This window comes from Astatotilapia calliptera, chromosome 6 (genome assembly GCF_964374335.1).
Source record: "Astatotilapia calliptera chromosome 6, fAstCal68.1, whole genome shotgun sequence".
Taxonomy (NCBI): domain Eukaryota; kingdom Metazoa; phylum Chordata; class Actinopteri; order Cichliformes; family Cichlidae; genus Astatotilapia; species Astatotilapia calliptera.
In genome coordinates, this window is record NC_137427.1 from 20,069,141 (window position 1) to 20,357,498 (window position 288,358).

The following is a 288,358-nucleotide window of genomic DNA, read 5'->3' on the forward strand; positions in this document are numbered from 1 at the left end:
TTTTCAGGGCTTCACAAGACTCAGACATCTAGTGTCACCTTGCACATGAATGCTCGTGAGGTAGGTTGACAAAAATAAATAATGCTATAAAGAAATATATAGTGTGTGTATTTAACGCCCACCTTTTGTATCTTTTAGGCAGTATCGATGAGTGAGGCAGCAGTATCTCTCCTCTTATCGCCTCTGTCTCTGTACTCCTGGATGACCTCCACGTTGCTCAGGTTCCTTCTGTCCGTCCCAGCTCTCGTCTTCAGCTCCTGGTATCACTCCTTGCTGCTGATCCTGGCTGGGCCTTGGTGTGTTGCCACTGTCTGCTTCTCTCTGCTGGTGACCGGTCTCCATGTTTCTCTCTACCTACTTCACCTCGGGCTGGTGGCTGGGGCGGTAGCCATTTTGGCTGTCAGGCAACACAAGATGGCTGACGGTGACACCCCCAGGGAGAAAGTATTAAGCCTACAGAAGAGCGTAGAAGGGCAGCAAACCAAAAGCAGGCTAATAATTGGTAAAAGAGCTGCCCAGCAAGGCTGAGTTGTGTAAAATGATGATGTGTGAATAAAAATCCACCTTAGTTAATTGCTTTTACCTTTGTTTATTTAATGAAAGTAAACTTTTAGTTGATTTTTACATAGATTCTGTGTTTCTGTCTTTTACTGGGTTTGGGACAACCTTACAAGGAAGCAAAAAGAAAAGGGGAGGGAGGAGGGCACTAGTGAGTCCTCGTGCCCTAAATGAGGGTGAAAATATATCTGCTCGTTGCTACTTTAACAAAGAGCCTGCAGTTGTCCACTTATCGGTCTCTCTCATTTTCTCTCGTCGTCTTTAAACACGGCCCCCAATTATCTGCGGATTGTTGTGCTGTTTGCTTCCCATCTGCAGATGTTATCATTAGACGTGTCTGTCAAATGGAGATGAGAAGATAAGAAGATAAGAGAAGAACCGAAAATGTTCTGCATTCGTAACGTTTATGCAGCGGAGTCCAGCGGTGCAGGACATGCAAACCACATTCCTGAAAAACACTAATAAAGCGAGTTAACAGGGAGAGAAACTGCATGTGGTGGAGGCGTTGAGCCAAGGCGGCAAATGCTTGCCCAACCAAGTAAACAGCGTATGCAGACAAACTGTGGCTCCCTGATCACAGTGAAGCATTAAAACTGCACAGAAATAACAATCTTATCAAAATGATCAACACTGCAGCCGAAGGGTTTAGCCGTTTAAAAAGTAACCGGTGAACTTTCTGTGCTGTTGTCTGTACAAGCGTGCGAGAAAGAGACAGAGAGAGACAGAAGGGAAATGAGGCTGGATCATAGAGATTTATTACATGGCCGTGGCATCCTAATTAGCATAAAGACTGGACTGGCCCACTCAAGCAGAGAATTAAAAACCTTAATTGTGCTGTCAGCCTTCCTCTCTCTTTCTCACTGTTGACTCTACTTCATTCCGCTCGCATTCGTCTCCTCCTGCTTTCCTTGCCCTCTCTTCTCTGCTTATGAAGTAGCGAGCGTCCGTGCCGTTTAATTGTTGGTGATAAATGGGAAGCAGGATGTTTGTAATTGTCTCAGAGATTCGTGTGTGTGCGTGTGTGTGCGTGTGTGTAGGGGGAAGGACGACAGAGATCGTCGAGAGGAAGAGGACGAGGAGAGTTATCCTGTTTTGTAAGAAGAGAGTGGGGAAGCCATTTATCAAATGTTTGTTTGAAGGAGGAAAATTAGCTTGGCAGACGCAGGCGAGGAAGTGCTAGTTGGATTTGATCCCAGGCCAAGCTGATGCTTTTTCCTAGTTGTTTAAATCTCCAACATAATTCAGTGCTCACATTATAGAAAGTAGAAATGTTTCATGTTTAAGACTTACAAATGTTTCAGATTCATATGGGGATTACATGATTGAGCAAATGGGGGTCAGAAATGATATACTAGACAATATAGTTCATATCCAAATGATTAAATCTGATTGTATTGCAAAATAGACTTAAGATAGTGTCCGAAATACTTTTGTTTGACAGACACTTCTGTATGTTAAGGGCTAACATACAGAAGTGTAAGTCAGGTAAGTCCAACAGTCTAAATTAAAACTGTTTGTCTAAAACTGATGTTCTAAATTGACCATAGATGTTTATTTTTTAGCCCTTCGATAGATTGGCGTCCAGGTTGTACCCGGTGTCTCACCCAATGAAAGGCCATGAATTTGATAAGCATAAGAAAATGGATGAATGACAGGAACATGGCAAAGAAACTACAAAAGCCAAAAAGCTGCTGAGGCGGAGGATGGGAAAAGACGTTATGAAGGTGGGACTGAAAAAACAAACAGTCTCTCGAGCTTTCAGTGAGTAATCTTTGCTTATTTCACAGGTGAAAAAAAACCCCCTATGACCAAATTCTGATTAGCAAATTGGAGCACCTTGAACTCATAATTTTTTTCCCTGCAAATGACCAAAATCAGTTAATAATTTATACGTCCATTACTAAACTATCTTATCTTGGATTTATTCTTCAACCTGCAGTTACTGTCGCCTGTATTTTGTCCCTGTCATATTACTGTTGAATAATGAGATGCACACTATGTCATTTTTATTCCTCAGACTACTGAAATAAATTGGAGGCTCTGCTCTTTTCTTGCCCTTTTCTATGGTAAATTATGGTATTATAGCTTGATTGAAGAGAAAATTATGATCTAGAAACTCAGAGTTAATCAAGTCAGATTTTACTGAACCTGCTTTCCACAACAGGGTCAGCGCGTTTGGGATTAGGACCCACTGAAATAGGTTCTTCATTTGGATTCTTTAGTTTTTAGCACTTGTAGCTTTGTTATAGCTTTTTCTGTTCTTGTACGTGGACTACACCTCTGACCATCACAGTGTGAATATTTGCCAGTTTCCTGAGATAAAATCCAGTGAAAACCCAATTAAAAAAAATAAAATAATGGCATTTATTCACATAAAAGATGTCAACATAATCTGAATAAACGTAATATGCTTGCTCGACTGGAGAAAAATTAGTTGGATGAAGGAGGGAGGAGGAACACAGAGGAAGTAGGATAGCACTGAAAGGCTTTTCTAAAGGAGGAGGAGGAAATGTTTTTGCGAGGGTCAGTCCTGTTTGTGCGTCTCTGCTGTCAAAGCCTCTCCTGCAGTAGCAGACGAGGTTAAGACTTAGGAGGCCGGGCCCTCTCATACGGCGTCTCCCTCAGCACTGACAGCTCACTGAGGCACACACACGCTCACAGACAACACGCACTGCCTTAAACTTTCCACTTTACCCCAGTCCTCCTACCTCCTTTTAATGCATCTGCCCTTCTCTTCCCTCTCTGTCTCCCGCTCTCCCTTTGCTTCCATTTCTCTCATTGTTTTTCTGTTTCTATCGTTCTTCTTTTTCTTCTCACTCTCTCTAATTGGTCTCTGCTAGGTTTGCTTAGACAGGCCTATTCATCATAGCACTATCCTCAGAGACAAACCCTCAGGGAGCAACGGGGAGATAGACAGAGTCAGACGGGAGGGCGATAGGGTCTGCCGCTTGTCAACCCACTTCTCTCCTCTTTTCCCCCTCCCTCTTTACTTCCCCCTCTCCCTCGTCTCTCTGCTCGGTACGTAGATGTCAGTTTTGCAAAGGGAAGTGGGGGTGAGGGAGGTAAAGAGGGAGGGAATGTAGACACATTAGTTAGGCTATTAGTTCAACAAGCTGCTTCCATGCCTGTCAGTGGTCCAACATCCAGCCACACGCACACACTATTCTCACGTCTGACATTTGTTACATGTAGTATCTGTGAGAGAGTGATTGTGAGTGACGGGTTGAGTGTGGGGGGTGGAAAAAAAAAACTTTACATGGAGCTGAGTGTCTGTCATTTCTGGTGTCCGGAGAGCCTTAATGAGCAAAACACAGCATATAAAGACTTTCTACAACCCTGCTCATTTTTACCAGTGTCACTGTGTATTGCATTTCTGAGACTTCAGTGTGTGAGCGGACGCGTGCGTATGTGTGTTAACATGATCGCTGTTGTAAAGGGCAAAGAGAAACATGTAGAGCTTCATTGTGAGAGGTCCAAATGTCTGCTTTGATAAGGTCAAACGAGATTTTTTCCACTGTAAGTGTGTCAGAGAGTTTCTCTTCTCTCCTGATTTGATGGGCCAGCAGTCAGAGCAGCTTTCTTCTTCTTCTTGAGATTTGCTTGACTTAGGCGGTAATAAAACCGAGCGATAAAAGGTACACATAGAAAGTGCTTGTATGACATTTGTAACACAGGTTCAAGTAAGACAAACACTTTAAGGATCCCTGGACTCGACTGCTCCCAACCTTTTTAGCTTGTGACCTTTAATAATGAAGGTGTGTCTGGTGACATGATAAAAATGTTTCCAGGATTCATTCAGGATTATTTAGGGCTTAAGCATGTCCGGTTAAGTCAGAAGTCATTATATATAATCTTGCTGGGACTGAATTATTTTCTCAAAAATAGAAAAAAAAAACCGAAATTAGAAGGTATGACGGGCACTAGTAGTCCATCATATTAGAATACAATCACGTGAAAAACAAAGTACACCCTTATGCTTCCATAGGAATTAAGAGGCCAAGTAGCAGCCAGGTGTTGTTGCACCATTCAGATGTGTGATAACACAACATCAGAGTCATCCCAGGAGTGGACTTCCATGCAAATTCACCCTAGGGTCAGACCATCCAATATTCAGAGAAACACATTTCAGTCTCTACAGGCCTCAGTTGAGATGTTAAATACAAAGCTTAATATCTCGTAAAAAAACATGGGTGCACAGCTCAGATTTGCAAAGTTTCATTTGATCAAATTAAAAGACTTCTGGAACAATGTTCTTTGTAGATTAAGTAAATTTGTTTAGTCGTAATGCATAGCACCATGTTTGCAAAACTCAGCATGAACACCTGATGCCAACTGCCAAGCACGGCAGTGGAGGGGTGATGATTTAAACTTCTTTATTTCCTTCATTTGTTGCAACTAAGTCATATTTATATATTCATGCTATGGTCTCCCTAACTCTTCACTGAGCTATCTTGAACCTCAACAATTCTCTTACTTGAATTAATTGTCATCTGCAGCTACTGAGGAGGGGACAATTTAAAAGCAATCCAGTGTTTAACAGACTTTTCCATCACCAGTGTTCTTGCCTGCTGATAGACCACAACCACAGCTGGAAAAGACGGTCAAATCAATGGAAATAAGATGCAATTGAAACAAACCAGGAGATAGCATAGCATTAACTATTCCCCATCCTCAAAGATGTCTCAAGATGTAAACTCATAGCAGAAAAATCAAGGAGAATGCGCCTGGACATGAATGGAAAGAAAGCAAATAGAGATGGGAATGCAAACACAGCAGAAGTCATGAATATGCAGCACACAGCTCACCCCCTGCTCCATCCTTTTCCTCTGTATGTTTTGTCAGATTCTTGCTGCCTTCTCCTCCTGTTTGATTCAAATCCCCTGCTCTCTCACTCCTAATACCTCTTCAGCATCTCTTCTCCTAACCCCCCTCTCTCGTGCATGAGCCCCTCTTCACTAATCATCTGAGGCCCAATTATACTCAGTTGGCCCCGCACCACCTCACTACAGGGGCTCTGGAGGGCCAAAATATACCGATGCTGACTGACGTTAATTTGCATGACTTCTTGGCCTCCATAAGTACCACTGTTGTCTGTCTTCTGCCGTTGCATAGGAAGCCAGAGGAGGAGAAGAAGAGGTAGAACATGTCATGTTATGTAATCCGAAGCACTAGTAGGAGAGTAAAGAAGGCAGGGAGTGTCGCACTGCTTTCTAACTAAGTACTGTCAAACCCTTATTTTGCAGGCAGACATGGATCTGACAGGTCACACATCGGCTCTCTATCTGCCAGGCTAACGTTTCTGGCAGTTTGGCAGTGTTTGCCCAGATATCTGTAGTCTACTGGCGGATGCTGTCCAAGATAAAGACAATGTTGGATAACACCTCCCACCCACTCCATGACATGTTGGTCAGTCACAGGAGCACGTTCAGTGAGAGACTGAGATTACCGAAAAGCACCACTGAACGACACAGGAAATCATTCCTGCCTGTGGCCATCTCCCTGTACAACGCATCCACTTAACACACTGTTTGCTGCTACAGCTACACATGTTTCTTTTCCAACTATTTATTTATGAGTGACTTATGTATGTATGTATGTATATATATGTATATATTGTACTATTCTTAGTTAGTGTATTGTCTGTCTTGTCTTAATGTTGGTTTAAAATGGAGCACTGTAACAAAAAATAATTTCCCCCAGGGATCAATAAAGTATTCTGATTCTGATTCTGATTTCAGACTACGCAAACATAAATCTCCCATTTATTTATTTATTTTTCCTAGTGTTTGTTCTTTAGCTCATTTGCAAATAAAATTTTGGGCTTAAGAGGTTATCAGATCTTTCAGGATGCCACTTCACTAAAGAAAAACAGATACAGTAGAATTATATGTGGCTAGTTTTTGCTAATACAAGTTTTTAGATCCAGAAACTGCACATTTTTTAGACATGCACAGACAAACAGCAGCACCAATATCTGTGTCTCCTGATTTTAAATTCCTAATGTGAAATTGCTCATTGGCAATGTGATTTTACTGTCTTTCTGTTACTCACAATCACCAATTAATAAACTGTAGTACGTAGTGGAGTATGTACAATTTAAATTGTGTAGTTTTAGCAAGCTAAGCTTTGGTTATTTTCTCTGCTCCACACCGTGCGTAGTTGTGTCACAGCTGATTGAGACAGGCTGGGATGGCTGCTGTAGCCATGGCTTTGCATTCATTGTTGGAATTGTGTCTGTGACACATTAGCTTAAAACCTGCGAAACACTTAACTGCACACAGAAACTGTGAGAGCACTAAAGTCCTGGCTGAATATTACATTGAACTTACTGAGCTGCTTTAGTAACACACAGTGCTGTTGATCACGTAGACCTTAAAACAAATGGACTGCCATGGCTTCTGGGCGAGTTCGACATTTACCATCTTGGCTTCATAAGGCCTGATCCTGGATAAATAGGGAGGTTGCATCAGGAACGGCATTCACTGTGGCAATTCCTCAGGGAATAAGGGAGGGGCTTGAAAGTATCTTTAAGGTAGCCATGACCTAGGACATCTAACATCTTTAACATCTTTACTGCCTGTTTCTAACTAGGACAATATCGAGAGAGAGAGAGAGAGAGAGAGAGAGAGAGAGAGAGAGAGAGAGAGAGAGAGAGAGAGAGAGCGCATCACGGTGTATTAATAAAGAGACTTAGAGAATCTCGAGTGAGGGCAGAGTGAATATTTTCTTGTAGACTTCTGTAGAGTCTGCTTTTTCTCCCAACCACAGCACTGCTCATTAGAAACATTAAGTTTTATTGAATAAATGGCTTTATTTTTCAGCCCTAGATGCCATGTCCATCTTTAAGATACAGTCTATAATTTAACAGAGCTCTTTTGACTAATTTCAGTGGGAGCAGTATTGTAGCGTACAGTTTTGAGCCATATCCATACCATCACAGATTCAACCACAAATGCATTTTTAAGTCTGAGCAATAACCCCCAAATATCTGCAGAGAATATCTGGTTATCTGCTACTATACACCAGGAAAAATGCCAACGGTTGTATATGAATACCACAAAAACAACTGCAAAGAAACCCAAAAGAAGGTGAGAAAAGCCCTCAGTGGTCTTTTAGGATTCAGATGAATAGAAGAGAAAAATGAAGGCTGGAGAAATGTACATGGAAGCACCAGATTTAATCTTGCCTAGGAATTCGTCCAACTTCGATAGCGGCAATAAAACAGCGCTTGTTAACTTTCACTCCAGTGTTAATCCTTTACCGTATGATGCATTTTTACACAACATTAAAGGGTTGCCTTTGGTTGGCATGGAACTAGAATAAACACACACACACACACACACACACACACACACGCACACACTTCTTGCAGTTCTGGTGTCCTGGGCAGACACCCAAACTGTGGACAGCCTGGCCTGTGTCTCAAGCTGGGTATGTGCTGTTTTCTGTGTGTGTGGCGTGTTGTCGCCATGTCGTGGCTTGTGTCCTATTATCACCCCTCTCCCCCTTTCTCCTCCTCTCTCTCTCACACACACACACACACGCACACACACACACACCTCTGCCCCCTTCTGGACTCGGCCAGCAGCCAAGACTGCAGCACTGGGACACTCCATTCACTAAGATTGGTGAGGTGAGAAGAGGGAGGGGGTGAGATGAGATGTGTGTCCCCCAGGATGAAAGCAGCTCTGTGGGGTCACAATGAGACACAAACAGCCACCAGCTCTGTCAGCAGCGTCTACTGTCCATGACTGAGGCTGAATGTACAGGAATGTGGTATTTATGCCAGAAACAACTGTTTAGTTTGTGTGAGTTTGTGTATCAAAAATCAAGTAAACGAGCAGCTAAACACTCACTCAGAAGCTTTAAATTCCAAAAAATTATTTTTATTCTGAATGACCAATAAAATTATGGCAAATATTTACAAATAATTACTTCTTAGTTTCACATTACAGGTACATAAATGGAATAATTCACCAACAACAGTCACTCAGGTGGACGGATGGACAGGTACACAGACTGAGTATGAAGAAATGCATCAAGTAAACTGCAATTTAATATTTCACAGTAAACTCAAAGCCATGAAATAAAATAACAATAATATTAACAATAAAAATATAAAAAATAAGCATAATATCAAATTCACCATTTACTTTCAGTTTTCTGAACAAAACTGATCGCAGTTCAGGAACAAAATAAACTAACAAACAAAAAGTGAAGAAAAGATAAAAAGAAGAAAAATCAAGTGATATGATATCTTTGGCAAATTCGCACTGCAGTAAAATACATTCAAATATTAAGACAACACACAACACACAAAGAGAAAAAACACCAAGTTTTGTTTGCAACTACTAGAAAATTGAATAAAAAACATACAGGTTTTCTTAAAGAAGCATTTCTTTTTACTTTTTTTTTTTTTAATCCTCCCCTCTAGAATATTTGAAGGCATTTCTCGTCTTCGTTTTTGTGTTTGTAACTCTTTTTCTTCTATTTCATATGGTTTTTGTACAAGAGTTTGTCCTTTAAAACAGGCATCACAGGCTTTGGTGAATGTTACAGATATGTTATCTTTTTTGTCCCATTTTAATGTTGAAGAATAGAACACACTGAATTGTTGGACCCGAATTAAATTTTTGCCTTTTTGTCTTTTGTTTGTTCATTTTATTTAAATTCATATTTTATTTTATTTTATTTGGACCAAAATGTCACAGATATAAATATCTCTTCAAAACCCCAGATAGGAAGTCATGGACACAAAAAAAACTCCAGATTGTTACACGAAAGGCCACAGTAAGGTGAAAAATTATGTATCTATTCTTTTTTTCTTTTTTTCTTTTTTTTTGATTGAAACATCTGCTTAAAAAGCACAGTTGATTTTTGTAGGCTGAGTCGTGTGTATTACTCCTCTTCCACAGTTGAATAATATTAAGATGTACAGAACATTGTAACACTTCAGTATGAGATCTGTCCAGAGCCTAGTTATATCAGCAAGCATGAAACAGATTGTGCCACTAATTGCTGTCAAGATGTGATGCTGAATTCCCCTCAGGTTTTGGGAAGGCAGTAGCCTTCTTCATGGATTCATATTGAGATACAGTCAGGCAGTGCGCACTCGGCAAGAAATCATAATAAAGGAGAAAAAAACTCATTTGCATTTATTTCAGGTTCTTATTTGACTTGGAGCTGGGATCAAAATTCAGGATGCAATTTATTTTCATGGACAGTAAACTGTGGAAGTGCTGCAAATGAAATGTATTTGTTTGATCTGAAACTGGTGTTTCTTTGTGTTTCAAAATGCTCTACAGCCACACGGAGAGGAAATAGGAAACAGGAGATGCGAGATCTCACAGAGTGTTCTTGTCCAAATAAAGACGCCGGCAGCAATATTGCCATTGAAATGACCTCGCTTTGGCACGAAAAACACCCAGCTTGATTCCTATGCAGAATATCTGACAGGACAGCGAGCATCACGTCTGAGGAGTCAGTGGGAAAAAGTGAGAGAAGTAAGAAGGAAAAAGGATTAATAGGGCTGTCTGAAGAAAAAGGGAGGACTTCTGAGGAAGGTCACAGCCCTGAAATCAAGAGAATACCTTTAATATTCCTAATCCTGGTGGTGTGGCAGTGGGGAGGAGAGGCGAGATGGGGAGACAAGTGCATGAGATATGATGAGATTAGGGCTGAGGAGGGATGGGGGGGGTGAAAAGGGATGGGATGAGCTTCTGATGGCACAGCAGGTTTGGCCTCCCCTGGGGAACATGGGGGCATAAGAGGAGGGGCTACCACCACTTTGCAAAGGACAAAAGGAGGGAGCAAGAGTATGTCTGTACTTATATTTATGTGTGTGTGTGTGTAGCCTCTGCCTGCCACGCTTTCTATAGTACCACCCACGGTGACTAGTCCCCCCCCCTTCATCACTGCAGTCAATGTCATAGCTGCCAATCCAAACAGCTGCCGGCCAGTGAGAATCCAGTCTCTCCCAATGTGAACCAGTCAGGTCAAAGCAATGGCAAAGCAAGCTGTGTCCCTATGAGATGCATAGTTAACCAACAGTCCTGTTAATATGTCACTGGACTCTGGTCTACACCGAATGACAACCACTGAGTTTGACTTGTTTGATTTAGCAAGTTGATGCAAGCGGACAACTGGATTTACCTCCTGAAGGAGAATGACTTCAATCAATTATTTCTTATTGTATGCGTGTGTGTGAACATGTTTAGACATCTTTGTGAGGACAGAAAATTGGCATGCTACTATACTTGTGGGGACCAGCAGTGCACTTATGGTGACAAAATGCCTGTCCCTAGGAGTTTTTGAGGCTCAAAATATGGTTTTAGTGTCAGGGTTACAATTAGGTTATGGTTAGGCTTAGGCTGAGGGTTAGGCATTCATTTTTGATGGTTAGGGTAAGCAGCTAGATTATGTCAATGAGATGTCCTCACTAAGATATGAAATTGTGTGTTTCTTTTAAATACTGGGGTTGGAAAAAAGAAATTCATTTTATTAATGAATAAACTTGATATATTTCTGTCATGTTCTTGGCTTTTACTTCTATATATATATATATATATATATATATATATAAACATAGTTTAACCGTGATCTATGTTGTGGATATCTCCCAGAAATTGAACTTTTCAGTCACCCATTTCAGAAATATGCAAATATTATGCACTTGGTTGATGTTCGGATATCTTTTAATGACCCTAAAGTTGGAAAAAATATCTCACTGTCCCGCTGCAACCAAAAAAACCTCCTTGAGATTGGTTTGGTTGATGGCAGTTTAACGGTTGCCGTTGTTTTGATGGAAGATGCTGTCTTACTGCAAACACTCATCAAGCAGTAGTGAAACTTGTAAAAGTGTGATCCAAAACGAAATGGAGACCATTTGCCTTCACCTTTTGATAGCAAGCATCCTCCTGCAACCACTTGCAAACTGGTCAGGGAACACAATTTTTTCGTAGTTACCAGTGGTTACCAGTGTCACCAGTCTCCAGACCTATGTGACTGAGGCTTCAGCAGCTGATTTCTCAGCAACCTTTTGCAACCACTCACAACTCATTGGGGTGATACTCATTTTCCCCTAACGATGGGTGGTTGCCAGGATGTCACTAACTTGTCTAGGCCTGGGTGACTGGCTCTGTAAGCAGGTTTTTAGCCCATTAGCAGGTTCTGCATATACTTGTAGAACTGGAGTTGTGTCCTGTGACTTTGCTGACCCATTTCTTTATGGTCAATGTTCCCACACAGACACTACCACCCACTAACAACGTGATCATCTTAGGAGCTTTATCAAAAATGAAAAATGTTGTGCTATGTCAAAATTTGGGATTATTATCTAAAGATAACTAAGAATTTTGAAATAATATCATAGAATTTAGAGCTACAGATGGGGGAAAATATAAATAAAATAAATTCAGTGGTGGAAACAATCTTCCATGACATGACCTACTGTACTGCCACACAAAAGACAACTCAACAAAAAAAGACATCTGTCTTGGTGTCACCAGAAGTTTAGTCTCAGCTGAGTCGCTTGGATAGGAATCGTATGGCTCTGGCACTGTCACTACAGCTGATGAGTGAGGAATCAATCACTGACTTTAATACAACCAGGACTATTTTCTGCTTTTCGTTGCTGTAGCTGCTTAACAACATCTTTTTTTCCTCCGGGTTTTATGACTGAAAAATCCACATTCGGGGAGATTTATTGACTAATGTGGGTGCTGTTAGATCAGCTGTCAGAGCCGCGATGACACTGTTGTTGCATTGTAAGAATCACTGTGAGTTATTGGTACTTTAATCACCTTTATTTATTTGTAAAAGGCTTTGTAAAATCTTCAAACCCTGTGTTTGCCCGGGTAAATAATAAGACTTCTGTTAAATGCGTTGCAGGGAGGAAACTGAATCTAGTTTTAGTGACTCATAGTAGGTCAGGGGGATGTTGACATATAAAACTAAAGGCACTGTCCTTGTTTTCAGCTGGTGTGGTTCAGGTTCAATAATGCCTCAGAAGGATCAAGAGAAAAAGACAGAAATAAGGAAAGGCTCCCGCTGAGGCGCACGCTGGCAACACAGCAGGTGAGCCGTCATAAGAATCTTTCTTTAGAGTTGTGTATTCACAACTTTTAAGGTCTACAAACGTGAAAGGATCCACTCTATTACTATTTCAAAAAATCCCAGAAACAACAAATATTGAGAAACTAACAGCTTTGTTCAGGGTTTATAGTTATTGTATGTTTATAGAGCTATATATTATGCCTCACACTGCAGATTTGGTGCCTTCAATCTGTTTGCTAGTAGACACTACACAGTAGCAATGAAGCGCTACACTCAGCCACATATACCCAAAACAAAAAAGGAATCCAAACACTCGCAGATGATGGCCAAAAACAACACCGCACACCTTAAGTCTTTTTATAATAGAAGAAAGCTTCGACACTAAAATCTTCAGTGTGAATAACTGAAATCGCTATTGACATTGTGACTTCTCTTTCGCTGATTACTGTACAAGTCTGGTGAGGACAGAATTGAAACTGAAAAAGGTACAGGCTAAGGAAGATATTGCCCTCTCACAAGACCAATATATCGGCCCCTCAGACATTTGGGAAGGGAAAACACACTGATTTCAGATCTGTGCTGAGGGGCAAATCTGTCCTTGTCTGTCTGTCTGTACGAGATGGGTAAGGCCTCAACCCTGGTGTCATGCATTGTCACAGCGCAGAACTGATGTGGCAGACAAACAAATGAAAAAAAATAATAATCAGGTTTACTTTTTTTCACGAAAGCAGTACTTTTATAGAAACAATTTCAGGATTTTAAACAAGCACATGTTTTGACACATACTCAAAACGGGGAAAAGCAGAAGAAGTACTTAATGGTTCTGAAAGGAAGCTGAAAAAGTAGAATGTCACCTTAAGAAGATGATTGAGTCTCTTTGTGCTTTTGTAAGAAGTCAGCCGATCCACTAGGGGGGCCCATCTTTGGGGAGTTTAAAGACAGAGATAGAAAGAGAGGGTGCCACTGCTTCCTGTTGGTCTTTGGCTGATGCTCGACTGGATCAGCAACAGGAGGGATACTCCTCACATTGGGTCTGATCCAGTCTAGCACCAGCCTTCGTTTGGACACTTAGGAAGCAAAATAAAAACACAAAAAACTTATTAAGTGGCACCTTTGTCAACTGATACCAGGCAACAAACTATAAACAGGAAAATCGCAATCTGATCACACTTATAAACAAAGACTTCTTATATTGAAAGTTTTTTCAGAATTCATATTTCACTGCGTCATCGCCGTCGTCATCGTCACTATTCTAGCACAACAGCGTGACACTATTATAAATCATTACAGGCATTCACTCTCATCACGGAGTGCAGCACAGAAAAGCTTCTTAATATATTACTCTGTGTCTCCTCCATTATAAATAGCTCTTGATCAGGACTAAATCTTGTCTGGGGAGGTAGGATACCACCGTCCTGTACTGTAACACAACCTGATGGAACCGATTTTGGTCCGATGTGAAGATGAGTACTGTTTGTTTTACAGTAGTGGGCTCAGATTTTAGGCTGTGCTTTCCTGAAAAGTCTCTCTATGTCTTGGTCAGTGGCTTTCAAACCAACTCAAATGCAAGTGTGAATGTAAGGCATGGATGTATTAAAAGAGCTGGGGCCTCATTTATACATTTTTATTATGTTCAAAGATTGGTTAATTACTTGTGTTTAATTATGTGACGACCATTGTTTATAGATCTGAAACCAACCTAAATTGACGGCACCTGTAATTTCAGCAGAATTGTGGGTTTAAACAGAAATAACCGAGGACCAAAACAGAAAAGAAAACTTTTTTGAGGACAAGCTCTCTTAAGTAGATTAAGAGAAAATAAAAGAGAATCCAAATTTGCCAGTGAATCTGATTCTGATTAGCAGGAAAATCATGGACAGTTCAGACTTACAAATTAAGATTTTACGAATGTAACTTCATGTTATAAATGAGGCTTTTGGATGCAGCGATGACATTCAGCACGTCCTTCCAATTTTTCTAGTGGTCAAATTCAGTATTGCAGGCAAAAATACCCACACCTCAAAAAACGTTTTTCCCCCCCATTTCTTGAAAAATACAAAAGAGTCATCTGTAGAACTACTAATGTTTCTACCTCTGATAGGTTGGCCTGTAATCGTTCTGTTATGAATTTATCTGTAGGCGTTGACATCCAGTATCCAGCTCCTCTTAATACATCCACTATGTGAGGACACAGTTTTCTTACCAGAAAATTGGATCACGCTTGACTTCAACTACTAAAACCCCACCCCTGAACAGCAAACATCCAGTCATGGTTTATTAACTATCTTTAGGCGTGCCAAGTTTTGGATTTTTCTACACGCTGAACCCGTGTGCATGGTGCAGCAGTAGAAATCACACACAGCATTTAAGGAGTCTTATCTTCTAAACTTTTTCCAATCCTAAAAGTAAAGAATGAAGAAATGAGGTGAGATGCAAAAATGCTCACTAGCTTACATACTGCATAGTGCACTGGTAACACAAAAGGATTGGATAGTTGACAGTTGTGTGATAGTTGTGTTTGTCGTAAGCAATCCGCCGCTTTAAAAATGACTAGAAATTCAGAGCATGTATACTCTGCAGAACTGGAAAGCTTGACCACTATAACAGTAACAAACGGGACAGGGCGAACATGCGTGACCCTGAACGCTCCCTTTGAAATAATGTTATCTCATTTGATGAACATTTCTGAGGGTTCCAGAGGAAAATGTGTTGAATCTGTGGCAGAACGAATAGAATGGTAACGATATGGGTGATTTTGGTCAGTCAAAGTTAGGATGATTGGATTGTCTTTACTTCACTGTAGCATGGCATAGAAAATTGATTGATTAATGTGCGGTCATAAAAATAGCCTACTGTTTGAAAAAGTTGATTTTTCTCTGATCAGCTTAAATAATTTCATCAAAAATATTCCCAACTGGAAAACCCAGAAGGTCACAATACAGATAGTTTTAATGCTACACACAGTCCGCTGACTTTTGGTTTATGACTGGTTAAAAACTAGATAGGAATACGAAGGCTTGATAGTGTGGGAGGGTCCAAATTTCCAAAATCTACTTGTTTACATAATCGGTTATTGACCTTGACATACCTGTGTCCTCACAGTATTGTATACCCAAACAGTATTGTGCTGCAGCTCAGGAGTGTATTCGTTGGTTTAAGTGTCACTCAAAGAAAATGCAAACTTCACCGATGTCAAAGATTTGAATTCTTCTCCTCTTTGAAGTCCAAGCGTAGGCGAGTTTGTACTGAGCGGTTCCGATGCTATCCATCCCTCCCTCATCTCCTTCTCCTCCTCACCCTGCGACTTCCTGTGTCTACACGAGGGTGTCAGTGGCGGTCGTAGGTGGAGGCTGTAGCGGTGGCAGCAGGGCCTGCCCCTCGTGATGTTGCACTGTAATAATATGGCGATCCTGGAGGGGGAAAAAAGCAAACACACAACTTTTTTAAGTCACTTAACTGAAAAAAATATGAAAACGTGATGTGAATCCAGGTTCTTTAACCTTGGGCTTTTTTCTTGTCTACATAATTAGATTATTAAAACCTGTAATTTCTGCCATGTAAGAGCTGAAAGCAGAGAAAATACATTATTTTAAAATGGTGTGTGCTGAGCAATTTACAGGCAGAAACAGAACAGCGATGGGATTTATCTAAGAGCTGTGTTTGATGGAGTCCAATAAAAGGTTTTTTTTTATCTCTACTATTAAGGCCTAACTAACCATCAAGCATGATCGCTTCATGGTTAGTTATCAAGTGTTTGTATTTCCCATTCAAGCTACAGTTGACCACAGTAATCTGCTAGTGACCTGCTAGTGGTGCCACGCCCTCTTTGCAACCGATTTATCCTAGCAACTGTCAGAAATTACTCGCTAACTGCTTAGAGGTTACCAGGCGGTCACTTATTCCACTGTGATAACAGGCTAAATGTATAATAAAAGAAGTTTATTAAATGTGTAATGAAAGACGTTTTGTGATATTTAAGGATTTTTAGTATTTAAAGCTTTTGAATCATTTCACACAAAAAACGAATATTGAAGAAACTGCTTTCATTTGATCCCTTCAGTATATCTGACAAATCCTGATTAGCAGCTGTAAACCAGGTAAAACTGAAAGTGAACTAAGCAAGAACGTAGGCAATTATTCCTCTGTGGGCAGGAAAAGTACTTTCTCTTTCAAATAAGTTTGACTAATCTGGAGATTTGTTAATACGATTGTCTTGTTCTTTTGCTCATTTCGCTTCCCCGTGGACTTCTGTCGCAATGTCATCACACTGACAGATCGCAGCAATTAACTTGGTCAGAATAATTTTTTTTTATTACAGCTAGAACTGATGTTTAAAATGACAAAAAACAGCAAGACGGCTGTAATAAATCTGAATTCTCCCTGAACAATTTACAGCCTACTTAAATATGGTGTAAATGTGAAACGAGCAGCTTCAATTTTCTGTTCAGATTATATTTTACTTTGAATGTGAGCAGTGAAAGGCAGGGATGAGATGACATGAGCTGATGGAGCTAATGACAGAAAAAATAGTCTCTCTTTCATGTACAACCAATAAAATTAACTCCCTGACTCTTTCAGTCTTTCTCTCTCTCTCTCTCTCTCTCTCTCTCTCTCTCTCACACACACATACACACACACACACACACACACACACACGCACACGCATACGCACACACACACACACACACACACACACACACGCACACGCACACACAATCGTAGTGACAGTCTAAGCTGACACACTGAGTACAGCTCTACTACTGCTGATCCCCTGAGTCTATTCTCTCCCCAAGGGAGAGGTCAATTCAATACTGTAACCCCAAAGACACGCAGAAACCCACACTTACACACCTCAATACACACAGAAAAAAGCAGTCACCTGCACACACACATCCACACCTGTCTCCGTTCCTTCCATCAATCAGCCTAGCTGTGTGTTGACAGGTTATGTCTGTCCACAGTCCAGGTAATCTCAGGAGCCTCTTTGGGGAAGTGAGGCATTAAGCCGACCTGACAAACTATTTAGTCTCACTCAAGGTTTCAGACGCCCTCTTCTCCCCTTTTGCCTCTTCTTGAAAAACTCCCCTTTCTTTCATGTCTCACCATTTTCCTCATCCGTTCCTTATCCTTTCTTTTGTATCCAAGGCTCTCCCTTCCCCTGCCTTCAATCTTAAGCCTTTCAGTGTCTCCTAATGTGCATCTTGTCCTCATATTATGTGTCCACTCATCCGTTATCATAAACTTCCGTTACAGTCTCTCTGCATTTTTTCCCTTTTTGCATGCTCTACTGTCAGCTTTCCTCATCGTGGCATCCCCCCGTGCATATACAGCACCTGCGTGCTCACAAACACAATGCACTTATTTCTGTTGTACTCTCTTCATCTGCTTCTTTTGTCTTTCTCCACCTACCTTGCATCTGTCCTGCCTGGCTGGTGAAGAGACTGGAGGAGCAGCCGATTTCCGTCCCCAGGAGAGACCCATAATCCTGCTGAAACACTGGGGACAGAGGGATGGAGGGAAGGAGGCAAAAGGAGAGGTGAGGAGAGGAAAGGGTGGGGGTATGCTAAAGGTCATCACAGCGTGACCTCTCTCACCTATTGACCTTTTAAACCATCACCTTCTGACCGTTTCACCTTTAATCATGACCCTGAAATGGCTGCTTAGACAATGACTTTGACACCGACTGTTTTAGCTCAGGGTTAATGCCTCCTCTTAAACACTAATGCGGAGATGTAAAGACAGCGTTGGGATGTCTTTCAGAAACACACATCAATGGTTTTGGAAGTTAAAGGAAATGGATGCTGCCAAGATATCTAAAAACATTTGGGGGGGGGGGGGGGGGGTAGGTAATGCTTGCTGCTTATTAGAGTCCCTCAGATCAACACTGGTGACTCTTTGGGACTAAATAAGCTGTAACTGTTTGTTGCTTGGGCAAGCAAACAGCTAAGATTCTAATATATTATATTACTAACATCATTTCTTTAGATTAATTTTTAATCTAAAGGTGACTGAAACTTAAAACAATAGGTGGTCAGAGTCACTTTCCTCCATGACACCTATATATATTTAAAAAAAAACAAACAGTTAATTCAGTTCATTCCTCTCTTGCTATATCTGTTCTTCAGATCCATTCACGCCAAAATTGCCTGTCATTAAAAACAAAAAACCCTCTGCAGACTGTCTGCTACATTACTACAAAGAATGAAATGTAATGCCATGAAAAAGATAAATAGAACAGTATTAGAGAGGGTGGAAGTGGGATGTAAGGTGGAATGTGATGAAACTCCACAGAATACGCTACAATAAACAATATGGGATACACCAACCTAATAGGCTGGGGTTAGGAAATCTCCATGATTCATTGTACGTTGAATACTGCGGATGGGAATATGGACTTCCGGAAAAATCTCCCCCTGTAGGAGAACAGAAAACAGAGACACAAGACATGGTTAAAAACATTAAAGGACAGGGAGGACAATCCCATCTTGGTTTGGTTTAGGTGAGGACTAGCACAGTTTTAGATAATATTCAGGATATTATTCTTATCTCGTTTGGCAGGAACACATGCTTGTGGAAATACTTTGCTCTCTGAAGCTTTAACCGGCTTCTTGTGTTCAACAGAATATTTTACAGACTAGGTGACAGGGACAGAACAGGAGAGCTCGGTGCGAATGTAGTGGTCCTGCCATACAGTGGATGATAGTGTAGCTTTTCTCCCTCATTTAATACTTACTGTCTGGGGTCTACTCTTCCTTTTGCCTTCCCCTCCTGCTTTTCCCATCACCCCTTCCTCTTTATTTTTCTCTCTCGTCCTCTGGCCCGCCTGACTGCAGCCCGCCCGTCACCCTTCACATCAAAACAACATTCTCCTCCATTTCTTCTCCTCTTTTTTTCCTCCACATATCTCTGTTGACTTGCTCTCTTTTTTCACTCTTTTGCTCTTTCTTTTCTCCTGAACCTTCACTCCTCCCAGGGGATCCCTCTCCCATAGCTGACAGTCACAGACCCTGATGCCCCCTCCCTCCAACCACCACCCGTTCCTCCTCTCTCCTTCTCGTTCTGTCGGTTCTGCCTCACTGCTCTCCAACACCCCCTCTGAGTGTCAGCCCCCCTGCTGCAGAGAGAAAGACAGAGAGACAGAGAGGGAGAAGGCGAACAGCAGAAGAGAGTTGCTTGCTTAATGAAGGTATGATATTAGACAGAGCGAACAAAAAGGAGGATAATTTGCCTGAGAAGTGCTGAGATAAAACGTGCCGGAGCTGGAGAAGCAAAGTTTGTAGATTATCTCCTCGACTCATTCCAGTCAGCTCATGGATTCGTGCAGCTTTAAAAATGCACTGAGAAAAATTCAAATGCCTGCACTGTTTGTGTGTGTGTGTGTGTGTATATATATATATACACAAAACAAGTTTTCTTTGTGCTAGTGTGTGCATTTATGTGTGCGTTTAGCTGCGTCTGTCAGGTGGGGTCGGGATGTTGTCTCCATGGCATCCGTGGGTGCGAACATCCTCTCCCTTGTCATCACCGTAGTGACGGCAATGTGTCAGGTTGTTTAGGAGACGAGGAGCGGAGGGGAGAGAGGAGGGGAAAGAAGGCTCAGGGGTCTCCCTGGTGTAGCTCAGTGTCAAGGTCGCGCGCACACACAAACACACATACACACAAACAAACACAGCACACGCATAAACATCCAGCAAACCAAAAACACGCACACACACAAATATGCTGTCAAACCTGAGGACAGGACGGGGTGAGCGCAGGGGGACAGGGTGACAGGGTTACCCATCTTTAGACGTGTTGTTCCTACATGTCCACTGAGAGTGTGTGTTTCTGCGTGTCAGCCTATATGTGTGTGTGTTTGTCACAGACTGAATGATTGGGAATACAACTTGTAAACAGCATTGTTTTTTGACTTTGCTTCCCTCCCGTTTGTGTCTCTCCCTTTATTTTTCTGCAGTGTATTTCACACTGACCACGACCACCACTGCAAGTCTGAGAGAGAGCGAGCGAGAGAACAAGAATAGCGGCTTAGGATTGAAACACAAAAGCATCGTAGAAGGCGGAGTGGAAGGGAATGAATGAATTAGTCGTGGGTCACTGGTGATTCTCATTAAAAACAAATTACTAATGTTGAGGAGGGACAGCTGTGCTACTGTGGCTGGTTTCTAATGATACACACACACGCACAGACACACACGCTAAAGAGAAGCGCAAACACACAAATATATGCACACAAACAGACACACGCACCACCCCCTGGGAGCACTGTCACCCACAGTGTAGACAGACAAGAAAGAGGAAGTGGTGAAGCTAAGTACAGCCTCTGAAAACACACACGCTCTGACAAACATCCAGCAGGAACTTAGAGGATATGTACGTAGAGATGGGTTGACATCATGTGTGGCGAGAGATGACACAGCTATGTACATTAAAAGTAAAACAGCTTTAGCAAGTGTGCATTTGCCATTACTCATTTTGTGGTGACAAGTCTCCACTGTGGGAAGAAAAAGTAAGTAAGTTGTAAATATATTCATTTCAGTATGACCTGCTTTTAGGGTTAGGTTTGAGGCAGTGTTGCATACTTGCATGCTTAGAGAAGGTAAGTCTCCACACATCAGTGTAAGGTGATGGAAACATGACTGTGTGTGTGTGTGTGTGTGTGTGTGTGTGTGTGTGTGTGTGTGTGTGTGTGTGTGTGTGTGTGTGTGTGTGTGTGTACTCACCAGGTACCATTCCAGTGAGGGAGGGGGTGGAGTAGCTGCCCTGTCCAGTAGGAGGGACATGAGGAGGGTAGCCTGGCAGAGTGGTGCTGGCTAGATCTCGACCTGTAATCAAACACACACACACATTTGTTGTCATCAGTGTCTTCCTACTATAAGTGCTATTACACTGCCCTGTGTCAAAAAATAACCTTTCTACTGTTTTCCAGAAAATAATTAATATTACATAATTCACTGATGCTGAGTTGAAAATGGCAATAAAATTATCATCACATTTAATTTTCTCACAAAATGTGAATCCATTTTTCGCATAGGGCCCTTTTTTACTCATTAAAATTCAGCTTCTTTAACACAATTCACATATTTTTATAGGTTTCTTTTAACTGGACAGAATAAACAATTGACATGGATGCAAAGTTACTGCTTTTGTGCAGTAGGACAAAAGGCTGGCTCTGGAGCAACCTGGATCGTGCTCACAACCCACTGCACCCAAAAGATCTTCAGCATCACCAGAATAAACGAAGTCATCATCCATTAGAAAGAATGGAATAAGAGCCTTCTCACAATGCCTATAAGAGGAAAGTCCGGTTCCTGGAGCCAGGAAGCTTTTCTCACTGAGTCTAGACTCAAGCATCTCATCTGCTTCCTTTGTCAGATCCGAATCTGGTACTAAGTCATTTAACTCTGACTAAGTGAATAACCGGGGGACAACTGAGACACTATAAGAGATCTTCAAAGTCTTCATCACTACATTGTTGCAGGCAAAACATCATCAGACTCCTTTCTCTCATCAACTAAGCCAGTGCTGATACCAAAGTAAGCAAAACATACCCTTTTCTTTCCTTCTTTCTTTCTTTCTTTCTTTCTTTCTTTCTTTCTTTCTTTCTTTCTTTCTTTCTTTCTTTCTTTCTTTTTTACAAAAAACTGTTATTTTTTTGCTGCAGTTTGGATGTAGTGAAGCTTCCACGGATGCAGCAAAAAACATCTGGATCATGATTGGCACTTATATATATATATATATATATATTAGGGGTGCAACGATATTCGTATCGATATTGAACCGTTCGATACAGTGCTTTCGGTTCGGTACGCATATGTATCGAACAATACAACACAACAATACAATACAACATTTGTAATTTATTTTATCAACTTTCCTTCTGACGATGCTGTCTGTGTTGAGCGCTCAGTGAATCTGCGTTCGACTACTCCGCCTAGGGTCAACAGTGCAGCCTAGGCGGAGTAGTCGAACGCAGATTCACTGAGTGCTCAACACAGACAGCATCGTCAGAAGGAAGAGTGCAGGGCAAGCTAGCGAGACAGAAGTTAAGCTCTCCTTACAACATGGACCTCCCCCACCCTCATTCAGATCTGGCGTTTGGAATTATTTTGGTTTTCATGTGACGTATGACCCTGAAGGTAAGCGAGTCATGGACTAAAGTAAAACAGTATGTTGGATGTGCCATGCAATGCTCAATTACATGGGTGGGAGCTAGTGTGTTAGCGCAGTTAGCTCGTTAACGTGTTGGCCGTCTAGCCCCATGCACGGGCGATCGGGGGTAGCTAGTTAACGGAGATTTGCCGTGTTGTGGCGTTAAGGTCATTTCAACGAGATTAACCTGAAAGCACTAGTGGGAACACAACGAATATGACTGCACATTTACACCGACATCATCCTAGTGCAAAGACAAGTGGAAGCAGAAAAAAAACAAGCAAGCATGCTACTAACTTTAGCCGAGTCATTTAGACAGCTGTTTAATATGCTGCTGAGAATATAGCCCAGAAGAAGCGGATAGTATAGCTTTTATTTTGGAAAGAGACATTTCTCTGTAATAAACTCTCTTTTCCAAAGATGAGTGATTCCTCAATCAGATACAGGGCTTGCAATATCGCTAGCCCGACGTCCCGGGGCTAGCGATTTTTTCAGTCAGGGTACCAAAATCTATCTCTGCCCTGCCCGTCGGCCTATCGTAGGAAGAAAAAATATATGTCAATGCTTTTGCATTCTTTCGGAAATGTAGCTGGGTAATTATGTCATTGGCATCGGTGAGCCACTGTCAATATGTGACATATTGAAATCGCGTTTGAATTTGCGCTTGTTTTTTTGCTTTCACTTTGCAATCGCGCGAACTGTGTATAGAGAGCGACAGCACTGATCTGTGAGTGATGATAATTTGCGCACCAATTCCTCTGACATCGTCTTATTAATTGTTAGCTTACTATGCAAACATGACAAGTGAAATCTCCCGCAGCTTAAACATGTGAGAGGTTGATCGCGCAGAGAATCGCTGAGCTTATGTGAGTACGTGTGTAAAAGCAGCAGGATTTATATTTGACTACGATGACCTGGATGACTGAGAACCTTCACAGACAGATATATATTTCAGTTCTGCTGAGCCAAATAAGACAGGTCAGGGTGAAGAAGTGACAGCCAAAGAAAAGCTTACCACAAAACGGAGAAGTTATGACAAATCAGAGTATAAGGCAAAAAGAAAGTGCAGCTTTATGGTTTCATGGACAAAAGAATTTCTGTGGCTGCAATATGACGAGCTAAATAACCAGGGCTGCACATAAGTGGTCCGCAGGTGCGCATTCGCTGTCAAAATAAAAAACACGCACAAGGGTTAGGGTTAAATTCAAAAACTGTACTTTTGAGTTAAAATATATATTTATAATTTTAATAAATGACAAATTAAAAAGGCATGAACATTTTTTTTGTATCGAAAAAATATCGAACCGTGACACCAAAGTATCGAACCGAACCGAACCGAACCGTGAATTTTGTGTATCGTTGCACCCCTAATATATAACACCCAGCACGCCCCTGCGGGCGGTTTATCCTTCAAGCTCGGGTCCTCTACCAGAGGCCTGGGAGCTTGAGGGTCCTGCGCAGTATCTTAGCTGTTCCCAGGACTGCGCTCTTCTGGACAGAGATCTCCGATGTTATTCCCGGGATCTGCTGGAGCCACTCGCCTAGCTTGGGAGTCACCGCACCTAGTGCTCCGATTACCACGGGGACCACCCGTGGTAATCGGACCACTCATCACACACACATATACATATATATATATATATATATATATATATATATATATATATATATATATATATATATATATATAGGACAGTTACAAGTACTTGGGGATCCCGCAGGCGAATGGGAACCATGAAGAGGCCGCTAGAAAAGCTGCAACCACCAAGTACCTGCAGAGGGTCAGGCAAGTCCTGAGGAGTCAGCTGAATGGTAAGAACAAGATCCGGGCCATCAACACGTACGCCCTGCCCGTGATCAGGTACCCTGCTGGGGTAATAGGCTGGCCAAAGGAGGAGATAGAAGCCACTGACATAAAGACAAGAAAGCTCCTTACCATGCATGGAGGGTTTCACCCCAAGTCCAGCACCCTGAGGCTGTACGCTAAGCGGAAGGAAGGAGGCCGGGGACTGGTGAGTGTCAGCACCACAGTCCAGGATGAGACAAGGAACATCCAAGAATACATTGGGAAGATGGCCCCAACTGACCGAGTGCTCAGTGAATACCTCAGGCAGCAGAAACCCAAGAAAGAGGAGGGAGACGAGGAACCATCATGGAAGGACAGGCCCCTGCACGGTATGTACCACCGGCAGATAGAGGAGGTGGCTGATATCCAGAAATCCTACCAGAGGCTGGACAAAGCTGGACTGAAAGACAGCACAGAGGCACTAATCATGGCAGCACAAGAACAAGCTCTGAGTACAAGATCCATAGAGGCTGGGGTCTATCACACCAGGCAAGACCCCAGGTGCAGGCTGTGTAAAGATGCCCCAGAGACAATCCAGCACATAACAGCAGGGTGCAAGATGCTAGCAGGCAAGGCATACATGGAACGCCATAACCAAGTGGCCGGCATAGTGTACAGGAACATCTGTGCCGAGTATAACCTGGAAGTCCTGAGGTCAAAATGGGAGATGCCCCCAAGGGTGGTGGAGAATGACCGAGCTAAGATCCTGTGGGACTTCCAGATACAGACGGACAAAATGGTGGTGGCTAACCAACCGGACATAGTGGTGGTAGACAAACAGAAGAAGAGGGCCGTAGTGATCGATGTAGCGGTTCTGAATGACAGCAATATCAGGAAGAAGGAACACGAGAAGCTGGAGAAATACCAAGGGCTCAGAGAAGAGCTCGAGAGGATGTGGAGGGTGAAGGTAACGGTGGTCCCCGTGGTAATCGGAGCACTAGGTGCGGTGACTCCCAAGCTAGGCGAGTGGCTCCAGCAGATCCCGGGAAAAACATCGGAGATCTCTGTCCAGAAGAGCGCAGTCCTGGGAACAGCTAAGATACTGCGCAGGACCCTCAAGCTCCCAGGCCTCTGGTAGAGGACCCGAGCTTGAAGGATAAACCGCCCGCAGGGGCGTGCTGGGTGTTTGGTTTATATATATATATATATATATATATATATATATATATATATATATATATATATATATATATATATATATATATATATATATATATATATATATATATAAATTGAGATTTAAAGGAAAATTGATTAAAACCAAACTGCAAAATCTTTCTCACAGTGATGAGTGATTTCAATTAATATCACTTAATGAAAAGGGTAAGCAGTGTTTTTATTTTACTAAATCCTGCAGGAGCAGGGCATCCTTTTTTCCTTTTGTTTCCTCCAGTCTTGTTTTCCATCTCCTGGCATCTATTAATTTATCAACTTCCCCTGTCTCTCGTTACCTGAATCTCCCCTTCCTTGCTTTGTCTGTCACTTGGTGGATAGGATATATAACTGCATTAGACTACATGACAGTGTGTCGACCCAAATCATTTCTCTATGTTTGCGCGCAGTAGACACTGGAAGTGCGTGGAGAGGGTGCCCTCCATTCATCATCATCATATACACACACTCAACCACACACACATGCATCAACACCCTCCTCCTGCCCCCTGCACACACATATTTATCATCATCATAAACAGCTCGGATGCTAACACCATCAATCCCATTCACTTCCCTTCCACTTAACCACCACTAACTAAGTGAGAAGGAGGAGGAGGAGGAGGAAAGGGGAACAAGGTGGGAGAGGAAAATACAGAATATAAAAAACAAGAAGAACAGAAATAGCAAAAAGCAAAAAAGAGCAAACAGGTACGAGAATAAGAGAGGAGGGATATGTGCTAGAAGGTCAACAGCTGTAGTAGATAAATATTTGTTTTCATGAGACAGTGAGTGAAATGGTTTGGACATATGACCGGGAGGGTTAGTTGATATATTAGAAAAAGGATGTTGAAAAAGGAGCTGCCAGGCAGAAGGAAAAGAGGAAGATGAGGCAAGGTGGTTGACATGCAGAGGGTTGGTGTGGCACAGGTGGAAGCTAGGGACAGGGTGAGATGGGGACAGATGAATGGCTGTGGTGACACCTAAAGAAGAAATTGTTGAGTAAAAACAATATCACAGTATTAGTTTTCTCCATCTCCCGTATAAGTAACCATCCTGCACTCAAAAGTATTTTAAAGAAAGTATTAAAAGCTTAATTCAGTCATCCGGTATGGCAACCTGGATTTATAATGTCACAATCTACTATTTTATTTATATTTTATTTAGTATTTTATAAACTGCCTGTACATTATATTTGTTTGAAATTTATGGTTCATACATTGAATAAAGACTCAAGAACATAGACTGTACAGTAAAGATGGACACAGGAGATTGGCATGAAGTGTAGCCAATGCTGAAATGCTTTAAACTAGCAGTACCGATAATGACCAGCAGAGGGCAACTCCTCAGGTCTGATTGTGTAGAAGTGTGTAGAAGAAAAACATCCCATCGTTCAGTTTATTTATTACTTTTTTAAATGTTTTCCTCACAAGCTTCAATTTTTAATAGTATTTTTCGATACAGCATGATGAAATAAATTATGATCTATTCAGAGTACAATAACCAATAAGCAGGATGTGCTTTAGGGATTTGCTACTCTTGAATTAACAATTCAAAACAATGTAGACCTGCAGTGTGGTTTTTCAGTCAGATCTATGCCTTGCTTCTTTATGAGTTACACAAATACACATCTGGTCAGTTTTGTGTTGTTTTTTGTGTGTGTTTTTTTGTTTGTTTAGTAAGTTGTTGTTTATCCTATTTAATATCACACTGAATAACCCCTAACCCTAATCAAGCTAGCAACTATTGTGAGCATTAGCTTAATAAAGGATCATTTTAAAAGACCAATAAAGAATATGAAACTGCAGAACAGCAGTCCACACACAAACAGGCAAATTCTAATGGCTAAGCCAATGTTACGTAAGTGGACAAATCATTAATTGTAAAAGGTCCTGCTCTGGTCAAACAAAATTCAGCCAGTAAAAGCAGCACACTTGTTTTAGTTTGAGTATCTTAGAAAAAGCGGAGCAGGAGACTGGCAGATGCATTAGTCTAATGTCTGCAGTGATGCAGAGCCTATAACAGGATGTTGTGGAGAAGAGAGTCGAGCGAAAAGCAAAGCTGTGGGTAGTCAATGAAAACTTGAGGATGGATGGATGGATGGATGGATGGATGGATGGATGGATGGATGGATGGATGGATGGATGGATGGATGGATGGATGGATGGATGGATTTTATTGCAACCCATCAAATATTTGTTGAGCCATTTCACTCAACACTATTTAAAATATCTAGTTTCATAAATAAAAGGTCTGAGATCAAGGAAGTTGAATGGCTGGCAAACATTGTCATGTCTATGGATAATGTGGCCTCCAATTACATTTCAGCATGTATACATAGATAAAAAATCCCAACTGTACATGTTCCCATGCTAGGGAAAGTGGACAAATGGAGCAATAAAAGAAAAACAGCATTTATGGTCCTTATCAGCAAAAAATGAACATCTTAAATCCTTTCATTTTTCTGTCCTCTTTACTTCCTATTTCCTTCTGCACCTCCCTCTCTACTTGTGTTTCTCCCTCACATATTGCTTCCCCACTCCAGCCTCTATCTGTCCCTCCCCGCCTCCTCTCTCCTGTCTCGTGTAGTAAAGTTTTTCTCTGTGTTTGACGCGACAGCGAGGCATTAGTGCAGACGGGCTACTCATCCGCTCAGGGTCAGTGCACAGGGCAAGGAGGAGAGGGAGGAGAGGCTGAGAGAGAGGAGAGATGGACTCTCTACAGCCCAACTTAGAGGGGGCAGACAGGACCAGATCCTCTGAGGTGTGTATGCATGAGTGTGTATGTACACGAAAGTGCACACAGCGTATTTGTGCATATGTTTGCCAGTTGTATTGATGTATCTGTTCTCCACAGCTTTCCTGCAGAGGTCAACGAACAAGTACAAGTCTCCTCCACGCTCACTTGCAGCTACAGATGAACACACATCCTCTGCCTCTCTTACTCTCATACTGTCTGCCTATCTAACTCTCCCATTTCAGCCAGCCATCAAAGCAACACATGTCAAACCTGGAGGGATCAAGCGGGCACAGTGTGTGTCCCTTTGTGTGTTTTTGTGCTATAGTAGACTGGGTGAAGTTCAGGATAAAATAAAATGCCCTACAGATTTGGAAAGACCTTAGAATTGAGGGATGAGAGTGTGAGCGTTGCTCTACAGCATGTGTCCAGTGTATCACCACTTCAAGGATGCAATAACATTGCGTCAAACACACAGACGTCTGATCCCCTTAAGGGAGCTCTATTCTCAGGGAAAAAACAGGCAAGGAAATGTATGCATAATATTCAGAAGGTGTGTGTGTGTGTAACAGAATGTGTGTGTTTGCATGCATAAGCAGAAATGGAAATTTTGATCTTGCTCTCTTTTGCTCATGCTCTCCGTGTCTCGCTCTTTCTCTCTTCCAACACGAGCAGGTAATATTCCTCAGTGGTTTCAGGCGGCAAAAACGAGCCCATTCCCAGATATCCCAAATTCCCAGCTCTATGATTCCCCTCATTACAGATGGGAGCGTCAAAGCCTTGTCCAAGTGCTCCCTGGTCTACTCTTAATTAACCACTGCCTCTCCCAGTGCCCCTAAATGGAAAAGGAGGAATAGATGAGGCTCTCACTTTTCATCCATCCTTCCACCTTTCTTTTCCTCCTTCCCTCTGAGTTTCCTTCCTCCTTTGAGATCCAAAGCGTTAAGCTCTTTAAGCCCTGACAATTTTGGAGCTCCTGCCACTGCTGAGGTAGACTTAAAAAGCCTTTACTTTACTCTCTGGGTGTGTGTGTGTGTTGTTTAAATACGACTGTCAGAGCTCCAGCTAAAGCTTGACTCTAAAGTATAAAACACCAGAGTTTTGTCTTCTGACTAAAATATTTTATGGAATTTTTATGTGTGAATTATGGGATTGTGCAGCAATAGGTTAGCAGTTTTAATCCTAAAACTAAACAAACCCAAGCAATCTTTTAATTCTCTCTTTAAAAACAACAACAAACATTCACATTTTTTTCGTGTAACCAAATAGGAGGGTAGTAATTATAAAAGAATTCAAAATCTCACTCTTCATAGTACACATGCACTACTTTTTTAGTCTCTTTCATACATTAAATATCCACAACAGATCATTCCTCTAAAAGGCAAGAGCAACATGAAGAAAAGAAATGTGTACAGAAACTGATTGGAAACGGGTCATTACCAAGTGAAGCTGAGGTTGGAAAAAATAACTGAGTACAAAACTTCATGGAAAATTAACATTTATATGAAAACCCTTTATTTAGTCATTTCAAAATGTCTCTCAGAGGTGAAGTTAAGATTATTAGCTAGGTGTAACTTTTACCTGGAACTAGTGAGTAGGACTGTGGACCAGAGACGCTGGCTCCTAACTCTGCCCCTGTGCCCGGATTGGCCAAACTGTTCTTCATCTCATCCAGTCCTCCTGCTAATGAAGCCATGGCTGAATAATCTGACGTCTGGAAGAAAGGAGGAAGTAAACAAAGGGTAAACTTATTAACAAAAATCGAAAACAACAAGTACATGTTATGAGGCTAGCTTGTTGTTAGATCTAACGCGGATGCAGTGTTTGTTACATCCTGCTACATTTTCAGCATGCTGCACTTTCCTCAGAGCAGAGAGCAAAAGCGCTTTAGAATGAACACAAACTCACAGACACACACAGACTCACACGCACATACAGAAACACACCTACAGCTGAGAGTTTATTGATCTGTTTACAAAGACAGGGATTTACTGTACAACCAAGTCCAACAGTCTATAACCACAGGATCAGCTTGCTCTTTCTCTTCATCCCTCACACACACAGGATACATAGACACCCGTATATATATCCACACATACGCGCTGGCATTACATAGACCACGGCTAACACAAAGCCTCTTGTCTCCCCAGATACCAACAACAATAAGAACTGTGATCATCTCAGCACACCTACACACGTTCTCCCAGTGGTGTTAACCCAGCATACACACACGCTGCAAAAACTTAAAAAGCACTCAGAGAAGGCTGAAGTGACAAAACAATATGTCACTGTCTGAATGTGCAGTTTCTTTAGAAACAAAATAATATTGAAGTTTAAAAAAAGGAAGGCTGAAAAGAAATAAAGAAACATGTGATAATGTGATCCAAACAAAAAAACACTGCAAAAAAACAAAACAAAACCCACAAGCACATGAAAGGAAATTAGCTTAACTAGCAAGACACACAAAAGAAGAAACCCAGAAAATACAACAGTATGCTCGTACAGTACACAAATGTCAAATAACTCACTGTCCACAACATGGGTTATGATCTTTGGATCATACGGACACAACTTTGAAAGAGGTCTTTAATAACCCAGCCTGGCTGAAAGGCAGTGAGATGGGTGGATAATGGAAACTGTCCGCTAACCTGTGTTTGACCCCAGCACAGAGTCACGACCCATCCATCCTCATTTCTCTACTAGACAAGTGTGTGTGTAATTATGTGTGGTCCAGACATTACTCATCATGCAGGGACTTAAATCACTGTACACAGTGACTTACTGGGGACTTACCTCTTATTGGGACAAAATCCCCGTCATGCAAATGATTACATTTTAAGGTGAATATATGTCTTTTTTGTAGTGTTGGGCAGGTAGGTAAAGGTTAAAGTCATGTATTGACCTCTGAAGTCAGAGATACGCACATTGCCGTGTGTGCAATAATAATATTAATAATAATAATAATGATAATAATAATAATAATAACGAAGGCTGTGCAGAAATTGACACTTTAAAAAAAAAAAGGTTGGCTCTCAGCATCAGGGAGTTTAAGCTCATCTGTTCCTTAAAACGCAGAAAAGGAAGTAACATCATAAGTAAGTCAGTGCAGAAAAGAGGTGCACTAGAAATAAAAATGTGGGGCTTACAATAAAATATTTAAGTCCATTCCTTGGTGACTTTGAGACAAGTGATCATATAAATAAACCTTGTATTACAGCAACAAGCAAATGCAAGCAAAGCATACAGGCAAACACCATTCGTTACTCTGTGGCCACAATTAAGACTGTGTGGAGTAGTACATTCAGTCGTTTGCTCATTAAATCTGTCTGTTGTGTTAATTGACTACTGCGAGGTAAGCTTTAGCTCTTTTTTTAGGTAAGAGTTCATGTCACATGAATGTTTCTGCAGCAGCGTTTTTAACCGGAAAGCCATAATGACTGAGCTAACTAAACTGCTCTCAGTCAGCTTCAATTAATTTGTGTATGTACTAAACAACCCTACTCACAGTATTGGAAAAGAGACACATATTCATCCGGAGTTCGGCAATTAAATATAAGCATATAGTGTATGATTATTGAGGGGTGGCTTAAAAAAAGCTTAGTAAGTTGGTCATTAAATTCTCCTCCTGACTGCATTTTGAAGCACACTAGACCAACACACTGAACCTCAAACTGTTCCCACTGTACGAGTAAATAAAACTGAGCAAATGAAATATTGCACTTTATCGCATGAAATTCCTTCTGTAGCTTTTCCTCCCATTCAGTTACTACTGACCTGTGTGTGTGTGTGTGTGTGTGTGTGTGTGTGTGTGTGTGTGTGTGTGTGTGTGTGTGTGTGTACACTAATGACACCAATCAGAATTTCCTTTAGGTGATGAGGTGAGAGTTTTGCACTGACCCTTTTAATGCGTCTGCATCTGTGTGTGTGGAGGTGTAAGTGTAGGCGTGTGTTTGTGCTCACTGACCTCTTAAACACCCCTGTGCTCGTCAACACACAACACAACCACTGGACTGTGACCTGCCAAATAAGAGCTTACGCAGTACACTACACACATCCTCCCTCACTCTCTCTCTCTCTCTCTTTGGACTTCAGACACACTTTTAAGCTCTCTTTTCTCTCGCACATCAAACACATCACACACATCACACCTGTAGTTTCTTCATCCAATCATATGAGCTATCACTGCTCAGCCGCCCTCCCCCCCTTTCTCTTGGCCGCTCTCTGTCTTATTATAATGGTGTCTAATGTGTCCATGTATCCGTGTGTAGATGGGGGCCAGGCAGCAGCAGCACCAGAGAAGAAGGGGTCTGCCGTGGTAATTGGCCATGATGAAGTTTGGCCAGTGGGGTGACAGGCCCGCTAAGGAAGATGGATCATTCTCATTCGCCCCCGTAAATGTTGTCAATTCCACCGCTCATACAGCGCCATCAGCCCTCATCAAAGAGGAGGGACGCAGCTGCCGGGCCATGGAGGGGTTGGGGTTTGGGGTTGGCGATGCTGATGGGGAGGGGTTGTTCGGGGCAAGATGGGAGGAAGCAAGTAAAGGTGGCAGGAGGGGGACCTGGCAGATATAAAGGGTCGCTATAAAGAAATAATAAGGAATAAGGAGGAGACAGGAAATGGGGCTGAGATGGAGGGAAATGTTAATCGATTGATAAATTAGTGGGATAGAGAAAAGAATGTAGAGCAGGGCACTCAGCAGCAGCAGCATCCCACCAATATATGGTAATACTGAGAACTTGGTCATTTTTAGTTTTTCTTCTGTGACCAATGAGTTAAAGGATTTGAAGTTAACTAACTCACAAACTTTACATTGCTTTGAATCCTAAGTCTTCACATTCTTGGATCTGTCACCCAAAGTGGACTCCCAGGATCAAATTTCACTTCATTACTCCACTAAAGTTACACATCATGGACGGCACTCACTGTTTTCAGCGTTTTGTTTTCATTTTATATAAATGCAGCATGTTTTTTAGGGTATAACATACACAATTTCTCATTGGTTGATTATTGCTGTCTGCTTCGATGCATTTTCTCCTTTCTTGTTTCGTTAACTCTGTCCTCTAAAGGGTTAGCAGATAGCAGTCCTTTATCATAACACTTTAACTCTTTAAAAGCAGCTGCACTAAGTTTTAATCTCACTCGTTCTATCACTGTGTCTCTTCCACGCAGCCGCTTGGTCTGCTGAGTCAGAAATGGGACAGATGTGCCCAACCCAGCCAGAGACACACGCATAAACACAAACAAGCACACAAATACACACACAGACCGGCCCTTCTGTACCATTTGCATAATAGTATTTCCTATTTTCACCACTTCCAAAATAGCTCGTGATTTCTCCATCTCCTACTCTCTCTCTCCCATTCGTCACATTGGCTTGAGTGCTCCTGATGGAAAATTGCTTGACTATAAACAAATACAATTCCCTGAGTGGCCCACAGACTGAGACAGGGATTGTGGGGAAGGAATTTATCTGTGCTCAAACTGAGCGTGGCAGCAAGGGGAGGATACTCATTTCCAAACAGCTCCTTATGAGTCACGGGGCCGCTGTAGGCCACATGAGAGGAAGTTTTTACATATTTTATACTTAATTAATTTATCTAAGTTTTGCAGTTGTTTACTGTTATACTTCTTGTATGCATGATTTAAAAAAAAACGTTTAGTGTAGTGATTACACAATGACGCAAAGTCTGCTGGGGTTTTTTTTTTTTTTTCAAATTTGAGCAGCATGGTTGATGCGTCTGATCACACTTAAATAGTTTCAGTGTTAATAAAAAAATGTTGTGGCTTTGTGCATCTAAATCCAATCTTCACCTGAAAGCTACTTTTAACTGCATCCAGACACCCTTTCTGTTACAACCCCACAGAGATTTGTGTCTCCTCCTAGAAACAAAAAGTGTATCTTTTACTTTTCAGTTAAATGTGTGAACCACTACACTCTGGAGCCATCAAATTCAATCTCTAACTGCACTGTGAAATTTCCTACAGGATACTTTAATAAGCTCATGCTATAAAGCGATGAATTTAGCGTTATTTCTAGTTTCCCGACTACTTGTTTTCTCTTGATTTATTATTTGTTGTGTGGGGAAAACATTCTGCGGTCAATGATGAGACGAACTAGCTGAAATGACCTGAAATGCATTCTTCATTTTTGTGTTTAGTGCAGCAGTAAAGAGTAGACAGGAAAGAGGGGAAGACACAAAGGGTCAAGGGGCAGATTCAAACCCGGGCCGCTGCATTTCAGCCACAGGGCATCTGAGCCAAACTGGAGCCCAAGATAGAAATCCTTTTAAGTAAAGAAAAAAAAATCTATAATATCAGTCTCATTTTTCTCCGTCCACATCTCAGTGTAAACTGCTTGGTACTGGGGTGGGCGTTTGGACCCAGGGCAGCACGGATGGGCGGGGGTGCTTGTCAGCCCTGCTGATTTATCACCTGGGTAATAGAAAGTGATTGAAGGGAAATTCAAATGAACTGTCTCTGACAGGCACACATGCAGACACACATACGAGCACGCACACATAAATTAATAGCGGGGCTTAATAGACTACAGGGTGAAGTGGAACAAGAGCAGGAGAGGCAGATGAGATAAAAGCAGGGCTTGTTAGGAAAGAAAGATAAAGAAAAAGGTCTGAAATAAACAGGATAGACGAGTAACTACTGCTGACAGATAAAATAAGATTTGCTTGCGAGCGGTATTGCTTTTGGTCTCTTCAAGTGGGACGAAGGAAGACAAAATAATGAGTAAGCCTCATGTTTTAGTGCAAGAAAGCTAAAAAATAATGAGGAGCTTGACGTAACCACTGAGATTACAGTTTATTAGTATAACACCTGAATCTGAGCCTCTTGCTCTTCTGTCTTTACTTTGGTTTTCACAGTTTTGGACACGTCTTTGTCCGATGCACACACACTGACACGCGTTTCGTAAAAGACGACCCCATACAAAACATCACCAGCAGGGACAAATCTGTCAGGAATGTCAGTCGCAAGGCAGGGTGACCCCCCTTGACCATAACCCCACCAATAGTGGTTACTGTGCACACTCACGCACACGTGTACACACACCTCAGCCCACATACCAAAGAGCCTAAGCTGTGGCTGTCAGCGTTAAGGCTAAGAGTGTCAATCATTCCCAGTGGGAAAAAGGGGGGTTAGCAGAGGTGGAGGACTAGATAGTCATGTAGATTTGTGTGTGTGTGTTTGTGTGCATGTGGTTGTGATTGCTTGGGTCTCTTTGTAATGCACTTCTTGAAGCCAGTTTGACCCCAGTTTGATTCCCCTATCCCAGACACCGACCCCAGTGGCTTGACCAGGCTCAGACAGGACACTGACCTATGAATCATGGGTATTATAGTCTTGAGTCCCAGTCTATAGAGCTACTACAGCCAATCCCTGTCGACCTCTCGCCCTGTGCCACTCAAGTCCCCATGTCGGTCAGAGGAAAGAGAATTTACTAAAAAGCCAAACTCTGCCCTGTAGGTCTAAGGCTGCAGCCTATTTATGCTTCCATATACTCCGACTACTCGGGAGTTTGCTTGTACTCTTGCCCTTGGCACTGACTGAATAAATAAACCAGAAGCAGTGTCAGCTTGAAAGCTCGCTGAAACAAAAATTTCATTTTGAAACATTGGCCAAATATTTCCTTAATATTGACCGTTGGGCTGCTGATTAGAAGGCATCTGAGAAAAGGTAGAGAGAATACAAATGCTAGCTTGTTGTCATTTTGTTATTCAGCATACCACTTACACCTGTCTATTCCACTCAGATTTACATTAATTTTCTCCTGAGAAAGGGCGGGAGGTCAATTTAGATGCAACATTAGGACACACAGACACACCCTTTCTCGCTCTCGGTTTTCTTGTCTCGTTTTTTCTCTTTTTCTCTCACATGCAAACGATCACACGCATACGCACATTCCCAAGACGCATCAGCATGCGGACAGCGGCACTGCCGTCCCACCAAGCAGCAGGAAGTGAGGTCATAATGAGAGTCGGGTCAATATGTTCATTAACCCCTGTAGTGTGTCTACATTATAGGAACATCAATAGAGCAGGTCTGACTCATCACAGTGTCTATCAGACCAAAGAAACTCACAGCGGTTTGTCAAGCCAACAGTGAAAACACGACTTGATGCTGACACTTTGAGAGCTCACAGCAACATGAAAGAATTGGGGAAAAGACAGGATGAGTGAAGCGCTTGGATAGAGAGAGAGCTTTTTAAAATGGGATTATTTGTTGTGCAATGTGACAGCAGTCAGCAACATTGACATGGCATGGCAAGGCATAGCAGGCAGGCTTTTTTTTTCTAAAAACAGAGACAAATATTTTATACGACAGTCAGATAAACCTTAAATGTTAACTGATAAACTACAAACTAATCTGGCTTCTGTACTATGTAAATCCCAAAATAGTCCATTACATTTTAAGCTTTCCTGCCTTACATTTTTTTCACTATCAGCAACAAAAAAAAAAAAGAAATTTGCACCTGTGTCCACTGGAAAACCCAAATAACTGTCATATTGGTGGCAGTTTGAAACTCCTGCACACTGTCTCTTTAAACGATGTGACTTGTGCCATTCAACAGTTTTGCTCTTATTGATGGAAAGACCAAAAACAACAATGTGTTAGTCTAGCGCTGTTTGCTTTAATTTTGTTTGCATGTGTGGCACGCAACCGTTGAGCATTAGTTCTTGGATGTTTTTATTTGGAGATTCCAGGTTGGTGAAAGTAGGCCGTCTTCTAATCAAAACATATACCCTGGTGTAAAAAAAAGCGTATGCTTTTTTATATTCTGCTTATTTTTTGTCAGAGATTGTAAATAAAAAAAACACACGTTCTGAAAAGGATGAGAGGCCCTTTAACCTCTGTGCTGCAGTTACACCTACATCCCAGGTAGGCCCATGTATTATTTTCTTGACTATAACCAGAGGTTGTGAAGGGCCACAGTTAGCAGGATAAAAAAATGTATGTCTTTGAACGAGGACAAAGCACTTGTTAGGCGGGAAACATATTTGTTGCTTTGGATCTTTTCATGGTCTTGTAAACAGTAAGAAAAAAAATGTCTGAACTCAGCGAAAAAAGACTTACAGTATAGGATGGCTGAATGGCTGTTGTGCTGTGACAGTGACTTGAAGTACACTGCTGTGTCTGGTGGCCGTGAGGTGATAACACAGGAACCGCCACTTCTGCTTTAGTCAGCTCCTGTTTGTTTTTCATGAGCGGTTATCTCCTGTCACAGCCCCTATTTTTCATTAGCCCACAACTACATTCTTGTTGACTCCTAACCTCTTCCCAACCTCAGCCTCAGCCCAGAGCCTGCACGATGCCTCGCCCTTACCTTGCCAGAATCAGGGCTCACATAGAGGTCAGAGCTGGACTGGATTGGACAGGATGGCTGTCTGTCAAAGAGGCGGTCCAATACCTCGATCTGCTGTGGCGAGAATAGCTCCCCTCTCATCTGCTTCCTGAGGAAGTCCCGCCCACTGTGGCCGTGTCCATTGGCCAGCGGTGACTCCTGCAAACCTGCACAGAGAGGACAGGTGAAAGGAGAGGGGTTAGACAGGCTGTAAATGCAGAATTTTTAAGAGAGGAATGATAACTGAAAGGGAGAGGAAATGAGCAAGATAAAAGGAAGCTTTTGCGAGTCTGGTTTATGTTATGGAGGGAAAACCCAGACAGACAGCGATAGAGGAATGAAGGGAGTAGTGAAAGCGTGTGTTGACAATATAAATCACTAAGACAGATGTGGAGAAAGAAGTTAGTGGACTCAAATGAACTCCAGTGAACTGATTTAAGACTGAGCGACTTCATAGATTGTGGAGGCTCAGAGAAAATGGTATACAAATGCAATCCATTACCAAGCATACGCTGTCTCTCCTTCTTGATCTCTAAAAAGTACACTCTCTCCTCTCATATATACACACTTGTCCGTCCCCTCTCGTCGTATCACACATACACACACATCCACACAAATATATATTGCCACGGTATCAGTATTAGACTGTGAGCTCTCGTATCCTGCAGTTATTGCAAGGCTGAGGGACTGAACGAGACAATTATAAGAACTCTGAAGAGTCGCGGCCCACAAATGATTAGAGAAGAGAGAACGAGAGAAAAAGATAAAGAGAAAAAGGGGATGAGGGTGAAAATCCCCACTATAGAGCCAATTCAGCGTTCCAAACCACTCCTGAGAGCCTATTTTAGTCCTGGGGGTCACTGTGTTTAGTGTGTGTATGTGCGTGAATGTGTGTCCAGGGTAGTGATATGACAGACAGGTGGAGAGGGGGGAGGGGGCTTCAAATATATATATATATATATATATATATATATATATATATATATATATATATATATATATATATATATATATATATATATATATATATTTTTTTTTTTTTTTTTTTTTTTTTTTTCCATTTGGAGTGAAAATACAGATTCATTTGCACCAGACTAGTTCTAATAAATAAAAAAACTGAAGAAAGAAAGAAAAAAATGTCTGTCTAACCATATTTAACCTCAAGGGATGCTTCCTGTTTTGAAATTCTGTAGTTGTGGATAACTTTTAATACCACTACATGTAGTTACTGAGACCTGTGCTACTGCAGGGGAGACTATATTCTTTTTATAAAGGTTTGAGTGTTTGTTAAAATGTAGTATTTCAGATTTAATGACTTCAAAACTACAGAAGTGAGTTTTGCTAATCTGATTGTATAAGTCAGTGAGAATTTTAAATTACTTCTTCTTTCATTTATGAGCAGGAAACATTTTTCCTAATGACTTTGTGGTCTTATTTACTAGTTTTCAAGTTTTAATTGTATTCATTTTGTTAAATAGTTGTTACCCATCTGTATAAAATAGATGATAAATCAGAGTATAATTCACTTTGTCATAAAGAAGTAACTGAGGTTTCAACTAAGGACTGAGCTGAGACAGTGTAGTAATCTATAAGAATGACAGGTTTCCTCTTTAACATAGTTTTACTTAATCTTATTCATTCTTTATTTGTTCTAGTCACATTCCTAAAAACATAATCTAAAAAAGGTTTTACGACATAAGCAAGAATTACTGGTTTAAAGCAAAGATGCAATGGGTTTTAAGTAAGCAAGTTTAGCTAGATTACATTGAGGAAAATAAGGTGTTTTGTGAGTATACCTGAGGAGTCAGAATTAATTGATCCTTTGTACAAGATAAGAGGATTATGTAAGTGTACATTTTACATCCACAGTAGCCTAATAAGGAAACTGACAGTTTGTTTGTTTGTTTGTTTTTTCACTTTTTCCGTTGTTTTGGTTCATTATTTAAGTGATCTCTGTGCACATCCAAGAGTGACAGGCAGAACAAAGACTATGTTAAAACATTTGGTAGATTGGCATATGGCACTGTGACGATATAGAGGTTAGCACTTCTCCTCTAAGCAGGAGGTTCTGGGTTTGAAGTTGTTTGTGGGCTGTGGCCTTTCTGTGTGAAGTTTGTGTGATCGCAATGTGGCTGGATGGATTTTTTCCAATAGTCTAAAAAGTTTCAGGTTAAACTGGCTATAGGTGTGAGTGCAAATGCACCAGGTTAGACTGAAAACCTTTCCTGGATGGATGGATGGATGGATGGATGGATGGATGGATGGATTACAGTCCCAGAGTTGTATAACGGTACCAAAGCTGGTTGCAAAATGTTTGCTTACAGTTTGATGTGTGTTAGCTAAATTTCAAAAGTTGATAAAAAGGATCAGTCTTGGCACAACCTGTGGCTTTGGATCAATTCAAAGACTTCTAGCAAACCTTTAAATCTTCAGACAGTATCCTACAGTGCTGTGTCACACACTAAACCTCCCTCTACATCTTCAGTACACAAAACCCTCTCTCACAAACAGAGGTTTGATCATAATCTCTCTCTCTCTCTCTCTCTCTCTCTCTCACACACACACACACACACACACACACTCATATACAGATGCTGGGAGTAGTGTGTGTATGGTCCAGGTCTCCAGTGACAGACCAATCAGGGTGGGAGATAAAGCCAGTATGATGCTTTAGCCTGGTAACCCAAGGCAACCCATTTAATCCCACCGGCCAGTCCCCATGATGGAATTCAATTGATCAATCATGTAGCTCTGATGGCACCATTTCAGCCAGCTTATTGCTTTCTGCTTTCTCTCTGTTGCACACACAAACTCTCTCATATGTGCGCAGACACACACACACACACACACACACAAATGCACCCTGAAAGACTGACCTGTGTCTGTCATGGTGGAGCATCCACAAAGAACCAGAGAAAGACAGAACAGGGGAGATGACAGAACCTGCTGTAATCGAGCAGTAAGAACAAAGCTTTTACTTATGATAATCAATATTGTTCATTCATCTGTATGAAGTTGTGTAAAGGTGTGTGTGTGTGTGTGTGTGTGTGTGTGTGTGTGTGTGTGTGTGTGTGTGTGTGTGTGTGTGTGTGTGTGTGTGTGTGTCTGTCTTGAGGTGTGCATGCATGGGCCTTGGTATGGATGTGATTGAGGCTGTGAGTGTGGGTGGGTGGGTAGCTTGATATCCGGCTGGTCTCATTGTATCCATGGATGGGTAAAGAAACTCATTGCCGTGACGGGTTAAATCCTATTCACTGTTGGATGCGCGCACACACGCACACACACACACAAACACACACACACACACAGCTGCCTCTATCTCTGTGATTCAGTCTCAGAAGGGAAGCGCTTCTCTTCCCTCTTTTTCAGAGCAGAACAAAACAAACAATGAGCCCTTATTGTTCTCTCCTTTCTGCCTTTTTCCTCTCTCTTCCGCCTTCTCTGTCTGTCTCTCTCTTTCTCCCTCCCTCCTGCCTCTCTTGCTCTCTCTCCATCACAGTCGTCTTCCATAACAGCCTGCTGCTGCCATTTTTCCCAAGAATCCAGAAGCAGTTGAATTATTAAATCCAAATACCCTAAAGAATTAGATGAGTTGTCACTTATTTGTCTGTTTTCCTGCCTGCTTATACATGCATGTCTGCAGAGGTTAGAACACCACCAGTGTGCTCCTTTTTGCTCTTGACATAGATAATCATGCTGATAGCCTAAGTGTCACAAGTCTGACCTCACAGCCCCAGCTCTTCCCTGCATGTGTGTGTGTAATGATTTTTTTTTGTCTGTGAGAGTGTGTATGTGCCTGATCCAAACTCTAGAGATCAAAGTTTTTGTAAGCCGGGAGGAGTTACGCGCGAAGGGCGACGATCCCCTCCCTCCACCCTGCATCTCTTGCTCACTCCCAGCATCTTTTATTTTGTAAGCTGCCTCATGTCACAGTGGATGCACAAGGGGGTGAGAGGTCAATCTGGCATTCTGGGTAAATGCCATTGAAACTATTTGTTGTTATATTTTGAAAAATGTGCATGACTTAAAAATACTGAGAGTGGATTTCCCCTCACAGATTTGAGGAAGAAAAAAACAGCACTCCCTTTAGTGACCGGCCCACCTGTCCTGAACTCCACATGCATGTTGGATGCTTGCACACACACACACACACACACACACACAGCAGCAGCAGCAGCAGCAGCAGAAGCTTCAATGTGTAAAGTGAATAGGTTAAGGTACAATAGTCCCCTTTTGGCCCCAGAAGTCAAGTTCTTCCATTCACACCCATTCATCTCCTTTCTGGCCCCAGTCACCCCCAACTTCCCCTCGCTTTGGCTGGGGGCACAGGTCACCACAGGGTTTTACCCCCACAAACTCCTCCTACCAACACACAAGAACACATACATACACAACACAAGCTACTGATCCCTCCTTCCTGTGTTCACGTGCACAGCAGCTGTTTGATATGCTCATGGCTAACAGTTTCCATTGCACGCATTGACGTCCTCACAAGCACATACAGCAGATATGATATGCAATGATATGATATAAAAAAAAACAGCAATTTCATCACAACAAACTAAGCATCATTTCACTCATACTGCGCACCTTGCAACAGATTAGGATGGCCAGACCAGCTCAGCACCAGAACTACTGATTTATGTTTTACCAGTTTTAAAAGTCAATGGCCTGGAGAACACGTTCTAATGTAGATGTGTTTTTAGCAAATCGAGGGGGCAATATTGTTGACCAGATGGCAACAGTTCAATTGAGGAGTCAGTGGGGTGCCTCTTGTGAGCTAGAATATCATTTGCTTTATTTATACCTCTGTCTCTGTAGATACATTCCATTATTGAAAACATAATATTTTCCACAACACATTTAATTCAAAGAGTAAACACAATCTGCTGCAGGAATTGAGATGCTGTGGACACCAGGGAGTGTGGAGTTCAACAACATGTAGCAATGAGAGACTAAATAATTGGTGGAGGCACAAAATGAGTTGGTACCAAGTTAAAATTCAACTTCATGGGGGGTGATTGAGTGAGACAGATGCAAAGAATACCACTGACTGATGTGAGAATTATGGGAATTAGACAAGAGGTTTACCTACACTAGCAAACAGCCTGTCAGCTACAAAACAATGGATGAACCACTCTGTATGTTTACTGATGTTGGTACAGTTTACTGGCTATGTTGGCAGAGTAGCAGATGATGTAGTGGGACAGAATATTTTCAGTAACAACTTGTTTTTTGTGGTCAAAAGGTTTCTTTTGTTCAGTTTATGTGGTCACTCCACATGCTCCAGTATAAGCTTATGGCTTAAGCACATTGCGAAGCAATTTGTAACTAGTTGTACTGGTTTATCAGCAGGGTTAGTGGATTTAATCATTAGGAAAAGGTATAACTTCTCATACCAGTTTAGGAAAGAGTCAATGGCCACTGTTAATCCTCTCTGTCACGTAGGAGGCTCACTAAAAGAGTATGGGCTGCATATGTAATAAAATGCCTGTTTATTAAGCATGCAGACCATGCCGCCTTAGGATCATCAGAGGATTCAGCTAACATTAACCTGCTCTAATAAATGAATTAATAAATAAAAATAAGAGCTGCAGTGTGTTTGGGGATTTTTTACACAAAAAAATCAGGAAAATTGCAACAGACTGACTCAAGGCTCCCCCCCCCCCCCCCCCCCTGCCCCACCAAAAAATGGACCAATGGTATCATTGTTCTAAATGCGTTCTGAACTACACAAACTGTCACATTGCTGTATGTGTGATATATCCACCTGTACAAAGAGAGACAGACAAAGTCAACAAAAGAGCCTTGGTGATGTCCGGTGTGTCACTGTAGTGTACTGTGGGTTTATGCCTTCCTTCTCCGTGTGTAAGAATGTCTGCAAAGACGGGCATATGGCCGTGACTCGTCGTCAGAAGCTTGCCTTATTGTTTGCCTGTGTATGTGTTTGTCTGTCCATGTCTGTGCATGCTGTTCCCCCTGTCGCCCCTTGCCGTGTGTGTGTGTCATTATCCAGCGGGGGCTGCTCTAATGGAAGCTGTGATTAGCAATGCTGTTAATTAGACCACAGAGCCAACCGCGCAGACCTCTGGCACAGAAACGCTGCAGATAAAACACACAAGCGAAACGTGACACGGAGAGACATAATGCTCGAATGATGCTTTCTGAATGCTTCAATGAAACGAGAAGTGATACAATGTTTCGATTCGAACTGTGAAATGGAAAGTCCAGCAGCAGTCATAGAAAACCGGCAGACAGACCACACATGTAGCACATGGTGTAGTGTGTCATGCACATAAAGAACAAAGTGAAACAATAATACCGCTAATTAGGCTACAGATACTTTCCTTCAGCAACAGATCTGACTGCAGAGTTTCTGCTGAAGACAATACAGCACAGAATGGGGTGGATTAATACTTCATATTATTTATGTCAAAGAGGCATGGATGAAATCAGTCAGAGACCAGTTTCACTGTGGCCGTTCAGACTTATGATCACTAACACAGGTGAATCTGTTAATCTTTCAGTCTTTACTCTGTCAGTGAGCCAAAATGTGGACATGACAATCACTGTGCTCTGTGCAAGTGCTCTGATCTTATTCAAGAGCAGCAACTAAAATCAGAGTCCCGTCAAACTTAGTGTAAAATTTAACCGAATATATCTAAAACATTTGAATTTGATTTGTTTCTCTTCAGTTCTGTTGCGCAGATATCATACATGCACATCAAGGTAAGTCAAGGTGTGCATGCGAGATAACTTAATGAATACGAAATGTGGAAAATGTGAGGGAAAATTGCCATTTTACATTTGTTTCAAGTGTTAATGTGAGAAAAGGCAGTTTCCTCATCGTGTAGGTTCTTTGTCTGCCCCAGTTTTTAAAGTCTAGAGTGTGTCTCAAGCTTCACCGGGTGTTTAAGCCTGCTTTTAGAACACTATGTCACATTTTGCTTTTATGGATACACCAAGTCTTCTACCTCAACCTTAACTTTGTAACATATTTTGACGTTTTATGCAGTTGCAACAGAAAGACGGAGGAAACCCCAACCAGCGGATGATCGCTGAACAGGATGAGAGTGCAATTTGTTGTTATTTTGGATTGAGCTAAAACCTCATTTATCAATGGACAAACTGTTCACATAGTAAGTCAAACTTTGATCCAGTGTATCAATGATATATGTGTGCATGTCTCTATGTCTGCGTTGGGTCTAAAGTCTTTGTACTCTACTGATGGTTAAGTGGGCTGAATCCGAGCATATCAAGGTGCACCTGGGATTCACCTGGAACCTGCTGGAGTGTTCTGAAAATTCATCAGCAGTGGGAAAAAGGATCCCACACTGTATCTGTGTGTGTGTGCGTGTGTGTGTGTGTCAGGGAGAGAGAGAGCGAAATAGCCCCCAGTGGCATTCTGTCACCCCCTCTCGCTCCGACATCTGGTCCTGTCTCATTTACCGTAGGAGACCGTCTGTGTGATGGCTTTTTAATGCCACTGACACCCCCCCACACACACACCCCCACACACACACAATCAAGCAAACACGTGGAGGCATATCAGCGTACACAAATATATACATCCAGTACCTATGAGCACATACACAAGCTCGCATATACATTAGCACGCAACATTGACCAAGTATGACAGAAGTATATGATCGATAGTGCGTGCATGAGCTGGCCTCTCGGGTTGCTATCCCATGAAACACTGTTAGTAAATAAATCTGCGTTCCTCAATGAAGATATTTTATTCACATGTCCCGTTGCTGTTGCTTGTGTGTTAGATTCTCGTGTGCCTTGTGCATCCACCAGGAAAAATTAGCAAAGTGGGACATATACAAAGCATAACTGTTTGCTCACCTTCATCCCTCTTCCTCTTGCCTACATCAGCAGCTGAGCTGATACCCAGAATGCCGCTGATGGAGTACGAGGAGCCGGCCGAGTCGCTGGTCACTGCTGAGACCTGTGTGGCTGGCACGGACGTTGCTGCAGACAGATCACATGACAATGCCAACACTTTAAAGGATATACTGAGAAAGCAAAAGAACACCCAAAAAACAGATGACTGAAATGAGGAATTACTTAATCTCAGAGTCCTATTGTAAAATAAAATGGGGGAAAGCACAACACATTTATTGTGTTATGTGGACACTTACTCTTGTAAGCTGTGTGATTTTATTAAAAAGGCATAAGTGACTCTTTAACTCACTGAAACATTTGCTTTCAATAAAACAATTACTTATAAAGAAAAGAGTGTATTTTTTAAAATGTTCATGTTTTACTTTATGATCACATCTCAGATAAAATGATAAGAAAAAGAAGACAGCAAAGTGTTTTATGAATTTCTGGCTGTTGCTGAAATATCACAGACTGTATATTTTAATGTACTGTGTCACAAAACTCTATAAACACTCACCAAAATGAACTGAATCCAATATATTTGCATGTGTCTTTGGATCTCATTTGAAAGCACAAATATTTAATTGAAAATAAACAGTAAGCTATAGTTTTTGTGCACAAAGCTCTTTCTGAGAAATTCTTCTGTGTGTCTGTGTGTGCGGATGCCTTTCAGGCTTGAAAAACAACAATCAAGTGTCCTTATTCATATATTTGTGGCATGATTGCCACACAATATAAATCTTAATTATTATTCTTTTTTAAAAAATCAATAAAAGTCCATTTTTTCTCTCTAAATTTCACTCGGTTGTATCGGCTAAATTGAAACTAAAGGAAAAGACACAAAAGACCAGCCTCTGTTAGTGTTTTGCTCTTTGTTGTCTCTTCCTTTAATCTTCCCCCTGGAGGAGACAAGTTCTTTGCCGGGTGACACAGCGACATACTTGTCACCGCTTCAGTAACACGGACACACACACGCATCCTGCAACCTCCTGACACGCAGGCACAGGCTTAAACATACAGTCGCTCACTTCTTGGTCCCTTATCTGTACCCCTGTAAGCGGACGTGGGGCTGAGTGACAGTATGGTATCCCAGGAGGGACAGAAAGGTGTGGAGACAGACATACTAATCCCCTCTCCCAGCAGACCCCCCAAACAGAGAAAGACAAGACTGAAATGGCAATAAAGAAGAAGGAGGGGGTAAAAAAGGCAGGTAAACCAGAGGATCAAAGTCCCTTCAAGCCGTTACTCTTTCGCTAACGACAAGGAGAGTATAATGAATGCATATCCCTCCTATTCCCATCACTTGATTTAGCACTTCAATTATCTGATTTTCCTTTCTCTTTCTTTTCACTCTTTTTTTTATCAGAACGTAACGCTTTTATTCTGCAAATCCAAATGTTCAATTTTCCGCCTGGGAGTGGGACCCATTTATCTGTGTAATCTGTAAGCGTGTGCGTGTGTGTCTCACTGCATCTAGGGTGTGTGTGTGTGTGTGTGTGTGTGTCGCTTAAATGTGAGTAAAAGGCAGGAGTCAGGGAGCAGTGTGTGTGAAATTAATTTAGATTAATAGACAATGTGCGATTATGAAGATATGAGAGACTCTGAAACACAATCCACTGCAGGGCAAAGTGAGGAAGAGAGAGAAAGGCTATCGTATCTGTGTGTACACTGCGATATTCATCGAATAAAAGGAAATAATGTTCAAGCCATAGATGCCACAGATATAGTCTTTCAGTGTCTAACAGGATAATTAACTGTATACTGACAAAGGTTACGGGTCCTTTATTAAAAATATATAATGAGAACCTTCCGATAAGTCCTTTAATATTTGTCTGGTTTTGGATCTCATCCAGCTGCACTTAACATAATTTTAACTCGTGCTAATCGAAACTAAAGCAAAAGTTTACCTGTTGCTAATATACTCAAACTTATTTTCAAACTACTATGTTGCTCAAACAAAACACAGCTGAATTAATCTGACAAAGGGGGCAGAAAGCTGTGTATCCTTCCCCACTAATCACTGCTTGTAGCAATATGGATGAAAAAAAATGTGTTTATGAATATGCATAGTGTAAAGTTTGGTGCATAGGTCACAAGAAGTCCATTAACCTATAAGTAATAATTTGGTGATGTAACTGAGAAACCGTAAATATGATCTTTTCTAGCCCGTGAGAATATGCCTCACCAGGTGCATCCTCGCTTTGAACTTGAATATCATTGTAAATAATCAATTTCCAGTCATAACCTCCAATAATCAAAGAGTTAAATGCTTGCCAGTGTTGCTAATCTAGTACCCATTTGAGAAGGAACTGATAAAGATCTCTAATGCTTTGATATTACAATGACTTGAGCATTTTTGTTGACTTATTTATGAAACAGTTATATTTAGGATGACATGGTTTCACGCCGTGGATCCCTTTGATTGTTGTTATTGGGACTATTGTACGTCTTAATAGTTACATTGTACACTACTGTAATAATGTTACCAGTGTGCTTTCGGTTACAGTCGTCATAGCGGATGGGCCAAGAATATGAAAGCTTAATATGTAACTGTTATTTTATATCCAGCCGGTCACCTTTGTTTGATCGTACACTACCTTACTCGTTCTTCAGTCAGCTCTCGGTTGGCCCAAAAAGGCTAAATGAACCTGACCATCACACAAAACTCTGGTAAAAAAGAAACAAACCCTAAACATACTTCTTACGTGGAAAATGACAATCTAAAGCTGACTGTAAGGATGCAATGTAGATTTGGAACTTTGTGGCACATAGCATCCTGTCTTCACACAGGTCCAGAAACTCTGTTTTCTTGTTCAGCACAGAAGATCCTCTCCGGAGAGATTTTACACAAAAACACTTCTTTTGTTAAAAAAAAAAATTGGCTTTGATGGCTGGAAACAGGATTTTCGAACAGCAACCTACCTAGGTTGTGAGCCGACACTGAGCCCGTTTGACCAGGCTGCTGCTGAACCTTAGTCCGGATGATCCTGCAGGAGGAGAGAGGGGATATTAGTGTGTGTGAAGTGGTTTGTGTGAGTGTGCGTGAGAGAGATCCTGAGTGACAGAGAGAACATGACCATCGTGGGAGCAAAACTGTGTATATGTGTCTGTGCGTGTGTGTGTGTGTGTGTGTGTGTGTGTGTGTGTGTGTGTGTGTGTGTGTGTGTGTGTGTGTGTGTGTGTGTGTGTGTGAAGTGGCTGAGGCAGGCTGACATGGCAGAGGGGCCTCACACTTCCTGCTTGGCTGCTCATGCAAGCCTTTTCTTCCTCTTTCCTTTCCTTTTTCTTCCTTTCCTCCCCTTTTTTCCTCTCCTCTCATTTCCTTTTCTCCCTTTTCCTTTCTTTCCTTTCCTTTTGTGTCTGTTTCTTTCCTTACCCCCACACACCTTCCTTCCCTTTTGTCTGCCTCTTTTGCTCACTCCTTCTCTCTCTTATTTCACCATCCCTCCCTCTCTCTCTCTGCTTCTATGCTCAGGGGAAAGGGTTGTCATTGTACCATCGTGTTGAACCACTGAGCTGCAGCCACTTCATACATATGGAGACTGGGGCCTCTTTACTATTCTCTTTTCCACTCCCAGACTCACACACAGGCACACACACACATAAAACACAGAGTATTATATTGCTCTGAGCTCTACCAATAGGCTGTACCTGTTGCTATACGCCCAAACTCAAACAAACATACACAAAGCATGCAGACCGTCGTACCTGTTAATGGAGCTGACGCTGGGAACACTGTCGTTGTCACAAACTCTCTCTGCTAGGAGCCTGTCCCGGATCTCCCAGGCAAACATGGTGGGGTTTTGGCGTTTGTAATCGGCGATTTTGTCGACCACTTTTGGTGTAGCAACCTTTGGTTTGGATCCCCCAATTACCCCAGGGCGGATACTGCCCGTTTCATAGTACCTGCCAATTAAAAGACACTTGCATTGATCATACGGAGAGGAACGAGAGGACAAATTAATAGAATCATATGGAATATGAAATCTGCAAATTCTGTTTTTAGTTCGTTTTTTTATGCATACAGCTCCTTATTAAAATGTGCCAAATCCAAACCTGAAAAAAAACTTTAATTAAAAAAACATAAAAGAGAAACAAGGCCGAGTTTAGTTGGGTTAAAGTACTTAATCAAGATTGTGCCGCCGCATCTGAAAATATTTCAGTTCAAGTTTCCATCCAAATAAGAATCTGAACATGCTTTTTTTTAAAAGCATTAGGTTGGTGCTCTTCTATACTTTCCTCATTTTCTCAAATATACATCAACAGGTGTGGAGTCAGATCTCGAGGCTCTTCACAGCACGAGGACAGTGAATAAACTAACACAGAGCCCAACAGTGTGGCTTTTTTTCTGTGTTTTTAACAGCGAATGGACAACAATGTAGGTCAGTGGCAGAGAGGAATAAGATACAAATGTGAAGGATTTTTTTTAAATAAATTTCTCGTATCGGTGTCCTTATCCTTTAACTCCTCTTCTTTCACCTATTGAAGCTGAAAAGTGGCCAGGTAATTTCTGTGACAGAATCAAATATGCTGAAATAATTATTGGGAGTTCTGTTTCACTGCTAAATCGAGTAGAAGGGGAATCTAGACTCCAAAGAACCCAGATATAACATAAAGCAGCTTTCTGCTTTACTGCCCCTCTACTTCACCTCTCTTGGTGGTGGTTTGAACATTGCTCCACTTGGACTCAGCTATTTTCCCTTCAAGCTCTCCAACAGAGGAATGACCTTCCCTCCTGTGGTCAGGACTTATTTCTGGATTACACACCAAACATTGGACGTGCTCCTCCTGTCTAAGGTCTTTTTTCCACTCACGATAGACAGCTAACCCCCCCCCCCGAGTCTGTCATGTTGCCATGTCAATTAAAATAGTTTTTGTAGCCTGTAAATCTTCTTAGTGTCCAAATTTTTTGATCACTTGTGGTTCTTGTCCTAATTTGCTTAATTTGAGGTATGAAATGGGTGTGATTATTTGCTAATCCTCCATCAGCTGCATCTTTTTTTTTTAATTGAATTTGAATTTCAAACAGAACTTTTTATTTGGGTAATTCTGACAATTGAAACTCCGTGTTGGTTTGGGCTGATCTTTTGATGTGGCGAGGAATCACATCGCATAAAGCAGGGAAGATCGCAAAAACAGCTTCAGTGCCCATGCGCTGCATGGACTTATGAATATTGCATTGCTCAGAATGCAATGAATGTTTGGCCCAAAGGTGGCTCATATCTGCCCACATGTGAATTCAGTCACAGTTCTCCTTAAAATGAGCCTGATGCCAGTTGTGTCATAACTTTTGGGATATTTTTGGCCACATAATACTTTCTAGGGATGTACCTGCCCAACAGCTGTGGAAAGTACCCCAGATGAGGTCCAAATGTGTCTGCTATATAGGCTTAAAATCCTCTTTAACCAAAAAGGTTCTGTATTAAATCGAAATATTGCCGTGGAAATATTTCCTCTTGAAAGCACCTTGAAGATTTAATGATTGCACTGTGTATTTATAATCTGTGTGTGGATAGAGTTTGTATCAAAGACTTTGTATTTATTCACACCGGTCAGATAATGCTGGTCAAATATACTGCAAATTCGAGGGAATCTTTCTGTATATTTGATCCTTTCTTTTAGTTTTCTTTATTTCTGTTTTATTTTGTATCTTTGACTGATTTGCTCAGCTCCTTCTCGCAAACAGAGACTCTGCTCTCGTTGGGATACACCTTGTTAAATCAAGGCGTGCTAAAACCCTCACTGCCAGTTACATAATGTTGCCGATTTCGCTGCAGATGTCAGAGTCAGCTGAAAGGCTAAATGCAATAAGCTCAAACACCTGTCACGCAACATTTTTAGGGCCTGACTCGTCCCGCGATCGGCTTCTGTTCTCTTAAGCAATTTCACGTTATTACGCAGATGCAGGAAGAGGATGGCACCGACACACACACATGTGCACACGGGACGCACTCACACAACCGTTTCATGTCCACCATGGCTATGTCATGAATGTATTTGCATGCAGAAGGGGCATGGGGGGGACAGGGGGTGGGAGGACAGCAAATGCGCTACACAGCTTGCAGAAAAAAGGGGGGATGCTGTGTGTGGATGCAAGCTGTCAGTCAGTCTTAAACCTGCTGCTGCTCTCCTCTCGCCCTCTCTCTCTCCACTGTACGGTAGAGTAATCCTTTCCGTGAAGATGCGAGTTCCTGTAAATGTGCACTTCCTTGTCTTTCTTTCTGTGTGTGTGTGTGTGTGGGGGGGGGGGGGGGGTGTGAGTGTGTGTGTTCCACATTTTTGACTATTCACAGCTGGAGTATAAACACAGCTAAAGGAAAAACAATCTATTTTCAAATGGAAAACTATTTAAATTATTCACAGCTGAATCATTGGTGAATAAATGAGCGTAGTTATTGATATCTGCACAACGATGAGCCAATACACACACACACACACAAACACACACAGGGTGGTAGAGTTGGTGTTTTTGTTCTGCTGGCACCAGAGAGAGAGGAGAGGATAAAACAACCCTCCCTCCCTCCTTCCATCCCTCGATCCCCTCCCCTCCTCCCCCCTCATGGTAACGCTTCAGTGAGTTGAACGGCCAGGAAAGGGGAGAGAGAGAGAGAGAGAGAAAGAGAGAGATAGAGAGAGAAAGACGGAAAGAGAGAGACGGAGAAAGAGAGGCATGGGAGAACAATGAGCAGCACATTTTTTGATATAGCTGAGGGTCGCTGTAGCTAATCCTTCCCCTCCGTCCTCACAAATGGTCTCTCTGTCTCTCATTCGTTTTTCTTTTTCCTGCACTCGTCTTCTTTAACACGCCTTTTCCCTTTTGATTGTGTCCCTTGTTCATGTCTTTCTCCCATTCTCCATCTCCCTCTGTCTTTTTTTGGTGCAGAAATATGGTGCCACTTTCATTTTGATGCTAATTCCAAAAAGTGATGAATCTTTTCCCTTTTGTCCCCCTTTCTTCTCTGAGGGATGGAACGAACAGGGATTTACTCTTGAATTTAGCTTTGAAAAAGGCAGAGGGAGAGACAGAAAGAGAGAGAAAAGGGGGAGTGAGGAGAGACACAGAAATATAGGGGGGGGGGGACAAAAAAAATACAGGATATAAGGAGAGGGGAGAGGAAGGTGAAAAGCAAGAAAAGAGCAGAGAACCGTGTGAGAGAAGTAAGAAGCAGAGCGAAAATGGAGGCACTTTGGAAAACGCAGCTTGTGCATGTGGAGGAAACTGAAGAACACAGCAGAACTGACACCAAAGGAGTCAGTATGACCTTACAGGAGCTTCAGTCTGACACATGCTGAACCAGCCTGTGTGTGTTCTTTTCACCTGATGGAAAAAAAACTAACCAGAAAAACACAAATAAATCCAACAAGTAAAGGTGAAGATACTTGGTCTTCCACTGCATCGTTTAAAGGTTAACTTATTGTGAAAAGGGATCCTTTAAAGTACTGAATGAGGAGGTTGATGTGTTTTGATCACACACACGAGTGTAGGTGCTGGTCGGCTTCTTACCTGCCCAGTATCTTGCTGACACATCCATGACTGACTCGTAGCTGGCGTGAGATGTCGCACGGCCGAACCCCCTGATGGGCAAGTTCTACTATTCGCTGGCGAACTACATCTGGGAGGGGTCTGCCATTTACGAACACACCTCCAAGCTGGTTCACGCCACCATGTCCTAGAAGAGAATGAGAATTTGAGATGGGCAAGAAGCCAATGAGGAACAACAGAAAGAAATGCATGAAAAATTGCACTGAAATCAAAGATAACCTTGAAATCTAACTCGATATGCAACCAAAAAAAAAAAGGACTCAGTGGAAATTAATTACAAAATCCTCTCATTTCCTCTGATTACATTCTTGATACATGGCAGACAGTTGGATAGGCAAGAGTCAAAGATCTTGATGTAACTTTTTCAACACAATCAAACATACAAATTGATCCATTATCCTTATATTCGCATATCAAAGACTGACCAAGACTTGGTTCAAGTTAAAGGTCAAAACAATATCAGACAGAAGAACACAAAAACTTAACAGCTTCACTGTATAAAGTAGCAGCAAAAACCAGCTTGTTTAAGGGCATTTCAGACAATCTTTACACCTCATATCAGCACTAAGGTAGTCTAGTCTGCAGCACAGCAGTTAGAGGCTACTTCCTCTATTTTGGGAAAAGGTCAATTGATTGGTTCGTATATAGTGCTTTTCCATTCTACTTAAACACTCGATGAGCTTTATTTTAATAACATCACTTCTCATTCAGTAAATTGATGCTGGATCTGTGCCATTAACAGCTTGTTTCTGTACATTTACATTTGTTTGCCTGAGAAATAGTTACTTCAGCAACACTTTCTAGGCTGCAGTCCCACAGCTGTTGGCCCTTGGCTTAGCTGGCTTAGCTTAGTTAATTTACTATCTCAAATACATCTGTTTTCTCTCCCGCCTGTGATTTATCCTGCTCAGCATAATAATACTATTCCAAAGTGCAAACTTTGCCCAATTTCACCAGGGGCAGGCTAAGCAAAGATTTTGAGTAAATGAAGGGATTTTAATTAATTATTGACCAAGGCCTTGCCTTGGCCCCTTAGCGAAAGACACCGCTAATATTCCCTCTGAGGGATGAAGGGATGAAAGTACAAGGAAATGAATGAAAGACAGCAAAAGTAGAATAGAAGAAAAGACTAGCTGAACCTTTGCATAATTGAATAAACTTCTTCTGTATCCATAAGTCACAGAAAACTACAGCCGTCTATTAGAAAGTTGCATAAACAGATTTAAACAGCAGCCACAACTGACAAGGGCAAAACTGCAAAGGAGAGTAATTTATATATATGCACATGATCTGTGTCCATCTAGTTTCTTTCAGCTCTCCTATAGTAGAAAATATCCAAGCTTCTACTGACTGGAAATACATTTTGAGCAGGTCAGCAGCATATCACAGAAGATGCACTTAAACAGACTACACCATTTATACATTTGTAAACACCACGCTGTGAGACCCCGTGAGCCGGGCCAGGTCAGAATCCTGGAATTTGGGGTAAATGATTAAACTGCATCCACCAACAGAAATGCTGCATGTGAGCAGAAAACAGTAAGAAAGATCAGGACTGGTTCCCCAGGTTTCTTAAACATATGTGTGTGTGCGTGTGTGTGTGTGTGTGTGTGTGTGTGTGTGTGTGTGTGTGTGTGTGTGTGTGTGTGTGTGTGTGTGTGTGTGTGTGTGTGTGTTTCCCTCCAAAGGCAAAGTTTAAATGAAATAGAAAAAAAATTTCAACCATTTAATCCACTGGCTTTTGTATTACCATAGTGATTGCGTCTTTAGGGGAAACACACACACAGACACACACTCTCCCACACACACTAATCCTAGCTGTGGGGGTAATAGATTTTAAACACATTACCCCAGCAGGGATACCCCCTAAAACACCGTGCTGTCCCCTGAACCTGTCCCCCTGTCCTCAACTTCTCTCCATCAGCATAAAATAAAGAAAGACACACACACACACACACACACACACGCACGCACTTTCGCAGCTTTCTCCAGCATAAATATAAATAGGTCAATACAGGAGAGATAAATACAAAAATGTGAAGAGTGGAGAGTCTCATTCTGTGAAATCAAACAAAGCTATTTCCAAATGGCTAACGTGGACGGCGACTCGCTTCCTTACTGCTTTATTTTTTTTTCAGATAGAAGAAGTCTCATTATGCAGACGTCTGCTGCAGAGCACAATTTGAAAAGCAATCGCTCTTTATGAAAGACAGGAAAACGCAGGCAGAGTAATATGACCCTGTGAGCTGGGCTCAGCCACAGCTCAGAGACAAGCAGCATGAACTTTACCATCAGCTGTGTTTAATCGATTTGTTATTTACTTTTAAACCTGTTCAATCAAAGAAGTCATTCACCCAATTAGCGCTTATGTATTGTCATTTTTCATATTTCCGCTCTACACGTTTAGTGGATTCATCGGAGGAAGTACTGCAAAGCTTCTGTAGACTGTTTGCTTCGTATAGCATCAGATGTGTTACTATCCTGGGTTTGGATGTCCTAAATTTATAACAAACTGGAAGGACGGAGTTCGGAAGACTTCACAGAGATTTGAATGATGTACTGTAGACGCTACTGAGTCACACTTCATCAAAATGTCAGAGCTTTTGGGAAATTTACTGTAGAACAGAGACTAAAGGTCCCTGTCTGCTCTAACTCTATGAATAAGAAATGTTAAATCTCACCCCTTTTTATTAACTTAACAGTGGATTTGCAAATCATTCAGTGCTGAGGTACCATGTTTTTTTTTATGTTCTGTATGCAAAAGGTTTCTTCGTGCTTTCATTATATTTCAGATGGCTAATAATACAGTAATGTTACGTTGAGATATAGCAGTGGCTGAATGAAGAGGACCATTCACCTGAAATAAGAAACGTGTTTTATCCTTGTGATAAGCTCTTCATGAGTTCTTGATGTCTATTATCTATTTTATTTTCCAAAATAAGAATTTGTACCTCACAACTGTTCAGTGTGCTCTGTTTTATTTCCCATTAAGGACATTTCTGGCTTTCAAAGGCTTTTTTCATACTAACGGGTACTGTGAACTTATTGCTCTTGAAAGCATACACAGCAACGAGTCAAATGGAACTAGATTTATTTAATTAAAACATCCAAAATCACAATTTACAAATTTGCTCCGGTGGGCTACATAACTTGAACAACATCATAGCCCCCTTTATCACCCTTAATTCCTCCAGTAAACTTCCCAACCATATGTTTTGTAAAACATGTGAACAGATTTTATGTATTTATCAGAAAATTCATAATCAGAATTTAAGTAGAAGAGACGAGCCTGCTCATAGTCATTCATAGGCAGTCAGTTGACCCTCCTGGAGCCTACAGGGCACCCCTGACCCTACTGTTTTTGTAATAAGGGATCAATTTGTTGATCTACTAAGACTTTACTGGGAATACTCACTGCCCAGTCCTGTACAGCATTCGCAGAGACATCTCAAACACGTACAGTTTCAGATCTTCCTTAAAGCAAGAAAGAGTCAGCTGACCTCCACTGGAGAAAGTCTTTTTTGACATTCTGTGAATACCTTATAAGGTTGTCTAAATGTGTAAACGCATTTCTCCTCCTCCTCTCTTTATTATTATTTCCTATAACCTCTCAAGGAATAAAAGAAGGTTTTTTTCTAGAATGGTTTATAGAAGCCTACTGCGCTACTTCCTCCTGACCAAAGGTATCTGCAGAGAAGACGCTCCCTCGCTCTCGCTCTCCCTCCCTCCCCCTTCCTCAGATAAGAGTAAATGAAATGGTTCCTTTCACCCTTCCTATCTGGGCCAGGGCATGAAATACGCCTTGCTTTGTAAAGAGATGGAGAGGAATGACTTGTGACCTACAAAAACCTCCCGATAACTATTTATTCACTTATCTGTGTATTTACTGTTGGTATTAGGCGTTCAGACTCTCACCATTCTTGGGGTAGGCTGTGTGGATTATGTGTTTGAAATTTATTTTTCTAAGCCCATAAATACTGATAGGGAGAAACGCAAATCTATAAAAGCATTTGTTTATCGGCCTCAGTAGCGTAATTCTCTGAATACGCTGTACAAGTTCTCATTTCAGAGGGTTATATGCCATGTTTAGGCATCAGGCTGGAGAGGTGAACGGTGCTAGCCCAGAGCAAGGCCGAGTAAGAGAACTCGGAAGTTTCTCCTAATTTTAGAAGAAATGATTTCCTTTCTTGTCCTTAAAACTAATTACAGAAGAAACCCGGGCTGATGTTCCCACAGCTGGGTGGGTTTACTGACAGATGCCAGTAATTCATCCCTCTGACCAAGCAAATTAACCACTTGCTCACAGAAATTCAATCAGCAGCTCAGGAGACTTTGTTGCAGAATGAAGATTTTGCCAAATTACTAGCCTTGGCTTTTAAATATCTTTCTACTGAACCTCTGAAGTCTCCAGAGGTGGTGGTAGTGTGGGGGTGTTGGCAGAGACAGCAGCTTCATTTTCACCCTGCCAGGGGACCAGCGGTCATTATGCATCCCTCTTGTATTTTATTTATTTACCCTTTATAGGAGCTGCCTTAAGAACCCAGCGCCACCTTAAACGTTTGATTGATTCACTGTTTCCGGGAGGGGGAAATACAAAGATAAAGCAGAATATATTCGCGCTCCCCCATCCAGAAAATAAGGTCCATTAGGCTCTCTGTCTCTCTCTTCCAGCCACATTCCTCAGTGTCTCTCTTACTCTCTCTCTTTCCCTCTGTCCACATAGCTCTCTCTCTCATCTCTCATCTGGGCCGTCACGGCCTGACGACTCAAAAATAAAGCAAAAGAGAAATCGCGACAAAACGCCACCGGTCCCCTCTCTCTTTTCTCCGCTCCCTGTCTTAGAGGGGGAAGAAAGGAAGAAAAAAAAACAACTAGAAATTACTTTAGGCCGAAAACCTGTTTGGAAAGTCGCCTGCGAGAATACAGATGAAGCAAATTTCCTTGAGCAAACAGTGGATAGATCGGTGAGATGTGCCAGGCGGGCGTTTTGGACGTATAGTGCTATTTTGTATTTTCTTTACGTGAACAGAGGGATAATTAATATTTGGTGGAAGAATCGAGGCTCAAAGAAACTCACAGAGGAAAAAGTCCCCCAAAACTAAATAATTTAAAGTAAACTTCATATTTGCAGCGGACACTGATTATGACGATGGCGTCTGAGTCGATCTGTTGGATTAAGATTAATCCATTTTTTCCACATTTCTTTGCTGTTGTTCCGGCTCAGTGTAGCTCTACATTAGAAAGTCAGATCTATATTTTCTTTACGCTATAACTCGCGAGTCTCTACGGTAGGCCACGGCCTCGCCTACTTAATATTCAGCATGCCTCTATTACCATTACAATGCGTGATTATGAAATTCAACTCATTACCATCACAATTACCTGGTATAGATATTTTAAATATCCCTATTTTATGGTGTTGCTCGTGGTAGAAATAACTCTTTAAAGTTAGTGAGTGCTCAGGCTTGTTATGAGCCACATATGTGGGCTATTCACGTTTCAATAATCGTTATAAAAGTGTGTAAGGCAAATGATTGTAGGGAATGAGATTTTAAGCAAAAATAATAGCAAGAAAAATAATATTAATTATAAGTGTCAGCCGTGTAGGTGAAAAACCTCCGATTTTTGTCAAATAAAATATTTGGGAAAGGCTTTTGGGACGAACACGCACTTGTTACGCCCTCACAATAACACATGAAACTTTAGGATCGTGTGTTATTGCCTCTGCTTTAAATTTAAAAGTCTGTGGCCGTATGCTTCACAGACTTCCTGATGAGGTGAAGTACACCTACACACCCGTTTGCACGCACACACGCACACCAACACTGGCATGGAGCGCACATCCAAACTCTCCCAACAACATTTCCACGCGTCACAGTCGATTCCTCCCGACCTCTCTCTCTCTCTACCTTTGACATTTTTAGGTGTAATCGTTTTAAAGCGTCTCCGCGCTTTGACATATATAGCTTTAGCCCCGCCGCTGCCATCAGCACCGCGGATCATTGGCTTTGCTGAAACGGCAGGGAAGAGGAAACGTGATTCGTTCTAGCTTTTGGATACGTGTGTGCAGCACTTTTTTTCTCCTTCTTCTTCTTCTTTTCTTTTCTTTTTTTAAATCCCACAGAGCAACACACCGTGGGAAACTATGTCAGTCACATAACACGGCTTCTCTCCGGGACTAAAGTGCAATATAACGCATAATCTATTAGCCACACGCTGAAACGCTTGTAGGACGCTTTATTTGACTTTTGAGTGTAAAGAGAAAACACAACATGTACTGCCACCGTGCAGCCTGCTGATTTAGGGGGTGACATTTTTTATGCAAATTTGCAAAAAAAAACCAAACGAATTTAACAGTTTAAACGTCTTTTTGAGCATCAGCCTTCAGTCTTTACTGCCTAACACTCTAAATACAAAACACTGCAGTAGTTTCAGTGCACACTGTAATAAACCTGACATTTTGCTTATAATTACAGCAGAGGTTTTGTGCTCAAATTCAGAATGATTAATATTAGCAGAAGACTTTCTTCTTTTTTTGTTATTATCACTGTTTGACTCTTTCTTCATAAATACGCAGAGGTGCGCAGCAGCACATTTTTGGAGAGGGGAAAATGAACCGAAAAAACAAAGCAGGCTCCGCCATGTCACGACTGAGTGACCAAAAGTTGATCCCCCTCCTTCTGCACAGCCTTCCCCTGCATATATGTGTGTGTGTATATATATATATATATATATATATATATATATATATATATATATATATATATATATTTACAGCTACTCTGTTGAAGTGTCCTCAAGCAAGACACTGAGCTACATAAAACTGTGTCCTGCTGTGTGGTAAAAACGAGGGCTTAGTTTTTGTGGGTACTCGCATAAAATCTCAAAATCTCCCGGATCCGTGTGTGTGTGTGTGTGTGTGTGTGTGTGTGTGTGTGTGTGTGTGTGTGTGTGTGTGTGTGTGTGTGTGTGTGTGTGTGTGTGTGTGTGTGTGAAGTGCAGTCTAACCTGGTTATGTGCAGAAACACTGCGGTTACTGTTTGTGGATCAGGTTCAGCTTTTAGTCATGCTTTGTTACCCCAGTCTCTCTCTCTCTCTCTCTCCCACTCTCTCCCATTCTCTCTCTTTCCCTCTCCCCGACCCTCTCTGACCCCTGAACTTCTTCGCTTCAAAAGAGGGAAGCACAGCAAACCATCTCCCACAAAACATCAAATCCGACACAATGTGCGCAACCTGCATTTCATCACACGATTCACAAATCCCCTCAGCTCCTCATTCTACCCAAAACTCATGTCGATTTACACTTACTTGACATTTTAATATGCACATTTATGAAAAATGATCCAGCTTTAAATTGTAAGAAACAATTGGTAAGGTAAGTAATACAAAAAAATGTATAATTTCATAAGATATAAGATTTGTAAATGTTTTCTGTCCATATTTAAAGACTGAGAAAATATCCACATTGTAAAGTCACTTATAATTGATTTTTTCAAATAATAATAAGAAAGAATAACAAGCAGCCTAAAGATACGCGTGCGCAACATATTTGTAAAGTACTTTCAAACAATCCAATATTAAACACTTTTTGTATTTGAAAAAGAAAATGCCTAAAATGTTTGTTTTGTTTTGTTTTTTGAGTTCTCCGAAATCGGGAGCTCCTATTTAAATTAAATAAAACAAAACAAAAAAACACGTTTTCATATGTTTTTGTATATATTCTTACAAATAAATCGACATTTCAATTCTTCGAATTATGATTTTTATTTTTATTTTCTTTTTTTTCTTTTTTTACTCTTTGCTGTTATTGTTGCACATGCACGCAGAGCTGTCGGTCTGGGAGACAGTTCAGTTCAGGGCAGATGCAGATGAAGGAAATTATAAACGCATACACTTACTGTGCATTGCCGCAAACGGGTCGTGCTTACAGTGAATCTCCATCGGAAAGATGGGGCTGGAGGGCCCCAGCGAGCTATTACGAGTCTTTAAAAAAATGCCAACGGACTCCTCGCTTCAGTCGGCCAATATTACTGAAAGACCGTGACCTCCAATGAATGAAAAGCGCCTGTTTCCCTTTAAAAGAGGGAACTTTTTTCTTCTTCTTGATTAAAAAATAAAATACGATGCTGGCAAGGCGACACTTTGTGATAAACTGGTACAACGATATTAAAACATCGAAAATGGAGGATTTGCAGTTGGATGGGGAAGAAAGAACCGGCCTCAAAAATATGAATCAAAGATGGGCCCCCTCCTCATGGGGATGGGACACAACAGCGGGTCTATTCTGGCGTCTCCTAAACCAGAGGAGGGAGACGACGGCGTAAGCTTTCATTCCTTCAGCTTCTCATTATCACCAAGTTGCACCAGTCCCGGGTCGTAAAAATATTGAGGTAATGTTAAAAGTTTTGCCAGAAAATAAAAAATAAATACGCAAAATAAACAAAGTAGCCTTCCCTCCTTTCTCTCCTTCTCGGTCCGCTGGCCGTGACCCCTGAACTGAGACTAACCCGGCGGAGGCTGAACTTTCTCCTCTCAGTCTGTTCAGAAATATTTAAAAAGACAAACATTAAAAAGAGCTTTTAAAAGACAAAAATATTCGTTACAGATCCACTCGCGGCTGTATTTTGTCCCAAGTTCTTTTTTGCACATTGCTTCTTGCGATAAGTCGTCCTCGGTTGCTTCTACTGGAAAACTCGGTTATCTCCCATCAACATAAAAAACCATGAAAGACAGCGGATAAGTGCTCACATCTTGAAGATTCACATCCCCCCAAAAAGAAAAGTAAAATACAGAAAAAGTGCACAGGAGGAGGGTGTGGGGGGACGCGCTCTCCCTCTTTCTCAACAGAAGGTACTGAAGATGACTTGATATCTGTTGCCTTGTTTGAAGGAACGAAAGGCAGCACTCAGCCCTCGGTCACTCTTTCTCCTTCCTCCTCCTTGCTGACCAGGAACCCTGCACAAACGAAGATGCGGGCTTGTGCGTGAGTTTTGATTTCTTTCGCGACGGAGAAGAAAAACAGTTCTCTCCGAAATTTAAGGGAAAAAAGATCTACTTTTCTCCGCGCTCAAAGCACAAAAAACGCCACAGACTGCGATTCAAGTCTGTACATAAACGGGCTTCTTTAACTATACAATAGAAAGCTGCCTGCGCCCAGCATCCGCGGTGGCGCACGGCGAGTTTCAGGACCTGGTCTCTTGCGGACAGCGCCCGCGCTCCCAACCCCCTGGAACCCTAACCTACACGCGCCGGCCAGCTGCCCGTCACTCACAGGGAATCTGGCCAATCACAGCGTGAGCGCGAGCCACACGTCACCGCCAGCCCCAGATAGAATCGGGCGGGGGAGGGTGGCGATTGGCTCGAGCGAATCCCGTAGACCAATGACGCCCCGCAGATTTACGCGTCAGCCAATGGTGAGGCTCAGCGAAGGGACGCCCGGCTCGGGGAGTAGATGATCATATGTTTAATTTCAATTAACGAAGTAAAAAAAAACTAATGCCTTTATACCCATTTGCGCTCAATTTATTCATGTCAATATTAAATGGCTAATTAATTGAGTATTACTAAAAATGAGGCTTAGTTGCAGCAGGCTTTTATAAATGAAGGGATGCTGAAGAACTTAAATAGCTAGTGTCCATCTTTCTGTTGCATGAGTAACTGTAGCTGTAAGTGGACAAAAGTAGATTTCATAGGCCCACAGCCTTTCTGGGAAACGCGTTTGAGTAAAAAATAAAAAAAATAAAAAAATAAAATAAATAAAATCTTTATATTCACGTAAGCACAGGTCTACCAAAGTCAGAGTGTTTTTGAAAACAACTGGTCCTGCATACTTTCTCTGTTTCCTCCCTCTTCCTTCAGCACAATGCTATAAATCTTTAGCTAGGGGGACAACTGGGAGAAAACATATGAAACATGCATTCCCACTCATTACCTAATTGATCGCGGATCCAAACGGATGTCGGTTTTTACGAAAAGCAATTGGCGAGCTGCGCGTTTACTCACCAAACTACAAGAGGGGATTCAATACGCGCTCGTCCCACCTGATTTGAGAGGGCATATCGAAGCCTCGCTCCGGTAATATTAACCAAGCAAATAGCCTAAAGCATGAGCCAAATTAAAAAGTGTTATTTCCCTTCTTCCTGTGTCTAGACATTTAATCGTTTTGGTGCATATGTGCCGCATGCACATAAACCCCTCTGATTAGATATATTTGTACAGTCATTCACAGACACTTAAACAGGAGGCAGAATCGCACAAGTCATTTCTGCCCGTCTAACAGCATCACTAAGCATGCGGCTTTTGTTACAATCTGTCAAGTCAGTGTCACAATGGAGACCTAAACAACAACCACAACAGTCTTTAGGTTATTCTGCCTACCTGTCAAGCTTATCCTCAAAAGACCTACGAGCTCGATGTACCTCAAGTTATGGAAAAGGTCAGTTTGTGATATGATTGAGTCTATTTAATTTTTTAGATTAGCAGATTTCTTGATTTGCAGTTGTTAGCGTCTTTCCTCTGCTCCTCTCATGATCTGCACTTCTGCTCATTTTAAAGCGCGCATCAGCCCAGAGAGCTCATGTAAACTCAAGTACAGCATAACTAGAAAATAAAAAGTTATCCCTAAAATGAAAAATAACACATTTTGACGCTGTTTCAGAAATCTTTCTGAAAAACTGGAAGCTTGGAGGCTTTGGGCTTTTGCTTTCTGGTTAGACTGGTTCCTCTGTATGGGATGTTTGCGGAACTAACCACGAGGGGGCGTTCAACCTTGGGCAACACCCCCTTACGCGCATGCAGGTGCACACACATACACACGAAGACAAGACGTGGCCTACAGGAACTTTACCATGAACATACCTTAAGTTAAGTCCTCCAAGTAGACCAGTGAAGGCCTAGAAGGACCAAAATATCTCCTAAAACAGGAAGAACAATAATCCCAGCACGGGATTACTGCATATCAAACATTTTCTTTCTTTCTATTCTTTTTTGTCTGTTTCACTAACCCAGACATCCAAAACACAAAATACGTTTTCATGAATCTCCATTGATTCCACGTCTCTGTTCTTTAATCCACTGAAAGTAGACCCTGTTTTCAGGATCCACGCTAATCCTCATTCATATTTCACATCTCTTTGCTGAGTATTCATCAGTTATGAGGCCTCGTGGAAAAACACGACAGACAGCAGACGAGCCTCATTCTGTTTTTAGCCTTGCATTTTTCTTAACATTAAAATAGAAAAAAAATTAAAACACAAAGAAGTAGTAGTAATATTTTTAATTTTGATATTTAGATTTGCCACCTACACCTCAGGCCTGAATTTAGGCCACAAGACGAAACAAAATGTCGAAAAGCAGGGGACCGCTGATAATACTGAAAATTCTCTGAAGTGGGACCAAGAGTGGAAAAAAAAATCTCCTGGCCTCGTGACGTTTAAAATAGGCCTAAATGAACCTAGTTTTAAAATATGACAATATCTCATTTTACTTTCTATATAAATATAAACTACTAGTAGTAAATTCGTAATATATATTGTATTGGCGGAGCAGGTTATTTTGCTATCTTGGAGGGGTCTCCAAACAAAGACTCAAAAACAAAACCTGCCATATGATACTTTACGTATTTCTGTCACTGAATCCGTTCTCCTTCTGCACCCAGTCTGTTTTTATTTACTGAGATATAGACACGAGCGCTTCTCTCCCCACAGAAGTAAATTACAGCCGTCGCTCTTGTCTCTCCGATTTGCAAATTAAATACATAAGCAATTAAAAAATCCAAACACAATCAATCATGTATACAAATTGTTGTTGCTTTAGGGTTTGAAATTTGGAGAAAACTTCAATCAGGGTAGGACGACTTTAATCCGGGGATCCAAATCCATTACCATATTTCATTACCTCTCCACTGCTGGAAACGGGAGGATGGGAGGGTGGTAGTGGTGGAGGAGGAAGAAGAAGAGGAGGAGAAGGATGAAGGGTTTGTAGACTTTTTTAAACGTTAGTAAGAATGTGGTGGAGTTGTGCTAATCATTTGGAGGCAAATTGAACCCACTGTTGTTGTTTAGGAGTTCCCCCCTTTCACTCCTGCTCTCCCCTTTTCCCTCTATCCGCCAAGAAGGCTTCGGCTGTTTTGCTTTTTTACGCCCGAGCCTCAAAACGAAAAAGCAATGAAAAATTAATAGCGCATGTTAACTCCACCAGCTCGTTTATTACACGCCCGCTGACTGTAAACATAATGAGAAAGCTCCCGTATCTCTTCTTAAGTTTTCATTTGCTTATAAAATATAAAAGTCATAACTAATAAATAAAATATATGGACTAGAGAGTGAACCGTCTTGGACTTCCCGGGGTGGAACTCGACCGTGTGCCAAGCAGGTAAATCGCTGAGACTGCTTGTCCCACCCACAGGCCCGATCAGATGGTCCTATTTGTAATCATTTGGCTCTTTCATAATGCAAGTAAAGACCAGTCTGTCATCTGCCAGGTGGAATAGAAAGGCCTCATGGCCGTATATCAGCCTAGTTTCTCTACTATGATGGGGCACTTGAGGTCAAAGCTAAAGCAGGCTACGCCATGTGAGGTCATGGTTGTCTTTCTCCCTCCCCTCCCCTGCCTCACTTCTTTCTCTCTTCCATTTTCATGGTATCGGTTGTGCATCACATAGTGTACTCTGCACAGTTTAGTGAGCGTTTTGGTCAACAACTTTTATACGGTGGCGTGTCAGCTTTGACTTTTGGAAAACACAAATCCTGTAGCTGAAGCTTGAATGGTCAGAGTAGTGCAGAGCAGTTCACTGGGTTTCCGAGGCGCCTGCATAAAAACAGGCTGGTAGAGAATGACGCAGAAGAATATACGCAGAGAAACGATATCACTGAGTGGGTCGTATTACTCTCAATACACCTGTATTTTACTGTGGACAGAAGACAGGCCAAGGGGAGCTAACATCATATACGAGTGTTGAAAATGTCTTATAAGACAGATAAATGCCTTGCGTGTTGTTGTTGTTGTTGTTTTAATAATAATTCACAGAAATAACAGCCAAGCTAAATGGAAAGAATCGAGCTTTTCTCTTTCACGCACTACCAGAAGCTTTTCTAGATTCATGTTCTTCCCCATTGATTCTCCTTTGTACTCCAGGCACGTATCTTAAAGTGAGAGGAAACATGGAGAGGCCGTAGGTACAGGCCCCGGGCCCAGAAGACTTTACACATCAGCATGGGAGGGGCCCTCCTTTAAACTCTGATTTCCTCAGTGGCTAAAAGGCTATCATCCAATTGCTACAAATCCCATCGTTTTCACCGTTTATCAGGGGCTAGGCCCACTCCACAAAAGACTGCAGAGGAGCCCTGGCTTGTCTTACAGAGCAGTGGCATCATCTGTAGAGAAATTTTCAAAGAAGGGTGACTCCAAGATTAAAAAAAAAAATTCTATTTCAAGACAAAGTGCCATGCTCTCAAAAGTCCTCCTTGACGCAATATAGTATAAATGAATGCGCAAAACAGCATTAACTGCAGTCTGAACCTCTATTAAAAATGTTATTCAACAGCTGTCTTAAATCTGTGAGCGTACATTTCAATATTCTTTCTAACAGGCAAAAGGAGGGGTCATGAAAGCAGATGTTGCTTTTCTGGAGGAAAAAAAGCTGCGTGGAGCCCGTTCAAAGAGGCTGATCACCTACCCACAGTTTCTTAATGACAAACGACGTTTTATCAATGCAGACACAGCGGGCAGCAATATGAAATGATGTGATATCCATTGGGTGCCATAACAAGGTCGATGGCCTGATCCATTGCTGTACCAGACCCTGCTGTTTTATGAATAGGCCTATAGGAGATTAACCTGTTGAATAAAATAATGGAGACACGAAGGAAAGAGTCGAGTTTACATCCTTTAGAGATTTGCATTTGACTGAAACGACCAGAGACGCCAACTTCTGTTTAACAAACTAGAAAAACAAATATCTCACATGGCCACCCTCACAAGACGCATTTTACACACATTTGTGAGACGTGGAGATACACAGGGACCACGATCTTGCGCAAATCCACGTTGCCTTTCAGTTCTAATCACCCACTCGGTACTAAGCTAACCCCATCAGGTGATTGACCAACACGTGGAGATGACCTGAAGCTCAATGCCACCCAAACCCAGCAACTTCAGCCACTTTTCCTTCTATGCCAGCAAATGACGAAAATAATAATAGATACAAAATAGCAAATAAACACCAAAACATATCTTTTAAAGAAGCAAAATTATAAACCGACAGCACTCAGGCACATTTTTTTTATCTTCTTTATCTCTTTAAATGAAGCCTAAGGAATTTCTAAAAGACAGCAACACGAAGACTAAAAGTTTCTGCACTTGTCCACAAAAGTCACAAACTTGAGAGAAAACATTGCAAGTAAAGCACGTTTTACACTTCAAAGTTAGCACAAAAGTTTACGGAGTGTTTCATTGCAGAGATCAACTCCAGAAACTTTTGTATAGTTTTTGTAATAGTTTAATAACTTGGAACGGCTTTAAAGCAAGTTTTTTTTTTTAAAGAAACGTTTGTAAAAAGCTAAACTTTAACGTCAGTTTAAAAGTTTTGTCGTAAATAAAATTAAAAAACAAGAAAAGCACAAGTTCACTAGATAAGCAGATGAGTTCTAGCTCTTGATGAGAGCAAAAATATAGCCAGAGTGAGACGGCGCGACCCTACCTGCTCTTCCCAGCCGCAGCGCAGGACTCTTGGGCCCCTGGTCCATGTTACTCGGTTAGAACAGGGGGAGGCGATGGAGGGAGAAAAAAGGAAAAGATCAAAAACTTTTTTCCAGCGTCTCCCTCTCCTCCTCCTCCTCTCTCTCTCTCTCTCTCTCTCTCCCTCTCCCTATCTCTATCCCTTTCTGGGGCAGTTTTCTTCTCTCCCCCTTTCTCCCCCCCCCCCCTTTTTTTTGTCCCCTACTTTTGGGGCGACTTGTAGGTTGAAATAATTCGACCCTTCCGCTCCCTATTGCACTCCCTGCAAGTGCTCAGTCAGCTGCAACTAAACGCTTTAGGTGGAAAAAAGGCTTCGGGGGGAAGCGTGAAATGATCACGCCGAGTAAAAGAGCCGCTTTCTCAATGTGCGCTCATGTCCTGTCCTTTTCCTGCACGAGCTTGCACACACAAATTCAATGGGTGTACGCGCTCACGTGCACACATTAACGTGCGCTCCGACGCACGCGCACGGCCCTGCATACATAACATGCAACTTACAACCGCCACCCTTCCCTTCAGGGCCGCGCCCCCTCCCTCGCATCTGTTACCAAGTTCCACTTTACTAAACTTTCCCGCCCACACCCCACTCTCCCTCTCTCTCTTTCTCCCTTTCATGTTAGATTCATTTCCTCTGATACCTCTGATTCATTCCCGGTTGATTGCTATGCAGGTTGATAGGTAACATTACAGCGCCGTGCGTAAAACTTTTTTCTTTTTTCCTTTTACTTAGAAATAAGAAAACGTTGGTTCACAGGTGGATTTCTGTTTAGTGTCCTTTCAGTGTCTCCCAAAAGAGTGCTCAAAGGAGTTTCTCCAACTTCTGTCCTCCTCTGCCGGTCTACACCTGTTACGCAGGATGCTCTTTACGCACGGACTCAGAGACTTTGGAGCAGGTGCAATACGTCGAGCTACAACTTCAGCTAACGTCACTGCTCTGCAGTTGGAGCGTACAGTCTTCCTCTGCGTGTATCTCGTGAAAAGAGTTTGTTACAAAATGGATAGTTCTGGTCCTTAGTCTTGATTGTCAGACACACACCTGTAAGCGCGTTACATTTAATTTAGAAATCGATTTTCCAACTGAAAATTTCCACTCATACTGATACTTACCGCTTTCTTTGGGTTTCTTAGAGTGTCTAGTGAAACACTGACTATATAGATCTCCTGATTTAGTGTTCCTTTGTAGGCTTTTCGTGTTATTACGGTCAGGTTTTGCTGTCGCTTTTCGTCAACAAGCCCAAACACGCAAATGCCCCCCCCCCCCTAAATTATTATAAATACATTTATTACATTTATTGATACATTTGCAACCTTTAAAATCAAACAGATATTAATCATTTGACACTTGAAGACCAAAGTACCACTTTGAAGGAGCAATTTTAAAAGAGTTTCACAGCAGCGTGTTCAGTAAAATTTTCACCAATAAGAGGGCATGAGGTAAAGCCGGAACGAAGGGGTGTCTCATGCAGCAAACAAACGCAATTGAATTATGCTTAAAAGAGGACTGATTCCAGGCGAAAAAACGTGGAAACAGCAGTACAAACGAAAGTGAATTTACTGTAAAAGACAAACACACAACAGTCCTAACTTAAGACTTCACCGCCAGTTCCTGCCGATCGTGACCATAAACAGGAATTAAGATTTAAGAGCGAAATTGAAGCAGTGGGTGTGTCTCTTTACTCGGTGTCTAACTTCTTCTTGCTTTCCTCCAGACAGCTGCGGGTCTCAGGGTTCACGCGCAGCCCCGAGACAATTGAGTGAGGAACAAAGCGCGAGACAGCGACCCATTTTGCTCTGCTTGTCGCCTCGCGCTGCAACACTACGACCCTGACCTTCGGCTCGCGCCCACAACATCAAAACATCAACATTAATGTTTCCTGTGTGGTGGCGAGAAAACAAAGAAGGAGGCTCTACTCTGACCTTCAGGCGGGGAAGCAGCCGCAGATAAATCAATTACAGACTTTTATGAGGAAAATATGAATTTATGCCGTGTTGGAATGGACTGTAGGCCACTTATGCGGGGAAAAGTTAGTCAACGGGATCTTTTGAACCCGCCTTTGCACATCGCACAGAGTGATTTGGTTAATAGTGCAGCCTGGTGTTGTCACTTTCCAGGCTAATGATGATTAGGCCTGCACACACTAACGTGGATTCTGTGTTTTGCCTGCAGGGGAAAGCTCTCGAATCCCCGGCAGAACTGTCTCATCCTTATCACTTCATGGACCCCCAAAAGTTGAATCTGTATGCAAGGCCACGGCTGCGGATTATTCACTACATTTCCTAAATGTGTGAGCTCGTGGAGAGAAAAATGTGCAATTATCTGCTATTGGGCTCTTTGAAGAAACCACACTATTGCATTCTGCTTGGTTTTAATTTGTGTGTTTTTCCTTAGTCTTTTCCAGAGACGCACATAAAGATGAAATGCACATCTTGCCACAATTATAATTTCAAACTACAAAACATAAAGCGGACACAGTTTGAGGGAGGGGGTATTTTTAAATCAGATTTGACTGGTAATTAATCTTCACTGTAGTGCAGTGAAATGCAGAAATGTGTAACGATTTTTATTAATCGCTCGAGGCAGTATAATAATAATAATAATTATTATTATTATTATTGTTATTGATGAAGATGATGATGTTAATAACGAGCTATAGACCATAAAAGGAAAAATTACTGTTTACATAGTGTATATGTAAAATACATATATACATCACGCATTTTAAATATATTTATGTAACAATGTGCACATAATTATTTGGGCTTATATGTTGCGTGTATGAAATATTTTACATGCAACAGGTTTTTTTTACATTATTTATTTATTTTGTTATTTTTTATTGTTTGTATTTCAAACATTTAGACAAGAAATAGTTTTTCCTAAATCCCTAAAATCCCATTTTTTAATTAATGAATTTATTTCTTTTTTGCAGTCTTTCATTTGTCTCTCCACTTTTTTTTTGTTTTTGTTTTTGTTTTTGTTGTTTTGGCCTGCAGGACCTCTTCAAAGAACTCTCCACAGTTTAGATATTAATCATCACTTGTTTGTTTTTCACCCCGTACTAATTAATGTAATTAATATGAGTGGGGAGTAGCTGGATCGGTGACCCGAGCTCTGACCGAGCGGAACCGGAAAGAATCGCATTAAAGCGCGAGATAGAAGAACTAAAGGGACGATTAGAACAATAAGTAAACACGTAAACACAGGCGGAAATGCTCCTCGTCTCTGTGGGACTTTTGGCTTTCACCAGACCGGTTTAATTTAGTGTAAACTACACGGAAAAGACAAAGGCTTATTGCAGGCCTGCAGTTCTGTGGGGTTTCATTGTGTCAGTGCAAAATTACACATGCATCTGTGTTATCTGTGGAAGTTCACAAGTTGCGTGTTAAAGGTCCCGCCTCCAAAATTTCACTTAGATGCAGGCTATGCAAATTAGATATCGACGTGATTTACTTTTAACTATTAAAAGTAAAGGCAGGGCATTTGGACAATGACAGTTTGATTATGCTGTATTTAAATGGGGATCCAACTATACACAGCTTTTAATCCTATGCCTGGAGCTAATGTGTGCCACTGTAATGCTGGGTTTAATTTATATTTAATAATAATAAATTTGTATATCAGGTGAAGCAATACACTTTACTGCATTTCCCATCAACTGTAGCAGAGAGGAAAGCATCAGAAATAGAAAGTAGTAGCACCTTAAAATATACTCAAGTGTTCATTAAAATATTTTGTCTAACTTCAAAATGAACTACATTTACATTTCAAAAGAAAATTTAACAAAAAACACCCAACTTTACCTGATAATGATGTTTTGTTTGCTACCTAAATGTTATTCTTAAGTCCAAAGCCTCACATTCATATCAACACTGTATTTTTTCATATTTAAAAATGAAAGGGACAGAACTATTTAAAAGCAGAGTATACTCTGGACTTATATCTTATATACTTCTTCATTTTACAATAAAGAAAAAATTTAAAAATTGTGGTTTTCCTGCTTTTATATATTTGTTAATCCTTCCTTAAATTCTGGAGTATTTAGTAACTTTTGTTTTTCAGCAATGTTATATGAATAAGTCTCACTCAGGGTTTCTAACTTGAGTGTGTATTAGGTATGAGTTAAAAAAATACTCCCTCTCATCCACTTATGTGTTACATTTCTTTACAGTACATCAGAGAAACCTAATACCGACAGCCTTACAAAAAACCCCAAAAACTTACCTCTGGTGCTCATTGTTTTCCTAGAAATACTCAGAGCCACAGTGCTGATTGAGCTTACCTCTATATCCCTGGGATTTAATTCAGAGTGGCACTTCACTGTGGCGACACAAGGTTCCCTTTCTGCGGCCATGGTGCCTGGGTGTCGTTGTGGCTATAGAGGCTAGAAAGGGGGCTTAAGGGCTGCAGGGCGGATTGAGAAATGGGACACATTATTTGTCCATGAAACATTATGTGACACAACATGACACCAGGCCATTTGTATGTAAAGGTAAACATTTCAGCGTGACAATTCGACAAGAGCGGACAAGGCTCCTGTCAATGTGGTTTTATACTTGCAGCTGAGAAAGAGGTGTTGTGGCATCGTGTGGTGATGAAGTGTGTATGTGGGACTTTGTGTGTGTGTGTAGAGCTTGTGTTCACAAATTTAATCCCCATAGACACAAGTCACTTGGTCTGGCCTGAAAAGGTGTTGTCAGGCTTGCTCTCTTGTTTTTTTTTTTCCAATTGAAAGCATGGACAGGCTGTTGATCACAGAGCTTCACAAAAACAGTTTCCTCTGGCTGTGCACACAAGCGTGTGTGTGTTTCACCTGTACTTGACATGCATTCAATATGAAAAAAGATCATCGTCAGAGAGTCCTGATAATGCAGGTTAGATTTTAAGCTGCAACCTGAAACAAATAAACCCTGGAGCATCCCGGTGGCATCGCTCTGGATCTCCACTCTTCTTTGTTGGCTTGTTGTCTCTTAATTTATGAGATAGTTTAGTTGTGAGCCCTGATCAGATGCATTGTACTTTCTGGTGTCAACAGAGTGTCCAGCCACTGTGTTCAGTATTGTAAAACAACTCATTTTAAATGAATTTAGCATCGTATCATGAAGTACTTTAAGTGTCAGGTTTGTCATTTCATCCATATGGCCCAGGCATAATATGAGGTCATTTGTGGCTGATCTGTGTTACAAATTCTATGTCTGAAGAGAGGTTTGGAGATCAAGCTTGCTAAACTTTGTGTAGAACTGAGAAAACAAAGAAATATTCTCTTACATGGTACAAAATTACAAGCAATACCCCGGTGACGAGTTATCATTCCCCTCTGGTTGTGCTTTATCATTTGTTCCTTCCTGCCTGTGAGCTTTGCCACTGATTAGTACATGCTCTACTTGGCATATTAACTCCAGAATCTACTGAATCTCTCTAATACACCACCAGTTTCTTATCCCACAAAGCTATTTGACGCTGCAGTGTCTCTTAGAATTAATGAGAATGTAACACCTGCATTAATGTGACCAAAAAGATCAAACCTTGACTGAGGCGACAGATACGATAGATTACATGCGATGCAGTGAAAAACCCCCAGTGATGATGGGGCTTATACATTCTGTACATCCAGAATATGTGAATGACTTCAGCACTGAGGGCCCCATATGGGTGACGCACAGGAGCCGTTTTTGTTCAGATGCGCTGATCCAGGGAGAGCCTTTTTTTTAAGGGAATTCCTTCTGCCCGGCTGCTTCGATACAGACCGGATGGTTGAATTTACATATATACAGTAACAAGAAAGCATGTGGCAACAGTAGAAAGGGAAGCAGACCTCTTTTAGAGAACTGAAACGAGCTGATGCAACCAGTTATGGATGGAGTAAACATCTGAGCAGATGCTGGACGCGTTTTTGAAACACCTTACTATTACTTCTAGATCTCCGCTATTATTTTCCTTTTTCAATACAAATCAGCTCCACAACTGTTTGGCTGCTATATTTAGATTTTTATTTTTTTTAAAAACTTCTATAAACATTAAATGTGAAGCAAGAAGGCAAATGCAGAACATTTAAATTTGGAGTGGATGCCCATCATGTTAATTTTTGAGAGAATGAGCGCAGATTAATCTCTTAAACCCCAGTTTAGCTTTTTGGGGCTTGTTTTTGTTTTGTTTTTTTGGTTTACAGTTTGACTTGCACAAAATATCTCTCAAAATTTAAAAAGCTGGGAGACTGTAGGGCTAAAACTGGTCATATTATTTTGAGACACCTTTACTTATCACAAGGCCAGGATTGATTCAAGCTCACCTTCACCTGCTTTTAAAATTAGAGAGCGACATCAGCTCAACAATGAGTCACTAAAGACTGATGCTGTTATTGAACCTGTTCTGACAAAAAATTCTCAACTTGAGCTGCACCAAATAGAAATTAAACACTTCTGTAGGAATCTTATAGTTAGTAGAAAAAAATATGAGGTTTATTAAAAAACACGTTCCTGTTGGAGATACTCCATTGGTGGTATTCCAAACCTGCTGTTGAGAATAAAATACTTTTTGCTTTCTTAAAATATTCTGCTCTCTCTGGCCAACAGCAATATCTATCACAAACAAACTGACATGCATATTTCAAAACCAGTGACATTTTTTTTATTTTTCATTCGGACTTATATAGTTGCCAACCATTGTCCTCACAACTGATTATTAATTGCATGCTTACTCTCAGGTAAGCATAGTCCATGGTTTCTCATAATGCAGTCAGAAGCTAGAGGTCAGATTTTTGCCAGAGAAAGCAAGTGTTCCACTCCATTTTGTACAGGTTCTTCAAATCACAACTGCAGACAAAAAGAACAGAATTGGGGCTTTTTTTGTCATCAGTTACACACTTACAAAACAAAAATGACCATCAGCTGTAGAATATCGCCTTTACACCGGAGCGGCTGACAAGAATCCAGCTTTGATAAAACATTCCGGAGAAAGCTTTTCCAAGTCGTCCGATACCAAATGGAAAGAAGGGGCCGCTATGGAACATACAAACACCACCAAATGAGAGCAATGACATGCTTCTTTTAACTTCTTCTCTTCAATAAAGATCATTCATCAGGCAGAACCATCCCTTCTGGAATGTGTGATTGGAAACGAGGGGACTTTAAATCCCTCTCCCGGACACTCCATCCATCTTCAACACGCCACTGGTCTGGGCACCACTGGCCTGGAGATGAATCGCTGAACCAGATGCCTCCATTCAGCCGATCTCTTCTACCTTCATTTAAAATAATAACAGTAAATACCACCAAATGCGTAGAACCCAAAATCAGGCAGTCACATCACAATTTCACTGGGGCAGTCAGGCATCTCGGACCTGCATCCAATTTAGAGAGATACAGGGAGGCAGAGGAAGCAGAGGGTCCCACGCCCACCCATCTGCACCTCCTAAAAACAAAACAGGTGCACAATATTAAGTATGCACTTGTGTGTACGCACAGGTGTGTGTATGTGTATGTCAGAGGTATACATAGACTAGAAAAGGTGATAGTGTTGTGACATGAGGTATAGACTAACCTTTGGAAGGAAACAATCCAACTCTGTGATGGCCTTTCCTGTGATGACACGCATGGAGAAACCTCAGGAATCAGATGGCATTCACCCTCTGATTCCCTATCATAACGCCATTCTCTCACCACTATTATGATGGCGACATTTATAGCAGGATATACAGAGCTCGTAATTATTCTCATGATATGGAGGAGAGGAAGAGGGAGATGGATGTTAATGTTACACAGCTTGCACAAGAGCCAGGATGGCGTAATTTTGCTGTATTCTACGTGTCATAAATATGACTGATGGCGATACCCAGTCTGTTGAATTACATTTACATATAGATTTACATTCCCATCAACATGTAATAAAGGCACGGGCCTGAAGGTTCATACTAGTCACTCACACATTCATGCTCACACCAAGTGAGCATACCTACATATTCAGAGGATTTACAGCTGGTATTTGGACCTTACTGTAGATGTATACATCAGAGAAATGATGCAGTAAAACAACATATAGGGCCCTGAGGGATGTTTTGTTTGCAGAAACAATATTTTTGGAAGTAGAGCAGCCTGGCTGACTTCAGTGTCAAGTTTGACAATTAAAAGTTTAGCAGAGGAGGTTCGCGTTCATGAATCACAAAGAAAATCCACCTTAAGTACGCAAGACTTGAATACTAACTGTTGATGATGGAGGTCTCTTACTTTGTTGACAGTTTTGGACATTTTGTCTTTGTCAGCAAAAAGCTGGAAGCAAATGAGAGGAAATGGGTAGATTCCCCATTTGGACTTAAACCAAATGAGTATCTCCATTCCCTTGGCTGCCAGCACACTAACAAACTATTTAAACCAGTGGTTTCATATGATGATGCTTAGCAGTTAAAGTAAGAGAGAAAATATTAATGAAGCCTACCTGCGCAAGCAAACAACCTACAAACAACAACAAAAATCTTTTTTTCTTCTAATTCTTAATTGACAGCCTTCTTAAATTATCTTGTGGTACCATGAGGGATTATGACCTTCAGATCTTTTGAGATCAACACATTTTCATTTCATCTTTTCTTCATTGAAACAATGTTGGAATTTTGATAAGAAAAGGAATTTCTAGTTGAATTGTTGTAAAAGAAATCCAAATCAAAGAAGAATAATCTCCTTTTATATCAGAATAGGCATCACAAGCAGGGGTGCCACCGGGGGGGGGGGGGGGGGGGGGGGGGGCAGAGGGGGCATTGGCCACTGCACCCACACTCTCTCTCTCTCTCTCTCTCACACACACACACAATATAAGGCAGGGGAGACTGTCCTATATTGGTAATAATGTAATAATGTTACAGAAACGCTTGAGCCAATCCCTGGACACATCACTGGTGGATCTCAGGGCCAACACAGAAACAGGCAACAGTTCACACTCTAACATGATGTAATATTTATTTGAGAATCATTAAAGCAGTGGACTTCCAGTCAATCAATCATTCAAGACAGATTATTTTGGAATTCAAAGTCTTCTTTGGTTTTCATATAAACCTTTTTTTTTTTGGTAATATCAACTTTAATAGCAGGCAATTAACCAGGCATATAATTTTTTTCCTTCTCTTTTCATTGCGATATTTTTGAGTAACTTATACAGCATAATAAAACAGGAAGTTTTGTTTTTGGTGTGCCACCCCAATATTTTAGTAGACCGCATATGGCCAACCCTTTGAAAACATTTTGGAGGCACCTCTAATCATAAAATGAAAACATAGATAAGGAAAAACAAAACTAAATGTACAAGCAGGACTTGAAAAAACAGTGCATATCTTTGTCTCTATATAATCAATTATAATTCACTATAGTAATTTAGTAAAAAACATTTTACGAAACATTGTTTTTAAAAATTTGCTGCTTTAAATTTTAAATGTTGTGTTTGTAAAATGCTGTATTTTATTATTTTGTCTCTGTCTCTTTTTTGTTTAGTAAATTGCGTTTATTCGTCGTTCTTTCTAGCTCTAAAAACCCCATAATTACTACCTACAATACTGACACAACACAGGCTTGTCAGTTGTTAGTAATGAAAATAAAAAGACAAAAATACTTATTTTAGGCAAAGGGGAGAAAACGAGCGAAATACAGTCTCAAATAACTATTTATAGAATAAAGGCTCTTCTTCTTGGTATCCTGTAAAAATTACCTGTGTTGGGGAAATCATGACCTTTCAGTGTCCGAGATGCACTTTGTTTCAACACTCATAACAGTCTTCGCATTCGACGTGAAATGTTACGGTCGGCCAACTTATTTTCCTCGGACAAACCCGGAAGTTGTTTGTCTGTCTCCTGTGCTGGAGGCGCAGGAAAAGCAGCTCCAGCCTCCGGTAGCAGTACCTTTCCAGTTTGTTTCCAAAGGTGAGCTCATACACACTGACATTATATATTAAGCACACACAGTGGTGGCCTTGAGTAGGGCTGCCTCAGCTCCTTGTATTTATGTTCTTTCATGTGTGTTTGAGGCTGAAACGCTCCATTGTTTACATCCGAGCAGTTGCTCTGCTGCTTAGAAACACGTGGATGGAGTGGACTGAGACATGTCAACCAGGGACTGCCGATACGCTAAAATAACTTTTAAAAGCCCAAAAAAAGCTTAGCGAAAATTCCCGAGCTACCTGTGTTTTATGGCGTGTTACTGTTTAGTGAAGCCTCGGTACTCTGATAAACAGCTCGCATGTTCCCCAGTAAGCTAGCTCGTTAGCATTGAGCTAGCCGGGGTTACCATTAGGCTAACTACAATTGGAGAGTACACAGTTATAAAACTGAAGTTTCTGTTTGTCACTGCAATGTAACCAGGCTGCTGGATGTCCGAGATGTCTGCCTGTCACTCTAGTCTGTTTTTGGCAACCTAACTTAAGTCAAATGACCGCTTGGATGTTATAAACTCCACATTGCAACCATAGCATAATCACACATTCACTAAAATTAAAGAAAAATGTATGTATAATCAAAAGGCCTCATTACACAGTTTTGTGCAAAAGGTGACTTCTGATGTTTGTGTGTGTTTTAAACTTGTTTTTTTTCTTAAATTGTTAAATAAACTCTACTCAGCAGGGTTCTTGGAGGGGTTATATATATATAAAATAAATAAATGACCTGTTTTGAAAGTATTTTTATAACTGTGTAATTGCACCTCCAATACAATCAATCCACTCCTTTTTGGTCACTAAATATATCTTTTGTAGAATTGTGATGTTCTACAAAACTGTGATGTTTACTGGGATACATAAATGATATCTAAAAGCTTCTTTGTCAGAAACTCATTGCATCTTCTACATTGTAGCAGGGAAGTTCTGGCTTAAAATTACTTATTATCATTCATGAAAGATATGTTTCACATAAGTTTCACAAATTACAGGCCAATAAGTCATTTACAACAGGTTAAATATGGGCAATCATTTTTTGGTAGACACTAGAAATCACCTTTTGGGAGATGATCACTCTTTTGCATGGCACTGGTTAAAAGGTGAATATCTAGCAAAACATTGTCTAGTATTCAAACTGCTGACCTGTAATATGTCAGACATATCTTCCTTGAATGATATCAAGGTATTTTGCGCCAGAAGTGCCATATGCCAAAATGGACAGTATTGGTTATAATGTAGAACACAGACTATGTACAAAATGCAGAATCTTAAGGACATTTGTCTTTATTTTATCTATTACTCCCTTCAAAAATCATGCTGAAGACAGTTTATGTAAGAAAAAGATATCAGACATAAAACACACAGAAACATAAGAAATCACTTTTGTCATAACGCTTGTTCAATACCTGGCTGATACTGATTTTTAAAGATTGCAGTGGGTGGTATGGTGGTGCAGTGTTACCTGTTGCCTCACAGCAAGAAAGTCCTAGGTTTGAATCAAGTCTGGAGCTTTTCTGTGTAGAGTTTGCATGCCTGCCTCGCAGCCTATGACAGCTTAGTTAGTTTCCAGCCTTCTTGCAACCCTGAAGAAAATAGGAGGATGGATGGATCTATTCCAATGTCAGTATATCAGCCAGTATGTTTTTGGATAGCATGTAGTACTGCAAAAGTGTTATATGTAATGTAGTCACCAGTCCTTAGCTGGGCAAACTACATGCAGACACCATTTAGTTACCTCAAGTTAATCCAAGCATCTTATAGGCCATTATCCTCCAACCAATACATTAATTGATTATATTAATAGATTATTATTGGTTCAATAGAGTTTGTCCATTCTTTTAGTATTGTAAGTATAAGATGGCCTCCTAATTATTAAGATGATGATGTGCTTTGTTTGAAGAATTGTGCTCTGAATGATATAAGAAAAGATCAGTTAAGTTGATTCAATGTTTTTTTGTTTTTTTCTTTTCTTGAAACATAAAATGTACTTTTCTTAACTGCTCATCCAGCTCAGGTGGATCCCAGCTGTCTTTGGCTGAGAGGCGGATATCCGTTTGTCATGTCTGTAGGGACAAATGACCATTCACGCTCACGTTCACCTCTCTGGACAATTTAGAATCACCAGTTAACCTAACATGCCTGAATTTTACTTAAAGCTTCTCAGATACATGCACATTCACAATTGAGCCATATGTAGGTGTTTTCTGTTCTAATGATTAGTTAAATCTCACAGCTATGAAGTAAATTTTCAGAGTCTCCAGTTCACTTTTTTTTTTTTAACCAAAACTACAGATAAATTAAACCTTGTATTTCCTGTTTCGGTGTAAACCCATAGGGACTCACGTGTGAATATGCACAGCTGGCTAATAGAAACGTCAGTGCTTGATATTTGTTGATCTCTACTAAATTCATTGTGTCCTAATGCAGCATTTGTAAAACGCATTTCAGCTGCATTCATAGGTCTTATCATTCATAGGTCTGTCTGATCTATATTAAATCAGACATTTAGACTGTGAGCATGATTAGGATTGAAACTGAAGTAACTAAATAGAATTTAGACACCTTTGCATCTTGCCTGTTGTTTTTCTCTTCACTTTTTTTTCCTGGCATGTCAAAAAGTTTTCTGTGGAAAACCCCTCTCTGGTTTTGGTGAAGCTGAGTTGCTTCACCAAAACAGATGCAATGGAGCTAACAGAGTCCAGAGGTGTTGTTCAGGTAGCATTTTAATTGAGAAGATTAGGAGGAATCACCTGTGTTGTCAGACCATGACTGTACCCGGCCTTTAAGTATAGTACATTAAATTCCACTACTGTAAAACACAGTGAGTCATTTGTCGGCTCCCAGTCCCTGTGAGCTGCTGAAACTTTCAACACAACGGTCGCCCCTCACCAACCGGTAAGATTTTCTGTCCCTTTAATCCCTTGTGGCCGGCTTGTGACCGTGTAGCGTGGCTTTTATGCAGTGTGTGTGCGGCCTGGGAGCCAATCATCTCCAGCCATCATGGCACAGACACGCAGGACTGGGCAGAGCAATGGGCCGGTGCCCCTTCTCTGTCCACTTTGTGTGTGTGTGACTGTGTGTGTTAGAAAAAGACAGACAAGCACTGGAAAAATTAACACCACAGTGCGTAACCAGCTAATTCAACAATTTTTTGGTGTCACGTTAAGTGTTATTTAAAGTCGTCACCTGGCAGGTAAAAAAACTTGGGTCTTGTTTGCTTGAGCCAATGAAGACAGCTCCGATGGAAAAAAAAAAAAAAGTCTACATGTTAAAAAAAAAAAAAAAATCTGAGTTCTCTTGAGCTGTGTCCGCTCAGATTTCTTAACAAGGCCTCATGGTTTTCCGAGTAAGATGGAAGTTTCCTGTAATTGATGTTGGCCTGTGTTTCCTTCAGTTCGACAGCGCTGTGGATACCCGCCATATAACTTAAGAGAGGAAAATGAGGACAGCACAATTCTGGTAATAAAGTAGAGCTACTAATTAGTCTTGTATATTAGACCTGACGTGGTTGATCAGTGTTAAATATTTGAATGGTGGGATAAAGATTTCATGTGCACAGAAAAAAAAGAAGAAATTCTAAACATTACTAGAATTGGATTGGTATTGATGAAGATTTTGTAGCTGATATCAGGCAAAATGAAAACTAAATAAGTTTAATTTTTGTATTCAGTTTTGAATCTTTTGAAAAACACACTCAGTTAGGAGAAAGATTGGTTGCAGCAAAGGAGCACATCTTTTTCTAAAATTAACAAATGTACACTATTATGACACTAGTAAAAACACAATTTGCTATTTGTGCCTTATTTTCCCGAATAAACCACTGAGCAGGTGAATCTGAATCCAAAGTGATGCTTTGCAAAGAGAATAAATAGAATAATCCTTTAATTGTCCCACAAGGGGAAATTTGGGTGTAACAGCAGCAAGAAAGACACATATGCAAACAAACAGTACATAAGACACAGAACAGAAACATACACAATTTTTACATATTTACATCAAGGACAATGGTTACCAAAAACAGAGTACTGTACCATTATTAAATTAAATTAAATGAAGTTAAGAGGCAAACCCTGGTTATAGTGTGACTCGGTTGATAAAATAGTGCAAGTTACAGCGCTGATGTAAACCTCTGTTTGTTGGGAGCAGTTTTGATTGTACAGTCTGACAGCTGCAGGGAGGAAGGACCTGCGGAAACGCATAAAGAGCTGCTGGTTGGTGAGCTGTTATGATTGCCTACTTAAAGCTGGTTTATGTTGGTGATGGTAACCAGTGTTAGCAGTTTAGAAATGAATTGTTAAAAAAAGTGAAGTTTCCCACGCGTAAGAATTTCTTTTGATTTTATTTTGACTTGCATAATAGAAAACTCTTTGATTTTTTTTTTTATTGTGGGTAGATTAAGCCTTTTATTTCTTTGGGATTTTGGAAATGTGAAAAGAATTTGATTGACTCGTCTTTACAAACCAAATGATAATAACTAGTGGTCAATAACTGTAGGCTAAAGTAAACTGTCTGTTTGTTCTTCTTTTTCCAACTATAACACAGCAGTGTATTAATAATGTATAATTTGATGCTTGATAATGAGTTAGACAATGTGATGCTGTATTATGTTGATTTTGTGTGCTTTTCAGCCACTGAAGTCGCCATCTCCTCAGGTGTGTGCATGTGGTTGTGAGGATGTACAGTGTCTACCAGGACCGGGAGAGATTGGAGGATGATCTCTATCAAGAGGAAGAAGTGGACTCTGATGGGTCAGAGGCCAACAGCGAGGTGGAGTTCCACCTTTATAGCCAGCTCCACTACTCATCCAACCTTGGGGAACTAGAGGAGCAGGAGGGTGAAGAAGAGCAGAACCATGAAAGAGAGGACACCCGGCAAAATAGGGTTACAGATGGTGATAGAGGACTAGAGGAAAAAACAGGCATCAAGGCTCTGACACCTACTAATGGCAGCCTGCAGCAACACCTGAAGCAGAAGAAGAAGAAAGAGAAAAAGGACAAGCCGAAGAAGAAAAGTGACTCTAAAGGTCAGAGGTTGCCATCATCACTTTTCGAGGAGGTCATCGTGATCGACTCCGGCCCTGACGTCATCTCAATCTCTGACGATGACAGCGCTGAAGGTGATGAAGGGATCTGTGCTTTAAAGGGTCGAGGCATGCAGACTTCCACTCCAGCGCAGCAGGTAGAGCAAAAAGTGAACTGCTATCCGTGTGTCACATTTACTTTGTTAGCCAGTATTACCCTGCTGATGAACTGTAGATAAAGTCATTTTAACATCAGTCAACACAGTGGCAGAGTAACTAGAAAGTTTGCAGAGTAGTTGTTGACACAGAAGTATTTATATTTAAGATACGTTTAAAAAAATTAATTTAAAAAAAAAGGTAAATGCAAAAATAAAGACACATTTTATGAAACATATTATTTATGGTGTTTCCAGTTTATTAAAAAAAAAATCCGTCTGGCTTAGGGTAGTGTTAAACAATCTGCAAACTTGTCTCTGACATGCATAAACAAGAAAATGTGTTAAGAAGCACCTCTGAGCAGATTAAACATGCTAAGGAACAGATGCTTTACCTCTGAAACAATTCCTGTGGACACTGAAACAGCGCTGAAGCTCAGCACGTCAGTTTGCAGCTGCACCCTGTAGTCTTGGACTTAATTGCCCATCCAATTTGGTTACTCCTCCAGCCATCCAAGATCAGCTGCCTTTTGGTGCCTTGGGTATTAAGTCAAACCTTAACTTAACTTAAAATCTGAGTTTGTCAGTCATAATCAAAACTGACTGAATGTTGATGACAGTATGTGTGAGCGGTAAGTCTGCCAGATGTCCGTGTGAAGAGTAAAACCAATTTTTTTACTTCAGGTTTTGACACTAATGCAACTTTGACAAACTAGGCCAGCTGGGGCCTCATACTAGCAGCAGATAAATGTTTGCATATGGTCTTGCACAGAATGGGGTCAGGGGATTAAATCCACAGTTCCCAGTCACTTAAATATGAAGCTTATTACAAAAGGATGTCCAATGGCTCAAATGAGCTGTAAAAATAGATTACGCCCAGCATGTGGACATCTAACTTTGAAGACTTTTATGAACGTCTTCTTAGACATAGCAAAAGTCACCATAAAGTTAAAGCCCCTTTATTTTGTAATTTGTGAGACATTATCAGAAATCTGGCTTCCATCTTCATTTTTGATTTTTTTCTGTCCTTTGCAAGCTACTTCTCAGTGGTCACTGGCACCAGGCTTAATTACTGCTGTTTTCCATTTTGAGCTGTAGCATGGCTTGTGAATGACTAGGTGCTGCAGGTGTAATGCTAGCAGTGAAGTAATGATGTTTAACAAAGGACAAAGCAATTTCACAAACCATCACCTTTATCGCTGCTTTGTCATTTGATCAGTTCAGTAAAGCTGCAAGGTAAAAAAATAAATAAATAAAGGATTTGACATCTGATGCACACTAATTGCGTGTATAATTCATCCATGTAGGATGCTCAGAAAAGGAAAAGGACTCCAGGTGTGCCTGTGACTGTGGAGTCCAGAAGTTCACAATCGGATTCAGAAGAGTCAGAATCCGAATCTGAGTCCGATTCATCTGATTCGGATGGCCTGGAAAGCTGGATGATCCTGGGTCAAGGGAATCAGTTTGGCGACCACTCCATCTCACTCAACCTGGAAGGAGGGTCTCACAGCGAATTGGGTGTGTTGTGTGTCTGTCTTTTGTGACCTTATTTAATCGTGACTCCTGTTTGTACTGAGAAATAGTTAGACCTACAGTGCTGTGAAAAAGTGTTTGCCCCTTTCTAGATTTCTTATTTATTTGCATATTTGTCATGCTTACATATGGAAGCCCGTTTCCGCCACTAAATAAAAACAAAAAAGCTAGTATCCATAACTCAAAATTTCGAGTTACTTTTCTCAAAATTTCGAGTTAGCTCTGCCAATCAAAAATATATGTGAATGAGGTCGCTTTCTTGTTACCCGGAAGCATATGGCGCAGAGGAACGCGCACTCAAAAATGGATCCCAACAAATTGGCGCTTTCGCGAGTACGTTTGCTGATAGTAACACCATGTGATTCAGCTAATAACACAGGGATTTCATCATTTGTGAAGCCAGGCTGAAAACACTCAGCAATCTGTGCATTCACGACTGGATATAATACCGGTAGCTTAGCTGTAGCATTTGTAGCTGAGGGCTTCAGCTTCCAGGTAACAAGGAATTCACGTAGATTACTGATTGGCAGCGCTAACTCGAAATTTCAAGTTACTTTCTCGAAATTTTGAGAAAAAAAATCGAAATTTTGAGAAAATGACTCGGAATTTTGAGTTACGGATCCTTTTTTTTTTTTTTTTTTTTTTTAGTGGCGGAAACGGGCTTCCATACTTACATGTTTCAGCTCATCAAATAAATATTTTCACGGCATTGTATTTGGGCTGCACCTCTTGTGTGGCCCAGTTCATTCAGAACACTTAGTCTACCTGCACAGCCCATTGATAAGAAGCAGGCGTTAGGCTGCACTGAGAACAATCTGTGTGAATGCGTGTTTGTACATACATAAGCAGCATCTATGTCTGCATGTTTACGAACTTGTAAGCTTTTAGCATTCCTGGCACCGTCTGCCCAGCTGCTCGCTTCTCTGATGCATCTTTAAATATGTTTGTGTGCATTATGTATTGATATATGTGTGTGAGTCTGCAAAAGTGTGAATATTTGTGTTTATAACATATTCTGGCTCTAATCAGCATGCATGCGTACATACACGTGGATACCAGCAGTCATAACGCTAATGCCAAAAACAAACAAACGGAGAAACGGTAACGCAGGAGGAGAGGGAGGGGAGGTTTGGGAGAGATGGGAGTAATCAAAAAATGAATAAAAATGTTCCCTGCAAATCTCTTCAGATCTACACATTATCTTAACCTGCAGCCTCAGCAACCTCTCCGGCTCCCTCCTCCTCCTCCTCCCTCCTACCTAACGCTCTCCCATCTCATTCTTTTATCCTATTTTCTCACTATTGTGCTCTCTCTCTCCCACTCTCCCTCTCACCGTTTCTTCCTCATTTGAATTTCCCTGGGCTGATGTTTCTGCAAGAGTGCTCACTGCCTCCTCTACACACAACTGGGCTAAAGGAGGGGGTCTGTAGCTGGTGGGAAGGCTTGAGGTTTGGCCTGGTTTTGGGAGGAAAGGAGGATTTTAGGTCTCTGTCTTTCTCTCCCTCTCTGTCTCTCTCGTCTGGTTTCTCTCTGTGATCTTTGGAGCTTGACCTCATGTCTGCACATGGGGGGTCATGGGTGTGGTGTGGATGGGGTCTTAAAGTGAGAGGAATCGGGGAGGGGGGGGGGGGGAGTTTTTCAAAAAAAAGGAGAAATAAAGGCGAGGAAATTAAGGGATGAGCCTGAGTAGTCTTGAACTGTGCCTGAATTTAATACAACTCACTAATTCAAACTTGGTCCTGAGTATGTTGGGCGTTTACACTAAAAACGGGCCAAAATATAAAAAATTTTTTCTTAAATCTTAAGAAAAAATTCTGAAAAGCACAAAAACTAAAATTGAACTGATCCCAGATTACCGTTTTCTATTCATTCCAAAACCGATAGGGCTTATCGTGGGGTGCTGTATGAAAACTATTAAAACACATTAGTGAGCCACACTCCTGCCACTGTAAAACATTTCCAAGTGCACCAAATGTGCCATTCTGCAGATGCATTGCCTAAGAAATACATCGTTCACTTTTTTTTGTAATTCTTTGAAACAAAAAAAGCTTCTTTTAGAAATAAATGGTGTTTTAAAAAAATAGATGGTAACCATTAGAGCTAAAAGACAGAAGTTTGCTTTATGCAGTTTGTTTTATGATTAAGCAAAATTCACGAACTGTGTTTTAAAGGTTGTCACCAGTTAATTAAATTAATAATCAAATAAGATGTCTGTTGATCTCAACTGAAAATTTGGTTTTATAGCTCTTTGAAGAATTATGAAAAAAATATTTAGTGTTATTAAATCTTTGAGAAAAAACTAACAAAAAGTCAAATGATTTAGTGTGTACTAAATGTAACCTGACTAGTAGTGGGTTTTTAAGGAATGCAAGAAGTCATGATAATCAATATATCTGCATAGATTTATACACGCATCTCTAAAGTGTTGCATACTCTGCTACATGTGCTGCACGTTTTCAGATGGGTTTAAATGGGACGGCACATATTTATGTGTGACGAGCCAGTATTGGACCGATAATGTCGCTTGCTGATACATCTTTGTGTGAAGTACGCGCTGCAGCTGACTTGAATGTATGTTTGGGACACAGTTTTGATTCCCTCTTGCCTCCACCTCTCTGATGGTGTAGGTTTAAAAACACAATCGTATGCTGAATCATTTTCTTCTTTTACAATTCATTTCACAAGCTTTTTTACTTGGAAAAGATATTCAGAGAAAAAGGCCAATTTTAGGTCGCTGAGATATGGTTGTTTGAATTTTTATGGCAACCTTAATCTTAATCGTTACATCCATAAACCAGGGCTTCAAATATAAAGATTGATTTCTGTTTTTTATATGCCATGTTGTGAGTTCTGTAGCTTTGGTTTCTGCATTTGTTTGTGTGTGTGTGTGTGTGTGTGTGTGTGTGTGTGTGTGTGTGTGTGTGTGTGTGTGTGTGTGTGTGTGTGTGTGTGTGTGTGTGTGTGTGTGTGTGTGTGTGTAACCATTTTGCACAGCAGCGACTAATAGTATTTGTACGCCTAGACCCCATCTCAGCATCACCATCAAATCACATTCACTACACTTAGTCTCTCCCTCTCGCCTGCAGAAATTTAATCTGTTCATCCTCTTTCTCTCCCTCTTCCGCCTACATGTTGTCACTTGTTCACATACTTTTACAATCTAATCTTTTCTCACCCCTTGAGATAAGTTTTTTTTTTTAAAATAATTTTTTTAATCAAGAACGTGAACACACATGCACACACAGTCTGAGTGGCTATCTGTCACCTAGCTGTTAGTAGCGGGTCCTGCTGGGTGGATCTGTAAGGACAACGAATAGGTAAAACAAAAAAAAAAAGAGAGAGAGAGAGAAAAGATAGTTGAGAGAAGGAGGGTGAGCGAGGGCCGTCTGCCTGTCCGGCAGCTATGCAGCAGCAACCAGACGGAACAAGAGAGCGAAAACAGGTCTTCCCAAAATCCAGCTCAGTGCCTTTCCCACCCGAAGAGGTGTGCGTCTACTTCCCCGTGAATGAATCTGCGGTGTAGGCGGGGTGTGCTGAAGCTAAACTTGAATTGTAAGTGGTTAAACTTCACTCTATGGTCACACTCCCCCCCCCCTCTCCCCCCACCCCCAGCTCTCTCCTCTTCGCTTTTTTTTTTGTCCCCTCGATCTTGGTCAGTGCACACCAAACTTTGTTTGAGGCTTAGAGTCAGCTCTGGCTTGCTATCAGGGTGGCCGATCACATCAGAGTGAGCCTGAGTGTGTGTGTGTCAATGTGTGTGTTTCACTGAAAGTCTTGGTGAATTAGAGAGAAGTGAGTGTTTGTATGTAATGGTTAACTCTGACTCAGAGAAAAGCGAGGTAAGTCTGTTCACTTCTCTCCTCTTCTTCCTTCATCATTTTCTGTGTGCCATCTTTTATAGTCCTGAGAGGCTGTTCCATACTCAGATTTGTTTGTGGAAAGTAGTTGCACAAATGTTTTCAGCTATATGTGTGAATGAGCCACACTACTTTAGGCCTAAAGCTTTCTTCTGCTGCTTCTTGCAGCATCTGTGTACTCTAAAGTTGCATGCCAGTGTACGCACAAAGTGAAATACGGATTTAGCTGTGTGTATTTTCTTTTTGCTCTGATTATGTGTGAGAGTGCACGTTTATGTACAGGGCATCGGGATTGTAAAATGAGATTACAATGGCACGTTGGGTAGTGCAGTAGGTGTGCGTGTGCATGTGTGTGCGCGCGCGCGTGTGGGTGGGCGGGCGGGCAGGCGCTGCAGAAGGGAGACATGGATAGGATCAGCTCTTATCTTGGCTGCCCAGTGCCACACGAGGTGTAACGCCACACCCACGCTACCACACAGTGTGTTTGAACAGGCACACACACACACACACACACACACACACACACACACACACACACACACACACACACACACACACCATGAAATCACTGTGCCATAGTTTGACTTGTATTATCCTTTTTTCTTTTTCTTTTTTTCAGAGGATATGCAAATTAGATGAGACTACAGTGTAGGCCTAATATTAGCGCATGCAAAATAAATGGTGGAAATTCAGTTGAATGGCCGGTGCCTTCATATCTAAAAAAAAAAAAAGCTTTTGATTGAACAATCATTTTGATGCCAGCGGCCTTTGAAATGTAATGACATTTGGAATCGAGTAAATGAAACAGAAGGTTTTTGTAATGCAAAAAAGAAAAATCTCCTTATTGAGTATTCCATATTTTGTTAAAATGAATTGAGCATTTACTGCTCATCTTTTGCTTATTAAGATGTATTTATGTTGTGTAGACTCATTAAAGATTTTATTATTTAGCCCCTTGCAGCATTTTTGGACATGCTTTGCACTGTACACAGTGCAACTTGTTAGCTTGTGTTATTTATTATTGTGAAATATAGTGCAGGATAATCCTCATGCTGTTCCTGCAGACTCAGAGATAGAAACTTATCATTGTTGGATTTCGTGTTTGTGTTCTTCTGTTCAATTGTACTTTAAATATTAGAAAATCAGCACAGCTGAATTCTTCCTTCTTCTAACTTAGCTTCAGGACGTCTTTTGCCAAATGGTTTCATAAAGAAAATTGAGTAAAATAATTGCTTACATATGTGACAAAGAACAGGATAGAGGAAGTAGAAATTGTGAAGCACCACTCGAGTCTATATCTAAAAAATCGTGGTGGACGGACAGGTAGTAGAGCTCAGCATCAGACAGAGGTAGAGAGAGATGAGAGCGGTAGAAGCCAAAGTGGATGAGACAGGCCTTGAAAAGCATCGGCCACGGTGTCGGTCTGTCAGGAACGGTTTGTCTCCAGGCTAAGATCTCAGAGTGGCTCGAACACGGCCGGATTTCTGTCTGCACAAACTGATATCCAGCGCTGTCTGTCAGCCCCGTCTGTGTGTAGCTGATGGTTCTGCTGTTGAACCTTCCCACATAAGTCGTGACCTGATGTGGCTCTGTACAAAGCTGCGAATCTGGTTCAAATGCCATTATTTTTAGGAAAAACGAAAGCAAATTTTTGTCTCACGAGCCGTTTTCAGATTTCCAGCACGTCAGCTGCACTTGAAACTGTTCATATGAAGCTTTAAGTCTGAGCCAAATATGAGTTGTCGCAATGTCATGATGGATTGATTTTGAAATTCATTTAAATGTTAGATTTATAGTTTATGTATGTGACATAATCACATTTATTTTCTTATTAAAATGTGTTTTGAAACTGTAGCGATAATAGTTTTTTTTATGTTTTATATTTTGCAACATTTTCTGCATCTACTGTTATTCAAATTGCAGAATTACGGTCAAAATACTGCCCCTGCTTTTAGTTATCACGGACACGTTTTAATTTCAGCTGTGCTGCTTCTACTGCAGAGTGTCTTTTTTTGTGTGCAGATATCTGGAGTTTATTTATACCGCTTTTATCTGCATCTGGACAGAACAAGCCATCCTGTCTGAAAGTAATCTTTGTCAAAATAATCTATGAAAATTTTGCTATTTTTTTTCCTGGAAACTTTGACTCAAAAACACCCACAGACATCTGCGGTTGCGGGTCCAGGTGCTCATTTGTATTAATGTGGCTGTTTGTTCTTCAGCGTGAGTGAGGGGCAGCATTTGAATATAATCTAGGAGAAAACATTTTGGCTACATTTACAGAAACCTTTGCACAGCCACCATCTGTCGGTCAGGGAGTGGCATTTTGATTCCCGAATTTGAGATGGTTTAAATTTGTTTTATTTTTTCACCCATTTTAGTTTGATTTGAGATATTTTTTTATGAAATGTGGTTGTTTTGTTTTTAATATGTCGTATTGTAGAAATGAGAGGACGTTTGAGAGCGAAAGTGAAGGTGCGATGCCAGGTTGTGTGTGTGTGTGTGTGTGTGTGTTGGAGTGTGAAGGTGTGCGCATCTAAAGAGAAAAGTGTGTGTCAGCCTCACCACGCCTGAGGTGAGCCCAATAACCGTGCCATGGCCCACTGGAACGAAGTTTCACCATCTTTAGTTCCGAATAGAGAGAGAATGTGACATTAAATGAAATGGTTTTCAACGCTTTGCTTTTTTTTTTTTTTTAGCTGCTGCTGATGAACCGTGGTTTGGGATTTTTGTCTTTTTGAGCGTGAGATGTAACATTGCATGAGAGGGGCTTCTTTTAGCAATAGCACACAACCGGCTGCTTGCGGTAACTGTGGCCTGGAGGAAGGGGTAATAAACTGGAGACCAAGGGGGTCCCTACTGTAGTTTAATGCGTATGTATGTGTGTGTCTGTGTGGGTGGGGTGGTGGGTGGATTGAATAGGGAATCCCTGTCTTCTACTTGAACCTTTATTTAACCAGGATATCCCACTGAGAGCAAGGATCTTTTTTTCTTTTTTTTCTTCCTACGGAGACCTGCAGCAGACACAGTGCCCTGAAGCTACAGTGTAAGACATCTTGACAAATACACAACAGAAACACACACGCACACAGACACCCACTCAAGTCTGATTAAATAAAACTTCTAGGCCTCAACACCTTAATCCTGCATTGTTTGTCCTTGCAGTCCGCTTGGTCCCGTAACTGTAGCTTTTGGTCAAGTAGTTACACAAAATGTGGCCGTTTTCACAAACTGTCTCATCCTTTAAATGAAGGACTGGGAGGGAAGGGACACAGAGGAGACTAGCAGAGAGGAAAAAAATGTCAATTACAATTACCAATAATAATCATTATAATTAAGCAATCACTTAATAAGAAATCAAATTATTGTGGGGGGTGACAGTGGGACAGAGGGAGGTCCCGTGGGACTGTATTAATTTCTATTCTTTTATTTGACCCGAGAACTTTCCCTTTATTGTCTTTCCTTGGTTTTTGGGCTAGGAGGGGTTGTCGAGAGGGCTTTATTAACTGGTAGCCTAGGGTGATGATTTTTTTCTTTCTTTTTTTGGATGGTGGAATTGAGGGAACGGGGTTTGAGGGATATGTATTAATATTAATACGTTTTTGGGCTGAGGAACAGGAGGAAGAGGACTGAGCGATGGAAGGGTGAGGGGGGGGGCGTAAAGGCAGTCATGGATCCACACAATCACCCCATCTCCTCTCGCTTCATTTTTAGCCCCCCCCCCCCTTTTTTTGGGGGGGGGGGGGGGGGGTACTCACTTTCTGGTTCACCTCTACTACTTCTCAGAGCTCCGGCGCCAGCAAAGAGGGGAGCTGTCTGTTTTGAAATCATAAGTTCAGTTTAACAGTCAACAGGATAAGAGGGAGAACCCCAAACACACAAATACACCTCATTTAGGGTTTGTACACTTGCTTCGGTATGCAAAGGGTTGCCTAATAATAGCAAGGCAATGTTTTTCACAAGGTCCCAGAGGGTGTGTGTGTGTGTGTGTGTGTGTGTGTATGTGAGAGAGAGAGATTCTTGGCAGTGTACCACACAGACACACACAAGTGTGCCTGTTTAGCAGTTTCCTCTCCAGAGGCTCCTGGCAGTGTGTATGTGGCCATTCCAAGGCTTCTCCCCATGTCTCTTAATTAAGGCACTCGTCAGACAGAGACCAGCTGGGCCTGGTCTGGCCTAGCTGGCACTCACTAATTTCAGTCAGTCCAACCCTTCCCTCATCTTCTTTGCTTTTTTGTTTCTTTCCTACTCACCTTTTCTCTTCTGCAGATTTCTTTGGCCTTTGTTTCCCTCATTGATTGACTTGTACGTTCTTGGATTGCTGCATATCGATGGAAGTGCCCTCTGCATGTTTATAACACATGTAAGCTTAACTAGTTGACCTTTCCATCACACCTGCCTTCAATAAAGCACTAATTAGGAGTCCCATTAGTATCTGAGAGTCTGCTAGTTAATCGGCCCTTAAATACCAGGATATAGGTGTTAAGGAACACGTTAAATGCTTAAGCAGTCGTCATGAGGGGGGGAATACCATGAGAAAATAGAAAAAAAAAAAATCAGTGTTTATTCTGTGTGGGATAAAATAAATGTAAAGGGAAAAAGCTCTCTAAATCTAAGAAATTATCCAGTCATTTTCTTCCTTTTAAATTTTTTTTTTTTTGTAGTTCGTGGCCGATGTTCTCAGACACACTGAAACATTGTGTATTTAACTGGCAGGATATGTCATGCCTCTTTGGTCACATCTCTTTTGAAAGACTAAAATGGACTTACATTCCTTATGCAAACAATGCAGAAAAATGGTCTCTGTCTCTAACTCAAATGTTGTGACCAACCAAGATTTCCATAACTTCATAAAGGCAACATAATATATCAACATGATCTACTACAGATGGCTACAGCAAGCGTATGCTAAGGACAAGCGTACATCCATATCACAATCTGCTTTTCTTCCCTTAACCCTTCAGCTCCACCCTCCTTCACTCCATCCATCTCATCTCTTTATTCCTCCACTCCCATTCCCAACCATGCTTCCGTACAACAAGACCAAGCCCTGGTTACGGGGCTTGTTGCTATGCCAGGTTGCAGGCTTTTCCTGAGTTAATCCAGTTTCTATCCAGGATGCATTTTAGTGTTTTCACGGCTAGCAGTGGACACTATGTCCCGCAGTCTACATTCAGACTTCCTGTAAAGAGGTTTAATGTGTCTAAATGTGTGATTTATCAAATTTCCTCAATATTGTATGATTAACTCTCCTTGCACACATGTGTAACCGGTTTGTGTCTGTGAAGTTTAAGCCTTCGCCTGTGCGTGTGCTCCTGCGCACACGCATGCCTGTGCATTTGCACACCTAGGCCGCCCCTTTATCCGGGGGATTATGGTTAAATGAAATGCTGAGATTCTGGCGGCGAGCGACCGATAAAGCCGAAGTCGGCGTTAGGAGAGAAAATTAATTATTGGGGATAAAATCAAGAGCGAAGGAGATAGTTACCGACTCGTTGGGGAGTTTAGTCATTGATATTTCGGCACAGGCTTCCAGACAACATGCAGAGTTCATCACACCCTTAATGTGATACTAGTTTTGTGTGTCTAAGTGTGTGTGGATGCACCTTCGAGCTGGGCTTTACAAACTTTTAAATGTTTTGGTTGAGGATCAAAAAGCCTTTGGGTTTTAACGCAGCCGACATACTGATGTAGCTTTTTCCCCCCCCCCATTTTTCCCTGCGGATCAGCTGGAATGTCCTCGGGGTTTCCAGCAGCTCAAGGACTTTTATCCTTTGAGTATTCACATTTCACAGCATTCAGTCATTCTTGTCTCCATTAATGTAGGTTTTTCTCAGAGCAAGATTTAAACAATCTTAAATTAAGTTAAAATTTAAGTGGAGCTGATGCAAAAGTCACATTACTCTCTGCTTTAGTTGTTTCAGCCAACTGGTACAAGTAATCCTGCCAAAATTACACTTTAATCAATTACACTTTTCTGAATTTCTCTGATTACTCAATTAAAAGATAATAACTGTCAAGAACAGCAAATAAAAAAAAAAAAAGTATGAAATCTAGATTGTAGAAGAACTTTGATTGTTAAGTTTCCCATCATGTTGCAGATTTAGAGGCACTTTAAAATAACTGATACCACTACTTTTTGTCTAGTTGGATGATAAAAGAAATCTTTCTCTAGCATTCACAGATTTTGGCTTTCATGAAGAATTTGTATTATTGTTTGTAATCAGAGGAAAGACATTAAACCTAATAAAAAGGAAAGAGAAATATCTAAAATACAGTGAAAAACTACACTTTCAATTCACATTTATAATACTGTGTTTTTATATTTTACAGATATGTTTTTTTTTTTATTTATTGGCAGCTCACCTTTATATCACCCTCTTCTCTTAAACAATCTGTGTTACCAGCCACTGTTTTCGGATCATGTAGACTTTCAAAGAGTTGGATTATTTTTATTTACTTTTTTAAGTCTTTGGTTCCAAGTGTTAAAAATCAGCTATGGACAAATACCCACCCTAAAGGACTTGATCTTTACAGATTAGTGTGTGTGTGTGTGTGTGTGTGTGTGTGCTGTGTGCGTGCAGGTGAGCATTTTTTTTTTTTGTCCTCAGAGTGGAGACTGATCAATAGTAATTGGGTTGAGTGTATCAGGCCTGTTTCTGTCCTTTGTACTGTGGGCCTTTTGTAGATGGACACAGTGCCAGAAGAGAAAGGGGACAAGCGAGGGAAACGAAATAAAGGAGAAGAAAAAAGTGGGGGTAGACGGAAAGAAAATGGACAATGTTTGCAAGTCGACGAGCATGACCAACTCCATCAACTAAAACTGTGGAATTTGTTCAGTATCACATACTAATATATATTAAAAAAAAAAAATCCAGAAAAACCCTTTCCTACCATTCTGTGTCTTCTGTCTTTCTATTCATTCACACTAGAGGCATAGAGAGTGTATGTAAGTGTGTGTGTGTGTAGGTTTCTAGAGCGGTGGGGATCTTTTAAAGAGGTGTGACAAAACACAGATGACTCGTTAAGTTGCATTAACGGGGGTCTCACTCCTTCCTCTCTTTCTCCCCATGGTTTACAAAATCAAGCACACTTCCAGAGTATCTCTCCATCCTCATCCCTCACTCCTCTGTCTCTTTTATGACTTCCATAAAAGCAAGTGTGTTGAGTGAGCGTTGAAACTCCAGCGGTATTAGCAGGGAGGCATTAGGCATAAACTCTAAGGTATATTAAAGCAACGGCCCTGTTGTTCATATAAACACGCCAATTCAATTTAGCCTGCCCCACGGGGAATGGGATTTTCAGCTGCTTCTGAAAGAGGAAGAGGAGGAGGGGCAGGGGTTCTTGGAAGGAGGTAGCACGACTGGTGGATGAGGTAAGACGAGAAGAGGAGGTGGGATGAAGGGATCTTGGAGAGGTGCAGAAGGAAGAAGAGGGAATCGGGAGGGGGAGTGTGGTGACAAAAAAAAGAAATAAAGGTTTGGCACATGTGGAGATTAACATATTAGACTGGTGTGATAGCTAGTTGCTGGAATTCATTATTATTGCTGCATTAACTACTATGACGTAAGCGTGTGTGTGTGTGTGTGTGTGTGTGTGTGTGTGTGTGTGTGTGTCACTGACACATATACACACTTAGACTGGCAGGCATGGGGGCTGCCAGCATCTGTGGTGTCTGCACGCTTGGACAGAGCGTTATGTGGGAAACCCTACAGTTATATTATTCAATCCAAATTCAAATGGGCTTGTCAAGGAAGCTCCTGCTTTTTATTACCTGTCAGAAAAACCAAGGGATGGATGGAAAAGAGGGGAGCGAATTAAACGACAGTAAATAAGACCCCCCTATCTCTCTGCACTCGCCCCCCTGCCAGTCTGCCATTCCTCCATTCGCTGTATTTTGGAGAGACACACAGACACACTTGGAGATTTTGACAGCATGTTGTTGTTCAGCTCTATCTGTAGTTTACCTTAACCAGTCTAGTCTGTCAATCAGATGCTGGAAAATGTAATTATTTTGTTCATCACCGAGTCTGAAGCCAATATGGAATCAGCTTAGCCAGTCAATCGGGCTGATGGTAAAGGAAAGGGGCTCAGACATTTATTGAAACTCATCTGATGCCTTTTAGAGGTCTACAAATGAGGAGTTGAGATTGAGGTGGAGGGGATTTCTTAAGAATGACTTCTGCATGTGGGAAGTGAGGGCATGGTGTTTCCTCTCTTTGCACGCACACAGATCCTGAATAGCCTCCTCCCGTCTTGCCCCTTTCAGCCAGGCATAACCTCTGCCATCTGTCCGCCCCCTCCTCTTCCTATCTTCCTGTTTTTTCTTTTTTTCTCTCCTCCATTTCAGCCTCCTCCACCTCCTCTGCTCTTCCTCTTCTTTCAGCCCCCCTCCCACCTCAAGATGTTCATTTAGGGCCCTGTTTCTTAACCTATACTCTCTGGTGGCATTCACAAGATTGTGGAATATTAGTCACGTGTCAGGGGAGTATCCATGTATCTCTGATAAGAAGAGGAGGGAGGAGGACAGTGGCAGGGTGTTTGGGTCGTGTAAAGCCAAAAAATAAAAAAAAAAAGCCTGCTTTTTACATTTTCAACCACATCACATGAAATCAAAGGTCCTGTTTGTGTTGTGTTTTTTCATATTGCAAGTACTCAGTTCTATCATTGTTAATCAGAGTTTGAGTTTGCACCCCTTTGTCGGTTTTGGTTCTGATAATTCATTTCCCACTTTCAGTCTGTCTTTTATGTAGTTTAAAATAAAGAAAACTCAAGCTGTCTATTTGATATGGTTCCATAATTGTTAGTTTGACTCAATAAATAGCGAGAAGAATTGTATGGTTAAGTCATTTTTACTTTTTCAGACTAAACCATTGAACAGTGACAGACATCTAGAGGTCCAGTATGAGCCTGGAGATGCTATGTGATGGATCCTTAAAGTCTTAGGCCACAACCAGGCCATCCCTATATTTATGTATGTTGCAATATGTTGTTGACAGTTACTGATTTGTAGATCATTTGAGATCAAAAATAGGTCTTTTTAGTTTGAAATAGGTGATGTAGTTTTACTCCCTTCTGCACCAGAATCTAACTTCTAACTTCTGCCTACCAGGTGCATAGGACAGCTGGTTGCAGCTATATTTGAGTGAAGTGATAAAAGAGCCATATTAGGCACTCCCTTTCTAATCCTCTATTGTTCTTTGTCTGTCCCCTGGTCCACAGAGGGGCTGCTCTAATTAAAGACTAATAATTGTATTGTTTTATAAAGTCTATAGAGACAAAGATTCTGCTCTTCAATCATTCACTCCCTCCAATGTACCCTGCCGATCGAGGGGCTATCTTGCTGGTTGAAGTCTACAACCACAGCAGTGACGGGCTGTTTTGGGTGTGTGTAAGAGAGGGAGGGCTGTGCGGCATACACTAGGAGGAGGAAGGAAAAAGCCAAATCTAAATTAAAACTTTAAAGCACTATTATTTAATTACCCTAAAGGCTGTGGATTTGAAGGATTGAAAGGGTTTCTTTGTTGGTGTGTGTGTGTGTGTGTGTGTGTGTGTGTGTGTGTGTGTGTGTGTGTGTGTGTGTGTGTGTGTGTGTGTGTGCGCGCGCTTCCACTTGCAAACGAACACACACACACACTGCTGTCCAGGATTATTTCTTTTTTTTTTTCTTTTTTTTTAATTTGCCATTTCTTCTCAAAGTGTGTGTGAGTATTCATGTATGTGCTTGTATGTGCATGAGACCAGAGTGTAACCCCTTATTGGCTGCCCTCTGCTGTTGTCCCTCCTACACACACACACACACACCCATCCATGCACACATGCTGAAGCGCCGGCAGATAAAAAGGCATTATGGTGAATTCCACTTAATGACAAATTTTTAATTTGGGGAACAGGGCCTGGTGAATGGAGCTTAATTACCGGGGCCAAAGATCCCTCGGAAAAATAACCCCCTCGACGTGCCCAACCTGCCCGATAATGGAGCGCTCCGCAGAATGGCTCAGATTAACCAACGCCGTTTATCAACCACCACCCCACCCCACCCACTCCCCCCCTTTCTGTATAATAACAAAAATAACAATCATGAAAATTCTATCTGCCTCCCAGCCCCCATCACCCCGCTTCTTCTCTTGCCTTTCCACCCTCCCGCCCACTGCCTGGCTCACTCCCGCAGGAGGAAATTCATCAAAATGAAATTGAGGTTGCAACTCACTGGTTTTATTAAAATATATTTGCCCCTCACAGACGATGCGTGTTGTGCCACAGAAGACAAAAGGGGCACCATGAATAATTTGGTCAGATATTTTTTTTTTTTTGTGTAATGTTTTTGACATTTTGCGTCTGCTTACACAAGTACGACTTTAGCCATGAAATACTTGTTGACTATAGTCTGCTCTACCACAACACTGATTTAGGGAAACTCCATCCTGATTTTTTTTTTTTTTTTTTAACGTATGGGTAGCTTTAATGAAGCTGAATCTTTTTTTCATTCAGGCAATTATATAAGCACAAAGGATTAAACTTTAAAGTTGGAAAATTTTGGGATTTTGGAGTGTTGGTTGGGCACTGCCAACACTTTGCAATGTAGTCATTGTTTATTTACATGGCTTTACCATTTAGAGACGTAACTGTAAAGCTTCATTAAAAAATGTCAAACAATTAGTTAATGGGCAAAAAACATTTGACTGGCTTGTCAGACTTCAATCTTTTAATAAATCTGTTTGGTATGAAGCTTACATTTTTGTGAATACATATGCATTTGTTCCACTTATAGTGTCTATAAAAATACAGTTATTCAGAATAACTCTTCTAGACTGCTCCATCTCTTGATTTATGTGTTTTTGTTTGTTCTTAACAGCCAAAAAAAAAGTGCTGCTGTAGCTTTAAATCAGTCTATAATCTCCCAAGTTCACGGCTGTTAAAGTCCCAGACAATGATCTAATCCGATACTGAGACATGAACAAATCATTGTGATAGTAAGTGTTATGTAAAAAATATGAGTTGTAACTTCTTCTTTTTTTTTTTTTATTGTCATGTAATGTGTCATCAGCACCAGCGATCCAAGCATATTTATGGCAGTTAAATGAGTCAATTTTCAATTCAGCCTCCTTTTTTGAATCATCGGTGACGATATGATGGTACAAGTCAGGACTGTGTCTTTAATAAGAGCCACTCTGGTTATCAGCAGATTGATGGAGATAATTTCTAGTTTGAATTGAAAATCTGCGCTAAAGAGGCAGCTAACGGATATTAAAAAGACACAGTGACTACGTGTCTCCTGTCAGTCCCGGACACGTTTTGGCTCAGTTTTGGATAACTCGAAAACACGTACACAGGCACACTGGGGGCACACAGCCTCGTTCACTTTTCTTGGCCTTCTCTGGTCCCCGTTGTTGTGTACCCTGATTGGACCATGTGGTTGCCATGCGGTTGCCAGGCCGCGCCCCTGCTGTGTGGTAATTGGTGTCTGTGGTGCTGCTGCGTGGCGATGGTACTTTGACTGACAGGTTTGGCCACCTGCCCTGCCCTGCCTGCCAACATGGCGTGGAAGAGGGTGAAGAGGAGGGGAGGAGGTGGCACAGGCTGGCAGGGGGTGAGCGCTCGATGTGTCACGGAGGAGGGGGTGGTGGATATATCAGATAATCAGACGGGCTGTGTTGAAATATGTGTTTGCTGAACATAAGGCAGATTCAACAGGGACCACGGTGATGGCATCCGTCTTCGGTTTTTCACCGAAATGGCAAAAAATTAGTGGAAAATCATTTTGGTTCTAGTTTTAAACATTGTCTTTGATAGTAATTTCATCCTGTTTGATCAAAGTGAGGCTAATGAACGCTTTCTGGGCTGTTTTCCAGAATCTTGTAGCAGAAAGAAATAGTTTGACCACCCAAGCAGATGTGTAAAAAATCTGTCTCTTTGGCGTTTTTTAAAATCTGCTGCCTTTGATTATCTGGCCGAGGGTCAATACCATTACAGTCGCTGGTTTCTTTAGGTTCTGTGGTCATGACCACAATTTTTGAAATAAAGCTAATATAACTTATAGTATTTGATATAATGTTCTCTTGAGTTACGCTTTGAGTCCATGATGTTTTTGGCAGTATGACATAAGACATGTCATACTGCCAAAAACATCATCACGAGCATGAAAGAAATATTTTATTTTTTAAAAGATATTTTTGTATTCCATTGTTTTTCTTATTAATTACACTAAAAATAAGAGTTTTCTATGCACTTCTGTGCTTTATCTTGCAAGTATATCAGTATGCCTCCTGGGCGGTGGTAAAGTGACAGAGTAGCACAGTTTGCCTTTGCCTGTTGAACTGACAGAAGGAATATGTGTAAAATTACAGGCACGTGTGGGTCAATTTTAAAGATCCGTATATGGACCAGGTGCGGCTCTCAGTTGATGACACCCATCTTTAACCTTTTTGACTTGCTGGTTTGCCACCATAGCATAGATGAAATTCACCCACAGACATATAAAGCAAACCCTCCTATGTGATTTTTTTTTTACGGAGGCAGACAGACTTGATTCTCTTGAGGTAAAAACAAAGACACCCTAGTTGTTAAATAATGTAAATAAAGTCTAGAAATTAAACATCCTCATATGTTTCTCATAAAGATGGCAGTACTCAAAGCTTGAATCGTTTTCTACATAAGGAGTGAACAGGTGTCAGATTTAAATGTGCATATACAGTCTTATTGCTCTCATAACATTGATATTCATAAGTTGCTTTATATTGCCCAGTTAATACCAGGGAAAAGAACACAAACTGAAATATCCCCAAATATCTCTTATCTTGTAAACTATTATAAGCCTGAAATGAAACTTTGTTTGCCATGAGATTTTCTGTCTTGCCTTAAGAATCTAATCATGAAAAAAAGGTTTTCATAACCCTCAAGAATGTTTTTCTTTCATTCCAGACAGATTGCAGCAAATCCCTTTTGTAAATGATGCAAATATTTGCCACAGAGCATCAGCATTCACGTTTTTTCGGGCTCTAGGTATGTTTATATCCACATATATACATTGTTTTGTTTTTAATTTACAAAAAAGTATTTTACATATTGGCTGAGGTGATTCAAATCATTGAGGATAGTGCAGTTGTGAACAGTACTGTAAAAAAAAAACACAGCACAAATAATATCATTTTTACATCATGATGTCACAGCTGGTTTCAACTGGTAATGGCAAGAAAAGCACAACTTCATCAAACTTCAGTTTAACGAAATGACCTTGTCAGGAGTAGGCAGTACCCAAACTGGGAGTCTTATGGAGCGCCGCACCAATCAGTCCCAGATGCTTGTGTGGTCCTATGTGTAAATTAATTTCCTACTCTTGTTAGGCCAACATGTACACCACCAGGAACCTGAAAATACCTGAACTGAATCCAGTCACCATTCACATAATTATTACACTTGTGCTTTTGAGCCAAAACATCTCATGTGGCGTACCCTCTTCTTCTGCGCTGCGAGACTGGAGAATTGGTGCCACCAGCTGTTTATCTAAAAATGTTAGTGGGTGGAAACATTTGCGCTACATTTGGATGGAAACCACCTCTCTCTAACAGAGAGATAAGTAGAGATTGGAAAAAAGGAATTTGAAGTAAGTAGTGTGGTTGTACAGCTGTTTATCTACTCCCTACGTGCCAAACATCTGCACACTAGGGTTTATGACAATATGATTAAAATTTTCCAAAAGGCTACTGTCAGTCCAACAACTGTGAATTGTTTATTTATTCGTGGAGAGTTTTGAATACATACAGTTGCTAGCTTTGCTAGCAACATGCAGCTAGCTTGGGTTTCAGGACAGCATGTTGGTTCAAAAATATGTCACAGTATGGAGTGAAGACATCGACTCTGATACTTTTCTTTCTGCGATGCTGGGTTTCCACAGCACTGTATCCGCTAGTCATAGTAATAAAAATCTCCGCCAATCTTCTGTTGTGTTTTACGGGCTTGGTCAGACTTTTCTCTCAAATTAAAGAGAGGAGTTAAAAATGTGGTGCTCTGTACATGTCTGTTGGACAGAAGGGAAGGCTGTAGGGCAAGGGTGATGTCACAAAGGAAACACTTTCTTGTACACACTCACACACACACGCACACACTTAGAGCATGCACACTCCCACCCACCCTCACCATTGTCATGTATAGTGTTGCTAATCCAGCCCTGTCGCTTTGGTATCAAACATAACCTCCATTTTGGGAGGGGGTGGGGGGGGGCAAGACCTCTTACACATTCCCTTTGTGGGTGTGGGTGTGTGTGTGTGTGCGTGCGTGCGTGTGTCTGTGTGTGAGACGGTGCCTGTGTGTGCGTGTGTATTAATGGGTCTGGTCAGCAGCTTGTATAATGGGCGGGCTGGCCTAGGATGCCTGTTTAAGTGTCGGGACAGGGAAAAAGACTGGGGTAAGGCAGATCCATTGAAGCCTTTGATGTTGCTGGGACAGAGGGGAGAACAGCTTGTATATGACACACTCATGAATGCACGCACACACACACACACACACACACACACACACACACACACACACACACACACACACACACACATTTTAGGAAACTGGTAACTGGTTAGAATTGCAGTTGATTGTGTCGTTGATGTTCTCAGTGCTGTCCTTGGTTTACCAGACTTAAACCATCCTGTCTGGGCCTCATCCCATGTGTGTGTGTGCACGTCACCCCAGGAGAGCTGGGTGTTCATGGTTCATTAGCCACATGTACACTTCCGTTCTGTTCTCACTGGTAGAAGAGACAGATTTAAAGCATTCACACACATACATCCCCCCCACCCCTTTTGTTTTGTTCTGCCGACTCTGATGAACAGGAACGCAGCCTCCTCCCCTCTCCTCCTCATCTTCTAGTAATCAGGGTACCTATGAGACAGACAGATAGCATCTGTTGCCTTCTCTCCCCTGATCAATCTCTCCCTCTGTTTCTCCCCCTCTTCCATGTCATTGTGTTGCATTTCCCGTGACGATGGAGTGATGAGATAATGTACGAGATGTCCTGCAGAATCTAAGTCTTTGGAACCCTCAGTAAACGCTGTCAGTGAGCTGCTTCAGAGAGTCATAGCAGATGACTTGAGCACCACTTGGTGCTCTTAACATTAAACAACCATTTCTCTCTTCAGGATATTTGGGTTTAGACCACTAAGATGGCTGTAAGGAATGCTTTGCCATTAGATCTGCTCAAATTGAACAGTTGGAGTCAACATGGCGGAGGCCTCTCTTGAGTGCGTTCAGCTGCTCGGTGATGTCGCTGCCATCTGCTTTTTGAGCTCCAGACTCCTTCAGATCTGCTGGGCCACGATGGAACGAGGGTTTGGTATTGAACAGGGCCTCAAGGTTGATTAGCATATTTTTACCCTGTGTACAGCCCCCCTCCTTCTTCTTTCCTCTCCTCTCCAGCACCCCTCCACCCATGTGTTTGATTCCTCGGCCGTGACAAAGAGCTTCACCCTTTATTTGGTGTGTTGTGTTGGTGAGGTGGGGGCATCGAGTTGGGGGCGTCGGGCTGGGGTGTGTGGATAGGGGGTTAGATTAAGGGAAAGCTTCCTGCTCTTTATTTGGGGAGTCCCCCCCGGGAGGTGCTTTGGGAATGACTTTCGTTGAGTCACTAACGCCTGCTCACACACATGCACACACACACCACACACATGCACGCACCTTTCACCCCTGCCTTTTTTTCCCCCCATTGACTGCTGGATACCGGTGACACACATGCGTTCTTCATACAGAGGCCCCCCAGTATGCTCACACTTAGATCAGTACACCCCACCACCACCATCACACCCACCCTAAACTACTACAGTTTAATATAAGTTACTTCAAAGTGATGTGCATAGACAGAGACAATGTGATACAGCTTACATACATAATAAATGTAAATACTCAAAACCTGAAGTGAACATACAAAAGCAAACCAGAAGATTAAACAGTCATCTGTCGCTGTACTTTCCCCACCCCCAGCAGAGCTGAAATAGTTTTGTGGATTCATTGATTAACTGATAGAAACGCTATTCTGTGAAATTGATAAATTAGAATAAAAATGGTATCTTCTAGCTTTTTCAGGATGAGCCTTTATTTAGTTTTTTACTTGATGTCTTAAAAATTGTTTTATTCAGACAGTTTAATATTAGGCATTACTTTGGGCTTTGTCATTGTATTTATAGTTAAAACAGCTAACCAATGAATAAAGTTACTATATGGGGAAAATGTTTTTGTCCCCTTCTTGATTTAAATGTTTCAGACCATTAAACAAATTTTATTATTGGACAAAGATAACCTGAGTAAAATAAAATGCAGTTTTTGAATCATTATTTTATTTATTATGGGAAAGGAGCTATCTAAACCGCTATCTAAACCTACCTTGCCTTATCATAAAAAGTAATTGCCCACTTGCCAAATCACAAATTTAATGTGATTAACCACGCTTTTTGGAAAACTAGCCACGCTCAGGCCTGATCACTGCTAGATCTGTTGAATCAAAAAATCATTTAAATAGAATCTGTCTGACAAAGTGAAATAGGCTAAAATATGTTAAAAAGCAACACATTATGGCATGATCTAAACTTAAAAACATCTGAAAAACAAAGTCATCGGCATCGATCATTCTGGAAAGGTTTACAGAGCCATTTCTGAGGTTTTGGGAGAACCACAGAGCCATTATCCACAAATGGGGAGAACATGGAACAGCGGCGAACTTTCCCAAGGGGTGTCCGGTGTTCCAAAATTACTCCAATAACACATCAACGACTCATCAAAAAGGTCACAAAAGAACCCAGAACAATATTTAAAGAACTACACGTCTCAGTTACCTCAGTTAAAGTCAAAGTTCACAATTCAATAATCACAAAGAGACTAAGAAAAGATGGCATACACTGGTGATTTGAGGACAAAACCAATGCTAACCAAAAAGAACACAAAGACTTGTCTCACATTTGTCTTACAGTCTTGGGGGTCATCAACATTTTGATGACCCCAACATTTTGAAGACTTTTGGGAAAGACTTTCTGCAGCTAAGCGGATGGCACAACATAGAAGAGCTAACTTGTAAGGCCAGGACTCCGCAATCTGTTCACACCTACAAGCCAGTGGACACTCTTTCAATGATGAGCATGTACACATCCTGGACAGGGAGGAACGCTGCGGGGAGACAAGGTGGCCGTTTATTTTAAAAGGAAAGACCATCTCTTAATTGAGAAGGAGGCCTACATCTTTCACAATCTTTCAGTGCTGTGATTGCAGCCATTACCCAACTCTGTGAATAATACTCATGGCCATTGATCAGTGTTCATTGATCAGTATTTGGCGATCTGTAGTCATGACAATTTATATATTAATGATCAAGAAACTGACCTGACAGCCCATTCTTTGTCAGTGGTGTTAGTTTCAGTCATTATGCAAATGTACCATTTATAAGGCTGGAGAAGCCTGCAGTCAGCTGAGACTGAAGAAGTCACTTGGATGCCTAACAAAACATTTCACCCTCTGAAAAGGCTACGTCTAGATGAACAGAATCAACTTTTTGGGAATCATCTATGATGGTGGATTATATCTGCTTAATTTAAGGAGAAAAAAAGCCCTAAAAAGGGAAACTGATGCATTATCATTCAATTTTAGCAGGCGTGTTAGTTCAGTTAATTAACTTTCTGATTTGCTTCTGCCTGCTACTTTCTCCATTTTCACCTGAGTTATTTCTTTTTCATCCTAAATTAACTTATTTCCGTTCACTTTGCTATACACCTTATAGACATTTGACCACTGCATCATGAATATATAGCAAGAAGATGCAATACAACATCTGTCTGTTGGGATAATTTTTCCTTTTAGAGATGATAGGTATAAGGTAATACCAACATCTTTACAGGTCGTTCTCCAAATTTATCAGCTATGGGAGGACCATCAGGTGATTTTGAGTCAAAATTTCAAGCTTACCTATGTGATGACATTAGGTTGCTTGCATTGGTTTTTTGTTTGCTTGTTTTTGTTTTTTTTTGGAGGTGAAGGTCGTGGCAGAAAGAAGCCCCATCCAAACAGCAGCCATTTTAATTTGTTTGACAGGGAAGAGAGGTGATAACCTCCCTCCGTAGCCGCTCACCCGGGGAGGAAAGGTGGGGGGGAAAGAGAGGTAGAAAACAACGAGAGAGAGAGCAAAAGCAAAGGAAGGGAGGGCTGAGCAGAATGGCGATAAGGGGCTGGATAGAGTCAGTAAAAGAAAGAACAAACGAGAGTGGTGAAAAAGGAGTGTGGAATATTTGATTATGGCTCAAGGCTGTATATTTGTCTAAAAGCTAAAGACTGTCAACCAGCAAATCGCAGGGGTCGACGGATGGGTGTGACTTTATGTGTGTGTGTGAAAACACGCCAGCTTGTGTGGGTCATTGCTTATCAGAACATAATTTATGCCGAATACACATGTCTGTGTGTTTCTGCGCGTATGTTTGTGTGTATGTTACGATTTCTGGATGTCAGTTACAGTTCTGTGGGCCTGAGGAGAATACAGCGGCCTCCCTCAGGGTGCTGTTAGTGCCACTCTCATACAGATGTGCTGGGCTGCGACTGTGTCAGTTTCTGTGTGTGTGTTTGCGTGTGCGTGTGTGCATGCATAGTATTCTCTTACAGGAAACTAAAGTTATTCCTCAGGGTTTCCTGCTGGGGTGGGATCTAGACACTTGAATCTATCAGTTCTTATCAAATATTTGTTCCAATTGTTGTTTAATGTTACTGTGAGAAAAGATTTCAAAAACGATATTTTCCTCTTGTTTTTTTCTCACTCATTTGTCATATAAAGCCCCACGTTTGAATGCAGCTCTGATGTTCATCCATTGTAATTGCTTTTAGGCACTCTTAAAAACCATGGCTCACGACTTGTGTGTGTGAACATGTTATGCTTGGTAACTGCAATCCCTTTGTTATTCTAAAATTTGCAAATTGTAATTGTTCACTTACTTTCTTGTATTAAAGTGCTCATTACCCAGTAACTGATGAATTCATGTCAGGTTTTTTGTGTTGGTTTGTATTACATTCAGGAATAACTAATAAACCTTATAACAGAAAAATAAGAGCCTAGCATAGTCTTCTCCCTTAAATTTGTTTTAAAATGTATTTTCTTCTTCTCTTCCAGATGTTGATGCAGAAGGTGAAACTTGGTTGGTTTCAGACAAAGACAAGGAGGTGGGTGGCAATGAGCAGCTTTTTAGTGCTTTCTGTTTGTTGCCGCTTTGTTTTTGGTTTCTATCAATCAAAATCAACTATAAATAAACATAAAAGCTAGTATTTGCATTACTCATATAGTTTTAACTGTGTTATTTTATACTGAAATGATTATTAAGAGTTCTGGTAAAAAAAAAATCCTAATGCAAGTTCAACATGTAAAGCCAGCTCCATATGTATTATTAAATAACAACAGGCCCCACCTGGTCATGAAACTGCCTGCTCAGTCTGTTGTCCAATTATGTTTGAGCATCTGGGGCACTATGTATGAAAGTGAAAACAGTTAAAGTAATACTTCTGTAAAATCCCTTCAGTCCCATCTTGATTGTTTAGTGTGAAATTCCCGTGGTAGTGTACAGAGAAAAAAATGTGTGTTCGACCAACAACTTAGCGACTCAGTCGTAGCAAAAGTATTGAAATGGCCTCAAACATTTAAGCACTGAAGCTGACAGAATATCCTAGTTAGCCTAGTGTTGGTGACCTATTGCTTAATTTTAATAAAATGCAGCCACACAAACAGCTGACTCCAAATATATATTTATTAAATGTAAACATCAGTAAGTTAGACCCAGTAGCATGAGTTTTTTTCCTCATAGCTGCCAAAAAATATTGAGTTCATCTTGTAAAACTATTGATGCAGCTGCTTTGTCCTGACAGAAAAGTGAATGATGAGGCTTTATCGACCAAACACCAAGCACTAAACCCTGTGGCTATATATCCTGTATGGCTACAGAGTTTCTTGATCCTTACACTAACACCGTGATGCCATTAATGCACTAAACTTGTGTTTTTCAGGCTCAAATCTATAACAAAAGAAAAGGTGTCAGGATAGCAGTGCAGCGGGTGTCGAACAGATACTATACTGATAAGAACGTCAACTGCCGAAACTGCAACAATTTTGGACATCTCTCCAAGAACTGTCCTGACCCTAAAGTGAGTCCTGATCACCACATAGTGGCTCATATAGCACTTTTATAAGTACATAAAGGTTCTAACCACGTTTTGTGTGTGTATGTGCAGAAGTTGCTGCCATGCTTTCTTTGTGGGACTCCAGGCCACCCAGCCCGTGACTGTCTCAAAAGGCACTGCAACAACTGTAGCCTGCCAGGGCATCTTTATGATTCCTGCAGTGAGAATTCATACTGGAACAGACATTGTCATCGCTGCAACATGAAGGGACACTACCCTGACGTGAGTATTACACCCACTTTTATTTTACTTGAGAGTCAGACTTGCACTAGATGATCCAGAATTGTGGATATGCAAACATTATACGCATTCCAGAGTGTTGAACATTATATTCCCAAATCATGGGAGCTATGAGAATCCTTCATTTCTCTGTGAAGGTTTCCCATGACGATGGTGAATGTTGTTTCTGTTGGGCAATAACTCCTGGCGTTGTTAGTTGTAAAGCTGATATGTAGTTGAGGTGTTGGCTCTGTGCAGGTCAGTCAGGCTCTTCTAAACTAAAGTAATGTATTGCCCAGCTGAGACTGGAAAGGCCTTTCCCAAAAATCACTTTGCTGTGACTTTAATATTTTCTTCCACTGAAAGTAAGAGACCACAGAGCTCAAACACATGTACACTTATAGTTTTAACCAGAGAGCCAGTTTGACACAAAGAAGCTCAAACTGCATAACAGGACCAAACTGAACACATGCATGTACACATGCTTAAAGCTGAGGGAGGCAACATGTTTTGGGGTAAAATGCATATATGAAGAATTACTGTACACACAACTTCACTTTGCTCTATGATAAAACATGGGAACTGCCACAGATTGATACTGCGGCTTGGGCTTTTAATAAAAATTACTGCTGAACATAGAAATCAAAACCGCCTTCATCACAATAAATGTGGTTTGTTTTTCACTTTTTCTTTCCACTATCATCGTTTTTTCCACCTCTCACTCCCTCCCTCTTTCGCTTTCAGTAATAATGAGTGACCAGGGGTCAGCAAACGCTGCTGTTCACATTAATTGATACACTTCAGTAATTACAGCTTAGTTATGTCTCTGCCATGCTGCATATTCCAGCTATGGGCGCGTGCGTGTGTGTGTGTGTGCGTGTGTTGGCACTGAAGGGTGAATCTAATGACCATCAATGACAATTATCCCGCCGCAGTGTTCATTACTTTGCCCATTTACACTAATGCCACAGAATGGAAAACCCTGCAAGAAGTCAGTCTGTGTCTCTCCACCTCACACCCCACTCTTTCTCTCCCTCTCTCTCTCTCTCGCTGTCTCTCTCGCTGTCTCTCTCTCCTTCTCGCGCCCTGTCTCTCCGTCAGTCAGTCATGTACTGTGCTCTGTGTAATGGATGAGTAACCAGGTGAACACCAGAGGGAGAGTGTAGGCCAGGACACACATAACCCAATTTTTTCTTTTTCTCTTGCTCTCTCTCTGTCTCTCTTTCTCTCAATCTCTAAACCCATTCCTTTCAGCTCGTCATCCAGATCTTCAAATTGATCTCATTCTACTCTTTTGCATATTGTTTTCCAACAGCAAACAAAGGTGCAAAGTTGTGTGGCATTGTAATTACCTTTTTCTTGGAACGTATCACTTTTTTTCTCCTCTTTTCCTTACACTCACAAATTATACTGTATGTATTAGTGTCTGTGTTTGAGAGAGAAAGAGAGTCAGGTCTCAGTCCCCTGGGCCTTTCTGTGTCTCTCATTAAAGACAGACGGTTGATGGAGCGCGAGTGTGTCGCTCGCCTCGCCTGTCGCCCTCGACAACAACACACTACCCTGGCGGTCTGGAGGGAGAGAGCAAACGGGGGGGGGGGGGGTTGAAGAAAAGAAAAGAGCTAGATGAGAGGTGGAGGAAGATGCAGCTGTTGAAATTCATATTTGTTCTTGTATGTATTCAAATCAGAACAGATCACATTAAGCCAGAAAAAGTACCTACTGTTCTCACAGGCTGCTGTTTCAAGGTCGGGATTTGAACCCACACTTGAGGTCAAATTAGTGACTTTTTAGTGGGATTGTAATTTATATATTTTACAAAATATGTTGAGGAACTTTGGTGTGACTGAACAGTGCTGTTTGCACAGAACAGGCTTGAATTTGTCTCCCTCATTCTGTCTCACACACTCTCTTGACTCAGTAGGTATGTAAGTAGATAAATCTTGTTGCCTGCGGCATTTTCAATTTCCCAGTGGGAAGTGGTGGCGGTTTGGAAAGGATGTTGGAACGCTTAAGGAACAGCGTGGAGAAGCCCCGGAGATAATGCTTTAGCCACACTGGGACAAAACGACTGACTGCTTTACTTACCGACTGACTGCAGAGAGACACATGGATAGAAAATAGTTACTGAGAAATCAAGGTGATCAGACTCTAGAGAGAGATGCAAGAAGAGACTTATGGTCTTAGACGGGCAAGCAAATGACTCCGTGGCCTGCCAGGAGTTTCCATTCAGCCTCTGAATGTCTTTCTTGTCTTTTCTCTCACCAGTTAGACTTTCATACCTCTCCCTTGTGTTTTAAAAATCTGATGTTGATGTTTTCAAAATGTTTTGTCCTGATTTTGTGTGTACTGTCAGAGTCCAAGTAAACTGGTATAAATGCAGTTTGGTCCACAGGTTTTTGGACAGTTTATCTGTATTTTTTCCTCTCTACACCAACACAGTGGATTTTAAAAAATCAATATGTGACTGAAGTGTGAACTGCATTTATTCATAGTCCCAAATATTCAGTGGCTCAAAAATAATTGGACAATTGAGTGATAAACAAATTTAGGAGATAAAGAATATGGAGTTGATTCCAAATGTTGAGCTTTAGTAGCTGTTAACTGGATACCTGAGGTCCAAGGTGCTGTCAGTGCAAGTGAAGGACGCAATCATTACGCACATACTTTAGGAGTGGTCAGGTCTACAACCTGGTTCAGTCTTGAAAAGAAGTTATAGATTAGACACAAGAGACACCTTTATGAATGGAAATAACAGAGGGTTTTCAACAAGGTGCAAACCATCGATTCCACTCAAGAATAGGGAGGTCAAAAAACATCTAAAAGAGCCTGCACAGTGCTTTAAAAAACCCTCTTTGAACAGATGAAGCCAAGATTAACGTGCACTAGAATGATGGAAATAGAGAAATATTGAGAAGAAGGGAAGCAGTTCATGGTCTGAAGCATACCACACCATCTGCCAAACATAGTGGAGGAAGCGTAATGGATGACGTGGACATGTATGGTTGCCAGTGGAACTGGGTCACTGTTTTTTTAGATGAAGCGACTGCAGATAGAAGTAGCAGCATGAACTCTGAGGTGTACAGGGCTGTGCTGTCTGCTCAGCTCCAGCGTAATGTTGCAAAACAGGTTGGACAGCAAATGGATAATGACCCAAAGGATAATGCAGACATTAACTAACAATAATATTCTTCAATGGCCAAGTCATTCACCTGATCTTAGTTCAGCTGAGCATGCTTTTTACTTACTTGATTCATTGAATTTAATTTCAGTTCAGGTTTATTTACATAGCACCAAAGCACAATAACAGTTGCCCCAGTACACGTTTACTGTAAGGTCACTGAAAAAAGAGAGCGTAGGGAGGCAGGACTGAAGACAGACCTGCAGATTTTAAAAGCACAGACTGCAAAAATAAGGACTCCATCTATGTATTAACTACTATAAAACTATTCTCTCATTTTTTTATTATGCCAGTTTGTCCAATTACTTTTGAGCTTTTCAAAATGGGGAAAAGTGACTGTAATTTCTAAACACTTTGTTGAATACTTCATTAAAAACCCTTGAATTAAAGTTGAAATTCTGCACTACAATCACATCTTGATTGTTTGATTTAAAATTCATTGTGGTGGAGTATAAAAAAAAAAGTGTTGTTGTTTTTACAAAGCTTTGTAAAAGGTATTTAATGACACAGTGTGTGTGTTTTTCTTTTTCAGGCTTGTCCAGAAATCTGGAGACAGTATCACCTGACAGTGAGTATCTTTTCACAGAAAAACTCTGTCAGCAAGTGTCATAGCAGAATTCTTCACACTCCTTCCATTTCTCCAGTTATTAGTTCTTTTTTTGTGAAAGGAGGCTAATATTGTATCAGGTTCAGTCCTGAAAAATGAGAAAGGTCCCGCTTCTTTTTTAGAAACGATGCCAAAGTCGAACAGACTGTGTGCAGGGGAAAGGAGTAAAGTGTAGGTCAAGTATACCTTTTGGATCAAGGGTTCAGATGGCGTTCAGTAGTTTCCTCTGCTCGCACTCGAATCTTGAGCTCATAGATAAAAATTCTGAGATTTGTATTTTGCGTTTGTCTAATAGCTCTTTAAAATAAGGGAAGCTGCTTTTAACTTGTGGTATGAATTCATACAAATGACAGTAAAAGTGAAAACAGGAAATCATTAAACACCAAATGTGTTTTTGTTTTTCTATAGAATGTTTCACCAAATATGTCTTAGTTTAGGTTTGAATTTTTTCTTCAGTGAGTACAAGTGGAAACTTTTGTAAATGTGCATATTTGATTCATTACTTTACTGAAAATATTAAATATGTAACTAATGGTACAAACAATTTTTGTATTATTATATTCATGATAAATTATTTAGCAAAACAAAGGAGGTAAAAGGAGGTGACCTGAGAACAGCAGAACGAGTGGTTTTAAGTGGAAAGTCCCAAAATTTATTAAGCTTGGGAAATTGTGAAAAGCAATTTGTGTGGGTTTAGTTTGCACCACGTTTATGTAGGATTTCTGCTCAGAGTCTGAGTTAAAGCCAAGAAAGATAAAAAAAGAAAAATGATGGTAGTGAGGAGTGATAAAGCCCAATCTAAATAGACATCTTACCTTCTGAAATTTGTCTTAAAAAATACATAAAGCAACATTGTAGTGAAACATATCAATTAATAGCTCATTAAAGTATTTTTCAGTGGAAAATACTAACAAAAATAAATGTACTTAATTGTAAAACTTTGCACTAGCACTAAGCCGGACTCTCACCACTGCTGAATTAGAGTAATTGATCTTCTTGTTACATTTATTTTTGAATCGTCAATCAACGAGGTGTTTCCATGAGTTTCATAGAGGCAAAGGTGTCATGTGATTAGTCAATAAGTCAGTCGTGACTGGTATTGACTTTGCCCTGTAGCAGGTAAGTGAAGCGTGGGGGTAAGAAATATAGTAAAATATTAAAGAAGTACTAAAAGTTATGGGAAACTTGTCCTCCTCCTTTTCTTTCATCAAGTGCTCATGTGACATTAGTGTGTGTGTGTGTGTGTGTGTCTGTGTGAGACAGAAACAATGTGTCAAAGAGTAGAAAACTGTTTGACAGTCACATGGGCCATATGTCAGTGGGGAGGCATTTGCTTATTTATATCTGTGTGTTTGTGTGTGTTTATCCAAAATCTCAAAAGATAACTAGTTTTCTTGGCTTCTTACTTCCGTGTGTGTGTGTCTGTATGTTTGTGTGTGTGTGTGTGTGCATCTGAGCGAGGGGGTGATATAGACCTCAGCCTAAGAGAAAAGAGCAGCTTGTTTGTCAATTAAAAGACGTGATAAAGCATGAAATGGGCTGCCAACACCACGTGGGACGAGGGAGTGAGAGAGGGGGAAGAAGAGTGTGTGTTTGCATATATCTTGGCATGCACTGTGTGTGTGTTAGGGGAGGTCTGTCACTCTCCTCTATGGAGATTAATTAGCAGGGGCTGTCTAATGAAAAGGCAGCATCGTTAGCGCTAGGGTAGCACGGCGGGAGAGATGGAAAGAGGAGGAGGAGGAAGTGGGAGGAGGGAGCGGGACAGAGAAGTTCCAGGGGAGACGCTGGCAGAGAAGATGGGAGTTGAGTTTAATTGTTGCTCCTGTGTTTGGCGGATGAGCCTCTATGATTTACAGCGGAGTTTCACTTTGAACCACAGACGAAACGAGAACATGCTGACGAAAGTCTCCGGTCGCCTTGCGGGATGATGAAACCATTTTGTTTTTTTGTTCCCCGCTGCACTTCCGCATGTGCGTTTGTGTGTTTGTGTGTGCAATGGTGTGCTTTAACGGGTGGAGGATTGTGACCCAGGTCTAATTGAAGTATTTAAGCCATTTAAGCACTGGGAGCAGAAGGTCGTTACAGATCCAAACTGGCATGGGGGTTAGGGGCCTGCGCAGACACAAACACAGTCTCACACATACAAACACACCCACACACATGCATACACAGAGCTCCTTCTGTTTAAGACAGCCTCATTTTATTCATGATGCTGCTTATGACCCTGAACTCCCCAATGTGAGAAGGTGTGTGTGCGTGCGTGTGTGTGTGTGTGTTTGTGTGTGTGTGTGTTCGCTTTGGGAGATGTGACTCTGTCACCTTCCGCTGGGCTCAGCCAGGTGTGAAAAGGCATTCTGTCAGACCTCCCTGCTACTGGGTCCATTTATCCTTCGCTGTGTGTGCGTGCTTGTGTGTGTGTTGGGTCCGTTTATCTTCCATGAGTGTATCTGTTGTCTGCCTGCACCTGGCCCTCAACTAACAAACTCCTCCAAACCACACAGTATAGACCACAAAGCCCTGGGGTATTTACCGAGAAAGTACGATACTGACACACATGGACACACACAAACACACACACTCCTCCTACAAATATATAGAGCAGCAAATGGGGTAAAAAGATATCCACAACATTTTCATTGTGTCTGTGTCATACAGATTTGAGCACCTTTTTTTTTTAACACAACTGTAGCACTTGTAGAAAATGTAACTGTTTCCTTTTTGAAGAACGGAGTTTACTTCTGCTGTTCAGTCTATCTTTCTTTTTCACTCTCCTACGCAAACACCACTTCACCCACCCACCCACAGACGCCCTGTTTTTTTTCTTCTCCCCCTTTCTTTTCCATTGAAGCTTACAGTGTGGGGTCACTCCTTTTCCTGCAGACCCATGTCACTACCCCCATGTATGTTATTATGTTCTTATGATTTCCACCTAATACTCTACATACTAAATATAACAAAAAAACTCCCAAAATACTGGTATTATCTGGCTGAGGTCGGCCGGTGCAAAGTTCTGCCATCGACATATGTTTTGTTTTCCAGAAGGCCCTGCCGCCAACATGACTTGTTTGAACTTTTCTTTCGGTCTGTTGGTCATATGATTTCTGTTACGTGGGCATGCCTACAACTACACCTGCACTCAAGTTGCTACACAAATGGCTTTTTTAAATTTATACAAATTGCCTTTGGCCACTTCTGCATTGAGGTCAGACTGTGGAAAGTGTGACTAATAATTATTTTCATTTATATTACTGATAAATCTCTCTGATTTTATAGATTAATAAATATTTTTGCCACTGGTGATATTTCAGATTTATAGTGTTTATATGATTGAAATAAAATAGAATGGCACACATTGGTGAATTATTACATATACACCACATAATCAGCTTTAAAGACCAGTTAAATATCTAATGGGCCAATTGAACAGTCTTTTTGACAAGAGGCTAAAAGAACCATATTTCTATTTCATAGCTAACTACACGCAAGACAAAAAAGAGGAGGATGAGAGGACAGAGAAGGACAGGGTGGAAAGACTGAAGTCATGTAGGGACCAGTAGGAAAGCACGATTAAGGGGGGGATGGATGGCTGGAGGGATGATTGGATGGGGAGCGAGGTTTAGTGACCTGCTATCTGTATTCTGGCTGCTTTAATTCATGTAAATATCATGCATAAATGTGTGCATGCATACACACAACAAACATACAACTCCCAGTCACTTTTTTTTCTTGGTGCCCAGACCCTGCTCTGTTGCATTAAGACCAGAGTGCCACCCTCTGGTAGAAAGTGAATGCTCCCTTGCCTTTAACCAATGAGTGTATGTGAAGTGGGAATTATCTTTCTTCTAACTTTTGAGACTCTGAACGAGGGTTAAAGCTCAAGCAAACGTCCGGAATGCTTGTTTTTTTACTTTAATAGAGATCAAGTGTCTTTACTAAAGAAAAAGAAGAAGTAGTTTCAATGTGTTTCACCTTTATAGCAGAAATATATGTATGAACAAGGGAGAGGGAGGAAGGCAGAGGCAGTTGGAGAGGGTGGGGGAGAACTGCTGGAAGGCGGGTGGGGGTTAATGGTGAGTGCATTAAATGGTGAAGGAGACAAGAGAGTGAGCAGAGAGAGTGAATCAGTGCGCCCAGAAGCTGATTGGTGCAGGTATATCGGTGTGTGAGCATTGATTGGCCTCCCTTTAGATAGTAATGGTGACACCTGTACATTGGTGTTTATTGATCAGCAGCTCTGCCGAGTGTGTGCGTGCGTGTGTATGTGTGTGCTGAGCCAATCTTGCGATCGTGTCAGGGTGTGTGAATTGATCTTTTCCTGTGGGACAGGTGTGTAAATGTGTCGGGGTTGCCCGTGAAAAAGCGCTCCGTGACCCTCCTAGTCGACTCCAAAATGAAGCCGTTTTAACTCCCCCTCTCTTTCTCACCTGACTGCCTTTCTTTCCCCTTTCATTTAGCATGTTGTACCCTTTTATACATTTTTGTCTGTCCGTCTTTCTTCAGAAGGTATGCTCAGTTCACACATGTCTTTGTTAGCGCAAGGTTAGGACATTTTGCCCCTTAAATCCTCTTATTTCTATAGGAAAAAATGTCTCGTTAAGACAGTCGACTTTTCCAAGGTACAAAATATTTCAGGAATCCTCATTTTCTTTTCTTTGTCTGTTTTAAGTTGAGCAGAATGAATAGCTGAAGAAAAAGCTTTACTCCAAAGAGGGTCTCCCTCAGATTAATTGTGAAAAAAGACAGTTTAAAAAAAAAAAAAACTTTAATAAATGTTACGTCACAGGTAACCCTGAAATCCCTCCGCTGTTGTGTAAAATAGACCTCAGTAGTGGTCGGATGTTTTGGCTGGTTTCTGTGGGGTTTATGACTTTGGTTTATATGACCGTTTAGAAATAAATATATTTACTGGATATTTAGAGGTAAATGGTAGATAATGTGTGTAATCTGATTTTTAATGGACAGAAAAGAAACATGGCTGCACTTTAGCTGTTATTCTGGTTTGAATTTATAAACATTTGTATTATTTCAGTGCAATATCATAAATGTTTTATTGCAGTAATATTAAATACAATGAAGACTGATCAAATCCTGGTGTTATTTTACAGTTAACACATTTAGATATTGTATTTGATTTTGTACGGAATTAAATTGCTGTCTGCGTTCACACAATTATTAAGTGGTATTGTTTGCTGACCTCTCTCTGTGATTGGCACACCATCTTCACCTTCATAAAAGTAAATGTTTTAGTGCTCTGAGTGTCCAAATGAGACAGATTAAGCAAAAGCATTAAGAGAAGATTGTCCTGATGCCCACACCAGCTGCGTTAAAGACAAATGAACAACTCTGATTGTATTCCTCCTATCGAAGTCCTACTTCTGCGCTGAGATCAGCCTTGGGCTTTTCTGTACACTGTGTGAAGATAGAGCGCCATTCAGTGGTCAAACAGGCAACTGCACTCCCATACGGATGCAGGGGAGGGATTTTAAGCCAGATCTTTTCAGGAGGTTTTTTTAACATCAAAAGTATTTTTACCCAGCATAACAGAACATGAATGGACTTGTGTGTTTAATTTCACAAGTAGTCTACACACATTAAACATCTCTGAACCCACCTGCCCCTCTTTCCCACCAAACAAGAAATGAAACCAACAAATACAACATGAAACACACAAACAAAAAATGATGTTGCCTTGGAGGATCAGAGGTAAACTGATTTTTTTTTTTTTTTTTTTGGGGAAAAGCCAACACTCAACCAACCAACAGAATAAATATTCAGGGGGACGGCACAGACAATGGCGGAAGCATAAATGTTACCACGAGGCAGTACATGGATATGGGAACAGAAAAGAAGGCAGAAGAGCTTAAAAATCAGACACTTAGGAAACAGTAAGACATTATATGAAAGTTACAGCATACTCAGCCAAAGGTGCTGCTGTTAAAAGTCTAATTAAACCAGTGTAGGCTGTAAGTTTGCATAGAGAAATGGTTTTATATGAATGAACACTTAACTGTCACTCAGACAAAACTTAATTAAAATCGCACTCTTTCCCGCAGTAATAATATACCAACATTAAGTCTTCTCACAGGTTTAAGTTTGATCTTTATTCCACTTTTTGTTCTGTCCTTTCTTCTGTTTGGCTGACCGCTCTTTTTTTTTTTCTTACAAGAATGTCCTCAATTCAAAGTGTGCTCTGTAAAAATCCTTTAAATCCACATCTATTCAGTGAGCTGTTTTTGCTGTCTCATCATTGTACAGTACAGACTGTCCAGTCTTCTCACCTCGCCGTGTCAAAAGGCCCTCAACTCTTTATTCTCCCTCAGACTGAAGCGCTAACAGCACCGGAGGAAGGGGAAGGTGTTTGTGAAAGGAAATGGCTTTTGTGTGTCTTCAGTAGTCAGACGGATAGCACAGTTCATAAAGCAGCACAGGGCACCTTATAACAATCTAACTTCAGATGATTTATTTTAATTTCAGTTTCTCACGTCATCAGCATATTGTCATTTATAATAATCAGTTGTTTCGATTGTTTCAGTCATTATTAAGGAATCATGTTAGAATTTATTGGTACGGGCTTTTTAAGAGTCCCAGTTTCTGTTTTATGTCATGTTAAACTGATTATATTTGAATCGCATGTTGGTGATCAAAGAAACAAGTATTTTAAAAACAAGATCCTATACGCGGATTTTTCTAAAATCATCAGATTTCTGGAAGGAAAAAGACAAATTAATTATTAAGCAACATTTAGTTGTATGACAAATCATCACCTTGTACCAAACTTGCAAGAACAAAGAGTGTTTAAACCTCAATGGCATTATGTTGTTTGTTATTACACTGTTATTACATTGTCACTTAAATTTTTACATAATTGATTGAAATTTATATATATATATATATATATATATATATATATATATATATATATATATATATATATATATATATAAATTTAGATTAACAACGCTGAAAGCAACAACCCTTTCAGGAACCAAATCCATATGTACCAGCCACTACGAAGGCTAATATCATTTTTATAAATATTTAAATTGAAATAACTTTATCAAATATGTGAAGAACTGTATTTGGTTGTTTGAAGCCAAATTTTGATCAAATTTATTTAGTAAAACTGCATTTTTTTTAGTTCATTCCCTCATGGCGACATTATGCAGACAAACTAGTTCTGCTTGTTTGGGGTTTTTAGGTGCTTCCCTTCCCAAAATACTTTGTTCAAACTACAAACAAAGGCTTAGAGGTCCTCATCAAAGCTTGCACACACTTTGCTATCCTCAGTAAGAAGACCAGGGACTCTGTATTTTGGAGTTTATTAGTATTTGGTAAAAGTGTCTTTAGATAATCTACTGGATGCACATGCAGGACCATAGGAATGTAAACAAATGCACATGTTCACGCACACACTCACACACAGGTGCAGTGTTATCAGAGGTCTTGCAGGCTTGCAGGTCATTGTGAATTTCCGCTTAGCTGGATGGTGTCGATTTGTGTGTGTGTGTGTGTGTGTGTGTGTGTGTGTGTGTGTGTGTGCGTGTGTGGCTGGCTGAGAATGTAAAATTAGGATTTGAAATACTGACCAGAGCATAAAAGACGCGGTCCATCTGTATGTAGTATATCTAAATCCGTGTCTCTCATGTCCATACGTGTTGTCTATGGGTCCTATATTTAATGAAAACACAGCCTCACGCTGGCCACAGCAGAAAAGAAGCCTCTCCACTCAGCAGTGAGCACTAAGAAAAGAAATCGTACAACTTGGTTTTGAATAGATTAGCTTGTATCCCCTGTTCCGCCTTCCACGGTGTGACCAGATTACCGCCACTTGCTGCCCCTAAAGGGGGGTTTTCTCCAGAGGTGGCAACCCACCGCCTCCCAGCTCTGCATCACATTATCGTTACATTCCAGGAGCATTTTTTTTTCCTCTCTAAAGAAAAAAAAAATCCAGACTCGTACTGATTGTCTACAAACTGATTGACCAACTGACAGGAAGAGATAGGAAGAGCCTCTGGGAATTGCACTGTGTGAGTGTGAGTCCTAACCGGGTGCGGGGTTAGGGTTTCGGTCTTTGTGAACTGGGAGACACAAAGAGGGCAGGAATCACATCTGGTTATTTGGAGGATCCACTTCCTCTTCCTCATTCATGGCCTACCTAACTGCAAACATGCCCACCTCCACCTTCAGCAGTCTCCTTAAGCAGATGGATTTTTGTCATTCCTGTTGATGAGTGACAGTAAACACGGTTTATATGCTTTTTTTTTTATTTTTTATTATTCCATAACAAAAGGAGGATTAATGGTTAGGTCTGCAGTTCATTCAATGCATCCTGTCTGGGAAGATGTACACCTTACAGCCATTTCATCTCTCTGATTCACAACAGTCTAATTAATCCTCCCTGTTAACCTAATATGTACATAGTGGTATGTTGCGCGCGCACACACACACACACACACACACACACACACACACACACACACACACACACACACACACACACACACACACACACACACACACACACCACAAGGCTCTGTTTGTTTTGGTATGAGCCCAGTAGTCTTGTGTTGTGAGGCTGCTCTCTATGATAAAGCATGCAGAGTTGGTCCCCTGTGGGTCCAGTAACATATGCAAACGTCTCCCTATTGCTGCAATAACATATGCAAAACAGCGCTGCTGGCCCCGGCCCCTATGCTCCCACCACCCGTTACTGTTCAGATCCCACCCCCCTCTCCTCTTACACACACACAAGCCTGTTTGCTTCTCGGATTTTGTTTGATAACTGTGTGTGTGTCTCAGTGTGTCTCAGTGTGTGTGTGTGTGTGTGTGTGTGTGTGTGTGTGTGTGTGTGTGTGTGTGTGTGTGTGTGTGTGTGTGTGTTCCTTCAGATTTTAGTCTGTAACAGTCTGAGCTTTGTGTTGGCCGAAGGATTATCACAGCTTTGCCACCAGCAGCTAAGGCAAGGAGCAGAGGCGAGCAGGGCTTAGAGAGACACGGTGTATGTGTTGGGACAACTGTGGGAAAACACATTTGTGTGTGTGACAGGGAGAGAGTGCTCATGTATCTGTGCGTGCATGCATGAGAGGCCACGGATGGTTGGTTGTCTATGTCCACACAGTGGAGCCCTCAGGACCTTCTCAAATACCCTCGTACAAACTAACACACACACAAAAACTAAACCAACGCGTCATTCCTCTTCCCAGTTTCAGTCCTTTTTTTATTTTTTAGGTCAGGCTGGCTTTATGCTTTATGTGTGTGATCAAAAGCTCTTTAGGTATCAAGGGAGTCTCTCCTGTTGTGTCTGATGCTGAAAGTCTCTTCTAATGCTTGTAAGCAAGTTTATGAAGAGACATGGACATTCTCAGGGTCTTTTGGGAAATGTTTAGGTAAAGCAGATATTTTTTGCTCATGTGCAGGGTTTGTTTGTGGTTCAATCCCTGTCTGCTCCAGTCTTCATGCCATTGTGTCCTTGGGCAAGACACTGAACCCCGAGTTGCTGTCTGTAAAATGACACTCGAGTGTAAATGTGTGTGATTGTTAGATAGAAAGCACTTAGCTGCAAAAAAAGCTTGTGCAAATGTGGTATGTTGTATAAAGCACTTTGAGTGCTTGGATGGAGTAGAAAATGCACTATATAAGAACCAGTGTATTTTCTATTTAAAAACAAAAAGATGATTTCCTGCAGTATGTGCCTATTTACCTAGAGCACTGGGTCACTCTAACTTTTTTGACTGCTAAAAAATATAAAAGGAAGAAAAAAAATCACTCTGTAGGTGAACGAAAATGCATAAATACTGAAACAATCAGACTTTGCATCGGCAAAGATACCATTTTCTAATTAAATCTTTTCAAATTAGCTACATAGTTTCTTTTCTTTTTTTGAGGTTGCATGAAATACCTTACTGTGAGTAATGATCACTGTGCATCACAGCCAACGGTCCCAATCTTTAATTCAGGTGTTTTCAGTCCCATTACCACAGGTGTATAAAATCAAGCACCTAGCTGTGCAATCAGCCTTTATAAACACTTTTTTAAGAATGAGTCTTTCTAAAGAGCTCACTGACTTTGCGTTTTGTCCTGTGATTGGATGCCACCACTGCAGCAGGTTAGTCTGTTACATTCATTCCCTCCTACATGTTTCCCAATTAGCTATAAGTCATATTTTTGAAAGTGTTTAGGAATCTCTGAAATGATCTGGCCGAACATGTAAAGTTACAGAGCAGTATCAGCAAGTGCCGAGGCGAATAGTGTGTAAAAGTCTAAATGTCCTCTGGTGTTAACATCAGCACAAAAACTGTGTTCCGACAGCTTCATGTGTTACCACGACTGAGCAACTCCTGTAGGTGACATGTGCAGGTGGTACATGTGCTTTTGTCCATGTAGTGTAGCATCCACTGATGACCACCACAGCCAGCTGTGTTATTCAGGTTTTGATGGAGGTATAATTTTTTTGTTTTTTATTGAAATACTTATCTTAACCCACCAACTGACAAACATTAGCAGTGCTAGCATATAATGGCTTCCCCTTATCTAAACAATTATTTTAGCTCTTTATTCAGTCCTGTTCATTATTGGTGATTATTCCACTCAATGTTGGTACATGGCATTAATACGAAGCGAGTAGACTCTCCATAGACATAATCTGTGTAACTCAAGTTAATGCCCTTCACTCGCTATGAGTGATCCAGAACTGAACACATACCGACCAACAAGGAAAACATGTTGTTTTGCATAGCCATTGATGTTGACTCCAGTTTCCCACTCGGTTTAGACTTCAGTGGAAATGTTCCTGCTGCAAATTTATACTAAAATTATGTGTCATATTAGCTGTCGCTGCACAGCCATAGCTGTCACTCCTCACTAAACCATTTAAAAAAGATTTAGAAAGGCACCAAGCTGCGGTGATCCCTTAGGGCCTCACTCTGTTTAGATGCCCGTGATAGGCAGTGTGAGATCAGAACAAGGAGAGGAAATGAGTGAGGGATAAACGTTCATCCCGTTAATTAATATCGGATGAGGCAGAGAACTCCTCGCATGCACACGCACATTCACACCAGGTATTCACACAACTATCACAGGTTGGTGTGAGAATAAGAGGGGGATTTCTTTTCTCTCTCTCTTTTTTTCTCCGATGTCTCTCGTGCTTTCATTCATTCTGTGTGCTGGATCAGAGTATGTGGAGATAACGCAAGCCCAAGGTCAGGGAGAGGGAGAGACAGAGGGAGACCTACAGCCAATTTACATGAAAGATGAATGGAAAGAGGGGCAGGAAGGGTGGAGGTCGGGTGGGGGGCTCGAGACAGGGGCTGTGATCTCCTTGGGGTGCACATGTGTATGTGTGTGTGTGTGTGAGAGAGAGTTTGTGCTTGCGAGAGGTCTGTGATCTCCTGGCCTTTGTGATGGAGATGGGCCCGGCAGGCCTGACCCGATAATGACGCGACGCTCTAATAGCATTCATCCTTTCTGCCGCAAAACTACTCAAGCGGAAAAGAGAGGGAGAGAGAGGGGAAAAGTGTGAGGTGTAGATGTGGGTTTGCAGGGGTGTGTACGGAGGAGAGGGTGAAGCGGGAGGGGATGGGGAGGTTACCTAAGCTATGTTTAAGAAATGACGTGGGGCACAAATCATTTGTAATCTCGGAATCAGGGATGAGAGAGAGGGAGGGGGCAATTTCTGCGCAGTTTTGTGGTTGTGTGTTTTGGAGAATAGCATTAGGGGTGTGTGTGTGTGTGTGTGTGTGTGTGTGTGTGTGTGTGTGTGTGTGTGTGTGTGTGTGTGTGTGTGTGTGTGTGTGTAAGTGTAACATTAGCAGTAAATGCACTCTGCCTGTGTCTCCTCTCTCTCTCTTTATCAGTGTATATTAGCTGTGGGCGCTGGAGCATGGAAGGCTTTCAGAACACTGGCCCATAGGGGACGGGACCCCGTGTCCAACAAACACTCACACACACACACAGTCTGACGCACACAAACACAAACACACACAGTTACTTATCATACAGGGTCATTACAGGCCTCTAACTATACCTCGGAAATCAGTGGTTTATATCAGCGCCCCATATTCTCTGTACAATACACTGCAGTCCGCTTCATTGAGAGCATGGGAATGATGGCAGAGGAGAGGGAGAATGAGACAGAAATGGGAGGTTAAGCCACCGTTTTATTGTGTCCATCGTGTTTATCGGGGGGGATCCGATTGTGGTTTTTATTTAAAAATATATTTTTGATTTTTTTTTTTTTTGACAGACTAAGCATGGCCCTCCTGTGAAGCAGCAACCAAAGCGCAGCAGACACTCTCATGCCTACTGCTACAACTGCTCACAGAAGGGACACTTTGGCCATGTAAGTAACCCTCACTGTCTTTCTTTAGTCTACGCTGAATTGTCTGTTATATTACATGTGTAGGTATTTGCCATTTTGTATACACCAAAAGAATAAAGGCCAAAGTGGAAGCAGATTCTTTAAAACAAAAAGAAACAATATTTTCTTTAAGGGATATATTTAATTGTAAGTACTTTTATTATTTGATTAAATAATTCTTTACTACTACTGTTTAGGTCCAGTACTGCCTGACTGAGAAAAGTCACAAAATGATCTCATAATTTCAGTTTACGCAGCAGTTTGAGTCAGCAAGTTGAAATTTTGAACTAATAGCTTAAAACTTCAGCTTGGCTCTTGACTGGCAATTTTTATTTTTTTTGTGTGTGTTTTTTCCATTGTAGAAACAAGCTTCCATGACCCATTTGAACCAGGAACAACCCTGAAATTCTTCCAGCTTCTATGTTAAATAAAAATAAATAAATTCTAAGAGTTCTCATTATTTGTATTCTAAAATTTCATAAACGCTAAGCTAAAATATCAAATCATCAATAGCTTGCTGCAAAGTCGTCACGTGAAGTTAAAGATATAAATTTTTTGCAGCTTAGTTATGTTGAGAGGTTAATTTATACTTAACTCATTCAACGTAAATTGAACTGAAGCCCACCAGCAGTAAAAGTAGACCTGCAAGGAGGTGCAGGGTTTGCGCACGTAAGGGATTGCGCAGTGAGACAAAAATGTGGTGCAAGTGGTGGTGCAAGTCTTGTTGTGTTTCACTGCCAGCCATTTTCAAACGGCTGGCAGTGAAACACAACAAGAGTTAAAAGGCTATGCCAGCTTTATTACGAGGCTCAAATAGCAGCTTCATACAGATGTTTCTGGTCAAAATGGACTTTTTTGACAGCGGATAAGGAAACAAACACACAGACAGAGATTATTGTAGTAAGATATAACCTCCTACAGGTTTTTGTAATCAACAGCGTATTTCACATCCAACGTCTTCGGGTTTACTCATCAGCTTCCGCATGCGCAGAGTTGTTTTTTCTACAGATTCTAAAAGTAACATAATCAGCGGGATTTCTGTAGGATTGGATTTGACCTCATGTGCTGCGTTTTTATTATGTCATTTTAAATATATTGCAGGCCTTTTAATTCTGTGTCTTGTGTGTTTTCCACAGGCATGTATAAGACAGAGGATGTTCAGTGGAGTGCATCCCACAACCTCATTGATTAACCACTATGACACTGTGGAAGAGATAAGCCGCAGACAACACAGGATAAAGATCAGGGCTAAAGGTAAATCACATAAAGAAATAGGCCAGTAAATATCTATCCTTTTTATGGCTGCAGCTATTATTCATTTTTAGGCCAACGCCTCTTAGTAGCGTGTCTTGGTCTAGGCGCAGTACTAAGCTTTCCTCCATGGGCTAAAATCCTTGGGCTATATGCTTAAAAGCCTGGTCTGTGCCAGGACACCAACTAATTTAAATAAACTCTACCAATTCTGCCAAGAAGAGCGGGCAAGTGTGCAGCCGGAATTATACCAGAAGCTTGCTGATGGCCACCAAAAGCATCTGAATGAAATTCAAAATTGTGCACTTGCTTCTTAAGTCATTAAATGGTAAATGCCCTGTATTTGTATAGCGCTTTACTAGTCCCTAAGGACTCCAAAGCACTTCACACTACATTCAGTCATCCACCCATTCACACACGCATTCACACACTGGTGATGGCAGCTACATTGTAGCCACAGCCACCCTGGGGCGCACTGACAGAGGCGAGGCTGCCGGACACTGGCGCCACTGGACCCTCTGACCACCACCAGTAGGCAACGGGTGAAGTGTCTTGCCCAAGGACACAACGACCGAGACTGTCCGAGCCAGGGCTCGAACCGGCAACCTTCCGATTACAAGACAAACTGCCAACATTTGAGCCACGATCGCCCCACAGCATTAGTGACCTATGCTGTGCAATCATTCCCCCCTGAAAAAAGAACTGTTCAAAGCAATAATTAAAAGCTGTTCAGCGTGTGAACCGTAGTGTTGCACAGTTGCATATGAGAAAACCGTGTTTGGAAAAAAACTAAACACAACATATCAGCAGAAACACCTCACACCATCTGTTAAGCACGTTGGTGGAGGCGTGAAAAATTGTGCTTGTTTTGCATCCACTGCAGTCTACTGTGAACTCCTCTGTATACCAAAGTATTGTAGAGGCTTGGCTGAAAACAGAACAGTGATTAAAGCACAGCAGGAAAATGAAGAGAATCAAGGTGATGCAGTGACTGAGTCAAAGTCCAAACCTCAGCCTGTGCCCGTGCTCAGCAATGATTTGGCGAAGAGAACTGTGCACAAACAAGTGCCTGCAGACTGAAGCAACATTGTAAAGAAGAGGGGGGGGGGGATTCCTCCACAATCATGTCAGATACTGACAAAGTCGTGCAAAAAAATTACTTTTGTCAACTTTTTGCTCCTAAAAATTGTTTCATAACCTATTCGGTCCTTGGGAGTACTTAGCTCTTCAGACTCTGCTTCAGCATTTTGGCGTCGCTTTGTTAAACAGATATTAGTCATGTGAGGTTGTAGTTAAATGCTGTTAAGGACCAAATTAATATTTTATGTCTTGGCACATAAGAGTTTTTATCCATCTGACTTTGTTTTTTCAATCATAAGAGAAAAAGATGAAAATCATCTAATCAAATCAGATCCAATTAATTATTTTTGTTTTTCTTTCCCCAGAACTGAAGAAAAATGGCGGTTTTCAATCTTTTTCTGAGGCCCTTCTCACACCAGGACCCCCAAAGAAGAAACAGAAGATCAGCTTTCATAAAACCAACCACCAGTCCTACCATACCCCTCGGCATACTCCTAACAACCACAATCCCAGGCCCAGCCATTTATTTTTTAATAATAATGACTTAAGTGCTGCAACACCCAAAACAAAAAAGTTTAATAAGTACAAACAACAGGAAAGCATAGGCAATGTTAAACCATGGAAACCTAAGAGACCTGTGCCCACCTCGAGAAACCCGCTGCCAGCCGCTAAACCAATTTTTGATGAAGCAGAAGACTTTCCCAGAGGGGGAGGGATGGGAGAGAAGAGGAAGAAGAGGAGAAAGAAGAAGAAAGTGAACCATGTCCCTTCAGCACAGCCAGGGGGACACACAGAGAAAAGATCTAATCCTCTCTTTGGCTCTGTTGGAGGAAAGGTGCATGGGCCTAAAGCAAAGCAAGAGAAGAGAAAAAAGAGGAAAAATCAAGCCCCCGCGACTGCTGACAAAAAAACTGGTGCGCAGATGTACCCTGCAGACGATAATCTGTTCTTCATTAAACAAAGAAAGGGCAGAAGATAGCATCTGTTTGTGTGAGGTTTCAATGTCAGAGTCTGTCAGGGCTCTGATCTCTAAAAGCAAAAGTTAAGACCGTGACTTTTAGGGGCGTGTCGCACGTTTCGTTAACTCAGGTCTCGACATAAATACCTGAAATTATTGTGGCTTTAAGGGCCTTCATGGGACCTTTTCACAAAATATTTTAACAACAGTCAAGAGTTAGGTGATGTGTATGATTTTTGGAAATATTAAAAGATGCTTCATTTAGTTGCTTCACCTCCAGGGTCCTGATTTTGTTCACAGTGGCTCGAAGTCACATTGTGATGCTTGAACAGAGCAGCATCTTTAATCTTGTTAATAACAGCTTAAAACGAGTCAGAACGCTGAAGCTGTTTATTTACTTTCCCCATGTGGTCAGTGTGAGAATACAGCTGTCCCCAGATTTAAACAGGAAGTGGCCCTTATGTTTGGAAATTGACTATGTATAAACAGCAGTTCACAATTTAGTTAGTCCAGTAAGTCACAGTTCTGTGGATTTTTAATGAAAAAGGATCATGGCCTGAAAGGAATCTGGATAATATTTGCGTAAAACCAAAAAGGTTTACTAAAACAGTTTCAGGAGTAATGGTGACTTAAAATTTATTTCTTCCCATTGGTTCCATCGTGTTGCAAAAGTCTCATTTAAAAAAAAGAAAATTAAAAATATTTGCAAGTTCAATAAGCTGATTTCCCTGTGCTTCTGCTTTGAAAGTAGTTTTTTAATGTTGCTGCTGCTCTTGGAACCAGAAGCCAGTGTATATTTAAACACGTGTTTGTGACTAATTTCATTTTCAATTTTAACTGAAGGGTAAACTGCTGCTCTTTTCTGTAACCAACCCATGCGCTTGTAATTTTTCTGTATTTATGAGCACTAATGCATCTGTTACGTACAGACTAATAGAGCAGTGATGAAAAATCAGCAGACGCCTATTTAACCGTGATCCTCTGTCATTTGATGTTGGAGAACTCTGTCAAACCTGAAAAAGATCGCTTCAGTCAGAACACAAGTATTTCTTGTATTTATTGAAGGTGATCACTTTCAGGAATGTTTTCTTGTAAGCGGACAAGTGGACTCAAACCACTGGTCCCAGATAACATGCATCACTAACATGTGGCCCCAACAGTGTTGATCATTTAAAATCAGTTGTATGCGTTCTTATTTGTTATTGTCGTAGCTAAATGAAACCCTGAAATAGGAAATCGTGTGAAGTGATCCCTTTGTAATATGACCACTGGTTATTCAAAGTGTCTGAGGAAAAATAAAACTTGAATCTCTTCTGTGATTGAGGAAGAAAGCTTGGATTGCTTCTGCGCTCGCAGTTCTTTTTTCTTATCTTCAGTGTCATTGTTATTCAATACAATTCATAGCACTTGGCTCGGGTTGATAAATGTCATAGTGGAGGTTGATGGATGAATTTTAATTTTCCCTATGCTGGGGAAAAATAATTTGTGATCTATAACAATGAGTCACAAACTATTTGTTAAAAACCCTAAGTGGCCTACTGTTGACATTTTGATTGAGGTCCAGTCTTTCCACAGACTGAGCAACAGTTTTTCTTTACTATTTATCTGCTGTGTAGCCTTGTGCTTTCATGATTTCATGTTTTCAGACGATCAGCTTGTCAATTTTATCTTTATTTTTGTGATTTATTAAAGGCACGAGGTAAAAGTACACTGAAGACTGTCAACTGCTGCAGAAGATAGCTATATGAAAGTGCCATTTTTGTACGTGAGAAGAGCAATGAACTTGGTGATAGATGCTTCCAGTATGCATTATGGAGCCTAGTGCTCTGTGAAGGGCGGTAAAGACCGGTGGATGCTGTCACTTCTCCTTAATTTGGCTTCAGTCAGTGAACCCAGACAAACTACAGAGACAGCTGATGGAGGGATTTGAATGTACTTGCCTGTGTTATCAGACATGAGAACTGAAAGATTAAAACTACACTCACACTGGGTCAGAGTGATCCAGACTTATTGTTCGAAACAAGTTAAACTCTTACACAGCTTTGATCTTTAATTGGCTCTTAAAAACATGCTTCCATTCCTCAGATGAATGAATCACAGTATAAAAACATTCACTGATAATCATCTTCATATTTCAATCTTTCAATTTATTTACTTTAAAGAGGATATACTTTATATCCTCTGCTGGTCTTTACTGACAGAACAGAAATGCTGATGAAGCTTTAAAAGGACACAGGGCTGCAAATGGAATTTTTTTTTTTAATTTATTATTTCTGATCAAATAGTCTCATATGCCACAGGGCTCCTGTCCCACTCTTGGTGTCAAATAGGGGGAGGTCCAACAAAGGTCTGACACAGACTCTGATGGATACATCTGGCCCTTTTTATCTACTGTTCACTGAAGCCTCATCACAAATGTTCTACGTGGAAGGGTGGGTAGTAAGAAGCCATTCTTACGGAAATGTGGAGAAAGGATAAGGTATTCCAGATTATACAAACGTTTCACTGAAAATCAGTGGCAGCAGGTCACATGGGGTAGTAAGACAGAAATTTATTGTTTTAGTTCAAATCATTTCAGTATGTATGTAGGCAATCAGGAGAGAGTTGAAACAGTGAATGTCTACAGACATCTGTAAAACACCTTGGAGGCTCTGTCTTGATTTGGGGCTACATTTCAGCCAGTGGTGTTGGGGAACTTGTCAAAATGAATGGAATTATGAACACAGAGAGGTCCCTTCAGTTTTTCATCCACCATGCAAGATCATCTGGAAAGCATCTGATTGGCAGCAGCTTCATTTTTCTGCATGACAATCACTGAATGTAGTAAAGGATTATCTACTTCCCATTTAAATTGTAAAAATGTAAATAAATGAGAGTGGGTTAAGACTTTTGCACATTACTTTAAATACTGGTACCGTGATTCCAGTGACTGCTGTAGTTGTGTAATTATGGTTTTTTTCCTCTAGGAAAACAAAGATTACGCTTTCTGTAACAGTTTTGAAACAATCTTTCAATTAATTTTCTCTGGTTAAAATCGATGACTGTATAACTGTTTTCTAGAGTCATTGGTTAAAATAGTCCATGAAGGCCTCGCGCTTGTTATTAACCACAGTTACGACAGCTTCTGAATGCAACACGCAGGAAGCTCGTGACGCAGAACGTCGCTCCGCCCGCAGCAGCAGGCAGTGGTGCTAACATCTTCAGTTTTTAGCCAGAAAAAGTTACTGAAGGAGTGCGTTGATCTCCCATGAGCATAGACACTGAGCTGGACAGACTGTTGACTCTGGCCAAGAAGAGAAATGGAGAACGGTACGTCCTCAACCGGTGACGCCCAGCTGGACCAGTCTATACGGCAGTGGCTGCAGTACGACAAGGTGAGCTGACAGCTAGCGTGCTAGCTCAGAGTGCTTCCGCTTTGCTGTAGTCATCAAACACATTCAGGGTTATCTTTGTACGAGCGATTTTATTTATTCTCGGGCGATACATGAAGATTCCAGTTAGTAACTTTGTGAGTTTAGTGGTGTCCTTGACTGGTCCTTTCATTTAAGCATGCATCAATGAACTTTTTGTGATAGTGCTCAATTTAGATTTTAATTTAAAGTTGTAAAAATCTGCTACTTGTTTACTATAATAAGTTGATATAAGTTTATATTGACTTGGGTTTTAATTTATCTGTATTTTCTGTTAAAGAAGTGTCCATTTCCCACGAATTACCTCAAATCAAGTATCTGCCATTGAATTACTAAATACATGATTATTATGCCTAAACCAAGAAGCGCAAAGAAGAACTGGATTCTTCTTTCTCTGTGAGAATTAGATGATAGCCTGTTAATAGTCTGGATAAGCATAACAGAAAGTAGATCTGATCTGTCATTTGAAAGCAGAATCTCATGTGTCTTAGATCTCGGCTTATAAAACACTGTAAAGGAGGATGTCCAGTTTCTTTAGCATTGTTTTGTCTCAAATCACCACGGACTTTCTGCTTGACCATCACCAATTTGCTAGAAGATTTTATGGTCTAATATTTGGACATATATAATGATCAGTGTGAAATTTCAGCTTCATATGTCGTTTACTTTTCAAGATGTATAGTTCTGAAAATTATCTCTTGATTCATTTCCACCATATCTTTTTTTTCACATTGCGAAATCTGAGGCCATGTTTGAGCATGAATCAGAAACTATTAAAGATAAAAGCCTGAAATTTTTCAAATTCTCACCTTAAAATGAACCAGGATGAGATGGATCAAAAAATGTCTGATTATGACTGGTTAAAGAATAAATAAACAAAGAAAGTAACCCGAATTATAAAGTCCAACATTTGAACATATAGTAATAATTGGAAAAGAAAACACACTGCAAAAAAGACAACTTTCTGAATGGGACATAGATGTATTTTACAAAAAATGCCAAATAAAACATGTCAACATGAAAAAATGCTGTTTTCATTCAACTTTAATCTGGATGGAGCAAATATGACAAATTTTTCTACAAAAGCAAAAATATAAGTAGGTCCTCTAATCCAAATAACGCAAAATTCTGGAGTTTAATGTACATTAAATTCTAATAATTTCACATCAATCATTACATGCGCCCAAATTTTAAACCATAAACTTTTCAGGGACGTCAGATGTGGACGAACAGAACATATTGTAGAAATTTGATGCTTTGAGATGAGAAAGACCCTTAAGCATTTTAGCTAGAAACCGTCATAATTCAAACTCTTTTTTTTTTTTTTTTTTTTCTTAAATAATCTTTGTCAGCTATTTTACATCCAACCAACAAATCAAGTCAAAGAAGCCCTTGTTCACACAAAAATAGAAGAAGTCGTTCTCCGGGTTGCGTAACTCGTGACCACTCCACGAACACTGACCTGCCCTCCCCTACTAAATTAGTTTGAAGCTATTTTACTTCCAAGAACACGAGAGCTAAATTAAAGTCATCATAGAGCCCTTTTGACATTTCACCCTACAGAATTAATACTGATCTGCAAGGTTTTAACAATTACAGGTAGTTTTTCTCTACTTCTCCTCCTGTCTTACGTGTAAAATTAAACCAGTTGTGGATTTCATGGTAAACTGAACTGTGCCTACTTTATGAAGCCAGTCATCTGCTTGTGAGTGACCAGTGGTGTTCCCCAGGGCTCTGCTCTTAGACTTCTCTTATCTTAGACAGAGAAGTTTCCACTTGGGTTACGTATCCACAAACATTCATCACTGCAGGTTTGCTTTCTTTAAAACCAGAAGTCAACTTGTGCTTGTACTCAAGTGTCTGTTGTTACTGAGTCTTTTTCATTTTAATGATTATAAATCCATAACCCTCTGTTTGGTCCCCAAACGTTTGTCCAAATTTTGCAGGAGACTCTTCCTCCTGTCTGCAAGCATCAGTTGTTCCTAATATTATATTTATTTTTAATATTTACGTCATTATTTTTATAAATACTACAAAATAACAGAATTATTTAGTGGAAAATAATTTGAAATTATAAATCAGTAAAACAGAATATGACTCAGATTTTATAATAACCCAGTCAGCTGCTGGTCATACATTCTGGTATGTTGGTCATTACTGAAACAGAACCAGTCACATGGTCTTAACATGCTTACAACACAAATGTATAACCAAACTAACCCGGCTACTACCCGACTATCAGACCTACACAAACACAGTCATTCTTGGCCTTAAAGACATATGGGATGTCACAAATTAGGTCACACTGGAAAAAGACCCCAGATTCATTAGTCTTGAGATAATTGTGTTACAGCGGCTTCCTCAGGGGTCCACGTGGTCAGAAGTGCCGTCCTGTCTGGACGTTCTCATAGTAATTCCTAAGTAGACTGATTCTTACCCTCTAAACTTTCCTGTTGTCTATAGAAGCTTTTGTGTTGGGTTTTTTAATGCTAACTTTATCATCAAGTGACAACACTGTAGACAAGATTTTAAATCTTTAATTGTGTTCGTTTATTTATTTATTAATTTGTGGATAATAAAACATTTCCCTTCCCCAGAACCCCAAAACGAAATCCATGGTGCAGGATATGGTGAAAGAGGGAAACATGGAAGCTTTGAAGAAGTGTTTCTCCTCCAGGATGGAGTTTGGCACAGCAGGTCTGAGAGCAGCCATGGGGCCTGGCATATCCTGTATGAACGACCTCACTATTATTCAGACCACACAGGTGGGTCAATACTGCAGCTCAATACGTTTCAAGTCGCATGCAAAGTTGAATGTTTCCGTTTTTGATTTTTAGTCTTTGTTTTGTGAAGAAGTTGAGGAATGCGAAGTATTTTATTGTCACCCAAAACCCCCCAAAATCTGGTTCACACTTAATTTTATAGCTGAATTTAAGATCGTATAGATTGCTTTATAGCACTTCATAGTTTATTCCTGAGTTGCTGCCTGTGTGTGAGTCAGACCTTCCCCTTAGTTCTTTTCTGGCTCTAGAATAATGGAGATTGCTGTTTTTGCACTGAAGATCTGACACTGCAGGATCGTGAAACTATATATACAAGCAGTCCTTCAAATCACTGATTTGTATAAAAGCTAGCTCAGTTTTATGATGATTGCTTTTATTCATATTGTTCTGAATATATATCCAACTTCATGTTCTGTAATTATTATTTTGTGATTTTTATCTGATTCATTACATGATTGAAATTGTTATAATCCGGGTTAAAACCCATCCATAGTTTGTGCCTTTTTTGTGAGAGGTGCTGTGTGTATATATATTTATTTAAAGTTATAATCAACCATTCTCAAGACCTTTCTCTTGTATCTTCTAATCGTTTCCTCCCTGACAGGGTTTCTGTTGCTACCTGGAGCAGAGTATTGGGAACCTCAAAGAGCGAGGGGTGGTGATTGGGTACGACGCTCGCGCCCACCCTCCCAGCGGGGGCAGCAGCAAGCGTTTCGCCAGCTTGGCTGCGGCTGTATTCATCAGCCGAGGAGTCCCTGTCCACCTCTTCTCTGACATCACCCCCACGCCCTTTGTGGTAATCACTTGGTTTCCTGTGTTTTCATCACTTGGGTGTTTTTTTTGGATGTTGCAACACGTATTCAACACAGTCAAAAAAAATTAAAGCAAATTCCAATTAAAAAAAAATCTGCTCACTTTCCTTCAGTGTACAGTGCAACATGTTGCATAACACATGTAGCAGTCATCAGATTATGTTCACTTTGAAGAAAGAGGATCTGTGATTAGCAATTTAGGCTTTAGACATCAATACCACTTAAGTCTTGTTTGTATTTCCAGGTGATTATTCAATATATCTATTTATCCACTTATTTTATTCAGTTTTTGCTCAATTTTCCTGTTGCATTACTTATTTTCCTTGTGTAATAGTGAGAGCAGCACGCAATATTTATCTTGTTTTTATATTGCACTTTCCAAAGCCAAGCCGTAAAGTGCTAGTCCAACACGTGAAAAAAATAAAATACATAGAACAACAGGTTTCAACAAGTGATTTTAAAAAGCCAGCAGATAAAAATAACTTTTAAGAGAAGATTTTAAAGACTGCCTACCTCAGATGTTCAGTCAGGGAATTCTGTATGGCTTAAGAAACAAGCATAAAATGTTTCAATCACTTCTAAAGCTATGAAGTCGTCAGTGAAGAGCTGCAAAGGCTGCTGTAATGCTCCCTCTGCTTCAGCTACGTGTTAGAAGCCTAGCAGCTGCATTTTCATTTAATAGTAGCCTGTTTATGTTACGCTGGTGTAAGTAGTCAACTCTGGAAGAAATAAAAGCAGGACCTTGTTAAGTCATGCTGAGATAGGAGTGAATGGATTTTAGGTGTCTGTCTAAGCTGGATGAAACAGGACTCCATGAAATTTTAGACACTGTGCATCAAAAGATGTCAGATTCAAAGATTAGCCCTGGGTATGAGCCTACTTAGACCAGAGGAAAGATCCACAATCATTCAGCCTTTGTGAAAATGTAGACTATATCTCTGCAGGATTTGCCCAAAGGCCAGCATGCAAACACACAGCAGTGGTTTAGGCCCGTTCTCAGTAGGCATTCATCGATAAGTCAACCAAATATTAGTATTAGCCAATATCTGCCTTTTTCTACTGGCAATCGTGGCTCAAGAGTTGGGAGTTCGCCTTTTAATCTGAAGGTTGCCGGTTCGAGCCCCGGTTTGGACAGTCTCGGTCGTTGTGTCCTTGGGCAAGACACTTCACCCGTTGCCTACTGGTTGCCTACTGGTGGTGGTCAGTGGCGCCAGTTTCCGGCAGCCTCGCCCCAGAATTTCATAAAAGCGTATTCCTCGTTCTCACTTTTTCATCCTGATTTTATCTTTCTCTGCAGTTTTGTGGGAAAGAAAATCTTTGTGTAGCACAGTTTTGTTGTGAGTCTTCAGACAAAAGGAAAACGAGGGAAAACGTCTGCTGCTCAAATTCACCTGATGTTCTCCCAAAGTAATTAAAAAAAAAAAAATTATATTGACATTTTCCTTAAGTGCACCTTGATCACGAGTAATTGCCTCCATGATGGCGTTATAGCAGAAAACATTTTAACCATTTGGCTCTCAGTAGAAATGAATCCAATCCCTCATAGTAACCAACTATAACATTGTTTTATTAGTAACATTTTCAAATAGGCTTTCTTTGTATTTCTTAACTTTTTTTTGCTTCTGCATGGTGTTCTTAAAATATTTATCATATATGAGGTACTATTGTCTTTCTCTCATTCTCATTGTAGCCTTTCACAGTTTCCCACCTGGGTCTGTGTGCTGGTATCATGGTGACGGCCTCTCACAACCCCAAACAAGACAATGGCTACAAGGTAAGACCTCATCATTGCCTTGTCTTTCTTCCTTAAATGCATCAATAGCTTACTGATAGTTTTATTTATAATCTCTGCTAATTTAAAAATTACAAAGTTCCAATTTCTTTCCCATAAATTTCTGAAACATTTAGTTTTTTCTGGTTTTGTCCTAGGTGTACTGGGAGAACGGTGCCCAGATTGTGACTCCTCATGACAAAGGTATATCTAAAGCCATTGTGGAAAACCTGGAGCCTTGGCCTGAGTCGTGGAACACGGAGGAGGCTCTGAAGAGCACTTTGCTCAAAGACCCCTATCAGGATATTAACACAGAATACTTCAAAGCCATCCAGAAACACTGCCATCACAGGTGCTGCATAGATACACAACTTGCTGAGCAGCATGTACCATTTAAAACATGCTAGCGATTCTACTGTGTAATGTTTTAAATGCATAAGCTGCCATGTAGGCCGTACAAGTACATGATGCTTCGAGGTAAAAACTGTGGATATTCATAAATCATGTTTTGACTTTTTTTGCAGGGAAATAAACAAGAAGTCAGAGGTGAAAATTGTGCATACATCTGTGCACGGTGTTGGTCACACGTTCGTCCAGTCAGCATTCAAGGCTTTCGATCTTCGTCCTCCGTACGCAGTGGAGGAACAGAAGGATCCAGACCCCGAATTTCCCACCGTTAAATATCCTAATCCTGAAGAGGGAGAGGGAGTCCTGGTGCGTAGTCAACATTTGTCACACCCAATCATATGTACAGTTGCGTCCGTAGGTTTTTGGACAGTGACACAGTTTTAATGTTCACAATCATGGTGGATTTTAAATCAGATCATCAAGATGTGATTGAAGTACAGACGGGGAGTCTCAGTTCAAGGGTTTTTACAAAAGTATCGCATTACTGTTTAGGAATGACAGAATAGCCCTGTACACTTAAGAGTTCATCCTGCGCCTGTTTCACTTTGTTTGACGATGACACACCTTCCTCTTTGAGAGTATTCTTGACATTTTGTGAAGTTGTTTTTCTTAACTAAGGAAATAATTTTGTAATCATGCACCTATTCTTCTTGTATTGAGATTTCCAGTGTACAGAAACCAAAATGAAAGTACAACAAATGTTTCACTGCCCTAAAACATATACAGCTGACTGTAGTAGATGACTGGTTTTGGTTGATTGTGTAACAAGTGATTGGTTGTTCTTGCAGACATTGTCATTTGCACTGGCAGAGAAGGAGGGGGCCTCTGTGGTGCTGGCGAATGACCCTGATGCAGATCGACTGGCCATTGCTGAGAAGCAGGAGAGGTGTGTTTGTGTGCATATACAGCTTTAATAGTGTTTGCAGCAGAGTTTGACACAAACTCATTGGGCAGGTTTATTAGGGTTGAATGAATAAAAATTATGGTGACCCACACATTTTAGAGCTACTCAGGACCTCCAGCTGCTCAGTTCCGGGTCTTCTTTGTCATTGTTTTACATGATGATTTCATCTTTTCAGTTGGTGAATGATCAGACCACTCTGCACCCAGACTCTTGTAATAAATGCAGTGTGTAGTTCGGCATCATCTTGCTGAAATATGCAAGGCCTTCCCTGGAAAAGATGTCTAGATAAGAGCATGTGCTACTCTAAAACCTGTATATACCTTTTAGCATTGATCATGCCTTTCCAGATATGCAAGGCACCAATTCAGAGATGCAGCCTTTTGAACTGACTGCTGATAACATGCCGGATGGTCCCTTTCCTCTTTAGGCTAGAGAACAAAATGTCCATTTTTTTTTCCAGAAATAATTTAAAACTTCTATTAATCTGACCGTGGATCAGCCTTTCTGGATCTTCTTCATATGTAGCTTCTCCTGATTAAGCTTTAACCTGAATTTGTAGACGGCGAGGTGAACAGAAGGGGGTTTCTGAGCCCACGCAGTAATTTCCATGACAGATTCATGCATGTTTTTAATGCAGTTCTGCTTGAGACCCACTGAAGATCACAGGTATCCAATACTGACTTTTGGCCTTTTTCACGCGCACATAGAGATTTTTCCAGATTCTCATAATCTTTTGATGACATTATGTGTTGCAGATGAGAAGATGTTAAAAGTCTTCACAATTGTTTCATTGAGGAAGATTTTCGCAGTTTGTAAATGCAGCTTTTTGCAATTTGGTGAATCTGTCCATCTTTACTTGTGCGAAACTCTGCCCTCTCTAAGATCTTCTTTTTATACCAACTTATGTGACTGACCTGCTGCAATGTAACAGTTTAAACATTGCATATTACAGAATGCTTTGATGATCACAGATCGATGACCCTCTGCATAAGGTATGTTAGCTTGCCTTCACTTCCATAACCTCTGTCTGTGTCTGTGTTAGTGGACGGTGGCGTGTGTTCAGTGGTAATGAGCTGGGAGCATTGCTTGGCTGGTGGCTATTTCGCTGCTGGAGGGAGCAAAACTCCGACGCTGCTGCTGTGAAAAACCTCTACATGCTGTCGAGCACAGTCTCATCCAAAATACTGCGCGCCATTGCCCTGAAGGAGGGATTCCACTTTGAGGTAACAAAGTTGTTTTTAAAATAAGATCAGTTAAATTTCCCCATGCATCAAAAGATTCTGTAAGATGGGCCTAACTGGAGAGGAGTGCTTGTATGGAATTCCTGCTAGTAATCGTATTTAGAAGAAACTGAGATAAATTTTTTAAAAAAGGGCTATGAGACTATTTAACAATACTGTTTTAGGTTTCACCACCGCACGTGTTTCAGATTGAATGTTTCAAACCATTCTCCGTGGTTACTGTTAACCAAATTTCTTACATAATGTTTGGACAGGAAACACTAACAGGGTTCAAGTGGATGGGTAACAGAGCCAGAGACCTTTTGGACCAGGACAAGACCGTGCTGTTTGCCTTTGAAGAGGCCATAGGTATTATCACACGCAGCACACACACGAATGACTGTTTTCAAACTGAGACCAGTCCTGATTCATGCTTTGTGGCTAATGTACACAATGATCTCCACAGTGTCACAAGCTGAGTTAATTTTAACTGCCTAAAAGTATTCAAGTAACATAAATTTGTGTGGGATCAGTTGATGACAACAACATTTTTCTGTTTGAGTTTTTGGGAGCTCACAAGATCTAAACTAAAGTTTAAACTCAACCTAAATCTAAACCTTTCAAAAACTTGCTTGAGGATTAAAAAATAGCCTTAAAGTGATGGCAGTAATGAAACTGAAATGTGTAGTCACCTGTTGGTGAACTAAACTAGATATATAAAGTGCACAGTGACATGGAAAAGTAAAGTTACTATGAACGGTTAAGTGAGAGGTGTGTGAGCTGATCGCTGAAAGACATGAAGTTAATTTTTAACTTCTTTTGGGCCTTTCAGCTTCAGAGACCTTTATCCACAAACGTCTTCTGCTGTGGCAGCTGTCAGCAGCCACGGCTTCTCTAAACAGCTACCTGTGTCTATGAAAGTAAAGAAAGCTGGTTCCTCATCTCATAGTTTAATCAAGAAGTGGCAGTTAACAGGAACAGAGGAGGTTAAGTTGAGATCTGTAAGACCAAAAAAGGGAGAATTGCTTGTAGGTTTGCTAAGAAGACCAAGGACAACCCCTGTTTAACTGCAAAAGACCTTCAGAATGAGTCACCAGCAGTGCACTGAGGACTAAACAAATATGACCTTTATGGAAGTGGATGAGCTTTTTGGCTGTAGTTGTTTCCACTTGCAAAGCTGAAAGTATTTGAGTGGGAGAGGGAACAATAGATCCAGTTTAATATCAGCGAATAATTCTGGAAGCAAAGGTCACACCATTTCATCTCTGACAAGGAAAGTATCACAAACTCACCTCAGACTTCACAGTGGACTAATTCAAGAGGTGCAAGATGATGCAGAGCTCTCACAGTCCCCTGAACTAAACACCACTGAAAACTGTGACCAAAGGTTGCATCATTACTGTGAATAGAAGTGCTTCACTTTCTTTGTGCCGTCCTGAAGTATACTTGCATGTATACTGTGCACTGATACTGAAATATTTCTGTGGAAAAAAAACAGTTGCGCTTTACAAGTGAATCTAATCACACAACGTAGCGCAATCTTGGTAATTTGGTTAATGAAAATATGAGTCATCAAAATTAAACATGTAAAAACATCAGATTTATGTGATGTGATCTCAGTCTTGATTATTAAAAGGTTTGAGCCGTGCTGACAGTCAAACACAAAGGCTGAGTTAAAAATAAAAGTTGTTTGGGGTCAATACGATTGTTAGTAAGTCCAACACACACATACAACATAACAGCATAGTTTCCAGCATTCCTATATAATAAGATTATGATACTATAATTGGAATCTCATTCCTTTGGATACACTGCTACTAAAAGAAGTGGCAGCTGACTACAGCAGCTGGAGGTTTATATAGTCTAAGTGAACTCTGTGTGTGTGTTGCAGGGTATATGTGTAGTCCCTCTGTATTGGACAAGGATGGAGTGAGCGCTGCAGCCATAGCAGGAGAGATGATTTCCTTCCTGGCGACTAAAAAAATCAGTCTTTCTCAGCAGCTCACTACAATCTATGAAGAGTAAGATGCACACACTTGCGTACATTTCACCTTAAACTTCGAATAACCTAAAACTGCAGGCTCTAGCTCTGTCTTTGATTATTTCTTATCATCAGGTATGGCTACCACATCAGCAAGAACTCTTACTTTATCTGCCATGACCAGGAAGTGATCCGCAGTCTGTTTGAGCGTCTGCGCAACTATGGTGGCACAAAAGACTCGTATCCCACCGAATGTGGTCGTTTTGCCATCGACGCTGTGCGAGACCTGACCACCGGATACGATAGCAACCAACCCGATAAAAAAGCTGTAAGGGCACAAACTTCACACCTGCAGTTCATACACTGAGAGCATAACAAACCTCTTAATTACACATTATAATTGTGTAAGAGTTTCCTTTTAAAACAGTTGTTAGTTTTAAACTGCAGAAGTTTTGTGTTTTTAATTTTGCTCGTCTTTCCAGTTTTATTTATTTTAGTGTGTCTCTCCCTCTGTCCATCTAACACTCCTTCCTCTCCTCTCTCAGGTTCTTCCCACGTCTAGCTCCAGTCAGATGATCACCTTTACCTTCTCTAATGGGGGTGTGGCCACCATGAGGACCAGCGGCACAGAACCAAAAATCAAATACTACACTGAACTCTGTGCTCCTCCTGGTAACAGGTAGGTTACTTTAGAGGCAAAGCTAATATAAGCAAACTATAGAACTGTTAAATTTTTCTACACCCTGCAAAATGGCTTTATACATCTTCTTTTGTCTGATATCAGCCCAAATCCTGAAGGAATTTAATGATGGGCAAAAACGTTTTTTTGGGTTTTTTTTTTTTTTTTTTTTTTTTGTAGGAATAAATCGTTGTTTTATTTTCTCTGAAGATAAAGAAACTCCACAGTTTGAAATGTCATAACTGAACAGTGCAACTCTAGTAATCCCTCATAAATGTCAACGGGTTTTTTGTTTTTGTTTTTTTGTCTCTAACAGTGATGTGCCGCACCTGAAGAAGGAACTGGATGACTTGGTTGATGCCATCATTGAAAACTTTTTCGAGCCAGATAAGAATAAGCTGCAGCCAAAGCCACAGTAGCGCAGATGGGTCTGTAACAACAAGCAGGACAAGCTGGGCTTAATATCTCTGACCAGCATGCCACGTGTTGTCTGAATTCTCCAGACGAGATTCTTTTTAATTCTGGCTTTACATCAATTCATAAACGTGTTAGTGACAAGTTAACCATGTGGCTCTTTTACAATTTGGAGAAATCATGTTGTTGTTGATGATAATTAGTCATTTTAAAATGATCTCAAGGGTCATGTGTTCCTATATTTTCAGTAGTCAAAATGTTTCACAGTTTCATGTTTTTGTTTTTTAAAATTCAGTTTACCTCAATGCCGGAGATCTTAAAGCACACAAGTCCAACCATCTTACACCCACAGCCATTCCTGTTTTCACACTATTATGCGTTCTGTATTTCCTGTTTTGATGACATGCATTCCACAGTGTGCTTCAGCATCATTTGCTTTGCTGCTAATGTCAAGAATTAGAGGAGTGTGTAAATGAGAACATTAAAAGTTTATAGCGCCATCAAGTGGAGACACCGACTCCTCGTTTCTTCATACTGTATGTTGTTAGAAGTGTTAGAAGTCAGAGGTTTTTTGTTGTTGTTTTAACTTATTTTCAGTTTAAATTCATTTGATGGAGAATAAATAATGTGCGTGTTCCGGTATTCTTCATGCTGAAAAATACAACTTTACTAAATAAAGATTCTGACTGTACATGTGGAGGTAAACGTGAAGTAACAAAAAAAAAAAAACACAAAAAACGAGGGGACACACTATCGATCTGTTTTGTGAGTTCCACGACGCGCACATTTGTCGCCCCTGCATCCTTCGCCAGCGCGCACACTCAGCATGCACTTGTCATGCCCCATCTGAGTACAGAGGCGAGGAGGACGGTAGGATTTGGTCTATCTATATTTAACTCGAGCTGAAGACGGCTCGAGCTGTGTAAAGGGCTCTCTCTCGTTCCTCTGTAGGCAGTTACTCTTACACCATAAGATTTCTCTCGGTGGTGGTTCTGCCGCTAGCCACGACAGACCGGCGTGACCGGGACAGGTAAGGAAGGAGGAGAAGATGAAAATGTTAAACTGATTAAAACCTGACGTTGTGCGCGTTGGGAATCTCGGGGTAAACAATATTTGGTGCGGGGAGCAAATCGCGCAAACCCCCGTGCGTAAAAATAAACGGCTACGTGCGTAAAATGACCAAAACCCCGTTACGATCCGTTGTTTGCCGCCCGCTCCTTGTATAAAAAATAGCTTTCACTTCCGCGTGATGCTCTCGAGCAGCATACAGATCTTGAACGTAGCACCGCTGATGAAGTTAACGATTTATTTATATTAAGGCAGGTATGAAAACGTTTGCCTTTTGCTTTTTCGGGACTTTAACGTGAACGTTTTGGTTAAACGGACAATGTATCTTTACTTAATCTTGTACTCGTGTCCTAGTATTAAGGTTCTGACGCTGTTGTGTAATTTCTCACGGATTTTAAATGAAAAACGTAATGTGCAAACACAGGTGAGCGGTTATGTAGAGCTGTATGATTAGATGAAGTGAGGGGGTCCCTTTCCCCTCTGTGACAACTAACCGGTCAAATATGATATTTGAAGGATTACCATCATTTGTTTGTGTGTCCTTGAGAATGTACCACTGAGTCTCACACACAAATCAGGTGATTCATAGTGTCCTGGGGAAACTGGCCTCATTCTACACTAAAAGCAAAGTCGAGCAAACATCAAGCTACAAGATTAAGTTCTAATTTGCAAAGTAAATGTTTGTGTAGCACATTTGTGTTCATTTGAAATCTCATAAGATCAAGCTAGATTGCAAATGCCTGCGGCTGTCCTTTCAGCTGTTTACTGGCTCTGATCTCTAACTGATATTTTGTAGGTGAAGTGGAGGCAAGCAGCTGCCTCAGGTCACAGACATCATGGAGGGTCTCTACTTTGAAGTGAAGCCAAGAAGGAGTGAAGCTCTTGGACCAGGGAGCTCTGACAAACCCCGTTATAATCTAACTCCAAACCACCGCTCATGTCCTTCACTTTCACATCTGACCTCTGCCACGCAGTGTCTTCAGAAGCTTGGGAGGGAGAGGATTGCATCATGGGGGGCAAAGATGGAGGTGGAAGGAGAGGAGGACGAAGTACGATACAAACTGACCATGATTGGTTTTCGGAAAGTCCACCATTTGACCACCATGGCTATGCTACCCTGGGTGGTGGCTGAAATCAGCAGGTCCCAGCCCGGTGAGAGGGAGCAAGGTGGTGGGGTGCAAGCTGGGGGGTCTGGAGGTAGACAGCTGGGTCCTACTTCACGCAGTCAGACAGTTTTTCTGTGTGTGTCAGCATCAAGGGTACGATGTGTGTCCACGCTGGGAGAGAGCCTTGTATGGGACCCTCTGACACACACAGTTCTGTTTGAATGTCTTCCTCACCATGTGACCAAGCTAATTCACAACAGCCAGGAACCCAGTAGCTTTGCCTGCCTGGTGAAAGGCACACAGACTTGTGCCTGCTATGTCTTCCAGTGCCAGTACAGAACTAAGGTATGTATAAGTGTGTGTGCATGTGTTCTTGGATTTAATTACTTCAATCAACAATCGGGTAGAGCATTTGAGGCTGTAGAAATAAACTACACATGTATGCAAAGTTACAAAACAAAACGTGTTTCACAATAACACAGAACAGCTTCAGAGCTATGGTAAATAAATGCACATGAGCCAAATTAGAAGTCCAAAAACGTCAAAGGGAGTTCTCTCACGACAAGCAACGGCATATGTCAACCACAAACATATCAACACAAGCTCAGCTAGTCAAAGTATATGGAAACACAGCATGTCAGATAATCTGGAGCACCAAGGTACAGATGAGAATGACACGAGGGGATCACCAGCCGTGTGACGACCTCTTCCTTATGTTTGCACAAATGACAAAAAGCTGCCTGAGCATTCAGTGTGACCGCATCAGTATTTATTATGACAGCCCACAGACAGAAACTGGATCTGGCTTTGGCTCGCTTGCGGCCCACATGCTCCGTGCTTTTATTCCATTCAGCAACACGAGCAAACACAGACGTGCATTTGATCCACTAACAGTGACACACTGAGGACCAACACACCCCTGACCTCTAGTCCTTTTACCTTTCCTCCACATGACATGCATGGCCAAAAGCCTGTGTGTTCAAAGTGAAGTTGCAGCTGGTGTTAGATCAGGCCCGAGACATTCGATAGCATGCCATGCCCAACATGCCAGAGACTTAAAAGAGTTGGCCAGATTAGGAAGATGGAGACAATGAAGGGTACTCGATGTGAAACGTGATGAGTCAGAGAAGTCAAAATACAAAATGTCACATGTGCACCGCAAGAGAAATACCAGCACGCTTCAGTTATGCCTACAGCCATCATTTACTGTGTGGGGTAATGTAAATATCACTGAGTGTACATCTGTGTTCTTCAGCATTTGCACAGCGGCTGCAGACATGCCTGGATACGCCTGTCTGTTTTGTTGATCAAGAGAAAATGAGCATACTTTACATGAAACGTGCAGGATGTGAAACAACGTTACCATAGAGATCACTTCCTGTCGCACAGATCCTGTTATGATGTTATGTTTGCAGCAGAGTGAGCGCTTGTTGTTTTCATTACCTTTTCGAACATGTGACCATGATGATGTCAGGCTGACCACCTGTTGCTCAGGCTTCTCTCGCAGTTACATACATTCTAATTATAAGTGGCATCTCTACACAGTGCTGCGGGGCTTTAAATAGTGAGATAATACAGTCTTTTCTTTAGTGTTTTAAATGTTGTCAAATAAGTTTTTATTAAGCAGAATAAAAGTGCATACTTTACAGCAAGATGGGAATCTAGAATGAACCCTCACCACCAAAAGCACAAAAATCATCAGATTTTGAGTCAAATTAATTTTACATAACCTTACATCACAGACTTCACCCTGCCTCTCGCACTATGACAGCTGGGATAGTTGGCAGGAATGAGACAAGATAAGTTTCTAAATCTTGTGGAGGATCCGGATCATCTGGAACAAGGCACAGACAGCCAGGGGAAGAGAGAGGCATCAGGACAGATGAATGTCAGCACACTGAAAATAGGGCAGAGGAGAGGAAATGGGGAGAATACGGGAGAGGGAGCTTTGAGGACAGCAATTAATCTAATCTCATCTAAATTAGGTGCAATACATTTAATGGGAATGAGACCTGGATTCATAAGCCTCAGCACAAATCCTGATATTCTGATTCCAGAGGAATTGACCGGCTTTGGATAAGGGCATCCAGCCTCGTGTTTTCTTTTCAACTGTGAGGATAGACAGGAGCTGAATATGCTGTGGAAATTACAATGTAATTGTGTTAAAAGATTTGAGAAAATCAGACAGGTATGAGAGGGGCATGCCCAGTCACAAACTGTGTTTCATCCAAAGCATCTCACAGTCTGATGGTGGAAGACGGAGCTGGAAAAAAAGTATCTCTGCAACAGGCATGGATCGACTGAGAAAATGACACAGTTGTCAAGAGTCTCTGTTCAACCTGCTGTCTGAGCTGTGTCAGCCACACACACAAACACACACAATATCGCTCTTTGCTTCTGGAGTTCTTGTCACTTGTCACACCGCAGTAACAGCAGTTTCACACAATTTGACACATTTCTCAAATGGGGCATTTCAGTTTGGACTGTTGTGATATGAAATGTGCACCTGAACATACCAGATCAGGGTTGGTTCATGGCTTTCTGGCTTTCTTTATGAGAACCGTGCCAAGTAAAACTTTTAAATCAGAAAAAATATCTGTATTTTTTTCTTTAAGCACATATTCAGAGTCAGAGGAAATAGAAGTTCCTGTTCACTGCAGGGGACAAAGAATGTACCACCATGAAGGATTTGTTCTTGTTGCTGCATTAGTGGTTCCTCTTGACTGGTTACACGGTTATAATTTAACTGCCTCCGGACAGGAAATGCAGCTCTCTGCTCCATGTTGTGCCATGTCATACTGTTATCGCAAAAGAAGCTATTATATTGGATCTCCATATCTGCAACTGAAAAACTGTAGAGTTGCTTAACAGTGCAGTTGAATATACACATCTACTTTTTTTTAGACCACTAATGTTATAGACATTTAAGGTAAGTGTGTTTTTAGATGGTTGTCATTACTATTTCAGGAGTAACACTCTGTTACAGGTGCCACTGTGCTTTGCAGTTTCCCTTGTGTGTTTTGTAAATGTTTGCAGGGACATGGGATCTTTTTGTGGTTAAAAATGAGACATTATGGGAAAAAGAACCACCAGCACTAAATTTAAGTACCTCAGCAAGAAACATAAACTTCCTATTCTCTATCAAGGGAGAGAAATGATCTCAGGAGGTCGGTGGGGCCTCCCCTTTCTGCTGAACTAGTAAATAAGAAAGTAACCACTGGGTGTCACCACAGAGGTGTCTAAAAATCAGTGTTTCGGTGTGAAAATCTGTTTGCATGACTTTGTATTTGTTGCTGTGCTTTTGTGTGATTTCAGCTTTAAATTTACGTTTTACAAGCCAGCTTCTCTTCACTGTAACTGGTGTCCCTGTGCAATCTGTGATTCGTCTGGCGAGTCGAGAGCAGAGACGAAGGTTTGTTTTGTTTGTCAGGTTTAATTTGTTTCTTGTATCTTGGTTGAGAGATGAAGCACAGGGAGATATTATTACATTTTGTTGCAGCTCCAGATCACTTGCATCAAAATGACTAAATAAGACCTTGGAGGAGAATGTGCTCTCTGAGTGCCTTTGTGTTCATTAGCAAAGTTACTAAACCTATTTTTCCTTTAATGTATGGTAGTTACTAAAGAATAGATACTACAGTGCTAGACTGTTTTTATTGGCGTCTACTAATTGAGGAGTTACCACCATTGCACTTACAATATTTTATTTCTTGCTTCGTTGGTAATAAAAAGGTAGCATTCATGAACACCAAGGGTTTGTTTTAATCACTAATAGGCTACCATTTGTAATGCTGAACAGTAATTTGTGAGAGACTTTGTTGAATAAAATGCATTGCTTTCTTTGGATATAAATTGATGACTAAGCTATGCATAATAAATAGACGAATACGATTTTCATTACACAACTTCCCATTTTATCTTATTTTTATGGGACTGTTATTTTTGCAATTTCAGAAGAATAATTTTAATCCACATTCAGCGATTCAAGTTTATTAGATATCAACAGTGAATGGTAAAAAATGCTATTGCACTTTAATTAATCAGTGCTTAAAATAACTACTTTTTATTTAACCCTATAACTGTATCATTGTACAAGCCGTCCACTTTTCTAGGCATGTGCTGTGAAAAGTAACTAGTTTAAAATGCATTCCTGGGTGGAAATGTTGTTTATATCAGCGGTCCCCAACCTTTTTTGCGCCACGGACCGGTTTATGCCCAACAATATTTTCACGGGCCGGCCTTTAAGGTATCGCGGATAAATACAACAAAATAAAACTAGTACCGGTACCGAAAAAAAATAAGATTTATTCGTAACACACGTGAAAAGACTCAGGAAAACCGAGTTAACGATAAAAACGATAACAAAATAACGATGAAAACCGATAAAAACCCTGAAAACCATACATTTCACACCTGAGCCTCAACTCTCGCGGCCAGGCCCGGGGGTTGGGGACCGCTGGTTTATATAACGTCATGTCGACGAAAATAACAGATCTGCATTCTTGTAACGGTAATGGGAAATCCACCCTAATTTCTGCCGCCGAAACTTTGACTGCTCCGGGACAGGAACTGTGTCCATTTTCTCAATACGCGGAGGAGGATTTGGCTACGACAAATCAGACGCAGTCTGTGGTGAAGGGAAACGGAAGTTACCTATTTGCTTTCAAAATAAAACAGAAATTTCGTTAAAGAGTAAGGGATTTACACGTTGAACGCTGGAACTGTTTTATTGCGAATGTGTGTACCGGAAGCTGAATGATCTTACGCTTGCGAACCTAACGGCGAACGAACAGCAGGATCCACCTCGGCTTCAGGGAGAAAAATCAACTTTCCAATGAAATGATATTGAAGCGCTTCGCGCTGGCAGGGACGAGTTACGGAGAAGTAACAATTCAGATTTAGTTTTTGTCAAGTTTATGGCGGATGGGATGAAAGCGCGATTCCAGCGATTCAGCCTGTTCAACAACAAACAAGAGTCGAGAGATGTGAGTGGAGTTTGAAGGCGTTGTTTTACTTTGTGTGTCATGCTAAAGTGGACAGTTAGCTAACGTTGAGTAAGCTTTTACATTAGCTAAATTTTCGCAACCTGTTGTTAGCTTTCGTCTGTGGTGGCCTTAGCCTTTTAAAACGACTCCAGCAGAATAGTTGTTACATGTCTAGTAATGTTTTGTGTAGCAGTTAATGTATTTAACACCAAATAATTTCGCTCGTCTTTATTCCAAATGTGCTTTGCGTTGTAGTGACTACTGTACTTCATCCTGTCAACTGGATGCTACCGTTCAGTTCATTGTGACCCTACCATTGGTTCGGGTGTAAAATGGTAGCTTTGGGTGGTCATTCAGGCTCATACAGTTCACAGAAGTTTGATTGAAGCTGGAAAGTGTAATGTGTATTTACAATAGATAAATATGTCTACTTTTGAAACTTCCTCTAAAGTTGTCAGATCAAAATTTCACCTCTACTATGGTGATTTCATGCGTGTGAGGCCATCTATAGATGTGTTTGTGAGTGAAAATAAGTTGAATTTGAATGTCACATGCACTGTCAGTAATGTATTTACTTTATTCCCTGCAGAGTGCCAAGAATTAAGGCATGAACACCTCACCTTTTACTCTTCAGAAATGTGATGGGGCTTTTGACACTTTTTCCTTCTAATTTACATAATGGGCCTAATAAATAATTTGTAAGTGAATCGTCATTCTCCTTACAAGTTTAGAGAAAGATCACTGTGGGGGAACGTTGCTCTTCCCGTCCTCACTCACAGTATTGTTTAGCATAAACCATAACTGTGCTTAAGCACTCCAGTAATAAAACAGGGTTTTTCCTTTCCTAGATGATGTCAGAGCTCCTGCTTCTGTAAATTGTAGGTTACTAATTGTCAGACCCTTTAAAGAGCCGAATACGTGAAAATCCAGTCTGCTTAGCTGCTGCCAACTCAAGCCAAATGTAGGTGTATGTGAGCGTGTGAGTGACTCATGGCGATATCACCTCCAGATCCATTGTGCTCCTGCCAGTGCTGTAGTCCTGGAACAGGAGGCACGTCTTGTATGGCATATTAGTCATAAAGTCTGTCATGAGCTATTACGTCGGCAGTCTGTCTCTTTTGAAACTGCTTTGATTGCATGCAAGCTCAAAAGCTCATACTGAAGTGAAGCTCAACCTTTGTGCTGTAAAATATCAGGGACATTTTACAGAACCTTTGTCACAGCAGCCTTTTTTTGCATGTTATGGTAGGTTGTGGGATTCGTTGGTCTCAGGATCTTGTGTCTGCTTTTTGCTGATGATGTGGTTCTGTTTGCTTCATTGAGCCATGACGTTCCTTTTGTACTGTGGAATTTGCAGGCAAGTGTTAAGAAGCTGAGATGAGAAGTAGCACCCCCAAGTCTGGGGTGAGGAGTATAAATGCGTTGTTCGCAAGTGGTGCTGACACTGTCACTTCACTAGTTGATTGATATTCCCATGCCTTCGGGAGTGACTGAAAGAGTAAGATCATGCATACAAGCGGTGGAAATGAGCTTCCTCCGAAGAGTGTTTCGGCTCAACCTTAGAGGTAGGGCAAGGAACTATCATTCGGGAAAGGCATCGAAAATGTCCAGTTGAGGTAACGCATCTGATCAGGATTTTTCCTGGGTGCCTCCAAGGTGAGGTGTTTCCAGCATATCCTATGGGGAGGAGGTCTCAAGGCACAATGGAAAGATTAATCTCTCAGCTGGGTTGAGAACAGGGGAGAGGGAGCTCAGACTGCTGTCCCTGTTACTGATCACATGAATTAAAGCTCTGAACCAAAGCAGAAAGTAACAGCTGTGTTTTACCTAGAACTTCATGTCAAAATAGCTGGTGGGAAAAAGGTTGATTTTGATATCAGTAGAAGCGGGAATCTTTTACCATGATAGTAACTCATTATTTGTTGAGTTTTGACTAAAATTATTCTTCAGTTGGAACTGCTAACAAGTATTATCAGGTTACTTTGAACCCAATTCTTTACAGAGCTTAAATTTAACCTTCTCTGGTAAAACAGCTGATTTCTGACTCAGCTTGGAAAGTACCGCACGCAGCCTTTTATTTTTTGACCAAATAAAAAAAAACCCAAAAAAAAACAAAACCCCAGAAGTGATTGAAGTTAATGATTATCTAAACTGTCCAAGAGAGCCTTTAGAGTCCCCTTTTCCTTTTTGGCCACCTGCCTTTTCCTCCCTCATTTTATGCGACTTGGCTGCTCTTTTCATGTGACACACTCCATGCTCTGTAGCAAAAACAAGCTAGTAAACTGGAGGCACCTTCAAGTCGTTATATAAATAACATGTCCTTGTGAACTGTCAGACTGCTTTTTGCCTGTTTGTCTGGGAGTCTGTATCTAACCATGTCCATTCAGTGGCTGTTTGCCTCTTCAGTCACTGTGTCAGCTCTAACATTTCCACGCTACAGACATTCAGTCTTCTAAGATGAAAACATTGAAGGTGTCGGGGATCTTTACTGACTTAATTTATTCTCAGTCAAGAGTTCACTCTGCACTGCGTTTAAACAAGTCCTTACATTGTGGGCTTGTTGTTACTATTGAATGAGCTCATTGTCAGGGGTTGTTTTTTGTGCTGAAGTAGTTTTTCAGTCTGTTGAAGTGATGTCAATATGTTGGAAGCTTGTGGTTAACCATTTTCAACCATATAAAATTGCCCTCTTTCTCTTCATTGCGCTTCGCTTTCCGTCAGCAATGCTTCTCGTTTCTTGGTTATACATTGAACTTTGAACTTGGCAGAGCTCCACGAGGCACAAGACTCAAGCACATGATCATGGGAAGCAGAGAAGTGGGACTTTCAGCTGCCTCGTCATCTTTGTTGTTCATTTTCATGTGTCTTGCTGGTGCATTAGTGGGTTTTAAGGGGCATTTCTCCTTAAATTGTAATGTTTTTTCCCAGCTTTTCTAGTTTGAATCATTCAAGTTAAACGTCTGTTTAGGCTCAGTCTGTGTTTAAAGTGAAATTATCAACAAAATGTTTTTTGGTTGGGTTTTTTCCCCCCCCTCCTCTCACCCCCAGTTATGGCAGATGGCTGCCCCTTCCTGAGTCTGATTCTGCTGGAGGTTTCTTCCTGTTAAATGGGAGTTTTTTTCTTTCCACTGTTGCCAGAGGTCATCTGATTTTGTGGGTTTCCTTGGTTTTCGCTGTTTTATTGTAGGATCTTTACCATACAGTATAAAGAGTCTTCAGGCAACTGTTGTTGCAATTTGGTGCTATATAAATAAACCTGAATTGAAATCAAATTGAAATTATTTTTGTTTTAGAATACATATTGTTGGGTTAAAATAGATACTTTCCTTTGGAGTATAATTAATTAATGAAGTTATATACATTCATCATGGTTTTAAATTGCACTGCTGTGTTTTAGTTATTGGATTTTGGTGGTAAACCAATGATGTGAGTCTCACTGCACTGGAGTTCCTCAAAGTTATAAATAGCCCAGGGGTCAGATAGTTCTGAAAGTCTAGCTATAAAAAATATTTAAAAAAGAACTTTTAACTGAAAAATATTTCCATATTTATAGATTCTTTTAAAACAATAATCTCATTGACAGTCTTTTTAAAGAGTTTCTTATAGGGGCCTCTTTGTGGAAAAAAAAATACATTTTTACAATATTCCTCAGGCGCTTACTCACAATTTTGTCCTGGTTCATGTTATATTCTGATGTTTGAGGTTTATTTTCTCTTTCTGAAAAACACCAACAGGTTTGTTTTGTTTACTGTGCCGACCTGCAGCTTCTCTTTTGCTGTCTTTCTTGTGTAACTTCCTCCTTTTTTGAGGCCATTACTACAGTACTTCTTTTTAATTGTGGTATGGTGTGGGACATCAAACTTTTTCAGTTTTGTTCCTCTGTGAGAGGCCGAGTCTGTGGGTCACTGCCTGAGGCCGTCCAACTGCCTTCCTGTCTGAGATCGGCTTCATGTAAACGTTCCACTGTGAGAGATAATGTGTGCTGTGTGCCTTTAGCAAGGGCTGCACCCTCACAAGCAAAACTTCTGTCAGCTTTGCTTCAAACCTCCAAAACAGATGTGTTAGCATGCTACGAGAAGTATGGAAGAGGAAGGAAGCAGTAGAGGAGTACTCACCAAAAGGTTATATGAGAATAGATTAAAAAGCATGATGACATACAAATGAATTTGACTTTTCATTCACCAAATTTAAATTGAGCTATATTTCTAGAAAGCTGTTTACTGGATTTCTGCATTAAACTTCTAAAAACTATAAATATAGCTTTAGCTGTTTGTCATTCGCCAAATTACGCAAGAATCTCTGCTTCCTAGTTATGTGAAGTGCATTTTACAAGGCAGTGACTACCTGATGTAGAAGAGAGCGATAACATCGCCATGCCGTGCAGTTAAACAGGTTATCAATTACCAAGTGCAGAAAAAATGAAACTCAAGTTGTGTGTAGAAATACAGTAAGATAAAGTCTTAACAAGGACAGTAAAGAAGTGGCTATTCAGTATCTTTTGTCACAGAGAGACACAAAAGAAGTCGGAGGAGGAGAGCCATTGGCAAGGACTAAATGTATCTGTTGGTTGAAGTGTTTCAGAGTCGAGCAGTGAAAGCAGGAGGAAGAGGAAGGGGGGTGGGGTGCAAAGCAAAGAGTCTGTTGTTAGTGGACAGATAGCAGACTTCACTCTTCACAGAATGATTAAAAGCAAGTAGGCAGTAGAAAGCAGAGAGTGAGAAACATGGTGTCTAGATTCCTGTGTGAGTGAGTGACAGTCAAAGGAGGAAAGGAAGCGTTGTTTCAAGAGAGAGGACCACAAGATACTCAAAATGATATATAACAAGTATCTTTGAGTCTGAATAAGTAAAGGGACAAATACATTTTAAAAAGAAAGCATTTATTAATTGTGATGGATTGCTGCTGCAGTAACTAGGTTTGCAGTTGGTCGTAGTGTCATTTTGGGGTATTTTTTTCATTTCCCCTGCTGATTAAGTTATTTATTTGAGTGATTCAAGCAAAAATGTAGTTGAAAGAAATATAGTACTGTGCGTAGGTCTTGATTTGGCTCTCATCTCTATATTTTACTTCCAAAGATTCAGACTTTATTGCAGTTTTTATAGTGGCCTTGACAAGTAGCTCTCCAGACTTTATGAAGGTATGTCAGTTTTTATTTGGACATTGGCTGCTTTTTCACTCATTTTCAGTCTGAATTATGTGCTGATGTCAGCGTGGTGTACAGTCTCTCTTTAAAAAAATTGAGGAAAATGGATAAGGGCAGGACAAAAGAAGAAGTGGCAACGCTTACAAAACTATATACAGCACATGAAGAGTATCTGAAAGTCATGTCATTGAGATATAGGAGAGCAGCAGAAACCTGGCACAGGACCTGAGAGATGCATCAGTCTCATCAGAAATGGTCTCAGAGGAATGGAGACTGTCAAGAAGGCATCCTTAAGGAAGAGACACAGGGAGAAAAGCCTGAGGTATGCCAGATGACTCAAAAGCTGGACTGAAAATCAGTGGGAACAACTTTTCTGGCGTTATGAATATAAATTTGAACATTTGGTTTGAATTGTTGCCAGTGTGTACTGAGGTGCTCAGAAGAGATGTACAACAGTGAGTATCTGTTGCTATCTGTAAAACACCATGTAGGCTCTGTAATGGTTTGGGGTTGCATTTCAGCCAGCAGTATTGAGAATCTTTTAAAGATTAATCTTGAAATTAGTTATAGGATAAATTTGTTGCTCGTGTGCTTTTTTTTTTTTTAGCGGGCGATTCAACTGGACCCATTACTTAACTTGTATCTGTATGCCATATATTCAAGAAGAAGAAATGCAGTTGGTGGTATTTAGCTGCATTTAGATGCAACTGGAGAGCAAAAAAAGCTGGAAACCTGGGAGTAAGAAGTAGCCAAGGATTGCAAGTCTGAACTAGGGCTGGCACGATTAGTCGACTATCAAAATCGTCGACGACTGATCTAATACTCGACGCGTCGTTTGAAGCTTTGTAAGATCACAAAAGACGCAGGAATAAGTAGTAGGATTTATGAGTGTAATAACGGACTGAAACAGAAGATGGCAGTACTGCATGTACAAGGATGCCAGCCGGTGTTAAACCCCGAAGAAGAAGTAGCTCTGTCCCAGAATTCATAGCGCAGCCCTGCTCAGTTTCCAACAATGGCGGCAGCTAGTTAGTTTTAATATTACTCTTATTATTCTTTCTGGGTCACAAAATAAACGTTTAACATATTTCAGGCAAGAATGTAACTGTGTAAACCTCAAATATTTGCTCAGTTCATCAAGACACCACATATTTTTAAAAGCGCTCTGACGTTTTCGGAGACGTCTGTTACCCACCAGGTCGATAGCTAGCCGGGGGCAAGGCTCACTAGAGCCGGTGAGAGCACCGGACTCCCGGCAAATCGTTTTCAAACCCACCACCGTCTTTCGCTACTCAGGTTAAACATATATAAGTCACTTAGATAACTTAAAAATGTTATTGTTTGGTTTTTTTCAGTATTTTATTTGTTCCTGAGTAAATCGGTTTGGCTAAGATTAAAGTTATAGTTTTTACACAGCTGAATAAACGTCAAGCAGACAGCTGATTATCAGAAGTGTGAGATGCTGGAGAATCTACTCCGGTGTCCTGTTATATTTTAGATAGCAAGGAGTTTATTAAACTTCACCGAAACAATCTGCAAATTTTATTAAAATTTAAACTATCATCTTGTCCTTATTTTTAGTTAGCACAGACCTTAAACACTTAAAGCTGTAAGCTAATGATAGTTATATAAGAGCAGATGGATGCTGGTGCAATAAGCTGTACGTTTTACGTCCAATGGATGCATGATCTGATTAGTGGACTAATTGCAAAATTAATCGGTGACTAGTCTTACTTACTTAGCACTTAGTTCCTCCTACGCCGGGCGGCGCATCGGGCAGTGATCTCCATCGATGTCGGTCAGCAGCGACTGCTTCAGCCTCGCTGCTGACTAGTCTACTATCAAAATAATCGTTTGTGGCAGCCCTAGTCTGAATTCCTACCTTTGCTTGTGTTTGGTGGCAGGTTGGGGTGGGTACTGAGATAGTTTTGGATCTCGTCAGTAATTACATTTCATAATCATTCCCTACAAAAAGTTGTTGTGCACTTGTCTTTTTAATTTAAACTCTCACCACTAAGACCAAAATGTTTTGTGTACTTGTGTGCTGCAGACACAAATCCGAAAGCTTAAACTGTTGGTGTGTCACCCAGGAATGTATTTGGTAATCCTGTAAGCGCTGGATTAAAAGTGAAGTCCCAAAACTGAACAGTACTTATGAACATACATGGTTATGTTCGAACCCTTCATACAGTTTTTATATCCTTGAAAAAAAGAAAAAGGAAAAGGCAACAAGTCAGAATACTTATTACACATTTGGCTGACACACCTATCCAGAGCAGCTTCCAGGTGAGGACAGAGAGTTATGTGTTTGTTTTGCTAAAAGCGCGCACCTCATGCTGAGGCAAGACACGGCAAGACCTTGCTGGAAGTTTGTCTGTCAGACTGTAGCTGCTCAGGCATCTGTCATTAATGACATCACCAATGTGGCTCAACCGCTGCTTCTGCTTAGCTCATCTGCTTCCTCCTTTTTGTTCCTTGGTGTGGTACAATGATAGTGTGGTCCACAATAGGAGAAGGACATATACTGTAGACAGCAAAAGGTTGTTTTCTGATTTGTATGGCGTTATCTTCTGTCCAGTGCTTGTTTGTAAATAGATTAAAACAAGGAAGTGGGACCAATTATCCAGAGAAAAGCCTCAGGCTGTTTGAATTGATCTCTCTGGTCATGCATAGCTTTTATAACTAGAGCCAAGCAATAAAGTAAGACATTAATCAAAGTGTGTGCAAGAAAATAAAATAAGCCTTGCAAGAATCACAAAATACATTAAGCTACCTGAGTGGCTTAATGAGTTGTTTTGCCTGGATAACAGAACGTTCTCGATGTGCGAGTAATCAGGAAAAGGCTTTAAATTAACAGCACAGAGTGTCCCTGTATAGGAAAATGGTCAAAGAGTGAGCTTTATGTAACAAAGCCAGTATTGAGGATACACCGATTGTGCGACTAGATCACACAGCATCCCAGCTTTGTTAGGCTTTCTTATATTTCTCTCTGTGTCACTTTTCCATCTTTATAATTGGCACACGCAACATGTCAGACTCTTCTAATGGTAATGGACCTTGTGTTAATGTGGAGAGTGTAGCTACAGAAAAGGGCTTTTGTGTGGGGAAAGAACCCAGTTACAGTTCATTTGTTCTCAACTGTCCCCTCTCAACCCTCAGAGCTCTAACCGGTCCAAACGGACACAGCTAGTGAGCTTAACTGAACTTGAGAGACAGATATTTCCCTTAAGAGGTAATCCAAGTCCAACACAGCTAAGAGGAGCCAGGGAAAGAGTGAGTATTAAACTGCAATTGCGAGGTTGCCAGAAATATGTCTTAGATGGACACTTCTGAGCTCTTTATTCTTGATACTTATTTAAATATGCAACTTTTTTCTGAAATGTTCAGCACAACAAGGCCAAACAACAGATAACCTAAAACATTTTGCCTTAAATTGAAACATAATGTCTAAGTTACCTAGGAGTGCTCTTCATTGCTCTGTTGTGTGAGCTTGTGAGTGTATAATATGTTTTGTAGCATTGGAGTTTTTTCTCCTTTTTTTTTCTTTTCCACCCTTTCTCTCTCTGTTATCCTGTTTAGTTATATGGAGGAATAGGAAAAGACTTTTTCCAGTAAAAATTTGGATTGAAATTGTACCTACCATAAGATCTCAATGCAGTGGTACAGTTTATAGGGCAAGAGAGGAAACTCGAGAAGATTCAGAAAGAAAAGAAATAGGTGCATCTAAAGGGGACAGGAGTACAGAGCCTGCTTTGAGGTCCCAATTTGGCATTTTTTTCACCACCAGAAGACAACACAAGAGCTGCTTTATTCAGGGGTCTCAAAATACTCTTCACACCATTTGGCAGGTTAGCTCATAGTGAGGTGTGGCATCTACATCGATGGATGGAAAAGTTGTTCTTTGAAGTACGCCTTTTGTGTTTGTTTTAGTTTATCTGCTGTTGCTACTGTAGGCAGCCACCTGTTTGTGGACATGCAACCTGAATGCATGAACAGTGTGACGACTCAGTGAAATCACCACTTTAGAAATAATAAGGGAAGTTTAAACTAAAACATTAAGTGTCACGTCGATGCAGTGGTTGGCACTGTCAGCTAATAGACTGGCTGGCTGGCCTACTTTGGCTGCCTTCTACACTCAAAAGACATGAATGTTCAGTAAATTGGTTATTCTAAATTGGCCATAAATATGGATGATTTTCTATCTCTCTGTGTTAGCCCTGCGATAGGTCACCCCTGGTAATCTGTCCACATTGTATCCCACCTGTTGTCCCGTAGGCAGGCTTCAGCTATATACAGCTGAGGTAGGATCCAGTCACTCTGTGACCCTGAATGAATTTATATGGATGAAGGATTCAAAAAATATTATTAGAAGACGAAATTTGATGGTAGTGCTTGAACTCACGCAAGAGTAAAGGTCTCAGTAATGAGTTATTCCCTGTGAAATGTTTACTTTTGCACCTCATGGGGTTTTATTAGTAGTGTTATAAATATTCTTTCAAAAGAAAAAGACAAGTAAGTATGTCAGCAAGCATTGCCGTCGAATAGTAGTAGCAATATCAAATGTCTGAGCCCAGCAGGATTCGTATCAGTGTAAGATCGGTGTAAAATACATTTTACTCAAACGTTCAAACATGTATGTGATGACTTTGGAGTCCACAAACAAAGGACCACACCAGGTCAAAGCATGTGAACAAATGAAATTTATTTTACACAAGTAGCATCCCCCCCCCCCCCCCCCCCCCAAAAAAAAAGCATTACTAAACATTAACTTTGAAGATCTGAAACTTAAACATAGTGCTGAATTGCATTGTTTGCACATAGTCAACAGGCTATAATTTCCTAAAGACAGTTTTGTTGTTAGATGAAATGTGTAGGTTATTGTACTGCACTTTTATGGATACATTAAAAAAAGTAAAAGTATTTTTACAGTGTACAGGTTCAAATTTGTAATGTTGTTTTGGAAATACTTCTGTTTGAATGTCAATCATTCGTGTTGCTGTGAACATATACAGTATAGCTGGCAATGTTGATGATTTTAAATAAATTCCCCACTTGGCTGGTTGGGATTGAAGAGAGATTAAATGCATGATTAAATGTTTTTGAGCATTTTGTGCATTTTGAGTTAAGCTTTTTTTCAAAGTTGTTTGTCTTTGCTTAGGCTCAAATGGATGTAATGTGACACTAAGAGCTCGGTTTTCTTCCGCAGTCTCTGTTTATGCAATTAGTCTAAAAATAGGTTTTCTAGCTAAATGCCTTACAATTACATAATGAGTCCTTACAGTACTTCTAATGATGTTCTCGTTATCTTTCCAGGTTCCTGAGATCATCAGTACATTGAGGCAGGCTGGCAAAAGCTCGGCACGCAACAATGACATCACCACCGTTTCCAACAAGGCTTCCACGGGTTCTGGAGGCAGCGATTCCTCTGAAACGTGGATTTGCGCTCTCTCTACTACAACCACCTCCATGGCACCCGCCGCTGCTGTGTCTCCGACAGCGTTTGCCAAAAAGTTTGAGGTATTATACTGCGGCCGCGTTAGTGTTGCTCACAAGAAAGCCCCTCCTGCCCTGATTGACGAGTGCATCGAGAAGTTCAGCCAGCTGCGTGGCTCAGGGACAGCTGATAAAGGGGCAAATGATGGGGGATTGGTGGGTGGGCTGAAGAGGGCATTAACCTTCCAATCCAATGGACTGGGGAGTGGCGCTGTTAGTAACGGTGCAGCAGAGAGCCCAACCACTGGGAAACGCCCAATTCTGTTCAAGCGAGACCCCAGCTTTCCCTGCCTACAGGCCCTGGATGAGAATGGCCTCTCACCAGAGATTTCTAACAGCAACACTACCGATCCTCAGACGCGGTCCGCTGATGTGCAGCCCACCAGCCTGAAGGAGAATAGGACCATGTTGTTTATGGTGGGTGAAAAGGCGCGCGCGCGCACACACACACACACACACACACACACACACACACACACACACACATAAAATTGAAGGCGTGTTCTGAGTTCTCTTTTGGATGCTCCAAACATCTGTATTTGTTCTCTATTAAGGACTTGTAAGCATAATTTTTATTATTATAATGTTACTTATATAAATATTGCATGACAGTGTAATTAGAGGTCAACACGGTGGCGTAGTGGTTGTAAGTAAATGAAGGGCATTATCCTCCATTCTTTTTTTCACTGAGATGCTGTTGTTGATGACACACTCAAACAAGGTGCCACCATGTGACCACATCAGTAATTTCCAGTATTTGTTCCTGTAACTAGCGAGTGTATCTAGCAATACATGCTTGACTCATTTTGTTGAATTTGGGTCACACATCGCCAGCTGCTAGTATCTCCCCTTCAGCCTGGTTATACTTGATCGTGTGCTTTTTGCTTCAAGTGGTGGAACAAGTTTGTTTCCACCTGTAGCAGGAACAGATTTCTTGCATATTTTGCAAAGTATTGCTCTTTGTTCAAGATTGTTGAAGAAGTTCCCCTTGTTAGGTGCTAAACTGCCATTGAAGGCTTGCACACAAACCATTATATGACACTTTTATGTCAAGTAAAAATTTATAACGGTATTACCATGAATGATATGGCACAGTCCTAATAGTTGGCATGTTTTCCATGTGCTTGATGGGGCTTGCTTGGGTGCTTTTTGCCTTCCTTCCACAGTTCGAATGCATGCTTGTTGGGTTAACTAGTGATTCTCAATTCACTGTAGGTCTGAATGTGAGCATGAATGGTTGTCTGTCCCTCTGTGTCGGAGCTTTGATAGACTGGCGACATATTCTGGGCGCTACCCTCTTATCACTGTATGCTGACTGAAATGGTCTCCAGATGCATAGTGTTGATTGTGAGAACAATTAAGACATTTCTGGCTTTCTGAACAGATTTAAATACCAGACTACAGATTCAACGTTGAGTTAAAAAAAAAAAAAAAAAAAACATGGTCCCATTATCTTTGTTGAATTTATCACCCATAATGCATACCATTTTAAATTAATGTACCAAAATTTATTGAATCCACAGGAAGTTTGATTGTAAAAATTTTTCCAAAGAACATTCATACTCATAAGAATACAAAGTATGTTAGTAGTGCAATAAATTGCTGTTCAAGATTAAAAAATAAAGCCCCTTATCCAGTTGCTCAAGGCCAAAAAGGCAGAGAAGAAAACAAATATAAAGACAAAAATATAATGACTCCGCAATAACAAATGCTGACTGCTGCTCAAAATGAGTCTCCCTAATTGACATTTTCATGACCTCAGTGGTCTCTTGCCAACAGGAATTTCCCTGTTTGTTTTACAGACAGGAAATAGTCACAGGTCAGTGTCCTGCTCTGCTCAGCAGATACAGACACATTATTAACACTAACTATACATCCTGTTACTGCCAGAGTAGCCTCATCCCAGTGCGATCATCGCCTCTCTTTTGCTTCAGTTATAGAGACACAGATCAAATATCTTCATTCCTCTCAAAAGGCTCTAATTATGTTATTAATATTTGATACAGAAAGGCATATTGAAAGAGACGCTGCAGGGAGGGGAATAGCTGTGTTCAGAGAATTTCAAAACTGATAATGGTCGGGGTCGTGGTAGATGTAAATAAAGGCCGTTGTCTACATATACAGGGAGTGCAGAATTATTAGGCAAATGAGTATTTTGTCCACATCATCCTCTTCATGTATGTTGTCTTACTCCAAGCTGTATAGGCTCGAAAGCCTACTACCAATTAAGCATATTAGGTGATGTGCATCTGTGTAATGAGAAGGGGTGTGGTCTAATGATATCAACACCCTATATCAGGTGTGCATAATTATTAGGCAACGTCCTTTCCTTTGGCAAAATGGGTCAAAAGAAGGACTTGACAGGCTCAGAAAAGTCAAAAATAGTGAGATATCTTGCAGAGGGATGCAGCAGTCTCAAAATTGCAAAGCTTCTGAAGCGTGATCATCGACCAATCAAGCGTTTCATTCAAAATAGTCAACAGGGTCGCAAGAAGCGTGTGGAAAAACCAAGGCGCAAAATAACTGCCCATGAACTGAGAAAAGTCAAGCGTGCAGCTGCCAAGATGCCACTTGCCACCAGTTTGGCCATATTTCAGAGCTGCAACATCACTGGAGTGCCCAAAAGCACGAGGTGTGCAATACTCAGAGACATGGCCAAGGTAAGAAAGGCTGAAAGACGACCACCACTGAACAAGACACACAAGCTGAAACGTCAAGACTGGGCCAAGAAATATCTCAAGACTGGTTTTTCTAAGGTTTTATGGACTGATGAAATGAGAGTGAGTCTTGATGGGCCAGATGGATGGGCCCGTGGCTGGATTGGTAAAGGGCAGAGAGCTCCAGTCCGACTCAGACGCCAGCAAGGTGGAGGTGGAGTACTGGTTTGGGCTGGTATCATCAAAGATGAGCTTGTGGGGCCTTTTCGGGTTGAGGATGGAGTCAAGCTCAACTCCCAGTCCTACTGCCAGTTTCTGGAAGACACCTTCTTCAAGCAGTGGTACAGGAAGAAGTCTGCATCCTTCAAGAAAAACATGATTTTCATGCAGGACAATGCTCCATCACACGCGTCCAAGTACTCCACAGTGTGGCTGGCATTAAAGGGTATAAAAGAAGAAAAACTAATGACATGGCCACCTTGTTCACCTGATCTGAACCCCATTGAGAACCTGTGGTCCATCATCAAATGAGAGATTTACAAGGAGGGAAAACAGTACACCTCTCTGAACAGTGTCTGGGAGGCTGTGGTTGCTGCTGCACGCAATGTTGATGGTGAACAGATCAAAACACTGACAGAATCCATGGATGGCAGGCTTTTGAGTGTCCTTGCAAAGAAAGGTGGCTATATTGGTCGCTGATTTGTTTTTGTTTTGTTTTTGAATGTCAGAAATGTATATTTGTGAATGTGGAGATGTTATATTGGTTTCACTGGTAAAAATAAATAATTGAAATGGGTATATATTTGTTTTTTGTTAAGTTGCCTAATAATTATGCACAGTAATAGTCACCTGCACACACAGATATCCCCCTAAAATAGCTAAAACTAAAAACGACTTCCAAAAACATTCAGCTTTGATATTAATGAGTTTTTTGGGTTCATTGAGAACATGGTTGTTGTTCAATAATAAAATTATTCCTCAAAAATACAACTTGCCTAATAATTCTGCACTCCCTGTAGGCTCGGGAAAAAATAAGAAAAGGACTGTTACATAGGCAGACTGAAGTTTCCCAATAAAAACCTTTTTAAAAAATTAAATGAAATGTCCGCTTTCACACTTTATGGCTGTTTCTGTGTTGTTTTATCAAACTTCGTGCATGATTAGCAACGCTGTCCGATGGCGGGTTCAGTCTACATGGTATAAGCCTAATTATGGCCTGATTTGGATGACAGTTTGGGAATGAAAAAGGTCTTTGTGAACGGCAGTCATTCGTTTTATCTCATCTTTGTGTCATACTGGATGAAAAGAAGAAGAAAAAACGACTTTGGTTTCCTTTTCATTCATTTTCTTACTCCTTCCTAATGAAGTCACATACACTGCAAAGGATGGCAGTCATAATTTGTATTGTGTAGTTTGCTGTGTCGCTCTTATTCACAAAAAGAGACATAATTCTGTAACTCACTAATCAGATATAGAATTAAATATAACACATATTAACATATGTGTTATATTTAATTCTATATGCATTCATATTTATTTCTTTTTCTGTGTTATCTTATTGTACTTCATGTTGTAAGTTTATATATCTTTATTGTCAGGGCTGTATTGTTGTATAGTATGATGGTGTGTTATTTTTCTTATTTTTTGTTTTTGTCTGACCTACCACGGACTACAGATGAATAGTAGGCTTTTGGCTAAGTCTGACATTTCTATTGATATGTTCATAATTATTCACTACCCCTTTTAAATAATTTGCAACAGACAAAAAATGTTGTGTAGTATTTAATCCAGTAAGCAGAGTGATTTGCGACCTCTAATAAAAGCCTGTGAAAACACAGGCATTCTGTTTCCTTCTGCATTTAACTAAATGTTGGCCCTGGACACTATTTAAGGAAACACTGTATATAACTTCTGTTAAGTAGTTCTGTCAGTAAGATTTATAACTGTAGTCACTGCCACACCACAGTTGTCACACACTACAGAAAGAAAGCTAGTAAGGTCATAAACACACATGCATTAACTGTATTTTCTTTGTGTTTTAGGTGGGCAGGTCTCAGATCTTCTTGGTTAGTCCAGACACTAAGAAAGTTGCAATAGAGAAGAGCTTCAAAGAAATTTCTTTCTGCTCACAGGTATGATCGCTACAGTCCTACTACTATTCAAGCGTGACTATGATTATGATTTTTTTTTTTTTAAACCCACTATTTGTCTGTTTCCAGGGTATTCGTCATGTGGATCACTTCGGCTTCATTTGCAGGGAGACCGTGGAAGGGGGAAACTGCCACTTCGTGTGTTATGTCTTCCAGTGTACAGATGAATCACTGGTGAGACATGAAGTTGATAAGGATTCTTGCTTGTGTCCAGACACAGTTCATTCAATATTCCCATGTAACAGACTCCAAATAACTGAGTCACAGTTAAGATTTTGGACACTAGCGCAGTGTCATTTTGTGTTATTATCGCCAGCTGTTGAGTTTTTACAACAGAAGTGGTGCAGCTACATTTTTTTTCAATTTTGAATGTGTGCTGAAAAGGAGAATTTTACCCATTGATTTTTTTTAATATCAGTCCCTCCCACTCAGTGTTTGGATTTGATCAGCCTACTTCATTTAAGAGTCAATAAGTTTGCTTTGGATTTAAAATGAAATGCCAGAAGGCAGGAGGGTGAAATTTCTCACAAGTGTTTTCTTTTTTTCTGTCACTTCAGATTAAATATATCTGTAAATCATAGGACCTATGACTCAGTGCATCTGGGCTCCACTGACTCATAGTGTGCCAAGTACTCAATTTTGGTTTGGAAAAAAAAGCTACTGTATGATAGCTAGCTCTGCGCTGTGAGTATACTGTATTTCTTGAAAGAATCAGACACTTGTTCTGTTAAACATCAGCTGCCAGAGTTCATTTTAACAGGTTGTAAAATGAACATTACATAATGTCTGTTCCCATATGGCGCTGGAGTTTTGATTCCAGATGTGCAGTGGCTCTGCTTTCCTGTTTGCAGAGCTAGATTTCCCTTTAGTGTTGTTAAAGACCTTGTACACTCAAAGGGAGATGTTCTGGTGTTGGGGATAGAAAAGGAGCAAATCAGATGCTCTCCGGGGATTTGGCTATTAAAATTAAACAAACTGAACAAAACTGGTTTCACAAACCAAGAATTTAGGAGTTAACACTTATTATGAAGCATTTATTGCTCTTACAATAACAGTGTTGGGGAAAAGACATACATCCTAATATTTATTTGATATTTGCCTAAAAACACTGAAGCTTGTAAAGGGCAATAAATAATTTTATTTCACTCTTCTAAGGTGGACGAGATCATGCTGACTTTGAAGCAAGCGTTCTCTGTGGCCGCCCTGCAGCAAAATGCAAAGACTCAGAGCCAGCAGTGTGACAGCTGCCCGATGCAGCAGCTCCACAGGCTTTGTGAGAGCATAGAAGGTAAGAAGGTGTCCTTAAAGCTATAAGTGGTGTCTCTATGTTGTAGATGTGTACAACTCTTTACATTTAGGCTTTTAGGACTGTCTAAGCTGCTGTATAACAAATCTCTAGTGAGACTAGGCTTGCTTGTAGTGTGTTTATATTCTGTATTTTCTTTATTTTCAGGTCTACACCCATCTAAAACTAAACTGGAGCTTCAAAAACATTTGGCCACTTTGGACAATGATGATCAAGCTTCAGTCTTTGAAAACACTATGGTAATGAGCCTGTTGTGCCTGTTGACCTGAAGGGCGCGGTGTAAATTTTTAAATTTCCCTTCAGGTGGTTGTAACATGAAAACTTCCTAGTAAGCAAGGTCATCGAAGTTTATCGTGGATAAATGAATGTGGATTCACAAGTTTTTTTGAGGGGGATTCACAGAGATACATTTTTCTTTCTTCACAGATAATTTAAATTTTTCTGCCACCTCATTTCTCAGTTTTGCCTTTACAATGTTTTTTTCTCTCTTCACCTTGCTTAGCTTTTTGTTTTGTTTTCAGTAATGGGCTTGAGTACTTTTAATGGGGTCTGCTGATGGTATTTATTGGAAGGGCAGGCACGTTAAAGGGAAACTGCCAGAGTAATAATGCAGATACATTGTGCTGTGTGACTTAGCTAACATCTGCTGGTGGTGTAGTAAAACTGCAACCCAACAGAGCTAAGCATGTCTTTATTAGCTCACTGTGCTGTAGGTGTTAATGTACCTCGATTTCACCATTTTTTGGGAACCAGGTGTAAAAATTATTTTCCAAATGTAAACTTCTGCAGATGAGTTCTCTGAAACTTACCAGCTTAAACAGACTTGTGATCAATTTTAGATTTTTCTTTTTTTCCAGTTGAAACTTTCCATTTCTCATAATAATTTTATATATATATAAGTAGAATAGAATAGAATAATCCTTTAATTGTCCCACAAGGGGAAATGTGGTTGTATCAGCAGCAAAAAACACACATATACAAAAAGAAGAGGACACAGAACAGAAAACAAAAAACACAATTTTTACATGTTTCCATCATTTATATATAATAAGTATATATAACATATACAAAAACTCATCAAATATATTGATTAATCTGTCTGTTTGTCCAGAGGGCTCGTCCTAAGAGTGATCAGGAAGAGAATGAGTTGATAATGGCTTCTTTGAGAAATCTGTATGAAGCGAGACAGAAGACCCATCAGCACACAGTGCAGAAGGAGAGCAAACAGGTACCTACTGGACACCCCTATGAAATACATATGCACTTCTGTAGCAGAACACACTCTTAAGTCCTACATTTCCTCTCTATTGTCATTATTGCTATGAAAGACTGGTCCTCTAAGGAAAGACAAAATTCCCTTTTTCTGACACACACAAATTGCCGTCATTGCATGCCTCTGAGGACCTCCCTTCCTCTCGCTCACTGTTGCTTTCTGTGTCTTTTCCTGTCTCTATGTGTATGTAGATGTGTGAGGATGTCGCTCCAGCTGTGGAGGCACAGCAGCAGAGTAGCAGCCGGCAGCGACTCGAGGAGTTCAAGAGCCGAGCCAAGCGCTCTCTCACTGAGTCCCTGGAGGGGATCTGGAAGGTAACAGTGCTGTTTCTGTTTTGGTTTGTGTGCAGAAGTATGTTCTGGTATGTGACTATATGCAAATTACATACCTGACCTTTTGGTTTGGTAAGAAGCAAATACAGTTGTTATAATAAATGTCTTTCTCCATGTGTGTGCTTCCCATGTTAATATGTAGGTGTTTAAAAAGTGCAAAACAGTGGGTACCTAACAATTCCCACTCCCACACTCCCAAAGAGTGCTACACCGTTGTAGTCATTTAGCTTAGCTTTTCCACATGCAAGAAGTGCTGTTATTTTATGTAAATTGAAATAAATCGTGGCTGTACATTGATATTAATTCATAGGTAGGTGTTTGATTTTCAGTTTCAGGCTTTGGATATTTTTTTAAATTAAATGAGGACCTATAAACTATCAGACTAATTGCTTGCCATCCCTCTCACTTAGATAAAAAGCTCAATAGAACACATGAAGATAAGATAAAAAAAGCTTAGGACTTGGAGTGAAAACAAGCACAGCAAATATCTACTGACAAAATGGCTCAGTTTACACATAAAGTGTAGTGAACAGTTCGGGGCTGAAATAAAGCTGAAAGTATAGATTATGCAAACCTGTATTAATATATTTTCATTATTTTATTCATTGTTTTTGCAGTGTAACAGGAAAAAAAGCAGCCCGTTAGGATGAGAGAGTTCATATTTATAATATTTATTTTTAGCAGTTTTTAGTCTTTACATATAGAGTAAAGCACTGAGAAATTGGTTGGGAAGGTTGTGTGTCTTGGTTTGTGATCTTTGCTCACAGGTAAAAACCATGTGTTTAACACACGTGTGTTTGTTAATGGCAGGGAAGCAGCAAGGCCAGAGCTCAAAGGGAGAACAGCGAGGGAAGTGAGAGCAGCTCATCTATTTGTACTGTCAACAGCAGCCAGGATCAGCCCTGTTTAGATGATCCTTTGCCTGCTCATCAGCGATCAACCAGCCCTCTCAGGTAAACGCTCCTATATGCAAAGGCTACCTCATATCTCGGGTTACTCAGTGCTTTAAAGGTGAGAACTTGTTCAAGTCAATATGGGGTGCTGTGTGTACATTAATGAGGAAAAAATGAACTTAAATGATTTTAGCAAAAGGCTGCAATAAAACAAAGAGTGTAAAATGTAAGGCGGTCTGAATACTTTCTGTACCCACTGTATACTCTCTGCTCAGCGGTACATTGGATTAAGTTTAAAATCACATTAAGCTTTCTCTCACTATGTGGTGCATATCATAGACTTAGACTTGTGTAGAAATGATTGCATTCATGAATTTTTATTCCTTTCCTTTTTATTATCTTCAGGTGTCACAACTCAACAGGAGACCTGAAGCACATTGACACTTCTCTGCCGCTGTCACACTCTTCCTCCTCTTTATCCGGGGATGCTCAGCCACAGGGCTTCCGCCGCCGGGCCAGCACTTTCAGCCACCCTGCCACCCCCTCCTCAGCCGAATACTCACCGGAGCACATACTAATTCACCCACCACAGGACCACACTGCAGCTACCAAGCACAAGCTTGTGCGACACTACTCCGTCAGCACGGACACTCCCCACCAGAGCAAGTGAGTAGAGCATGTGAGTGTTTCTGTGTGTGTGTTTACAGATAGACTAGTAGAAATTTTATTTGGATAGTATTTGTTAAATTTTACTTTGTGCTTTCATACAGTTGACTGTAATAATAAGGCAACTTAATGAATATTATAAGATATCAAAACGTAATGAACATATAAAAGAGAAATAGTGCCACTTATTAATAACAGACAAATACAGTATGATTATTTGTGTCTTCAAGATGCGTACAATGTCATGTGTGTAAAGGAACTCGCTGCTATGAGAAATTTAGAAAAGGATTGGTTTTAGTATTTTATTTAATTTAGATATTTTTTATAGCTTAAAAAGTTGATGGTTATAGTGATGGTATTTTTACCTTGTGGTCTAACACCCTGTATCGGTTTACCTCAGTTCCCAGAATAAGGGTTGCAAAGCCAGTTTGGAGAGTACACATCGCTTTGTCACTTTGAGAAAAAGATAATGAAACTATGGTATTTGCAAGTAGTAATGAAGCTGTGTGTGTGTGTGTGTTGTCGTTTAATACTGTGGTTCATCAAGTCTATGACAATGAGGAGCAAGCAGTATCATCTTTTCCCAAACGTGTTAAGAGGATTTTTGTCATGTTTGAGTTTTCAGTGACACCAGCATATTTGTGTCAAAAGAAAGTGAAACTTGTACGTGGATTACTGCATCATTCCTCTTCCTGGATGTTGGCTTTACTTGCTCTCTATCTCAGCCTTCTGCAAACCTTTTTCTCTGTTTTCTTTTTTTTTTTTTTAAATCTACATGTTTCTAACATTTTTCAGAGTTTGGTAAAAACATGTTCTAAGTGATTGATATCAAATACAAAATGGGTTGATCAAACTCATTTTACTCATATAGACCATATAGAGATAAAAACACAATATTCTGTAGTTTCATGCTTGACAAAAATCTTGTTTATATGATGCATATGCACTTATAGTCACATGTTTTTCTCCTAACTCTATACCGGTTACTCTGAAACTCTCCTTCTGTTTAAATACATTTGTCATTGCCCATTATATTCTTTACTTCCTCTCATTCTCTCTGCACTCGCACTGACTCTCAGACACGTCCCATGCAACTCTGCTCTTCCTCCTGCCCTTCCTTGTCCTTCGTCCCACTCTTCTCTCCTCCTTCATCCTCCTTCCTCACCTTCTTCTGGAGCCCGGCTCAGTAAAAGAAGGTGAGAATCTGTTTTTTAGTTTAACTAATGTTTTTCTTTGTGTTTTTAAATGCTCTCGTACTAACTTTTCATACCTTCCTGTAGTCTTGTGTTCTGTATTTTTCTGTAGTTCGCCATTCAGACAGAGACATGCTAAATTCATCCCTCATTTATAATCGCTGGGCTGTGTTCAGCTTTTTCCACCTCAGCAGAAAATGTCATCATGCTTTTGGTGATATCGATGGAATTACGTCTGCATGTCTCTGTTAGGATGCGATTCCACGATTGTTCTTTCATTTGTTTTTGCCTTCTGTTTATCGCCACCTGCATCTCAGTCCTCTGGGTGGTCTCCGTGCTCGTCTCCACTCCTCCTCATCTGTCCCTAATTTTCTGAAATTTCCATTTCTGGCCACTGTCCGAGAGAATGATTGCCCTGACCCAAAGAACAGGTACACACACACTCGTACCAAAAGTCAGTGTAAATGTCTGTTAGTAATAGCAAAGTCATAATCTGTACTTCTGGTTTCATACAGTCTTTGAAGTGGTTTTGATATGTGTACATGCACATGCATGCATACATGTATGTGTAAAAAGTAAGTTCTATCTATCTATTGACTGTTTATCAGGGCACATCTGTAACTACATCTCTGTATTTGGGTGTTTGTGCTGTCAGTGATGTAGTGGCGCTTTCCACACCAAGTGCAGCTGGTGGGGTCGGGGAAAGCCCTCAGCGCAGCCGCCGCCACTCGTGGAGGCAGCAGATCTTCTTGCGGGTCGCTACTCCTCAGAAAGGCACAGACTCCATCGGTAAGGGACACCCACACACACTTAAAACTTTTGAAATCATGGTTAAAGACATAATTCACTTCATGCTGGACCCCTCATTGTTCTTGAGACTGTAGATAACCCCAACATGCTGTGTTGTCATCATGCTCTAAAAAGCAATTCTTGTGTGAAATTAGTTGTATTCCTGTTTATCTTTGGTATATTAGTCTGTCTAATGGCTAATGTAAATTTTAACTTTGGATCCACTTCTAAGCTGAGAACAGAAAAGCTGACAGCGGCTTGCAAAGCTGAAAGTGAAAACACACTCCATAAAGAGTGTGTGTACATGCTTTTCTTTGCTAAAGCCCAGGTTTCTTAAGCATGACAAATTAGCATGAGGCTAACAAATGCGCTGATGGAGTAGAAAATTATGTGGGTGATCAACTAACAGTATGCTGATTTATATAAACATGACACAGCCACTTCATGTAATGACCAATGCATTCTAGCAATTGCAAATTACCAGGCTGAAAATGAGCAGAACTGATGAGGGAGTGAGTAATGTCTTTACAAAAAGTACTTTTTTTTCCTGCTGTAAATGAAATTGCTGGAGAGGGGTACAAGTGTGTGTTACTAGAGCAAGACTTTTAGCACACTAAAAGTCAAACCTTGTGTGTGTGCACACTGCTGAGTAAAGATAAAGGACAAAGTTTTGTGTAGAAATGACAAAACATATGACAAAAAAAAACAGGGTCAAAGCTTAGGCTTAACATTCTCTGTTCCCAGTTTGCACTCGCATTCTTAACCTCTCCACCTGCCATTTCAGATACACAAACATTCATAGGAGAAACTGTCACAGGAACATGAACATTTGTAGATAAATTGTTTCCTATTAAACCTGACTCAATTGAAGTACCTTGCTTACTGCATACCTTAGTAAATCACGTTATTCAGTTTAATAGTTTTTGCGAGTCTAAACAGGAAGCTCATATGCAAAACTGAGACTGCGCTGCTTCAGTAAGCTGTTACTACACTGTTATTAAATCTGCTCCTGCGGTGCAGACACAAAGCATTTCCACTGTGTGTCACTCTTTCATTTAGTTTTATGCTAAGAACTCTCAGAAGAGTTGAAGGCAGAGATTCATAACTTAAACGTAACTCCCTATCTGTTTATCATAACAGTTTTAATTTCTCATCTCCTCCATTTTGGGGAAGCAGTATACTTTTTATTACTTCTTTATTATTATTATTATTTTTTAACCTACGGAAGTCATGCATTAAACATATATTTATATTATATTTAGTTAATCACAGCTATATTTGTTGTTATGTAGGGCTGTAATGAATTGATTATACTAACAGTTGTTGGCAAAGCCCCAGACCTTTGATATCATCAGTAAATTGATCAGTAAACTGAGCAAATAGTACCCAGAAACCTCTTTCTTGATGTTGAAGTGATACTTTCTAAAATGTAAGGTGAAACTAAGAATTTGTGATATATTCATGTACTTTTTATTTGTTTTGGTTTTGGTTTTTTTTTACAAATCCAGTATTGGCACTAGATCAGTGGTGCCCAACCTTTTTTGCGCCACAGACTGGTTTTTGTCTGACAATATTTTCAAGGACCGGCCTTTAAGGTGTCGTGAACAAATACAACAAAATAAAACCGATTCCAAAAAAAGACGATTCATTCATAACACAAGGGAACAGACCCAGGAAACAGAGTCAACGATAAAAACGATAAAAAAATAATTTAAAAAAACAAACCGCTAAAACCGATAAAAACTCTGAAAACCATAAATTTCATACCCAAGCCTCAACGGTACTAAATGACTCACGGACAGGTACCAGTCTGTGGCCCGGGGATTGGGGACAGCTGCACTAGATGATTATTCTGGTGGAGTGTTAATTTTGTGTTACTGCAGTATAAATTTCTTCACTAATGCTGCTGGTTGATTATTTGAATGCTTGAAAATGAAGATTTGCCTAAAAGCTTGAAAACCTTGAGCAAACAGTTGTAATTGTTGCCTGGGAAATGACAGCTCTTGTCAAATACCGTCAAGGTATGATGGTTACAAGTAGAAAACTGTATAACTTTGGGTAGTGAACAGTTACTTTGACTTCAGATAACTTTGAAATATCAATCACAACATATGTTGACATAAAAATGCCTGTATTTCAGCTTGTGGACATGTCTTAATCATGCTAGTGCTTGCAAGTCTTTGGATTCTGTGTCATAATTATATGTACAGTGCACTCAGGACAGAAGAAGTGTTGACAGTTGAGATTGTTGAGCTTCTCACACTGTAATGCCAGTAAGCACCGAGCAGGAAAGAAGCATGATCCATGTGAGCTGATATAAAACCGTTTTCTCACACAGTGCATTTTATTTACAAAAAGAAGTGTTTTCTGTACTTTGTTATGTCAGTGTTCATTTTGTGTTATTGGAAGACTTGGTCTAACAGGGTGTACACTGTTTCTTTCAGTAACATGCATGCATGCATTATTATGATTTTATTTTGTTTTTATGTCCACTGACTCCTTGATTCATCAGCTAATTGCTAAATTGCTGCTTTTCAAAAACTCATTGAGAATAACTAGTTTCACTAGTTTCCACTAGCGGTGTCCTACACTCCCATGTTGTTTGGACATGTATGTGCAGCACATAATGTGTTGTTAACTAGAATGCCTGTTGGTTGTTTTGTCTAGATAAATTATTAAAATGTTAACTAAGAGGCCCTCAAGATCTAACCACTGGGGGGTGCCAAAGATCACATTTCCCAATGTTACGCTTTGTGGCTTTAACGGAACATTACAGCTACAAAGATTTCCATACAGTTAAATAATACCTCCCTGGTGCACCTTCAGCAATATTTAAATCCTCACAAAGGTGGTATTCTTCTCAGGAGTAAGTAACATTATGTAGTTTTCCTATTATTATGTTGACTCGTGCACACGCCCAACTGGAGTCTGTTGGGTGGATATTGTATTTCATAAAATCAGATTGGTATGTTGGACTAATGTGGTTGTTTTCTTCACTTTAACACTGAATGTGCAGAGACTGGTGAAGTCTGTCTTTCTGCATGAATTTGCCCTGTAATTGAAGCATGTTAAATGTTTCAGTTAATGAAATGTGCAGCCAAAGTTTACTTTGACGCTCAACTGCAAGCAAGTGAAGGGAAAAACAGGGCTTTTTTTTTTTTTTAACAAGTCAATGTGATGGGCTTTGTGCTGGCTGAATGCAGTGCTAAACTTGTTGGGTGTGTATTTATGTGTGTGCGTAGATGCATGAGGTCATGGGCGTGGTGTGTGTGTGTGTGTGTTTTGCTGGAAGTGGCAGTGTGTCTCAAGGTCATGTTGACAGTCCATACATAGACAGCGCCAGAGGAAAGCGCCAGCCTTGTTGACCCACTTTGCATGGTGTGTGTGTGTGTGTGTGTGTGTGTGTGTACTGCAACCTGGTTCTGACCAGGTTGTTTGCACAGGGAGTGGATTGTGCCACTTTGTGCCAGAGTGTGTGTGTGTTTGTGTTTTTATGTTATTATGAGGAATATGCAGTACCATAGTGTTAGTTGGGGTAAGTAGGCGGGGAATTAATGTCATCAAGTATTGCAGTTTGAAAGTTTGACATTTTTTCACCTAAAGACAAATTGTCACCAGTCTTCTGCTGAAACTGCAGCAGTTGTCTCTCTCTAGTAAGAAACATGAATCTGTTAAGAGAGTTGTGCGCGCGCGTGTGAGTGTCTTAGTGTCTTTCTGTGTGTGTCGTCCATGAGTTTGCTTTGTCTTCACCTCTTTTATAACTGAAGAGCCATAAATTTGTGTGGTGACTCGGCTGGTTTCAGCATGTCTTAGAAACAGATGATCACTCCACAAATATAAGACTCGTTTTACACAAAGCCCGCCATTGTGGTGTGCGTGAGTGTTTTTTGTAGTATTGAAAGGATGACCTTTACATATTTATTTTTTTTTTTTCCTCAGAAGAGTCTTTGACAAGATAAGCATCAGATTTACATACCTAAGTTAGGCTAAGGTATGTGTGTACGTGTGTATTTTAGTGATCAGGATCAATCGTGATATTCCCGCGAACTGAAAGAGAAGTGCGATCTGGATAGTTGGTATGTCGCTCCTCTAAACAACACAGGGTATTTTGAGGTTTGGGATCCACCCTGTACTTTGAGGTGGAGTCACACAAACGCTTTTTTTTTTTTTTTTTTTTACTGTCTGTGTGTTGCACCCAACTGTGTCAAATATATCTATGTTTAGCATTTTCTTGTTGTTTTGCATGAGTGTCCGTGAGGTTCACCGAAAGAGAGAGAAAGAAGAGAGAGAGAGGGGTCTGGAAGGCTACTTGAATTTTTTTAGAGACGATGATTTTGTTCCTTTTTATACCAACACGTTTGAAAGTAAGAAGAAGTTGACACTCGCCTCTGTCAGGTATGAACAAAAGTTTTGTTCATACCTGTAAACAAAGTGAAGTGTTGAACAAATGTAAATGAAGTGTAAATGAAATGTAAATTTCTTGCTTATTGTCATTGCTAATGGTGAAAGAATCACAACACATCTAACACACAAACCCAGAACTGTGGGTCTGAATCTAATCGGAAGGCCTGCAGTTCTTAAACGGCGTGTTATCTGCTAGTCCAGATGAAGGAATGTGAATGTGCTGCTCATAAATGTTTTTATTAATAAGCTTCTAACTCCAGAAGATATTTGTGATTGTTTCATTTTAAATTGAAATGACTTGGAGTGTTTATTGCTTTTTTTTTTTTGCTCAACAAAACTGTTTTTAAAGATACATTTCTCAATCTAAATTAAGATCTTTTTTTACATTTGCTACAGTAAACATCTTGTGCAACATAATCTAATGTAAGCTAATATGATAATCTTTTAAATGTCTTTAAGATGGGTCTGATGCCTGTCAGGTTGTGGCCCAGATCGTGGGTGGAGGATCTGGGGACTCGGCGATGAGACCGGTGCCTGAGGAGAAGACGAAGAGAACCAAAGAGGAGCTGAGGGATCTCTGGAAGAAGGCCATCCTGCAGCAGATTCTCCTGCAGAGGATGGAGAGAGAGAACCAGAAGCTACAAGGTGAGCTGGATGAATAAAGGGATTTTTTTTTTTTTTAAACAGATACACGCAATGAGCCCACACTGACTTTTGAGATTTATTCATATTTACAAGTAACAACTCTTAAAAAATAGCCCTAAACAGAGAAGTTAAAATAAACTTCCCTACAGTGAGACATATAATCAAACTTTGCTATCGCATTTCACAGTGTTGTGGTGTTCAGCCCGTAATCTACACAGCAGCTACTCAAGCATCCTGTTGAGGTGGAGAAAAAACTTCAATGTTTGCCTGAATTTGAGATGTACACATCAAAACGAAATGCACACAAAATAGAAAAACTGGATGAGCCAAATGGTGCTTTATTGCTGTGAAAAAGTGTTTTATTAGCCCTTAACTCTAAAATTTTTGAGGTGTGTTAAATATTACTGCAGTTCTGTCTGAATTCGCTCTGTCTACATGATAACATGCAGGTACTGTTTGTTTCACGTGGCTCATCGGTAGTCATTGACTACACGATGAGTTGGTTTCTCTGGAAGCTAAAAAGTAGGATGAGTCTTTGTTTAAGACACTGGCAACACGCCTTTCCAAATGCATGCTCTTAAAGCTTTGCAAATTGAGTATACACCTACTTTTCTTTATTTAAAATCACAAACCACAAATGATCAAGTTATATAACACGTTATTGCATGTGTGTGCGCGCGCGCGCGCCCAAAAGTGCTTCCTGGTAGGCACATCTATGGGTGTGCCAAGTGCACCACCTTTTTCCTGACCCAGTTGGCTCATATCTACACCCATCTAGCCATGTGTCATACCTCTGCCTCTATTTATGAACCATAAATTGACAAGCACATGGTGCTAGATTAACGAATGAAGGTCAATATTGATGTAAGAAAAAGAAAATACAGTTGGGACCACAGCCTCACAATTCTGCCTCACGCAGACACTCTGATCGCACTACACAAACACACACCAATCCAAACATTGCCAGCGTGTGGCGGCTTTCTTGGCGCTCTGTAGATTTATTGTGTTTTAGTCTCCCACAGCGTGCACTCCACCTTTCTGTCCGTTATTTGTCAGGGTGGAGCCCGACTCCGTATCCTCCATTCTATGAGTTTATCTCTCTCGCTGCCGCCTGGTTTGTGGGTCAACTATGAAAACACGCGCGTGCACGTCCATCCATGTGTGCGTATCTTTGTCAGCTCCAGGGTGGGTTATCCTATCCTGTTGTGTTTTATCAAGGGTGGAGTTTTCCGGCGGCAGTGAAAGAGAAAGAAAAGAAAGTAGGAGACAAGGAGAAGGCTAGACAGAGGAAAGAGAAGGAGCGCTAGCTGGGCTCCTGCCAGTGTGCCACTCCTGAGTGACGAGACACTGCTTGCTCTGAACAGATGATAAGACAGACGGCATGGCCACAGCCTCAGCATCTATTCTTACTATGGGTGTGTCAGCTATCTGCTCCGTCCAAGTTTTTTCCCATTAATCTAGATTATGCCTTCCAGGTCATTCCTCTACATTTCTGATTTATGTCCCATAAAAGGTATTCATACAGCTTTTTTTCAGTTTTTTTCCTTAGACTGTTTATTTTGTGAGTTCAAAGCAGCCCTAAAATTAAATTTCTTAGTTTGTTTAATAACATTGTGCTGCTAGTCTTTTTCTTTCTATTTTTTTTTTTTTTTTTAATATTCATTCAGCCTTTTTTCCTCTTACACCTTATTTTCCTAGAGTCCTTTGCAGTGCCGGCTGCGATGGGTGGCCTCCTGTCTCTGTCTCTGTCCTCCTGTAATGATGATATCACTCTCCCGAGCGCAGCCAAGCTGCAGCTGGTCACTGGGTGGACACCACATTTGAACGGAAAGGGTGGGGGCATCCACAGGGGAAGAGGGAGGGGGTGGTGGTGGGACTATACAGACATGGGATTGACTGAGAAGAAAAAAGAGAGAAGACATGGGTTTTGGGCTAAGAGATTTGGGGAGGGAGAGAGGAAGGGTGTTGTCATAGAGAGAGGAACAGATGAGGGGTGCTGGGTGTGCCCTCACCTTCTTTGATCACTGGTGTCAACATGTTGCAACGGAATTCAGTTTGTGTTTTTCTGTTTGGTTTGTAAACTGTACTAACCTGAAAGTCCAGTGGGAGGTTTTCCTTTACATCGAACCAAAAAAGACAAACAAAAAAGTTTCATAAATAAAGGGGATGTTGCAATTATGTACGTCTCCAGTTATTGCTAATTAGAACGTGTGTGTCTCCATGTGAAAATTAAGGCATCCTCGGGGTATTTTTTTGACTGTGGGTCGTAAACAAGAGCTGTGTCTTTCATAGCTTAGAGCAACACTTTCTGTACTAACTGAAGGGATCTATTGAGAATTCCAGCTACAGGATGTTGCAGAGGGTCGGACAGACAGCTGTGGTCTTATGTTCCTTTGAAGGGGTTGCAAAGAAAACACCCATAGAAGCAGATCTAGTGACAGTAAAGTTTCTATAATCAGCATGGTTAAGCACAGTAGAGTAAATTGCACTCTGGATGCCATGTAAAGGGGACACTTTCCTTAAAGAACCTGAAGAGTCATCAAGCAAGTTGTCACCGCTGTTTAGTGATTTTCTTTTCTTTTCACTCACTATCACCTGTATCTTCTGACCTTTGCTGAGAAGTGTATTAATGCAGTGCAGCTGCATGTTTCTGCTCATCACTTTGCCACAACAAAGAGCGAACGAAAGTCAGGATTAGTAATTTGTCAAAGTGCACGGGTGCTATGTGAGGCTCATTTTAATACGCAAAACCAAACTGAAATCGATAGCGCATAATTCCGAGAGTTTTGAGCAGCGCACATAATGATGAGATGATGGGCTCAAATAGTTCTCAGAAACCGAGTCCTAACACCTCAGCTCCACCAGCAAACGCACAGTGTTGTTGCTTTTTCTCACATGTGTTGTTTGTGTGTTTGTGTTTGTAGCATCAGAGAACGATCTGCAGAACAAGCGCCTGAAGTTGGACTATGAAGAAATCACTCCGTGTCTGAAGGAGGTCACGCTGGTGTGGGAGAAAATGCTAGGAACTCCCGGGAGGGCAAAGGTCAAATTTGACGCCGAGACCATACATACTGCAGTTGCACAAGGTACATACTTGGCTCCACAAACACATGCTCTATATCAGTTCCTCCTGTAAATGTTTATTCTTCTTAAAATCAGCAGAGATTTTCAAATATTGACCAAACCTTAACGCACAAAGCTCCAAAAACTGTAACTTATCTTCATAACTGTTTTTTAAAATGTGGCAAAAGCAAGGTGACTGAATTCCACGAGGCATTCTACTCACTGTTTTTGGGCACAGTGAACTCGGTGTCTATTCCCTTTGACATTTTTATCTCTGGTGCATGTCTCTAATCATCAGGCCTTTTTGTTCTGTCCATTTTCTAGTATCAGCATGTTCTGCAGCGTGGACAGGAAGGTTATCTACTGTGCACACGGCCTCGAACAACGAGTCCAACACACGTATTTACACACAGAAAGGTCACCATATAACAAATAGCAGTCTGAGAACCTGGTGAATTAGGGATACAAGCTGGATAATCCATCTGAGAGGAAGCTGAGAGTAAATTTTACATGCAAGAAGCGGGCAAGCGGTGATTGAACGATGCTCGGGATATTAGTAGATTAAAATTATGATGGAGACAACTTCTGTTACTAAGTTCTACAGGCATGTACAAATAGTTAATAACTCAATAAGGGTAGAAATCCCTTTGGACATGGCGGACGCGTTTCACTCAACATGGTAGCGTTCTGTCCCACGTTTGTCCTCATCACCCTCTCCTTCCTTTATCGTTGTCTGGCAGGTGTCCCAAGGCAACACAGAGGAGAGATCTGGAAGTTTCTCGCCGAACAGTACCGGCTAACACAGACAGTCCCTTCCCGGCCCCCTTCTAATCACACTCCATACAAAGAGCTGCTGAAACAACTCACCTCACAGCAACATGCCATCCTCATCGACCTGGGTAATGCATCCACGGTTAACATGCAGGGTTAAACTGCGTGTGGGTTATCTAAATGTGCCTGGTACATTCGCTTTCCCATGTCGTCAATGTCACAAAAGTGATTTTTAACAATGTGTATATTTTACGAATCGCAGTCTAATTCAAAACAGTAAATAAATAAACACATTTTATGTCATCAGTTAAGTCTAATAACTTTAGTCTAATTGCAGTCGTTGTATGCATAAAATGCCTACACACTTTCTTTTACAGCCAAATGTAAGTTGGTTGTTTCTTTAAATAATATATTTTCTCTAAATGCTATGTATGCCACAAACACTGCCGACGCATTATTAATCCCATTTGAACCCCTGATTACCACTGGTGATCGTTGGCCTGCAGGCTGCCTGTTGAAGAACCTGTAATTTAAAAACAAAAAAACTCGTGAGCTAAACTTGATTCATTGCCTTTTTTTCTGTTCTTATTTATGCTGTTTTGCAACGTTTGGATGACTCCCTGACAGTCACACTTAGACCACTTGCAGATTCACACTGGCAGTTTCCTCATGACCTTGGACTGATCCTTTAACATTGAAGCCCAATCAGGAGCATCGTTTGTGTTTTTGTGTTTAGACAGTCAGTGTCGAGTTCTACTGGAATGACCCAGAGGCGTCTCAGGTTGAACGTGCAGCAAAACTGTCAAAAGTGTGTATCACAGATTTTCCCCTTCAGGTGTTCAGAATGAGACTTTCGAAGAGTGAGCCAAACATAACAGGAGCAAGCTGAACGGCTATAAGGAGAATGCCTTTAATGGTTTAAGAGCCATATTTACTTAGAAAGTAAAGTGTTTGATTCTTTGTCGTCATACCCTATACATCTATAACCTTTAATATAGGTGCAACAGCTGATTGTGAGCACGGGAGCCTCTCTAATCCTTTTGTTTGGCGCTTCAGTCAGCATGCATACCAAGCATAATCACTACTTTGTAGCTACAGTGCATAAAGGAAAAGAAAACATAAGATTTTAGTAGAACTGTTGCTTTTAAATAATCAATTTGTCAGTCTCTTTGTGTGACGTGTGTGATGTTTATAAATTCACGTAGCCAAACACCTCATTGTTCCCACTGGTTTATGGTCATTCTTTGACAAGTACTGTGAAAAATGTAAATTTCCTTCTGCGTGATACCAAGAAGTCAAACGTACATAGCAAACGCCACATAAACTGCATATATTCTTTTGTATTTGTCAAACCTCATTTTAACACTTTCTCCCTTAAATGCTCCCAACACCTCCCACCCAAAAACCCACATACACTCACTACCTACACCCCACCCATATAACACCCACATATATATACATAGACACATCCACCCACAGATCTGTCCCTGTAGTGCTTCCCCTCCCTCAGTTTTTGCTTTTGACCCTGTGTTTTTCATGTTATTTACTCTACATCTAATAGGGCAGGGACAGCTGTAACGGCGTGCACATACAAACTGGTGGTTTGCATACATGGTCTAATATAAAGGTGTTATATGCAGTGTGATAAACACAGTGTTTGTCACACTGAAGCTACAAAAATAAGAATGCAGGTAGAAGATTTATGGCAGCTCAAGGCTATTTCCTTCACATAAACAAGCAAAAGAGGAATTTATTTATTTTTTTGGTTAGAATGTAGGTGCGTAACACATTGCATTCCCACACCTTTTATGTAGCAGAATAGACACACTTTCCTCCAGGCAGGGGAGGGAGTCAGGACATTATGTTCACCAGCTTAAATCCCCCACGCACATTCCTTTAATATACACTCACACGGTTTTCATTCGGTTCTCTAAAACCTCACATCACTAACTGTAAATCAAGTCCTCAGTCCCCTGACACACACCTGCCAATTACTAGTCTGTCCTTCCTTAGAGTGCTTTTTTGTTTTGTTTTTAAATGGAGCGCATTCCTTATTGTCATTTTTGAAACATACACGTCCAATCCACTAATACACGTTAAGCCTCTGAAGCACGGGGATCGGTTCTCTTTAAAAAGCTGCATTCATCTGTGCGCTTCTCAAGAACCTGTTTGTAAGCGTGTTTGCTCCAAAAGAGTACGTGCATGCAGCTGCACCGAGCTCCTTTTTAACGTCAACAGCAAAGTGAGAAGTTCTGCATCCACAGCGAAGATCAGCAGTGTATATGCTTTGTTCAAAAACATGGACACACCCAGATGCTGCTGAATAGAATAGAGCGAATTAAAATAAACCATGAGAAGAAAATGTTACACTTCTAAAGCTGTGTCAGTGTTGTTTTCGACTGCGTATCTGGTGCATTAGTTTGAAATAATATTTAATGCAAACTACGGACGTTGCTGAGAGATAATATGCCGCTCCGCTCTTCTCTTCCAGGTCGTACTTTTCCCACACATCCATATTTCCAAGCCCAGCTGGGGGCAGGACAGCTGTCTCTCTATAATATCCTGAAAGCCTACTCACTGCTTGACCCTGAGGTATCATTGAATTCTGTTTTTGCTTTATTTCTGCCTTTCTCCTCTTTCATTCTGCATGTTTCTTTTGATATTCAGTGGAAAAAAGGAAGAAAAAAAAGCCAGCTGTTACCTGTCTTTTAGCCTTGAGAGAGTTTCCCTCCCCTGTGTTGTCGGCATCAAGTTTGTGGTTGTCGTTTTTGTAGGTGGGATACTGCCAGGGCCTGTCCTTCATCGCTGGAGTGCTGCTTTTACACATGGGGGAAGAAGACGCCTTCGACATGCTCAAATTTCTAATGTACGATGCTGGGCTCCGCAAACAGTACAGGCCTGACATGATTATCCTGCAGGTACAGTGTTCACCCACACAATATTCTCTTGTCAGTGTCCCCAAACAACTTAATCTACATTATGTTTCCCTTTCTTAAATACTTGAATCACATGAGCAAAGCCCTCCAGTTCCAGTGGTTATGTAGTTGAGTAATGTCACTAACTCACATTTTCTGGAATTTGATGCTTCTTATTCCCCTTTTTTTGTTTTTAGATGACACGTCTGCTTACGTTTTCGTTTTCAAACAAAAACAGTGAATTAATGGCCTCTAGAGCGTTGGTGAGGTTGAGACATGGTCTTAGTGCTTGGCATTGGAATTTAGTTGCATTAGTACTCGCCACACAGTTGGTAAATAGTGCTCGTGTTACAGATAACTACGTCATTGGTTTTGAATTCCAGTGTGGGATTGAATTTCATCTTTTGATAGAACTAGAACCAAAAGAGCTACATACTATGGTTAAATGCTAAACAACCTTGTTATCATGCTAAACATCATGTGTTTTGTTCCTGAATTCAAGCGCAGGTCACGTAACAATAAAAAGCTTGTGAGCTAATCCAGGGAGTCCAACACCAGTCCAACATGCGGCATACTCCACAATAATATTGCACAGGACTGTTGCTTTTTCTCAAGCTTCAAACTATGAATATGAACGAAGTGCTGTTACGATCTTGGTGCTCGTGATCCTTAATCAATAAATTCAAAAGGTCCTTGACGGCTTTCCACTTTGTGAACGTTATACACACCTTTTGTGAACAATCCCTCATTTTACTTTGCTGCTAGAATGAAAGTGAACAAAACCAGATAATAACTCATCAATCATTTTGTGGTTTTTGAGGTCAAAACGAGAAATTCTATATTGTCAAAGCAAATATGATGACGGGATGAGGCAGGTTGTCTGCTGTGGTGACCCCAAGAGGGGAGCAGCTGAAAGAATTCCTGGCGAGTCTGGTTCTTCCACACAAACTGTGCCAAATCTGCTGTTAATCAAAGTGATTACAAGCTTTTACGGCAGCACCATGTGGCTCTTTGTGACCAATTTCACTCAGCGGCAACCAGCAGCTACTCACCAGCTGGTTGAGGTAGACACATTTTTCCCTTGTGGTCTGTGGTGGCCACAGGATCACTATGTTCTAGGTCTGTGTGACTGATTTCATAGTACAGGGAGTGCAGAATTATTAGGCAAGTTGTATTTTTGAGGAATAATGTTATTATTGAACAACAACCATGTTCTCAATGAACCCAAAAAACTCATTAATATCAAAGCTGAATGTTTTTGGAAGTAGTTTTTAGTTTGTTTTTAGTTTTAGCTATTTTAGGGGGATATCTGTGTGTGCAGGTGACTATTACTGTGCATAATTATTAGGCAACTTAACAAAAAACAAATATATACCCATTTCAATTATTTATTTTTACCAGTGACACCAATATAACATCTCCACATTCACAAATATACATTTCTGACATTCAAAAACAAAACAAAAACAAATCAGCGACCAATATAGCCACCTTTCTTTGCAAGGACCCTCAAAAGCCTGCCATCCATGGATTCTGTCAGTGTTTTGATCTGTTCACCATCAACATTGCGTGCAGCAGCAACCACAGCCTCCCAGACACTGTTCAGAGAAGTGTACTGTTTTCCCTCCTTGTAAATCTCACATTTGATGATGGACCACAGGTTCTCAATGGGGTTCAGATCAGGTGAACAAGGTGGCCATGTCATTAGTTTTTCTTCTTTTATACCCTTTCTTGCCAGCCACGCTGTGGAGTACTTGGACGCGTGTGATGGAGCATTGTCCTGCATGAAAATCATGTTTTTCTTGAAGGATGCAGACTTCTTCCTGTACCACTGCTTGAAGAAGGTGTCTTCCAGAAACCGGCAGTAGGACTGGGAGTTGAGCTTGACTCCATCCTCAACCCGAAAAGGCCCCACAAGCTCATCTTTCATGATACCAGCCCAAACCAGTACTCCACCTCCACCTTGCTGGCGTCTGAGTCGGACTGGAGCTCTCTGCCCTTTACCAATCCAGCCACCGGCCCATCCATCTGGCCCATCAAGACTCACTCTCATTTCATCAGTCCATAAAACCTTAGAAAAATCAGTTTTGAGATATTTCTTGGCCCAGTCTTGACGTTTCAGCTTGTGTGTCTTGTTCAGTGGTGGTCGTCTTTCAGCCTTTCTTACCTTGGCCATGTCTCTGAGTATTGCACACCTTGTGCTTTTGGGCACTCCAGTGATGTTGCAGCTCTGAAATATGGCCAAACTGGTGGCAAGTGGCATCTTGGCAGCTGCACGCTTGACTTTTCTCAGTTCATGGGCAGTTATTTTGCGCCTTGGTTTTTCCACACGCTTCTTGCGACCCTGTTGACTATTTTGAATGAAACACTTGATTGTTCGATGATCACGCTTCAGAAGCTTTGCAATTTTGAGACTGCTGCATCCCTCTGCAAGATATCTCACTATTTTTGACTTTTCTGAGCCTGTCAAGTCCTTCTTTTGACCCATTTTGCCAAAGGGAAGGACTTTGCCTAATAATTATGCATACCTGATATTGGGTGTTGGTGTCATTAGACCACACCCCTTCTCATTACAGAGATGCACATCACCTAATATGCTTAATTGGTAGTAGGCTTTCGAGCCTATACAGCTTGGAGTAAGACAACATGCATGAAGAGGATGATGTGGACAAAATACTCATTTGCCTAATAATTCTGCACTCCCTGTATTTGCAAGGAACCTCATGTAACTGGTTGCATCCTCATTTTCATCCAGGAATAGTGGTTGCCAAGCAGTCAACAACTGGCCTTTATGGCTGAGGCCTAACCTGAAAGTTCTGTGAGGTGCTTAAAAGTTTTTCCCATCCTTGTGTACAAACACTCATATGGCTAACCCCGATCATAAATAACGTGAAATTTAATTAAAGATGGTTTTAAAAATAAACTGTGTTGTTCTCTTTGAGTGTTAAGTGACGATAATACACAGTGAGGCAGCAGCATACACTTAAATGACATCTGCATAATCCAGCACTGGTAAAAAGGCCATTTTCCATAGTGTACCCTGACTAGTTTAAGAGTCACTGTTGTCAGCATTTCAGTTTAACATTAATCTAATCAAAACTTATTTCTTATACCACTTTAAATGAGGCACCTTCGGTAAACTTGGTGTGGATGTGATCTACCACGGATAACGTTGGAGTTGCTCTGTAGAAAGACAAATTGATATGACCTCACCGCAGCACTTTGTATGAGGGAGTTAGGAAAGTATTCACATTTAGTGCAATACTCTATACTTTGCTATGGTGAATGAACGGAGTGGCTCATTAATGATAAGTGAAAAATTGCTTAAAAAATAATTGTCATACCACACAGGAAGCCCTCGTTTTACCCTCCAAGGAGGTGACCTCATAATAAGGTGTCGTGTTATTGGTCCATTCTTAAACTTGTGTTTGCGTCGTAAACTTAAGGGGAAAAAAATCTTTCCATTTTTTACCAAGACGTTTGTCTTCCTGAATACTCTCTATTAAAATCCTACAAATGTTCATGTATAACAGATCCAGTTTTTAAAGCATGTGTGAAATAATAAAAGCCCCTCATACAAAGTCATGTTACACCTTTACAACGAAGTGCTGTTGCTCCTCTCAGATCCAGATGTACCAGCTGTCGCGGCTGCTTCATGACTATCACAGGGATCTTTACAGCCACTTGGAGCAGCAGGAGATCGGGCCCAGCTTATATGCCACCCCCTGGTTCCTCACGGTCTTCGCCTCACACTTTCCCCTCGGGTTTGTGGCCAGAGTTTTTGGTAAGCTTTGAAGGCTTTCTATTTCTGCACAGTGGATTTGGTGGGTCGCCGCCTTGTTTCTTCTTCCTGATAGAAGCACAGCAGTATTGACGCATGACAGGAAAAAGGATGACGGGGCGTTTACAGTGATGTTTAGTTATCTCTACTCCCTAGGTATCTCATCTAATTAGATCTTGAACCCAAAATGCTGAAAGGAAATTGTCAGAGCTAAATGAAATTTTAGTAACTGATTGAAGATAAGTAGTACTATAATCCTGAAAGTTTGGTGAAGGAGTTGGGGAGGGACTTCAGGCAAAGTAAAGGATTCAGTTGAGTCATGTGCACACTGAGACTCAGTTACAGTTACTGTTTATCTGTTAAGTGACCTTTTCCTCATTTGTGTAAATGCCATCACGCCCACAGAGGGTATATGTTTTCTGGAGTTGCCTTTCTCTCTACCTCATTCCTTCCGCACTTTTGTTTTCACGCCTAATTTCTTACATAGTACTCAGTCATTGAACCAGACTCACTGGCTCCTTGTGCTCATCTGAGCATAACACTTCATTTGTGTGTGTGTTGACGTGCACGAGCGTGCGTGTGTTGCGCTTAGCGGCCATCACATTTGCACTGTCAGGTTTTTGATATCATCTGTGGGGCCCACACCTCTGCTGCCATTCCTTAATCTTCTGTATGATCTCATGCAATCCTGCCTAACCCTTACCACACCCTGATGTATTCACAGTATACACACACAAATGCTCTCTGGCTCTGCAGATTCACAATGGCCTACATTTATGTTTGCTTAAACGTTTTCTGCTGACGTCAAATCATTCTTCCCATTAATGAGCCTTTAAGTTGCCATTAAACAGGGTAAGCTCTGCTGTCAGCACATGTCAGTATTGATTTTTACAATATGTAATTTAAGAGTGCCGTCACGCTAGAGCCTTTTTTAGCCTCCTTTCCCTGTGTTTTCTGGGTTTTTTCCCCGCTTGCCTCTGTAACTTATCCTTCCTTTTTGTCCTCTGTCAGATATGGTGTTTCTGCAGGGGTCAGAGGTCATCTTCAAGGTGGCCTTAAGCCTGCTGGGGAGCCACAAGCCTCTGATCCTGCAGCACGATAGCTTGGAGTCTATTGTGGATTTCATCAAGACCATGCTACCCAACCTGGGCCTTGTACAGATGGAGAAAACCATCAACCAGGTTAGACAAGGAGACAAAGTTGTTTAGTAATGTGTAACTACTCATTTTAACTAGGGCTGCTCGATTATGGCAAAAATGATAATCGCGATTATTTTCACTGAAATTGAGATCTCGATTATTTGACGATATTTATTTAACAATAACAATGTATTGAATAATGACTTTAAAAAATAATATAAAATAGTGTGCAAATACTGATAACAGTGCAAATGTTTGCAATATAAAAAATAAATGAAAAATGTAAACATCTATGTTTAGTGAACTTTGCAGTGTTGCTCTGTGGTGCAGCTACGACACTGTAGCAAAGTTTACACACTATGTCTACTTGATCCACGTCTGACTCCGCGAACCCACAATGTTTCCACACCACTGAAGTTTTCTTTACCTCTCTTTTCAACCAACGGCAGTCACTCTCCTCTCCAAATAACTTCTGCTTAGCTTTCCGAGCTTCCCTCGGGTCCTCTTAATTGTTGTGACACGTGTTCGAAATGCAGAGAGGTGCGCTCGATTTGCCACACGGAGCAGCGCGAGAGTAAAGCACGAGGGAGGGGCTAATAATCGGCTCAGTCATTTTTAATGATCGTTGAAAGCCCAGATCGTAATCGTGATTAAAATTCGATTAATTGAGCAGCCCTAATTTTAACACTGGAGTACAGAAATCTATTTTTTTTTTTTTTTTTTTTTTTATCAGTGTGATCTTATGTATTGAGTTTTGGGAGCTATAGAAAGGTTGTGAGCCATCGTCCTATTGACAGGGTTTTAATAGTTTTGCGATTTTATTAGTTTTTATTTTTATTTAGTTTTGACTTCAGATTTTCAATTTTATATCAGTTTTAATTAGTTTTTACCAATTGTTTGCTAGTTTAGTTTTTATTTTATTTGAAAATCCTTAGTTTCAGTTTAGTTTTGATTAGTTTCAGTTATAGTTTTAGTTGTGTTTGCAATAATTAAGTGTAACAAAATCCCAGTTTCATCATATCAGTCATGCTCTTCTGCTTATCCTTGGGTATGTTGCTATTCCAGCTACCATACCCTGCACCCTGGACAGGTCGCCTGCCTGTCGCAGGGCTAACATGCAGAGACAGACAACTCACATTCCCAGCTATGGGTTCTTTAAATAAATAAATAAATAAAGGCAGATGAACAACCATTGATACCAGGCAACTATAAAATGTATATCTTGGCCCCAATAAGACTATTAACTCTTGCAGCACCGGGTGTTCATAATTTTGGTTCATATGAATTGATAAACTTTTTGAAGGCAATTGACTCACACAGTTATGTAGATATCTCCGTCCTGTTGTCTCGGGATGCATCACGCTGCCTTGCCTGGGGTTAGCTTCTGTTTCTGGGGATGAGGGTTGAGTGTGCTCCCTTACCTTCTCAAGGTAAGCTAGGTTAGCCTTCTTGTGTGAGCTTTTCAAGTGCACTTTAAGGTTTGTGGGATTTTTTTCCCTTTAGAAATGCCCCTCATAATTTGTCTCTTTCCACTACAAGACACTTGCTTCATCCAAAACACAGTCATGTTCAAAGTAATCCCAAATTTGACTCTGGCGCTTTCTCCCGACTTTTCCTGACATGATTCTGCGCGTGGACGGAGCAGCAACACAGACGACTCGACTAACGTACTGCCACCTGCTGGCATAATGAGACAGCAAGAGAAAAATCTGGAAACTAAACTTATTTTCACCCTTGACTATTGTATGACACGCACACATCAATGAAAACTAAACACATTTTTGCTATAAATTCAGGTAATTTTAGTTAGTTTTGTGAACACTCATTACAGTTTTAGTTAGTTTTCCTTTTTTTGTTTTTATTTTTGTTTCCGTTAACGAAAATGTTTTTTCACTTCTAGTTTTCGTTATTTCGTTAGTTTTCATTAACGATAATAACCTTGCCTATTGAGATAATTGAGTCATTGCTGAACAATTGGTCTGGCGTGATTTTTAATTTTCATGTTTGAAACAAAACTAACAACTAGTTGGATGTAGGACAGTGAGAAAGACTTTCTCTATGAATTCCTAAAGAAATATCTGTTCACAATGTACGTGTGTACTTTCATTTTAAAGAGCGAGTGATGCATAACTATTCTAGATAAATGTTAGTCAGCGGTAAAAAGTAACTTCTTTTTTTTTCCCCAGTGTTTTCTATCAGACTCTTGATATTTGGTCTTTTCTATGGTTGAAAATAGGGCTGGGCTATATCATACCGTTCACGGTAATACTGGCGCATGCGCAGTGCCTTTGTTTACATACGCACATGGCGGCGACGCAGAATGAGAAGAGCGAAAGTTGATCGTTAAATGAAACGGATGAACCAGAATTGGTTTGTAAAAATGCTGCAACTTCAGTGGTGTGGAACTGGTTTAGCTTTCGTCCATCAGATACACAACAAAGCACTATTTTTGGTAGTGCATGCTAGCGGGCCGTCGTTATTACCGTGTTTTTTGGAAAATCAATCCTTTGATTTTTCTGAAAATCGACAGTGCCCCTTATAATCCCGTGTGCCTTATGTATGAATTCTGGTTGTGTTTACTGACCTGGAAACAATTTTATGTCGTACACGGCGCTCGAAAATCGGTCAAATGTTTCAGTACGACTTTGCTAAGCTACGAACCCACACCGCTTGATGGATTGTCGGAGCATTACGGCTATCGTAGGAAGGAGCCTCGCGGAGTGATACGTACTGCGCTTCAACATAATAGTACCCTATTATGTGTATAACCTCTTTTTAAGTTTTGTGGATACATGGTTATGCTGAGGATATGTTGGCCAATTTCCACTGGAAATGCCTTTAGGTTAAACTGTCAGCAAGGATTTTGCATTTGCACTGTTAAATTTTTATATAACTTTAATGCACATAAAAAAAACAGCTGCTTGTTCATGGTTGTTTTTTTTGTTTTTTGTTTTTTTGCACTAATAAAGTTGAGGAGTTGTAAAGTATTTTGTCTAGTGTCAGTTATATCGTTAGTTATATTGTTATCACAAATTTTCAAATGTATATCGTGATAAATATTTTTGGTCATATCGCCATGCTCTAGTTGAAAATGCAGAAACGCTGATTCTACAACAGCCGGTGTGACAAAAATATTGATCTTTTGCACAATTTGATGCCTTTATAACACAAACATTCTATTTAAAATGATCTGAACTTCGTATGTGAAAACAGAGGAACGCCTGTTACTTCCTGTGGGACCTAATGCTACAGATTTTTGCAGCTTTCAGTTTTCTTTCTAAGATCTATATTTGACATATGGCAAAAATCAGCTCGTCTTCAATCCAAAGTTTTAACAGATAAAACTTTGGATTGAGGAGGTGGAGAAGATTTATGTAATAAAAAAACGTTTTCATTTATCTCCATAATTCTCCTCGTAACATCTTTGATCCGTTGCTCATACCGAGGCTGCTGGCTTGTGGCTGGCTCTGAGCTCTGGATAGCTTTAGCTTTAGCCAGTTTGCCTTTGTTTGTCTTTGAAATGTCCTCCATGTTCAGCTGTGAGGTTTGTTATAAAAAATTTCCTGGTGGTCCTCCTGCAGTTTATTTTGGCGACTTTGTGCCTTTACTCACGCTCATACCAGACATCGTTCACACGATAACCAGCACCGAGCTCATCAGATTAGCTGTTGTAAAACTGGACGTTCTTTTCTTGTCTGTTGTTGCTCTAAATGAGCTCACGAAACTATTAAAACATTTTTACTAAGTTCACGGAACAGATGTTTCATTTTGAGATCTGGTTTTACAACTCGCAGCAGTTAAAGGAGACAGTTTAATGGCTTCACAATGAGACAAAGGAGAATGATATCCTGCTTGAGTGACAGAGGCTATCAGGGCCAGCCACACCCTGCCTTTACAACAGTGATGAGAGCAGCTGATGGGTGGAGTGTGTGTGTGTGAAGTTATGCAAATTTTACCTCATGCGTCACCATTTGGAAAAATACCACGTCAGTAAGATGGGCCTCTCACGCTGATCAACTCGAGTGGGTAAAATCTCATAGTCTTGGTCAGGTTTCACTTTTTAGTGTAATTTATGGTTGCCATGAGAAAATGTTAACCATTAAGGTGCGCGGTAATGTGGCTGTCAGCTATCACTAGGGATGGGTATCGTTTAGGTTTTATCCGATACCGGTGCCAAACCAGTACTTTTGAAATGGTGCCGGTGCTCAAACGGTGCTCAAACCGGTGCTTAAAGAATGGAGAACACAAAATTGGTCCAAAAACCTCTCATGTTCAGCAGTTTTTTTTGTAAAAAGATAACAATGTTAGCCTTTTCTGCAGCTATGGGGCATATATGGTATCACTCTTGGCTGGAAGCAGTGCTTAAACAATGGAAAAAACACAAACTTTGTCCAAAAACCTCTCATGTTTAACTGTTTCCCACTTTTTCTTTGGTCATTTTAGCCTTTTTGGCCAGGGTGAAGGGAGTATCTTCCATCAAACAAGAAGACAGCCACATGTAGCTATGATGATGTTTGCTAGTTCACCTTACATGCATTAATGTAATAACCTGGTTAGCCTACTCAACGTAAATTACACACGAACAACATTAAGCTACTCACGCAGAGAAGAACGGCTGCTGCTGCTGCATCATTATCCTCATCATTTCTGCTACACTGACAGGGCTAGGGGCCAGGACTCTATTCTTCGGGTTTTTGGGGGATGTTGCTAACTCCGGGTCCGATAACAGGCAACCCACGCACAGTACATGCGCTCGGTGTGAGCTCTTGCAGCAAGCTATCAAATACGGCGCATTTCTCGGCTTTTAAAAAAAACGCTATGCGTCGCCAGGTGTTTCATCGGATTTGAGGTGTTACCTCCTTTGACAGTATCACAGTATCAGCTTAAAGCACTTGTTGCTGCTGAGTTTGCATCTTTTGCTGTGAAGTACAGCCAGACTTTTGACCGCTTTGCCTTGGACATTTTAATCTGTAGCTCTGCTCTAAAAGAACGCACGTACCTGGGCCCGCCTACTATCCTCGGAAACGTAAAATGATTGGCTAGAATCTAAAGTGTATCACAGCTTAGGAAAAAAAAAGCACCGAAATAAAGCACCGAAATGTGCGCTGCTTTTCGGTCTGGTTACTACCGTTTATGTCAGAACCGATACCGGTACCCATCCCTAGCTATCACAGATGACACAGAGCTAATAACTCATGGTAAGCTATACTTTAGAAGGTACGCGCTTATCTTATAATTTCTATGAGATGGCAAACTGCTTACTTGCCGGTACTTTCCCTCCAGTGCCACTTTTTCATATCGGATTATGTATATGTTACATGTGTTATGACTCACAGTTTCATCTGAGAAAAAAAAAAGAAAAGTGGGAGTGAACATACTGGATGTGTGGAGACTCCAGGTCAGTTCATTGTTTTGTAATGCCGAAATGTGAAAAATTCTTTGGTCTGGACAACAGCAGCCTGCTCAGTGTGTGTAATGTGTTGACATTGTAGAGTAAACATCCCCAGTTTCACACGAGGCTTTGTTCCTAGTTTTGACCACCATTGCTGTGAGTAATGATAACGTAATTTTGCTGAGAAACACAAAGTGCCCTCAGTGAAATAAAGGGAATACACGTGAGCAAAAGACTATTTTTTTAATTTAAATATATAGATATATATGAGAAATCTCAGTTAATGAGCAGCTCTAAACCGAATGTGTTTGAAGTCTTGTTGAATTGTGTGATTGTGCGGCTGCTTTTGTTTACTGCCTCCAAATGTTGTCTTTGGTGAGAACAATTAGGAATAACGACCGAGCTGCAATAATGAGAGCCGAGTTATAAACAGCAGTGCTAAACTTGTGGAGTACTTTGAGTTTCCATTATTACTCAGTTAAATAGTTACAAAGCCAAAGCAAGAGTTTTAGATCAATCAAATCAGTAAAAATAACAATTAAACCCACTTTTAACCTGGTCATATTCCTTTTATATCCTCCTCACATACATTCTTTTATAATGGTATGACACGATGGAAACACGATTCTCCTGTTTGCAAGCAGTTCAAATGTTCACCCAGCTGAGAGTTATTAAATGCCTCTGCTTCAGGTTTGTGAGATGGATGTGTCCAAGCAGCTCCAAGCCTATGAGGTGGAGTACCACGTGTTGCAGGATGAGCTGCTGGACACGCCCCCGACCCTCAACCAGCACCAGCGAGCTGCGCAGCTGGAGAGGACCAATCAGAGCCTGCGACAGCAGAACCTCGACCTGCTCGAGGAGCTCCAGGTACACACACACACGCACGCTTGCACAAAAGAAGAAAAGCTGCCTTTGCCCGTTCTTTGTTCCATTAGGTCACCGCTCCCTCGCTGTTCTCACCCAGGTGTCCCACGCTCGAGTGTGCAACCTGGAGAGTCGAGTGGAGGCTTTGGCCCAGGCAGAGGGGCAGCTGAAGGAGCAGGTTTCTGCACTGGAGGAGGAGAAGAAGCAGCTGCTGAACACCATCACACACCTCCAGGGCCTCCTCTCCAACCTCGGGATAAACGCCAACCCCGACGGACAGGCGCTGCCTTCACTGTCCGTCTGACAGACAGTCACAGCAGCATCAAAGCTGGAGGGCAGAGAGCAGCACGATAGCAGGACTGTGGACTCGCTGCTTCACCTGCTGGCGAGGGTTGATTAATGAGTCTCTGCCTCGATCCTGCCGCCTCTGGAATGTTTTAATAATAATGATGATGATGATGATAAGAGGACAGATGAAATAGTGGCAGAAATGGGATTGAGGTTGAAGGATAGTACTCTCTTCCTGTGCTCTAATAAATAAACATAAATAATCCCCAAAGATGGCGCTGACTGTACCGCCGGGCCTCGGCTGTTAAAATACTTTTGCACCTGTGTGTGTGTGTGTTTGTGTGTGTGTGTTTGTGTGTGTGTGTGTGTGTGTGTGTGTGTGTGTGTGTGTGTGTGTGTGTGTGTGTGATAAATGGAGTTTGTTTGTGTTTTTGGATGCAGCAAAAAATGTACAGCAAGCTTGTAGAACAAAGACTCCACTCTGCAGTATTCAGAGCACTGTTACAAATATCACATTAATTAAGAAACACAAGTTCCTCCCAAAGAAAATGAGATTGTAAGAAGGAGGTGAGATGAAGGGATGGGTGAAGAAATAAACGGCAGCAAAATGTTTTGGGGGGGTTTGAAATGCAAAGGTTAAATATAACATCGGCTAAATGATGATGATGGTGCTCATATTCTGAGATCAGGGGTGAACTATTTTTGATTCTTCCTAGGCTTTCCTGGCCCTGCGCAATTTGAACTTGAACTTCATTTAAGTTACAGCAGCTTCCAGGAAAAGCAACACAATAAATCCAGTTCATTTCACATCCTGTTGTTTCACCTTTAAACACATGTCAATTCATCTGCATTGATGGGAAAAATCTGATATCTTAGCCGTGCCGCTCCAGCGAGGGGAAGTCCACACATTTACTGAGGAGCTACTCAAAATTACGGCAAAAGACGCTAACTTTAAAGAGGAAAACTTCTGCTGTTGAGACAATCTGTCACCCGTAAATCATTTACTGTATGCAACACACTGAATTCTTCAGCCCGAGCTGCAGCTTGGTGTGCCTGTACGTGAGTGTTTGAATGTCACTGCGTGTCAATGTTCTCACTGATTGCAACAAACCTGTCGGTTTACACTGTAAAGATATTTTTCTTTTACCCCTGACTCTCTTTGCACATGTTCTGTTTTACTATGATTATTGCTACTCTGTACTTTAAAATACATTTCATATTCTTCCAGCACGTCTGAAGCCAGCTTTCTTTGTGCGTGTGTGTGTGAGTGAGTGTGTTGCACTCCAGACCAACATGTGTCGGATGTATAGATTCTTCCACCTCCTGTCTAAACATGTCAGTCATTTTTGAATACCAATATAAGGTTTCCAGTACATAGACGTGCGCTGTACACCGTACTTAAAACACAGACGTATTTGTTAACAGGAACTCCTCCTGAGGTTGGAGAAGCGGCGTGTTCGGGCAAGTTGTGACCCTGTTAGTTTGCATATAGTGTGAGAGTGGGTACATGAAACAGGAAAGCCAAAAAAAACACCAAAAGCAAGACCCCAGACAAGACAGAAAACGGAATTTCTGCAAAATATTTTGTAGTGCGTGTACATGCATGCTTAGTTTTTGTTTTGTTTTTTGCCCTCTGTGATTGGGTTGTTCTGTTAGTCAAGCAGAATGCAAGAGGACTATACGATTTCACCGAGAGATCTTTTTCTCCTTCCATTCCTAAACCTGTTCACGGGCCTCTCCAAGCATGTCTTAATCAGCCACCCAGTCGGGTTGGAGCCATTCTTGGATGGGTTTTTTTGTTTTGTTTTTTGCTTGTTTGATTTTGTGTTTTTAATCACAGAAATGTCACTCATGGAGTTTGCTACAGGTTATTTGTGTGCAAGAGTAAAATGTGCTTATTCAATTTAAAGAAAAGAAGCACATAAATGGTGCGTTTCTATATACCACGCTTAAGTTGGGATGTTAATGAATTAAAAATTAGCTACAGTTTGATACGCTATGCAATGATCATATTACAGTTAGTAGGTCTATAAGACACTTTTTTTTTATAGTTTGGTGAACTGTGTACACCACCAAAGTGAATACTGAATGAAAAAGGCCGCGTGTGATTGAAATGCAGACTTCCAGCTCTAATTCAAGGTGTTTTACAAAAGTTTTGCTATAGAAGTCTGACAGAATATCTCAAAGGAGGAAAAACAGTCTTTGATGACGTCCCTGAGTTATAGACTTCAGGCAGTCACTGACATCAATGGATTTCCAAGTGTTAAAAGCAATCCTGGAATATCCTGAAGTGTATTAATTACTTTTGAGCATGGCCAAAAAACCACCCAAAATTAAATTATAATTAATTAATGTTGGCAATAGATGACATGGCTGCAAACAAAGGACTGAAAAATGGAAGAAAGCCACAGGTGAGTGTGCTGTTTTTTTTCTGCCTCAAATATTAATAAAATAATGTTTTATTTTAATAAGTAATATAAAAAATACAGTTAAACGTGTACCTTCAGCTGCCCCTATCCCTAGCATCCTCGTCCAGTATATCCACTATCCCTCCTCTGCACCTGTACAAAGCATCCCAGCTTTGCCGCTCTAACTTTTGTCACCCTAATAATAATAATTTAAAAAGTGGTTGAAGCTCATTCAGAAATGTCTTTCCCAGTCAAACTTCAACACCTGATTATTCTTTTTCCCAAAATATGTTGGACTTTTTTCTGGTTGTGGAGCCCTTTGGGCCCTATAAGTGGCATTCAGTTGGAGTGCAGGGCATCTGTTTGCATCAGCTACTCCCTCATAATCAAATACACCATGAATTTGAGAAAGCCAGGCCTTCCAGGTCCAGAAGTGGTGCTGCTCTGTAAATGACCTCTGACCGGCCATGTGAGAACAAAGACTTTGCCTGAGCCTCAGGGATCAACAGAAGAATTGCTAATACTGTCTGTTAACTGCTTCGCTGATCTGTGGGGTGAAGGCACAGCTCATGTCTTGATCCAAACCAAACACTGCAGCTGAGTGGAGATTTCCATGAAGCAGCAACAAAGAGAGTCATGTTCTCTACATAACATCCAGAAGCCAGACACACCTTCGTCTGTAAATGTCACTGATTAGCATGACTGCTCCTTACGTGGCCACACCTCACAGCCCACCAGAACCGCCTGATAAATGAGGTTTCTTATGTTGCAATTATGGGGTTTTGTAACAGTGGTGTGTGCACATGTGTGTGTGTGTGTCGCACCTGCTGTGTCAGAGCTCCTAATGTTACAGGCTGAAAAGGGAACAAGCTTCTTCTATGTTGGGGAAAGATGATTTGTCACATGACTGTGGTTGAAACTCGGCTTACAGATTTTCTCTGGTTGAGTGAGCTGCGATGGAGCTGGATCACCCCGCGTCTGCTGCGCTGCCTACGCTGTGTGTAAACAGTCTACTGAATGTGTACAAAGTGTGTGTGTTTGTGTTAAATGTGTCCTGCTGCCCAGAGCTGTTCCATTGCAGAGTTTTATTTGACTTGGCATCTGTTTACTTGTCCACACTCCGCCTCAGCCCGGCCGTGCCCAGCCCTTCCCAGCAGGATCAGCTACACCACATGCCTGTATCCTCCTTAAAACCTGACGCGAACTCCCGCCATCCAAGAGCCTGATGGAGGAATTTTAAGCTATTATATTTCAGTAATAATGAAGAACCTGTGTGTTAGTTTCGAGATGATCTGTTTAGCTTTGTTTACCTTTGGGAAGCCACTGCTCTAACGTATGGCTTCTGCTTATGGTTGTAATAAAATATGAGTGAATACTCAGGGCCCACTTTGCTTTTTTTGTTTCTATCACTGTTGTATTTGTGCATCAGTGGTTTGAAATATATATATTTATTAGACTCCAATTTATACTTGGTATTAATCTCTGGCTCTCTTCCACAGCATGTCTTTTATCCTGTCTTCCTTCTCTCACCCCAACCTGAGCCTGGTTCTGCTGGAGGTTTCTTCCTGTTAAAAGGGAGTTTTTCCTTCACACTGTCGCCAAAGTGCTTGCACGTAGGGGGTCATATGATTGTTGGGTTTTTCTCTGTATGCATTATTGTGGGGTCGACCTTACAATATAAAGCACCATGAGGCGACTGTTGTTGTGATTTGGACCTATGTAGATAAAATTTAATTGAACAGAACTTCATTGTAGACTGTTCTGTTTTTATTCTTTCCTGCTGCTGCAACAAAAAAAATCCCTTGTGCCATCAGTAAAGGATGTGTGCAGGAGGAACTAAACCAACCCCTGAAATATGAAGAAATATATCAGGGTAGGACGTTATCTGCTCACCTTTATGCACCAGCAAATATAAATTTCACGCTTTCATGTGCTTTATAAAGTAATTTAGATGGTTTATAATCATCAGTGATGCTCTGTTTAAAGGACTGTAACAGCACATCAAGTGCCGTGATGAGGGTCAGTACAAAAGGTCAGGCAGTGTCAGTAACAGCCCATAAAGCACTGCAGCAGCACTAAATATTGATAAGCAGCTACTTTCCCTTTAGCGCCCAGGTAATTCAGAGCGATGGAGGCTATAAAGTCAGGTCCTGATTAAACAAGACCTTTGAAGCTTCTCGCTTTACTTTCACCCTCAAGCCTATTTAAAAAAATAATAATAATCTGAATGTTTGTTTTAACTTGCTTAAGAATGATTTTCCTATTTTCTCCCCATTCATTATTCGTTTGATCTCACTTTGAATAGGATTGTGAGAGGAAACAGAAGAAGTTAATGACATTTGTTCCTTTTGGATGTTTTGGAAAAAACAGAAATATCCACAAAGTCCATTTAATGTTAATGTCTCAGACTATTAAAACACACGTCATTATCAGTATTAGTGCACTCACCGCTGGCTGAACGAGTCTGTGACAGGCAGGAGCCTCTCCTTGACCCCACCTCTGACACGTGCTCTGCTGCTGTAAGTGAAAAGAAAAAGTTGCTACCAGGCTTTAAATGTAATATTAATATTGATTATGTAACAATCAAAGCAAAACTGATTTGCTGTAATCTGTATCTGCTTGTGTTACTGATGTTCAAAAAGTGGCTGGACAACTATGCTGTTTAGCAAACATTGCTAGATAACAGTAATGTTTCTAATCAAAAATAATGTTGTGATTTATGTGGACTTGTTTTATTGGTTGTTTCATTAGTTTGTGAAATAAACACTGATTATTTTAAGGTTCATTTTTAATAATATTTATTGTGCTGAAAGTTTAACGATGGCATTTTGATAGCATACTCACATATAATATTTCATACACTGTCCACATATATGCATTTGTTAAAGATGACTGTTTTTCTTTATCGTCTGTAAAAGATTTCGATCAGTGTTTTTATTCTCCGGTGCATTAAATCCTCCTTGGAGATACAGATAAGGTGTTGCTTGTAATGCACTGGGTACCCTTAAAGTGTATTGGGAAAGAATCGCGGCAACAATGACGAAGGTGCTGGGGTATGAAGTACTGTGTGAGGCACGAGTAATGTATTTTGGAATATGGGAAAATGTAAAAAAGGAGGACTGGTATTTGTTTAAGATTATGTTGTTGTCAAGCAAAAAGGTGATAACAAAGAATTGGCTGAAAAGCGATCCTTTAAAACTGGAAGACTGGATGGACGTAATCGAGGACATATATACAATGGAAAAAATGACTTACACTCTGAGACTGAAATCTGACAAACACCGAAAACAGTGGACAAAATGGATAATTTATAAGTCTCAGTCAGCCTTATAGGGCGGGACCTCTCGTGTTTTTTTTTTTTTTTTTTTTTTTTTTTTTTGTGTGTTTGTTGTTGTGTTATTATTATTATTGTCTTGTCCGTATGTAATACAAAGGAAAAAGTACAAAATAAAGAGTTATAAAAAGTGTATTCAGTGTGCAGATTTAGGCTGTGAACTGGTGTATTTTAATCCAAAACGACGATCTTTTCCTAAACCTAACAAGGCAGCCTTAATCTAACCGAACAGGGAGTGAAAGTGAAACAGGACTCAGTTAAAGGTTCTTTAAACCAAGTTTTATAACAATCCTTTATGAAAGCCATCCAGATAGTGTTTATAGATGCACTGCAGAGAATTTATCAAGTTTCCTGAATGTAATTTACAGCTTTACAGTAACAATGGAGATCATTTTTCTACATGGTTATTAAAAATTTATTAACCATAAGGCTAAAGGTTCAAGTCCGATTCAAGGCCTTTATCTCCTTCACCCTGAGTACAATGTGGTCGTAAAGGGATAGACGTGGTCAGCAGCAATGCTCAGGTATGCTGTGGAAATAAAAATAAAACATAAAACAACAAATTAATTAATTAAACAAATTAATTAAACGCTCATCAGCGGAGTCTGTACAGCGTAAAGACAGTTTAAATGATGCTCAGGTGGTACTGAGGGCTCCAAAGTGTGCCAAGATTCCCCCCCCCCCCCCCCCCCCCACACACACCGTTACACTCCACCAGGCTGAAACTTTGACACTCAGTAGGATGGATCCAGGCTTTCATGTTGTTTGCACCACGTTCTGACCCTACCATCTGAATACTGCAACAGAAATAGACTCTTCAGGCCAGGAAACATTTTTCCAGTCTTCTATTGTCTAGTTTTGGGAATTGTAGCCTCAGTTTCCTGTTCTTCGCTGACAGGAGTGACACCGGGTCACCGGTCAAGTCACTTAAATTACATTTCTTCCCCATTCTGATGCTCACTTTGAACTAAATGCATTGAGCTGGTGAATATAACACAGTAAAATAACCTTAGTTATGGATTGTGTATTTATTTTTGGTAATTAGATTCAATGTTGCAAATGCTGGATAGTAGCTTTTGCTCTATTATTTTATGATTTTAAATGGCTGACTTCATTATATAATTAACCTCATTTTGTATTTTATCTGTAACATTTAAGTGTGTGTGTGTCAGGTAGACAACAGCGTAAAAGTTTGTATTCATTATGGAAGCTAGTTTTACCACCAGCGAGAGAGGAGAACTCTACCACACCAGAAGCGAGAGTAACACTCGCATTATATTTATTAATCTTTTGTAATATAAGTTTTATTTTTAATGAAGTCTCGCTATCGCTGCACTTTATTTCACGTCATCCATCCACCCTGCATTACAGGAACCTTACCAGAAATCATGTTTGACACAAATCTGTCACAGGGGTTTGTTTTGGCAGATGCCTCAGATGAGTTTATTCTTCTTTGCAGCACATCTGGGTGTGTCAGAAAGTCTAAATGTAAATTAAAAAAGGCTTTGGTAACAGAGCAACAGTAAGTCGCTTCTAAGAAATTTCATTCTTGGCAAGGAAATTGCACATATATATTCCACCCAGTCTGTTTCAACATCGCCGTCTCTACGTGTGTGTGTGTTTCATCACGCCACCCAGACACTTCAGATCCAACTGTTAGCTAACATGTCAATGTTGTGCAATTCTGCATGCAGATGCCTCTTATTTTACTTTGTTTTGTTTCTTCCTCCCAGTCAATGGAAACATGTTTGGTTTTTTTTGTGTGTGTGTGTGTGTGTGTGTGTGTGTGTGTGTGTGTGTGTGTGTGTGTGTGTGTGTGTGTGTGTGTGTGTGTGTGTGTGTGTGTGTGTGTCATATTTACAGTTTAGCTGCAATTTATATTTTCAGTCTACCAATTATTTGAGCACATGTCAAGTTAACACTTTTTTTTTGTGTGAGATCTCTTAGAGCCAATCAGATGATGGCATGCAAAGAACCAGCCAGTGAATGCAGTCTTGGATTGAATAATTCTCTTAGAAATCATTCATTTCCTTTTTTCTCCTGTTATTTAAAAGTCTGAATAAATTATTCAACTGTGCTCCAAAACCATCAACTAGAGTATATATAGTCAAAATAAGTAAAATTATCTTTAAAAATAATTAATATAAAGTGCCTCAAAATAAGCAGCAAAGCATTTTTCTTATTCATTGTTCTCATTCCACATATCGAGTTTATCAGAGTATAAAACAGTCAGGGCGTGTTTGTTTAATAAACTGTTATAAATCAAAGCAGCAAAAATGCCAATCGGTGCTTTGAGGATGCGGCAGGTTGCATTTTAAAAGAACAATGATTTATTACCGCTTATATCAGAGCTGTTTAGGACTTAAGTCATAAAAGTTTGACCTCTGTTTGGTCAAATCCTCTGTAGTTATTATAACACACTCTTTATGATTAGCAGTAGATGACAGCATAGGAAGTGTCAGCATATGATTAATTTCTTGGTGTGAGTCACTAACGGTACGCTTCAAGGCTTTCAGGTTCTCTGACTCTGACCTTTAACCCTGATTAAACCCTGAAAGGAACTCTGTTTTTACTTAGCTCTCTTAAAGTATTTACAGTGGTGAGGAAAAATATTGAACTCGTAAAAAAATATCAAAATTGATCAAAAGATCCAGGTAAAATTAAAAATTAAGTGCAAACTTACACTGAAGACAGCTGCTAATCTTCCCAGGACATGATACCCAGCAGGTTCAACCTCAGGTACAAAGGAGTTGTAAAAATAAACCCAAGAATTACATCTCAGGGTCTACAGGCCTCAGCTGGCATATGTAAAATGTTAAAGTCAATCACAGCACCATCAGAAAGACACTCAACAAGTTTGTCTTGTTTGGAAGAGTTTGCAGGAGAAAGACAATTTTCTCTAAAAAGAGCATGACAGCACAGCTCAAGTTTGTAAAGCTACATCTGAACAAACCACAAAACATCTGGAACGACGTTATTTGGACAGAGCAGACCAAAGTGGAGACGTTTGACCTTAAATGCACAGTGACAGAACAATGGTACGAAGCACCGGAGCAAATCCGCAACAGAACGGCTGAGAAAGAAAGAAAAAATCAAATCTGACTAAAATGCTGTGGCGAAACTTTGAGAGAGCTGTGCGTTAACAAATGCCTTCAAACCTTAATAACCTTAATGAAATGTGATCATGTGAGGCTGATAAAGTCACCAAGAAAGTGACTACTTCAAAGTTATCAGTCACTGAGACCTGTGGAAACATTCATTTTCACTGTATCGTACTGTGTTTACAGTGATGAGGATCATTTCGTTCAGACCATTTTAGATGCTCCTTTGGAGTTCAATGTAAATTTTTATAAAAACATCACATGGTTGAAAAACAGTCCTTAGCTGCAAAGTTACACATATCTCTGAAAACTATTGGAGACACAGTCATGAATGCACCATTAATGGAAATACCCAGGTAGCTAGTTACAGTACTCGAGTAAATCTGAAGAGTGCAGTGCGTTGCTGAGTCTGTGTGAGCGACCTCTGAGTAAGACAGAGGCACGGATTATAAAAGAAACAGATTGTAGTTATCCTGCTGAGTCACAAACTGCTAACATGGAGCTGAACACAGCAAACACGACCTGCAACACCAGGGAGGATGATGTTACATGAATGTGTGTGTGTGTGTGTGTGTGTGTGTGTGTGTGTGTGTGTGTGTGTGTGTGTGTGTGTGTGTGTGTAAGGCCGCCTCTGTTTGTTGCAGGAGGTCAGGCGCCACAGTCTGGGTGTGTCCACCACTGTCCTGTCAGCACATCAAGTGTCCACAAACCCCTCCCTTTAACCCCCCCCCCCCCCCCCCCCAGCTCTCTCTCGCTCTCTCCCTCCCTGTTTGTGCATCCCTCTCTCGCCCTCCCTCGCTCTCTCCTTCTTCCTCCCTTCCTCTGAGCCAGGGTGTAACCAAGACTTTACTTGTCAGTTGCACAGATCTGTGAAAGGGATGGGGTCTTTGTGTGTGTGTGTGTGTGTGTGTGTGTGTGTGTGTGTGTGTGTGTGTGTGTGTGTGTGTGTGTGTGTGTGTCAGAGAGAGAGACAGCAGGCAGGTTCTCGAACAATAAAGCTGTCTGTTGGTTATTTCTGAACCCTGGAGAGGAAGCACTACTCCCTGCAGGGTGGGGAAACGATTCATAGAGACCCCACCCAAAATACACACACACTTACGCACTCAAACACTGCACTGTGCACACAAACGTGCACACACTGATCCATGGACACGCAGCTCACAAGCTGCACATACTGGCAGTCTTCAAGCCCCAAGTTACCTCAAGAAGCTTTTTTGCTTTTAATGATTGAAACGTGGGGTTTTTTCTGCAGAAAAAGAAATCAGTTAATTAGCGCAGAAGAAATACTTGATTTTAACATGCATGTGACCTGATCTGCATAATGTCTTTAAATCTGTTTTGATGCAGAGAAAAATATATGCACTATTCTTTTAATTACTTCTTTATTTGTTTGGTTTGTTTTTGTTGAACAAGTTTTGAATGTGTAGGAATGTGGCTGAATCTTTACAATGACTGGCCACACACACACACACACACACACACACACACACACACACACACACACACACACACACACACACACACACACACACACACACACACACAGGGCTTTAATCATGCATCAATAATTTAGAAAAATGCCGTCTTGTAGAATCCTTAAATAATCATCAAGGTGGGTTTTCATAATGCTTAACTTGGAAGTGTGCTGCAAAGAATCCAGTAAACAAACACACTCTGCAGTAGTATTGGAGAGGTTTCTTCCTGGTAGCTCAAAATGAAAGCAGCTCCTGTCATCACCATCCATTCATCACAAAGGCTTTTTCTGAGCAACTCCTCCTGCTCTGACTTTTTTAAAGGTATATATTTTTGTGACAGTTTAATTTAACATTGACACCTACCACACACACCCTCAGGTGTTGTCGAATATGCCCAAGGCACATTAACATGACTAAGACGCTTACTTTTTCACGCCAGCATTTGATAGTGCTCTTTTTTTTTAACTGAGCCATTAAAAATAATTAAAGAAACTGGACAAAGAAACATATACATACATATAACTAAATATATATATATATATATTCGGTGTAATATCTATCTATATAGATAGATATTACACCGAATTTCATGGTAAGCCATTCAACAGTCATAGTTCAGTGTAGTGTAGTGTGTAGTGGTACAGGTGGCAACCATTTCCATGAATGGGTAACTTTTACCTGCTTTTTGGCCACTAAAGAACTAATATTTCCCCTGCCAGTGGCGGACTCCCTCAGACGTCGGTGCGTTGGTGGTTCTCTGTGTCCGGGGATGGGCGTCCAGGTACACACCGGCTCACTCCTTGGCGGCCGCTTATCGGGGCCTGGAGCCTGGGGCTCGCTCGGGCCACTTCGGAGGTGGGGTGCCCCCGGCCTCTCGGCCTGGGGCTCGGTCACTCAGGCACGGCTGGCTGCCGGCGGAGCTCACGGGCGCGTCACTGCAACCCCCCCCCCCCCCCCCCTGGCTTCTGCTCCGCGGCTGCTGAGTGAGCCCTCATCTGGGACTCTCCTCAGCTCTTTCTGGGACAGTGGCGCGGCTGCCCCTCTGTTGGTCTTCCTTGGTCTCTTGTGTTCTGGGGGCCTCTGGATGTCTGGAGTTTTGATCTCCTCCATACCTGCTTCATACCCTGGAGGTCGGGGCTGTGGCCCCCCCACACCCTCTAGCAGATCATTACATGAAGGAACCTTTTAAAAAAAACAAAAAAACAAGCGTGCTCATGCTCACAGGTGTACACACGGGTGATCACACCCACAAACTACACCCTTTTTGGCTCCTACCTCAAAGCACACTGTGTTCTGTTGATCTTATGTGCTGCACAATAATGTTTAATATTTAGTATTTACTGTCATATTCCCATATATCATTGTGATGTTGTTTATTCTATTACTCTTGTTCTCTTTTGCTTGTTTTCTTTTTTCTTTCTCAGCAGGTGATCCAGGTGATCGATAGATGCATTTTTTTCTTCTTTTTTTTCTGCTCATTCTGTTGGTTTTTGTCTTTTGCCCTTCTCCCCCGTCCCTCTTCTCAGCTGTTTCTCTTTCCCTCTTTCTTTCTCCCCTTCTTTCCCCCAGTCAAGTCTGTCCCGTATTCAGTAAGTGAAAATAAAATAAACAATAAAAGGTGAATCAAATGGACCATTACGGCAAGGCTGGGATGGTCAATTTGGTAAAGTAAATCCGTTGGGCATCTTTGTTTGCCTTTAGACAACAATTCTGATGGCAAAAGAGCCAAATGGGACAGGCAAAAAAAAAAAAAAAAGAACTAATATTTAGAGTGCTAATAAATCCTCCTTTGTACTCTAAATTGACTTGTTTGAATCTGGAATTACTGAAAGCCAATCGTTTATTTCACCCCACATGTGCATTTTTATTAAGATCACATAAGACATATCTGTGGCCATGATGCTATTTGTGCAATGCAGCTTACATACTGAACAACAAACCACTGCTTATATGCAAATCAGGAGCAAAAATGCAAGTCAAGGGTGGTGGCGGGGCGGGAGCCGGTAACAGGTGCGTTTATCTTGCTCGGTATCAGTTTTAAAGCCTCATTACCTCAAAGTGCTGAACTGACAACTGCACAGAAGGTGACAAATATGTTGATTTATGAGCAGCTATCGGAAGACTGGGAGTGGCGTCAGCACACACACCACCTGACTGAATTTCTGTCACTTAACAATGAATATTTAAAGCAGGGTAAAAATAACTTTCCAAAATGCCACAAGTGCGCTGCTTTTAATCTTACTCATAACTACTCATCTGATCAAAGCAGGCAGTTTTCTTGAACAACTAGTTATTTCAGGAGGTCTATTCAGCATAGAAAAAATCTATAAATCTGTAATTGCATTTCTTTCTTTCTTTTTTCCTTCTCATGCTTTGTTTTGAAACAAAAGGATGAGACACGAAGACATAAAGCTACAAAATAAGATATTTGTATAAACATTAAAATGAGTGTGTGTGGTCTAAGGATGTGTGCAGATCTATCTTAAGCAAAAGAGGGAAAAATAAAAACTTTATGAGGTGAACATGTTTTTTTGTTTTGTTTTTTGAGATAAGGAGGTAATAGGGAGGAACTAAAAAGGTTTATCATTTATTATTTTTCGAGGTAAAAGTCTCACTGAGGTGAAAAATTTCTGACATGGACGAGAGGGCAGCGGTATCTGCATCTATCACAACCTGGACTTAAATGTAAATGTATGTGCAGTGCTGTGAATAATTATGTGCCCCCTTCTTGATTTCTCAGTTTTTTGTTTATATGTCAGACTTAAATGTTTCACATTATTAGACAAAGCAAATACAGAATGCGTTTTTTTTAAATGATGCTTAAGAGGGAAAAAACTATAAAAATTCTACCTGACCCTGTGTGAAATGTCATTTTCCCCGAAACCTAATAAATAGTTGTGTCACCTTTGGCGGTAAGAACTGTTAGTGATAACTGGCAAAGAGTCTTTCACAAATTTTTGCCCACTCTTCTCTTTTGTTTTTAATTTAGCCACACTGGAGGTTTTCCGAGCATTAACGGTCCGTCTAAGGTCACACCAAAGCATCTCCATTTGATTTAAGTCCAGACTTGTTTGCCACTCAGAGGTGGACTTGCTGGTGAGCTTCGACTCATTGTGCTGCTGTATCACCAGGGTGCTCTCGAACTTCAGTGCCAGAGCTGATGGACGGGGATTCACCTTCAGGATTTTCTGGTACAGAGCAGAATTCACGGTTGTATCAATTACTGCAAGTCGTCTAGGTTCTAAAGCAGTAAAGCAGCCACAGACCATCACACTAAGACCACCATGTTTGACTGGTGCTATGATGTTCTTTTTATGAAATGCTATGCTAGCTTTACATCAGGTGTAACGGGACTCAAACATTCCAAAAAGTTCATGTTTTCCCAAACGTCATGGGAATCATGAAGATGTTTTTTTTGGCAAATGTGAGACGAGCCTCTTCTGTGGATGGCGTTTTTGCCTAATCTCTTTGTTATGACTGAATCATGAACATGAACTCTTTTGTGACTGTCAAGGCTGATTAAGCCAAGTGTTGCAAGTGGACTCAAATGCAAAGCTAATAAAGATGACAGATTAAGTTTTACAATCTTTATTTAAAGACGAGGAAAGGTTAAGCAACATGCACGAGGAGCACAAGATGATCACAGGTGAGCTTTCCAGTTCTCCAGGGAGTTGACTGATGGGAATAAATCTGTAAATTCTGTAAATGTAAAAGCTAATGTCTAATTAGTTCATCCAGGGGAATGATTTTCAAAGTATCCACAGAGACTTGCAGAGATTAAAAACCAAAACAAACCATGACAGTGTCCTTCTGGATGTGTTGTGAATGTGTTGGAGCAACATTGGTAGGCTTGCCCCACCCAGGAAGGATCACTATTGTTCCAGGTTTTCTTCTTTTGTGGTAAAATACTATAACTGTGGTTTATCGGAGTCATGGGCTAAGGAATGGCTTTCTAATCCCTTTCATAGTCAATTCTGCAGCAACTCTGGAAGAGAATCTTTCAGGAATGTTTCCAGCACCTTGTTGAATTTATACAATGAAGAACGAAGGCAGTTCTGAAGGCAAAACACAGTAAGCTAGTTGCGTAAGTGTCCATATCCTTAAACTAACAGTTTGCTGAAGCACCTTTTAATTTGATCATAGCATTCAGTCTTCTTGTGTAGGAGTCTATCAGCATTTCACATCTTGACTTGGCAATGTTTGCAAGACAGCAAGAGCAGCTCTTGTGCACTGCCGTCTTCAGGTCACACCATAGACTTTCTATTGGATTTAGATCTGCGCCATTCTTTTTTTGATTCGGATGTGCTCTTGGGGTTATTGTCGTGTTTAAAGGTGAAATGATTTTTCTGTATTGTTCTACTTTCTATAAGTTACCTGAAGGTTTTGGAATATCAGTGACTTGATATCCCCCCAAAATGAATGAACGTAGGCAAGAAAGCTACTGCAACACCAAAGGAGCTACGTTAATTTCTGGCAAGCACTAGTTTTGTATTCTGCATATGTCTGGACTAGGGAGTACATTTGCAAGATGGAAGTCTTTTCTAGGAAAATCACCTCCATCCAAGTGCAGCTACAATTTGCAAAAACACAAATACACCAAATCTCCCAAAAGCATGTGGGAAATGTGTTATGTTTGGTCCACTTTACAATAAAATAACACCAGTGGTAGCAGTTTCATACTTTTGGGATCCTTTCTTCAGCTGTAACTGGGGCTTTAGTAGCTATTAAGGGAATTATGCATGGTGCCAGTCACTTTTTGCCCTGTATCCCTTTCACAATCAGAGCAGATGTGAGGTTTGGTCCCAAAAATCAATCATGACAATGTTTGCGTTTAAGAAATATGGCTTTGAAAAACAGGGGGTAGTGGGACCATGAGTTTATCACTGAGAAATAATGACATTTTATGGGTTTTTTACACTGTTAAATGACGTGGTCGATACATGTGGACTAACTTGTCTGATATTTGGCACGCTATGTTTGAATCATATTCCAAAGACAAGTCATTTATTAGATAAAAGAGCAGAAAACAAGAGGTAAATAAAAAAGGAATGGCTATAAGGTCATGCAAAAATTGAAAGTGAACTGGATGCACTTGAGGATTTGGATTTTCTAGTGTGTCTTTGAAAACTACCAAACTGAACCAGGAAAAAATACATGAACAGTCTAATACACACGGAGGCTGTGACTGAGCTCCTACCTCATGTAAATATGTTTTAACAAGGACAACTCATCTCCTCAGTTCATCCACTTGCATTTTTAGCCCCTCCCCCTTTTTATGTGTGTGTGTGTGTGTGTGTGTGTGTGTGTGTGTGTGTGTGTGTGTGTGTGTGTGTGTGTGTGTGTGTTTTTTTTGTGTGTGTTTTGTGTGCATGGTTACATTCTTTATTTAGGCGGACTGACTTCCCATCAGGCTGACTTCATATTTCAGTTAGTGATAGTTTGAATGTCTTATGGCCACAAGGCAACCTCACTTTCAAATAACACCCAGACGCACGTATACACACCCTCCTGATACACCTGCACCTGAAAAACCTAGACAAAAAGTACATAGGAACAATTACAGTGTTTGTTCCTACAACGGTGTGTGCAATTACGCCATGTCTCCTGGCTGCTTGTAGTGAACACAGAGATGTGATTGTTCCCTAAGTTGCCCAAGGAGACGATATACCATAATATATCTCAAAGTGAGAGTCACCACCTGATGGCGCGCGCACGCACGCGCGCACACACATACACACACAATATGAGTCTAATATGAGGCTGGAAAACAGACGTCATAATGAACGTAGATCAGATAATCACTCAAACACTTATTGTAATTTATGGCAGTCAGAGTGCTGCAAAGCCATCTGAGAGCTGGCAGATAAGGCAGAGATTATATCCATGTGCTCCTTGGTTCGTACTGGAACTTTTTAAAAGATGCCGTAAACAAGAAACGCATAAATTTGTTCTTTACATAGCTGGCAGTCTGTACTTGCATGTCTGCCAGTTTAAATCAGAGGCATCAATATATGTTTTTGTCATAAATCATAATGATCCATATCAGTCTGCAATCAGATATAAATAATAACGCAGGGACAGGTGGAGAACAAAGACAAAGGTGTGTCACGTCGGGTACAATTAATGAGGTGCCTCGTAACATTTTATGCGTAATGAGAGACAGCGAGCAGGTACACCTGGAGTGTGTTTAAAGTGTGACTTTTGCTGGGTTTGATTTTGAAATGAAAGGCCAGAGGAAAGCAGCAGCTTCGCGCCGCTGCTCTTTCTGTTTTGTGTCATTGCTGCGAAGGGAGCGACTCTTCACAAAGAGAAACCTCAGACATACAAACTGTCTACAAGGATGCCAAAAGAGAAGCATGTAACACAGCAGACTCTCCGAAAATCATTGTTTTCCATAACAACCCCAGTCTGTGTGTGTGTGTGTGTATTGATACAGTAATGAACCCACAGTGAAAGTTCAACAAAGTGATAATTATGGTTTATGTTTTTATTTCTGTCTGAGCATGTCATTGCTTTCCACAGATCACACCCTGCACTAACATTTTGTGTGTGTGTGTGTGTGTGTGTTTATTTGTGTGTGTGTGTGTGTGTGTGTGTGTGTGTGTGTGTGTGTGTGTGTGTGTGTGTGTGTGTGTGTGTGTGTGTGTGTGTGTGTGTGTGTGTACTTTTATTGCTCATATTGTGGGGATATAAATCTGTTTAACTACAGTTCCACTGTGGGGATCTGTCTTCATTTTAGGGTATAAAAAGCAAGTTGTGATTATATAAATCATTACAAATTTTTATTTGACTAACAGCTCCACCTCGTTGTAATCACCTTTTTCTAAAGAAAGACAAACAGTGGAGAAGCAAAATGCGGCACGTCTTTGAATAGATCGTTTTTATTATGTGTACTTTCTCCAGAACAAAGAAATAGATTTCATTTCAAAAAACTTCTACTGCCCAAACAAATCATTTCATAATGGAGTCAGAACTGATACACATGATGTCTAAATATTTATAATTAAATAGAAAATACTAAACTACATACATTTAGTTAAATTAGTTTGTGAACCATCTATGAACATCTATGAATCTGGATATGAGTGTAAACAAACTGCAGAGCATCTATAAAGGCTATAAAATTTAAATTGGTATTTGTAACATTTGGTTAAAAGAGCAAATAAGAACACTGCTTTGGTGCCTGGTGGTGGAAATCATGAAATTCTAATCATTAACTGTTTGATTATGTTTAGCCACCAAAACTTCAACATTAACCCAAAATGTTGAAAAATGACACTTAAGTGTATCAAGAGCATTAACGTGATAACATAGGGGTTCCTGATCAATTGTGTGCTGTATATGAGGAGGTTGGAAATGTGTGCAGAATGAGGATGACTGAGCAGTAGCGAAGCCTTTATCTCTCAAATAATACCGATCTTTGGTAACTGTAAACAAAAACAGAATATAGATTCATTGGCCAGTTTATTAGGTGCGCCTGTTTAACAGCCCCAGAGTGAAAATATCCAATCAGCCAGTCTCATGGGAGCATTTTAGTTTGTAAACATGCTCAAGGCGACGTGGGGATGTTCAAACCCAGCATTAAGGTACTGGGTACCACTGTGTCAGCTAGCAGCAGGAAACTAAGGCTACAGTCAGTTCACAACCAAAGTTGGAAAACAGAAGACTGGAAAATTGGTCTGATGAGTGTCAATTTCTGCTATGACATTCAGATGGTTTGGACAGAATTTAAAGTAAACAGCATGAATGCATGGATCCATCCTGTTGTGTGTCACTGATTTCATGCTGCTGGTGGTGTAACGGGGTGGTCAATTTTCTTGGCACACTTTGGATCCTTTTGTACCAACTGAGCATTGTTTAAACACCACAACCTACCTCTGTATTGTTGCTGACCATGTCTGTCCCTTTATGACCACAGTGTACCAGTCTTCTGATGGCTGCTTCCATGTCAAAAAAGCACAAATAATCTCAAACTAGTTCTTGAAAATTTAGTGAGTTAGTTCATTGGCCTCAAATGGCCTCCACAGTCACCAGATCTCTGTCCAACAGAGAACCTTTGAGATGTTGTGTAACTAAGATTCAGTCATGGATGTACAAACAAATCTGCAGCAGCAACATCAATATGGACCAGAATCTCTGAGGAGTTCATACCATGAAATATTATGGCAGTCCAACCCAGTACCAGCAAGTTGTACACAATAAAGTCACTGGTGAGTGGAGTACATCCAGTGTTCTTTGTGCCTGTGCAATTCTTTGATGTAACACATAATGTAATATAGAATTACTAAAATCTCATCAGTAAACATTATTTATAATTGTATGGCATAGTATGGTAAATTTGTTGAATGACAAAAAAATTGCTGAGCTCTGTTCCAGCTTGCTATTTTACTGCTGAACTAGAGCTGTGACGCTGCAGTGATCCATATCTAAACTGCACGCACCATCCAAGAAAGCAGTTGACAAACTGATTAATGTACTCACCAACAACCAATTGGAGAAGGTGTATGGGTGGCACCTGGTGACCTCACAACTCTTGTTGTATTTATAACCAAAGATAAGGGAAAAACATGTTGTTCCCCGTCATGTACTGGGATCATAGTCATTATCAATGTCAGGGTGGGTTGATGCCACAGCAAGCTAGCAGCAAGTCGGAGCATTAAAAAAACATGCAACATATGAGGACCAGTGGTGAGCCAAACTCTGTTTCATCACAGAGAAAGATATAAAATATAAATCTAAGTTGTTAGAGAATGAACCTATATTTGGCAGTAATGAATATCACACCTAGCAAGAGCTCCGTTCGGTTGTTTACTTTGGCAGTGGAGGAATGAAGTATGTATCGCCATGTTTCATCTCACCTGTGTGTTTTGAGAGGCTTGTGATTCCTGTGAAATCTTAACAGCCATCTGCCCACTGTCAGTCTCTGTGCCTCCATCTGCTTCCACAGAACTACCTTTATTGTTTTTAAAAAGAAAAAAAAATCTGTTGTGCATTTTTGCCATTGTTTACCTTTCAAGCTCTACTACATTCATACGAGTGGTGGTATTGTTATTGCTATGGCACCTAGTTGGGCAAGTAATACAAGGATACTTTCAAGAAAATACTAATAAGGGATTAAAACACATCCCTGCACTCCATGAATTCTAACTCAACATTTGCTCTAGTAAAAAGGCCATTGTGAGATTTGTTATGATTCTGACGGTCTCACGCTTCGATTGCCAAGATGTCTCCAACTACAGATAGTGAAAAAGTTGTTATGACTCTGCGAACTGACTCACCAGCAAAAAAAAAAAAAAAAAAATTGTAAATGCTTGCTGCTGACAGAAAATGAGCTGGGCGTAAACTGCTCTTTAAATTCAGTGCAGCTGTAGGTGTTAAAGATGCTTTCTTATTGTTTCTCTTTGAACCAAAAGAGACATGTTTCCAATCCTGTGCCAGCAATGTGCGATCCAAGAGTTGCATCAGAGCTTCTTTTTTTTTAAACTTTGGGTGTGACCTGCACTAGAGGTGGGGGGGGGGGGGGGGGGGGGGGGGTGTCAAGTTTTCTTTGAGTTCAACCCAGCCCAGTGTTGGTGTGTCTCTGTGCCTTCAGGAGTCAAATGCTTCATGCATGAACAACTTAGGCTATTTTTTCCTAGAATTCCCCGTGTCAAGTGCAAATGATGCCAATAGGAGGATTCAGTTTTATAGATATAAGTGATGGACAGCATACATTTGTGGTCAGAGGTTTACATCATGGGGACTGTTCTTTTTGCAGGCAGGAATTATTTTACAGCATACATCTTTAATGACTTTAAAACACAAGAATTCAGTGGACAAGTTTGATTTTAGCTTGGATTGAAGGATACATACTGTACAGGCTCAAATATATAAATACACCCCCACTAATATTTGGTTAAATGTTCCTTAGCCAGCTGAACTTGAACCAGGTGCTTCTGGTAGCCATCAACAGGTTTCTGGCATAATTCTGAATATGTGATTACTCTTCAATTCAATGTTATTTATATAGCGCCAAATCACAACAAAAGTCGCCTCAAGGCGAAGTGGTGGAGTTCGTTTAAATTGGTTAGTTTCCTGGCACAGACCCTGCTTTTGAGCGTAGACCTCATATTATTAATAAGGTTGAAGTCGGGACTTTGGAAAGGCCATTTCAGAAGTTTAATGGACCATTTTGATCACCAGTTTGAACAACTGTACGTAAGTACAAGATTATTTTATATATATTTTTGCCAAGGTCTAGAAGAAAAACCCAAACTGTCATTCTCAGATGAAAATAGGTTAGGGTTTTCAGGCACAACCCAGGAACCACCAAGGCTCAAGCCTGTCATGAGACGGAAACTGCTGGAATACCAGCGTCACTGTCCACAATGAAGTAAGTTTTACATCACCATAGACTGAGAGGATGGTGATTAAGAAAGATGCTCTTGCTTTCCAAATCAGTATCTTCAAGCTCCACTAAAATTTTTAGCTGCCCACATGGACAGGCCAAATACCTTCTGGAGAAAAGTTTTTTTCAGACGAGACAAAGAATGAGCTATTTGGCCTCAATGACAAGAGGTATGTTTGGAGGAGTAAAGGTGAGGCCTTTGAACCCAAGAACACTGTACCAGCTGTCAAGCATGGTGGTTGACAGCTGTGAGCACTGGGGCTGTTTTGCTTCCAGTGGTACTGGTACACTGCACAAAGTGGATGTAATAATAAAGAAAGAGGAACACCTCCAAATTCTTCAACTTCACCTGAAATCAACAGCTAGATGATTGAAACTTGGACATAGAAACTTCTGACATAGAAAACATTTCAGAAGCTTATAAAATTATTTAGTGCTTTACTAATAATTTTAGCAGTAAGTTAGAACCACTCAGTGCAACATAAAAAAAAAGAAATATATATATACATATACATACACACACACACATACACACACACACACACACACACACACACACATATATATATATATATATATATATATATATATATATATATATATATATATATATATATATATATATATATACATATATATATATATATATATACATATATATATATATATATATATATGAAGAGAGAGAGAGAGAGAGATGCCCCAAATGGCAGCCTTTAAAACAATTTCCCTCGGGATAAATAAAGTATTATTTATCAATCAAATCTATTTTTAGGTAATTTGACTACAACTAAATTTTCCATGTAGTGTTATTACATAGGAACAATAAGAGATGTGTCCCACTCATCCCACAGACACAAAAAAGGAAGTTTTTGCATTTGTAACTGTTGCTGCTCATTAACATGATAATGAATACATTGTTTAACGCGTGATTTGCTCATCGTATCAGCATTCCTGCACTTCAGTTACATCATTTAGCGCACATTTAGCCGTGACAAAAGAAAAAGCAAGGTGACGAGTAGATGCCATCTTTTGCCAGCTTTTTTCTAATCTCTGTGTCTCTGCCATGCACAGCCAGGTGTTTAACACATGCATTTTATTCTTGTGCAACTTCTCTCACACCCTCACTAAGTAAATGTAATGAGCATTAAAGAAAGGCAGAGGGTGTTTTTATGGTTTTATGCATCTTTGCACAGACGTAACCACTCTTTTTCTATTGCAGCTGCAGTTTTGTCAGTCTTGTGGGACTGCAACCACTGGCAGCCTTTGAAAATGGGAGCCGTGATGTTGTTTGGATATGTGGGATGAGGGATGGCTGATAAAAAAAGCAATGAGGCCACACATAAAGCAGAACACCTAAACACCTTAGACAGAACTATCCTTCCGGTAACAAAAAGGGAAATAACAGTAACACTCATTCCTCTGTAAATGTGTGCCCAACAGGGTTAAACACAATCTATGATCAAACCGGCATTCCTGGAAACAAGCATTCATATGAGTGTAGCCAGTTCAGACCCTCTAGGAGCATGATGGTCCTCCTCATAGATGCATTACTTATGAACTAGTTTTTCTATTGTCACAGTCATGGTTTAGTTCCAGCTCTGGACAAACGTGGTAAAAACATTGCTGGAGAGCAATGGATTGACAATGTTACTGATTAGATGTTTGATTTAAATAGCTGGCTGACAAATTTGATAATAATCTCTCATCAGTGTACAAATCTTTTTATTGTTTGAATGACAGATAGATCAAACAGTTTCAAAGGAGCAGGCTGTCATTGTGTTGCAATGATAAGTGGTTTTCCTGACCTCAAACAAGCTTCTGCTTTTAATGTGTGTGCCTTGTCGCTGGAATTACTTGTTATGGCTTTTGGTACGGGATGGGCTTTCAGAATGAGCAGTGAGCAAAACAGCATATTGTTTCGTTTCTGACACATATTAATGACACTTTGTTGAGGCACAGGGTTACATTTATCTGCAGGAGTAAACTAAACTAGCCTGAGGTGTCAACATCAGGACAGTTGGGGTTTTGCAAGGTACTTCTGTCTAGTCCTCTGGTTTTAGTTTCCTCTCTGCTTTCTCTCTCTCTCGCATCCATTAGCTTAGATACAACTGGGAACTTTATGTTGTACAATTTATGTTGCAAGCAGCTATTAATGGAAGGCCCCAGTCACACAGGTGCAGAAACCAGTCAGCATCCATCAGGCAACCATGTTGAGGGAAAATGTGTTTTCCTTGATCTGTTAGTGAGAGGCTGTTGGAGGTTGTTTGTGGCCACTTGAACTGGTAAAATTAGTCACAAAGAAGTATACGATGCTGCACCAATAATCTGCTTATGATTTATGGTGGCCCATAGTTCCCATAGAGGATTGTCCATAACCACTAAAACAACTCACTATTTGAGATGGAGAGCATTCACCTTCATAGTAAAAGTTGCCCCTATGCCTTGCCAGCATAGTGTTGACTATGCTGGCAAGGCATGTCTTTTACTTTGAAGGTGAACCTTCTCCATTTCCAGTTTGATTTGCTCTTTTTCGAGATTTTGAAGCCAGTATCTGCTGAGTGTTTGCAGTCAAGTCGGCTTCCGTGCAAACCACAGGCAACCACAGCAATCTGCTAGCAGAAGTTGGTTTTAGTTTTAGTTGCAGAGCTTGTTAAGGAAGCATATTTTAGTAACAGTGAATTTATTATTAGCTAATTTCACAACTCCAGAAAGTTGGCATAATTTAATCTTGTATTGCTGTAATTGGTAAATATTAGAAAATGTGTGCTTGCCTTAAACATGTTTGGCATCTGCTAAAATGGCATCACAAGGCTAGATTAGCTTCAACTAATTATTATTATTATCATCATCATTATCAGTATTATTCAGTTTCTTTTATTTGATTTTATTACCCTGAAATCCAGTGACTGTCTCTGTGTGAGCTGTCCAGTCAAATTGAATGTTGAAAAAGAAAAAGAAAATGTTTTTACTTTATTAATCAGGGAAGTGTGTTGCAGCCATTCAAGTCAGGACTAAATATGTTATCAGTGATTAAGTTGATGGAGTATTTTTGCACACACTGGAATAAAGGACCAAACTTTTTTATCTTATTTATTAATTTTATTGATCAACTTGTGTTTCCATCACTTTTGAGCCTGACTCAGCCTAACCATACCCCTTATCTTATCTTACGCTAACCTTACACCAAGTCTGGACACTGAAATGTAATCATTTTGAGGATTTCTTTACTTTTTGTAACTAAACGGAAGAGGACTAGACTGCCCACAATCATAAAGAGACTTGTTTTTCCGCTCTATGAATAATGACCATGTACACTTTTGCTTTCTCTTCTTATTCTTGTGAAAGAGATGTTAGGTAATAGAATAGCCCTTTATTTTTGTATGAGATCAGTTGTGCTGCTTTAGTAAAGAGATTCATGGTCCTGAGCTGATGAACCTTTACTGCTAATCCTCTGAATTTTTTTTTAGTGTAACACTTGAGATGGAAAGTGCGTTCATGTTTTTGCACTGATTTTTCTAAACTCTTCCACACTAACTAAATACAAAACTTTTAAAATAGGAAAAATGTCTTTCTTTTCAACAGGGGAAAGGAAAATGTTTTCTTCTATTTTGGTCTAATTGGACTTTGTCCATCCATGCAATTCATGTTTTGGTGATTCAAAACTCAACTACAGTCAGCTCAAAATAAAGGAGTACATTATATCACTTTCTATTCAACTATTCATGTCAGAAAACATATATACAGCTATAGTACCTGTAGATATCTGATATAAACGTGTCATATGGTGTTCCAAACGCCAAAAAACAGGAACAAAAAAATGAAATTTCAGAATGAGTTACCTTTCAATATATATTAATATATATTAATATTAAATTTAGGCAGTTTTTTTAAGGTAACATGCAAAGCAATTTTGCTCAACAAAATGAAGTGTACCACATAAAATGGTTTAATCATAAATGTAGTGTATATATAGATGTGTGTATGTATGCATGCAAGTGTGTGTGTATACATACATATATATATATATATATATATATATATATATATATATATATATATAGATAGCGTAGTGGTTAGACTACACGCCTTTGGAACTAGACCCCCTATGCTAAGCAAGCCTACCGCAGACATGAGCGAGACAGATAAATATGAAGGCATGCCGGCTCGGACGTCGCCCGGATCAACAAGGTCCGCGTCAGGTGTTGAGGAACCAGGGCACCCTGACGAAAAGTGGGCTACTGGAACAAGAAGGCATCGGTGGGCAAGAGACGAAAACAGGGCGTTGTTGGAATGCTACTACGCAAGTAACCCCGGCGGAAGGGGCTACTTGGAGGGACCTATGGATTCTTCAATACCCAACATCCACAATGACGGCGAAACAACTAGTAGCTCAGTGTTCCAACATTCGAAAGAAGGGACTGCTCTCACAGCTAGAGATTGACGAGGTACAACATAAATGCTACGGCAAGGAGGAGTCAGGACGCCAGGTCAGGGGGGAGATATCATCACCCCCACCCGAGATTGGGTACATAGCCCCAAGTGCGATAGGAGAAGGATCGTTGAGTGCGAGAGGAACTGACCTGAAAAATAGGATCCCCCGTAGCCGGTTACCAAGATTACGTGAAGTACCCTCAGAAGGTCTGCTAGATGATGTTAATGCAGCACTACGGGCAATACCTACAACCACGATTACCGACACTAACAAGCTGATCTACAATACGGCAGCAGTGATCAGTGAGATGCTTGGCTACAAGTTGAACAGCGACAAGGGGCAGTACCCTCCATGGAGAAGGAGGTTAGAGGACAAGATCAAAGTAGCACGGAGGGAGGTTAGCCAACTAACGGAGTTGCAGAAAGGTGCGACGAATAAGGTGCCTAAGAAATACAGCAAGCTGTCCATACCTGAGGCCTTGGAAACTGCCAAGCAAAGACTCACAGCCTTGGCCAGCCGCTTGAGGAGGTACACCAGAGAGATAGAAGGCAGGAGAATAAACCAGCTGTTCTCCACAGAACCAGCAAAGGTGTACTCTCAGTGGCAAGGGAACAATAAGAGAACAGCACCACCAAGGCTGGAGACGGAGCAATACTGGAAGAGCATATGGGAGAAGGACGCAACCCATAACGGCAATGCTCAGTGGCTAGAGGATCTGAGGGCAGACCACAGCGACCTCCCTGAACAGGGTCCAGTAACCATCACAGTGGCAGATATCCAAGAAAGGGTCTCCAGTATGAAGAGTTGGACAGCACCAGGGCCCGACATGGTTCACGCCTACTGGCTGGACAAAGCTGGACTGAAAGACAGCACAGAGGCACTAATCATGGCAGCACAAGAACAAGCTCTGAGCACAAGATCCATAGAGGCTGGGGTCTATCACACCAGGCAAGACCCCAGGTGCAGGCTGTGTAAAGATGCCCCAGAGACAATCCAGCACATAACAGCAGGGTGCAAGATGCTAGCAGGCAAGGCATACATGGAACGCCATAACCAAGTGGTCGGCATAGTGTACAGGAACATCTGTGCCGAGTATAACCTGGAAGTCCCGAGGTCAAAATGGGAGATGCCCCCAAGGTGGTGGAGAATGACCGAGCTAAGATCCTGTGGGACTTCCAGATACAGACGGACAAAATGGTGGTGGCTAACCAACCGGACATAGTGGTGGTAGACAAACAGAAGAAGACGGCCGTAGTGATCGATGTAGCGGTTCCGAATGACAGCAATATCAGGAAGAAGGAACACGAGAAGCTGGAGAAATACCAAGGGCTCAGAGAAGAGCTCGAGAGGATGTGGAGGGTGAAGGTAACGGTGGTCCCCGTGGTAATCGGAGCACTAGGTGTGGTGACTCCCAAGCTAGGCGAGTGGCTCCAGCAGATCCCGGGAACAACATCGGAGATCTCTGTCCAAAAGAGCGCAGTCCTGGGAACAGCTAAGATACTGCGCAGGACCCTCAAGCTCCCAAGCCTCTGGTAGAGGACCCGAGCTTGAAGGATAAACCGCCCGCAGGGGCGTGCTGGGTGTTTTTTTTTTATATATATATATACACATATAAATTTTTTTTAAATTCCCCACTCGCCCCTGTGGGTGGTTAATCCTTCAAGCTTGGGTCCTCTACCAGAGGCCTGGGAGCTTGAGGGTCCTGCGTTCCTAGGACTGCACTCTTCTGGACAGAGATCTCCGATGTTGTTCCCAGGATCTGCTGGAGCCACTCACCTAGCTTGGGAGTCACTGCACCTAGTGCTCCGATTACCACTGGGACCACCGTCACCTTCACCCTCCACATCTTCTCAAGCTCTTCTCTGAGCTGGAGCTTCTCGTGTTCCTTCTTCCTGATGTTGCTGTCATTCGGAACCGCTACATCGATCACTACAGCCGTCTTCTTCTGTTTGTCTACCACCACTATGTCCGGCTGGTAAGCCACCACCACATATATATATATATATATATATATATATATATATATATATATATATATATATATATATATATATATATATATATATATATATATATACGCAACAAAGATCAGAGTGAGGCACAGACAATATATACACAGGAGGGTAATTAAGGGAAATGGAGACAAATGAAAACACAGCTGAACTTAATCATAGCTAACGAAACAAAGCAGCATTTGACCAGGACAAAAAATCGGCCCTGCCATTTTTGGTCCATGCTCCAACTAGACCAATCTCTTAATTTCAAAATAAAGAATCACCAGACGAAAACAAACTCAAAATACTGAGTCAAAGATCCAGGACCATGACGCAATCAATCAATCAATCAATCAATCAATCAATCAATCAATCAATCAATCAATCAATCAATCAATCAATCAATCAATCAATCAATCACTATTTTTCCACTGATGTCTCATCGCATTACTTGAATTATTTAAGTAAAGAAAAAAAGTAAACAAATTGAATAATTAGAGCTTTATGCAATTAATATTGTGTCAAGTCTTCACTGAAGCCTCATTCAGCAAATTTTAGAAATGAATGACATTATTAATGATTCTGTTGTAACATACTTTATGTGGAACATTTTTTCTGTGCCCGTCATACAGGATCAAATATCCTCCAACTGAGACCAGCTTTGTTGGTGCGGCTCATCAGAGAAAATCCCACTCTGCCTTTTCTTCAGAAAAATAATATGATATCACACCTAAAACCGTTTGCGTGGTATACTCCCACACCCACGATGGACAAAGAGTATCTGCTGACTGATTTCCCTTTTTTAAATACCCGAAACCTGAACAATGACACATCTTCAGTTAAAGACAGGCAAGTACCCCTTTTTCAAACACAAACACACACACAATGTAATTGACAAGGTAAACGCTGTGGATCTCAATTTTTCCACCTCAGTGGGAATTTTTTTTAACTGGTTTTTTTTTTAGTGTGACACAAATTTAGAGGCAGAATCTGTGTACTCTTTTGGTTTGTGTTTTTCTTACTCCAGTCAAACCACAGAAACTTACTGGTTGAACTGATGAACTTTCACAGATTGTGGTCCAAGTGCTAGTTTCACTGAAAGCACAGATTTTAGCCATGTATTTGTGCCCGTAATGTTGAAACTACAGTAATCATGTATTATTATTATTATTACCTTTATATGTTTAGTGCATTTCATTTGGTTTCATTAACAAAATTGCTTCACATTGTGATCAATCAATAAGAAAGCAAGAAACATAAAGCAGTCAAAGTCTGTGTTTGTGAATCTAACACCTGGGGCATGTCATTGACTAAAATAGCTTTTTCATTATCTTATCACTTCAAGATGACAGCATGCTGTCAGGACCATTGAGCCTGGCCTTTGCGCTTACTTAAGCTGCTGTTGATATGGATGATGCACACAATATATGCATTCAGAATTGTATGGGAAGTCGTTTCCATCGAGACCAGTGAGGTCACGTTGTCAGTATATTTCCTAGGAATTTGGGGGAGGATTTGCAACCTAAGGGCGGGGCAAAGAGAGGCATGTCAAGTAATACTTCCAGTGAAAAGCCACAGATTACTTTTTGGTATGTGGTATGTGCATTTTCACTATGCAACACTTTTTTTTCTAACTAAAAGTTACATAAAACCTTTTATAAATGACTGACTGAACTGGACATTCATTCAAATAAAAGATTTTAAATCTCCGTCATATTGCTCAACTTTTACGGATAAAATAAATGTTTGCATTTACAATAAAGGCTGCAGGTTGCTTAAGTGCTAGTGTGTCTGCTTGCAGATACAACATGGGATATATGCAGCGTAGTTTCACATAAAGAATCCATTGTCATGCAGGAATGCTGAAACACAAGAGACACGAGAAGTAAACAAGAAATGAAGAATGTGGCTGTAGATTAATGGAAGCAACAAAATCTTAATCAGAACAAAGACTTAAAGAGTGTGGTTTAAAGAAAGAACTTATTAAAAATAATGTGTCTATCATTTAAAAAAATCCCTCTCCAAAGCAACTTTGAGATACCGTTTTATAAAAGTGTTATATAATTTTTGTTGAGATTTTATTTTTATTTTTTTTTACTTCCTACTACTTAAAAAAAGAAAAAAAATCAAATGTTTCTAGTAACTTTCTAGTAGCTGGAGTTCTACGCTGACTCCACAACAGATAGATGGATTCTTTTGAAGAATAAACAAACAGGTTCCCTTCAAGTTCACCATCTGATATGTATGTATTTGTGTAAATGCATCTGAACTTGATGTTTTAGTTTTGATTGCTGTGACCAAAAACAAAGATTGAGAAGAAACGATTACAAATCGAGCTGTTGCCCCTCTTTGACAATTTCCTGTAGACTGATGCAGAGGTGGAAAACTTGTTCCAAGCAGTATTTGCATTGGCAGTTTGCACAGAAGATCCCGTCATGTGCGGAACTTGCCATGCGCAGTGCCTTTGTGACACAGCGGTCTAAAGGTGTGTAAATTTTCAAATATAGAAAATTATAAAGATTACAAATCAGAAGATCTGGTCTAGTGTTATTTGGAAGAAGATGTCTTATGAATGCCACATGAATGTGTTGTAAACAAATTCCACAGTTTCCGTTTTAGAGTAGGTTGTGGAGTCAAACACACCTACTTTTCCCTAAGTCACTTTTGATTCAGGAACACACTTACAACAGCTCATCCTGCCTGACCTGCGCTGTAAGCCACCATCATGTCTGATGCGCCACTTGACATCATGCTGAGAGAGCTAGGTGAGCGTATGCGGATGTGTGTTCAGACTTGAAAGTCTTGCACTATAACAAATACAGAAACCATCCATAAAACATAAATTGTCATATCAGCTATGCCTTGCCTCAATGCATAGCGCATAGATCATGGATGACAGAAGTGATGACAGATGTCACAGTGTGTGCGCATTACAACTTCTTTGTTTACAAGACAAACTTTATAATCCTTTGCTCCGTGTCGCTAATTCTGCTGAACTCTTTAAAAATGAGTACAGGCAAACGCATTTATGAGAGCAAAGCATATAAAATAGAGATGTGATGGAAAAAGTGGTGGAAAAAAGTGTGATTTTGTAAACCACACTAAGAGCTGTCTTAGAAAACTGATCAATCAAAAGAAATATGAGGTGTGAGGCCAAAATATAAAGTATCGCATTTCTGATAATGAAAGAGCCTATTAAAATTTTAAACAACTGGAGTGCTTTGTTACAAGTGCATATCACAGTGACACTGAGGATTACTGAGATTAGGACTGAGAAAAACCTAATGAAAGACACCTGCCACCTGATCATCCGCGTAACACTCATTCCGGTTGTGGTGTTGAACTGTTTTACCTTATTCAAAGTGTACACTGTAGATGCAAATGAAATGGAGAATCAAAGATTTCTAAAGAAAAAAAACACATAGATGCTGATAAAGTTTCACTCTCAGGATGATTCATCTTTCTATTTGTTTTAACTCTTTCCTCCTTGGATGCCTACCAGGAGCAACGTTTGTTTCTCATTTCTGAACTGAGCAGTTTTTGGTCTTACCAAGGCTACTCTTGAAAAAGAGTACCCGGACCCTAATGCTGGTTGAACCACATCTTTATTGACATATATACTTGTTCATTAAGGGAACAGGGGAGGTTGTCGAATGTCGTTTTCATAGGGGAAACAGTTACGTTTGTGCTAGCAGTGTTTGGTAGTTAGTGGAGAAGAGGTCACGTTACATGGATAGTTTGTAGTAGTGAAATACATTTTGCACTTTGAAGGATATTTCTTTTGATACATCTGTGATGTACAGTAGGTTACACACCGAGTATTTCTCTTGGCTTGATGAAAGCAAGCTGGTTACACAATCAGCTTTACCTCTGAATTCCTGGGAAGATATCTGAAATGTGTCTGACCTGGAAGATAAATCTAGATCGAGGATTGTCAAATTACCACCATTGCTTGGACGAATGGAAAGAATGCACTACGCTACATTTCATTTATCCACAGTTGGGCTTTGATAAATGAGCTCAGAATGTGAAACAGAGGGCAGTGCGCTTACTGAAAAACTAGTTTTAAAAAACTATATATATATGTATATATATGCATCTGGTGAATAACCATAGGAAATTAACAATATTCTATTTAAATAACTTTTAAATATTATTGAAAACTTCCAGGGTCACTATACTGTTCAGGTAGTAAAACAAATCAGGGCTCATTGTTTAGATCTTTGAGTTTCTGTTTGTGCCGATACTCAGTGGGTTCCACAAGATTTATTTAGCGTTACCTTAAATACCTCAAATATAGTGTAAAGGTCTTTATTTGGAAATGAAAGTGTCAAGTGTAGGTGTTGTTGGCACATTGCAGTTTAACACAAACAGCTAATCTATTGACATCGACTGTGGCTTAAATTTATGTGCACTTGGCAGCCAATCAAAGATTTGCATTTTCTGTCATTGATAGAAGAATTTTCCAATTGAAACCAATTAATTTCAGTCTTATGCTCTGCTCTGCAGCTCCACCCCTCTCATCTTACGTAAACATTTTTCTTCTTCCTTTTGGGAAGAGCTTGTTCCTTGCCAAACCCAGGCTATTGTCTTCCTCCTATATGCATGTGCGCGCGCACACAAGACCGGAGTCAATTGGATTGTTTCCATTTCTAATCTTTAATCTATACATAAATATATGTATATTACACAATAAATATATATTGTGTAATATATGAATTACACACACACACACACACATATATATATATATATATATATATATATAGAGAGAGAGAGAGAGAGAGAGAGAGAGAGATAGATATAGATATATACACATATAATTTATGCTCCATTTTAATGTTTTGAAGCATCGCAAAATATCTGGCCCAGTGTTTAGCTTACACACAAAATGCTCATGTTATCTAAATCCAATTTAAACCCTTCCACTTAAGATGCCAGTATGCCAAAAAAAAGTGATGTAAAAGCAAAGAGATTAACAAACACAAATTTTGCTGGAAGGTCTTTATGTTAATGATAATGTCTAATTTTAAATCAGCATTGGATTCATTCTTAAAATGCACACACCACTTACTGTGAATTATTGTCACACTAAAAACTAAAGTCACTGTCAGATGCTTTCCAGGTGCTGTTCCATGTTGGATCTGATGGCACTACAGTGCTCATAATTCCATCAATTTTGACAAGCTCTCCAACACCACTGGCTGAAATGCAGCTCAAAGCATGACAGAGCTTCCACCGTGTTTTGTGTGCACTAACCTTAACTCTCTCCTGACTTACCCCATTGATATTGATGTTTTGAACCACAAGCACTTAATTTTCAGTCAAGTTCTTTTGTAATCTAGTATACCTCAGCATTTTTGTCATGTTTCCCTTCATTACAATGGATTCTTGACAGCCACCCTTCTATTGAGACCATTTCACTGAACGGTAAATCGATCGACAGAAGGGCCAGATGCATCTCTCATGTCCCGCGTCAGGTCTTTGCTGGATTTTTTTAAGGATAATGACTCCCTTACTGTTCATCTGCTGTAGATAGTTTTTAGGCGTACACTTGTTCAGTTTCTTCAGATTTTTTAAGGACGCACTACGCAACCTGCTGGGACATGTCAACCTTTCTGTAAACAGCTCCTTAGAAATCACCCTGTTGGGTTTTTTTTCATAGATTCAACCAAAGAAACAGGAACAAACCATGTGTTTTTGTGACGGGCTAGTAACAGAGTTTCTAAAGATATCATTTAAACTTGGTTTCTTGCTAAATTGTTTGTTATGTGGTTCATCTTTTGTTTTACAGCATATGTGCCTGGAATGATTCATAGGTCAGTGTTGTGTCAAGTGGCTTAAACAAAAGTTCCCTGAAAATGATCAGGTACAAGGACTGAACTAAAATCAAGTGAAAAAGAAGCCAGTGTCCAAGGAAAAACTTTGAAAGGCCTTCAGAAAACCTGGAAAACAAGCTCACTTTAAAAAATACAAGAAAGTCTTGGAAACAAAATATAGAGGAGTCAGTAAATCTTTATTAACATCACCAATGAGGTTGTATTTTTATGTTTTTGTTGCTGCTTGTTGATTGGCCATGCTGATTTTCATGAACCTAGAGGAGTGGAGACAAAGAAGGAATTGTAGAACTTTTCCAGCATCTCTAGTTTTGCCTTAGAATAGTGTCATACCTTTCGCCTTTCCTGCTAGTTTATACTTAATATTTTTGTTATCGTTATTATTATCAGGACAGCTGTTTCCATGTAAGTCCCAATTAAGTGGAATATTGAAAAAAACTTTATTACTAACTACACCTTAGATCATATTTTTAAACTGCGCATTATGTTTTATACTCTTGTAACTGTGAAGCATGTGCAAAAAGAAGACGCATTTACATTTTAGGACTTTTATAGAGTATGTTTTCAGAAAAACAAAAAGTTGAGATAAGCTTTCACAACAAGCACAACTATAGCTTGTGGAAGTGAAATATTAGCGGTTTCTTATGATCAAATTATAGTCAAGTTACAGAAGTAATGTAATACCAGGCTCTTTAAATATGTTGTAATACAGTCTAAACACGTTACAATTTATATAATAATAATAATAATAATAATAATGCCTCACCTTTGGTAAGATAAACATGCATTTAGGGATGGGAATCGAGAACCAGTAGTCCAATTCCTTGGAGTTAGTCTACCTGCCTATTGATCCCGCTTAGCAGTTTTTGCGCTTGTGCTAGTCATCTGATTTCAGCTTAACTGTGAGAGGAGGAAAATAGCAACACAGTCTAGAGCATGGATATGGACATTTATTTTATTATTATTGCACAAAAGGACGAGATAAATGGTAAAGTGGAAAACTGCATCCAGGACAGAAACAACCGCATTATGCTGCTAACACAACTTTGTTTTTTGCAAGCATCTGCACAGATAGCATGCTAATGCTAAGCTAGCCAAGAACCCAGAGGGAAAGCTGAGTGAATGCTGACCCCAGCAGCCAGACCCTGAACTTCAACGGGTAACAAGCAGATAAGCAGTCAGGCTGCAGTCTCACTTTTTACCTGTTCACGTTTCTAAAGCAGAATCACTGTGACAATCGCTTTTTTGTGCTGGTTTTCATCTTTGAAAATTAAGTCATTAAGTAGCTACTGCATTATTTTTTAAGAAGAGTGTTCTGTGTAATATGCGTAATAATTATTTTTTGAGTAAGACTCCAACACTGATCACAACAAACATGCACAAACATTTGACCCACAGCATAAAATTAATTCACATGAATGTAATTTCTTTATTGCTACTTAGCAATGGTGGTGACCTTAAAAAAACCAATGATAACTCAATGAGAATCGATAAGTGATATCGATATCACATCATGCATCCCTACATCAATTAGTTAAATACAACATGCTGCAACACTGAGGAAACTCTATTGTGATGGGGTGTTTTGCAACAACAGAGCAAAGTTGTGACAACATCAAATTGGGCTTTGCAGTTTTTGTTTTTTAATAATAATAATAATAATAATAATAATAATGGATACTTTATTGATCCCCGTGGGGAAATTACTTGTTTTTCTCTGCATTTGACCCATTCACTCAGTGAAGCAGTGGGCAGCCCACTAAGCAGGCGCCCGGGGAGCAGTGTGTAGGGACGGTACCTTGCTCAGGGGTACCTCAGGGTAGCCGTTTGTGCGGTTAGTTTAGGGTGCAGTCTCAGGTCTTCTGCTTTTCGCATCCCCTACAAAATAAAAGCACAAAGCTAATACAGGACAAATGCTCAGAGATGGTAAGAACCTAAATTAGTAATAAAATAAAATAAAATTAGATCATGAAAATATAATGAAATGAAACTTGTAATAGTGGAAAAGCTTTATATATTAAGAAAAATAATATTTAACTGATAGCTGGAAAAAGTCTTTCAGTTTACAATTAAGTTTCATACTTTAAGGATTTTGATATTTTTGTACTTTTAATTATAAATAAAAATATGTTCTTTCAAAGTACAGTTTTGCCTATTAAGATCTTAATAGGCTGTTTCTTTCACTTGTTTCTATTCTGTCCATTTCTGAAAAATACGCTATTCAGTCTTATATAAAATTATCCAGATACATTCAGGTTGTAGTAGGAGCGTCATAATCATATCACATTGTTGTTTGTTTGCGTTTAAAACTTGAAATTAGCATTACACACAGAGAGAGAGAAACACACATAGATAATCTGGACCACCCCGCCCCGGTCCCGCCCAGCGGCCAGACCCCACGGAGAACAGACGGCGGGTCATGTGACAGCAGCGGTTTGTGAACGACAAAAGCGGACTCACACAAATGCTCTGCCACAGTGAGACACACATACACAGAGGAGTTTCGTAACTTGGGGAAGTTTTACGGAGCCATCGATCACAGAATCGTCTTGTTGTTGTTTTTTTCCTTGATGTCAGTGACACAGCGGAGGACCGAGCGTCGCCTGCGTCACCTTTTCAGCGGAGAGTCTAATTGAGTTTCTCCCTGGGAAGGGAACCTGTGCCTTTCAGCAAGGCAGCCGCGAAACTACCGTCTCTCCTTGCAGGAAAAGACCGTATACCCCATCTGAGAGGTAAGTCTGACTCGGTGACTTCTTGACAGCATTGTGTCCGCCGGGCTGCCTCACAGGCTGACCCCGGCACGGTCTAATTTTCCTATCGGAAGTCAGTAATTGCAACGTGGTCTTTTAATAAAAGCTGGATGTGGTAGTGGGATTGATGTAGACTATTATTCCTAATAGATTACAGCAGGGAGAAGTAGTCCATAAATTAAATTTGCGGGTCGGGGTTTTAATGAGAACAGACGGCTCGTGCGTAATTTGAGGTTTGATTAATTAATTAGTTAATTACTCACAGCTGTTTTCTGTTCCGTGCCTTCAAATAAGCATGTTTGCTTAATTTATCTTCCTATAACACTGACAGTGGTGAACGTTGTTCTTCTTAATTTAATGATTAATGATTAATGAGCTCAACACTGGCTGTAACTTATGTAACCCGACTTTAGGCTGTTACAAGTCACGGGGAGACGATGCTATTTTGGGCTTTCAGAGCCTTTTAAAAACTAAGGCTGTTGTTAATTAACATAAATGTGGGTTTATTTGTGTATGTGTCCCCCCCCCCGTCATCAAATAACACAATGCGTTATTTCTTTGTTGTATAAATGTAGATTATAGTAAAGTTATTACTTGGGGATCCTTTTTATCTACTAATTACTACCTTTTTTTTATTCTGTTACATTTTAGTAAGTTTTGAGAAGTACACTTTAGATTATTTAAAAATGGATTCACTTTTTTTTTTTTTTTTTTTTTTTTTTTAAAAATATGTGAGTTGGGGGGAAGAAATATTTCCATATAAGGAAAACGGCAACATTTTGAGAAATGGGTGTTTGCTGGGCTCATCAAGTGAAATGAATCATAAGGACTATCATATTTATTGTTGTTTATTGCGCACATGACTCATTTATTCATAGGTCAGATTGTGAAACTGTAGAGGCTGACGTTGATGCAGAATAAAGCAGTGATTTGAAAGACGAGCCTCAGATTTTGCTGTGTGTCTGTGCTGAGTTCAGTTACAGATGGGAAAATATGTGACAGGTGTGTGTGGGTGAGGGTGAAGGAGAGGGCATCTGCTTGTTTGTTTTTTCCCAAACTGTCACACCTGAGATGTTGTTTCAGTCCTGTTGTGTCACTGCATTCTTTACAATACACATCTCTCCCTGTACTCTCCCTCTGTGTTTCTCTGTCTCTCCCCGTTTCCTGTGCTTTGTTTCAAGGCTGAGGCTTGCGTCACGCATTCCACTTGGCATATGAAGCCCTTATCCTGTTTAGAGCCTGGAGAGAGAGAGAGAGAAAGACGGGAGGAGAGAGGGAGAGAGATGTGGGGGGTGGATGGGTGGAATGAGGGCGACATCTCTCCCCTCCCTGTTGCCTGAAGTTTGTACTTTTGTTTCACTGTTGAGCAGAAAAACACGGATGAGTCGCTGTTCCGTTTGTGTATTACCTGTTTATTTGTCTGGCATTAGTGCAGCACAAACACGCACACACGCCCCAAATACTCCACCCATCCCTACGCCTTTTTTCCTGAATCAACATGCTGATGTTATCTGGTGGAACAAAATGCGCAAGACTGTGTGTACACACGCACGCACATATGCACGCGCGCACACTCTGCTCAAAGGGCATGTGCTAGGGAACATTAGGGCTAAACATTAAACGGGTGGATGTTGAGTAGTTGGTGATTCTCCATGAGAAGTTGAGGAAATAAGGACACGCTGCTCCACAGGCGGCCATAAACGTGAAAAGCTGTGACTAGTTGCACAAGTTTGCAGAGTGACAGGACACGGATGCTTAAACACACACCGAACACTTGTGTGTTCAAACCACTGGATTGAGCCACTGTGACTGTGTAGCTCCTTCTTTACTGCCCCCCACCCCCCCATGTTTGAGGTTCATTGAAGTTTTGTCATATTTTGGTTGAAACCCACTTCATTTTCTTCCCCATTTCTCTCTCTGCCCTGTTCTTTCCACTTCCATTTTGACATAGTTTGGTCAGAGCGGCTGTTTTCTTTGCCCTTTCTCTCCTTCCAGCCCCCCACCCCACCTCTCTTCTCTCAGACTAGGGAGGTGTAATATGTGTGTGTGGAGTCAAACAGGAAACCGCAGGCCCCCTGCAGCAGCACCCCCCTTTTGGCTTCGCTCTCCTCTTCCTCCTCCTCCACCTCCTTCTCCTCTGTACACCCCCCGACCCATCACGCAGTGTGGAAATAATAACAGTCAGACTAAACTCTAAGGGCTTCCGCTTCTCTCCCTCTTCTCTTGTTCTCTCCTTCCCTCTGTCCTCAGTTGTCTGGAAAGCCTCAAAACGCTGCGCACTCTCTCGCGCACCCCGTCAAGTTCGACTTGAGGTGCGCGTGTGTGTCTCTGTCAGTGTTTGAGCCTCGCGACCAGATGAGTCTGGTGTGTCTTTAAATGTGTGTTTCTGAGATGATGGATCCTGTTTCCTCTCCCCTGCTGATGCCCCCCCCCCCCCCCCGAGGCCTGCAGCCTCATAGTGTAGTTGAGAGGAGCTCAGGGGGACTACGTGTGTGTGTGTGTGTGTGTGTGTGTGTGTGCATGTGTCTTTGGGGGCGTAAAAATACGAGAAGTGGGCTGCGTGGCTCGGATGAGGGAATGGGAAGCCAAAATAAGAGGAATGGGGGGGGAGGTTGGGGGTAAGCAAGGGCCTTAAAGCAAGAGGAGTCAAAATTGGAGCATGTGCTGGGTTATTAGGGGAGTCATGAGCAGGAAGTGAGGTAAGGGTTGAAAGCAGGGAGCAAGGGGCTACACTTGGGAGTGAGAGCTTGAAAGGGGGAATAAATTGGAATGAGTGAGGGGCAACAGAAGAAGTGAGAGTACTTTAGGGAGAGGTCAGGAAAGGGAAAAGTTAAATGTTGGCATAATATTGGATGAGTACCTGGATGAGTCATGCAATTAGGATGTTAAATTAAGACTAATGGGCGCCTTTCCTGAAGAGTGTGAATAGGTAGTGAGTTTGTATGTGAGGTTCTCCTTGAGTCGACTGATATCACGACATGAAGCATTACAGGACTGTCACAAGGTGAGAATGACTTAAGTGAAGAGGGGGTAAAGAGGCTAGAAGACGCTAGGCTGAAAATGTGTGTGTGTGAGTGTATTGTGGCATGTTCTTGGACAAAGATGTTGTCTGGAGGTTTTTGGTCTCTCTGGTGATCTCATCATCTCCAGCCTGTTGCCATTAGAGAGAGACTTTGTGTGTGCCGGCCAGCTTTTGTCTGCGTGTGTTCCAGTATGTGTGCGTGTCTGTAATAATTTAGTCCTTTTAGTGATTTAGTGTGTGTATTCTGTTGAGCTAGCAGAAACGTGTGTGTGTGTGTGGGGGGGGGGCGGGGGCAGGGAGTCCAAGCCACAATATTTTCCCCTTCAGTCATGTTTTTTTATAACATTCACAGAGGGGGAGAGAATAAGAGTGTGGGGTGGTGTGCGGTTCAGATAAATACAGTAGTAAAGACATGAGCGATTGCTGGGGAGCGAGTGGAGAAGAGTCCAGGGGTGGAGACACAATAGAGGGGTGTAGAAGGTGGTTGCAGAGTGGGTTGGGGCTGAATACACAGTAGTTCCACTGACCTAGAAGGACAATATTTGCGGACATGCACAAACTCAAACCCAGTAGCAGAAAAAAAACCTAGCCCAAGTAGGGCGACTTATTTATCGTGATGATGCAGGAGTTTGGTTTGTTTGTCTGTTTTTACCTGGAAAGGCAATAAAGGAAAAGAGTGCTGACTAATTCCTGTCCTCGAGTATGTCAGTTCAATTTCATAGAAAATAAGAGCACAGTCTAGTGAGAGCTATGACAAATGCAATCAGCCAGATGCTGCGTAGAAACAAGTAATAGGAAAATATCCAAATTAATTAAACCAAAGATATTCAGGTTAATGTCTTATAAGAAAGAACTCTTCACATTTTCATGGAATATGTTTTTGGTTTTGTTTTGTTTTGTTTTGTTTTTGGTTTTTTGGGGGGGATTCCTGTGGGAACTTCTTAAACGGTTAATTCAGTTATCAGAAATGCTGCTCCAGCTGCAGTTTATCTCTAATCTGCTGAGGCCTTGTGGCCACTGAGGAAGATGCTACACGGCTGAGTGAAATTTCTTTCCTGTGATTGTTACATTTGTGCGACTCATTGTGCTTATTCTTTCATGAGACACCCAGAGGGAAAGTTTCTCCCTCCTTTGCTTGCCATCCTGCTGTCACACGTTATCTGATGACTCCTTTCTGTTCATTTTCCTGTGTGGTAAAACCCAACCACTAGGCACACGCCTGTTTTTGGATTGAAGCAAATAACGTGAATTATTTGCCGTCCCTGCTGCACGACACCGGGCTCTGACGCCATCGGCCAAATTCTCCCCTGCGTTTACTCGTACCTGTGGCCAACTAACCAGCTGCCAAGAACTCGTTTTCGCGTCTGTCGTGCTAAAGTGTTAATAAAAGGGGAAATGCAAGACTATGTATGACAGGTGAACTCTGAGAGCAGCATGTTCCTGTCACTGCACGCATTCTTTCAAAGAATTTAACATGCACTGAGCGATGCATATGTTGTTCAGTGAGAGATGAAGCCAGATAAGTGAGGCTCTGAACACTTTGTTTGTGAATATACATGTTCTCACTTACAGGCGTACACAGCCCACACCTGCCCAGCCCTAAAGTCAAAAGATAATTAACACTTCCTGTATGACAGAGCCTAAAGGAGCCTCTGAGTTACTCATGCCTGCCTTGCACTAGTGACAGCATAACATTTTCCAGTTTTCCGATCCATTCTCATAAATTAAATATCTCTTGAGCGCCTTGAGGGAATTTCTCCAAATTTGGCTCAAATGTTCACTTGGATTCAAGGATTTACTGATTAGAATTGGCAAAGATTGAGGGTACCGTGGCCCCCGATGATATCCGAAGAACACCTGAAGGAGATTTTGTCACATTTGGCACAAACATAGACTTGTACTCAGGGATGAACCGATTAGACTTTGGTGACCTTACACATTTGGTGAGGTACTGATAGTGACGCTACTCACTGAAACCTGGCTCTGTGATCGTCTGCTCAAGATCCGGAGGAGACACGAACTCAGCCTCACGCACGCGAGTGTCAGTCCAGAGCTCTGATAAATAGGAGGGTTACGTCAGGAACGGCATCCGGTGTAAAACCTGTGCCAAATCAAACATGCAGATCCATCTGCTGTGGCAACTGCTTAACAAGCAGCTGAAAGGAGCTTCTTCCACTAAGTACATCTATGTAGTTTGTATATAACAGGATATAACTGACAACTTAACTGGTATAGAATTACAAATCTACAGTAAGTATAAAGGAAAAATAAAAACAAGGAAAATAAGGTTTGCTTAATATTGTGGTGATGTGGACGTGGCATGAGACAATAACTATTTTAAAATGTCATCTTGGACTTTGGGACATTGTCGTGCATGTTTGTGACGTTTGGGACCAGAACATTTTCTGGTCGTGGTTTCTAATGTTTTTCATCAGTGACACCTTGTTCCCAGATGGGATTTTGTTTATTGTGTGTGTTTGTTTCTGGCAGACCTTCTGCTTCTTTTATACACAGCAGGTATTTGCTGCTTTCTTTTCCTTAATCTGTTCTTCTTTTGGGGGGTTTTGTCAGTGATTTTGTTTTTCTTCCTTTTTTCCGAATTCAGAATCTGTTTGTGTTTCATACTTGGTCTCATTGTCACCTTAATGTGTGATTTACAATGACAATAGAACAACTGCTTGACCTCAAGTTGAACTACAGTACAGTACAAACCCGGATTAGAAAACACGCCCTCAAAACACACCCAGTTCCCACCTGACGGTAGGCTCTTTGTTTCTTTGGAGCCGGGCAAAGGGTGAGGCTTCAGTCGTCATGTTCACACCCTTCCTGAGCCAGCTAGTGAGCATCCTGCTTCACCATTGGTCTGCTCCCCATCTGGGGGGGGGTGTGTGTGTGTGTGTGTGTGTGTGTGTGTGTGTGTGTGTGTGTGTGTGTGTGCGCATTCCTATATGTGTGCACTAGGGTGTAATGACTTGTTCTTGCCCATTTGTTAATAATTAAAGGCTAACTTGTCTTCAGACTGTGGACTTTAATCAGGTCACACACACGGAGACTGCCTCAGGGTACATTCTTTGACAGTTCATGTTGCCTTAATGCACCAGCAGACGCGCGCACACACACACAAGCACACAAAGAAGCTAATAAACACCCTCATGTAGCACAAGCAGAGTCATCCCAGCTGCACCTGGCCATTCAAAGCCAAGGTAACTGGAAACACCTTTGAAACCTCACACGCTTTTGATCCAAAATACTCGTGTGTGTGTGTGTGTGTGTGTGTGTGTGTGTGTGTGTGTGTGTGTGTGTGTGTGTGTGTGTGTGTGTGTGTGTGTGTGTGTGTGTGTGTGTGTGTGTGTGTGTGTGTGTGTGTGTGTGTGTGTGTGTGTGTGTGTTGCATTCTCGTTAAAAAAAAACCCAGTCCCTTTAATTCACAAGTCTGAATGTCGAGTGTTTTTGATTGACATCGGCAGTGCTCTGTCAAACGCAGAGTACCTGTTTGAAACCATGACTGAGTGGTGAAAAAAGAGGAGATGATGTGTCAAGTTTGACAGAAAAAAATATGTCTGGGGCTGAACCAACGTTGATCGTGCCCTCGCGGTCTCCTTTATGGACGTTGGGGCTATATGTAACTAAGGGTATCTGCTTATCCGTTTTCAGGCGCTCTGACCACAAGACGAATCTTGTGGTCAGAGCCGCTCTGCCCCAAGCAGCATGCCCCTGGTAGGGTCTCCCAAGGCAAATTGGTCCTGGGTGAGGGGCATGACAAAGTGCGAAAGTCAGAAAACACTCCACCTTGATGCCAGACTTGGGCTTGCTGGCCAAGTGCCTGGCAGATGGACTTTAAGCCCGTGGTGCAGCATGGTCCACCCTCCTGTAGAGGAGGACAAGCTGCAGTGGTTGGAGTTTTGTCAGTCAGGCAGCAGACAAAGCAAAGTCTGCAGCTGTAGTTGCTCGTTAGCATTCATGTTGAGACTGTTTGCACATGGCTATATTTAAAATTTTAAACTAAAAGAAAAATTTGACAGAATTATTCTTCTACTTTATTCTGACCATTAATTATGACCTCAGATTTAGGTTCTCTACCGTTTTTGTTTTGTTTTTGTGTTTTTCTTTTTTTGGGGGGTCACTTATACTCACACAGGGGAGTGTGATAGAGGTGCATTATCTGAAGGATGTGTCCTTTTGCTTTCAGTACTTTAAGTAGAGAGGTGACAAATGTTTGAATAAGTTTTAAGTGTTTCTACAATGTTGCATTGGTGCATAAAGTAAATTATTATCAAGAGTGTGAGCTTAGTGTAAATGTCTTCCCTGTATATTGATTTTTGGTGCTATGTGTGTATTCTGCAGGAGTCTGGCGTGTGCAGCCATGCTGATGTATGATTACCCTCCGAAGACAGACATTCAGCCGGTAAGGTGTGTGTGCGTGTGTGCGCGCGCGTGTGTGCGTGTGTGCGCGCGCGTGTGTGTGTGTGCGTGTACGCGCATTATCATGCCTGATCATGTTTTTGATACCAAACAGCAACCCCTACACACACACTACACACGCACCTATACGTGTCTAGACAGACTGGTTCCCACATTCCAGCTCTTCCTGGACAAACAGGCTAATGTACAGTGGACATTTGCAAACAATAGCTACGCACACTGCCAGGCAGTGGGCTAATGAGCACACACACTGTATTCTGAGACAAAACAGTTATCTGCTCCCAAACAGAGCAGTGTTTAAATTTTTTGGCTGGCTGTAATTGTTTGTGTGGCAAAAACATGTTTTCCCTGCCATTCAAAGCAGAATGGAAATTTTTAACCCTCTGCTCTTTTGTCCCCCTTTTACTGCTTCCTCTTCTCTCTACATCCTCTCTTTCACAGTCGTTCTATCCTGGAGTGATCTTCCCCCATCCGCCGCACTTCTACAGAATGCACCCCCTGTCCCACTCTCACACCCCGAACGGGCTGACACACACCCAGATGGAGCCCGTGGACCTGTCTGTCAACAAGCACTCATCTTCCAAGTCCCCTCCCTGCTCCTCTGCGTCGACCCCGGCGTCCCCTCGCAGCTCCCCTGCCTCGCCTTACAGCTCGGCGAGCCGCACCTCTTCCCGCAACTCGCCCCCACACACTCAGTTGCGCTCCTCGCCCTCCCACGCTCTCCCGCCGCCCACTTCCTCCCTTCCATGTCCCACCATTGTATCTCCGGGGGGCCCCGGGGTCATCCCAAAGTCACAGATCATGGTTTCTCAGATCGTACTGCCTCTGCCCATTCTCCCCTATTACCCACCACATTTGCTGAACCAGCCAATAATGATGAACTCACCTGCCAGCAGCGACGATGACCATTTCAGGATCTGGGAGCCCAAGATAGGTGAGAGCAGTTCAGTGTTTGTGTTGCAACTGTACATGAAGCTAAAAACAAAACAAGAAGTCATTAGAGAATCACATTAAAAACACATCAGTGCAGGAGTCATCGTGAAATGTATCCATTTCATGTTGTTACTGCATTTAAATCACATCACTTTTGTGGCATTTTCTTGTTAAATTTGCAAAAATCGTTTACTGATAAATTATCAGTAAACGATTTTTGCAGAGAGAATGGAAAAATTATCAGTGATAATGAGGAAATGTTTTTCATTCCCTCTGTTCTTAGAATAGCACTTTTTTTTTTTCCTTTTCTTTTTTTTTTGGAAGGGGGGGTAAATCAGCTATTTCCCACTGTGATCCGCAGAAGTCTTTGATCTGTCACAGAGACAGACACACAACATACGGCTACCAGTTTGTTTGCCGTGGCCTTTTCTAGAAGGACTTCTTAAGTAGCAAAAACACAAAAAATATAGTGGAAGTGTTTAAACCTGACTGGTCCAAAAGGCTGAGAAGAAAGGTTTCAGTCTAAACTTGACCTCGTGATGGTGCTAGAAGAAACTTTAAGTAAAAAGCCACACTGATAGGATTTATCCTCTGGGGACCTTAGATGCCTGATTTATTTATTTATGTTAACATATTAATTATGAATGTGATTTAGACCTGATCATACTGTCAGCTCACACATTGTTTCATCCCTACCCAGTTCACCCAACGAAGCCTCTGGAGCCGCGAAGTGATACCCACGACCTGCACAAGCCAATCAAAATCGAGACTGAACCCGCTCATGACCCCAGCAGTCACGAGAAGTCATCAGTCAGAGCGATGCCACACGAGTACGAGTAAGTAACACGACGACACTCTGTAGCGAGTTTTGTGTGGACTCAGTGGTCAGCGAGTTGTCACAGCTCCTTCTGTTTTCCATGTAAAAACCCACACGCTGGTGGTGGTGGCCACACACTTCACGTCCCCTGACTCCACACCCCTGTTTCACTAGCGTTTTTGACTCACTCCCTGCTGCCGAAGGTCTTATTCTCTGCTCCCTAATCTGAACTTTTGTTCTGCGTGTTTAAAACAAAAGCATGTTGTCGAGATCATTACATATGCAACGGAATACAACCTACAGTCTTGTTATTAGAGAGTCCTGTCATAAGATATGACTGTTCTTTGCATGTCACTGTAGTTTGAGCCATGTCAGTTTCTGGGGCAGTCCCGGGATCAGGGCGGTGCGGTTCTTATTAGCGGGCAGCCAGTAAGAGCCTTGTGTGATTGGGGGGGAAAAAAAGAAAAACACTGACCGAACTGCGTGAACTTACTGGTTATATCCGAAGATTTAGAGCTTATCTCACTCTGATGGAACATAACTGTTAAAATTTGGCTCCATTTCCAAGTCATAAAACAAACGTGGTTTCCAAATGTATTTTATCATCACCTTGATAACACATTAGAAAATGATCTGTCTCCAGCCTGAGTCTGGACACAGTTCTATTTCCTTCATGTTTGTGGAGCCATAATTTAATTTATTTATTTATTTTGTCTTTAGATTCTTGCTTCTGTGAAGAGCACTGGCTATTTGTTATTGTCTGTTCTATTCTTTTGTCTCACTAACAGAGTTTCGGCCACTGGGGAAGTACAGAAGAATATTTATCCTTTTATTTTCCATCAGGCCCAATAGCCACGCCTCACATTAGAAGCTCTTTTCTTTCTTTCCTTATCTAAGACGTCACAAGTTCATGCCAGCCATCTGGGTCCTGTTACCACCTTCATTCCTCTTCCTACTGTTTTTGTTTGGGTTATTTCTTCCTCTTCTGCTTCCTCCTCCCCTCATTCTCCCTCATTATTATTATTATTATTATTATTATTATTATTATTATTATTATTATTATTATTATTATTATTATTATTATTATTATTATTATTATTATTATTATTATTATTACTGTTATTATGATTGATTTATTAAGCTTTGTGTTCATTGTCCAACATCTCCCCTGCACTTTCTTACCTTCCTCTTCCGGTCCCCTCCCCTCTGCAAAATAAGTTTTTCCTCAGAAGAAATAATTGCAAGTTGGATGCACATGTAATAGTCAGCCCTTGCTGGCAGCTAGTGTATGTCAGTGTTTGTGTGTGTGCTGTGAAGTACACCTCGTTTTTCTTACTTTGGCTGTTAGGGCGGTTCCCTTTACAGGCTGCTCTTGTCATCGTGCCAAACATGAAATAATTGGACCCTAAAGGGAAAAAAAGAGGGTGCATCTTTGTGTGTCATCACATCTTGTCAATAAAGCACACACACATCCTCATAAACAATATGTACGTACAGTTACTATACGCTGGGGTGTGTGTGTGTGTGTGTGTGTGTGTGTGTGTGTGTGTGTGTGTGTGTGTGTGTGTGTGTGTGTGTGTGTGTGTGTGTGTGTTAGGGGATTTTCTGCACATTCCTTTATGCAGAATTGATCTGTGTGGAATCATGTTTCAGCACTCAACACCTGCTCTCAACTGACTGACACACACACACACACAGTGATGAAAGACAACTCCTCTCTTGTAACTGTAAAACTGGTACATTTTGTGCGTTTGTTTGCACACACAAAGAAACAGGACTTGATGTGCTCTGACTGGGAACAGTGTTGCAGATTCACCTGCTGTTTGACAGTTTTCAGTCTCCTGGAGTTGGTCAAGGATAAATTTATAAACATTGATTGACAGAGGTTGACAGGGCAAGGCAAAGGTGTGGCTGACTGGAAAAGGCGGGTTTTTCAGCTTCCTGCCTGGCAGAAGTTGTTATTGCATTGAAGCCAAGTTAAACTGTGGGTTTCAGTGTCATAAGAGAGGACTTTTGCTCCCTCTGCTGGCAACATTTGACAAAGATGGACAAAGCACCAGCGTTTAAAATCTTTTTCTACCCTTTGTGTGTTTCTTTTAGGGGTAACAACCCATCAGTAATAGTCCACTCGGGCACAAGGCACCCTTTCCCTGCTGATTCACCTGACACACTGAAAAAACGGAGGATTCACCGCTGTGACTTCAGCGGCTGCGACAAAGTGTACACCAAGAGCTCCCACCTCAAAGCACACCGCAGGACACACACAGGTGAGCCTTCATTCATATACCAGCCGTGCTTTTCCAGAAGCCTCAAACTTTTTGACATCTTCTAACAAACCTCGTGTAATTTCCTCTCTTTGCAGGGGAGAAACCCTACAGGTGCAGCTGGGAAGGCTGCACGTGGAAGTTCGCCCGTTCAGACGAGCTGACGAGACACTACCGCAAGCACACGGGAGTCAAACCGTTCCACTGTCCCGACTGTGACCGCAGCTTCTCCCGCTCTGATCACCTGGCTTTACACAAGAAACGACACCTCCTAGTGTGAAACCCTCTGCCGTGCAACTTGAATGCAACTCTGTGCTGGGTTCAGTGTTGGACTACACCACTTTGACTTTAAAATGAAATTGCTGGCCTTACCTGGACTGCGACAGGGAGTGAGGAAATGTTTCCTCAGGGTTAATGTTTAAACCCTTTCACCTCATTAAGCCAAAGAGAGGGGGAAAAAAAGCTGGTTGCCAGCTCACACATTTAAGACCAGCTCATTTTTATAGAAATATGGTAGCTGAACCAAACCTCTGATCAGCTGTGGAAGGGCCAGACACTTTTTTTTCTTTTTGCTTGCAGCTCCTCAGCTGGCCTGAGAGCAGCGCCCTCTTGTGGCTACACAACCAAAACAGCAGTTCAGTCTGTGCAAGCCACATGGCATGCTCACAAGCTTCTCAGCGCAACATGATCTCCAGCTTTAAAGCTTTTTGTTTCACATGCATTCAAGTAAATGTTTGGGACTTGGACACACACTTACAAATACATATTTTTTTTGCTCGCTACGCCAATACAATGTGAAACGTTCCAGAATGTATCCTATCACGCCTACTGTGCATTGTGTCATAGATACTTCAGCTTTTCCTTTTTCTTTTTAAAACACTCGTGCCAACTTCCTCCTTCGGGATCTGCTATAATTAAAAAAACAAACCAACACACCACACACCTCATCTGCCTCTGCAAGCTCAGATCATGAAGTGATGACAGGTTGCTAACGCTCGCTTTCTCTTGTACATACACTCTCTTATTAAAAGCAACTCAGCCTTGGTTTCGTGTACTCGTGGGTTTTAACAGTCTAGTGGGCAGTTTCAGTCAGTGAAGTGTTTTATGTTTTCATTCAGAAATGTGAAAGTTGCTGCACAGGGGCATTAATGTGTCGGTGAGGAAAAAGGCACCACCCGGTCAGTTTAAGGGTAGAAGCAATGAAATTGTGTCTTTACCGATTTCTTATGTTGAGTTTGTATCTATGAACTGTGTTTCGGTTTGTGACGTGACACCGAGGTAGCTTTTATTATTGTGTCACACTTTGATACGGGGTGGGGAGAAAATGCAAAATGCAAGGCAGGGAAATTACAAAATAAATTTTTTATTTTTTATTTTTTAATTTTTATATTCAGGAGCAGTTGAGTTATATTCCAGCCCACTCTACACATGCATTTGTTTTAAAAGAAAATTAACTTGTACACAATTAATACTTTATCATTCCCCTAAAAGTCAAATCAGGGATTATTGTTGTAGCAGATATTCTGCTGCCAAACTTTTTTTTTTTTCTTTCCTTTTAAAAGTGCCATAAAGGTTTTTAGAGCACAATTTTCCACAGGTGGAGAGCAATACACTTTCTCTCTTTATCTTTTTTTAAATGGCGCCTTTGTACATCTCCAATGTGCACTTTATATATATTTTATAAATATATATATATATATATGTATAAATAGTATGTATGAGTACATTATTTAACATTCCCAAAGCCAGACATTTTAAATCACATCAGGTTGGTTTTTTTCTGTTGTGTGTTTTTTTTCTTTTTTTCTATCACACATTTGCTTTTGGGTTTAATTGGAAGGTGTCCAGTTCAGCAGTTGTCTTGTTTTTGTTTTTTGTCATTTTCTAGTCATGTATACAAGAAGGTGTAACCCCGCCATTTATTCGCATGTACACGTTCACACACCCCGAATGTAGCAGCTCAACTGATCTGCATTTGCTCCTCGATGCCTTTTGCAGTTTGTGCTTTTTTTTCTTTTTTTTTTTGTTTGGTTTTTTTTTTTCCTTTTTGTATCTTTGCAAATACAATTGTCATATTAATATCTATATTTTATAATTCATTATTAGACTGAACGGGCAATTAATGGTTTTTATTAAGCATGATTTTGATACTCTATTACATATTTCTATTTCTAGTGTTTATGATAAACCCTGTCTTTTTTTTTCTAATTAAATCTTACCGTTGGCAATTCAAAGGGAACTCATCAAACTGTGAACGTATGGTCTTTCTGCAATTTAGCATTTTTAAACAAAATATTCATACCACTTAATAAAGTTATTGCAATATTTGAAGCATGTATCGTTGTTTGTGATTCTGTTTTTTGTTCACCTGTTTGCTAGTGAATTAGCTTATTTTAGAAGAGAAAAGTGTGTGTGCATGTCTGTGGATACTACAGAAGGAGAAAAGGACTTTTATTAATTGGCTAGGCAGAGATTTTGAGCTGGAAAGGATGTAGATTGATTAAGGGTAAGTGAAGAGTGTGCTGGGAAACCAGTACTTTGAGGAGCTGCTGAATGAAGAACATCTGAGGGAGGAGAATAAATGGAGAAATTATAACAAATCGGGAAGTGTGGGCAGCGATGAAGAGTGGAAAGGCAGGAGGTCCAGAAGACATACCTGTGGCGGTATCAGTCGGAAAACTTTACATAATTTCCTCAGGGAATCAGTCACAGTTTCTCCAAGATGGTAAGAACAATAACTAAATATTTAATCTTAAAAATTATACATTATATTACAAAGTTATAAAATATAACTAATATACAAATGACTCTAATTATAAAAATTCCACCATATAACACAAATTACATAAATATATAAATATGGTTGATATTAAGGTGCTGTTGCCCAGTGTGTACATTTGTTTTACATGGAGGGATTGTACAGTGAGATAGCCACAGGCAGGAATAAATGGTGCAGATGCCTAGGAGAGAGGGACTTCAACTAGATTGTTTAAAACATTCTTGGAGTATGAGAGAATTCCTGGGGAATGGAGAAGTGAACTGATTTTTCAAGAATAAGGTGGTGTAGTAAAGACAGGTATGATCTGGGGTGATGATCAGTGAGCAGCAGTGCAGCTTAATAGTGCGAAAGAGCGCAACGGATGTTAGCTTTGCTTTGAGAGTGATGATAGAGAAGCACAGAAAGATCAGAAGGAGCTGGACTGTGTGTTTGTCGATCTAGAGAAAGCATATGATAGTAGTACTGAGAGAGGAATTGTAGTGCTACATGAGGAAGTCCGCAGTAGCAGAGAAGTATGAGCATGGCTGAGAACATGTATGAGGCTAGCGAGACAGTGGTGAGGTGCATTGACAGATGGGTTCAAGCTGAAGGTGGGATTACATCAGGGATCAGTTCTGAGCTTCTTGTTTGCAGTGGTGATGGACAGGTTGATAGATGCGGACTATGATGGTGAAGGCATAAAAGTCAGTAGAAGTAAGGCAAAATGCATGTGTGTGAATGAGAGGGAGACAGATGGAAAGGTGAAAGTGGATGAGCTTAAATACTTGGACAGTATAGGTAAAGACAAGACAAAGTGGGTGGAAATGAGGGTCGAGGGTGATATGTGTATGAGGGTAGCGTAAGAGCAAAAGGAAGAAATTACAAGATAGTATTGAGATCTGCTGTGATGTGTGGTTTGCAGAAGGTAGTTCCTACAAAAATGCCGCAAACCACACAAAAAGCTTATGGTGTAAAATCTTTACTCATTTGCATCATGAAGTATTGCCGGCAATAAGTCGGACTCGTTCCTGGTGGGTGATGGGCTCCGCCAGGGCTGCCCTTTGTCTCCGGTTCTGTTCATAATTTTTATGGACAGGATTTCTAGGCGCAGCCAAGTGGCGGAGGGCTTTCGCTTTGGTGGCCTCAGAATCTCATCTCTGATTTTTGCAGATGATGTGGTTCTGTTGGCTTCATCGGGTGAGGGCCTCCAGCTCGCACTGGAACTGTTCGCAGCCGAGTGCGAAGCAGCGGGAATTAGGATCAGCACCTCCAAATCTGAGGCCATGGTTCTCAGCCGGAAAAGGGTGGAGTGCCCACTCCGGGTCGGGGATGAGTTCCTGCCCCAAGTGGAGGAGTTCAAGTATCTCGGGGTCTTGTTCGCGAGTGATGGGAGAAGGGAGCCGGAGATCGACAGACGGATTGGGGCTGCAGCTGCAGTAATGCGGACGCTGCACCGGTCCGTCGTGGTGAAGAGGGAGCTGAGTGTAAAAGCGAAGCTCTCAATTTACCGGTCGATCTACGTCCCTACCCTCACCTATGGCCACGAGCTGTGGGTAGTGACCGAAAGAACGAGATCGTGGATACAAGCGGCAGAAATGAGCTTCCTCCGAAGGGTGGCTGGCCTCTCCCTTAGAGATAGGGTGAGAAGTTCGGCCATCCGGGAGGGGCTCAGAGTAGAGCAGCTGCTGCTCCACATCGAAAGGAGCCAGCTGAGGTGGTTCGGGCATCTGACAAGGATGCCCCCTGGGCGCCTCCTGGGTGAGGTGTTCCAGGAGGAGGAGGCCCCGGGGCAGACCCAGGACACGCTGGAGAGATTATATCTCTCGGCTGGCCTGGGAACGCCTTGGTATTCCCCCGGATAAGCTGGAGGAGGTGGCTGGGGAGAGGGAGGTCTGGGCCTCTTTGCTTAGGCTGCTGCCCCCGCGACCCGGCCCCGGACAAAGCGGATGAAGATGGATGGATGGATGGATCATGAAGTAGTTATGGAGCATTAGAGATTTGAGCAGATTTCATTTTTTTAAATAAAAACATCCATTTTCAGAGACTTCACTCTAAGCTTTTTGGATTCTTTATGTGTGACTGCACAGCATGTTTAGTCTAGCACTCACCCCTTGCACCTGAAGAAAGCATGAAAGGACGTTTTTACAGTCAAGTGCAATTTAATCTCTCTGTTCAGGGAACTCCCACAAAGAAAATGAAGTGACAGCACTTACAGTTGTTACAGTTGTCAGGTGTGGATCAAAAGAGGTGTGCCAGTTTATGAATGCTTGATCCCTACTGATGATAACCAGACAGAACAGCAGTGAAATAATGGTTATCATCAGCTTAGTGATTATTATTTTTGGGATAAGGAGAACACAAGAGTGTTAAAAGACTGTAACATGACTTTTAATGTCACTAGATTTTCTTAGTGAGAGAGGTGGAGTAGTTGAATTCAAATAAAACATATTTGTTCTTTGTTTACTAAATACCAAACCTGTGATTTATTACACCCCCAGTAGTTTATTTCAAAGTTAGAAATGTTAAAATGTTACACTGCCTTGCAGCAATACTGTTACTACTATAAGAATGCAACATTGAGGGACAAAAAAAATACAGCTGCATACTCATTACGTGCAATAGCCCTTTACTTTGGATTTTCTGTGTTGTGCATATTAGAGATGATATAAACGTAAGAAAAAGCGAGGGCTCGTCCGGGATTTGAACCCGGGACCTCTCGCACCCTAAGCGAGAATCATACCCCTAGACCAACGAGCCGCTGAGCAAGCAAGCAGATTAATATGTATATAAATCGTACTCGTCATCACTAGTTGTACTCATTTTAGTCTGTTTTGTTTTATTTGTTTTTGTGGGGTTTTGCGTGTAACAGCAGCTGTTGTGCGGACTCTCGTTTCACCGAGCTTCAGAATAGAGGTGTTGCTCCTCTAAAGAGCCAGAAGAACTGAAATGATTCACTCCTACATAGATGCAACTTCGCTGCTATTTTGACTGGCGTCGTTTATTTTATGACTGGCCTAACTTATTCAGCGGTCGCATTCTGAAACAGAATGCTATATTGAAACTGTGGTGCCGTTTTCTAATTATTGGAGGAAAACACACACACACACGTACAGTTTGTTTTTGTGTGCGCTGTAGTTTTTTGCCCGTCTGTGAAGTTGTGTTAGCTTAGCTCATCAGAGCCGCTCCCGAGGCAGAGAACTCTCTTGTCAGCTGTTACTCTTTGGCGCAGTCACAGACCACCGTCCTGCCGACGTGGCGGGGCGGAAGAGCCGCTGGCTGGCACCAAACGGGTGAGCTGCACTGTCACTTTCATAAAAACAAAACTGTCTCCCAGCTTTATAATTTTCCTTTGACTATACAAGCGAAGAACTGCAGTTCAACTTGAGATTAGTCTTTCATAAATTTGCTGCATCGCTTTGTTTTTGTGTGTTTGTATGTGTTTAGGAAGTGAGAAACATCCATTCATGTTAGCGTGAAAGTAGAGCATAACAGTGCTCTTTGTTGCCTGTCTCTTATACAGCGTTGCCTATGCTGTCACGTTGCATTAATGCTATAAATCGCACTAAAAAGGCAGGGCAGTCTTTAATACATCCTTACTTAGGTGTTAGCATTAGGGAATTATTATTTGTCACGCTGTCACGCTCTATATGAGTCAGAGGAAAAGATGTTTATATAATTTATGTCAAAAGTGCAAGATTATTGTTACTGCTCAAAATGCAAAATGAGAATTATGAGACCGTGGTTTCCAGTATCTGTTTAAAGCATTTTTTTTGTGTGTGGGTGAAAACACATTTTTCTATTTTGTGAAGTTTTATATATATATATTAATTATTATTTTTAACCACACCAGCTCTTCTGATTTAAAAAACAAAAAAAAACAAAAAACGTTCTGCACAAGGACCTTTTTCTGGCAGAAAACTCCTTTTAACAGTAATAAAATCACTGAGTGATAGTCATATGCATCTGAGTACAGCAACTGAACACAAGATGGCAACATCGGACATGAAATGACCAGCAGTACTGTCGCTTTAATTATAGCACATATAAAATTCTGTGTTGTCAAAATTCTTTCAGTTGAGTCCAGTTTTATTTAGTTGTTCACAGCAACAATTCCCCTCACGGCACTTTCTACTGCAGCTTTAATGAAAAAAAAAAAATCACATTTAAAACCTCACTCACTTATTTACGACACTTGGCAATGGCGGGAAGGAAAAACTCTTTTTTAATAGGAAGCGACCAACAAATCTAGCTTCATTGAGGGACAGCTATCTGCTACCATATGGTGGGAGGTTGAAGGGAACGAGAAGAGGAAAAAAAGGAGAGCATAGCGAGAAAATGTCTCTAATTCCAGGCCAAATAAAATAAATAGTATCCATCGTGTTTATTAGAGAATCGGGATAATTGTTCGTTGCTGCAACAGTTTAGAATAAGATAGAAACTCGACTCTTTATTTACAGATTATTTAATGCACACCTGCACCCTAGAATGCTTCAAAGAGAAAATACAAAGACAAACTGCAACTTTAAGATATGGAAATAAATAAGTTAAATAAATAATAAAGGGCTAAAAAGAAAACAAAAATAAGAATAAATGGTACTGCACCTTAAGTAAAAACCAGGGTGAGATAAAAGAGATACCCACTCAAGTGGAGTCCCTTTGGTTGTTGATGCCACAGTGGCTAAACGTGGATCTCCCATGCACTGAAAATGGTGTGTGTTAAATAATGGTGTCAATCACTAATTCCCAAGCCAAATCTGAGGCACCAGTGCAGACCCAAGACAGGCATTCCTGAGATTACATCTCTCACCTGGCCTGGGCTGAGCTGGGTAAGGAGCAGGTGACCGGTAAGAAGGGGGTCTGGGTGTGTCTTCAGGGACTGCTGCATGTGACTGAGAGGGATGGATGGGGTAGAAATCCAAGTTGTCATTTTTTATGATTTTCACTTTTTATTTATATATTTAAAAAAAAAAATACTTATTCTACATCACTTTAAACCAGGAATGTGAAACTCCTTTTACATGGGCCACATAAAGCCCATTTTGATCTTAAGTGGCTGGGACCAGAGAAATTGCAGCAATGAAGGTGGTTGGTCTTTATCAATAGGAAAATCTGTGAAACTTATGAAAATACAGTCAAAAGTTCAAAATCTATGCGTCCCTTTCTAAAGCTGTCCAGGGGACCGGATTCGAGACTTCACCGGGCCAATTGTGGACCCCGGGCTTTATGTTTGACACCCCTGCTTTAAATGGTCCAGGAGTCTCTATATACCCCAGTTTTTTAATTGTTATTTAATACATTATATATTATCAACAAAAGTCCCTTACAACATGTTCAATTGCAAGTACAGTGAGCTGCAGAAAAAAGCTCCCAGTCCTTAAAGCCAGATGTTTTTAGCCCAATCACACCTCTTATGACGTATGTGTGGGATACAGACACAGCTTGATTGACTTTTTCCTCAATCCTCTTTGGCACGGAACAGTTTACACAGTTGGTACTCTTAGTACTTCATAATTTGAGGAACATTGTTTAGTGTCACTAAAGTTAATCCCAATGAAAAGTCTAATTCACACTAATAATTAAACGCTGTGTGAATGTGCCAGGCCTCAAGAGTTTCACACATGATAAAACATGTAAGAACTGAGTGTTTCCACTTTATGCTTAGATTTGTATAAACAGTGTTTTTGTTTTAGGGAAAGTGCATTTATACGAAAGACACAGATGAGCAGTTTTCCACTAAAAATCCAACTTTTTGCAGATCATCATGTCTCAGGCTGCCTCCTCTGATGCTGACCCCTCCACAGACCCCACCCCTCCACCTGTTCAGCCCCCCGACCCTGTTCCCAGCCTCGGTCAGGATGTACCAGCAGCCGGTACACCCCCAGCAGATCCACTGCAGCCTCTTTTCTCCCCTGAGAGTTTTGATCAGTCCAAAGAGCAGTCGACCACAGAGAACACCACCACCTCTGAGACATTAGAGGGTCAGGCTGACCAACCAGAGTCTCCTGCAGAGAGTCAGATGACTGAATGTGACCAACCAGTGAGCCTGGAGCCAGACACAGAGGCTGCAGAGGAAGATGTGGAGGTTTGTTTCACAAGCTGAAGTTTGATTTATGTTTCCTTGACACAAAGCACTGAGAGGAAAATGTCTCATAGATACACTTGCACACAGTTATAAAATAACTTCAAAGAAACAAGAATTTTGAATATATTTAGGATTTTTATTCAGGAAATTGTATATACAGGCTCAAATATGTACATATAATCACTGAAATCTTTAAATAAGTGACACTGAAGGTGTTACACTGTCTTTTAGCTTGACAAAGCCAAAGCCTATTAACTTCTTGTTAGTTAATTTGATTGATGAAAACTGCTAGTTTCTGTTTTCATGATACATGCATTTCCTTAAAGCTAAGATCCAGCCTTTCTATGTATAATACAGCTTCATATTGACATTTTGAAATATTTAATAATAAACAAGCAATTATGATATGTATTTAGAGATTTGTGATTGTCATTTGTTTTGTACTTTCACACATATTATAGACCAAACGGTTAACAGTTTTATTCCTTTCCTATGATGGATATTTGCGCACAGAAGTCCCTCCTGGACAAAGAAAAAGGTTGGGGAGCTTGGAGTTCATGGGGAAAATCTCTTCTGACCACTGCCACCTCCACAGTGGGTATGTCCCAGGTTTTTCTCATCCAATTCTTTTCTTCACATTTACACCCATTTCACTCACCACCAGTCCCTCCCTGAGCTGGTTCTGCCAGAGGTTTCGTCCTGTTAAAGGGGAGCTTTTCCTTTCCACTGTCGCCAAAGTGCTTGCCCATAGGGTCATCTGATTGTTTCTCCGTATTATTGTTGGGTCTTTATCTTACAATATTAAGCACATTGTGGCCTTGTGATTTGGTGCTGTATGAATAGAATAGAATTGAACTGAATTACATTTCACCCTGTGATTGGCCAGTTGTGCATAACTGTGGCACAATCTGATATCCCCATGTTGATGTTGTTCTTGCGTCACCATAATAATTTTGGTTCAGGGTCAACATTGAAACTGACCAGTGATGTTGTGTGAGCATACAGTTAGCATTAACTGAGAAGGTAGCTAATGCTATTGAAAGCTATTACTAGCGAACTAACATGAGTTAAATTTGGCTAACAAAAACCTAACTCCATAGTAAATTTATTATATAGTATAAATTAATAAAGAAAGCACTTGCAGTGCTTACTATTTATTCCAGGAGGGTGTTTTATAAAAACAGAGCTATTTGTTTTCTTTTTCCCCTCCATTGCACAGCTGTGACATCACAGCAACATGACTGGTCAGTTGCACAAATGACGATGCACAAACACCAACACAGGAATGTCAAATACACCATAACTATGAAAGGACCCAAACATTGTTGCACCCAAATCTGTACACGATTTGTGGTGCAGCAATGTTTTCCAAGATGCACAATTTGAAAATACACACTGTCATCACATAAACACTTTAACAATATCTATATGTGTATTTGCTCATGTGTAGCGATTCAGAAATCGCTGGTACGGTATTTCTGCAGTAGCAGGGACCTGATAGCAAGGTGATAGTAACAGACAAGCACAGAGTCCTTCCATAAGCAAGTGAAGAAACATTTTATCGCTTGTCTTACTTCTGCCATCATTCTTGCGGTTTCAAAATTGGCTCATAGATTTCAGCCAGGATTATTATAGGACCATGTGTTTTTATATATGTAATGAGAAATGTCGCTGGCAAGCAGGAGAAATAGACCATCAATGTCTACTTCTCCTCATGTATGTGAGTCTTTAATTTGCTGCTTTCTGTGTGCAGGTCAAAGCCTGACCTCAGTAAAGGTGAAGGCAGGAGAGGCACTTCGTCTCCACAGAACCTCAGTTGGAGAGGAGGCACAGGAAGAGGAGGAGGGAGTGGAGGAGAAGACAGAAGGAGGAATCGAAAGCAGAGAGATTGACCTGTCCAACTCCGGGGAGTCGTCTTCTCCTACTGCAGCCACAGCTTCTAGCAGGGGCGTTTTCTCTACAATCACACATGCCGTACAAAACACTGTGAGTGAACACACATACACGCACAGAGAGACACACAAAAGGTATCCATCTGATGAAGCTTCCAAACCATGTCATGAAAGAGTGTTAGTGGCGATTAAATCATACATTTCACCAGGCAGTCATGTACTCAGATATGAAGAGTCGTCTCGTTTTCTTAGTGCCCATAATGCCGCCTCGACAGTCTGCTGCCGTGTGGTCTTAGGGCGCTCTCTTTTGCACTTTGGTGTCCACAGCAGAGCTGTCTGTGTGATGGAGTTGTACTTGTTTCTGAAGATGTGCATTACCGAATGTTTGGAGGTCGTTCAGTTTAATCAGATCCACAGCAGTCTCCTGAGAATTTTAGACTTAGTGAGAGTTTTTTATGGTCGCCCTCAGTCATTCTCCTTCCTCCTGGCAAAATTTTTAAATATTTAGATTTCAGGTTCTCTCTGTCTCTCTCAGGATAAGTCAGTGATCAGTATAATGCACTAGTGGTGTCACAGTTTTGCTCCTAACGTATAAGCATATAAAACTGCTGCTGAACTGCAAACATAATTGAAAAGCTTCCCTATTAACCCTGAATGCTACAGTATTAGCAGACAAGTAGATGCAAATAGAAGTAAGTACTCTGAAAGTGGGGCTTATTTAATCTACAAAATCAGGTTAATCCAAAATAAACTGTTTAATAAGATGTCTCAAAATATAAGTGAGATTTTAAAAAGAATGAACTCTACAGAGCTTAACCTATTTAATTAGTTAACCCTTTAACTAATTTAGCCTATAGAGTTACAGCAGACACAGCACAGCTCTATTATAGCCTCAGATTGGTGAGAGTGCTTGACTGTGATGACTTCAGACAGCGTCCACGCTGCAGAAGACAGTCCTTGATTTACTGATCCTCCTCTGGACGTCGCTGCCAGCTCCTCTCCTCTCCTTCCCTGCGGCATTCCTCAATCTGTGTTCGATGGCAAGCCATGGTCGATAGAAAAGTCGAGCCCCTTCAGTGCTGTCAACGATTTATTTATTTGTGTTACATATTAAGTACCTCCTAATTCACAGTTTTAGTAAGCTGAAATATTTCTCATTAACACATGCTCTGCCTCTCGATTTCCTGCTGTGTGAAGGAGCGCAGTTAAAGTTAAAGACATCATCTGTGCTTTGAAAATCAGACTGGAAGCAGTTGTGAGCTGTTATGGATTGTAAGCAATGATCTCTTGATTTTTGGCAGAAGGCTGCAGTTTTAAAATTACAATCCTACTTAAATATTTTGCAAAAACATTCACTTTATTTTTTCCCTCTTTGTTCCTGACTGAACTGACTGAGATTTAAAGGGTTAATTGATTAATGACACATTTAATTAGTTAACAATGTATTTATTTCATTCATTTTGGCGCTCATGGACCTCAATAAACCAAGAGCAAGCTCATATTTTTTTAACTGAATTCATTTAGTTTTCAGTATGCAAACTTTCAGTATGATATTATTTAAATTACAACATTTTATAAAAGTGTGCAATCTAAATTTACAATTTTGTTGGTCAATCCTATTTTGTTTTTGTTTTTTTATTGTTTTCTTTAACAGGCTACTGTAGTTTGCTGAACTGCCTTTCCCCTCCCACCCTTCCTCGCTCTGCATCTGTCTCTCTGTGTCTCTCAGGGTAAGTCAGTGATCAGTGGAGGCTTGGATGCCTTGGAGTTCATTGGAAAGAAGACCATGACTGTTCTTGCAGAGAGTGACCCGGGTTTTAAAAAGACCAAAACTCTGATGCAAAAGACCGCGTCACTTAGTCAGGCATGCAACTGACCATCTCATCTCATCTTGTCAGATAAGAAATGAATCTGAAACTGGTGTGTCGTGTGTGTGTGTGTGTGTGTGTGTGTGTGTGTGTGTGTGTGTGTGTGTGTGTGTGTTTGTGTGTAGGTGTAATTGCTTTAAATTGGTGGCTCTGTTTTTTCTGATTTTTTTTTTTTTTTCCTTTTTTCAGATGTTGAAGGAAGCCAAGGAGAAGGAGCGGGCCCGTCTGAGTAACCAGCCTATCAGTGCTCCCACAGCTCACTACGGTATTCTTTTTGATGACTACCAGGGCTTGTCACACCTGGAGGCCCTGGAGATTCTGTCCAATGAGAGTGAAGCAAAGGTAAGGCGCGAGTGTCGGGAATACAGAAAGCGCTTCAGAAACACTGCCTGTTTCAAGCAGTTTACCTGCAGCTGTGATTTTAGGTTCAAGCCTTCCTCTCCTCCCTGACCGAAGAGGAGCAGGAGGAGGTGAAGAAGGAGCTGATTTACATCAAGGAGATTTTCATCAAGCAAGAGGAAGAGGAGGATGTGGAGACAGAAGGAGGAGGACAGACGAAGGATAACGGTGATCTTAGTTCCCAATTACACTGTTCTACCCCCTTATGTGAGTGACCCAGATCGACTGCTAGACCTGCTGTAGGTGGAGGTGGTCCCTTAGCGCTGACCCAGGATCAGGTGGCCTTTGACAGGCACCTGGATGGGAAATGATAACCCAAACTGTTAAAAACAGGGTTTGTTGTTGAACACACTCATGACTGCGCTTATCTCTGATGCTGGCTGTGGGCAGCCTGCTGTTGTTCCTCAGGGAGCTTTAGCTCACTTATTTTAGTTTTAATCTTTTCAAAGTTTGTGCAGTTGTGCAGAAAGTTAGTTTGTGCAGATTCAAAGAGTGCTTTTTAAAAGCGTGCTCCATCAATTTCAGACACAAAGACTAATCCTGTGGTATTTGGTTGCTGTTTAAAGCCGTTTACACAGCCTTCTCCAGTTTCAGCAACATTGCAGGAAAAAAGTGAGGCAATGACTTTTCCTTTGTTTCTTATGAGGCAACAAACTTATGGAAAATGGCCTGAGTACCCCTCCTTCTCCTGTTACTGATACAGGATGATCTTTTAGCATCTTATAACGAGATGAAAGACACTGCATGGCTTCAGTGAAAACGTGACCAGATTAACTGCGTTGTCATCCTTGAGTCAGGCTCTGTCAGCACACAAAAATATGTTCTTTTCTTTGTTTATATGGAGGTCATCTAAACTCCACGAAAAAAAAAAAAAATTAAGAAAATCTGGACCTTTTCCTCATAAACTAAAAAATAGCATTCCTTTGCCTGAACTCTCTTGTTCTGACCCAGTTCAGCCTCTAATAATATTGCATTAGTATCGTCACTGGTCACTGGTACAGGTAACCTAACCTGACAAGTAGGTCTACCTAGGGTTATGATCAGCCACCCTTTTGATCCCAAACGTCTTATTATCTGACCTGACATTTTTGTTTTATTCACTCTCTTATGACTCTGACAAGTCACATCAATCTGTTATATTATGTCGTAATTAGAGTTCAAGAATCCAAATTTTCACTTAAACATCTGCTTCATGTCAAATAATCTTATATGCTCTGCATCCTAGAACTTACCCAAATTATATTTCCTCTTCCTAAAAGCCCTGAAAACCTTAGATCCTTACGGGAATCAGCGATGACGGTGACTGTTCCTAATCTGCTAAAGAAGTAGAAAATGTTCTACTGGAGTGAAACTGTGTCAGTGTGATGCCAAGTTTTGGTCTCGTCACATCTCACCACTTTACATTTTAAAGGGTTTGTGAGGGGCACCTTCAGGGGATGTCATGGAGGTGCACAGCTCAAAGCAGGCAGGCGCCCTTTTGCTCGGAGGGTTGAACAGGATGCCTGATCCGGCGTTTGGTGTTCAGGGGCCACCGACACATTTGCAGACTCAAGAAAAGCCAACAGAAACAATCCATAAGATCCAGTCGCCGAATCTGCATGTTTTACAATTCCAGCTGTAATTTATACACAGGAGTTTGAATTACGTTGGCATGACAACAACAATATACGCTTCGTGATCTCAGCATGGAGTAAATCGACTGATTCCTGACATGTGGTGTAAATGCGTGTAGCATCACACTTTAACACGTGCTTTGTGTATTTAAGTAAACTGACACGAGGTGGTGCATGCCTTTTGTGCATTTTTATCAGCTGCTGATGGCGAGGAGTTTGTGAGTGTTCTCACCGAGCTGCTCTTTGAACTTCATGTTGCCGCCACGCCGGACAAACTCAACAAGGTGACTCACTCACACAGATGCCAGTAGTTTTCATCCATCCATCCATCCATCCATCCATCCATCCATCCTGCATTTTGCTATCAATTTTAAATTAACTGTCTTTTCTGTAAATTGTACAGTTTAATAATAAATACAATCTTTTATATTTTTTTATTGGCAACACCGGTTGTTAAGTTACTGACACTTACTACTTTACATCAGCACCATCAGTGGGTGAAGCGCCTTTTTGCCTTCTGGTACATTGTCTGTGACGAGCCTTTAAATCACAGACTGTGTATAAAATACAGACCTTAGTTGTGTGGCTGAAAAGCGAAGCTGGTGTTGAATTGCCTAAAACCTGTATTTCCTCTAATGTCCAGAAGGAGGCGACTCCTCTGGTTTCAAAAAGAGGTCTGATTGTACAGAAGTCTAGGAAGTAGCCAGTATACTGTCTGTGCTCTGAATGTCATATCATTCTGCATTATATGGACAAAGGTATTGAGCCACATCATTTATGAATCCAGGTGTTTTCAGTCTCGTGGCCACAGGTATATAAAGGCAGCCTGCCTTTACAAACATTTGTGAATTTGAAGGTGGCACTGTGATAGAGAAATGCCAGTGTTGCAACTCTGATTCAGCTGTTGCAACAAGTCAACTGTAAGTGGTATTACTGCAAAGCAGAAGCATTTAGGAATCACCGCAAGTCACGTAACGTTACAGCACAGGATTGCCGAGTGCTGAGGCACATAGTGCTCTGCTGACTGAGTAACTGCAGGGTTTCGACATCAGCACAAAAACTGCGCCCGGTGCTTCATGACTCGGGTTTCTGTGGCTGAGAAGCAGCACGCAAGCAATACATCATCAATCTGGCTTTGGCGAGTGCCACATGAACACCACCTGCCTGACCGAATCGTGCCTGCTCTAAAGTTTGATGGAGAAGGGTTGTTGTCTTTTTTCTGGGGTGTCATAAACACTCCTGTAGGTGTAATGCACAGATAGTTTCCTTCACATAGTGATATGATTCTGATTTGGAAAGAAAATCTTTGATTTTTCTTCTATAAAGCTGTGTTATGAGTATTAGTTTATACCTCGTTTTATTATGAAATTGTGTTGAAATCATGCATTTCAAATTCCATAGTGTAGTTTAGTACCAGGAATATTCTAACAACCACCAATCATTCTTCCTATTTGCTCTGAGAAAACGGTCCACAAAGCTACAAAAATACACATCTTTGTATCTACACTCAACATAGTAACTCTGCATCCTGCTGCAAAGCTAATTTAAAAGTTATCAGCCCCTAAAGCCATCCTGCGTAATCACATTCACATATATAAAAACCAATATTAGCATATATCCATGTATATGCATCTAATTAGCATACATCAGGATCAGGGTGGGAATGTGTCTTCATGCAGACCTGATGAGTGGTAATTATGCATCTCCAGGCTCGAATAAGGGCCCATGATTGGGTGAGCAAGGTGGAACAACCTGTCACTACAGAGACAGTTGGCAGGGAAACGCAGGACCAGCCAGGAGGAGAGGAGAACAAAAAGGAAGAGAAGAAGAAAGACGGAGAAGAGCTGGGGGAGAAGAAGGGCGAGGAGGAGGAGATGAAGGGAGGAGAAGAGGCAAAGGAGAGCGACCCCATATCTGTAGAGGTGACGTCTCATCTGCACTGTTATGACTTCTGCTTTCAAGTTTAAATTCCGTCACCTTTTCTTCCTGCTGTCACTGCCTTATTTGATTTGAATCACTTATTCTGTGTGTGTGTGTGTGTGTGTGTGTGTGTGTGTGTGTGTGTGTGTATACACTCACCTTCCTCTCATCAGGCCATCTACCTGTCATCGGTCAGCAGTCTGGCAGAAGTGACGGCTCGCAGCATCGAGCAGCTCCACAAGGTGGCGGAGCTCATCCTCCACGGCCAGGAGCAAGAGAAACCAGCCAGAGACCAGGCACACGTCCTCACCAGGTATGTGTGTGAATGTGTACTTGTATTACACACTTACATTGTGGGAACTTCCTTCTGTGGGTATCCCCTTGACAGGTTCAAGGTTATGGTACGGGTTAGGGTAAGCCTCCAGGAGATAAATATAAGCTGTTGTTATGTCTTTGCTAAGGGAAATAATGGAAATGTTTGGGATTTGGCATTTGTGATTGTTGAGGTTAGGTTCACAAGCAAAGAAGACTGAAACAGTCGCATACACTGCCTGGCCAAAAGACAAGTCACCACCTGGATTTAACTAGGCAAATACATAAGAGCTTATCATTTCTTAGACAACCGTGTCAGCTGTTACTGCGTTTCACTGAAATTATTGGACTGTGTCAAGCAAAGAAAACAACTAAGGAGATTGTTGGAACTGCTAAAATTGGAATGAAATGATAAAAAATCAACATGTAAGAGCCTTTCCACACACACAGTGCGAGAACAGCTCAAGTGATTGGGACTAAACAGCTGTGTAGCCTTAAGAAAGCCACTTATCAGTGAGGCTAATCAGGAAAAGGGCTTCAGTATATTCGGGAGCATAAAGATTGGAGTAAATGAAAAAAGGGTCATGTGGTCTAATGAGTTCAGATTTACTCTGTTCCAGAGTGATGGGTGCATCAGGGCAAGAAGAGAGGCGGGTGAAGTGATGCATTCATCGTGTCAGGTTTCTGCTGTACAAGCCTGTGGGGGCAGTGTTACGATCTGGGATTGGTTCAGAAATTGAGGTCAGCTTACTACCTGAAAATACTGAATGACCAGGTTTTTCCTTTAGTAAATGTTTTCTTCCAATGTGGTTGGGTTGGATTCATCAGGCTCAAATTGTAAAAGAGTGGTTCAGGGAGTTCAGGGAATAGGAGACGTCATTTTCACGTGGATTAGACGCAACAGACTCCAGACATTAACCCCACTGGGATGTGCTGGAGATAACTTGCCGTAACAATCCAACATGCTCATCATCAACACAAGATGTTGGTCAAAAATGATCAAAATAAATGTTGCACAGTTCACGTGTGCATAAGCTTATGAAAAACGTGCTGTTATCAAAGATAAAGTCGGTCCAGTTAGAGGGTCTGATTTTCCTTTTTTTCGGCCCTGTGCTAGGGCAGATACTGCAGCTTGGGGAAGGCTTTGATAAGGATCTGTTTTACCAGGATCATTTGGGTGAATCCCCCTGGTACCAAGGAGAGAGGAGGACAGAGAGAAAAGGGGATTGAGGGGCACTAAAATAAGAACAGTTAGGTGTGTATGGCATTAGGTCTACAATTAAAGAGCTAGCAAAAACTAAATGTGAAGAAATAATCCATTTGCACATAATGTGTGTCTGCATGTCTGTGTGTGTGTATCTGTGAGGTAGAGAGAGGTCAAGGAAGAGATAGTATCACTACTCCAAGGAGTGATGCATGCTCAAATCCACTCTTCTTATTGCAGGTTGACATGTGCCATGTGTAAGGAGGTGGAGTGTTTGGCCAAGAAGTTCTCTGATACGCTGCTCGATGTTGGGGTAGGTGAGAGTGTGTGTGCATGTGGGTGTGTGAACATTAGGGATGATTGTGACTATTCTAATAATGTTTGCTATTGTCAAAAAGTATCCATCGGGGTTTAACTTTAGTTCAGTTGGGGCCTATTTTAAGTTGTATGAATACACACGGGGTGCTCTAATGAGTATTTATGCCAACAGAGCAGTCTCTGTAGAGCTGACTCATAATAAATACAGTGGTCGTATTCATTGTAATAAAACATTTCACCCACTACAACAACGTGACTCAGTGACAGCACAGCTTTTTAGATGTAGCAGGAGATATATCAGACAGCTGATGTGTGAGTATTTGTTTGTTGGATCAAGTCACTGTTTCTTTTGTTTGTTTGGGGGTTTTTTCATAGGCTCTGCTGACAGTAGTAAAATAATTTTTGATCTTTGTCTTTGTACTTGTGTTTTTCTGCTACTCCATCATCTTTTATTGATCTCACGAGTGTCACTGCCTCTCTTTTTTAGGGCCAGAGGAAAGCAGAAGAGCTGAACCCACTGGTAGAGAGTGTGCTGCTAGAGGTGAGATTTTTTTACTTTGAACATCGTGAATAAAAATAAAAATGGATAAAATTAATGATGTAGCAGTCTCATGATGAGTGACAGATAAATGATCAGGATCATCATCACTAATGCAATGGGAACTGAGTTTTAAGAGGCACTCAGACGAGATCCACACAGCGTTTAAAGACTTGTTCAACATTTTTCAGAATGCATTTTTTTTTTACAAATTTCATCTCTAGAAACAAATCTTTCCTCATTTTTATTGTTATATCTCTGTGACAGCGATGCCAGGAGGCATTGTTTTCTTGTGAGCAAAGCACCTGTTTAATGCCTCGAGGAATTTCTGGATGACCAGAAACATCCAGAGCTGTGCACACAAACTGTGCACATGTAGCATTGTTATATTCCATCCATCCCCATCATGGATTATTCTCACTACAGGTGTCTAGCTAGAGGATTTACAGCTGTTGGAGCAGAATAGCAAGAGAACAGTTTCTGTCCCCAAGCCATCAGTCTTTGAAACTCTCAATTATATACATATATGTATATATGCATATATATTGTTCAGCACTATGCTACATCTACTTATGATTTCCTATCCGCAGGGCTCCAACAGCACCAACTACATCCAGAATGCATTTCAGCTGCTGCTGCCCATCCTGCAGATCTCCCACATCCAGAGCCAACACTGCCGACCCGCCACAGAGGCCGCAGCACAGATTCAGCATTAACACTGCCTGTGCAACTGCCTGCCAGTGTGTCTATTGTTGTACAGTAAAGTATAGAGAATAGAGTCACCAGAACAAGTGCTTTAATCTACACTAAGTGCCAAATAGTAACAGAACACAGAGAATATCATCAGGAAGATACCAGCTTAACTGACACACGTAGTGGTAGCTCGCATACGTTTTGTTTGTGTGTTTGTGCCACGTTGTGTCTCTGAATGTTACTTTGCCTGTTTTGCCGTTGATGTTTTGCTTTAAGAAACCAAAATGACGTCCACGCCTCAAAACCAAAAAACAGAATATTACTGATTGTACTGATCAAACTCTATATTATTGTACATTGAGCTTTCTTTGCACAACAGGAAAAAACATAGACTAACACTAGTAGAGTGTCTGTTGTGTTGACTGTTTAATTGCAGGTTAAGATAAAATACCAGCGTCAGTGATTATATATAGTAATATCATACTTATTTTGTTTTCTGTGTTAAATTATATGAAACAACACTACCTTATATTTTATTTCCATCTTTTGTTGTGAACATTACTAATGTGATGTCGGTTAATTAATTTCTGTTTGCGTCTTGTTGTTGGACTGAATTAGATGAGCGATACCACTCTCTACGCTAAAAGTGAAACCACAGCCTTTTGAAGGGAATCGGCTAGTTTGGCTGCACCAAAACCAAACAGTGTGAAATACAGCAACAAAATAACAATAAAACATTTAATTACCCCAGTAAAACAAAAACTGTCTGTTTTGGGGGGGTTTATTAATTCAAACTTTTAGAGACATTTTTTGTGGAAGTAAATAGTGAACACTTGTGTTATGTATCACCTTTTAAACACTATCATTCATTTAGTGAATTTTGACTCTTTAAACTCTGATTTTGGCTTTTGCTAAATCCTAAAGGGGACATTGAGCTCTTTAGCCGGAATTACTCCATCATGTGCATCTGTTTGTTGCTAAACAATGAGCTAACTCATTGTTCACTCACTTTAAAGGTTATTGAAACACGATAGGTAGATGTGGATTGTATAACTCGCACACAGCAATCTTTGCTGAAACGGAGTGTAACTTCTGATTCTTTGGTTATAAATATGCATTAAAACTGCCTCACTCTGCAAAACTGTTGGTATAAGGGTCAATTTATCTCAAATTATTGTGGGCCATCTGCTCGACCAGCTCCAGTCTGCATTCAAATTTAAAGATACAACATTGTAATATTTATTTGTATGTACAAGAAAAAATCAGTATTTGTTGCATTTTTGTATATTTCAAAATTAAACATCATTATTAGACTCATCCAGTGGGTCTTGAAAATAACAAATATGCATATACTTCACAAGATAATTTTCTCCGTTATAATAAGACTTACATCTGGAAGCTCCTGAAATTTGTTCTTTCATATTAAATAATGAGCTAATGTCTCTAGTGTGCAACTTGTTGTGTTTGCTCAATCCACCCAGACATTTTTAAGCATTGTTTCCAAATTACAGACCCTGATTCTATCTTACGGAGAAAGAAAGATCAGAGAAAGTTTTAGGCTTTTATCTTGGACATTTTTGAGATATTCATGTTGAAACATTGCCTCAGAAAAGAAAAACAAAACATGTCCAAAAAAGTATTTGATACACGAGGCTGAAACTTCACAGCTAGATTATAGTCATCCAAGTTTTAAACCATTCGATTTTCAAGCAATACACAGGTGGTTGAGCAGACAATGATCTAAAAATGTGATGAGCGATATGAGGTGGAATGACCCATAAGTTAAAATATTTTTCATGTCTCCCTCTTACGCCATAAAAGTAAAAGAGTAGCGATTGGGTTTAATAATTCTGAAAATGTGCTGCAAATACAGATGTTTTCCAGATGGTTGAGTACGACTGACTGCAAAAAGAGCAAATTCACAGTAAGACATGAGCCTTGCAGGTGCTGCTATCTGGAGTTAGTTACTTCCTGGCAGAGCGAGCTTGGCTCCTTTAATGTTTTTATGGTGAAATAAAACCAGGTGGTTACTCGCGTTCGACCTGCTGTACACTTTGTGTGATTCCACTTTAAACACCCCAAAGACAGCCTTACATGCACACATAGGTTACATGTTTTTACTCCAGAACAAAGCCTTTGATCATGCGTTCCAACATTCAGAAATGTATACCACGTCGGTTTCATCTCACACATCACCGCAGAGATGTGTCAAATGTGTTGTATCTCAACTATGCTCTACATTTTTCTCCTCCTTCTGAACCGCCGTCTCTACAGAATTTGAGATGAATTACTTTATAGCGCTTAGCCCACAGTTACCTCGATCTCTGAAGGATAAATATTTCTCTCCCTCTGCTTCTTCTTCAGTTTTAGAGATACATGGATGCTGGCAAGGAAAGCTATTAAGCAAACAAGATATTAGTCAGTGCTGTCAAAATGTTTTGGCTCCTTTCAGCTATAACCAGACGGGGTAAGGCTGTTTATCAGCCATGCATCTGACTCAGAATACAAAACAATTTAGTTCTTTCAGGGTGAAAAATGTTCGAGGGCCAATCCATTTATTTAACTTTTGATAGTTTAATAATGTGTAGAGACTGTCCTCTAATAAAGTGCTAACATAGACAAAGCTTCCGAGATGACATGCTGAAAATAAGTTCACAAGCACATGTAGGTGGTTCAGATATCTTTATTTTCACCATTAGTAATGCTGGTAAATGAGGCGGCTGTTTTCCTCCAGCTTCCTCCGGCTGCTCGCCTGTCATCGAGCAGGCTCATCTTTGATGGAGCTGACGGAGGGATGGCTGCGATGATGCAGAAAACCTAAAGACAACAGAAAAAAGGCACCAAGCACACTGTTAGATGACATTTTAAAAGGGTTCTGATGTGTTGATACTCTGCAGTAATTGTCTACTGAGATGAATTTTTTGACGATTAACTCCGCCTGGAAGATTACGTTTTTGGAAGTGTGCATGCCGTTCTGTCTGTAAACACCATAACTCAAAAAGTTTTGAATGAATTCCGATAAAACTTTACGTTTTTTATTTAGAATGGAGTCGTGTTAACAATCCATTCAAAATTTGGCTCACATCAACCACAATCCTCAATGTCAAAATAATGATGTATAGGTCCAAAATTACTAAAAAGCCTTATAACTTAGAAACTATGATTCTTATAAGTGTTGTGTGTATTTTATAAGGTCAAACATCATAAAATGTCTTTTAACTTTACGACTGCCTTTGTTTGTATTGGCAACATTTAGGAAATGATACTGGTGTATGTGTATTCTAAATATCACATTATAATTTACATCCAAATATCACATCACATTTAACCTCTGACCTTATGTTTACGTTTTACGTAAAGAGAACAGCCTAATACAGCAAACAATTCAATGATAATTAGCTACACATTGGTATACTTTTTGTATTTATGCATTAAGTCCATCATATTTAAAGCTACACTTTGGAGTTTTTGAGCTCTCGTAGCACCATTCGCAGATTACCACACACGTATGAAAATGAAGGGCGATGTGGTTCCCAACCGTGCAGCAGTTTCAAATAACGTATCCAGCAATACGCTGGTAAGGACAGGACTAAAGGCCGACCCATAGCATCTAAAAACTAAACCGCATATAATTAATCAAACTTTGGTTGCATGAAGAGGCGCCAAGTTAAGTCTTGAATGCGTGCAAGAGTATCTGAAAGTCATCAACCAGCTATTGGTGGTCATAACCACCAACAGCTTTCTCTTTGAACCTGTACAATTGTTCCAGTAAAGACTTTACCAGTATAGCAGTGGTCAGCATTTCCATCCATTAACATTGATATGTCATCTGAAAAGTATACGTGAGGACAATCAGAACGTGTGTTTGTGATCTGACTCATTTTTCTAAAAGGTGCATGTGTGTGTACCTACTTTGACTGTCAACTTCTTTAATTGGTGAGAGCCCTATCCATTTTGGTAAAAAAAAAGAAAAAGATTAACGTGGTGAAAGCAGTGAAACAACAGATCCATTAAATGATGCTGACTGATTAAAAGGACTGACCTGACCAGGTATGAAACCCGTATAAGTGGAGGTTTGTCCCTGCTGAACCAAAAAGAGTTTGTTAGAATCTCCAAACCTGTTGACGCAGATGTAAATGCGTTTTTATTGAGCAGTTTACCTTCAGGAGGGCTGACTTCTGTTTCTTTGGCACCGTCTACATAAAAGAGTAGCATAAACATGTTGTAACTCTCATCTTCTGGAATACATTTTAGTTTACTTAGTATATTATTAATATATTATACTTCAGAGACAATACAGACTATTCACAGACCAGGATTTCTAAAAGTGACCATGTACTGAGCCAGCATATAAATGAAAACATAGATTAAATACACATTTAGTGTGTTTGTTCAGAGCTCTAACACACTGGTTTTTGGTTGATAGTAAGCCATGGCTTATCATTTTTTTAACCATTACAGTGAGAGGTGGCATTTCTTGACACCAGATGTATTTGTTAACATTGAATGGCTGAGTCTTATGTTTATACACCATTTAATCATTAGTTATTAATAATCTCTGTCTCTCTTCCGGAGCGGCTTCCTGTCCTCACCCCTCACTGACTGTCGAAGACGACTGTCCCTCCCTGATACTTGGACTGCTAGAAGCTTCTTCCTGTTAAAAGGTAGTTTTTCCTTCCCATTGTCACCAAGCGCTTGCTCATAGGGGGCAGTCTGATTGTTGGGATTTTCTCTGTATTATCACAATATAAAGTGCCTTGAGGTGACTGTTGAGTTTGATGAATAGATTATGCTCCCTTGGTTTGGTTCTGCCTCTATATTTGATGTTAAGTTATATATTGTGGGTGAATGAACTGTATGGTAGTGTATTCTGTCCTTGAGGGCTGCTTGAAATGTCACAGAGGGCTGTGTATTGGTACATGTGCACTGAGAAAATCCTAGTGGGGGTTGTAATTTGAGGCTTCCTGTGTTCCCTTGAGTCTGCCTCCTCTTAGTGTTCATGCCTCAGTGTAAGACACTCATTTCTTTGTCATTTCCTTTTTGGGTGTGGAAGTCAGTTTTTCATGAGTCTTGCTTCAGTTCGACTCTGATCTTGTCCCTCATTGGTTTCACCTTTGCTTAATTGTCATAGAAGGTTTTGTACAATATGACAAAACCAATCACTTCAGAATTTCTCATAATAATAATTGTTTTTTAAGTTCTCTGCACTGTGGTTGAAACTAGTCTAAAGCAGTGGCTCTGATAGCAATATGCGGCCAGGAGAAAAAGCTTGTCTTTCACCATAGAAGCAGGAAGTCTCACGTCACAGCGCTAAACATGACTTTTTGCACTTTTGCCTTGCACATTGTCAGTCACCTTTGGACAGACCACTGCTGCTGAACATGCTACATTTAAACATTTTTCTTGTGTTATAATTAGAGTTTGCTTTTTATCTTTGTGTGTAAATGGTTGTTGTTTTTTTCTTATGTGCACCTCAGTTTGCACGCTCAGTCTTGCCCTTCAGCAAAAGGTGAACTTGTTTAAAGTTGGATATTTTTAAGCACTCACAATATTGAAATCCAGTGAAGTACAAACGTATCTAGTGTACAGTAACTTCAGAATACACATTTTGCTGGCTTACCATTTAATTGCTGAGTAATTAAGTTGAAGCCATCAGGGTGCACCTTCGGCTTCCCTGGCAGAGGAAAAAAACATGTCTTAGGACGCCTGTTTCCACCACTGAAAAACAAAGCCAAGCCTTTTTTATATTCATAAGTCCAAACTTTCAACTCACTAATACAAACTCAAACTCAACTCAAAAACTCAAAGTTTTTCATTTTTAATTAGAAATTTAAAATAGTAACTCAAAATTTTGACTTTGTTTCTTCAGTTGTGGCATCATAAAACGAGTGATTTCTTTTGTTTGATTGTTTTTTGTCTCTTACTGCACAAACGCCTTTTCTTGTAGATTTGTCCGATCACACTCGTTACTATACTCAGCAACACCAAACACAGCAGAGCCAGCCAGACCACTCTGAGCGCACACTGCCACTCATCTGGAAAACAGAGGAACATTTTGGACAAAGCAGAGTCTGAAACAATTATGTATTATTTTCATTACTGACCTCTTTACCTAAAGAAAAAAAAATCCATCCCAGTCATTCCAGCACTAAAATTCATGCCATGTGAAAATAAAATACATGAAAATGTAGAGTGGATGAAGGAAGAAAAGAAGGAAGGATAAGAAGGCAAGAGACCGGCAAGGAAGGAGGACTGGAAAGAGATAAAAGACATAGAAGAGGCAATATAAATAATAAGAGGAAATGAACAAACAAGAACAAAGAAAGGGAAAAGCATAAATGGAAAGGTCTGGTGGAGGTGCTGCAGAAAAATTGGAAGGAAATGGATATCCAGCTTTCATTATGCACTTTGGAAAATATTACTTAATCAATGTCTTAAGCATGAGGGACTTTTGGAGAGCAGAGCAGAAAGAAAGAAATCAATACAGGCTTAGAGATACAGTAAATTAAGATGTACTGTAGTTTTGGAAAGTATGACTGATCATGTAGTACAGAGGAAGAGGGAGAAACAAAAAGTCAGGAGAAGAACTGAAGGAAATTTCTTCTATTAAAAAGAATGACTCCATTGTGGACTGAGAGAGTGGGCAGCTTGGAATGAAATGAAAACTGAGTGGCCAATTTCCTTGTCTCCTATTGTCTCCTCTTTCCTCTCCTTTCCATCTTACAGTGAAGCCACACTTGCCGCGTGGGGATCAAAGAAGCCCAGCTCCATCCGCCTGACACCAACCTTTCTGTGTCCGTTTCCATGGCAGCTTTTCCTTTGCTGTTGAATTCCAAACCGTTTGATTGGCGAACCAAAGGAGACAGCGGCTTTGATTGGGCGATTCAGAGTTGGGCAGGAAAGGAAGACAGCAGTAGAATGCCTTCCTCTGTCCTTCATCACCACCCTTATTTTCCTCCTCCTCCTCCTCCTCCTCCTCAGGTGGGTAGAGGTGTAAGGAACTGTGATTGCTGCGGCCGTACAAGGTGAGATTCAGGGTCTCTGCGTTGGGCAGATGAAGCTCGGCTGACACCTCCAGATGTGACTCGTAAGCTGTGGGTGAATAAATAGCATGAATGTATTGATTGGGGCGTAAAAGGCTTATATTGTCTGCTGAAGAAGGCATCGCAGCGCAAGAGTTAAATAACACCAGCCTGTGAACATGCTCACAGTGACGCTCACGTTAATATGCTCATATTTTAAAGCTTAATTAGATTCTTTAATTAGTGAAAGGCGATCAGTTCTCTCTGGAAGCGTTGCACCTCTGATGGTCTGCTGAACAACAGAAACACAAGATGAATTATGGCAAACTTCGTGACAGGTGTCCTCTGTACAGTTTTCATGAAGTTTTAGAGACTAAAAGCCTTTTCCTGTACAAGGCTATAAAAAAGTTTATTTTACATTGTAAATCTACCCTCAAGTGGCTGTTCAAGGAATTGCAGTTTTAAGACCTGGGATGCACCTTTCCACTACTAAGCTACTAGCTGAACACTAGCTGAAAAAACAGTACAACCTCTCACCCAAATATTGCTAAAGGTGCGAATCTCACAACTAACAGGTAGGAGCAAATACAAAAATATACACCAGACCAAACCAGAGGTATATTTCAGATTTGACAAGCTTCAGTTAGCATGTTAAATGCACTGAGAAATAGACTGAACAAATATGGCTTGCTTGGAAGAGTCCCAGGACAAACCCTCTTCTCTTTAAGAAACATGCAGCTTGGCTTTAGTTTGCAAAAATGCATCTGATCATGACTTCAGGAACAGTGACAGAAGAGACCAACGTGATGTTAGGCCATAATGCATATCAGCATATCACCTCATAACAGCTATGAAGCACAGTGGTGGAGGGGTGATGACTTGGGCTTCTTTTGCAGCCACAGGGCCGACACATCTTGCACTCAGTAAGTCAACACTGAACTCCTCTGTACACCAAAGTATTCTAGAGTGAAATGTGAGGCCATCTGCCTAACGGCTAAAGCTTGGTTCAGACTGCACACTACCACAGAATGGCTGCAAAACAAAAGGGTTAAGCTGTTGCAATCAAAGTCCAAACCTGAACATGACTGAAATCTTGTGGCAAGACCTTTAGAGAAATGTGCATAAATTAATGCTCGTAAGCCTCAATGAACTTAAATGGCATTTTAAAGTGTGTCCAGTGTGAGCGATTGATGAAGTCATACAGAAAACAACTGCTTCAAGTTATTGTCGCTAAACTACTGAATCATGGGATCTACTTACTTTTTCACAGGACTGCATAGAGTCCTCACTGTGACGGTAACCATAAAATGTCACTTTTAATAAACAATTAATTAGTTGTTAATTAGCTTAAACTTTTCAAATGTGATGGATCCTAGAGTCATGATTCACCTTGGAAGTCTTAAGAGCGTACACAGAGTATGCTAAGAGTCTAACTGAAGCATGCCCTGGACCACCTTTTCAAGCAGACCAGGGCACAGTTTACTTAACCGCACCCAGACGTGGCACTCAATAATCACACTAGCCAAACACACTAGACAGTACGGGTCAGATGCACTCAGCGGTGTGGACTTCAGGCAGTAGCAAGCTTTTCTAAACAGAAAGCAGATGTTGTTGAGTCTCTAGATGTGAATACCTGAAGTTGAGATATTTCTGTGTACTTCTGCCATTTCCATGTCTGTCTCACACATGAACCACCTCGCTTTTGGATCATCTCTGCCTCGCCTGACGTCTGAAGCCGAATCTGTTGTATTGCTTTGATCTTCTCGTATGCACGCTTGCTCCCATTTTTCCTGATCTGGAGTCTGAGATGGGTCACACATATGGCCTCTCTTAGCGTCATCATTTCCAGCCTTTCCATTTTCTCCCTCTTTCACCTGATTTCCTTGTTCGCAGGGTCGGTAGGGAAGGCAGAAGAAGTTCACTTTTGTTACTGCAAGGATAAAGAGAATGAACACGGCAAAATTCAGACTGATTTCTCAGCAGAAGCAGGCATAAAGAGGAAAAGCAGCAAAGAACGAGCTGTCAAGCTATAAATCATAGCAAGATCTCGAAATGGAAGCTGTTGCCTCCAGTTTGTATCTGACAGAAAGAGACAGATGAGGAAAGACACAGATGGAGAGACAAAAAAGAAAAACCACTGAAGGCAAAGACGGCAGGAGCACAAGGGTAAACCGAGATGCTCTCATAAAGAAACGTGTTTTCAAGGCAACACAATACGGAAACCTTTTCAAAAGGGCTGTCAGTCAGAGTTGTATGGAGCTATATTTGGGTCTGATTTATAATCTTAGACCGACACAGACAGGTCTTTCCACAGACAATGTGTGTAAAGAGGAAGCAAATCAAGCGAACGTTGTCTAAAGCTTTACTTTGATGCAAAGTTTGAACAAAAGGTGGATAACATTCTAACATTTACACAATACACACGCACACACACACACACAGAATGAACTAATGTGGATCTGAAGCTGTTTGTGTGACCAACCTTGGTAAAATGTGAAAAATTCCGGGAGGCAGATGATGAAGGCAAGAATCACGAGGAGAAGAAGTTTAGTAAGTGCTGCTCTTGCCATGGTTGTACCATAAGATCACGCACACACACACGCGCGCGCTCAGGCACAGGTACTTGTTCACACTGGCACAGGCATGACTCGTGGCGCGTGGTGTCTTCTTCCCTCTCGAGTTTTCAGCAAACACATCCATTCACACTCGTGCCGCTGCCCATCAGAGAAGCCGTCGCTGGACTTTTTGATGTTCTCACGATAGAGTTCGTAATTTAAGAAGAGGCTGGCCGCAACATTTCAAAACACGTACACAAAGCGAGAAGCAACTTCCCTTCCTTTTACACTTCCTGTCATTTTCTGAGTAAGCGAGAAAGAGAGAGAAATGGAGCGCTGCACAGACAACAAAGAGTTTCAGTCAACAAAATGTAAGTACAAAGTGTGTTTCTGTTTGACTGTGGATGTGTGTGTGTGTGTGTGACCACTCATCCTCTCGTGAAAAAAGAGACAAACTTTATCGGACTATTTATGAATTCAGGTCCTGTGTAAACAGCAGGTTACAGACATATGATTATGTGTTGGATGTGTAGTCTCTTTGTAGAGGGAGAACTGCGTTTTACAAATGTTAAAAACAGAGTGAAAAAAAGGTCATTTAAAGGTGAATGATCTTTAAAAAGTGGGAAACAACAGTAACATGTGGTAACCTGCCTGTGTCACTGATTATTAAGATTAGGAATGAAACTTTACATGATCACAAACACACAACAAAACCCCCCGATCTCCACATGTGCAGCTTTCCTGCCTGTCGTTTATATAACAGTCATCTCATAATGCAGTCTTTGTTTGTCATCATGACAGACTTTTTGTCTTGTGATGCTTCTTCTCAATCACAGAGGAGTTTCTCATAATTTTCTACAGCAGGATTTTTAGATTATATCATATTATTGCCACCATTTCTCATAAAATGTGATATTTTCATTATCACAGATCACATATACACGGATGTGTTTTTTTTTTATAGATTTGGAAATACTAAGACATTAGTAGCCTGTAACCATTCTTTGATACAAAACTGTCTCATAATTGTCCTTATCTCAATCATGAGACTATCAGTAGTTTGTATTATACACATGGTTTTTATGCGATATAAAACATGAAGTTAAAACACATCAGTCACCGTGTAAACACACATCAAAGGGTTTGTAGTTTTTAAGAAAGGTTGTCATGACTACAATGTTTACAAATTATACAGTTACATTGTGTAATTGCTTGAGAACAAAATGTCATAAAAAAAAAAGTCAGTGGAAACCAAAATATTCAACCACTTTTCTTCAAATTAATTTTAAAAAGTCAAATACGTTAGAAGCCTTCTGATTGCACTTTATAATAATGTTACACTGTTAAGCATGAATCAGGTATTAACAAGTGCTTAATTCATCATTTATATACTATACTATTTTTAGAGCAGATTATTACAGTGTAGTCAAGAGAAGATTTCTTTTGATCATAGACTTTTGAGCATTATTGTATATTTTATATAAACCACTAATTAGTTGTAAATATAAGATAAGTGTGAGAACATATCCACAGGTCTCTGCTGTGGCTTCACTCTTCAGTGATGTGGCTACATGTCTGGGAGCTGGAAGGTATTTTGGCTGCTTTTGAGGAGGAAATGACCTTTCTGCCTATCTTTTTATAGTTTAATCCACTCTGAAAGGAATATGTATTTTTCATTTTGTGCTGTCTCACTTCATCTCTGTTGGGGTTCGGTGTAGCTGAGATTTTACACTCGGGTTCCTTAGAGCCACTTATCTTTTCAACCCTGGGACTGGAACATACACAGACACACACGGAAAGAGGCTTAGACAAACACACACTCAAAACCACAAACACAGTGATGAGCTTGGCTGGCAGGTGTAGCCTTATCTCCACTCCACAGCGGCTTGCCTCTCTCAGGGCTCAGTCAGTAGCTTAGAGAGGGGGGCAGAAGCCAAAACTTAAAAAAAAATCACCTTCTTTCTTTTATGCACAATAAAAACAAAAGAAATGCTTTACATTCTGAGAATTCCTGAATATTTTGAGTGTTTAGCTAAAATGCATTTACCATCTGTGATTGTGTTTGTGTGTGAGGAGCTGTTGCTGTCGGCAAGTGTCAGGACCCTGCTGAGGTGTCCTTGAAAAATACCCTCGTAAATTATCCCTGTGGAAACAATGGGATTGTCCTGATTTCCAGAATTAATTACAGAAAATTTGTCTTTGTGCAAGTAAAACCTAATTTTAAAAAGGGCTAAAATATTTCAGTAAGCAGAGATCATTTGGGGAAAAGAATATCATTTCTTTAGATAGAGAAATTAATCAGTGCATTCAGTGATTAGACTGCCCCATCATCTCAGAATGGAATTCCAGCAGTGATGGGATTTAGGACAGGACCCCCCCTGGAGTCTAGACGCTGGTGATAGTGAAGATGAAGACTAAGACTTGGGTGGAGCTCTGAGTGAATTAGGCGAGGTGGACATGGGGAGGAGATGGATTGCACAAATGAGAGTATAAAAGGGAGAATGACAGACAGCACAGATTTAAACCATGCAGACGTAAGACTACATTAATCAGTATTGAGATTGACAGCATGGGAAGGTGGTAGCGATGTACAAAAGAGACCCCCTTTTACCTTCTGAACTGCTTTAATGTTTTGTGGTAGAGATTCAACATTCTTCAGAAAACATTTTTAACATGACAGCATCACACACTGCGGATTCGTCTGTGGCACATCCGTGATGCCAGTCTCCTCTTCCGCCACGTCCCAAAGGTGCTCAGTGAGACTGAGGTCCGGTGACTGTGGAGTACAGTGAACTCATTGCCATGTTGAAGAAAGCAGTTTGAGATGATGTGAATTTTGTGACGAGGTGTGTTATCGTGCTGTAAGCACCCAGGTGACACCTGGTGTGGTCCTTTGCTGCCGTAGCCCGTCTGCTTCAAGGTCCAACATGTTGTGTGTTCAGAGATGGTCTTCTGCATATCTTGGTTGTAATAAGTGGTCATTTTATTTACTCTTGTCTTTCTCCTCTGAGCTCTGCATCAACAAGGCACTTTCAGCTGCCGCTCACTGGACATTTTCTCTTTTTCACACCAGTCTCTCTAAAACCTAGAGATGGTTGTGTGCGAAAACCTTGTATTCCTTTGTTTGCTTATTTGTTTGTTAATAAAAAAAAAAATGTATATATACTCTATTAACAGCATGACTTTAATGGAAATGTCACTTTGCTGACGAGATGTCTGTAACTCTAATAAATAATAACTGGACACCCGCAGTTAAAATTAAACATTTCTGAGTTTATCACTTTAACACCTTCACACTAAAATGCTGTTCAGTGTTTGAGACTTTCGACAGTTTGTCACATATGTGCTAGTTTAAACCCTCAGATGTAAATAACACTCAGCCCACACATTTCAGTTCTGGTAAGGGGTCTATTTACTGACTGCAAGACAAAAATAAGGAGACATTAACATGTAGTTGGTTCACATTAAGGGCATTGCCTGCAATTGTAAACCAAACCATGCACATCTGGGGTATATTCAACTTACCTGAGGAATACCCACTAGCCTTTTGCAAATACATTTGCTTGAAAACTAGATGGATAGATCTCTAGATAGTGCCTTGTACAAACCTTTACAAAGTGAACAATATGTGTTGATAGTATTCAGTTTGGATGAACATGGATGAATCAGCTTTGGGTGAAGCATGGGTAGTTTAACACTACTAAATAAACATGAGGCTGTGAACCGTACTATGTTACTGAATAGTTTTGCATGTTAAAAAATGAACTCTAGCTTCGATTTTTAAATTTTCTAGCCTTCTTTTTAAATTTTAATCTTCCTCTGGAGAATGTGGATCTGTATTAACCTTGCAAACTGTCGAATAAAGGCAGCTGATTGGACCTTTTGCTCTGAGGTTGATTAGTTGGAAGCTGCAGCAGATGGACTTGCGCTTGCCATCTGACGAGAATTTACTTCACTTGGGACTCCAGCTGACTCACAAACCCAGAAAGTATAATTGAGGCTTTAGACATCATCGTGTTAACACTTTTCTGCTCTTTAGACCAGCTTATACAACTCACCTGATATAATGTAGTTAGAAAAGACCAAGGGCACTAAGAAAAGTATATAGTTTGAGCTTTTAATGGGTTGTAATGAACTCTGCAGCCTCCAGAGATCACAGGCAGAACTTTAGACGTTTAATCTTGTTTATAATAAACATGCACTTTGGAGTTTTTGGCTCATCTTCAAATCGTTTCTATTATGTATGTGTGCAATCAAACAGGTCATTTGTTGCACAGTGCTCTGTCTTGTTGCACGGTCTGTCACATATAGCTAACAGGACACATCTGTCACTTTTAGCGCTGCAGTCAGAGGCTGTAACGATGAACACACACGGCTGTGCAAATGCTGACCGGGCAAAAAGTGTGTCTGTGTGTGTGTGCGAGAGAGAGAGTGAAAAGACGGGTGCCCTTATAGCACTAAACACATCTTTGAGACTCAGTGATTTGCTGTATATATATATGAACATTAACCGTACACCCTGTCACATGTTTTGACAGTGTCAAAGGCGAGAATCGCTCGATAGGTACAGTGTACAGGCTATTTTTGGAGCTCTGCTTTAACAGAGAATCTGATGTGGAGAGTTCAGACTTGGAATATAATAGCGTGATGAGATTAGGGATTTAGGTATAAGCGATGTTATTTGAGAACAGGCTCCACTCGGCTGGCTCGGTGGTTATCTTACAGGCATTTGATGTAGGATACATGATCTTCTACATCATATCTGAACTTGACTCTGATTTTAATGGACACACTGATGTTTTTAGATAAGCAAAGGCATTATTACTGTCAGTGATTAGAGATTCTCTTTCACCCTGTACAACAGGAGGACAGCTTAAAGCTCATATGCTGTTTGATGTGCTCATGTGTATAAAAACTGTTTCTGATCTTAAGACAATACGTTACAGAAGAATTTATTTATTTATTTATTTTCTTTCTTCACTTATTTCTTTAGCAGGGAATCAAGGACACCTCAGCAGGGTCCTGACACTTGTTAAAATACATGAAAACGGCAGCTGCTAATTTTTATTCGTAGTTGGTAGGCGGGTCACAAAAAACTATGAAATAAATTTATCAGCCCACCACCCAGTGTTAGGTTTATGCCACAGCTGCCCTAAATTAACAATATTTATAATTACCAAAATCCTGTTTTTATGCTTCTAAATATATTTCTGTCATTTCCAGTTTTAAACAAGTTTTGTTTTTAGTTTTGTTATTTTATTTCATGCTTTAGTCCCTGGCTCAGCTTTTGTAGATTTTAGTTTTGATTGTAGTTTTTGTCGATCCCATCATCAGGGTTCCATAACCTCATAAATTGAGCATCAGTTCAATTAGATACAAATGACAATGTTTCTTTCAAAAGCAACATAATTAGTAGGATAGGTGATTGAAGTCTACTACTGTCACTACTTTTATTTTTAAAGGTGCTACGATTACATTTAGGGATGCTGAGCACCCCTAAAAAGGCTCTGAACTCACCTTTGTTTCAGGCTTTACAGGGTTAAGGATGCATGCTTGTCTTCTGAGATGTGCATTGTATGCATTGTATAGGTTCATGGCGAGCTGCACTAAAGTCCTCTCAGAAGTTTGATGAATGCCACTACGGCATCGTCACAGCTGTTCTTTGTTCTCTGATCTGACTGCATCATTTTTCTTTTGACATTTTTAAACGAGCATGGGTAAAGAAGCCATTTTCCTCTCTGGAAAAGAAGAGTGAGAATTATCTAATCTAATCTAAACTTGCTCAGCTCACGGTGCATGTTAGACTTTGCATCAGTCATAGAGCTAGGTAAAATTCAACATTTTAATGAGACAGGAAAAATGCCTCTCTCTGGATCCCCTCCTGTCAAAATTTACACATAGTTACTGTGTCAAGTTTCCATTGTTGCCTCTCATCTACCATCTGGCACCTCAGGAGAAAGAAGACTATCTCATTTCTATCACCTTTTTTAGCCATCCAAATGACACGAGCCCAGGGATGAAAATGACAGTCTGTCAGTCAGCTGCTCTGGTTCACACTAAAACATCTCAACATCTGTTAGGTTGATGGACATGAGCTTTTATTCTAACTTTGGTGACTGTTCCTTCATCATCTATGGTTAATAGAGAAATAAACAGGCACGTATTTTGATAAAGACGTGATGGGTCATTCTGACATGAGGACAGGATGTTCTGTCTCCTAAATAACAGCTGCTGTTTGCAAATGTTCTCATGGTAAAACACAAAACTAAAACGGTGAACTGGATAAAACTGAACTAATATGCCTGAATCACACATATTTCCACTTTAAGGAGCTTGTGAATTTCCATTCACTGTTTTTGCTTGGTGGCCTGAAACATGTTTACAGTTATTTGGTGTGCAGCTGATGGATTTCCACATAACCAAAAGTTTAGTTACTGCAGGTATTCTGTCTATTTCAAGCATGTTCTATTAAAAGCATGAAGGCTTAACCGCAGCTAATGGATGAGGGTGTGCCGATTGTTTTGATGGTATTCAACCCAGTCACCGATGTGGTAAAATAAATAGATATATTTAAAGGGAGAGAAATAAGGGAGAAGTGGTGGGAAATGAGGTATGAGTCGTGAGCATGTTTTTCTATTAAAAACAGAGCAGGAGGAGGAGGATGGAGAAGAGGGAGGAGAGCATGGTGATTTAGAGCTGTGTCAGCAGGCGTCGCCTGGCTCTCCAGAGACGAAGACACTGTGAGGCTTTATGAGTCTTTACTGAGAAATTACGATGTTTCACAAAGAGATTATCACCATGAGTGAATCTTTAAAGGTGATGAAAGGTTCCAGTCCCGTCCTCCTTGAGCTGTAATCTGCCCAGCTGTCTGCCTGCCTGTCTTTCTGAATCACAGTTTTACAATGTTCATTTGTTCTCCGAATTCATGACCTTGAATCTTTTTTTCTCGCCTTACTCAGTCAGTACACTCTCCCCCTCTTTCGCTGTGTCCGCCAGGATTTCAAGGTTTTTAGAGGCACATGTGTTTGCGTGTTTGTGCATGGGCATGCGTATGTGTTGGGAGAGGCCATAATTTGCACTTTCAAAAGGATAGCACACCCACTAAAGTGGGCTAAAGTGGGGTGAATTTACAAGAAGCTCTTGAGCCGTGCTGGTGCAGCGTGTCTTTATGTTTCACCTCCTCCCTCCCTCTCGTCTCTCCTCTGCTGTAACCTTTCTGGTGAGAAAATGCCATGTCAATAAAAGCTTTTAACATGAAGAAAAATCAATGTGCTCCGATTGCACCTTTTTTTCAAGCGTGCCTCCCCAACAAATGGTCGGTTCTGCCGCAGCACACCAGCACGGCTGATGTATAAGAGCCAGGTAAAAAGGAAAATTCAAAGCGGATTTTTAATAACTGTGCGCTGTGAAGTGAGACTGAAAAAAACACGGGCTTTCTCCTCTTGTTTTACGTTGATATGTGTTAACATGAACACTTTACAATGCTTTATTGGTCACAATCCATACCATCAACTTTTACTGTTCTGAGCAGATAAGCAGGATCAGAGGCAGGGCTGTGCAGTAAAAATTACACAGTTAAATGTATCATAAAAACAATGCAAACGCTATAAAATACATTAACATAAAGGCTCAATAAAATGCATCATATATTCACATCATTTAGTAAGAGCAGACAGTGATCGATGCCAATGTCTGTACTGCCTCTCCGGAGTGATATCTGCTATATTTCCACTTCACATCAGAGATAAAATAGATGCACTGCCCTTTATTCTAAAATATAAAGAATCTACTGCTGGATTTGATTCATCAGTCTTTATTCAGAGGCCTCTATTTTAAGTCCACTTGATCCAATTTTAAATGAACAAATAGGTATTTTCTGTACAGCCTTATTCACTCAAGAGACAGAGTGCATGAGTTAAAATTACAACAATATATCGCTGCAAAATAAAGAGTGCTTTGCTTGTAAGTTAAATAAGTGACATCACCATTTTTGTCTTTTATTTCTCATGAGGGTTGCCAGACATTGCCAGAGTGCCCTGCTGGCACAGAGTGGGAGGTTAGCTGTGTCATTTTTCTGCTGCCACGTCTCTAATAAAGGGATAAAAGTACACCATCAGCCATTTTATTAGGTACACCTTCCTAGCATGAGGTGTCAGAACTACTTTAATTCTTCATGGCATAGATTCTACAAGGTGCTGGAAAGATTCATCCAAGATTTTCATCCATAAATCGCAAAGTTTCTACAGATTTCTGCATATCCATGATGTTGTTCTATTGGTTAGAAATCCTGTGACTAAGCTGACCATCTGAGTACAGTGAACTCAGTGTCATGCTGAAACACCAGCTTGAGGTTCTTTGAATTTTGTAAGATGACATCTTATCCTGCTGGAAGCAGCAATCAGAAAATAGGTAGACTGTGGTCATAAAGGGATGGACACGGTCACCAACAATACTTGGGTATGTTGTGGTGTTTGAATAAGGCTCAGTTGGTACTAAGGGGCTCAAAGTGGGCCAAGAAAATATCTTTCACACCATTACATCACCAGCAGCCATATCTATTGATACAACGCAGAATGTATCCAAACATTCATGGTGTTTACATCAAATTCTGACCCTACCGTCTGAACGTTGCATTACATATCCAGACTCCTCTGCTGCGGAAGGTCATCTGCTTCAAGGCTTGACATGTGGTGTGTTCAAAGATGCTTTCCTGCTTATCTTAGTTGTAACAAGATGTTAATTAAGGCCGCCCCCTAGCAGTTACAAGCAGTCTTTTTCCCTCTGCCATTCCCCAGATATTTTCTCCTTTTCGGACCATAAATCCAGTTTTAGAAATGCTCAACTGGCCTCTCTGTCACCAGCAACAATGCCACATTCAAAGTCATTTAAATAATCTTTGTTTTTCATTGTGATGCTCAGTTTGAAGTTCAGCAGGTCAGCTTGACCATCTCTAGGTGGCCAAATGCATTGAATTTCTATCATGTGACTGGATTGATCAGATAGTTGTTGCATTAAAGAGTAGTTAACTAGGTGTACCTGATAAAATGTAAGTCTTCTTGATAAGTTAAAAACATAATTTCCAAATCTTGCCAACTTGTCAAAGACTGTTTTCTGACTTGTGGAAACAGATCTTGAACGAGCACCAGACCATGTCTGATAAATCACCTGAATCAAGGTGGGAAGTAATGTGGTGGTATTAGTGCGTGAGAACTATTGGATGAATCTCAGGTGTGATTTCTTGTCAGAGGTTTACTCCAAGTAATTTAAATTTGTTTAATGTTCCTTTTTTACCAAATATAACCCATTCTTTCATTGGCTTCACTGTCAAAACCAGACATTCAGAACTGTGTGTTGAGTGTATAAAACAGTCTAGACTACAGTGTGCATTGGTGATCTTTTTTAGATCTGTGTGTGTGTGTGTGTGTGTGTGTGTGTGTGTGTGTGTGTGTGTGTGTGTGTGTGTGTGTGTGTGTGTGTGTGTGTGTGTTATTTTTGCAGTGATGACCCTGCTATTTTCAGAGATCTTCAATTGTACCCTGATAGAAGAGCTCTCTAAAAGATGAGCACACAGCTCTCTCCCTCCTCTGACTGTTTTTTTTTTTTCAATTGTCTGCATTTTCCGCAGCGTATTATTCCTACAATACAGCTCATACAGTGAAAATAAAACAAAACTTCATTCATTTAAACTTCAGACAAACATTAGCAGTGTAAATCTCATTTCCTTTTATTCGTGACTGTGAAGCAGCAGGCGGATGTTTATGGATACTGGCTGGTAGGGCTCACATTTCTGCCACATGATTTTTGTCCTTCACAAAAAACACTGTTCCCAGCAATCAGTGAAAGCAGGTTAATTGTGTGTTGTTAATCGTAATCGCTCTGCGCACAGAAAATTATAATCATACGTCAGTGAGAACATTCCCGCCATTTTGATTTGATTAACATTTGTTATCGCCCATCTCCAGACTCTCTTCTGACACACGCACGCCCTAAATGCTCTTCCACCATCACATCAGTTCATTCAGTCTGATTCATTCACCCATCAATATACCAGATGCATACAAAAAGCTCCCTGGTGCTGAAATATAAAGTACTGAGGACCAGTTATCCTGTGATAAACTGCGGTGTCAACGTGCTCTAAATGCATCCCCATCCCTCCTGTAATTATCCCACCTACCGCTGATTAATGCTTAGTCACACTATCCAACAAGAGCCCTGCCTGATGTTCCTCTCACCTTCTTCACTACCCACTCATTCTTATTCTAAGTCTGCTTTCATGCTGCAGTTTGGCAGTTTGAAATGCAGATGGTACCACCCACAGTTATAAGGGCTTATAATAGAATAATTAACAGTGTGTACAGACACATAAAAACAATCCAGTTCTCATCATTTTGTACTATTCTGACTCTTTGCCTGCACCACCTCTGCTGTAGAGTAACAACTCAAGCCTGCTTAAATTTCACAAATGTAATTTTATTTCATATTTCTTCACTCTTACTCTACCCACATCTTCACACAAGTGGCCACAACAGTGTTTGCAAATGAGCCGCTATATGGAGCTGGCTGAAGAAGATGCACCAGTGCAGTTAACTAGCTTGTTCAGCACATATCAGTGCTTAGTTTTAGTCCAGCAGCGTACCTGAGACAAACATTGTTCTGCAGGAGTTTGTTTTCTCTTGCACAACACTGGCCGTATGGATGGCTGGATGCATGCCATGATCCATTTTGCTTAAAAAACTACGATGCTACATTTATGTGCTTGAATAAAAATCTGCACCACGCTGTTGATACAGGTGTAATAATTCTGACAGCAGTATAAGTGCATCGTGCTTGCTTCTTCTTCTTCTTCTCTTTCCTTTTCTTTATTTATTTTCTTTAAGAACAGAAAAAGCAAAACACACATGCATCACTTTCAAACACCGCTCACTAAGTGAGAATTGGATCCAGAATTGATCAGGTGTCGACTGGCTGATTGAGCACTATTAGACTGATTGGCTTTAGATTAGGCTAACATTCAATTACCGAAGCCACCAAGACTTTACTCCATCAGCAACCGATGTGAGATACAGTACTCACCGATTACCTTTTATTTCTTCCATTTCACCTTTTGTCTGTTTCTCTCTTTCTCTCCTGTTGGTATCTCTGCTGTCTCACAGGTTTATGGATCAATGATTGGTAGGGGGGGAAGGTGACCTTCCTCACACTGACCAATTCGAGCACTTGCTGAATAGAGCACTGCCTATTCCAACAGCCAAAAATGCTTCTAAGGCACTATCTGTCTATTTCTTTCACACCATGAGCAGAAAGCGTACAGTAGCAGCCCTGTAAGTGTTCACGTGAAATGGTGTGCGCGTGTTTGTTAACTCTACGTGAGGATTGTTTGTCTCATTTGGGGGGAACAGATGTCCTTAATTATTTTCTTTGCAGCCACAAATTGATTTCTGTCTTCTCCTGAGCAAAATTGTAGTTAGGTTAAGGTTTACACTGAAGCTTGTATCCATTATAGTAAGAGCAGTAATCTGAGACCACCTCCCAGAGGAGACACTAGCACATTAGGGCCAACCTACTGTATGCAGCTCCTGCAGAGTTAAATCATTATAATATAATTATATGAAGTATATGCGTGAAATGCAGAGAGGCTAAAAGATCTGTGCAGGAGTAGGATTTAAATTCAAAAAGCTTTGATGAACTTTATAATGGATTTGAAATCTTACAGTGGGTCAGTGGAAATATTTGTTTGCTGTGAGTCACACAATATTTAGCTCCTGAATTTTTTTTTTACTTTTTTGAATGCATGTGTGGATCATTTTGTTGGAAGAGCTTGCATTTTATCCTTGAAGATGTCTTTTTTTTTAAAAAACTGGACTGCCGTCTCAGTTTTCGTGACATTTTTCAATGGTGACCGTTTCAAAGCTTTCAGAGCATACATCACCTCAAATAATTCATCACAGCATGGAGGGATGTTTAATACGAAGCAGCCCCTGCTTGTCTGATTTCCTCATCGCACTCTCACTTGTTCTCACTCGTTCTCTCCCTTTCTCTCTCATTTCTATCCTTGCAATGGCCTGTGATTGGCTAGTGGCTGTGGAGGGCAGTAAATTATTAAGGCCTGCTCTTTATTTGGCCGTAAATGCACCCTGTCTTCCCTTTCCTCTCTCCCCGGTGCTTTCTGATTTCCTTTCTGTGCCCATTTAGGAAGCGAGTGAACAGGTAACAAAAGGGACCACAGCATGCAGGAGCAAAAGAAAGGCAAAATAACACCGAGACAAATGTGATGAACAGAAATGGGGGGAAAAAATGTCAGCAGGGAAATTTTTTAAAAAGAGAGCTATGGAGCATGAGAGAGGAAAAGGAAAGAGTGACAAAGGGACAGTTTTGATGGATTGCACAGCAAGCGCTTTCCAATCCTCCACACCTGCCACCTGACCTGCACTGATGTCTGACTGCATGAGAGCAAATACGCCCCCTCCTCGTACCTCAGAATAGAGGCTATTTGCTGGTGAATCTGTGTGTTTGTGTGCGTGTGTTTTACAAAACTACCAAAGAGGGACCATTTAAGTGTTGTTGTCATTAAAGAGCTGTTAAACTGCCAAATGGGTGGAGAGGGCAGAAAGAAAGGAAGCAAGATAAGATGAGAGATGGTTAGAGACAGAGAAAGAGTGCATCAAGAAAAAATAGAGCTGTTTTCATTTCTATCAATTATTCAGGATGTGTATTATCTCCTGGTGTGTGCAGCTGCAAACTTTATGCCTAAGCACTTTTAAGAGCAGCAAACAGCCTGTATACACACACACACACACACGCACACGCACACACACACACACGCACGCACACGCACACACACACGCGCGCGCGCGCACACGCACACACACACACACGCACACGCGCGCGCGCGCGCGCACACACACACACACACACACACACACACACACAGGAGGATTAGGCATCACTTGTGGTATTTTGCCAGCAAACTAGTAATTTATGTCAATATGAGATTCATGCACTGAAAAGTTCTGACTCCAGAGCAGCAGTGGGGCGATTATTAGCGTACTTTCTTTATCTGCTGAGTCCTTCCGAATCTATCAGGCAACACCTACTTAGCATAACTGTACAGTGCTGATCCATAAAATCTAATTGTGCCATCTTTTTCTGTGCTAATGGCTGCTATCTTAAACTTTTCACCTTCTCTCCTCCCCATTCCTGAATGAAGGTGCTCTAACCAATTACTTCCTACCCAAAGTATATTATATTATATTATATCATATTTATTAGGCGTGATGTAAAACGTGTGGAAAATGATCCCATGACTCTGCTCTACGCCCTGGGGAGCATTTTAACTTCTTTTAGCTCATTGTTTTGGTTTCATAGCAAACATTTGCTGCATTTTAGGGATCTCATTACATCATTTCCACCAATGACTCTAAATCAGTGTGAATGTGTTTCCATGTCTATGGATATCAACAATAGGCAGCTGCATAGTAGCTTCCATCCATCCATTCATTTTTTAACCAGTTAATAAATTAAAGATCACTGGGTAAAGGTCAGCAGTGCCCCCCCCCAAAGAAAAAGACTTCAGTTTATATTTTTAATTTAAAAAAGAAAGGTCTTGATAAAGAATAACAACTTTACAATGATATTAAAATTTCATCTAAATAATAATTGAAGTAATCAAATAAATAAATGTATCAGAAAAAGAAAATACGGCCTGAGGGTCAGAACCAGCCCTCTGGCCATCTCGGTCCAGTCCCAACTTCCTAAAAGGAAAACAAAACAGAATAAGGTAATATTAGTATTATTTTAATTGAGCTTGAGGTGAAAAATCGGAATAAGTCTATTGATACTTTAACGGAGGCTGCATGTGTGTAAACTAGAGATGGCACGATACCACTTTTTTATGTCCGATAACGATACCGATATCATAAATTTGGATATCTGCCGATACCGATATGAATCCGATATAGTGTTTTTTAATCAACAAAACTGTTTTTTAAATATCTTGCTGCATTTTGTATAAGTTCATACTCAAGTTTAAAACAACAACTACACTAAAGCTATTCTGTTATACCTGTATGCAAAAAAAAATATTTCATAGTTCAGCAATACTGATCAATCTAATAAACTTAAACCTACACCATCCTCCCTATTCTGGTATTTTAAAGAGTACTTAGCATAAATATTAAGCAACCTAACTAATAGGGTTCCAACTCCCAGCAACAACAAAAATAAATAAATAAAAAATAGGGAACCACCCCTCACGCTCCACCTCATGATGCTTAATCGACGTAATCAACCTTAATTTGATGCAGTGTGAAAAAAAAAATGCACAGAAATCAATTATTTTTCAAGAAATATTAAATAGATTCAACATCTTTCTTCAACAAAATTGCAGACTGCACAGATGGTACCTTCCCAAAGGAAAAAGTACTATAGCTTACTAGGGTATATATATTAGACTTAATAGTCACTATATACAGTAATTGACTTCTATTCATTTTACATCAAATTAAAACTTTGGGTGTCAGATAATTATTTATTAAAAGCTCGACATTTTAAATGAGAATAAGAAAGAAAAGTATGTCTTTGTGCCCCTTTTCCCTGTTCATGCCCTATCGGCCCCCCTGGCTAAACTTTGCTAGATCCGCCCCTGCACAGTTACAGCCGTCAGCTGTAGAAAAAGATCCTGGAGTAGAAAGAAATATTAAATAAATTCTAACAACAGCTGATCAAGCTTAAACGTGCTGCTGTTGTTCAGCCGCTGGTTTCCTCTTTCTGGTGCAAAGTGGGCCAAAAGCAAACTAGAGACACAGACTCGCGACAGAAAAGCCGATCAGCTGATCGTTAAGCAGTTTCATGATTGAAGTAGCAGCAAGAAGAGCAGTCGCTCCATATATCGGTTGTTAAGCTTAACGCAGGAATGCTTTACAAACATTCAGAGATGGACTTACACACTTGCTTTACTTCTCTCGGGGATAACTTTGTTGGAGATGAAATGCCGGGTTGCTAGCGAAGCTCCACATGCTATCCAGACCACCAACAGGTCCTGCATGCCACAGCCGCTCTATCACGTGATGCATACTGCTCCGACGTGCTAACGTTCTGAGGTGAGTTACGGCGCGTTGCAAGTTTTGTGAGGTGCTTTCGTGATATTTAATGGATCGGATTACATTTTTTATTTTTCTCCGATATCCGATCCAGTAATTTAGGTCAGTATCGGACCGATACCGATACGTAATATCGGATCGGTCCATCTCTAGTGTAAACAACTGTTTTCTCTGATGAACTACAATAACTTTACACTAATGAATATTGTTAGGTTTATGAAGAGTTTAAGTTGATTGTTTTATGCAACAGTACACTACAGTCTTTTCTTAAACAATAACAGATTCTTACTGGTTACTGTACTGTGCAAAATACTTGAGCTGCCCTTCATTCTTTATATTTTGTTAGGAAAATGGGATTTATTTAAACATCATTGTTTTTCTTACCATTCAACCTCTCTCTGGCCTGTCTTCCCAATGTGATGTTTTGTGCTATGTACGTGTGGTCAGAAGGGGTCCAATTTTCACTGCAGGCAACTGAACGTGTAACATGTAACGTGTATGTGTAACTACACATAACACGCAATGTGTACCAATAAAGGATTAATGGATCGATTGATTGATTGAACTCTCTTAGGCAGCTTTCTTGTGATTTCTTTAAGTAGTCTTCAGGAATAGTTCTCCAGGCTTCTTGAAGGACATTCAAAGCTCTTCTTTTGATGTTTTTTGTTCTTGTCTCTGTCAAGATGATCCCACGTGGTTTCAGGTCCGGGCTCTGGGGAGACCAGGAATGTTTAAACTGAATTGGCAGGGTGTTTGGGATCACTCTCATGCTGAAAAGGGAAGTTGTTGTCAATCAGCTGCTTGTCAAAAGTTTCAACAGTATTCCCAACACCACTGGCTGAAATGTAGCTACAAACTATGACAGAGCCTCCACCGTTTTTTACAAATGACTCTAGACACTCACTGGTGTGCCCCTCTCCTGACCTCCTCCACACATACTGACTATTTGAACCAAAAAAGTCCTGCTGCCACTGATTTTCAACCCAGTTTTTGTGTAATTCTGCTGTGATGTACTCGATAACTTGTACATTACTGAAAGACTGTGAAAATATTGTTTGAAGGACACAGTTTACACTCACTGCATTTTTGACTGATGGAGGGCACAGTGGGGTTTATTGGGGGAGGGTGTAATCTCATAGGGGCTCATAAACTTCTGTTTGTCCTGCAGCAGCAAAGTTTAACTTCAGGAACACACACGAATGCCACGTTGGGCCTTGACACATGAGTGGCTGCCTCTGCTCACAAAATACATGGTTGTGTGTTCGGTTTGATATAACAAGGATTTTGATTAGATTGAATGAGAGCCAGGAGCCATTGTTTTTCAGCCACAGCTGGTTCCATCCTCCTCCTGCTGCTGCTGCTCCTCTGGAGTTGTTAAACAGATGCACCACTCAACAAATGTGGTTAAATTTTGCAGTTTGCATTTCCCTCCCTGATTTTCTGCTCTCCATCCTCTCAGGCAATTAGGGGAACCAGATCTGGCAAGCCAGACCAAAGCCATTATGTTCTGTTTGTGTATAAATGTGCGTAGGAGTGTGTGTGTGCGGTGAGTGCATGTGTATACCTAGGTAATATGCTTTAAGGCAAAAGGGGAGAAACTCTTCCCACAGCAACAGGCATGGATCAAAGTAATTGGACAGTTTGGTTCACACTTGGGCAGTCTAAAGCCCTTGTGTGTGCGTGCGTGTGTGTGTGCGTGTGTGTGTGTCTGTGTGCGTGCGTGTGTGTGTGTGTGTGTGTGTGTGTGTGTGTGTGTGTGTGTGTGTGTGTGTGTGTGTGTGTGTGTGTGTGTGTGTAGTTGAAAGGATGCACACTGTATTTTCCTACCAGATCTGGGAGGTAGAGAATGCACACACACACACACACACACACACACACACACACACACA

General features: G+C 40.7%; 8 protein-coding genes, 4 long non-coding RNA genes and 1 other non-coding gene across 33 annotated transcripts in view; 8 read left to right on the forward strand and 5 right to left on the reverse strand.

Moving 5' to 3' along the window:
* LOC145429450 (uncharacterized) overlaps positions 1-573 on the forward strand; it is a 1,104-nt gene extending 531 nt beyond the window's left edge. The window contains exons 3-4 of the long non-coding RNA XR_013909683.1: positions 8-60; positions 139-573. This is a non-coding gene — a long non-coding RNA (uncharacterized LOC145429450). The remainder of the gene's footprint in view (positions 1-7; positions 61-138) is intronic.
* Positions 574-927: 354 nt separating this feature from the next.
* LOC145429451 (uncharacterized) lies at positions 928-6,284 on the forward strand. Its single transcript, XR_013909684.1, has 2 exons — positions 928-2,282; positions 5,802-6,284. It is a non-coding gene; the product is annotated as an uncharacterized LOC145429451 (long non-coding RNA).
* A 2,144-nt stretch (positions 6,285-8,428) lies between these two features.
* pax5 (paired box 5) lies at positions 8,429-68,173 on the reverse strand. Of its 3 annotated transcripts, XM_026170916.2 has the most exons (11): positions 67,982-68,173; positions 53,245-53,410; positions 49,449-49,646; positions 48,663-48,727; positions 45,702-45,827; positions 37,833-38,017; positions 30,077-30,209; positions 21,333-21,434; positions 18,939-19,025; positions 18,022-18,108; positions 8,429-16,022 (listed from the first exon to the last, which is right to left on the reverse strand). In XM_026170916.2, the coding sequence occupies exons 1-11, from the start codon at positions 68,025-68,027 to the stop codon at positions 15,940-15,942; spliced, it is 1,278 nt and encodes a 425-aa protein (XP_026026701.1). In that variant the 5' UTR covers positions 68,028-68,173; the 3' UTR covers positions 8,429-15,939. The 3 variants fall into 3 exon arrangements, with proteins under 3 accessions (XP_026026701.1, XP_026026703.2, XP_080159055.1); XM_026170918.2 differs by lacking the exon at positions 67,982-68,173 and having other exon boundaries at positions 37,917-38,017; positions 53,245-53,564; XM_080302929.1 differs by lacking the exon at positions 67,982-68,173 and having other exon boundaries at positions 53,245-53,564.
* A 6,448-nt stretch (positions 68,174-74,621) lies between these two features.
* On the reverse strand, positions 74,622-77,925 carry LOC145429220 (uncharacterized). Its single transcript, XR_013909444.1, has 4 exons — positions 77,705-77,925; positions 75,557-75,594; positions 75,357-75,427; positions 74,622-75,257 (listed from the first exon to the last, which is right to left on the reverse strand). It is a non-coding gene; the product is annotated as an uncharacterized LOC145429220 (long non-coding RNA).
* On the forward strand, positions 77,794-129,656 carry zcchc7 (zinc finger, CCHC domain containing 7). Of its 5 annotated transcripts, none has more exons than XM_080302440.1 (11): positions 77,869-77,915; positions 81,318-81,382; positions 82,552-83,101; positions 84,406-84,616; positions 107,612-107,661; positions 108,496-108,633; positions 108,721-108,891; positions 112,599-112,634; positions 124,918-125,013; positions 126,168-126,285; positions 127,728-129,656. In XM_080302440.1, the coding sequence occupies exons 3-11, from the start codon at positions 82,598-82,600 to the stop codon at positions 128,339-128,341; spliced, it is 1,938 nt and encodes a 645-aa protein (XP_080158566.1). In that variant the 5' UTR covers positions 77,869-77,915; positions 81,318-81,382; positions 82,552-82,597; the 3' UTR covers positions 128,342-129,656. The 5 variants fall into 5 exon arrangements, with proteins under 5 accessions (XP_026026706.1, XP_080158566.1, XP_080158563.1 ...); XM_080302437.1 differs by lacking the exon at positions 77,869-77,915 and adding an exon at positions 82,070-82,138 and having other exon boundaries at positions 78,823-81,382; XM_080302438.1 differs by lacking the exon at positions 77,869-77,915 and adding an exon at positions 82,070-82,134 and having other exon boundaries at positions 78,823-81,382.
* A 1,799-nt stretch (positions 129,657-131,455) lies between these two features.
* pgm2 (phosphoglucomutase 2) lies at positions 131,456-143,211 on the forward strand. The gene is made up of 13 exons (XM_026170928.2): positions 131,456-131,694; positions 134,328-134,495; positions 135,118-135,309; positions 137,016-137,099; positions 137,255-137,448; positions 137,621-137,810; positions 138,293-138,390; positions 139,451-139,631; positions 139,904-139,997; positions 141,520-141,649; positions 141,745-141,937; positions 142,155-142,288; positions 142,605-143,211. The coding sequence occupies exons 1-13, from the start codon at positions 131,620-131,622 to the stop codon at positions 142,705-142,707; spliced, it is 1,836 nt and encodes a 611-aa protein (XP_026026713.1). The 5' UTR covers positions 131,456-131,619; the 3' UTR covers positions 142,708-143,211.
* Positions 143,212-143,574: 363 nt separating this feature from the next.
* On the forward strand, positions 143,575-196,245 carry tbc1d1 (TBC1 (tre-2/USP6, BUB2, cdc16) domain family, member 1). Of its 4 annotated transcripts, XM_026170923.2 has the most exons (23): positions 143,575-143,732; positions 144,567-145,221; positions 160,318-160,914; positions 165,197-165,286; positions 165,374-165,478; positions 166,460-166,592; positions 166,758-166,849; positions 167,722-167,838; positions 168,075-168,197; positions 169,026-169,168; positions 169,514-169,774; positions 170,854-170,970; positions 171,285-171,398; positions 171,623-171,756; positions 176,620-176,805; positions 179,730-179,891; positions 180,609-180,767; positions 183,131-183,231; positions 183,414-183,557; positions 187,179-187,338; positions 188,347-188,516; positions 194,557-194,733; positions 194,831-196,245. In XM_026170923.2, exons 2-23 carry the CDS (start codon positions 144,607-144,609, stop codon positions 195,032-195,034), a joined length of 4,104 nt encoding a protein of 1,367 aa, XP_026026708.1. In that variant the 5' UTR covers positions 143,575-143,732; positions 144,567-144,606; the 3' UTR covers positions 195,035-196,245. The 4 variants fall into 4 exon arrangements, with proteins under 4 accessions (XP_026026708.1, XP_080158561.1, XP_080158562.1 ...); XM_080302435.1 differs by lacking the exon at positions 170,854-170,970; XM_026170927.2 differs by lacking the exons at positions 143,575-143,732; positions 144,567-145,221 and adding an exon at positions 149,610-149,861.
* Positions 196,246-228,149: 31,904 nt separating this feature from the next.
* Positions 228,150-230,554, reverse strand: LOC145429221 (uncharacterized). The gene is made up of 4 exons (XR_013909445.1): positions 230,450-230,554; positions 229,788-229,867; positions 228,756-228,889; positions 228,150-228,246 (listed from the first exon to the last, which is right to left on the reverse strand). It is a non-coding gene; the product is annotated as an uncharacterized LOC145429221 (long non-coding RNA).
* Positions 230,333-244,533, forward strand: klf3 (Kruppel like factor 3 (basic)). Of its 4 annotated transcripts, XM_080302442.1 has the most exons (7): positions 230,333-230,466; positions 230,567-230,721; positions 238,106-238,166; positions 238,625-239,117; positions 239,817-239,952; positions 242,034-242,200; positions 242,296-244,533. In XM_080302442.1, exons 3-7 carry the CDS (start codon positions 238,125-238,127, stop codon positions 242,475-242,477), a joined length of 1,020 nt encoding a protein of 339 aa, XP_080158568.1. In that variant the 5' UTR covers positions 230,333-230,466; positions 230,567-230,721; positions 238,106-238,124; the 3' UTR covers positions 242,478-244,533. The 4 variants fall into 4 exon arrangements, with proteins under 4 accessions (XP_080158568.1, XP_080158569.1, XP_026026715.2 ...); XM_080302443.1 differs by having other exon boundaries at positions 230,374-230,721; positions 238,106-238,171; XM_026170930.2 differs by having other exon boundaries at positions 230,374-230,721.
* Positions 244,534-247,640: 3,107 nt separating this feature from the next.
* Positions 247,641-247,712, reverse strand: trnap-agg (transfer RNA proline (anticodon AGG)). Its single transcript has one exon. It is a non-coding gene; the product is annotated as a tRNA-Pro (tRNA).
* Positions 247,713-248,135: 423 nt separating this feature from the next.
* fam114a1 (family with sequence similarity 114 member A1) lies at positions 248,136-263,136 on the forward strand. Of its 5 annotated transcripts, none has more exons than XM_026170933.2 (13): positions 248,136-248,245; positions 250,711-251,037; positions 251,551-251,635; positions 252,791-253,023; positions 254,659-254,793; positions 254,987-255,139; positions 255,223-255,403; positions 257,008-257,093; positions 258,519-258,731; positions 258,903-259,042; positions 260,486-260,558; positions 261,051-261,104; positions 261,692-263,136. In XM_026170933.2, the coding sequence occupies exons 2-13, from the start codon at positions 250,717-250,719 to the stop codon at positions 261,815-261,817; spliced, it is 1,800 nt and encodes a 599-aa protein (XP_026026718.1). In that variant the 5' UTR covers positions 248,136-248,245; positions 250,711-250,716; the 3' UTR covers positions 261,818-263,136. The 5 variants fall into 5 exon arrangements, with proteins under 5 accessions (XP_026026718.1, XP_080158571.1, XP_026026720.1 ...); XM_080302445.1 differs by having other exon boundaries at positions 255,223-255,364; positions 258,519-258,701; XM_026170935.2 differs by lacking the exon at positions 248,136-248,245 and adding an exon at positions 249,040-249,799.
* A 1,325-nt stretch (positions 263,137-264,461) lies between these two features.
* Positions 264,462-271,693, reverse strand: LOC113024157 (uncharacterized). Of its 5 annotated transcripts, none has more exons than XR_013909446.1 (10): positions 271,299-271,693; positions 270,450-270,746; positions 268,581-268,886; positions 267,719-267,829; positions 267,415-267,512; positions 265,955-265,990; positions 265,837-265,878; positions 265,707-265,739; positions 265,576-265,623; positions 264,462-264,611 (listed from the first exon to the last, which is right to left on the reverse strand). XR_013909446.1 is itself a non-coding variant. In XM_026170941.2 (10 exons), exons 1-10 carry the CDS (start codon positions 271,384-271,386, stop codon positions 264,550-264,552), a joined length of 1,074 nt encoding a protein of 357 aa, XP_026026726.1. In that variant the 5' UTR covers positions 271,387-271,693; the 3' UTR covers positions 264,462-264,549. The 5 variants fall into 5 exon arrangements, 4 of the variants coding, with proteins under 4 accessions (XP_026026726.1, XP_026026725.1, XP_080158572.1 ...); XM_026170941.2 differs by having other exon boundaries at positions 265,837-265,875; positions 267,415-267,468; XM_026170940.2 differs by having other exon boundaries at positions 267,415-267,468.
* Positions 271,602-288,358, forward strand: part of klhl5 (kelch-like family member 5) — a 66,788-nt gene continuing 50,031 nt past the window's right edge. Inside the window, exon 1 of the mRNA XM_026170938.2 lies at positions 271,602-271,742. Within this exon, the coding sequence (XP_026026723.1) occupies positions 271,741-271,742 (2 nt within the window). The 5' untranslated portion in view covers positions 271,602-271,740. The remainder of the gene's footprint in view (positions 271,743-288,358) is intronic.

Coding starts and splice junctions, on each gene's coding strand:
- pgm2 (XM_026170928.2), top strand. CDS start 131,620: ATGGAGAACGGTACGTCCTCAACCGGTGACGCCCAGCTGGACCAGTCT. Junction 139,998..141,519: donor TGCCTTTGAAGAGGCCATAG/GTATTATCACAC, acceptor TGTGTGTTGCAG/GGTATATGTGTAGTCCCTCT. Junction 141,938..142,154: donor ACCAACCCGATAAAAAAGCT/GTAAGGGCACAA, acceptor CTCCTCTCTCAG/GTTCTTCCCACGTCTAGCTC.
- LOC113024157 (XM_026170940.2), bottom strand. CDS start 271,386: ATGGCAAGAGCAGCACTTACTAAACTTCTTCTCCTCGTGATTCTTGCC. Junction 267,469..267,718: donor CAAGAAAAGGCGTTTGTGCA/GTAAGAGACAAA, acceptor TTCCTCTGCCAG/GGAAGCCGAAGGTGCACCCT. Junction 265,879..265,954: donor AGAAGTCAGCCCTCCTGAAG/GTAAACTGCTCA, acceptor TTTTTGGTTCAG/CAGGGACAAACCTCCACTTA.
- zcchc7 (XM_026170921.2), top strand. CDS start 82,598: ATGTACAGTGTCTACCAGGACCGGGAGAGATTGGAGGATGATCTCTAT. Junction 108,892..112,598: donor TGAAGGGACACTACCCTGAC/GTGAGTATTACA, acceptor TTTCTTTTTCAG/GCTTGTCCAGAAATCTGGAG. Junction 126,286..127,727: donor GATAAAGATCAGGGCTAAAG/GTAAATCACATA, acceptor TTCTTTCCCCAG/AACTGAAGAAAAATGGCGGT.
- tbc1d1 (XM_026170923.2), top strand. CDS start 144,607: ATGGAGGGTCTCTACTTTGAAGTGAAGCCAAGAAGGAGTGAAGCTCTT. Junction 166,593..166,757: donor GCTTTGTGAGAGCATAGAAG/GTAAGAAGGTGT, acceptor CTTTATTTTCAG/GTCTACACCCATCTAAAACT. Junction 180,768..183,130: donor TGCCATCCTCATCGACCTGG/GTAATGCATCCA, acceptor CTTCTCTTCCAG/GTCGTACTTTTCCCACACAT.
- pax5 (XM_080302929.1), bottom strand. CDS start 53,474: ATGCATTTCTTTCTGTTGTTCCTCATTGGCTTCTTGCCCATCTCAAAT. Junction 30,210..37,832: donor TGAGCCCTGATTCTGGCAAG/GTAAGGGCGAGG, acceptor CCTTTCTTCCAG/ACGTCAGATTATTCAGCCAT. Junction 21,435..30,076: donor GTCCTACTCACTAGTTCCAG/GTAAAAGTTACA, acceptor GTTTGATTACAG/GTCGAGATCTAGCCAGCACC.
- klf3 (XM_026170929.2), top strand. CDS start 238,089: ATGTGTGTATTCTGCAGGAGTCTGGCGTGTGCAGCCATGCTGATGTAT. Junction 239,953..242,033: donor GCGATGCCACACGAGTACGA/GTAAGTAACACG, acceptor TGTTTCTTTTAG/GGGTAACAACCCATCAGTAA. Junction 242,201..242,295: donor ACACCGCAGGACACACACAG/GTGAGCCTTCAT, acceptor CTCTCTTTGCAG/GGGAGAAACCCTACAGGTGC.
- fam114a1 (XM_026170933.2), top strand. CDS start 250,717: ATGTCTCAGGCTGCCTCCTCTGATGCTGACCCCTCCACAGACCCCACC. Junction 255,404..257,007: donor ACACTGTTCTACCCCCTTAT/GTGAGTGACCCA, acceptor CATTTTTATCAG/CTGCTGATGGCGAGGAGTTT. Junction 259,043..260,485: donor CAGGCACACGTCCTCACCAG/GTATGTGTGTGA, acceptor TTCTTATTGCAG/GTTGACATGTGCCATGTGTA.